The sequence below is a fragment of the Pogona vitticeps genome, chromosome 1 (assembly GCF_051106095.1).
Source record: "Pogona vitticeps strain Pit_001003342236 chromosome 1, PviZW2.1, whole genome shotgun sequence".
In the NCBI taxonomy this organism is placed as follows: Eukaryota; Metazoa; Chordata; class Lepidosauria; order Squamata; family Agamidae; genus Pogona; species Pogona vitticeps.
Window position 1 is genome coordinate 206,996,351 of NC_135783.1, and position 243,727 is coordinate 207,240,077.

Sequence of the window (243,727 nt, forward strand, 5' to 3'; positions counted from 1 at the left end):
GGGCTCAGCATTGAGCTGGTCCAATCCTTCCTTGAGGGCCGTGTCCAGAGAGTTCAGCTAGCGGAGGAGGTATTGGCAGTTTGCACCCTTCGGTGTGGGGTTCCTCAGGGATCAACACTATCCTCGATGCTGTTTAGCATATATGTTAAGCCGTTGGGGGAGGTCATCAGGAGTTTTGGAGTAAGGTGTCATCAATATGCTGACGACATGCAACTCTATTTCTTTGTTACTGCTTCTGCAGTGGATGCCGTCCAGATGCTGGAGTTTTGCCTGGTTGCAGGACTGGAATGGACCAGGGCTAACAGGCTCAGACTGAACACAGACAAAACAGGGTTTTTGCTCCTGGGGGGACCTGATAGGTTTGGGGGAATGGTCCCTAGGCCAGTTTAGGGATGAAGTGCATAATCTGGGCGTTCTGGACCCAGCTCTTTCTTGGGAGTCCCAGATTGCAGCCGTGTCCAGGTCAGCGTTTAACCAGTTTAGGCTAATTACCCAACTTTGCCCCTACTTAGACGAAGACTCCCTCAGGACTTTGGTGCAGGCCCTGGTCATCTCCCGGATCAACTACTGTAGTGTCATCTACATGGGGCTCTCCTTGAACCTGATCTGGAGACTTCAGTGGTTCCAGAAGGCGGCAGCCAAACTGGTGGTTGGTGCAAGTATATTTGACCACATCACTCCAGTTCTGGCTCACCTCCACTGGTTACCCATGGCGTCCAGGATCAGGTTCAACATTTTGACACTCACATACAAAGCCCTCCACGGTTTGGGCCCATGTTACTTGTCAGAGCGTCTCCTTAAATGCCATCTGTTTGGCTCACAGGATTGTCACCGTCAAGGCTCCTCTGGGTGGCCCCCTTGAGGGCAGCCCATAAATCCTCTACAAGAGGTTAGGGCCTCCTTTGTGGTGGCGCCAACTCTATGGAACCAGCTTGCAGAGGAGCTAGCCCCCTCCCTGTGGACTTTTAGGGAGCAATTAAAGACACTGCTTTTCAGGGAGGTTTTCCACGCCGACCCCGGCTGACCACCTTCCCCCCCTTCTTTTCTTTCCCCTCCTCTTCTTCCCTCCCCTATTTTCCTCCATCCACTCTGGGATTAGTTGGTGCCATCTGTTGTTGGCTGTTGCTATATTTTCATGCTGGGTGAATATTTCTATTTTTATTTTTGTTTTCTATTTTATGAGTTGTAACCCACCAAGAGTAGTGCTGTGACACTAATGGGAATGGGATACCAACTAACTAACTAACTAACTAACTAACTAACTAACTAACTAACTAACCAAATAAATAAATAAATAAATAAATAAATAAATAAATAAATAAATAAATAAATAAAATTACTTTGCATTCTTTTGATGTGAATCTCCCAGAGTAGTGTCCAGCACTAACTGGAGGGTATGCAACTTTATGAAATAAACAAACAAATATTTTAAACTAAGCATTGTTTGGTATCTGCTGGATCTGGTATCCTCTAGATCAGGGGTCCCACAACTACAGCCTGCGTTGCCATTTTGTCCGGCCTGTTGCCTTCAACCCATGCACGCATGGGGGGATGCATGCATGCATGCATGGGGGCGGGTAGGGGGTGTGTGCGCATGTGAGTGGGGGCTGCAGACATGTGTCCATGCAGGTGGGTATCTTTAGAGGGGGCAGGCGGGGGATACATGCATGTGTGTATGCGTGCGGACGGCATGCATGCGTGCAGGCATGGGGGTGCAATTGCGGGTTTGCATCTGTGGGGGGCAGGCGGAGGTGTGAATGTGTGTGTGTGCATGTGTGCGGACAGCACACATGCGTGCGTCCATGCAGAGGGGGTGCATGCGATCAAATGCAGGGGCAGACGTGTGTGCATTCATGTGCTCATATGTGCGTGTGTATGGCTGTACCTACACGTGCACGTACAAACACATTCCTGTTCCTTTGGCCATCAAAAACTTTGAAAATATCTGATGTGGCCCCCTCACTGTAAAAGGTTTGGAGATTGCTCTAGATCCTGTTCTAGAGCCTGTTAATTTTTGGCCTTTGAACCCTGTGACTTAAGAGAAATTTAAGTTCAAGTGGAGGCACCTCCAGGGGCTCACACCCTGTGATTGTGCACTTACTGCAGATTTGCTCACATTGTAAAATATCTGCCACAGCTGAAACTTAAAATATTAGCAGCACTTCCTCTAGCTCTTATTTTAAAAACTTTATAAAACCCTGCAAGCTGGCAATCCAACAATGGAAACCGGCAAAGGCACATTTACTCAGAAGCAAACCCTGCACCACTCAGAGAGCTTGGTCCCGGGAAACTGGACCATGGATTGTAGCCTGAGTATTTCTTTAAAAATGATATAGCCATACATTCAGTCAGGATCGGACTCTTCATAAAATATCAGATAGCATCAATAAAGGGTCCAAATTCCCACCTAAAGAGAGCCAGTGTAGTGGTTAGATTGCTGGAGTGGAAACAGGGGATCTGGATTCTAGTCTGCACCGAAGGATGAAACCCTAATATGGTTTCCAAGGCATGGGAGATGTTTAAGGAATGGTTTTAACAGTAATGCCACCACCCCAGTTTCCATGGCGAAGTGGGGATTTGAACCCAAGTGTCCTGAGTCCCAGTCTTATATTCTGTTCTCTACACCAGAGGTCCCCAACTTTGGGCCTCCAGATGTTCTTGGACTTCAACTCCCAGAAATCCTGGTCAGCAGAGGTGGTGGTGAAGGCTTCTGGGAGTTGTAGTCCAAGAACATCTGGAGGCCCAAGGTTGGGGACCACTGCTCTACACTACCTTGGCACTCCTAATTGCTGTTAAGCTGGTTCTGATTTATAGCAACCCTTTCCATGGTTTTTTTAAGGCATAGTCTTCAGAAGTGAGTTACCATTTCCTTCCTCTGGGGACACTCTGGAACAAAGCAGCTTGCTCAAGGTGGCCCAGGCTGGCTCTTCTGCAGTGTAAGGGACATTAGGGTGACAAATTCCCAAACCCTAGCTTTGCAGTCAACGGCTCCAAATCATTGGTGTGTTTCTTTTTTTTTTTCCTCAATGGAATAACACACAAATAATTCTTTTCATATGGACATTTCTTTTCCTTTTTAAAGAAATGAGGCATTTATACCTGATCTACAAATGGGTGTTACTGACAGAGCTTAAATAAATTCAGAATATAACGAAACGAACTTAGGTCTTTAGGTCATTAGGGCCAGGCAGCAGGGTATGTTCCCTACCGCCTATATTACGTAGGATGCCGATGTGAGCAAAAGGCTAACTATTATTTTGTGGTAGTAAAACATTGGCAGAAACCCTGATGGATCAAAACATAGGTGGCTTATTTTTATTTTGTTGTGTCTTTTCCTGAGAACAAAGGCAGCAAAAAGAGTTCTATGGCATGCATGCACACATATCGTATATATTGATCATAACTCAAAGGCATCCTTCAGTCTCAAGAGAATATGGTAACATGTTCTGTATCGAGGAGTGTCCTCTCCAGAGCATGAAGCCTGGGTAAAGTAATATGGAGGATAGGCTGTTACCCAAGCAGCAGATCCCCCCTCTCCACATTGCTGAAATGGTCCAATGGAAAGGCAAGAGCCAAAAATCCGGAGCCCCATTTTATCCATATTCTTGACTGCATACAGGATTGTGCTGATGTTTCAACAAGCAGAAGCTCCCTCTGCTGCTTCAGGTGGTAAACTGGGAAAGCAGTGTATGCAGGACCTCGGGTGGTGGGGAAAGGCTTGCATGCACACTCTCTGGTTTTAGCTTTAAAATGTGCAAGCCAAACACTGGCACGGGACTTACCTTCCAGTTGCTCTATGCATCCCACTGGTTTCAATGGAAACTTAAGCACATGCTTTCGAGGTATCAAACAGCCAATGTTGTAAAACTGCTTTTTTTAAAAAGTCCAGATTCTGTTCAGACCACCACTGGATTAGGAATCTTTCGATGCTAACACAGTGCAATCCTGCCTTATTTGACAAATAATACGTATCTCCAAACAAGGGATTATGCAATAGGTTTTTAATAGCAGTTTCGATTTCATTTCAGTCCTCAGCAAATTTGAGAAAGCCTTGCGTGGGAAACAATCTGAGCAAAGTTAGAACTGATTAATGTGGAGCCTGGATCTGGTTGCTAAGAAAAGAAGGCTGTGTAGGAAGAGCCTGTAATTTTTCAGTGCTATCTTTGCCATTGGAGGAAGGCCCAGTGGCAAGCAGAATTGTTCCTGGGGAAACTTTAGAATCAGCTTCCTTCGCAACTGCTACATGGGTATTATTTTTGACAGCTCCATTCAAAGAGCTTCAATGTTTTGGTATCTATTTAGGGTTTTTTTTTTAAAAAAAAACAATTCTTATCAATTCTTTGTATTCTGTATTCTCAAATACAAACTAGCAAATTATTTCTGCTTTGAAAATAATTGTTATGAGCCGTCAAGTTATTTTTGACAGATGGCAACCCTTTGAATTAATAACCTCTGAAAGGTCCTGTTGTTAAAAGCTCTTCTCAGGTCACGGAAACCCGAGGTTCTGCCTCTATTTTTCGCTGAGTCAATCAATCTGATGTTGGGTCTTGATTTTTTTTTCCTAGCTTCTTTCAACTTTTCTTAGCATTACTGTCTTCTCTGATAAGCCTTCGATGTACTCAAAGTACAAGGACCTTAGGTTAATTATTCTAGCTTCTGGAGAGAGTTTATTCTTGAAAATATCTAAATATCTCACACCCATTTATTTGGATCTCACAACCCTTCATATCTATGAAGCCATTTAGGGCTCTATAGGTTAGAACCAGCACTTTTATCTAACTATAGGTTAGACCCAGCCTGGAAATGGATCAGCAGCCAGTGCTAACTGGATTTGTGTGTGTACACACGCAGTCACATATTTGTCATACCATTAAACACTCCTACCACCATTACACCTCTTTCGGAGTGAATGACTGAAATCCTGTTTCTGCAGCTATATTGTGTGTAAGGCTGATAATGTTATCTCAATGGCAGTGATTTTTTTTTCCAGAAATCAACACGCCCCACCTCTGAAGGTTCAGAGGGGTCCATGGCATCCATCATGGGAAAGCATCATGGGAAAGCCAAGGGGGGCTGTGAGGTGGTAGGAAAGTCTTTGATGTCCCAAAATGGCTGCCAACAGTAAAGTCATCCCAGTGATTTTTAAAAATTAAAGAGTGCCCCCCGTCCCAGAGCAACTGATGGCTTCCTCATGACAAAACCTATGGGAGTCTACAAACCTTCCAGGGGGGATGAATCAGAAGGACAGAAGCAATCTGCTTCTGGCTTAATCTCATTCTTCCAGGATAACTGGGAAAATTGATGTTATTTGTGTGTGAGAGACTGAGAGAGAGAATTAGAGAGACACAGAGAGAGAGACTACCAAGATGGTTGCTCCTCTCAGCCCACTGCTGTTTCTCTTCCTCACAGGGTGTTACAGTATGTCACATTGCTTAATGGGATAACACAGAGAGATAAGAGTTTACAGGACTCTGTTACTAAATTTCATCCTGTTATGCTACATGGGCGACATGGGCATAGGCTTGCAGCCTTTCTATAGCTTCAAAAATCCCAACTCAAGCAAAAACAAAACAAAAATTTAAAAGAATAAAGAAGAAAAGAACATTGTGGCACCTTGAAGACTAACTGCTATATTTTAATGTGAGCTTTTATGGACAAGTCCACTTCTTCTTCACTTTTCTACGGAAGCTCACATTAAAACAGTACAGCATTTAGTCTTAAAGGTGCCACATTTTTTTCTTATTTTGGTTTTGGCTTTGCCTGACATGCTAGCACAGAATAACACGGCTGTTGTTGTTGTTGTTTAGTCATTAAGTTGTGTCCGACTCTTTGTGACCCCACAGACCAGAGCACACCAGGCCCTCTTGTCTTCCACTGCCTCCAGGAGTTGGGTCAAATTCATGTTGCTAGCTTCGACAATACTGTCCAGCCATCTCATCCTCTGTCGTCCCCTTCTCCTCTTGCCTTCACACTTTCCCAACATCAGGGTCTTTTCCAGGGAGTCTTCTCTTCTATTGAGATGGCTACCTCTTCTAAAAAAATCCCATCTCGTGTATACTTTATAGTTCATACATAGATCAAAAATGTTATTGTTTCAAATTACAATGCCTACAATGCCCCTACTAGCAAAGCCAGTGACTATGATGACTGCGGGATTCTGGGAGTTGTAGTAAAAGGGTAAATTTCTGGACTGTAAATTGCTTTTTCACAGGTCAGACTCCAGAGTATCCTTGTCAACATGGTTGCTCAAGATTAGGCAATTCTGGAAATTGTAGTTTAAAAAAAAGTACTTTTCCTATCTTTGATTCCATTGTCAGATATATTGAAATCTTGTTTACAGCGTAGCTTTTTTGTGGTCATCTTTTTTTTTTTCATTTTTCTTTGTAATTGTAAGACACTGGCAGCAGGATCCAGCGTATGCACACATCCTGCATTCTCCAATTCCATGCTTGAGTACTAGGTTTGAGAACCAGTGTGGGGCAGTGGCTAGAGTGCTGGGCTGGTCTCAGGAAACCTGGGTTCAAATCCCTGCTAAGCCACTGAAACTCCTTAGAAGGTGGCAATGGTAAACCACTCCTTGAACATGTCACACACTGTGAAAACCCTATTAAAGTCACTGTAACAAACACAGAAGTGGCTTGATGGCATATATGTAGTGACCTACATAGGATATTGATTAAGGCTACAACCTCATGCTTGATTCTGCACAAAGTGTCTTGAACACAGACACTGACAAAAGTTGCTAGATCAGGTTGTGCTAAGTTTCCTCAGAGGCCCCCCTCCTAACCTCTGAACTGAGGTGGGTGATGCAGACTAAAGACAGGCCTTGCCCAAATGCAACTCTGCTTTCGAGTGCCCTTCCAAAGGAATCTTGCTGGAGACCTACATCTTATCTCTCCGGTGCCAGGCAAAATTGCTATCCTCCACAGCTTTCCGTACGCTAATAAATGTTTGGCTGCTGCTTTTGTTGTAAATCTGGGTTTGTATTTATTTTATTTTCCCCATAAATTGCCCTTCAAGCATGGTGTATTAAATATATAAATAATTGTTTTCCTCAATCAAGAGCTTATTTGTTCCAACATATACAATCTGGTGACCCACCCACACTGAAGCAACTGGAGTTCTTGGATAATATCGTAACACAGTGGGCTTGCAGCTCTACGGTACTGTCTTTTAAGGGCCATGTTGGTACTTAGGACTGTTTGTGCCACACAGTGAAGGCACTGACTTCTCATAGGTGTGCAGATCTGTGCATTGGACTACAACGTCCAGAAAAAATATATATCATATAGTTGATTTTTATCTTGCCTTTCTTTACCGATGAATATTTCAAACCACAGTATGACGATATTATTTAAAAACCACAGATCTAGTCTTAAAAGGCTTCTGGGAGCTGTAGTCTTAAAAACTCCTGTGCAGATTTAGTTCTTATTCCGGAGAAAGTAGTCCATGTTCACTGCCACTGTTCGTGCGTAGCTGCCCTAAGCTATTCTGAAGCCATATGGCTATGCTATTGAACATATCCCCCTTTACTGGGACCAGTTGGGAAGTCTTTGTGGGCCATCATCATGTGTCTCGGCTTTGGCCGCTCTGTGATTTCCGAGAGCACCAGACATCCCTGTCAAATACTATCTGAGAAATCGCAGCAAGATAATGAAGTTTAAAAGACAGCACCTCCATGGCCCTAGGCATTCACTCTGTATTAACTCAGAAGTTATTCTTATCTAAGAGAATGCTGCAGATCCAACTGGCAATGCTGTTTTTAAGTATACAATGCCAACACACCTGGGATCATAATGAATTATTCCAGTCACTAACTAATTTTGTTTAGTAAAAGAGTACTCGAATTGGGCTGACTGTTGATGCAGATTCCCCTATAAGGTAATAATAATGATGATTTTTTTAAAAAATCTACATGCAGGATAGCTGGGAAAAATAACAGTTCCTTGTTACATACTGCTGCTAGAGGCATTCACTGGTGGGGATCTTCCTTGTGGAGCCTGCAGAAGAATGAAAAAATATACCTGTGACTAATTAGTAGGGGTTTGGAGTAAGGGAGCAAGTTACTGTGTTGGGAGACAGGAAGCAGAATCGTTTTAATGTTGACAGCAGAGCACAGAACCTTCCGAAGAAACAGCAGCTTTAGAAATTAGGTGGGTGGAAGTACAGCAAGGAGGGAGGGGAAGGGAGGGAGAGGAGGATCCAAAGAAAAAAGAACACCGGGGAGAGAAGGAGTGGAGGACTAGGGGAAAGCGATAAAATTAAAAATTAAGGAGCCACAGCAGGGAATCTGTGTTAGGTGCTTTTTATCTCTGTAGGTATGTGAATCAGCTCACCCATGCAGGTGAGCTGATTAACTGCACTGCTACCCAACGTCTGCATGTCTGAACGATAACTGCCTGGACAATGCTCTCTCCTTATGATTTTTGCATTCCTTCTAACTTCTCAACCACACTCTATACTTTCCCTCCATCCTACTTGCATTAATCTGCTCATCTGTGCTTGGATGTCCTTGCCATCCACCAAGGCTCTTTGAACAACAAACCGTTAAAGAGTCCTGTCTGGCACCCCCTACCCCTCCCTTGCACTAAGGATGCTTTTAAGGACCACACTGGGCCCTTCGCTTTTCCACTACATGTCATATTCCCTTCCTCCCCGTGTTTGTATAAATATCTACCTGCCAAGGTGACACTGACTGCTTCTGGTGGAGTGGGCTACAGTCTGTGAAAGCTTGTACCAAATCTCATTGGTTAGTCTTCAAGGTGCCCCTTGGCTGTATTTGCTAGTCCCTTTGGATCTCTCTTGCCGAGATAACAAAACCTGAGTGATCTGGTAGAGCCACATGCAGACTGTACACATTATGCAAACATAAACCTATCCTAGGGAGCGGAGGAATGAATTCAACAGCATTGACAAAGCTTTAGGTTACTTACAACATAAAAAGTTTATGTTGGCCATCAATATTTACAAAAACAAGCAGAACTTGGAGCGTTACTTGTACAAATATATTTGTGTCATTTCCAGCTCCAGTGCCCAGGAAAAAGTAGCTAGGTACTGTTTTCAAAAGTACAGTGGGGTCTTGACTTGAGAACTTAATCCATATTGGAAGGCGGTTCTCAAGTCAAAAAGTTCTCAGGTCAAATCTGCATTTCCCATAGGAATGCATTGAAAACCATTTGATCCGTATCTGCTCTTTTCCGTCCATAGAAACTAATGGGAAGCTGCTATTCTGCCTTCGACCACTAGAGGGGGATATTTTGTTTCTTTTTTTCTTAGGTCAAGAAAGGTTCAGGGAAGGCAGGGAAAATACAGCCCAGGCAGGACAGTACCAGGCAGTCCAAAGACTGTCTCCCAATCCACTCTGTAAACGCTGGGAGGAGTGAGGAAGCAGACAGGCGCCCTTTTCACTGGCCAACAGTTAACTCAAAGTTCAAATTTTGCACTTTACCTGCCTCCCACGTGGTTTTTTTTTCAGTTCTTAACTCAAATCAAAGTATGTAAGTCAAGTCAATATTTTCCTATGAGAGTGGTTCTTAAGTCAAAATGTTCTTAACTCAAGCCGTTCTTAAGTCAAGACCCCACTGTAGCTCTTTGCTTTCTTGTTCAAATGGAACTGTAGTACAAAATATACCTACGCAGTGAGGCCTCATGCCCTGTGGGTTGATAAAAGTAACAGAACTGAGATACAGCTATAACACAAAAGGAGTGAAGTTATTTTTTTTTAAAAAAGCACAATAACAATAAGTTACTCATTACTTACTTGTAGTTACTTCCCAGGTCTAGAAAAGAAATATAGATTAGTGCACAACTCCACAGTTTGAGCTGGAAGACTATTTCCATATGGTTTGTAATAGCATTGAGAGAAGACGAAGGCAAGGAATTCTGGTTTGCCAAACAAGGAACGGGGAGGGTGCTTGGAATCCCAATGACAAGGCAGTGTTGTGAAGGCCTTAGACTCAGGAATAGCTGCAGGGCTCAGACAAGAACACAACAGAGGCAACAACTCTGGGTATATAAGTAGGTGGAGTTAAATAGAAGATTCATTCTTGACACATAACCTGAATTGGGAATCAGCTAACTTAAGCATTACAAAGCCATGCTCCCAAACACAGATCAGAGAAGTAACTTCTTTGGACTATAGCTCCCAGAATGCTATAGTCACACTGGCTGGAGGATTCTGGAAACTGTAGCCCCAAAAGTAACTTCCTTAAATTCTATTCCCAAAGGATAATTGAGGTGGGAATTCAGAATCAAAGAGAGCACAAAATGCTCAGTCTGGGGGTGGGGAAGGACTACGGGATATTTCCAAGCAGGCCTTTAAATTGGCCAGGTTTTGGTTACTTTGTGGTAACAACTGTGGTAACAATTGCCTGCACAATTATCAGGAAGGCACAAGCCCCTGAATATATCTGGAGTGCCCATGCTTTGAATAACTATAGAAAGGCAACTCCTGTTAATCCAAAGTATGGAAGACAAAGGCCACAACTGTTAAATACATCAGGCCCGAGTTGCTTGCAACTGAAGAGAGGGATGTCTTTGGGATCCCATTGCTCCGAGCTCCTCTGTGCCCCCCCCCAATTCATTAGACAAAGCTCTAGGACAATGCCAATGAAATATGCCATTATTTCATTGACTATATTTTTTTGACAGATTGTTGTTCAGATTTTGACTAGACACGGGAGCTTCGTATTCATATCGTGGGGGTTACGAATATGAAGCTCGGCAGCACAGGTGCCACGGCAGTCCATTCTCGCTCCCGAGAACCAGTCCGGTCCACTCACTGGGCTCCTAGCCGTGTGCACGTCCAATGGTGGCGACATCGTGCCAATCGCAGACGTAGTCCGGCTTGAGCCGCTGAGTGGGGAGACTCCATATATCCAGAAATACTGGTAGCTATATAAGGGCCTCCATATGGATAACATGGTCCTATGTCTACTGCCTTTTCTCTTATTACATATTGCCCTATACAGTATTCTGAAGATGCAAACATATTATCATGAACACATTTGAGCTCCTTTGATTTTGGAGATTAAGTAAGGTTTGGACCTGGTTAGTACTTAACTGGGAGATCACCTCCCGGTATGGCTCGGAGAGAATCCTGTCTGAAATTCTAAAGAGAACCTGGCAGAGTTAGCAGTGCTGGACTACATGGACCAAAGATCTGACTCACCATTGGGCAGCTTCCTGATGTCCTTGAGATCTTGAGTTTGAGAGCAAGATTTACCAGAGACACACACACACATGCGCGCGCACATGCGGGCATGCAAGTGGATGCATATACATAACATGTTCATTTAAAAAAAACCATGCATGTTACACAAGTATCAAGTTTTTAAAAGTCACATAAAGATCGAGAAATCTCTCCCACCCAGCACAAAAAGGTTCAGCAAAGATATCCACCAAAGTCTAGCCTTCTTACTAACAACCGAAACACAGTGAACAACGGTGTAGTAGCCATTCAGGGCGTATATTCTCTGCACTCGGACATAAAGCTGGATATGATTATCCAGGAGTGTTTTTGTCATTATGATGGGATTCCAAAAAGTAAGGTGTGGGAATTATTTTAAGCTACCAAAGGGGCTTGCTTAGCCTCAATATTACAAATCTTCCTTTTCTCACAAGAGGGAAGCGACCTTTAGAGTCAAGAGTTATAATTTAGATGAAAAAATAATCTGGAACTCATGCTGAGCCTGAAAAGGAAAAGACCAAGGGAAGATATGACATCACGGAATGCAGAGGGCAAAATTTATTGCCTGTATCCCCAGTGACTGCCAGTTGAACACTGAGCTTAATTTTATTTATTTATTAGATTTTTAAAACCACTGCTGTGCATCTCTTTCAACACTTCTTCTCCAGGACTAGTAGTTTCAACTGTTAATCATTCCCTATTGGACATGAGATTGTAGACACTTTATAATAATCCTGGTGGCTCTTCTCTGGAACAAAGCCTAAGTTGTTAATGTCTTTCTTAAAGTGTGGTACTCACCACTGTTATTTCCAATGTCCTAAATACCATGCATCTTTTAAGGCTGCCTGGCACATACTCAGTCTCTGCCACTCCTCAATGTGGGAGGGTTTTATTTTTAAATGGAAAGGGTGGTGCAGGACACCACTTGGTTTCCTTTGTTCCTCCTGGCTTAGAGGAATCCACTAAATAAGCACACAATTTTATGTGCTCTGACCTTGTAATGTTCTGAGACCGTCTTAAGGATTGTCCTGTAAGTTAGTAAAAATACAGAGATGTATCACTGTGCCATGTTTTGACTATAAAATGACCACATAATTCTGAAATCCTGGTCTCAGTAGCAGCATTTAACATTCACTCCATTGATATTCATTTCTTTAGGATATTTGGAAAGCCTATACCCTGCAAAGACTTAGCAAAGATCCAGGTCTTTTGAATTTGTCATGTAGGGGATTATGTTGATGATGAAATGTAGGTGTGAAGTAAAATAAAGATGATATTAGACATGTGGGATCTTTTTTTTAAGAGAAAACTTGCTGATGAGGATGGAAAGAAAGCAAATGTTGCCCTCTAGTGCTCTGGGGTGGAAAAAGGATGTCGGATCGGTGTTCAGAAAGCCATTCCAAGCTGCCTGGTGCTCTCATGGGGTGTCAAAAGAGAAGGGAGCTCTGACAAGCAACCTGGGACGGGCTGTATCAGCTGGTCTCATTTTCCTTATGATTCCTCCCCAGCCACAGACTTAAGGGGCCTACTATTTTGGAATAAAATGCAAGAAGCCTCTACAACTCGTTTGAACACAGGGTGAATACAGCTTGCTGTCTTTTTCACATCCCCAGTGTGCCTACAAGCGGCTTCACGATGGCTTCTGGAGCAGAACTGTCCCAAAACATTTTGCTGCCTGAGGCAGCCACCCAAATTAAAGGGCATCTACCCAAAACCCAGGGAAATTATTTTGGCACATGAGGCCAAAAATCCCTCAAGCGCCTCTCTTCATCCCGGGCAGCAGCAATACAATCACCACCTGCGAAGTAAGCATTTTCTGCCCTTTCCCGTAATACCTAGAACCTGTTGCTTGAGGTGTTTTTTTGCCTCGACTCTGCCTAACCATAAAGCTGTCCATGGATTTGAGAGGCAACTATTTGGAGGTTATTGTGTACTTTTTCCTCAGTGTGCTCTGGTGGGTTCCATCACACTGCTGCACCTCCCAGCACTTCACTTTACTCTCTGTCCCCCATTTCTTTTGTTTAAACCTTGTTCTGTTTAAAATCCCAGAGGTGACACCTGGATATATCCCTTCTTATCCTCTCCCCTTTACAGTGATGCCTCGCAAGACAAATGCCTCACACAACGAAAAACTCGCAAGATGAAAGCATTTTGTGATTTTTTGGGTGACTCGCAAGATGAATTTTTCTATGGCCGTGCTTCGCAAGATGAATTTTTTCCTTTTTTTTTGGTTGGTTTTAAATTGCACAACCATTAGTACCACACTTTGCAAGACAAAATTTTTACAACACGACATGACTCGCAGAACGAATTAATTTCGTCTTGCGAGGCATCATTGTACTTTTGAATTGAGAACTGAATCAGGAGAGGGACACACCTTCCAGTTCCCCAGCCCAGTCCTCCCGCACACCTTCGCCTGCAGCCATCTGGAGTCCTGTCCTGCCTCCCTGTCACTTTTAAGATGCAGACAATTAAAACGTAACTGGTAAGCTATTGTCACCTCCAGCTTGGGCTCAGGCGTTTTAAGGGTCGACTGCCCTGTTAAAAGTCATGAATGTATTCACAGGAAGACCAAGAAGTAGGGTGGCAGCAGGAAGAGGGAAACTAAAAGAGGGTAACAAATCAATAATAGAGTTGTTTGTTATAACATCAGTCTGAAGATCTGAAGGTTTGAAGGCATGTGGGTGAGATGAAAGGGATGAGAAGGAGAGGAAAAGACAGAAGCCTTATCAGAACGTTAAGTCAGTCATGAGAAAGCAAGCCATGTGATGGCATTAAAAGGAAGAGAGAAGAGCTTTTCTCTCTGGCCTGCTTTTTGAAGTGAATGAATAGCATAAAAATAATTAGCATTTTTTGCATAGCACATATCACCATCACATGACAGTTTGCTTCCTTAATAGGCCATCTCGACCAAAATAGGCCCAGGCATAGTCCGCATTGCCTGGAATGAGGCACCAAATCTCTTCGTATATGAAATGGATGAGAAAGAAAGAAAGAAAGAAAGAAAGAAAGAAAGAAAGAAAGAAAGAAAGAAAGAAAGAAGTGGGCTGTTTATATATCACCCCATTGTGCTTAAAGGACTCACTGTGTGGTTTGCAATTTAATTAGGAAGGCTACACATTGCCACCTCCCCCAGCAATTCAATTTACTGACTTCAGAAGGATAAAAGGTTATGTCAACCCTGAGACAGATACCTGGGCCCAGGAGTGAACTCTGGGCATGAGCAAAGTCTTCAGTGCAGTACTGCAGTTTATCCACTGTGCCATGAGGCTTATGAAAGGGAAGGAGAGAGGGAGGAGGGGCTTATTTGTCCAGACTCTTTTGGTGTGGGCCAGTGCAGGCTAAATAGGGTCATTTGGGGTTGGGTAAAGGTCCAATATGCCATTGGATGCAAAGATAGCACCAAATGGCATATTGGATTTCAAGTGACACTTTTTTTTGGCCTGGGTCCTTCAGCTTCAATTTGCCATGAAATGGCTTAAGAAGATAGCTGTTTCAGGATACTGGTAAATTAAATACTCTGCTTCTCCATGGAGGGGCAGTAAAACTTTTTTGTTGTCTCTATTAGAATTACGTTTTTTAAAAAGCCTTCAAGATGCATCAGCAACACTTTAAAAGAAATAGAAAAATTCCTCTCCCACTCTGTGAATTCTCCCATTTCTTGGGAAAGCTAGTTTCTCTAACTACAATTTCTGGAATTCTGCAGCCCGCATGGCCACTGACTATGTTGGTCAAAGGATTCTGGGAGTTGTTGTCCAAAGGTAACTTTTCCAAAATTTGGATAAATAGTGTTATAGAGCTAGGACTCTGCACCATCAAAACCCCAGGACATCTTCAGTAGTACGGGCTAGGGCATCATCCACTGCCCCCTATTCCCTTTTAGCTTAGCTGTAACCCTCTCAAGATGGGAGAGAGAGACGGATTTCCCCAGAAACAGTATACAGTATTATTGTAAACTATCCCAGTTGTAATGCAAAGTATTTAAAGGTGGTTTCATCTTAAATTAAGAGTCATTAGGTTTACAGAAGACCTGCTCCTCTTATATTGATATGGAGCAACTGCATTTTTGAACTCTTTTTATGTGGGGTGATTCTGGAGACTTATCACAATGAACACCTGGACTTCCAAATTTACGATTACATCTCTTTGGTATGCAAAGCGGAAAACCAAACTCTCAGGATACTATCAATAACAACTTTTTTTAAAAAAAATCTAGATTTGTATTTATGGTTATAATTATTGTTTGTTTATCACCATATTTTTTTTCAGTGTTATTTGTGCGGTATTTAGGTCTGCAAATTTTAATTTTGTGTATGCAGTGTAAGACTGTGGTAGCCATGGGGAATCAATTACAAGCCACCCAACCCTGTAGAGGCCAAAAAATATGGAACCTTGTACAGCAGCAGCACATTGCATGGTGTCTGGCTCCCTCTAGTGGCCAGTCACTGTAAATACACTGGAAATATTGTACAGTACGTATAAATACAGTATGTATTTCCAGGTGGGTTTTTTAAATGTAATACTGTATTTTCAGGCAGTGAATAAGTGAATCAGCAGATACTGATCCCGCAGATAGGGGGGTCCCACTGTGTGTATATACAAAAGAATCAAGTGGCAATGTTTTCCCTGGACTATGTCTCAGTGGAGCCAAGAGGTTAGGAGTTCATTTATGTGTACACATGCCACTTGATTCTTTCGACCCACATGCACAATCCGGAGAGGGCTGCCTCTTGTTCACGATACAGAGAATTTGTTGTTTATCTCACTGACGGGGAAATCATACTCATTTCTGGGTCACCACATGATATGCAAAATTATTCTCCCTTAAGGCACAGCTTTTTTTTTTTAAAGTAGCAGTTACTTTTGGCAGCCGTTTCTGAGCTGTCCTCCTTTTCTTTGGAATGGGAGGTGAATTTCTAAGTATGTACCCTCAAGACAACAGTATCTTTTTGGTCTGAAATAAATGCCATGTATTACGGTTACAGAAGCGCGAAACAGCAGGAGTATGAAACAGTTTAGCTCAGTAGGAGCTGTCTGCCCCTCTTCCCCTTACCTAAAAGATTTCAGCTTTCTTGCATTAAGCTTCTGACAGGATTCAAGTTTGGGACCTGTTAAGGGACAGCAAAGAGATTTAAAAAAAGGCAGAAGAGAAAGTGAAACCCCAGGCCAATCACTGTAAGGATTAATTGATGAGGAAGAGGAACTGCCTACTTTCTTTTATAGACCAGTGGAGAAACGGTTAACTTGGGACTTTGCTTGTGGAAGGATGGGTTTTTATGAGAGGGGGAGTCGTGGTCAGAGTCATGCAGCAGCCCTTAGGGGAGATAGGTTGAGGGACACCATTATGTACTGTATTTAGTATTATTTAAATACATGGACAGCCTTGGCATCAGGTTGAAAGTGCTAAATGCCAGGTTGGTCAATGGGGAAAAACCACAGCCATCCAGGATGTGATCCTGTGTTTAGCAGGCCCATCTGGCTTGCCTCACAGAGACTTGGATGGATGAGGCTGGGGGTGTCCGTCTCACCCGGCTTTGTTCACCAGGGTTTTCTATGCAGCAGCGGGCGAGACCTGAGGGGTTGGGAAGCGGAGTTGCAGTGGTCTATTGTGATTCCATCCCCCGCCCCAGGTGTCATGTCCCTCAGTTTTCCAGATTTGGATGTGTGTATCTGAAAGTGGGAGCCCAACCAACCTGCCCCCGAACAGTCTCCCTTTCTGAGTTCACTGAGCTGGTCTCCAGGGTGATGTTGGAGTCTCCTAGGCTTAGTGTGATGGGGGCCTTCGATATCCACGCTGAGGCACCCTTGTCAGGAGTGGCTCCGGACTTCATGTCCTCCATGGCAATCATGATTCTGCCCCCAAATAGTATCTGCTCCCCACTCATGCTGTGTGGGGCACACTTTAGAACTGGTTTTCTGTACTGGGGCAGATGTTGGTGATCCGGGTGTGGACAAGCTCTGTAGTTCCATTGTCATGGGCAGATCATCATCTGACTGGGTCTAGACTCACTGGAACTCAGTGGCCTCTGCAGGGTTGTAAGACCAATTAAATGGTCCACCCCAGGAGGCTGATGAACCCGAATGGTTTCTTGATGGCTCTTGGGGAGTTTCCTATCACCTTGGCAGGTGATTCTATTGAAGCCGTGGTTGATCTCCGGGAGGGAGAAATGGCCAGGGTTGTTGACCCAATCGCTCCGAAGCGTCCCCTCCCACGAAACAGAGTCAAACTGGCTCCCTGGTTTGCTGGTGGTGATGAAACCAGTGGGATGGGGACTAGAGCAACAATGGCAGAAAGCATGGAGTGAATCTGATCAAACATGGGCCCATTGGAAGGCCTATTCCAGGGCAGTGGTGGCAGCTAAGAAGTCATTCTTCTCTGCCACTATCGGATCTGCAAAAAGTTGGCCAGTGGAACTTTTTCAAGTGGTCAAGGGTCTATTACATGCCAGTCCCCGGAAAGAGAATGTAGACCACACTAGAGCTCGCTCTGAGGAAACTGCACAGCCTTTTGAAGGCAAAATCGCTCGGAACCATTCTGAATTAGATGCTGTAGTTAGTACAGGTCCTGTAGATGTAACAGATGTAACTATGGCTTGTCCTATATAAATGGATAAGTTTCAGGTTTTGCAGCCTGAGGATGTGGACAGGACCCTTGGAGAAGTGAAGGCCACCGTTTGTCTACTGGCCCCCTCTGACTACTGGCTTCTAAAAGCTGCCAAAGAGGGACTGGCCAAGTGGGTGGGAGGTGAATGCCTCCTTGCTGCAGCATAGGATCCCAGCATGCTTAAAGAAGACAACAGTAGGACCACTGCTGAAAAGGTCCTTCTTAGATTCCACTGAATTGCATAATTATTAGCCAGCCTCTAATGTTTTTTATTTTGGGCAAGGTGCTGGAGTGGGTCATGGCTTCTCACCAGGGTCCCTGGATGTAAGGAAGACCACTCTGGTCACCTTGGTGGTAACCTACTCCAGAAACTGGACGGGCTAGGATGTCCCTGTTGGTTCTGCTGGAACTCTCAGTGGATTCCAATACCATCAACCATGGTATCTTTCTGAGTTGTCTGTCTGGGGTGGGAGTGGGAGGCACTGTTTTGCAGTGGCCCTGATCCTTCCTGAAAAGGAGGACTCGGAAGGTGGTGCTGGAGGACTCCTGTTTGACATCCTGGCCATTGGCTTGTGGAGTCCCTCAGGGCTCTGCTTTGTCCCCTATGCTATTTAACATCTACATGCAACCGTTGGGAGAATTTTTTTGAAGCTTTGAGATTCGGTGTCACAAATATGCAGATGATACCCAACTCTATCTTCCTTTTCCATCTACATCCAAGGAAGCCTTTCAGCTCTAGATCAGTGTCTGGTATCAGTCAGACTTTGAATATCATCTGTTGATTGTTTTGTTGTGGGTGGGATGGGTGGGGTTTATTATCTACACCACCCAGAGTAGCACTTGTCACTAATTGGGTGGTATACGAGAAATTCAATCAATCAAATTCAATCAATCTCTAGGAACAGGTGACACATGCCTTAGTTACATCCCGGCTGGATCACGGTAACATGCTCTATATGGGGCTGCCTCTTGATGTGTTTGAAAACTTCAGTGGGTCCAAAATCCTGTAGCCAGATTGCTGACTGGGGCTGGTTACGAGGATCACATAACCTCCCTGTTACAGCAGCTCCACTGGCTACCAATTCAAAGTCTGGTTTTAATCTAAAAAGCCCTAAACAGCTTGGGCCTAAGATATCTCAAAGACCATATCTCTCTTTACAAGCCTGCCCAGGTGTAAAGATCACCAGGGAAGACCTTTCTTTTGCTCTCACCAGGTGTGCTTGGTGGGGACACGGGAGAGGGCCTTCTCTGTGGCTGCTCCCAGACTTTTGAACTCCCTCCCACGGGAGGCCAGGCTGGCCCCATCTTTGCTGTCCTTCTGCAAGCAGCTGAAAATCTTTCTCTTCAGGCAGGCTTTCCCTTAGTGACTGCTGGCCTGAGTGGTGTTTTAAAATTGGAATGGTTGGTATTCTGTTGTTTTAATCTGTTTCAATAATCATTTGTTTAACACTTTTAATATGGTGTGTATTTAATTCTAATATGTGGAAAAATTATTGTTTTTAGATATCATTTTTAATGATGTAAGCAGACTTGGATCCTTTTATAGATAAAGGTGGGGCAAAAATATTTTAAGTAAATAAATACAGTGGTGCCTCGCTAGACAGTTACCCCGCATGACAGGGTATTGCCTATACAGTGGTACATCGGTTTACAAATTTAATGCGTTCTCTGGGACATTTCGTATTGCAAAAGAATTGTAATCTGAAAATGTGTTTTCCCACAGGAACGCATGCACGGGGGTGGCTATATAAAACTCCCAGGCTCAATGCATTCTGGGGAAACTTGCTTCGTATTACCAAAATTTTTTTGTAAACTGAGGCATTATTTTCCATGGATTTTCTTTTGTAAAAATTACGTTAACTGAGGCATTCGTAAACCGAGGTACACCTGTAATTCTATCTACATATAGACACCTTTTCAGTATCTCTCTAGGACTGCTGTTTTCAGCCCATGTTTAGGTGCGATTTTTAATAAGTTAAAGGAATGATTAATTTTCCCCCTACAATAACTAACAACTAAAACTTTTTGACAACATTGAAAAATGTAGGCAAGGTCTCACATATTTTATAAGGAGGAGTATCTGGGTAATGTGTCTGCAGCCTCTAGAATCATGGAATAAATCAAAAATACGAATACTATGTGAATTATATTTTTTGCTTAAGGAAACTGAGGGCATGATCTAGTCAAGGTTTTGACATTACGTCTGCTTAATTTCAGCAAGACGTATTTAGCGCTATGCCCTTTTGCATGCAGAAGAACTTCAGAATTTAACTACAGCTGATTCCTCTAGCTAGAGCACAACTGAGTTCTCGCCACCACTTCTGGTGGCCCCTTCCCTGGGCTCCTGTGTCCAATTTATGTTTATGCTTGAAAACCACCGCTCAGCTACTAAAGAAACAAGGGAGTTCCACCAAAGCAGAAGCTGTGTGGGTTTCTGAGTCATATGACAGAAATCCACAGAGCCCCAAACCAAACAGAGAGGAAGTATGGGAGGAATGACAGTCTGAGGGAGCCCCTTCACTAATACAGGGATGGGGAACCTGGGCCGATCCATGTATTTTTTAATGTCAACTCGCATGAACCCCATCCAGCATACCCAACAGCAAGGCATGATGGGGAATTGCAAACCAGCAGCATTTGGAGAAACATGAGTTTCCCAACAATGCCCTGAGGAGTTCGTATGGCCCCTTTAGACATCCCATCGTTGCAATGTTCTGGATGACTGCAATTCACACAGCTGTCAGCCTGAAAAGGAAAACGTTTCTGACAATGGAGAATGCTGTGGTCTCCTTGCTTCAGAGTGAGCTGTCACAGATTTGCGGGATTATTCTTAAACCTTAAAAAAAAAAAAACCTATTTTGGGAGAAGTAATTCCTCCTTGACCTTTACAATTCATCATAAGCCAACCATGTATAATAACAGTGGGAACCTGGCGTAAACGACTAGGAAGTGGAGAGGTAGCCTTGGTGGGAAACAGCGTAAACGACTAGAAAGTGAAAGCTCTCCCTCAGGTTTGCCAGCCTGTCAGCTGATGGGTCGCATACAGGATGCTTGGCAGGGTGTACCTCTAAGTGGAGAGCTTAGGGATTTCATTGACAACCAGCTTCCATGGCTGGTGAGGTTACTGGGAAGGGAAAGAGTGCAACGCATTTACAGTCCAAGATGGCATGTCAGTTTCATGAAATACATGCATTCCAACCTGGGGACAAGAGGGAGTGTGCAAGGCAAAGAATCCTTGTGGTACTTGACAACTGTAACGCCTGTTGCCATTTAAACATCAAGTTTAAATTAAAGGGAATGCGTTTCCTGCTATGACCACATTTTCTCTTCAGACATGCAGTTCCTTCAAAGTTCCATGCCCGAGCCACCAGAACTTGCACAATCAAGAGTGAAACAAACTCATGCTAGGATTAAGATATGTCTTTCCTCTCTTAAGGGATCTCTGCTTCTAACTATGGGCTAACTGTATTGTCTGAGTACCTTACCCTCTTTCCAGGCAGGAGGAAGGAGGTAACCTTACACAAGAGATAATAGGAGAAAGGCATATCATTCAAAAAAAAAAAAAAAAAAAAAAAGCAAAGGCCCAATTAGGCCATCATCTTCTCCTGCATATATCACCCAGGCTGCTGTTTTAGGTGTGCTGAGAGATGTTACTCCATTTCCAGTGTTCTGGAAAAGTTAAAACTCCATGGATATAGGAGTGTATATATATACTCTTTATATACACACTAGAGATGGGGGTATTCGTATATGAATATCCCCACACAGGTGGAAATAACGAGGGTCTGGTCCCATGGGGCTGGACTGTCCACTCATGATTTTGCTGCTGTCAGAGGCTTCCTATCACATTGTTCTCTGCAATGGATTAGCCACTCTCCAACCTAGCAGAGAGGCTTGTCATCCCGCCTCCTGCCAGGACTGAGTGATAACAGCATGATAGGAGCTGGTGGCAGCAGTGAAATTGTGAGTGGACAGTCTCGTTATTTGCACCTGTGCAGGGATATTCGTATTTGTATACGAATATCCCCATCTCTAATACACAACTTTAATCTGAACAGTGGAAAGTGAGTAAACATGAGTTCAGGCTCATGCTTATTACTGAAGTATTTTATTTTGTGTAAGAGCTATTCAATATACAGTGGTGCCTCGCTTAACGGGTGCTCCATTTAGCGAGGAAATCGCTTAGCGACAACTTTTTCGGAGCGTTTTTGCGCTTCGTTTAGCGATGGTCCCTATGGGCAATTTTCGCTTAGTGATGGTTGGGACCATGCTTCGCATAGCGATTAAATTTTGGGTCCCCTGTTTTGCTTAACGATGGTTTAAACAGCCTCATGTTTGCTGTTTTTTAAATGTTTTTCTGTTATTTATAAAGTTAAAGTTTACTGTTTAAAATGTTTGAAATCATAAAGTGCACTTAATAAACCCTTTGTTAACCAAATTTGACTTTGTTCTGACTCTTTTTTAATTTGTTGTATTATTTCCCCAATTGAGATGCATTGAATAGGTTTCAATGCATTTCAATTGGGGAACTGCGTTTCGCTTAGCGATGTTCCCTATGGCGATTTTCGCTTAAGGACAGCAATTCATTCCTATTGGAACGGATTATCTGGTTTTCAATGCATTTCAATGGGAAACCGCGTTTCGCTTAGCGATGAAATCGCTTAGCAGCGATTTTTTCAGAATAAATTAACATCGCTAAGCGAGGCACCACTGTATACAATATAGAGCTATTCAATATATATATTCCACCATCAGATTAAAGCAAAGCAAACTATGCTGCTTATATACTGCCCTATAACACTTAACACGTTATCTGTGTTATTTACAATTTAATTATGCAGGCTACACATTGCCCCCCCCCTCAAGTTAGCTGGGCACTTAATTTACTGACCTTGGAAATATGGATGGTTTGATCAGCCTTGAGGTGACTGCCTCGGCCCATTGGGATCAAACTCAGGTCATGAGCAGAGTGTTGACTGCAGTACTGCAGTTTAATCACCATGCCAGGTTAATCAGAAAGTATTTTATACTGGCTGTAATGACTGGGTTTAATTTTATCTTGCTTACACAAAACTTGTATCTTTCAGCTGCTATCGTTGTTGCTGTTTTTAATTGTTCCACTGGCATTTTGTTAGTATTCTTAAATTGCCCCTTTCCCCTATTTTATTGTGACCTGGGGACTACTTGGGACGCCGTTTCTAGCACAGTCTAGATAAAAATAGCTATGTGCCATCAAGTTACGTCTGACATATGCTGACCCTTTTCCTGATTTTCCAGGTAGAGGGGGCATCCTGGGACTGTGCAGCTTGCCCAAGGCCACACAGGCTGGCTCTCCTGGGATGCACAGTGATAAATTTGAACTCTCAACCTCTAGCTCCGCAGCCAGAAACCTAAACCACAGAGCTATCCAGCCAGCAATTTGTTCTAGATACCTGCACATAAAACCACAAGAACCAGCATGGAATAATGCTTGAACCACTGAATTAAGACTTGGAAGACCTGGTCTCAAACTTATAACCTCCATTTGTCTGTGAAACTCACTGGGTGAACCTTGGGCCAGTCACACTCCCTGGGCATGACCTTCCTCACTGAGTTATGGTGGGGATGAAGAGTGTTAGGGATGCCACCTTGAACAATTCTGAGAATGGGTAGGATATGAATATAAGAAATAAGTAATTAAACCATAGTAGCAGTATTTTAGAAATAGTAGTTTGGGGCTGGCTGGACAGTTCAATTAGGCTGTGACAACAGTCAAATACTGCAGGATTTGCTGCAAGTATAAAATTAAAGAATTTGGTTTTTTTTTAAAAAAAAACTGATTGCATGATACAAAGGCCCATTTCAATCAACCAAGCCTTTTTGCTCCCCCTTCCACTTTTACTTCAGTTCCCCCCCCCCCAAGCTGGAACCATTGAAACAGACATTTCCCAGTGTGATGATCAGTTGTTCTGTACTCCAAAAGACTTTTGGGGGGGAGGGAGAGAGGATGACTCTTAAAGTCAATTAAGGGGCACCATTAGAGGGGCTTGAGTTCCAAAATCTAGCTTTGCAGCGTCTCCACCGCATCCATCGGCTTTTGCCATGGATTTTTTTGGGTCACCAAGTGCTTGCTCCGGCCTTTCCACTTTTTACCCAGTCTGGAGGCATCCCTGCAGGGAGGCGGGCACGCAAAGCGGGTGGATGCTTTCCCTCCTGAGTTGGAGCCCTTCCCTTCTGCCACACCTTGCACGTCAGAATGCAGGCAGGCGCAGCCCACGGGACCCACCGGGATCTTCCCCTCGCCGTCTCCCTCCCTCCCTCCGGGGCTTTTTTGGAACCGGGCCGAGGATGTAACCCCTTCCCTCCCCTCCCCTCCCCCGAGCCCCCCGGTCCGTGGCGGGCTTTGCCGCCGGCTTCTCCTGGCCAGCGGGGAGGCAGCGCGGGACTTCCCGAGGAGCGGCCGGTCCTGCCTTCCTGGTGCGCCCCGCCGCCTCGCCCCGGGCGCCGGCTCTCCTCAGGACCGCCGCCTCTTCCCAAGAGCCGCGGCAGGAGCGGTCGAAGGGCCGTCCCTTCGAGGGGCGTCGCGGGAGACCGGCCATGGCGGAGCTGCGCCCGGGGCGCCAGGTGAGCGGGCGGCGCGCTTCCCCTGGCGTGAGGTGGAGGCTCTTCATCCTCTCCTCTCCTCTCCCGCCTTCGTGCCTTTCCTCAGATGAGACTCGGGCCCTGCCCTTATCTCGGCAACTTCCGACATAAAACTTCTCCCCATTCCCCGGGAGCGAACCTGGGGGGGGGGGGGAATGTCTGGGTCGGGGAGCGCAGGCGGGACTGGAGCTGCGCACCCGCGGCTGCGGAAACTGCCCTTCAGGACCTCGGCTCAGAAACCGCCTCTGGCGGCTGATCCTGTCTTAAAACTTCCCTTGCGTTTCTCCCCGCGACGGGGTGATGGCCCTGCCTGTGCCCGGGGGTGGGGGACGCTTGCAAGGCCTCTGCCGCTTGAGAGAAGCCGGGGGGTCTCGCAGCAGGTCCGCCTCTGGCCCTGGTTCTCTGTGGAGCAGCCTTCGTCTGGGGGCCGGGGGGGGGGGAGAGGAATTCAAATGAACCACGGAGGCCACCTGGTCCCTTGCATGGCCCTTTTCGACTACCAAAGTATGCAGAGGGGGCTTTTCTCAGGGTGCCGGTCCCCTAATGAATCTCCTCTTTCCTGGGTGATCCCAGCTGGAGGATCGCTCAGTCTCTGGCTGCAGAGCCAGAGGTTGGGAGTTTGGTTCCCTGCTAGGTCTCCTTGACAGGGGATGGACTTGATGATTCATCAGGTCCCTTCCAGCTCTGCCCTCCTAAAATGATGATGATCCTCAATTCAGATTGGCCCTCTTTCCTGCGTTGAACCCACCAAGGAAGGGTCTGCAAGAACCCATCTAGCACAGTCCTTGCCAACCTTGGGTCCCCAGGTGTTTTTGGATGACAACTCTCAGAAATCCTGGCCAGCAAAAGCTAGTGGTGTAAAGGCTTCTGGGAGTTTTATTCCAAAAACACCTGGGGACCCAAGATTGGGAACTATTGATAGAGGCAATGCCTGCATTTTATTATTCCAGTATAAGCTAAAGAGAAATGGGGGAATGTTTTTCTTTGAAAATCTGGCATGGAGAAAGGACCACTGAGAGCAGATCAAGACATTTTGCTGCCTGAGGCTCAATCTAGTGGTATAGCGCCAAGGCCAGTCAAGTCATTTTGATGCTTGCTTCAGAAAATGCCCAAAGTGCCTTTCCCTTGAGAAAGAATATATAGAAATAAATGAAATACCTGGTGATTTGCTACCCATTCATGACAAAACAAGTGGCCGTATCATATTGACTAATGACCGAGGCATTAGTTGCAGACAGAAAGATGCAGGGGTTTCAGCCTGTCCAAGGCCATAAGGGTGGTCTCCCTCCACACTGTGTGGAGTGAAGCATGAATTGGGTTGTGCCGTGAAGACTCCAGAAGAGAAGAAGGATAAGATCTTTGAAACTTGTTGGATTCCCAGGACTAGGGGCTGATGTTATTACAAGGTCAGATGTACAGAATGCCCATGTTGGGAAAACAGAGAAAACGAACTATTAGCTACAGGTCAGGAGAACTAAAGAGCAATAATTCCAGACATTGCTCCAGTAAAGGCTTAGCACAAGAGGGTCACAAACAGCCTTTCTGTGTCGTGGTTGGTCCCTGAAGAGTTAAAGCAGTAGTGCTGGAACACTCTGAACACACTGACTTCTTTTCTGATTTTGGAAACTAAGCAAGGTCAGACCTGGGTCGTACTTGCAAGAGAGAATACCAGTGAATTGGGCGGTAGTTCTTCCTAATCCTAAAACGCTGGAGAGCTGCTGCCACCAGACAGAGTTGCCAAGTGCTGAGCTAGATGGATGGACCAAAGGGACTCAATTTGTGTGAGGCCGCTTTCCGAGTTCCTAAAACGGGAAGATCTTAGACTTGTCCGGGCACTTCAGTATGTGGAGTGAAACACATGGTGGTTAGCTATCAAGTTAATGGAAATGGTCACCATCAAGGCCATGAGAAAAAGAAATCTAGTGTACTTCTTTTTTTAACATGGAAAGGTGAACCCAAATATATCTTGATGTCCCTGCCACATTCCATCTAAATTGGCATTCGATAGCAGCAGATGTTCTGCACCAGATTAGTCGTTTCCAGGGCTACTGAGATACCTATGGAAGATCCAAAACAGTTGTTGACTAAGTTAATATAAACACAGTTCACTTAGTTCTTACAGAGTATTTTTTAAAATATTCTCCAGATTTTTTCAGATAATGTCATCTCAAGGGTATGATTTACATAGGGGGTAGCGTGTTAGAGATAAGAAGATCTTTCACATGACTAATGTCCACACGATACAGATCCTGTTTTATTGGCTCTCATCCAAACTCCATATTGGTATTCAGATATTCTGAGTTATTATGCACAATGGATCTGCAACATAATCCTAGTCGTGCTTTTTCCAATCAAATTTCACTCAGTCTGGTGGGTCCTAGTACTTTCATTTAGTATTGCCACTTCAAAGCATCCCCTCTGAAATGAGTTATAGTTGTGCTTCAGTTTGCAAAACACTTAAAGCCACACTGGCTTTAACTTGGTCTGAAGCATGGAACTCCAGAGTCAATCTATACTCAGGGGTTATCCCTTTTGGGGGAGCATGGGGGGGGGACCCCCTGAAAACCAGAAACTTTTATTAAATGTATATTTTATTTTAATGAATATGTTCTTGTCTAACATATTGCATTGTTGAAACAGGAAGAAGCGGATGAAAGGACAAGCCTGGTTTGTAAACTAAAGAATAAACAAGGAACATGCAACCTCTTATCAGCTACTTTTAATGTTATCAACTCTATCATAGGATCTGGCATGATAGGTAAAAATTCTTATTTGTTTATTTGACTTCCAGTTGGCCCAATAATGAAAGCCATCTGGGCAAATTACAAGAGAATTAATAGAATAGAATACCTGTCCCAAAGCCCAAACAGCACATTTCATTTAGTTCATTATTTTGTTGTTTGAACTTATTAATATCAATATGTGTTTATAATAATTTTATTATACTAATGGAGATTGGTGTCTATCAAGGTGAGAAACCCCACGTATGCTATTGGTAAAAAAAGTCAATGAGATATTAATGCAAAATTATTTACCAAGGATAAATCCTGATAGGGCATAATTAGCTTATAAAGCACCCTTTCCTGACCTGCAAATGCCCTGCAGATCTGTGCAGCTAATTGGCCATGCTGACAGTGGAGGACAGGGAGGGTTGCACCTGAAAGCCTTTGAAGGGCATCAGATTGAAGGAGGTTGTTATAAAGAGTGACCAACGGACACAAGCAGTCTCAAGGATGGCTTATGGAAGTGGGGGCTGCCCCTCCTCTGCTCTACTTACAAGCCATCTATGATAGTACCCATGTTTTGTCAGAAGTTGGGAAGATGAATAGGAATAAAACTTGAACACTCTCATCCAGGAGGGTTGGTCGGAGGTCAACAATGGTGGCCCTCCAGATGTTTTTCATCTGCAGTTCCCACCAGCTCTAACCAAGTTTAGTTAGTTATGAGGGGTCCTGGGACCTTAAGTCTCAAAACACCTAGAGGGCAACTACTGTTGACCATCTCCATGTCAATCTTTGTGCATCTCCTGTACCATCACCACCACCACATACTAAGACCAATGGAAAAGAGACAAAGGCAGCACAGAGATACAGAGGCTGTGGACAACGTTAGGGAGCTGTGGCCAAGAGTACTGATTGGACTAGCTCAAGGACAAAAGAGCGCATAGATGCTGTTGCAATGAAGGAAGAAGTGCTGTAGTATGGCGGGGTGGGAATAACAAAGGATAGCAAAGTGTAGTAGAATCACGTGGGTTCATAAAGCTATGAGCCCATTCCATGGTTCTCAGTATTAGGAATGACAGTGGAACATTTAAAAATGCTAATAGGTTTTGCTTTGTTTTGTTTTAAACAGGAAAACTCTTCACTTCCTAATGGATAAGACCCTTCAAGAGCTAGTATCCTTCCCAGCACTTAGTATTTCCCAAGGCAGCGTTTGTTCATTTTCGTTTGATGAGAACCTTTCCTGGCTCATCCATAAATCAGAACCCAATAAAACCAAGCTATTTTCCCCACTTCCGAATTGGGAAACAGCTCAATTTTTTTCTGAACTGATTCACAGAGTAACTAAATCTTGTCACACTCCCAGACAAGACAAATCTTGTCATACTCCTCGCTATCGCAGTGGAGCCCCCAGAGGTGGTGCCCACTGCTGGAGAATAAATCCAGGTGGTAGAGGTACCCAGAGATCGTGATAACAAGAATTGGAATCTCAATATTTCAACCCTGGATTTTAGAGATGGAAACCGTGCATTTCTTTAAAGGTTTGCATGAATAAGATCTCCAGCTGAATTGTTCATTTGCTGTGTGTTCACAGGCCTGCCTTATTCTTTGAAGCAAGCTGGCTTTCCATTAGGAATACTGCTCCTTTTGGGTGTTGCTTATATCACAGGTATCACTTTAAAAGCTGTTGCCATTAGCAAGTGGAAAATATACTGTGCTTCGATTTTCAAAAGCCCATAGATCCAGGCGTTAAGATCAGTGGAATTATGTTAAGTGGTTTCTTTTATGCTGGTCTTTTGAAATCATTAAGAAACATAGAGCGTTTGGTGAGTCAGCTCTTCTGTAAGTTCCATTGATTCAACCTACTCTTGTGACTTAATATGCAAAGCAAGGGGATTTTAGTCATTTGGTTAGTTTCTTCTTGTCATGATAGTAGCTGCTCACATCTTATGTGCTTTGGGGGTGATTCAGCACTTCTGTTTTAATCATTGTGACCAAAAGTTTAAAGCCACATGGAACGCCATAGGTTCCATACAGAGAAGCTGCCTAGGTTGCTAGTTAAAACCTGAAGCAGTGTTTTCAGAAATGAAAGACTTTCCTTTTATCCCACAGTCTCCAACAAGTCCCACCATGACAAAAGGGATTGTGCGTGTGGGGGGGAGGAGAGTCAGCAATGTTTAATTTCTGAGAAAACACCACAGCTGATGATGTCATCAGCCTTACATGGCATGGGTTATGCTGCTGGATTTCATCGAATAAGTTGTTTTTTAATGGAATTTATCTACTTTTCTCCCCTCCCCAACAGATTATTCTACTATCCTTTTGATTAAAGGAGGAAACCTCTCTGGAACCAGCAGTTATCAAGCACTGGTCAATAAAGCCTATGGTTTTATGGGGCACCTGATTCTCTCAGTTCTCCAGTTCTTATACCCCTTCATTGGTAAAGTCATATTACAAAATACATCACTAACAAGGCTTTTTAACGCTTGATGCAAAAGAAGAAAACTGAAATCTAATATGGTTCAATCTTTGCTTAGTATCCTGCAGGATGAAAGATTGATTCCAATGCTTCCCATTCCTTGAAAAAATTGTAAAGGGGATTTTGGGGCCTGAGCTGCTTTGCAGTTCTTAACATCATAGAATCATAGAAAGTGAAGTTAGAAGAGGCCTATAAGGCCATCAAGTCCAACCCCCTGCTCAGTGCAGGAATACAAATCAAAGTATATCTAGGATATCTGCCAGGTGGTTGTCTTAAGTTTCTCAGCCGCTCAGAGTGGTCTATTTGATCAGATGGGCGGGATACAAATCAAATCAAATCAATCAAATCAATCAATCAATCAAATCAATCAATCAATCAATCAATCAATCAATCAATCAATCAATCAATCAATTTCTCTTGAATGCCTCTAGTGCTGGAGCACTCACCAACTCCCGAGGTAAATGACTCCACTGTCGTACTGCTTTAACAGTAAGGAGGTTTTTCCTGATATTCAGCTGAAATCTGGCTTCCTTTAACTTGAGCCCATTGTTGCGTGACCTGCAGTCTGGGATGATGGAGAACAGATCCTGCCCTTCCTTTGTATGATGACCTTTCAAGTATTTTAAAAATGCTATCGTATCTCCCCCTTAGTCTTCTTTTCTCAAGGGGAGATATCTGAGGAGCTTAAGTACATACGTATATATGTAAATAGAGGTTGAAAATGTTACCCCTTTTTTGTACAACAGCTCCGCAAATCCCTTGGCTAACATGGGAAGAGTTGCAGTAAACAAAAATGTAATTTTCCAAGGCTTTGGATGAACTCTGAATCTACAGACAGAGAGTTTTTTGTAAGTGGGCTGCTGGGTGCCTCTGTAGTAGAGAAAGAGGCAAACCATTTTTTTTTTACTGATGGAAGCATTGGAATCAGAATATTCAATTGTTTTCTAGATTGTTTTCTAGACAGGAAGTGATATCTGGTGTTCCAAAGAGCTGTCAGCTCTAGAATGGCATTCAGGGTATCATTTTAAGAGCCTGATCCCATGAATTCTGATTTGAAATTTAGTGCTACTGAGTTCAGTAGTGAATTCCTCCAAAGTAAATTACATCAGATTAAACCCTTAAGGTAATTAACAAAAAAGAAAACACAAAACAAAACCCTCCAACAACACAACTTCAGAGGAGGTACAGTGTGCTGCTTATAACATTTTGTTGGAATGGCGTTAGATGTTACCCAAGGGGCATCCATCTCCACTGCAGATCTACTCTAGCGGCTCCCTCGATCCTGTGAAGCAGATTTGTGGATATACAGTGGGGTCTTGGCTTGAGAACTTAATCCATATTGGAAGGCGGTTCTCAAGTCAAAAAGTTCTCAGGTCAAATCTGCATTTCCCATAGGAATGCATTGAAAACCATTTGATCCGTATCTGCTCTTTTCTGTCCATAGAAACTAATGGGAAGCTGCTATTCCGCCTTCGACCACTAGAGGGGGATATTTTGTTTCTTTTTTCTTAGGTCAAGAAAGGTTCAGGGAAGGCAGGGAAAATACAGTCCAGGCAGTACAGTACCAGGCAGTCCGAAGACTGTCTCCCAATCCACTCTCTAAACGCTGGGAGGAGTGAGGAAGCAGACAGGCACCCTTTTCACTGGCCAACAGTTAACTGAAAGTTCACATTTTGCACTTTCCCTGCCTCCCACGTGGGTTTTTTTCAGTTCGTAACTCAAATCTAAGTATGTAAGTCAAGTCAATATTTTCCTATGAGAGTGGTTTGTAAGTCAAAATGTTCTTAACTCGGGCAGTTCTTAAGTCAAGACCCCACTGTAGAGGGGTCTGTGGCAGCGATGGTAAAATGCATCTTGATTTACCTTTATCATGGATTAATTCCTCCTTTTGTTTTGAAGCCATGATTAGCTACAACATTATAGCAGGAGATACTTTGACAAAAGTCTTCCAAAGAATTCCTGGAGGTGAGTGTTTCAATGTCCTCCCCATTCCTTCTGGTGAATGTATTTGCATAATGTGTTAGGAAAATTGGTCCACATATTTCTGTATATTTCTGTTTATTCATAGAACACCTACTAATTGTATATCTTATGCAGAAAAGCCATATTGGTTCATTTTCCTGGTGTTTAGTTTTCTGGTATCTCACCTCATACATATTATGAGCTGTCTGTTCAAAATCCTGAAGATCAAATCAATGCACAGATATGATGCCCACCTAAAGGCTCTGTTTTTACTTGGGGCTAATATTTGGTCTCTGTGTGAGTAAATATAAGAGTCTTTCCTCATGGTCTCCGATCATTTTACTTCCAGTCCTCCATGACGCCATTCCCTCTCGTCTTGCTGCATTGTGCCCCTGCCTTCCTCCATGCAGTTCTTTACACAGACATCTAGAGGGAACTGGATTTCATCTTAAGCATAATTTTCATGGCATTTATTTTGCAATGCTTTTGTGATTAATACTATATACACACCTCCTGCCTAGTCTATAGTCTAGAATAAACCACTTATACTACATTTGGCATATATATAGCTCTCCTTTCCCTGGTGTCTCCCCTATTACACAAGTAGATTATTCAGCATTCTAAAAACTAAAAGTAAATAGTTGATACGACAGATTTAACAAACAATCTAACATCAATTATTATAGCAACACACAAATTAATTCTCTCTCTCTCTCTCTCTCTCTCTCTCTCTCTCTTTTTAAACAGTTGATCAAGATAATTTTCTTATTCGGCGCCATGTCATTATTCTATGTGTTACTGTCATCTTTACCCTTCCTCTTTCACTTTATCGAAATATATCGAAACTGGGAAAGGTAAATCATTCGCAATGAGTATCTGGATACTAATCTGAAATGTGTAGCTTTAGATGATGTTTCGATCCAATCTCTCATGTATACCTGAGAGGATTAAAATGTTACGTGGATATTTAATGTCTCTCAAGGTGTGATAAAATCTTGAAAGCCTCCCTCTTTCTAACCCCACTTTACCAGTAGGTGGGAAGCAAAAAACAACACCCTATTTGATGACATCCTCCTTTGGGGGGAAGAAAGAGGGAAATATTCTTACAAGCTGTTTGCTACCTTTGTGCTTAAATTACAACATCTTTCTTATTTTCATAGTCTTCTTCTCATTGTTTGGAAGTGAATTGGTGTTTTTGGTTAACGAGAGAGATATATGTTTTTGAGAAAAATATTGAATACAGAACATAAGCCCTGTCTGTAAAAAAATCAGACGACAGAGTTAAACTTTCCATTTCTATAATACTGTTTAATTGTACAGTATGTCACCCTGAGAATTATATATGCGGGATTGTAGCCCACCGTGATGCTTTGTTACTTCTGTTGAAGTCTGTTAACTGCGGTTGGCATAAAATTATTAGAAGCATAATAAACCAATCCACCTGCTGTTTAGAAGCCTATGTGATGTTTTCATTGTGTTGCTTCTTACTTTTTGACTTTTCCCTTTCTCTGCATTTTAAATGTAAACATGTCATTTAATCAAGCTGGCCTGAATCAAAATGGCCATCCCAACTAGCAGAGGTCAGCTAAATAAAGGAGATTTACATAGGTAGCTGGCTAGCTCAGTGAGTTAGGTATCTGGATGCCCCCAGAAGAAGCGAATGATAAACCGCTTCTGAGTACTCACTACCTAGAAAACCTTGGAAAGGTTTGCCGTAGTTCAGAATTGACTTGATGGCACATAATTGTTATTATTACATAGGTAGTAGATAGGATTCAGGAGGCCTTGGTTCAAATCCATGCTCAGCCATAGAAGCTCACTGAGGGTGAGGAACTGGTAAAGCCATTCCTTAAATATCTCATTTACCTTGAAAGCTCCATTAGGATTCCTATAATTTACTTCCAGCTTGTCTGCAGATAACAGAAATAGATACTAACTTGCCATTCAGTAATTGATTCCATTGCTCTTATAGTTGGGACTGGCAGTTGGATAATGTGTAGAGATGGGCACAAACCGGTTTGTCCCAGTTTGTAATGGTGGTGGCACAGTTGCTGCTGCTCCTCTCCCCCACCTCCTTTGGCTCAGCCACTCACCAAGCCCAGCTTACTTGCTTTGTTCCACCTCCTCGGCTGATCTCCCAGTCACAGACAAGAGCACAGGTGTCTCTGCCCTGCCCTCTTGGCTGATCTCCCACTCAACCAAGCAGGGCCTGGTGAGTGGCGGTTTGAGCCAGAGGAGGAAGAGGAAGGGGAGCAGCAGCACCTGTGCCGCCCTCTTTACAAACTGGGACGAACCAGTTTATGCCTATCTCTAATAACTTGCTTAAAATAAACTAGGAATTCTTTCTCCTTTATTTGAAAAACAAGGGTATGCTTTTGAAAAATTCTGAAAATGCGACTGCTTTTTGGTAAAGTGAAATTGTGGTTTTTTTTTCATTGCTATCCACAGGTATCATTTATCTCTCTGATTTTAACCATCATCATCCTGATTGTTGGAATTATAAGGGCAATTACATTCAGTGCACAAATGTAAGTAATCTCTCTCTCTCACTCACTCTCTCTCTCTTTCTTGATGCTATAGAAGTTCTGAGAAGTACAGAATCTTTATGACTGGAAACAGACAGTATTTTCTAGGGGAGGTGAATGTGGTTTCAGAGAGAGTTTGCTTTGCTTGTTGTGTATATATAGTTCTTTTCTGAGGTTTTGCATGTTTTTTAAAAAGTACAAACCCCTGCAAACCTATTCATCCGAGACAAAAGTGGGACATGTCTAAATATTGCACTCATCCCACCGCAGTTCTCTCAAAATGACTGTCTGTCACATCTCTTGCTTGCAAATGCAGTCATAATCTCCCCCTGTACTGTGCATCCAAATATTATATGTTGACTAAAGATACTGATTAGAGATGGGATATATGTATGGGCCAGCATGCATTGCAGGGAGGTGGAGAAGTGTTGGCTGGGCTACGTTTGGGATTTGCCGTGACAAGCAGGATGCCAGTCATGCGTGCCGTGTGGCAGTCTATCAGTGGGTAGGTTGGTTTGAGGAGGCGGGACTGGGCCTCCCAGCCACCTGGGTCCAGGATGAAAATATTAAAAATATCAAAAGAAAAATCCCATAAATATATAATTCTAACAATGAATTTACCAGAACAGGCAACTAGGGGAGCTGAAGATCATGCTATGTGTAGCGTTCACTATTATACAGTGGTGCCCCGCATAGCAATTATACGGATTTGTCGCTATGCAGGGCAAAAAAGCCCATAGGAACGCATTGAAACCCCTTCAATGCATTCCTATGGGCAAAAAACTCACAGTTCTGTGGAAATCCTCCATGCGGCTGCCATTTTCGCTGCCCAGTATGCGAGGAAAGGGCGCGAAAACACTGCGGGTGGCCATTTTTTTCCGGCAGCCATTTTGGAACTGCCGATCAGCTGTTTTTAAAACATTGTTATGCGATAATCGGTAAGCGAAACGCTTACTGATCATCGCAAAGCGATGTTTTCCCATTGAAAACATCGTTATGCAATTGCTTTTGCAATCGCAAAAACCTCATCGCTATGCGGATTTGTCGTTAAACAAATCGCTCGTTATGCGGGGCATCACAAATAGTGTTTGCTATAACCCACATTTCTCAGCATCTGTGTCATTGGGGGACTTGGGACTGTTCTCCCACAGATACAAGGGGACTTACTGTATTTATTTTTGGGGCCTGAACTTTTGCCGTTGACTGTGTAAGGCCTTCTTCTAAAAAAATCTAACTTTGTACAAAAGCAGACCTCTTGTGGCTGAAAACCTAAAATGCAGGAACCCTACAATATGAACCTTTATTACAGTTGGAACAAAAATGCACACTGACGTCCAAATCTATTACTAGTTGTAACATCAGGTGCCCCCCCCCCCCAGTTTTCACAACTTCTTACAGGCGTTTACAATAGAATAGGTGAATCAGTGCCATTTGCAGCCAAAAAGGCTGTTCAGTGTAAAACTCAAAATACATCAGAATAATTGAGAAAGGGTGGGGTGCAGGGAGGTGAGAGGGTGTGTTGCTAGACTAAGTTTTCTTATCAGCCAGGCGGGTGAGAGTAGGGTGAAACGGTGAAACGCTCCAACAGATGCTTTATGGTTAAGAACGGCACTTCTCTAGTGTGAAGAACAGGCAAATGCTCTCTTTGTTTCAATTCTATTTACATTTTCTTCATTGTTTTCTTAGGTTCCAGAAATTGCCTCTTTCTTAGCAAGACCTTACTATTTCATTTGCTCATCTAGCACAGCTGTTCTTAATGTTTTCATTCATAATTCAGAAAAGCACTTAAACAACTACTTGATTCTACTTATATTCAATCACTAAATTGTATTCACATTGTTTGCATTTCCATTGTCTTTCTAGAGGAAATGAGCACATTTAGAAGGATATGAGCTTAAGAGTGTTGTCCTGAACTGAGTGGGATGCATCCTGTTTGAGTTGGAAACATCTGGGAGGGTCTTCTAAATTATCTCCATGCCCCTATTTTGTCAGTTATTAAAGAAACACATTTCAGGATATAATCCGACTCACACTCTAGTTGGAACCAAGTTCCTTTCAATTTAGCATAGTTTCCTTCTGAGCAGACATGCAGCAGATTACAGTTTTCATTCTGTGTGATCATGTGTTTTGTAATGAAATAAAAGGGAACTTTAAATTGCATGTCTTTACAAGCAGACTGGCATAAATATTTGAATAGTCAGTGCTAGAATCCAGTTGAAAATGTGTGCTGTCATAACTTTATCAATGAAAATTTCAGCAAATTGCTTCAAGTTAAGAGGTCAGGATAGTCATTTGCTGAATCACGTGATTCAGCAATCATGAGGAGGAATTAAAGAACCTTGTAATGAGGGTGAAAGAGGAGAATGCAAAAAACGGTCTGAAACTCAACATCAAAAAAACTAAGATCATGGCCACTGGTCCTATCACCTCCTGGGAAATAGAAGGGGAAGATATGGAGGCAGTGACAGATTTTATTTTCCTGGGCTCCATGATCACTGCAGATGGAGACAGCAGCCACGAAATTAAAAGACGCCTGCTTCTTGGCAGGAAAGCGATGACAAATTTTGACAGCATCTTAAAAGGCAGAGACATCACCTTGCCAACAAAAGTCCGAATAGTCAAAGCTATGGTTTTTCCTGTCGTGATGTATGGAAGTGAGAGCTGGACCATAAAGAAAGCAGACTCTTGAGAATCCCCTGGACTGCAAGGAGAACAAACCTATCAATTCTAAAGGAAATCAACCCTGAGTGCTCACTGGAAAGACAGATCCTGAAGCTGAGGCTCCAGTACTTTGGCCATCTAATGAGAAGAAAAGACTCCCTGGAAAAGACCCTGATGTTAGGAAAGCGTGATGGCAAGAGGAGAAGGGGACGACCGAGGATGAGATGGCTGGACAGTGTCTGCGAAGCAACCAACATGAATTTGACACAACTCCGGGAGGCAGTGGAAGATAGGAGGGCCTGGCGTGCTCTGGTCCATGGGGTCACGAAGTTTCGGACACGACTAAACGACTAAACGACGAACTACGAATCACATGACAGATTTGTGACAGCAAATAGCCGGACCAACTTTATTAGCCACCTGCGATTTGCTTCTAAGACTTATTCCAATAGACTTACACCAGCGGGCATTGTTTTTTTAAAAAATGTGCCGCTTATATACCACCTCTTAGCACTTAAGGCACTCTCTGGGTGGTTTCCAATTTCATTATGCAGGCTGGACATTGCCGCCGCCCCCCCCCCCGCAAGCTGGGTACTCAGTTTACTGACCTTGGAAGGATGGATAAGTAATAGGATTCCTTCCTTCCTTCCTTCCTTCCTTCCTTCCTTCCTTCCTTCCTTCCTTCCTTCCTTCCTTCCTTCCTTCCTTCCTTCCTTCTTCTCAAAGATGCTTCTGAAACTTGAACAAGTAATGAATGTGAAAAGGGAACTATTCCAGGGCATAAAGAGGTTCAAGAATTGGTGAGGATAAAACTCTTATGCTCCATTCGCCGAGGCCAGCTGTGCTTGAAAAGCTAATCTGTTAGTGGCTGAGAGGAAGCAAGACAGCCATGTGCTTTCTTCAGATAGACATGGCAGGGTCCAGCTGCTTTTCAGTTCACAGAGAGTCCAGCAGCTGAAACAGCAGAGCCTCTGTTCTGAGGAGGAATGCAGAGTGGATAGGACTTCACATTACCAACTGCCCACCCTTTCTTCCTTCCTTCCTTCCTTCCTTCCTTCCTTCCTTCCTTCCTTCCTTCCTTCCTTCCTTCCTTCCTTCCTTCCTTCCTTCCTTCCTTCCTTTCTTTCTTTCTTTCTTTCTTTCTTTCTTTCTTTCTTTCTTTCTTTCTTTCTTTCTTTCTTTCTTTCTTTCTTCCTTCCTTCCTTCCTTCCTTCCTTCCTTCCTTCCTTCCTTCCTTCCTTCCTTCCTTCCTTCCTTCCTTCCTTCCTTCCTTCCTTACTTCCTTCCTTACTTACTTACTTACTTACTTACTTACTTACTTACTTACTTACTTACTTACTTACTTACTTACTTACTTACCTACTGAAATCACTTGCTAGTTGAACCACACACTTTGGATAGGAAAAGGAACTGTGGGTTGTCTTTACCACATGGAACATGAAATCTGAAGCAGAGAGCTGTCCCGATGTGTGGAGGGTCTCCGTGTGATTTTTTTTTTAACCCTGGGTTTCCAATTATGCATAGAGCCCCCCATGAGTACAATCTGATTTAGCTGTCCATGTGAGTTAGCTAAAAGAGAAGGGGGTGAAGTGAGTGTGCTCACTTTGCTCATTGGTTGAGATTAATTCTATCCTGAATGTCTTAATAGGGTAATCTGGTAATTTACACTTGCAAAGCTAGGAGTAAGACACAGGTTGCAAACTATGGAGAAGAATTGATTTGTAGTTAACAGATGAGGCTTTTATTGTGCTATTCCTGATCTTATGATTTCCTTCTTCCCACAGTTTCTTCCAAATTGTTTAGCCACAAAGATATAAAGGAAGGGGAACCAGACTAATTGTCCAACCTTTTTTTATTAGAAGCACTAGGACTGGTTCATCTGGAAGCATCCTCAATCTCAAGAAATAAACCTCTTAGCTCTTTGTTTTGCAAGAACTCTTTTATTCACATGCTTTATTTTTGTAATGTGTGAGTTCAAGAGTAGAATTATGTCACTTGCTGCAGCGGGCTTTAAAAAAACCATTGCCGCCCTCTGGACATTTACTCAGAAGTCTGTACTCAGTAGTACTCAATTCTTAGTTTGGCACTTGAGCCTTGGAGATCTGGAGCCTGAAGGTTCATTTGAGGGGCCTCTGCTGCATGATGTCTTTTCTCCTTATTTGAACAGTACTGTTGGTGTGGCCCACACTACATGTGCCCCTCTCCCCAAGAGCCTGCCTTAGAGTCACCCAGCAGAACTGGTGTTGTACATGCCATCAAATGGCCTAGGATTTAATGTTGATCCTATGATAGAGTGATTTCCAAATTGTCCTATTCTTAACAGCCCTGCTCAGCTCTTGCAAACTCAAGGCTATAGGAAACCAATCCGTCTTGTATTTGGTTCTCTTCCTGCTACCTTCAAATTTTCCCAGCATTACTGTATTGTCTTTTCCAAAGACTCTTGCCTTCTTGTGAAGTGCTCAAAACTTCTGAGTCATCATTTTTGCCTACAGAGATCATTCAGGCTTGATTCGATCTAAGATCCACTAGTTTTTCTTTCTGGCAGTCCAAGGTATCTGCAAAGCTCTCCTCCAGGAGCATATTTCAAATGAATCTCCCCCCCCCCTTGTCAGCATTCTTTATCGTCTCGCATTCACACCCATATATAATGATGGGAAGTACAAGAATGTGGATGATCTTGGTCTTGGTTTCCAGTGACCCTCCCTAATTCCCTCATGACTGCCCTTTGAATCTCAGTCTTTTCTGATTTCTTTGCAGGAGTTTCCATTTCAATTGGTGATTGGACCAAGGTACACAAAATCTGTAACAATCTCAATTTCTTAATTGTCGACATTAAAGTTACTAAAGTAGTTCTTCTGTAGTCACGATTTTTCCTTAATGTTTAACTACAGTCCTACTTGGCACTTTTTTCTTTCACTTTCACTAAAAGTCATTTCAAGTCATTGTTCCTTTCTGCCAGTAAGATGGTGTCATCTGTATATCTTAAATTATTGGAGAGTTTTACGAACATTTTTCAGTCCTCCTTCATCTGAATCTACTCTGGCTCTCTGTAGGATATGGTCTGCATTGAGACTGGACAGGCAATGGAATAATATGCACCTATGTTGGACATCTCTTCCTATAGGAAACCATTCTGTCTCTCCATATTCTGTCCTAATGGTAGCTTCTTCTCCACATTACAGGTGGCGCATCAGGACAGTCAAGTGCTGAGGCATACCCATTTCTTTCAGAAAAATCCATAGCTTCTCATGATCTACATAGTCAAAGTCTTTCCTGTGAAAAGCATAGACTGATTGTCTGAAATTCTTTTGTGCACTCCAGTAGCCAGTGAACAAGGGAATACTTGCAATATGATATTGAGTGCCCCTTCCTTTTTGGAATCCAACTTGAACATCAGGTATTTCTCCCTCCCTATAAGATAACAGTCTTTGTTACAACATTTTGAGCATCACATTGCTTATATGGGAAATTAAACAATGGTCCTACAATTACTGCACTCCTTGGCATATCATTTCTTGGGGGTGTGGATGTATATTGAACACCTTCAGTCTGTAGGCCATTGTTTTGTTTCCCATATTCGTTAGCGTATTCCTATTAGTATTTTGACAGATTCAGTCTCTGTGACTTGAAATAGTTTTCTTAATATTCCATCTACCCCTGATTTATTTCTTCCTAGTGCTTTAAAAGCAGTTTTCACTTCACTTTCTAGAACTTCAGGGTTTTTTTTAATCGTAGAATTCCTCTTCAAATGAGTCTGCCATCCTTTATCTTTTCTGTATAGGTCTTTGGTGTACTGTTTCCACCTTCTCTTTGTTTTCTCCTGGTCAGAGAGTGTGCTTCCCTCTTGGTAATTCAGCATTCTTAATCTTTAGTACTGTGCAGTACTTACAAAAGTTGCTTGAGCATCACCATTGTTGCCTCCTCCACCTTCAGCTACCATTGCTGCCCAGTAGCTGCCATGCCCACTACCATTGGAACGATCCATTCTCTTCTGCTGATGCAGCTGTTACTCCTGACAAAGTTAGATCCATCTAGCTTGGTGCTACAGCTGTGAACCTTGGGTGACTCTGATAGTAGTCCAGGCTCAGAATGCAGCCTGGACTCCTCTCAGCTTTTCTGACACATTCAAAAACCCCTCACCATGTCAAGATGTGCCTCCAAGAAGGGGATAGTATAGATCAGTACAGAGACGAGCAGATAGACTATGATGTAAATGGTTATCTGTTAATGTTAGAGCTTTGTTAGCGACAAAAGCCTTAAATAGCTTCAAAGGCAGAAGTTTGTTTTTTTTAAAAATCACTACCATTTTATAACATCCACAGTATGATAGTGCTACAAATAGTACAATTCCCATTTCAGTCCTTTTATGACTTTTGGCAAACGCTAAGAAGGTGTAAAGGGGAAAGCGGCATCCTGTCATTATAGTTTTCTCTTCCAGATCCCAAACAGAAAATCCCTGGGTTTTTGCCAAGCCAAATGCAATACAAGCCATTGGGGTGATGTCATTTGGTAAGTGTCATGTTTTGCATAACATTTCTTTTGAAACTATAATGCCCAGCCCCAACTTCTAATCCTTCCAACAATCCCAGTCTCGCATCTTCAGCCACCCACTTTCTCCCATATCTGAAGTGCAATTGAAAGAGCAAGTGTGTCCAAGGGCATCCAACCCTAATCAGAAGCTCACCCCAAGCCCTAAAACCCTCTCTAAGCCCCCCCCATACACCTTTCCTGAAAACTAAATCTTACCAAAAGCCCTGATCCATATACCTCGAGACACCCACGTAATGTTGGCAAATGCCAAATGCCAGGGTGGGTTATCGAGGCCAATCCTTTTCACAGTGTGGGGCAGTTGGTCACAGTCTGTGGGTCAATCCAATAAATCAGTCACCTTGCTCACGAGGAATGGGCAGGGGCACAGTCATCCCACAATCCAAGCCGTAGGAAACTCCAAGAGGTCTTGCCAAGCAGAAATGCTTAACAGGCAAAAGTCAGGTTTTTAACTTGTCTTCCCCGAACCTAACTGCATGAGTGCATAGAATTTATGGTTACCAGTGTTCCTCTCCTAGGTAGCTAGTAGTTGCCAAAGATCCAGGAGCTGTGAAACACTTCTTCTGTTTCCGCCTTTTGATTTATTGTCATTTCCTGAGGCAAATAGGCCTCACATCTGCCAGGCTCCCTTTATCTTTTGGGCCTGACTGGTAGAACGGACAATTGCCCTCCTTCCTGAAGCTTCTGGGGTGTGTGTGCTGTCAGCTGTGCCACTGAGATCCCTATGTGTGTTGGCTTTCTCTGGCTGGGAGGGATCCTCATCCTCCTCTGAAGATGACTCAGCAAGGTGAGGCATGACAATCCATGTTTTCCTATATGTAAAGTGGGACTTCAAAGGCAACAGTTGTAAAGGGAACCCTTACCCAAATTCTAAAAGTACCCCAAAAACAGCTGCACCCTAGTATTTCCAGGAGCCCTGATCTCTCACCTTGAGAGATCACTTCTTCTCACACCTGAAGTTCAGTTTCAAAGACAACCATTTTGAAGTGGACTCTGACCCTAATCCCAATTTCAGCCAAAACTCAACCCCAACCCCAAACATTCCTGATCTTACACCTTAAGATGTGCGCCCCTTCCTGTGCCTGAACTAGAACTTGAAAGGCAAACATTTTCAAGGGAATCCTAAACCCTCTTCTTAATCCTGACTGTAAATTCAGCCTAACCCCAAACCAATCCTAACCCAGTTTAAATCCTTCCTACAATTCAAATCTGTCTAGCAGCCCATGATATCTGTCCCTGAAGCATCAACAATTCCCCATACCCAAAGCAGACTTCAAAGGCCATCATTTCCCCTATTATACAGTAAATCTCAGGCCAACGCCAACCCAACCCTAAACTTTCCGGTGACCCCAATCTTTCTGAGAGCCCTGATCTCACACTTTGAGATATCCACTTTTTCCCATCAATGAAGATGGACTTCAGAGGCAATCATTTTGAAGGGAAACCTAAACCTACATTCAGCCCAGCCCCAAACTCAACTTTTCATTCATTGCCTGTGCCAGCAGAGCAGTGGGCATGATCCAACCAAAGTTAAATACTTCAATGTCCAAACCAGACATTATGGGATATATGTGGTTGCCACAGGTTTAGCTTCCACCTTTAGTGGCCTCTGGGAGATGAGCTTCTCTTGTCCAGAGCTGTAACTAGCAATCTTGGCATCAGGACAAGTGGCACAACCACTTCGCCCTGAGATATGCTGGCAGGTGTCCACCAAGAAAAGGGGGGAGATATGGTACCTCCTAGAAAGAAAGGCTTATCCTTTTACAAAAAGGAAAATGAATAGAAGGGGCATTGCCATTTATTTTCCTAACATACAGTAGTAGATTAGCCTCTAGATTTTGGTGCCCTCTAAATGTTGGCATCCTGGAGCAAAGCCCTAGTTGCCCCACCCTTGTTTGGCCCTGCCCATGCCATGACATCACATGATGCATTCCCTGCTCTCCGCTATCAGTAGCCAATGATATGAAGGCAGGAAGAAGGAACCATAGAATGTTATACTGTCAGGACATAGAGAAGCCTTACTGTATACAACCTTACAGAAGGGGAAGTGGATGCTAAGTGCTCCTGTTTTCAGTAGCAGCAGCTGACTGTTTAGAGCAGTACGTTTGCTCCAAGGACTCCTGAAGTACTGCTGATTTCAGTAGGAGATTGTAAAACATTTAAAGTGTTTTGCCCCATCCATGAGTCAGAAGGTTGGCTGGATATAGCTCAATGGCTGCAGACCCAGTGGTTGGGAGTTCAGTTCCCCACTGTGGCCTCCTGTGAGTAGAGCCAGCCTGTGTGGCTTTGGGCAGGCTGCACAGTCCCAGGGCGCCCCCAGAAGAAGGGAAGGGTAAACCACTTCTGAGTACTCAATACCTAGAAAACCCTGGAAAGGGGCACCAAAAGTTGGAATTGACTTGATGGCACTATTATTGTTGTTGTTGTTGTTGTTGTTGTTGTTGTTGTTGTTGTTGTTGTTGTTGTTGTTGTTGTTGTTGTTATTATTATTATTATTATTATTATTATTATTATTATTATTATTATTATTATTATTATTGTCGTCGTCGTCGTCGTCGTCGTCGTCGTCGTCCATAGAGAGCACAGCCCCTGCTCTCAGACTTATAAATGAAAAGTCAACAATGCTTTAATTTGGATTATACTCATTATTTTCTGCACCCAGTGTTTTCCACTCCTTTTGCAGTATGTTTTTCATAAAGCTAGTTTGCTAAATCTGTGTATATTATGCATGACTGATGTTTTTTAACTGCTTTCAGCATTTATCTGTCATCACAACAGTTTTTTAATTTATGGCTCTCTAAAAGAACCCACACTAAGCAAATGGGCTCGCATCACCCATGTGTCTGTTTCATTTGCTGTGTTTGTCAGCTTGGTCTTTGCTACATGTGGATACCTGACATTTAAAAACTATACAGAAGGTAAGATACTCCTATTATGGTTTATAGTTATTGTTTACTTAGGTTTCTAACCAGAGCTGGGAAAAGCTGCTGTTTTGGACTACAGCTCTCAGAATCCCCCACTTTATGGGATCAGGGGATGCTGGACGTTGTAGTTTAAAAGGGTTACATTTTTCAAGCTCTGCTTCTAACAGCCCTTACTGTGTTTGCCCAGGATAAGCCTTTGACGTGGACCCTCACCCTAAGCCCAAGCTCAGCCAAAATGCAACCCCTAAGTAATCAGGATTATGTGTTGTATTCCGAGTAGCCTTTTAGATCCTGAAAAACCAGCTGTGTGCATGTGGTATTCTTTTCACTGGTGTACTGCATGTTTTAAAAATTGAATTAACTTCAGGGATGTTTTTTCCACCCGTTTGGGAGCATAGCCATCCGCTTGAGCAGTCAGAAGAGTGAGAGGAGCGGTAGAACATATTTCTTGTAACACTGTGTGCACTCTCATGCAGGTTTCTTAAAAGCAAACTTTTGTAGAACAGGTGGTGGCTGAGTTATTTGGATCCCATCTTACCTCAGATGTAGTGAGTGTGAAAGAGAGAAGGCTTGCTCAGGGGGCCCTCCCAGGCACTGCCACATCCCATCCACAGAAGTTCGGCTGCACCCAGACCTGCTGTTCTTTGAGCAAGAGAAGAAAGCACTTTAAAAATTATTATTATCCAGATAGAACTTGGGCATCTAAGTCAGGTTATATTTGTAGAGGGCTGTTGTTTATTTTTACTAACATTTTAAAAACTGTCTTCGAAATCTGTCTTTTACTGTTTTCATTGCAAAAAAATGAATTGTTTTTATCAGATGTAAAATTGCCCAATGAATAAGTACACGGAACATGGCCCTAGTGCAGTTCTCCCATGCCTTGGAAGAGATCCACTTGGGAGTGGGTCTAAACTTGTGTCCCTCGGGTTCACAGAAGAATAGAAACAAAGAAAGAACCTTATGCATTGTGTTACAGTGCCATCAGTTCTTCACTCTCACTACATTCCGTGTCCTTTGTTTTAGTCCTGGCCTGTTATATATTTTCCCATATGTCAAGTGCAAAAATTACTATGTCAGGTTTCTGAGAAAAAGATCTGTATAGAGCAGTACAGAAGCCATCTACTTTTCCGTCCAAAAGAAAGTCCACAAAGGCTGGCCTCACCATAAAAACAAACAAACAAGAAAATGATATTAAATGGAACAACCTTCCCCCTGATATTCGCGCGGCCCCCCTCGCTCGGTATTTTCAAAAAGCAATTAAAAACATTGATGTTTCGGCAGGCCTTCCCTCCTAGTTAATTCCTGATCCCCTTCTCTTTTCTTTCCTAATGTTTTAACCCAATGGTTGAAAGTTTTCTATTATGTAACTTTTTTGTTTTTATAGTGTTATCCCATGTTGTAAGACGCCTAGAGTGGTCTATCGACTAGATAGGCGGGATATAAATAAAATAAATAAATAAATAATAATAAATGCAGTATCAAAAGACAATATGAAAAATTAACTGATGGTAACAATACTGTGACAAACCTGTAAATAAATGTTCATTTATTCATTAATACACTTGTAGATACTTCCAAGATTGAGGCCCATCTGAAGTCTTTTTGTTCATCTTTGCAGCTCAGATTCTGTTGTAGAGGAAGTATGTTTACCAGCACTCTTCCCCTGATTTTCCTCAAGTCATTGTTGTGTCCTAAGAACAACAGCTTCAAAGGAAATCTGTTTGTTCCAAAATTGTAAAAAAAAAAAAAAAATGCAAACTGCCTTATGCCTTGCCCCTAAATCAAATGCCAGGAGTAGCTTGCTGCGAAGTGATAGGAGCATGAAGAATGCAAAGCTCGGCATGGCCAAAAGAATGTCAAATTGGAAATGGACGTAGCAGAAAATGTTTTGCCGACATGCACAGCTGACAGCGAATTCTGTGCTCTTTTTGAACAGGGAGGGGACCTCTGGAAGCAGATCGTCAGTTGGCAGAGGAACTTGCTATTGCAAGAGAATACTGACACGGACAGACAGAAAGACACACACACACACACACACACACACACACACACAGAGAGAGAGAGAGAGAGAGAGAGAGAGAGAATCCAAGGAAAAAAGAAATCTAAAATCCACACTGGGCATGTCCTTGAACATGTCTCAAGCAGTTATGTGGCTCCTCAACCAGTGTTTATGGCTTCCTTTCTTGCTTCCTTTCTTCAAGCTACCCAAATCAAATCCCTCATGAAAAGTTCTTGTGAATGCCTAGTATACAGTACATGTTCGTGTCTGGAATTTGCTGACTCAGCCGTGCCTCTTATGAATGTGCAGTTAATTCTATTGTTCATCACTTCCCCAGGAGATATATTTGAAAACTACTGCAGAGATGATGACCTTGCTACCTTTGGAAGGTTTTGTTATGGAATCACTGTCATCCTAACATTTCCAATAGAATGCTTTGTTACTAGAGAGGTGAGCTTTAATCATTTCGGCTTCTTAGAATGATGTAAGTCCTGGCTAATATCTGAATACAAGGCATTGTGAGTTCTGCCTTGCAGCTTCAGATAGGTAACATATTCTGTGTTGATGGCAGAACAAATTATGGATTCCCTTCTGATGCTAGCAGGTATTACAGTCTTCTTGTAGTGTACATTTGACCATGAGACCAGGCTGTCCACTTGTAATATCCTTGACGGAGAAAGGAAGTCTTATAACTGGTAAATAATTTTCTTCTCATTGCTCTCAGTGGTTGAGGAAGTGATCAGCTCCCCTTCCTCATGAACCAGAAGGGGATCTTTGATCACTGGTGTATTTTCAAAGACTTTTGAAATTTAAACAGAAAGCTACAGTGAATCGTGGTCAGTGACAAAAACAATGTTGATGCAGGCAATAACTTTAGTGTAAGGAACATGTCTGCAATGCTCCCTATTGTGCTAATTGTTCTTAGTGAGAGAGAAAGTTAATATGAGGAAGGGACCGTACAAACGCCATTCCAAAGAGGAACACTGTCCTGATCCCAGGTCAGTTTATTCTGTTGATGTTATAGAAAGAGCAACTGCACTTTCCCTTCCTGAAGTGCTCTCACAGAAAGTCAGTAACTTCACTGTTCGCATAGCAGAGGTGATCCTTGCCCAAGAAGCATTTATTCTTGCAAGCATGAGCTGGTAGGATATATAAATAAAGTATTCACACGTGAATAACGTCTTCCATAACTTTCTGGGAGCATATGTTGAGGCTAATAAATAGTATTAAGAGTATTAAAACTCTTTTGAGATTGCCATGTAATAGCCATCCTTCTGGAGAGGTTTTGATAACTGTCTTTTGAATGTTATTGGTTTTTTGCTTCAAGTATAAGGTCTGGATGGCACCACATCCACCAGTCCTGTATTAGGGACTCATATAGGCCAACTGGTTTTCTTTTCCCCCTCCAATATTATTTTCCAGTAGATATTCAACATTTAACCACACTTGGAGGTTCATTCCCCTTCAGAATGTTTGTGCGTGAGGGAGGGAGAGGTCCCCTTCGGGAATTTTTAAACAAGTGCTTTCAGCTTCTGCATGCCACAAGGATTTGCAAGAAAATATTGTAATGCATCTTCACTTCATAGGAAGAATATTAATAAATACTTGGATAAGAGTGTGAGGGTTCAGTAGTTTCCTCCAACTCTTTTTCAAAGAACGCACCCACTCTCCTTGGTTTAGAAACAGGGGTAACATTTATTGGGGTATTTAATAACAGTCCTGTATCAACAAAAGCATTCCAAACATTCTCCCCCTTCGACAACAGGTCTGAAGGGGGGTTCCAGTCGTCGACTTTGAAAGCATTTATACTCTGGCTATTCCAGGGTCCAGGCCACTCCGGTGGGGTATCAGAGTTCAGTAATAATCCCTCCTCACCTTTCAGTAGGCGGATTGTGTCTTCTTCTCGAATGTCCACCCAGTCACACTCCCTGGGGGGTCCCCCATCTCCCACGGGACTCCAGGCACCTAGAATGCAGGAGGCAACAGTTCAGGTTGCCATGCTATCAGAATATCTTCCCTCTAGGCTGCAAGGTGAGGGGCACCAGACCCCTGTGTTGCTCAAAATCCAAATATACCTCTTATGCCCTGAAAAAATGTAATTACAAAGCATAGTTACAAAGTTGATTAACACACGTAATTACAGGATAGTTCTCTCTATCAGGTTTCTCTTTCAGAGCACTGACAATCCTTTCCATATAGTACTGTGTATAAGGAGGCTTAAGGGTCCGTATGACCCCCTGATCTAAGGGCTGAATTGGGGATATTGTGTTTGTGGGGGAAGCAGAGCACTTTGATGCCTTCAGTGTTGAAGTCATGGGACTCTGGATGGCCAGGGGGCGCAGTATTTATTGAATACTTATTTACTTATTTATGGGGGGAAAGTCTGTATATAACCAAAATTATGCTGTTCAGACCTGTTCAGCTGAAGCAAGAATTGTATTTACTCAAATGCATTTTGGCTGTTACATATTGTCATTTGGTTGTAGGTCCTTTTTAACTCTGCAGTTCTAGGATGATTTTTATTACTGTCTTTAAAGGATGCACAACTGCTCGCATAGATTGACTGTCCAAGCAGAACGGACAGACAGATTTACAGCACAATCCTTGTACATAGGTGATTGGCATGCGTGCTTACTATTTCAGCTTTAGCTTCCCTCAATGAGCAGCAGGCTGAAAGAAATAATTACATCCATCCATATCCTGCTACCTGCTAAAAGCATCTGATGCTATTGATATGAGGGTGGAAGCCTCCTGAAATTGGGAGTTGCTTCCAAGTACATGTGTATAGGAGTGTGTTGTCACCCCTATACACATGTAAAGATGGTATACCATAAAGATGGTAGAGAGTCTGGAAACCAAGCCCTATGAGGAACGGCTGAGCATCCTTGTATAGAAAGGTTATAGAATAACCATTTTAGAATATTTGAAGTGTTTTTTTTGTGGAAGATGGAACTTATTTTCTGTGGCCCGAGAGGTAGATTACTGTTTACCCTAAACAGCTCATTATTTGAACTGTCTGGGCATTTTGGACCTATTTTCAGTCCGCAAACTGTTAGAATACTTCACCTGCTAGTGGTGGCATGCCCCTACTGCCATGGCAGTAGTATTACTATTGGCTTCTATGTTTAGAGATTTTTAAAAAGAGGGGCTTGCTTGGTGTCACCCTCAAAAGATAATAATGATGATTGGCAAAATGTAATGCTTTCATCTGTTTGGGTGAAAGGGTCCAGCCCCCATGGGGCCCAGCAGGCCAAAATCACTCCCCCCCCCCGTAGCCTTCCCAGACCCTTCCCAGCCGTTTCCCACCGCGGCGTGTTTTATTTTTATTTATTTATTGGTATTTTTTTCTTCGACCCATACGGATTAATTGGTTTTCAATGTGTTCCTATGGGAAATGGTGCTGTACTTCACCTGGTAGTGTGTTACTCCTCTTTACTGTCCTCCTTGTATATCCCTTCTTTTGATTTCGGGTGATATGTGCAGATACAGCTAAGACAGAATGTGGTAATGCAGTTCCTCGGTCTTTTTCTTTTCTTCAATGCATTATTTTTGATCTTTTCTTCGCTGTTTACTTGATGTGTTATGCTGAGTTCCACATTCTGCAGTTCCCCCCCTGTGGTAGACATGGCTTCATGGAGGGACTCTTCTGAGCAAACCACCTTTCTCTTTTTTTGAATTCTGCTTTCAGAATTTTCCATCCATCCATCCATCTATCCATCTATCTATCTCAGATATTTCTATGCCACCTTTCTCTCCAAAAGGACCCAAGGCAGCTCACCCTGTTTTAGTGGTAAACCAGACTGCCAAAATATCTGGAGCCCTATCTCCCCACTTTGTGCTGAGGCCTCCAGAACTCCTGGCAGAAAGGGCAATATTAAACTCTCCCATTTACTGCTGAGGGCTCCATTTTCTTGAAATGCATCCTGCGCATGAAGGTAAAAGGTAAAGGTTCCGCTTGACATTTTAGTCAGTCGTGTTTGACTCTAGGGGGCGGTGCTTATCCCCGTTTCCAAGCTGTAGAGCCAGCGTTTGTCTGAAGACAGTTTCCGTTGTCACGTGGCCAGCGCGACTTAGATTCGGAACGTTGTTTACTTTCCCACCGAGGTGGTCCCTATTAATCTACTCACATTTGCATGCTTTCGATCCACTGGGTTGGCGGGAGCTGGGACGAAGCAATGGGAGCTCACTCCGTTGCGTGGATTCGATCTTACGACTGCTGGTCTTCTGACCCTGCAGCACACAAAGGCTTCTGCAGTTTAGCCCGCAGCGTCCCCACGTCCCCCAAGAGGGGCATGTAAATGGTCACTGGGAGATCAGGATCAGATGCTGTAAATATGAAGTAGCAGCTTCGTTGTTTCTGCTCCAGTTTGGGAGGTTTAAACCAGTGGTTCTTAACCTTGGGTTACTCAGGTGTTTTTGAACTGCATCTCCCAGAAACCCCACCCAGCACAGCTGGTGGTGAAGGCTTCTGGGAGTTGCAGTCCAAAAAAACCTGAGTAACCCAAGGTTAAGAACCACTGGTTTAAACAGAAGACCCATGGGATGGTTACCTGATTGAGCCATACGTTGGTGGTCATGATCTGCTCACGTTCATTCTAGGGCAGAAGAAAAAGAAAGATTCCTATTGAACATATGGATAAGACACATCCCGAAGAAATCGTATATGAATCAGTTCAATGGTTTCTGCACCAATGCACCGTTGTTCTTGTCTGCTGGTGATTCCCTTGGCGGGGTATAAATGCAGCTGCAACTGATGAAGTATAAAACCCTTGGTTTCCTTGGGTCTTCTCTGGTAGCCTGGTCTAAACCCCCGGGTTAGAATACTTCACCTGATGTTGGTATCATGCCTCCATATCTTGTTCACAGGAGCTGTGACTTCTGGCAACAGGTGATTTCCTTGGGGGGGGATAAAGGCAACTGCAACAAAGGCAGTAAAATAGATTTGTCTTCCTCACCTCACTTGTTTTGTGGGAGAAAAGGTCTTGGGTTTTTTCCTCGTTTTTGTTTTTAGAAGTTGTTGCCAAGCTGTTTTCCATGATGAGTCAATCCAAGAAACGAACAGTTCCAGCCACAAAATTTTAAATCTACTTGCCAACAGGGCTCCTGGTAGGCCCTGTCTAACCCCCCCGGGAAAGCCGCCTCCGCCTCTGGAGGACTCCCTGGCCTTCCCTGCCACCTATTTCAGTCCCCAAACTGTTAGAATACTTTACTGATGTTGGTATCATTTGAGCTGCCTCAAAGGACTATGGGAATCGCAGCCCCACCTCAAGCCCACAGAAAAATATTATGGGCAGTCAGGGAACTTCTTTACTCCTGTGGTGCAGGAGAAGGAAGGAGAGGTGGGGCAGCTCCAGATCGTTCACTGTTGTTCTTGTCTGCTGGTGATTCCCTTGGCGGGGTATAAACACAGCCGCAAGAGATGACGTATAAAACCCTTGGTTTCCTGACCCCAGTTGTTTTATCTGATGAAAGGTCTTGGGTCTTCTCTGGTAGGCCCGGTCTACCCCCCCCCCAGAAAAAGCCGCGTCCGCTTCCAGAGGACTCCCTGGCCTTCCCTGCCACCTATTTCAGTCCCCAAACTGTTAGAATACTTTACCTGGGAATGGTGTTATGCCTCTGACTTGTTTTCCTCTTTGGAGTTGTCGTCAATTGCCAGCCCTGCTGGTGTTTTCAGTGGACAGACACAAATGCAACATAAGCAACAAGTTAGAATGAACTTCTCCGCCCTGGATCTCTTGCTCGAGGAAACGTCTTCTGGGGTCTTTTCCTCTCTCTTTTTGGGTTATGCTGACAGCAAGCCTCTGCTGCTTTCCAGATTCTTGTCTCTTGAGGATAACATGGCTCTACCTCAGAGAGGGGCAAAAAGTCTCTGCTGGACCAGATAGTGATGAACTGCATCACAAAGTGGGATGACAAAGTGTGGTCAAGGTATTGTTACCCGACAGGCCAAACATGGGAGGCCTGTCTTGTTTTCCTTACTGGTAGCAAATTGGAAACAAGGACACAAGTATACAGAAAGCACTTGTCTTTGCTTTGGAACCATCGTTTTTAAAATTCTTTGGACGATTGGGTCCAAAGCCTGGAAGGCAGCCCATCTGGGAGAAGGAAAACTCTGATTTCAAACCCCCACTGCCTTGTCACTCACTTATGGAAAAGGCTTCAGGAGTTAACCTCGAGGCAAAATCCGGAGCCGGAGTCCCGAAGGCAGCATGTGTCATTCTGGCAACTCCTGCAACATTGCTGGAACCAGTTGTATCAGCTCTTGCCTTTCCATTGGACTTTTTCAGTGACGTGGAGAGGGGGGATTTGCTGCTTGGGTAACAGCCTATCCTCCGTATTATTTTACCCAGGCTTTGTGCCCTGGAGAGGACACTCCAGCTTCGCGTACAGTGTCAAAACACTAGACGCTGTTCCAAGTCCTCCATACAGAGCACGTTACCATAGTCTTTCGAGACTGAAGGATGCCTATGAAGGGGCATGGATGTCTGACCAAGGGCTTCTGGGTTTGTCTGCAATTTTAGCATGTGAAATTTAAATTATGTCACTCACAGGTAAGCAGCCAGTCACATCAGGACCTAAAATGATATTTCTCTTTCAGGTAATTGCCAGTGTGCTTTTCAGTGGGAACCTTACAACCGTTTGCCATGTTGCTGTGACAGTTGTTGTTATTGCTGTAGCTACAAGCATATCCTTGATATATGATTGCCTTGGAATAGTACTAGAGCTAAACGTGAGTGTTGCCATCTAGTAATCTCTCTCTCTCTCTCTCTCTCTCTCTCTCTCTCTCTCTGTGTGTGTGTGTGTGTGTGTGTGTGTGTGTGTGTGTGTGTGTGTGTGAGTAGAGTGTTGCCTTTACATGTTGTGTCAGCAGGATGTCCTTAAGAAAGATACAATGCGTTATTCAATCTCAAGACATTTATGCTATCAAAATAATTGTTTCGGAAGAGAGAAAGGGTCATTCCAAAGCTCCTTAAGCTTCTGAAGCACATTTGGAAGCATGAGAAGTTGTATATTCATCAGCTGAAGCACTATCAGCACAGTCCTGGAGGAGGCCAAATTGAACTCATGAGAGATCAAGAGGTGTGATGTTCCTGTGTTAACCAAATAAATTGCATTAAAGTTATAGCAACAGTCATAAGCTGGGTCTAAGATACCCTTTAGGTTAACTTGAAGCAAATATTTCTCAGGAAACCAAGCGTGAGATATGTGAGAACAACTCTCACATTGAGACTGCAGTAGGGTGGGTGGATGGGGACATTCCCTACTTATTTTGCAGTGTGATTCCAGACGTCCTACAGAGTGGGCTTGAGATTTGTCTCAGCAAGTGTAGAGCCCTGGAGGCCAAAATAGGTGAGATGGGTGACTTCTGAGTTAGAACTGCAGCTAACTTTAGCAAGAAAAAAAGGAATCGGTATCTTTTAACATATTTCACATGTTCCCAGTTCTCTTGGTTTTGTTTGATGGTGGAGCTTTGGGAAGACACGGGGAGCTTAGTTTGTGGTCTCTGCAGTGGTAACATGTTTCTGCCCCTCTCATTCCTACTCATTGTGGGATTACTTCTTTCGTCTGTTTTGGTCCCGAGACCTCTCAAAAATCACGAATAAAATCCATTAGCTAGGGCGTGGACTCACGTCCTGGAAGCGGCACCAGTGGATCACCAGCACACGAGAAAAGTGAGGAACCTCTTTCAGCCTGAGAACCAAATTTAAATCTAGATGCCTCCTGAGGGGACATCCACTGTCCGCCCATGTCCAATGGGTGGGATCAATATGCTAGCATATTTTGGCCTAAAGCTCTTATTGCTAGTAACTAAGGCTTAGTAGATGCATTTCAGGCTCCCAGAGAGAGTTAAAACCTGTACAAAAGTTGGGAACCATCAAATGAGGGTAACATTGAAAAGGGAATATGATCAGCTGGCTAGAATGATGCTCATGAAGGAAGGATGTGGCCCCAGAGCTTGAGTTTCCCCAGCCCTGGTGTGAGTGCTTGTTCTCACAGCCCCTCACCTGAATGCCCTGAAGACCTGCAGCTTGCCTGACTAGGAGTTCTAAAGCCCCAGTTTCCGTTCAGCCCACCCCATCTTATCTCAGACTATTCTGTGTTGCATTACTTTACTGCAGTATTTTTTCACTTTCGTCTTCTATTGGATGAATGTGGGATTAGAGATCATCTCCATTTGTCGTTTGCCTCTTTCTTTGTTCAACTCTTTTTTGTCCAATAAAAACCTTATTAAGAAAGTAAAAAAACAAAACGCTAAAGGAAAGTCCCTGCTTTCAGAGTGCAATCCTGTGTGTGCTTAATCAAAAGCAAGCCCCACTGAATCCAACGGTTCTTGTTTCCCTAGTAAGGAATTTTAACCCAACAGTGCAGTTTTAGATGTGTCTGCTCAGATTTAAGGCCTTACCCCCATGTAAGCATAAACGCTGTGCTTGGGTTACAGCTAGGACTATAGTTTGAGAAGAGGTAGCTCTGTTAGTCTGTTCTTGTATATCAGGTCAAAAACAAAAGAAAAATACAAGATAAAAAAGATGAAAACATTGTGGCACCTTAACGATTGACTTTATGTCTTAATGTGCGCTTTCATGGACAAATCCACTTCCTTGGCTACTACTGTGTTCTTGCTAATGAGGAGGTTGCAATATTGACACAATTTAGAATGCTCACATACAGGTTTTTAGGTTTGTTGATACCTAGCCGTATAAATCCAAGTATAAGGACTTGCTTTCCTGTGTCTCATTTAATAATCACAATAATAACAACAGTAATTGGGGAACTTGTATAGCACAATATCTTAAATAATGGACTCTGGCCAGGCACTCATGGATTTAAGCGCCTCTTCTGCTGTGAGTTCAGTGCATGACTTTGGCCCAGATGCTGTGATTTGACTAAGCTGCCCTACAAGCTGTGCCACCCTGAGCTACTTGAAAGGTGGGCAGCATACAACTATAATGAACAACATTTGTAGAGCAACTACAGAACATTCAGAAAACTACAACAGCTCTGTGTTATCCACAGCCCTTTCTCATCTCGTAGCTGGGAGTACAGGCTAAGAGTTACCTGCACCTTGCTTCTTATTGCAGAGATCATATCTAACCTGGAACATACCAGTTCACAATTACTGTGTGTACGCCAGCTCTGAAATTAAAGGAGCTTCTGACCACAAATTCTCTAGTCATTTGTTATGACTACAAGTAACCAGCTTGTGTGACTTTGGGAACTCCTGAAGCAAGAATCATTTGCGTAGTTTTGCATATTATTTGGGTAAACTTTCCTTCCTCTGGCAACATGAATAAGCCACTTCTTCCATTCTGAGATTTTTCCAAGCATCTTGCAGACGTTTGTAGCTGTTATTTAGCAATTGAAAACCATTGCATTTTCCCCAGTTCCATTTCCTTCCCCCTCCCTTTGCATGTAGTGAATTACAGCGGTGTGCCTATAAAACTTGCCACATATTTAATATGTTACCTTTTTTTTGCAGGGGGTGCTCAGTGCTACTCCCTTGGTCTTCATTCTGCCTGCCGCCTGTTATTTGAAATTGTCTGAAGAGCGATGGACCCATTCAGATAATCTCCTGTCCGGCCTGATCCTTGCCGTCGGTGTGCTAGTTATGATAGTTGGCTTTGTGATGACTGTCCTTCATCCCCAGGAATGCAGCCATGGAAAAGAAATGCCATATTGCTCCTTTGGAAATGCCTCCTTGTACAATAATACAGCCCCGTTTGTTCAGCAGGCCCAACCACCCTAACCAGGAAATACCCCCCAAGAAAGCACTGGGTGATTGAAAATGGGGATTTGGGAGAAAGCTTGTTGTGTTTCAGTCTTTTAAAACACTTTTTGGGAAGCATCATAAAAGATGCACGTTGTCTGTTTAGAACTCTAGCTTGGGGTGTGTGTGTTTTTTTTTGGGGGGGGTTGTTTTGCTACTGTAGACTCACCCTAAAATTGGAGCCATAACTAGCCATGTTGGAGTTTGAGGCAAGTGGCACCATCTCCCTTGTCCACTCTTCCTGAAGGCGCTGGTATGAGCCACCACCAAGAAGAAAGAAGAGGAGATGATAATGAACCCCCAAAGAAAGACAAAGTTTATGCTTTCAAAACAAGAAGATCAGAAAATGAATAGGACTGTGAGGTGTTGCTGATTATTTTCCTGATACACTCATCAGTAGATTCACCTCCAGATTTCAGGGCCCACTAAGATCTGTTTGCAGATGAAAGGAATCTGTTGCAGCTTCTCCTATTCAGATGGCTTTCGTAGGGGGAAGAATTATATATATTTTCCATTATGTAACTTCATTGATTCTGCTAAAATTTGGGTTAACAGCTCATGGAAACTGAGCCCTATTGTTTATTTTATAAATCGAGTGGTTATTATATTGTGTCTGCATAGCAGATGAATAATTACATCAGAATATTTCTCTGCAGATTACTCTTTAACTTTCACAAACTTGTGCTACTGAGCTGTTTTTCTTGAAACACTTCTTTCTGCAAGTGCTCCTTGTCTGTGGTTTGTTTGATTTTGTCCCAGTCTGTAGTGAAAGAAACAAGTACTTTGCTGGTACTATTGGTTGAAGAAAAAAACCCGCCTGGAATAATCTAAAAACAACTTTTCATTTTTAAAAATGATCACAGTTAAAACTTTTCCTTTTGGCAAACTGAAAGGTGTTACTTTAGAGAATGTATCTTCAAGGTTTCAAAAAGCTTGGGAATGTTATTTTGAAGTACACATCCCAGAGACTGGGAGGAAAATGCTGGAGGAATTTTTCCATGCTCAATTTAAATGTATTTAGACAACTGGGAGCCACAGGAAGCTCCTAAGTAAAAGATTCCCCCTTCCTAGACTGCCTTCCAGAGGATGGCAAGCCTTCCTTAACTATGGGGCCACTTTGATTGCTCTTAGGATCTAAGACTGAGCAGTTCCTTCCTTCCTCCACATTGATCTCACTGGTGGACATGTCTTTCTTCCTGAAAAGCTCCACCTGTGCCTTTTTGCAGCAATGATGCAACAGGGGCAATGACTGCTTCTTGCTTAATTGAAAAGGTGGAGCTTCCTGACAAAGGGGTGGAGTCAGTTCCCTGGGCTGGGAGTCCTGAACCCCCTTCTGTGCTTTCCAGTCAGTAGTTTTGCTTGCAGTGGATAGGGTTGGCACGTAAGAGCTCAGCCTGTTTATCTGAAACAACATTGGGATGTGTGTTCACACCAAAGGCAACAATGCCTCTATCTCATCACCTTCAAGATCTCTTTTAAAACCGTTTCCTGTCTCCAGCATCTGATTATCTCAAAGTAAAACCCATTCATTTCGTAGCAAGTTTCAAAGCAAGTATGCTGAGGATAGCAGCCTTTGTCCAAGTTATTTTCTCCCTTGAGATCACCCAAAGGCACCAACATGGCAATGGAAGGAAGTTGGGCAGGAGGGAGTCTAAAACACAGAACGGCTTCCAGGAATACAGTCAAATTCTTCTTGATACGGAAGCAAAAGCTGGCAATGCTACATAGAGAGAGCCAAACACAGGAAATTTTGACTGAAATACGTACTATAAATATGCTTAATTGGTCTCAAAACTCAAGCCAAATGTTAACTATTTCCAGGAACAAATTCGTAGCACAAATCAGAATCATATGATAGGCACCCTTGGAGTCGGTGCTATAGTCTGTGTACATTTAAGTCCACACTTCCCAATGTGTTTCTTCCCTCCCTACCAGCATACAGGTACTGTACAAAAATAAATAATAGCTGGTTCATTTTGTTGACCGCTTTCGCATTTACGATCCGTCGCCCTGATGAGGCAATCAAATGAAAACCCATGAGTCAAATTCTTACACACAGCACATTTCTGTTTGCATTTAATGGGGTTTAACTGATGGAAAGAGGACAGAAGGAGCCAAAATGAAATGGCTACAGGCCTACAGCTTTCCTCGGAGACCCTAAGCAAACAATCTGGAGACTGTTGACAGTCTGTGGATTAGAAATTAGGTATCCTTAAGAAGACACTTGTCTTTTTTTGCCAAGTAATGAATAATAATGATTTCCCATTACACCAATATGTGCTGTTTTTCCATGTTCTTTGCTGTCATTTTGAAAAACCAGACCCGTTTCATATGTTAACAGAGTAGCGTGGGAGCTGCTTCCTTTTGGTCTGTTTCTAGGCCATCCCAGGAACAGCTGAATTATAGTAATCCTGGCGACGCCAGGGAGAAAGCGCGCCATTCCAAAAAAACGTAAGTCTTGGGACACACTTCAACCCCAATAATAGGCCATATGGTTTTCCCTGCAAATCTTGCTTTTTTTTTTTAAGGCTTTAAAGCAGACACTGCTCACTTCTTTTTTATATAGTCATGGCGAGGCCTCTCACTTACAGTGTAAGGATCTGCAGCCCACCTTATGAAAAATTCTAAAGCAATTATAGCTGCTAATAACCTTTACAAAAACATGGTGGGGGTACTTCTGGGAGAGGATATTGTAAGCAGATGTTATTCAGACATGACCATAGCCAAAAGGAAAAGATACTGAAAAGAAATGTTTTCTTCATCACCGTATGAAGAATGTCTACCCCTATTCAAAGTGTAGATAGTTAGGTTCTAATTGAAGATGCTTCTCTCGTTTTCCTGAAATGATTGAAAAACAGTATTCTTTGAAAAACTAACCTGATACACGTTCTCTTAAAAACACACACGCTTGGAATAGTGGCTGAATTGACAGTGCCTGGAGTCAGAATGACCCATGCGCTTGGACCAAGCAAAAGATCATTGGGTTTTCCCACAAATACCATCTGTGCTTAAAAACTCTCATAGACACAAGTTTTGGGGAGAGAGTCCTTAGCAGAGAGATGCTCATCGGGATCTCGTCCAAAGGTGGATCTCCTCTCCTCCACTCTCCAATTGACCAGCACAGGACAGAACCTCAAAGATAATTAAAAATAAATAAATTAATTAGGATCGTATACTTCTCGTTCTCCTGCTGCTGCTGCTCTTCTCTGACAGCACAGCGGTTATGCTGGATCTGCCAGCTCAAAGGGCCTGTGCTGGCACAAAGAGAGTTTCCTTGGCACAAAGGCAATCATTTCAACACAAGAAGCTTCTGCCTGTTCCAAGCCCTCTACCGCCAACATATCTTTAAGTTTAGATTGCACAGTCTTTCTGATTTTTTTTAAAGGGGGATTAGTAAAACGGCAGTGTATTCAACAGAAAACTACCATAAGAATTATGATTTCTATAGACTTCTTCCACATGAAGGTTGCAGTCGTATACATTTTGATCACAGCAGGACACTCATGTGACAATGGGGTTAACATGTATAAGACTGCACTGCATTGAATATTCAGACCCACAGCCAAGAGGTGTACAGTATGTCCGCTAGATACCACAGCTTTTGCCAGAGACCCTTCCCCCTGAGGACCTAAAGAAGGAAAACCCTCTGGAGCTTTTTAAAACATATACTGTATATATTAACTTTTTCACACCAGAGAAGGCTGCAGCAGAGGAGGGAGGAGGAAGAAGTTCAATTGCCAACAGATACCAAAGCTTTCCATTGGATCTTGGCCACAGACTCCAAGTCCTTGTTGGTTGCTGTTATTATGTGGCATCAAGTTGCCTCCAACTTAGGGTGACCGCATGAATGAGTGACCTCCAAAGCGCTAGTAATGGCACTGCTGAGCTCTTGTAAACTTATGGCCAGGGCTCATTTAATTAAATCTGGCCATTTCACATTTGGTCTTCCTCTTTTCCTGCTGCCTTCAACTTTTCCCAGTTCTTTTTTCCCAGTGAGTCTTGCCTTTTCATGATGTGCCCAAAGTAAGACTGCATCAATTACATCATGTGTGTCGCATTTTTGGTTGTTCTGATTGTACTGGCATTGAAAGTTGCCTCCACCTCTTGCATGTGCGGCAAAACATTGAAGAGCTAACTAAATAAAGAACAAAACCAGGGTTTTGGCACCACCACCAGCACCATGACTAGCACTTTACCAAGTAAGATTCCTGCCCAGAGAAATGTATAGTTTAAAAGTGGCTTGGGTGCTTGGGAGCTATACAAAAGAAGGCGGGAAGCAAAGCTAAAGAAGGAAGAATGTGTGCTGAGGCACATGAACTTCCAAGAAGGTCCTGCGTATATTTGTTGAGACGTATGCTCATTGAGGGACATGGTGGTGCTGTGGGCTAAACCGCAGAGACGCCTCTGTGCTGCAGGGTCAGAAGACCAGCAGTCGTAAGATCGAATCCATGCAACGGAGTGAGCTCCCGTCGCTTTGTCCCAGCTCCTCGCCAACCTAGCAGTTTGAAAGCATGCAAATGTGAGTAGATAAATAGGTACCACCTCGGTGGGAAGGTAAAAACGGCATTCCCTAGTCACGCAGGCCACGTGACAACGGAAACTGTCTTCGGACAAAACGCTGGCTCTATGGCTTGGAAACGGGAATGAGCACCGCCCCCTAGAGTCAGACACGACTGGACAAAAAATGTCAAGGGGAACCTTTACCTTTACCTTTATGCTCATTGAGACTTGTCAAGATCACTTAGGGCTCAGCTTACTTCCAGCAGAATCCATGTGTGAAGAGAACTAAGGTCTCCACCTTTGCATTTAACGCCATGGGTATGGTTCTACTAGTTACATTCCTTTCCTTAGAATCCTGCAAGAAGAACCATTTGTACACAAAATTGTTTTCATAACACAACCACAGGTATGCAGAAAAGCAGGAATTGGTTCCGCATCTGAGAGCCTTTGTTATGGGCATGTGGGGGTGAGGAGGGCATCTTCTCCCATATTATTATTTTCAGTTTGAAACTCTAACCTAGTTGGAAGAGGCAAGCCTTAAATACTGTACTGTGTTACCGGCTATTGCCTGCCTTCTACCTAAGAAGAATGTATTTCTTGTATTAAAGATGTTTCTTTAAGAAGATTTTTTCATTAGTCTAGATTTTGAGGATTAGCTCTGTTTGATGCTAACCTGCTTAGTCTGTGAAAAGTGTCCAGAAAAGGAATTCATAAAGATTAACAAAGCATTATAAAGAAATACTATAAGAACTGTCTTGCTTGATTTGCGCTAATGTCCATTTTACCAAGGTGAAACTAAATGGTGCTGCGTTAGACATTTAATTTGATTGCTTACTTCCACCATCCAGTAATAACATTTCTCAAAATACAGCTCCTTTTTGTTTATCCATGGCAGAGAAAGGTAAGCATTTTTGGTATCTCCTTTACCTAATTAGGAAAATAATTTGTATTGATAATGAAAACTTAAAACACATCTGAGATGTAAAAGATGTACATGCATTTTAACATGAAAGATAGTACATTAAGTGTATTCATTCCTGGTCCAATTTCAGCTGAATCAAGCTTTACTTTATATTCAAACTGTTATACTCCAGTTCTTCATTTGTTTGGGAGATATCTTTTTGCATTTAGCTATGCATCCCATAATACATCTGTCCAGCATGTTCTACACTAGGCAAGCTTTTTCACTTTGACGATCGTATTCCCTCTATGCTACACATGAGATGAACTGGGGGCAGAGAAAGACTCCAGGTATTTGGGACGTCCATTTTGAGAATTCCCCTTACCTGTATGGCCAATGCTAAAGGACTGTGGGACTTGCAGTCCAAAGCAACTGGAGTGCCAAACGCCAACTCTGATGTAGCATATAAATATTGGCTATAGAGCTAACATGACTAGAGGGTTCAGCAAAAGGATTTGAAGGAGCTTGTGCATGGGGGGGGGGGGAGATGAAGCAACCTTTTTCTTGGCACTTGAATTTATTTTCCCATCCTCATCTTTTTTTTTAGTAGGAAGGGGCTTAAAAGAAAGTGGAAGCTTGCCACTATGTCTACTTAGTGATTCCTCCTCAGGCATCACATAAAGTTCTAGCCATATTGCTGGTTCCATGGCTGAAGTAGCTGCCACTGTGAAAAATTCTGTGGGCCTATATGCTCTGCAACAAAAAGTGGGCTCCTCCATTATTTTTCTCCAGATCTTGGAATATAAATTCCAGATGAGTGTGAGAAAGGACGTTCTCTAAGTTACGACAAAAGCATAACCAGCAGGGTAATCTAAAGCCAGCGCATGGCACAGGATGCGTTCAAAGGCTGCACTGACTGTTAATGACCTTCAGAGACACCTAATTAGTTAATTTTAAAAGGCATGTTTGCAGATCATGCAGTGCATGATGAAAAGACGACTGCTTTGTTTCTGTCCTCTTTGCTTGTCACACACCAGTTCACTCAAAACTGTAATTTCCCCCAACAAGCTGGCAAACGGCTTCAGTTATAATGAGGTAAAACTCCCAGACTGAATTAGGTTTTCTTTTTTTAAATGGCTTTATAGAGGCAATGGGACAGGGTGAGAACCCATATAGGTATCAAACTCGAAAATTAAAAGTCTTTTCCATGGTATTGCATCTTGTAACTAATCTTGCAGTAAGAATATTTGACCTTTAACTTTGGCTATAATGAAGATGAGAGTATTTGTGAAGACCTGGAGATGCTTAGCTATATCTCCACTGAGGTTTACAAACCAGCATTTCTTCCTGTCACCCTTGTTAAACTGGATTGTGCTTGCAGTCCTGTCCTGCTGCACTCTTACAGCTCCTGAGTCCTGATACTGTTATTATAACCTGGCAGCCTTGTCTTTCTGTGTATAATTTCTTTAATGACATTATGGACATTATGCAACGCCGCCTCCCAAGATTATTTTGACTTCCTGCTCTTGGCTTCTCACTAGCACCTGGCCAGCCATTGTTGGGAAACAGGACTGCAAAGGAAAGGGGTCAAAGCGATTACACAACCCCACAGACTTTGCAAAGGCAGTGGGGCTGTGGGATTGTTTTGATCTCTTTCATCCTCCTCCTATGGCCCCCCATGGGAAAAGAGGAAAGCTCGACCCCAGCCAGCCCCGGGGGTGGGATACCTTTTCCGGCAGGCTTAGCAAGCCACCCGAAGGAAAAATCCCTCTCTGCTTATATCCCCAAGGAACAGCTGATCCGCGGGGGCATAAGCAGATAAGGAGTGAAGGGACAAATATAAAAGGGTTATGTTCATTGTTTCATATTTGCCGGGGTCTCTGGACTCCAAGAATATGAAGCAACAAATATCTGACAAATCAGGGATACAGTGGTGCCTCGCAAGATGAATGCTGCACAGGACGAAAAACCCACAAGGTGATTGGTTTTTGTGATCGCTATGGTGCTTCACAAGATGGCTTCTTCTATGGCTGTGCTTTGCAAGACTTTTTTTCCGTTGAGACCGATGCAAGACGAAAAAATTCATTCGTCTTGCGAGGTTCCCATAGGAATGCACTGCAATGCTTTTCACAAGATGATTTTTTCGCAAGACAGCGCTTCTCGCAGAACAAATTACATTCCTCTTGCAAGGCACCATTGTATTTGTTAAATATCCTGATTCATTTTTATATTTGTCTTCATGTCTACTTCTCACTCAAAACTAAAAATAAATAATAATAATGTGTTGTCAATTCTGATTTATGGTGACCCTTTTCCGGATTTTCCGGGTAGAGAAGGCTAAGAACTGGTTCACCAACCCTTTCTTCTGGGGAGGGGGCGTCCTGGGACTGTGCAGCTTGTCCAAAGCCACCCAGGCTAGCTGTACTCACAACAGGCACAAGAGGGAAATCAAACTCTCAACCTCTGGCTACAAAGCCAGATACCCTAACCACTGAACTATCCAACCAGGCAGCAGTTACCCCAAACACAAAGCAATTGTCATGGCTTTTTTAAAAACAAGAGTGAATGGTAATAAGCACAAGCAAGCATGAATCTTTTAGGCCAGGAAGGAGTTAAAATGTTAGCCTAATATCAGCTAACCGGAGCTGATTTCCCTTTGAAAACTTAAGGTTTGGTTTTGGAAATCCTCAGAGATTGTTTACTGAAAATGCTAGAACAAAACACAACTGCTATCTGTTTTTCCAAGATAAGGGGAAATATTCTGAATATGCTTTACAAAATTGTATGCTAATTCCCTGAATATACATAGCAAAATGTCCCCCTTTCTGCATTGCTTTCTTTCTTTAATGCAACCCTCTTTTTCCCTGTCTGGTGTACTGGATAGAATGACAGATTAGGATTCAGGAGGCCTGAGTTCAAATCCTTGTTCAGCCATGGAAACTGTCTAGGGGTGTGGAACTGGTAAAACCGCACCTTAAGTATCTTACTTGTTTTGAAAACCCTATAAGGGTCACTATAATGCGGTTCTGACATGACAGGACATTTCTGAAAGAGGGGGTAAATCAGTTTTCATTTTTAAAAAATCATAACTCAAAAACCCTTCACCCAGACTCCCCCAAATTTGGATTGGAGCAAGAGCAGACTGCTACGGTGCCAGTTTTTGTGCTGGTCTGAAGTCCAGTTTCAAAGTTAAAAGACTTTTTTTTGTATCAGACCACTGATTTGTATCTATTTTAGCTCCAATATTTTAAAAAACTGATTTACAGTCATGTGGTTTTTGCATCACTGTGTGCATTCCCTTTGAAAATTATTGCTCATTTCTAAAGTAAGGACTTAAAACTGCTTCAGGAACTATACCCACCTGGGGGCATAGGAAGAGGAGGAAAGCCCAACCCAAGCCATCCCGCAGCCCCACTGCCTTTGCAAAGGCAGCGGGACTGGGGGATCGCTTTGAATCCCTTTCCCTGCTCTTCTTATGCTGCGTGGCATAGGAAGGCTGTGGGGGTCGCTGCTTTTTTAAAAAAAAAATAGCTCCAGGGTCTCTTAAAAATGACCTGATGAACCAACAAATTGACTGCGGTTCCTCGGGGCACTTGGGGGGAATTCATGGTTCATGGGTCGTTAAGTTTGATGACCCACGAACCAAGACAAAGTGCAATTTGGGCGCTTCATCCCCATCTCTAGTGAGAAGCGGTTAACTGATGCAAAAAAGGGCACAGCTTCTTGGATTGTCCCCTTCTTGGTTTCTCTTTATGAATGGCGGTGAGGACACAACAGTACCCTTAGATCAATAGTTCTCCACCTTGGGTAAGCCAGTGTCAGGATCTGGGTGGCGGCAGGGCTTCCCCTGCACCACCGCCCTGGCAGCTGCAGGATCGGGGCCAGCTTGGTCCCAGGAAGAGCCCAGCATTTGCAGGATGAAGCCCTGCCCAAGGAGCAGGAGCTGCTGGGGCTCTGATGAGGTCCACCTGGGAGTCCTGATGGAAGGCCTACTTAAGGAAGGACTTTCCCTCCCACAGGCTGCCTCAGCCAACATAGGTCTTTGGTCATGTTCCTGTGCTTTTGAGCCCTGGTGTTCCTGCTCTGAATTCCAATATTCCTGACCCTGCATTCCTGCTCTGTCTCAGTGCTCCCACTCCTGTGGCCTGGTTTCTGCACCCGTGCTCCTATCCCGGCTAGTTCATGTGTGAGTTCGGGATTGGCCCTCTGTGCTTCTGGCTGGGTCCTGGTCCCTTTGCTGCTGCTGTTGAAGGCAATTGTGCACAACCTGGACCCTGACAGTCAGGTGTTCTTGGACTGCAGTTCCCAGAAACCTTGGCCAGCACAGCTAGTGGTGAAGACTCCACTTGTCCAGGTAGGGCCATAGCTGGTATAATTTCCGCAGCTGAAGGAAGGCGCTCCTGGCCACCAAGTCCACCTGGGCTTCCAGAGTTAGACTGGGGTCCAGGAACACCCCTGGCTGCGGACCCTGTCCCTTAGGGGGAGTGTAACCCCATTCAAAGCAGGGAAATGGCCCTCCAGCCTGTCCAGCAAAGCACCCGCTAACAGCTCTTTCATCTTGTCTGGATTGAGTTTCAATTTATTGACCCTCATCCAGTCCATTATCAGGTCCAGACACGAGTTCAACACAGAAACCGCCTCACCTGGATTGGTGGGAAACGAGGCATAGAGCTGAGTATCATCAGCATATTGCTGACTCCTCAGCCCACCTCTCCCAGCAGTTCCATGTAGATGTTAAACAGCATGGGGGACAGTATTGAGCCCTGAGGAACTCCATGACATAAACGCCATGGGGCAGAGCAACTGTCCCCCAGCACCACCCTCTGGACATGGTCAGCTAGGAAGGAGCGGAACCACCGTAAAGTGGTGCCCCCCAGCTCCCAACCCAGGATGGGCAAGGGTCGAGCGGAGTTGTGGTAGAACGGACAGATCCAAGCACCCTGTCCACATCCTCAGGTCTCAACAATTGAAACTCATCCATTAATACTTGACCTAAGCACGGCACACTTGGACACATCCTCTGATTCTGCAGTAACAGAAGAGTCCAACCCACTGCGAATCTGAGTGATTTTTTCCTCAAAATGGATGGCAAACTCATCACAGCGAGCTGATGAGCAGTCCGGGACCTCCACCGGATTTCCTGGTTGAAGAAGATCCCAGACCACCCAAAATAGCTCTGCTGGACAACATTCTGAGGAAGCAATACAGCTGGAGAAATATTGCCATTTCGCCAGCCATATTGCCATGAAATAGGCCCAATAATGGGCTCTAAGTCGTGTTCAATTGGACTCCCAGTGGGATTTCCTCCACCTGCACTCCAGCCGTCTCCCCTCTCGCTTCATTGCCTGCAGTTCAGATGTATACCAAGGAGCTGTCTGGGCTCGGCGAGCAGGGAGAGGGTACTTAGGAGCAATCATGTCAACTGCCTGGGTAATCTCCCTATTCCATAGGGTGACCTGAGCTTCGAGAGGAGTGCGAACCATATCAGACACCTTCCCCAGCTGGTCCACAGACCGAAAAAGGTTGAGGACTGCTGGTAAATGAGTAGCTTTTCCAAATTCTGCTTCAGAGAGGGGCAGCACCCCCACGACTTCCTTATTTTCCACCCTTCCCCTTAGTTCTTCCACAAATATTCAAGATGGCAGAGAAAAATCTTCCCTAGTGGGCTTTAATGTTTGCTAAAGGGGGCTTTAAAGTGGGCTGCAGTGGTATGTGAAGGCTAAGGTTAGATGGTAGGAATCCGGTACTAATTATGGAGGAATTCTATTGCCTGAGATGTGCTTGCTCAAGATTTCAATCTCTTGACAGGCCACACAAATTGAAAGCAATATATTAGCGGTGGGAATATGTTTTAGAGATTCAGCATATTCGCTGTTTTTCATGTATTATAATTAGGCCTTAAGGGGCTGTGCATTTAATTTCTTTAATAGCCTGGTATTGAATTTATGAAACATTGAGCCAAATTCATAAATCTGGCCAATGCTGGTTGTCACAAATGAGTGGGTGAAGCTTCAAAATAAGGACCCTTTCCCTTTGGTTCTCCTTGAAAATACTGTACTCAGCAGGGAAGATGATCACCACCAGGTGGCGCTCTGTCCCAGTTGTGCAAACTGCTATGGAGCGTTTCCAAGTCCACATTAAAAAGCATAGGCTGTAAGGGAAAAAAAAAAATCCAAAAACTGTATTAGGGCAATACTTTTATTAGGCCAAGGAAAGATGGCACAAAATATGGATGTAAAGGAACATTAAAGGAACATGTTGCTTGGCTTGCAAGGCTGTGGAATTAATCCCCCACCCCCGCTTTTCCTATTGCATGCTTGGTTTCATTATCTTAGCAAGGACTTTGGAATTTCCTTTTATACTTGTGTGATTTCTTATTTTACTAGGGAATTTTTCCTGCCCCTAGTAAGGAAAAGATTGGGAAGGCTGGAAGTAACACACACACCCTTGCCCTGTGAATGAGCTCCTACAGACTCCAGGGTACAACTAGACAAAAATGCAGCTTCCCAGGTGCATTACTTAAAAGGTTCAATAGCAACTGTAAAAAGCCAATCAAACCAACATTCATGTTACTCTACCTTTGTTATGTTATGACAGAGGTTCTCACACCCTGTACAGCACAAGCCTCAATGAAAGACCTGCATATCAAAGCTGCTCTCACCTGGATGTTAAATTTTCTTACCAGCCAACCACAATCTCTATATTTTGATATCTATATTTTGACGCCATGTTATATTTGCCAGGTTATATCTCTTTTGTCTGACAAAGTGGACTTGTTGACAAAAGCTGACATTAAAAATATATAAAGTTAGTTTTTAAGGTGTCACCATGGTCTTGACTCTTTCTTTCTTTCTTTCTTTCTTTCTTTCTTTCTTTCTTTCTTTCTTTCTTTCTTTCTTTCTTTCTTTCTTTCTTTCTTTCTTTCTTTCTTTCTTTCTTTCTTTCTTTCTTTCTTTCTTTAAATTTATATCCCGCTCATCTAGACCAAAGTCTACTCTGGGCAGCTAACAACACGCAAGAATAATAAAATAAAATAAAACAACAACCTGAATACAATTGAAGATGGCAAATAAATTAGGTATTGACAAGAGGGAAGGCCCACCTAAGAGCTAAGTCTTGAGTTGGCTCTTAAAAACGCCCAGCGAGGGAGCCAGACAAATTTCTGGGGAGAGATTTTTCCAGAGGCGAGGGGCCACTGCCAAGAAGGCCTGCTTTCTTGTTCTTTCTCTCAGGGCCTCCCTCGGCATTAGGCCCCTCAGCCACCCATCTTAACTAAAGTGAGTGATTAGGGTAGATCTAGGTGGGAGGAGGTATTCCACCAGATATAGAGGTCCTAAGCCATTTAGGGCTTTATACGTCATCATTAGTACTTTGAAATCAATGCAGAAATGAATGGGCAGCCAATGCAGGGCAGCCAGAATGTGGGAGATATGTCGATGTTTTCTCACCCCAGTAAGAAGGCTGGCCACTGCGTTCTGCACCATTTGAAGCTTTCATATCAGTCTCAAAGGTAGCCCCATGTAGAGTGCATTACAGTAGTCTAATCTTGAGACTACAAGCGCATGGACCAGAGTGGTGAAGGCCCCCACATCAAGATAGGAACACAGCTGGGCAATCCGCCAAAGATGGAAAAAGGTGGTATGGACCACTGATGCTACCTGGGTCTCCATGGTAAGTGCTGGGTCAAAATGGACCCCCACACTGCAAACCAAATTCTTTGTGGTGAGAGTCACCCCCCCCAAAAGAGAGGGAGTTCCTCAAACCAATTACATCGAGGCCACCCACTGTCAAGACCCCCGTCTTGTCCAGGTTCAGCCTCAGACTATTCACCTGCATCCATTTCAATATGGCCTCCAGACAGCGCTGAAGGGATGAAATGGCATCCACTGTTGCTGGAGAAAAGGAGATGTAGAGCTGAGTGTCATCAGCATACTGATGACACAAAGCCCCACACCCCCTGATGACCCCACCCAGTGGCCACATGTAGATATTAAACAGCATTGGGGAGATAATCGAGCCCTGCAGAACCCCACAATTAAGATTCCATGGAGCTAATACACTCTCCCCAAGCTGTACTCTTGGGGGATGGTCCTCCAAGAAGGATCGGAGCCAGGCTAGCGTCAGACCACCGATTCCCAGATCGGAGAGCCTCCCCAGGATGATACTGTGGTTGACAGTATCCAAGGCGGCTGAGATATCGAGAAGGACCACCAGAGACATTTTGCCCCTGTTGGCCTTCCTCAGCAGGTCATCAAACAGGGTGACCAATGCCATTTCCTTACCGTGGTGCGGCCTGAAGCCCAACTGAAATGGATCCAGGGCGTTGGTTTCATCCAAAAGGGCCTGTATCTGGTCAGCCACCACCCACTCTACCATTTTGCTGAGGAAAGAAACATTGGCGACGGGCCTATAATTGCCAGTGTCATCCACCATCAAACTTGGTTTCTTCCTAATGGGCCTAATGAGTGTCTTCTTTAGAGACCCATTAATTATTGCAGTGGCCCATTTGGTTGTTATAGGCCTGCCTGCTTTGATTAGCCAGGCTGGGCAAGGATCAAGGACATGGTGGCATGACAGCAGTCAAGCCTTTTGTTCACCATATCTGGCATCACAGGCTGAAAGAGATCAAGTCTCACTGGGCAAGGCGGAGCGCTGGATGTCTCTGCTAGAACTACTGTGTTCAAAAAAAGGAGAGAGCTCCCGGCGGATGGCCTCCACTTTAGATTTTTAAAATGCTGCAAATTGGTCAGGTGAAATACTAGTAGGAGGCCTATCACTTAGACCAATTCCGGATAGATTGCGGACTATACGGAAAAGTTCCACCTGCTGATTTGAAGCTTCGCTTATCCGGACAGCGAAGTAAGTTCGACTGGCAGCCCTCACCCTGGTAAGGTAAAGGTTAGTCACAATCCTGACACTTTTTCAATTATAATCTGTCAGGTTTTGTCTCCACTTGCCTTCTCCTACTTTGCTTCATAGCTTGCAGCTGCTGCTTAAACCAGGGTTGTTGACTATGGAACTGATTTGTATCCTAAGTACAGTAAAAGAAAGTTGGCCAAGTTATTGCAAAGATTTAGATTATTGAACTGGGTGCTTGGCAACTGCAGGTTCTTCGCCTCCGCTGAGCCGTACCACTCACCAGGTGAACTTGGGCTGCTGTGCACTGAGTCAGGCTGACCTACACCACAAGATGGGGGGGGGGGAGCCATATAGGCCACCTTGAGTTCATTGGAGGACAGGTGTGATGTAAATTTAAACAACAGCCCAGCAAACACACATTGATAAAATACCCAGAATATAATTCTGGGAGTCCAGCTGGTGTAACTATTCCACTCCTCACTGGTGTTATTTTTGCCATTGTTTTCTCTTATGAGCCCTTCTTTCTCCTCGATCCAAACAAGCTCTTCCCTAGAATAGATAATTTACTAGTGACATATAATGACACTGCTGACCTATAAAGCCCCCATAATTTTGTAGCTGGTTCCATTTCAAACTAGCTTCTTCTCAGATACAGGGTGGTGGGGAGAGGAACTTGTCTGTCGTGGTACCCAAGAATATCTGCTGGATGGCAACACAGCTACTGAAAACTTTGGTATTTGCCAAGGCTGTTTTGGCAGCCTGTAATTTGAAGGGTATTTGATCTACAAATGTCTTAACATCAGCTCTCTAATCTGCATCTCTTTCCTTTTTTGATTTAATCTAACGGGGGGGGGGGATGATTCTGGGTGTTGTGTGAGTCAATGTACAGTTTAAGCTTCCATCTTCCTTTTATTTCTGTTCTTGTATTAGGTTGTTTAAAATGAAAAGATTTGGTTGTTTCCCTTTTTCTCTTTTAAGCTAGGTTGAGATCAGTATCTTTGAAGGCATGATGGTCAGCAATAAAGAGCAGTTTCTCTTTTTTTTAAAAAAAAAAACCAGGAATGTGGTTCAAAATAAAATTCTTACAGCATTTGAAATAAACAGCTTGTCCTTATCTGACCTTTGCGTTTACTATCAGATAGTTGGAGCCACTGCAGGATGGCCAGCATGACATAAGTATTTAGGTCCCCAGTGGGCAGGCCCACAAAGAAAAGAATGGGATGGTGATTCATGGTTGTTATTATTATTTTTAAAATATTTATTTAAACAGCCAGCTTTCGGATTTTTTAAAAAAATCTTTTTCCCAGGATGGCTTACACAACAGCTGGCAAACTCAACTGGCATTTTAAAATATAATTTTTTAAAAAATGGTTTGGTGGGAAGCGAAGCCAGATCTTCCTCATGTTACAAAACTCAACCCTTCCTTGGGACACCCCGTTCAAAGATAAGTAGGGTGGGGAGATTAGCGTTTAATGCTGGTTTCAGAGCATAGAAAACCCAGCTCCACTATCGGGATCATGTCCCATGTGGAAAGATGGGCCTGAGAATTCTGAGGGACCCAGGAACCCTGCTTGGGTTGTAACAAAAGGAGGCTGGACTTTACAGTACTTTGCCAGCTCCTCACAAACACTGTTCTATGCAGATATTTTAGCATGCTCTATGTGTTGCTCCTCCTCCTCCTTCTCCCACAGGTTGGACCTCCTCAAGGCCATGCTGATGTTGCATGCGGCAACTTTAAACAATGATGTGTTGCGCCCAAACCAGTCCTCCAGGTTCTCCCGTTCATATCTTTCTCTCCTTCCTACACCTCTTTTCCCAGTTATTGCACCTTAAATGTCTGCCGTTTGCAATCTGGACTTTTAATTCCTCGTTGTGTGCCAACTTTTTATAGCTTTCTGCATGTTATGAGTTTTAAGGGTTATTGGCCTTTATTCATTCCTCTTGGCGCTTCTTTGCGGTCTAGCTTCTTAATCCAAGTGTAACTCTGGAAATAAATTTTTCAGTGGAATTGGGGAGGACACCTTGCATTTCTTGGGGGGAAAGTCTGCCATTTCCACAGTCTCTTCATGCCAGAATCACTCTGGGACAAGTTGTTGCCTGAAGCACAGCAGCAAATGGCCCATCTTCCTCAACTAAACCAAGATGTGTAACATCCACGGCCAGCCAGAGTATTTCAGGAAAAATCCCACAAAACCCACTTCCTGGGATTTAATAATAGCAATAATATGACCTTTGAACTGTAGAGCTGGAAGGGACCCTCGGGATCATCGAATCCAGGCCCTTTCATGGCGACACAGTGGGGAACTGAACTCCCAACCTCTAGCCAGAGACCTAAGCCACTAAATAGCCATTGTTTATAACACTGCAAACACATTATTTTATGTGTTTCTTGCATAAGGGTGCCAAAGTCAGTTTTCTTTTTAGTCTAAACAGCGGTAGTTGGTAGCTTTCCAGACATCACACTTAATAACTTGATAATCTTTTTGACATTATTTGCACATGTCGCAACCACTTCCTTCTTGCATGGCCACGTTCCTGTTCACTGTCCATCCCACAGGCGAAGCATTGCAGTGAAATCTATTTTATATCCTTAGCCAGCAGAATACAGTGTGGGATTCATTTTGTGTTGCTTGTTATTTCGTTGGTTTGATGAGCATTACGACGCCAAATTACAACGCCGAGCTCTCCCGGCATAAGTATGCTCTGCTGCTCTTGGAACGGGAGGCTGTCTGTGATTATGTTAGGCGTTATAGTCAATTTAAAAAGTAGCCACCACACCAGCACCAGGAGTGGTGCACTGGGTAGAATGTTGATTTAGGATTCAGGGGACCTGGGTTCAAATTCCAGCTTGGCCATGGAAACTCAATGGGAGGTGGCAGTGATTTTAAAAAGCACTCCATGAACAGCTCACATACCTTGAAACCCCTATTTGGAAGTGGCTTGATAATACAAGGTAACAAGTCACCATCACAAGTCCAATGTTCCTGTGTTCTCCTTGGCCTGTGCCTCTGTGCAGTTCCTCCTTAAAGGAAGACGGAGGTGGCTGCTAGGATATGGGTTTGGGGGGGGGGGCAGAAGGGAGTGAATATGTTTTTCAAAGCTTTTTCTGTCAACTTTCCTAACAGGGAAGTCTGTTTGCCTTGCCATGTCAGCAGTGTATTCTTCTTAGCTGTTTCTATTTGTTTGCCTGCATTGTCATATTCCCATCCAATGTTTTTTTAAAAAATATTGGAATGCGTTCACTTTTTTTCCTCTCTTGCTGATGGTTTCATTTCATTTGCTCTTTGTCTTTGTTCCAGCCTTTATACGCGCTTGTCTTGAAAGGTAGAGTATTGTTGCTTTTAATAGTCTCTGCATTTTATTGTTTGTGAATGTTTTATGATTCTTAGCTGCCTTGGAGGCATTGTGCAGAAAGGTGGGGTGTCATTTTAAATCATAAGCAAACGAACGTAGCTCCTTGCAATTGTTTTCTGCCGCACTTGAAAAGTTGGTTGAGTTCTGCTGCTTCCTTGCATTGACTTTTGATTTCTTGAATGCATGTTTAGAAAAGGGAGGGGAAGGGAGGTGAAAAGCAGGAACCAGCCATCTGTTACATTCTTTACATATAAAGAGGCCTAGCATGGGAGTGGCATAGTTCTGGATTCCAGTTACCAATTGCTTGACAGCTCCCCAACACAGATATGTTGGGTTATTATTTTTTTTGGGGGGGGAGTAGTATGTGTATGCTCAGAGCTGTCACTAACTGCTTGACAGGAAGTCTTTCCTGCACAACCCCAGGCAACAGTCTGACACAATTGAAGGACTCCTTTAGCGTTATAGAACATGGTAAATGCTGGAACACATTTGAGGAGAACTTCCTTCTCCAAATCTCATGGACATGATTTGTGGAACCTGCTCACTCCTCACTCACCCTTCAAGTGCTTTTCATACTCCTGTCTGCTAAATGCTCTGAAACACGTGTAGAAAGAAAAGCTAAACAAAGAGTGCTTTGATTAACAGCATGTTTCTGAATCCTGATCTAATAGTACGTATACTTGATATATGAAACTTATATTTCCTCCCCCGCCCCGCACCCGACTGAGTGCATCATCCCGTCCCCACCAATGACAACATGAGACTGGAGATTCACCACATCCTGTAAATCTGTAGTATTGCTGAATACTCTCTCTCTCTCTCTCCCCTCTGTTTTATCTCGAATATAGTTGTTTAATGGAAATTATTTTAAACAGTTGTTTCAGAGGAGGAGAGATAGGCCCCCCAGGGTAGTGATAGGTACGGTTCATTCTCTGCAACCACATTTGACATGAGCGACAACTGTTTCATGTCTGAGGCTGCTCCTGTTTTGGTATCTGGCTTGTCCTTGCTCGATGCTTGTACAGAAACGGTGGCCGTTGAGTGGGTCTGATTCATTGTAGCTGGTCTGATTCATCGCCTCTGTCTTCTTCCCATGCTTGAAGCTGGCTGTAAATTAGGGTTCTTCAGAAGTGCCTCAGACAGATGATCGATGAGTTCACCAATGAAAGCCATCTTGAACAGTACCTGGCATTCATTCTAGGCAAACCCTGTGAGTCTAGACATGAATGGATTTAACTGCCAAATTTGCCGCCTTGCCTGCTGTCTGTCTCTGTTTTTGTAAGAGGCACCGAAGCAGAGGAGGGCTGCTTATGTGGAGTTATTTTTAGATATTTACAGATAATAAGGGCTGTGATGCAAAAAAGGTTGTGAGTGCAATGCAACCAGGCAGTACTATGAGGCACAAGGCAGTTTTGTGGTAATATCACAACTGGTAGACATCCTCTTCTAATCTAGAGAATGCCACATGTTGTCAAGGGCCTCTTATCTGCAGCGCTGCCACTCAACTCCGCAGCAAGTCTGTAACTCTTCTGGGCAAATGCTTGTTACAAATCCAGTCAATAATAGCTGCTCACTTTTAAATGCCCTCTTTTTTTAATCACCATGTGACACCACAGGTATGGCAAACCACAACCCATCTACGGCACAGAGTTAATTGCACCCCTCACAGCTACCAATGGGTTCTGTGTTGGATTTGTGGCCCAGGTAGTTTGAGAAAAGGCTCTCAACAGTCTGCTTGGAGAAGAGGCCACCGTAATTCCCGATTTCAGGGTTTCCTCAAAAGCTATAGATGGCTTCAGAGTGATACTGTTTTCAGCCATTTTAAAAGGAACACATCTGGCCCAGACTTTAGCAGCTATGTGCCTGGACTGGAGGGGTGTGTGCGTGCACCTCTCTCTTTCTCTCTCTCTCTCTCTCTCTGTACACCATTTACCTGCTGTGCCACCTCACACAATGAAGTGTCTTAGACTCTCCCTCAGTTAGCAGACCAATGTAATGAGTGTGGCGGCAGCAGTAGACAGAACATTGCTTGGGTGCTTGTAATTAAGATCTGAGAACCACAGTTTTACAGTGTTCTACATGTTCTGCAGTGTTGAAAGGAAGGCTGTATGAGGTGACGCTGTGTCAGAGGGAGCTATTAAGGAATAATGGCTAGAGTCTTGGATAAGGAGGGGAGTTAGTAAGGGCCCACTTTGATCGAAAAGCAACAACATTCTGATAGACGGGCTGGATTAAAGAGTGCTTACTGCATGAAGCAATACATTAAATAAAAATAAAATAATTATGGTGAAGGCTACAGTCTTACTACCTGATAGTAAATCCCATTTCAGCTCATGCAATTAACTTTTAGAACTTTTATTTTTAATAAGTTACTTCATGCAGCACAATTTATGATGTACAATTCTGAAAACAGTCTATCAACTTGGTAAGTGGCCAGGCCAACAAAACCTGGAGCAATATAGGTCATGTGCTGTGAGCGGGCCATTTGGGGAGCACAGCTCACATACGCCTCAGGCATAGTATAAAAACAAGTCACCAAAATTGTGTTTACGGTGGTACCTCACTAAATGACAACCCCGCTAAATGACGGATCCGCATGATGACTTTTTGCGATTGCTATAGCAATAGCTATTGCTATAGCAATTCGCAAAGCAGTCATTCCTATGGGGGATTTTCGGTGGACATCGATTAGGTCCATACTTCGCGAACCGTTTGTTCGCAAAATGACGATTTTTTGACTCCATAAAACAGCTGCCCTGTGTTTTCTGGACCCATGCTTTGCAGGGCAGCCATTTTTATAGGTGATCGGCGCTCGCAAAATGGTGCTCTGAAATTGCATTCCAAATTTCTGGGCAGACTTATAGCAGATGCCTTTCGTAACAACATACTTGTGTGAAAAATCGTTCTCTGGACTCATTTATTTTAAAAATAAGCATTAAAACCATTTGAAAACCGTGGAGTCAGAAGTCAGAATACAAGCGTCAGCTACCCTGTTTCCAAGAAAATAAGACAGGGTCTTATATTAATTTTTGCTCCAAAAATGCATTAGGGCTTATTTTCAGGGGATGTTTTATTTTTATTTTTTCATGTACAACAATCTACATTTATTCAAATACAGTCATTTCATCTTCTTCTAGTTGCTGCACAATGGTGGAGGGCGGGGTTTCACTTAACTGTGGCTTATTTTTGGGGTAGGGCTTATATTATGAGCATCCTGAAAAATCATATTAGGCTTATTTTCAGGTTAGGTCTTATTTTAGGGGAAACAGGGTATTAAGCCCAATATAACAAGGCATGTAAATGAAAGGCAGCATCAACCTTCTCATTATATGAATATAATATGTTCCTTTTTTTTTTCCACACCTAACTTGTTTTTAATGAGGTACAGTTTTGCATAAATTATATTCATGTCATTTTCTAGCTTTCATTTTCATGTGAAGTTTTGTATAGGTGTGTCATATTAATGATTTTATGTGCTTGCAATTTCAGTTTCTCCCGCAAGAATTAAAGACTATTAATTTTATTGTTATTGTTATTTTAAATTGGTATGGAATCATTCCAATAAAATATTATAATAGGAGTGTCTGCATTAACAGATTAACTTGCTTCTGTCCAAATTTGAAGACCCTTCATGAGAAACTTTAAATAAATATTTGATGCACTTTAGAGTTTTAAATCTTGAGTTGAGTCTTGGTGGTCTGCAGCAACAAAAGATATTTAAAGGGGGTCTGTGGTAAAGAAAAGGTAAAGTACTGCTGGATAGAGTGATGGTCTAGGACTCTGGAGACCAGGGTTTGAATCCCCCAATCAGCCATGGTAACTCATTGTTGGAGTGGAATTGGTAAAACCACACCTTAAATATCTCACTTAGCTTGAAAGCCCTATTAAGGACACTATAAGTTGTTTCTGACTTGATGACAAAAACAACAATAACTAATCAATCTATTTCCTATCACACATACTTGGTAGCTTTAAAGCATAGCCCTTTAATTTAAAAATGGGAAGATAGCCGCATGGATATTCAAGAGGAAAAATGTATGTTTCGAAACTGAACCCTAATTTATACAAATCATGTTGATTTATAGTAGTCAACATCCTATTGCTTAGTGTAGTAAATTGCACCAGAGTAGACCCATTGAATCAATGAGAATTTGATGAGCCAACTCTTCCATAAGTTCCATTGATTCAAAGTGACCCATTCTAACTGTGACTTACTTTAGCACAGTTAGTTGCCATTAGAGCAGGGCCATTTAAATCAATTGGACTTATGGAGAGGTTGACTCACTAAAGTCCATAGATTCAATGGGCATACTCTAGTGCAATTTATTACACTAAGCAACAGGATTCAGGTCATTATTAGACAAAACAAGTATACAATATACATTTTCGTATAATAATTGGTAGAGATTCCAAATTATGAAATTATCTCTGTAGTGTGGTGGGTTCTCTTCACAGTCCTGGATTACTCCCACATGCAGAGTCTTCTATCACTTGTTTTCTGCTAATGCCAAATTAATGTAGCCCAATGTTCTGTTTGTTCAACCATGTTTTTTTCTGAAACTTATTTGTGTTTCAAAAGGGTCTATCCTCCAATGGACATTGGTGACAAAATGCAATTGACAGAAGCTATTCAAAGGACAAACCAGAGGCAATTAATTGGTAATTGTCCGACAAGAAGGCAATAAAACAGACCGAGGCTGTAATCCAATATTCACTTATCTGTGAGACCTCTGTCTATATAGACATGCATAAAACTACTGTAGTTTTAGGAGAGGAAGTTGTATTAATCTCTACTAGCATATCAGGCCAAAAACAAAAGGAAATAATATTTCCATTTTTATTTTTACGCCTGATACATATAAGACTGCAACATTCTTCCAGGCAGCAAGTTTGTAATCAAACACTGGGAGAAATCTTTGCTGGGAGAATTTACACATAGGTTTTAACAGATGACTAAAGATTATATAAGGAATCGGATCATGGTTGTGGGGAAGGGATACTGTGGACCAGCTTTGGTTGAATACATTGGTGACATGCTACAAAGCCTGATAAAGGAAGAACAAAGATGAAACAGAATAAATGGATGAAGCCAGGGGTGATGGGAGTGATGAACATTAGGAGTGCCATGGCTCCTTCATCCCTTGTACAGAGCCAAAGAAACAGTGTAAAATATTAGGAAAAGAACACAGAATATGAGGTTCATTGACTCAGTAAAAGAAATAATGAATTGAATGGGCAAGATCTGAATGGGGCTGTTAATGATTGGACTTATTGAAGGCCACTAATTCATAGGACCACCGTAATTTAGAAAGGACTGGCTAAGACTCAGGAAATCTGTGTTCAAATTCTTGCCTGGTCATGGACACTGGGGGAGGGCATTGGTAAACCATTTCTTGAACATTTCACGTATCTTGAAAACAATAACAACAACGTGCTTTTAATTCAGTTCTGACTTATGGCAACCTTTTCAAGGTTTTCCAGGTACAGAATACTCAGAAGTGGTTTACCCTTCCCTTCTTCTGGGGGTGCTCTGGAACGGTGTAATAGCTTGCCCAAGGCCACCCATGAGTCACAGAGGGAAATCAAATTCCCAACCTCTGGCTCCAGTACCTAACCTACTGAGCTATACAACCAGTTTAGAGCTGCCATACGTTTGAAGAAATGTCAAACATTTTAAGACACATTTAAAACCACAATTTGTTTCTAAATCTGAAAATAAGTGAGGTTAATTCCTTCTTCATGGCTGTATTTGCTCTTAGCTCTTTGGTATCATGAGAAATTCAGTGTAGCTTCACTTAATAGGTATGGTGTTTTCACAAAGATTTCTCTTTCAGAATAGAATAAAACCACAATTTATTTGCACTTCTTTGCTACTAGCCTTGCAGTTTTGAAGCACACGTGAAACAGCAAAGAAAAACAATGACTGCCACCTTTTATTACTTCAGGACACGTCCTTTACTGATTCATAAATCGCTCAGCACTCTTAGCCAAAGCTTTTCATTTTTTTTCTCAGGTGAGTATTTTTCATATTGTCTCCCTAATGCTTTTAAACAATCCATGCTTAGATGTACAAGTAATCTGCAGTGGTAGCAGGTATAATATTATGATCAACAGAAACCTCCATTAATCATCATGGAATTTGTTAGACAGATTCTGCCCATGTTCTGACAAGGCAACGTATAAATGAAAACGTATAAACATTTCTAAGCTATCAGTTGTTTCTGAGTTTTTGCTCAGTGCTGACTAATAGCAGGAAGGCATAATGCAAGGAAAGAGAACATATGTGCAACACCTCAGTCTTGTGAACACTTGTGCTTGAAAGAGATGTAGCTGCACATACTGCTTTGCTGCTCGAAGCCTATAGAAAATTGTCATCAAGATGATTTTATGTCTCCTGCCAAAGCTGTAGAAATGTGTACCATTTGCATTGTTTGCATCAAGCGCAAAGCAACCCACTTCTCTAGTATCCCATTCCTTAGGATTACTGTACTGACAGCAGCATGGTAACAAAATTCTGGGTTACACCACCCAGATTGGTGCAAATTCACTAACTAGGTGGGATAAAAATAAAATAAAATTACTTTGGCAGGCAATTCTGGGGGAATTACAATCCAGTTTTCCCCATTTCGGGTCGGATTACTAAATTGCAAGCTGCCTTAAATGAAACTAGAAGTAGCTAGTAATCTCTGTTTAGAAAATTTGATGTTTTGGGATGTTTAAAAAGTGCCGGGGACTTTTGTGGCTGATTTTAAAAGTGAGCTGACTTTCCTGGAAATATTCACAAGCTGCAACTAAGTTTTTAAAAATTATTTTGCCAGAAAAGGTCTAGAAGTGACCAGAAAAAGAGAGCTTGTAGTGGGGGATACACACAGCTCTACAGTACTGCTCACTTTGGCATAAAAAGGCCATCTACGTTTTATACTAGTGTGAATGTGCAAAACTCTTCACTGGTATGCAGTTCTGATGGCATGACCATGGCAAGGGTAGCCTGTACAGCTGGTTCCAAAATACCAATGATTTCAGTAGAATCTGATCACATGCAATGAAAACACTGAACTGTAATAGTTAATCCTACAAATGGGAAAAAATATGGGGCTGATACATAAGGAGGGGGAACAAAGAGCACTTGCTCCCTGAAACCCTACGTTTATTATTTAAACATATACAGGCAGAGACACACTGGCTGAAATTGTGTTCCTCAGTTTTGCAAATCACCATAAGTATTGCGATTGTTGCATGCTGAGTCACACATTATGTGTGCAACACACAATATCTACAGAGATTTGTTAGGGCAGTTTGTATGCAAAAATTATGCTCTTTGCATAATTGTGCAACAGGATTTCAGCCACTGTCTTGTAGAGACATTCACCATGCACACTGGTTATGCAAATTAGGCTTCCCCTCTTCTTGGAAAAAACCCTGTAGACACATTTCTGATATGCCTAGACAGCCCTCATGTGGAGGCTGGCTTCTTCTGGTATCTGTAGCAGCAAGCGTCTGTACTGAGCAATTTACAGTGGTCTGCTGCAGAAGGAAGCCTTGCCAGGGCAGAGCCACTGGGGTCTGGCCTAGATGATGTCATGGTGTGGCTCATCAGATGGAGATTAGTAGCCATGGGGTGCAATGAAAAAATGTATCTTCTGCTTCTTCATCTCTGTTCTCGTCCCTCTTTACTTTCCAAAATATTCCTTGCCTTGGAGTGCATGATGTCATAAGCAGGAGTGCCACATGGACACTATGAGGCTTCATTGGATTGGTACAAATTATTAAAAGGAACAAAGCATTCCACCAACACCACCTCTTGGCTCATAATGTGCCATGTGGCTCAGCAATGTCTCCTGTAGCATATACTTGTGTCTAAATGTTCACTGAGATTGATCCCAGGAAACAGATGTGATCAAAGGCAATGGGTGAATGGAATGTGACATAAGTTAGTAGAAAAAGGTAATACAAAGCTATGAGGAAAAGTAAGATGCCTGAAAAACATTGATAAATCATTCAGAATTTCTTTCATTAGTGGAATGGAATAGCAAAATTGTACCACTGTCTATTATTAATATTAATATTGATATTGATATTGATATTGATATTGATGTTGATATTGATATTAATATTAATATTAATATCATCATCATCATCATCATCATCATCATCATCATCATCATCATCATTATTATTATTATTATTATTATTATTATTATTATTATTATTATTATTATTATTATTATTATTATTATTATTATTATTAGTGTGCTGCCAAGTCAATTCTGACTTATGGCAACCCTTTTTTAGGGTTTTCCAGGTAAAGAATACTCAGAAGTGGTTTACCATTCCCTTCTTCTGGGGGAGGCCATGGGACTGTGCAGCTTGCCCAAGGCTGCCTGTACTCCCAGGAGGCAAAGTGGGAAATTTAACTCCCAACCTCTGGCTCCACAGCCAGATACTAACTCACTGAGCTATCCAGCCAGTCATTAATAGAAGAAGGCACCTTTATTTTCATCTTTATTAGATGTGTGAGTCATAAAGTGAACTGAGCAAGGAAAACACCCTTTTCTTTCATAATCCACACCCATCTTGCACAATGGGATCTCAAAGCCCATCATACTAAATTTAAAGACAAAAAGATTGTCACAAGGATGACATTATGCATGGCATGCAAATGTCTTCCCCCCTTTACAAGCTCATAGAACTTCTCAGTAGTTTTATAATGGGGGGGGGGGAGTCACCCAAACATAGCTATACTTATGTGTTTTGATTACAGTAATATGTAATTCATACATAAACTGTAGCTACCTCTCCTTGGTACTTGGATGTTATGCTAACAATGGCTAGCATTTGATAAAGCCGCAAACATTCCGTACTGCTTAATGAAACACATAGGCGCCGAATAATGCATTAACTAAGGACATTGGGCCAAAATACATGGCGTGGTCAAACCCTCGGAAAGAAATGACAGACTGTGTCAACTTTCAGAGTACGTTGTATTATATAAAATATGGGCTTCTGTCTTTAAGTGCATTTTATGCACAAGTTTCTTGCAAGAATGAAATACTGTATAACTTTCCAGATAACGTTGAAAAACTGACTGGAATCTTTGAGACAGTGTCTGCGCTCATTGTGAAAAGTAACACAATGGCACAGGACTCTAAACTGTGAGCTTTTGTCAATTACTGTACTAGAGGTGTGTAGATTTGTGTTTTTAAACTGCGGCTCCCAGCTGCCTGGGGAATTCTGAGGTATGAAAACATACAGTAAAATGACACACCTCTATCAATTACTTATATAGGGTTATTGTGCACACACCTTTCTTGAGTTAACACTGACTGGAGTGTCCTATAACTGTGGATAAACAGGAAATGGTCTCCTTCATCTCTGCCCTGTTACTTGCTGGGTTTGGTGTGCAGCTCCTCCATGCTTCATTCAGCAGCACCTTACATCTCCAGTGTTCCTTACTGTTCTTCTCAAGCCTTGTGGCTTTTTTCAGATGGGACGTTCTCTCCTATAAAAAGGACAGATCAGTCAAAATAGATAGTACTGTACAGGTGTAGTAACATCTGTAGTGAATGAAACATAGGCTGGTCAGAAGTAAACATTCCCTGTTTTTCTTGCATCCCCAAATATTCAGGAAAGTACCTAAAGAAGAGTTCAAGCCAGCTTTTACACACCCTGATTCATTCAGTGAATTTTTCCATGCATGGCCATCAGACAAAGGCTTAAATCCTGCTGCTCAGCAGAGCAAGTCACAACTAGAGTAAGCCCATTGAATCAATTAAACTTATAGAGGAGTTGACTCTCCAAATCCCCACTAATTCAAAGGGCCTACTCTAGATGCAAGTTACTGTACTAAAAAAATGCTTTCAGACAAAACTATGTAGTACAGTACTATTATTGCACATGGACCTTGATGTAATTAGTATCGCTGAGTTCTTGCAATTGGCATTAGTAAGTTATTCAAGACCTAACCCGTTTCAACACTGAATCAGTCTAACATTAGTAGTATGGGTAGCAAACAGATTCTTTGCAAAGTTGGACAAAAGAGTGAGCTCCTGCTCTCTTAAAATGCTATGACTTCGGAGCATTATTCATTTGAAATGTGATGCTGGAGGAGGGTTCTACAGATACAATGAACTCCCAGAAAGACAAATAATTAAGTGGGTGCAAGATCAAATCAAGCCTGAATTCTCCCTAGAAGCAAAAATAACTCAATGGAGGCTATTGTACGTTAGGCACATCATGAGAAAACAAGACTCCTTGGAAATGACAATGTTAGGAAAAGCTGAAGGCAGCAGGAAAAGCAGAAGAACAAATATGAGACAGTCTGACTCAGAAAAGTGAGTCATAGGCATGAGTCTGCAAGACCTGAGCAGGACTGTAAATGATAGCACCTTTTGAGAAGTTCCTAATTCATAAGGCCACCAAAAATCTGAAGCAACTTGATGGCACATAACACCACTTGTTATAGATTGTGATGTTAAATTTGTGCAACAATAGAGATGCTAACTGAACTTCAACCATTTGTTTCAAATTGAAAATGATTTTGATTAATGGCTTGCCTTTTTACTGTATGGTGCAACTGATTGTATTTTAAAATTATTACGTATCACCAGTAAATTAGATCCTGAAAAGCAAACGATATCCCTATATAGACTTCTAATGAGAAACCAGTGAAGGAATGATTAAATACTGTTTCAAAGAGATGCCATTTACAGACATTCTTGTGGACTCTCCTTTGCTTCACCTGCCCTCCAACCTCAAACAGAGAGATCTATTAGCTGGAACCCAATGCAAAATGGTGATAAAAGCCATTATCCTAAGTAGGTGAGACACCAGAGAGTCAGTTGATCTGACACTAAACCATATGAAACTGGGTTGAATCCAAATCTTTCCCAATCTAGGCATACTTGAAATTACTTAGGTCTAAATCTAGGTTTGGGAAATGTCATGAGAAATCATTCAGCAAAAACTAAGTTTTAAACCTGAAATGTTATTTTTGAATATAATGCCAGAAATTATTGATAAGAAAATAAAATATAGTCTACTGTATATATTTACTGCAGCTAGGTTACTCTGGGCCCAAAAATGGAAGAATGGAGAAACACCAATGATGGACGAGCTATTAAAGAAACTACTTTACTCGTTCTAGTCAGGAAGGAGCTGCTGAGGGGCCTAACTGAGGGAGGCCCGGAGAGAAAGGACAAGAAACTGGGCCTTTTTGGCAGTGGCCCCTCGCCTTTGGAACAGTCTGCCCACAGATATCTGTCTGGCTCCCTCACTGGGTGTTTTTAAGAGCCAACTTAAGACCTGGCTCTTTAGGCAGGCTTTCCCTCCTGTCATCACTTGATTATTTTTATTTTCTCCCCATCTTGAACCATATTACTATTGTTGCTTTTTATTTTATTATACTGTTTTTATTCCATTTTTATTGTTAGCTGCCCAGAGTAGACTTGTGTCTAGATGGGCGGGGTATAAATAAATAAATAAATAAACAAACAAACAAACAAACAAACAAACAAACAAATAATACTGGATATTGTAGAACTAGACATGCTTCCAGAAACACTATGGGATCAACTGAAACACTTTGTAAAGGAAAGCTGGAAGCTGATATATAATTGGGCCCAGGAAAAGACAGGAACTTAGGGGAAGAAATAGTTTATGGTGAATCAGTACTCACTAGATTCCTTTGATAATATTAGATGTCCAGACAATGGTGAAATTTCTTATCTATATATATAGTATGGATTTTTTTTGATGTTTTGTTGTTATTTATTGTTATTTCTGTTTGGTTTTAGTTTTCTGTTTTGTATGTTTGTATGAAATAAAAATACTTCTGAAAGAAAGAAAAAAAGAAATAGGTCTAGCCTCAATATCATGGATGCATCCATAAACTGAAAAAGGTTTGGGCTTGATGTTACTCAACTCCTCCCTTGTATGCCCCTTATGCATCCATTTTTGCTTTTCTGCCGGCAGATTTTAGCCAGTACAACAGCTCTGCCTGCATATCCTTCTGCTAGCAGGTCCCTGGGAGCAGTCACTTCCTGCCCACTCAGAACCCAATACGGCCAGTGCATTTTTGGGTCATGACTGCATTGTTATAAAGTAAGGCAGACACAAATTTAGCATTAAAGAACAGGGCATGCTTATTTGACTTCAGGCACTGATCTATCTGATTACAAGGAGGTCTCAGAAATAATAGCTTGAAACAAATCCTGTTGGCAGTTTGATTTTGTTTAAAACAAACAGCAGCTCTTTGAAACTGAGTATGAAGTTTTCTCCCATTACTGAAACTGGAAAAACAACATACAAGAGCTTTAATGTTTAATTATATAAATCCTCTGCATTTGCAATCTTGAAGACTTTGGTACATAGAGTCTGAAGGGAAAAAAAACCCCAGTATTTTGTGTACATAAAGAGATTTCACTTTTTATTGTTGATAGTGACACTCTTTTGGAGACAGTTCTATCCTATTCATATTTTGACTTTCTTCCAAGATGAGAATATGGGCGGCGTGCCATTATAATGTGATAGAGGAATAAAGCCAATGGCCAGAATCCTCTTGGGTTTGCATACTGCAAACTACAAGTCATGTAACTGGAGTGCTCAATTAAGTGGGCTGTCTCACCCTGGACACACCTCAGCTGCTGACTTGATCATGTGCCTGGGCGCACAAGAGGTGGCATGAAATTTTGAAACCTCCTCATGCAATCTCTCCTATGCATGTGGTACTTTGCCATTGGATTTTGGCACCTATATTAGGTGTGTATTTTTGTTTTGTTTTGTTTTGTTTTAAATAGCGGAATGGAACAGGTCAGGTTCATTCACAATACTGGAAATTTCCCACTCACCCCTCCTTTGTATTTAATAATAATTACGTGCCCTCCAGTCAGTTCTTACAGCAACCCTTCCCAGGGTTTCCTAAGTAGAGAGTACTCTGAAATGGTTTACTATTCCCTTCTTTTAGAAGTACCCTGGGACCAGGCAGCTTGCCCAAGGCCACACAAGCTGGCTCTTTTGGAATATATACTGGGGAACTGAACTCCCAACCTCTGGCTTTGCAGCCAGATACTTAACTCATGGGGCTATCTAACCAGCTTAATATTTTAACCCAAAGCAGCCAACAGAACAAAGGTTTGTTTCACGTTAAAGACTAAACACATTTATTATGCCATTAGCTTTCATGGACTACAGATGAGGTGAACTGTACTGCATTAAAAACAATGCCATGATATTAGTCTTTAAGGTGTCACAAGGCTTTATTCTTTTAGCTGCAGCAGATTCACGGGACTAATCCTCAGGAAATAGCCACAATACACTCAGTAGTTATTCCCATTGTTTTCTTCCATTACTTCCAGGATGTTTTACTTATGTGGATTTGCAAAGGCCACACCAAAGGAAATTTACCTGGTTCACCAGCTGTTTTTGTTTTCTCAGGGCCTGGGAAATGGGACAGCTTATTTGGGTGTGTCGAAAAGATAACATGTGATCAGGGTGTAAATACCCAGGCATCTGGGAATACACAGAAAGCAAGACACAAAGCATAACGCAGAATAACCATTTAGTTAAGGAGTTTTAAAAAGCACAACAGTTGTGAAAGGGGAAAGTAAACCATACATATATTTCCTTGCATCATAATTATATTGAGTTATTTTGCATGGTGGAAGATTCTAGGCCTCCGTCTTCTCTGAAGAGCAGGCTGGAAAAGTAAAAGATAGAAAACAATTGTTTGCCAATTTCCTTTTTCATTATGTAAGTCACATTGTGTGGTTTACACGGCAAAGGTAACTTGAACAAAGGCTTGCTTATGCATATATGTACACTGTGCTTTTGATGCTAGATTTGCGATTGTTAAATTCTCTTGAAAGGAATTATGTAATAGTTACCGCCAGTCATTTAAACTCATGATGTTTTTGCTGGGCTAAAATCAGCATTAGACAGACTAAACACAAGTCCAGCGAATACTCAGTGTAGATCATTATGTTTGTCAAAAGAACAGCAAACATGCCATATGATGGTGACTGAGTATTAGTCACGGATGGCATGCAAGCTTGAGAATATTTTTTCCCAAGGCAAATCTCTGTCTTTGGGAGTTGTATCAGTGTGGTCTCTTGTGGCTGGGTTTATGTTGTTGTGTAGAGGCTGGATTTTAAAGAATTTAAGGATGTAATACTTCATTTTAACAAACTTTTGTGTTAGGGTTGTTTGCTTGCAGCCCTAACTGTACATTTGTGAATGTTCCTCTAAAATCCATGAGTCCATGGTCTAAATCCAGTGTGAGTGTAGAGTAGATCCATTGAGTCAATGAAATTTAGATATATGTTGGTCCAGTGGGTCTACCCGAGCCAACATATTTAGGATCCGAGTGAAACTTTTAAGCAATGTTAGCATACAGATTCAAAGTGCAGATTTCCAGAGGGATATCTTTATTAAGCTTTTGCAGCAAAACCAACAAGCAATCCTGTGGCAATTAAAAGTGATCAAATATAGTAATAATAGTAAGACAGCAATAACAGTAGAGTGAATTTGTTACTCTGTAAGCCCAAAGTATAGAGAAATCAAATATCATGAATTAACCAATACAAACCAGATATTTAGTACTTTAACTTATTTACAGTATTTTACCCTTTTTATTGTGCATGCTCAGTCATTTTGAAGCAAGACAAAATCAAGTCAATAAGAGCAAACAAATATAAATAAAAAAGTCAAAATACACAGCAGCAAATAAAGGAGTCCTAATACTATTTAAAACAAAATCACAAACCACTAAAATGCAGTGCCTAAACAACAGAAGTGTAGGCATAGGAAGAAATTTTGAAGGGAAGGAAGCAACTTGGTGATAGAGTGCAGGCTTTTCTATGACAAAAAAGTCTTAGGCTGAGAATTAGAAATATGTCCTGAACTATTTTCTATGAGGATGCTCCCGAAATGTAGTCTTATAGAAAAGGCATTTGACAGACTTGCCAGCTTTCTAGCCCACAAAGATGGGAGAAGGGCCGGGCTCCCATCTTTACCCAAATGACCTGGTCTGAGCAGATGGGATGTGCGGGGGGGGGGGCTTCCTTTGCCACTGTGAGATAAGGTGTTTCTTTATTGTCAGACCAGAGGCCACCAGTGGTGGGGAAGACTTCAGGCATGCTATCTTTCTTGAATGTGGAAGACAGAATGCCAGATCTACTATACACACACGGCATGATCTGCTGCATGATCTATACACAATAATTTCAGACTTAGTGTCTGTGTGTACTACATGGGAATAGGAAAGCAATAGGAACCCAGCAAGCACACACACGCATTAGAAAACAGTAGATCTTAATTTTTTTAAAAAAAATGTGTGCACGCACGTGCTCTACTTATTTATATTTTCCTACCATCATTCACAAGGAGCTGTGAGTAGCTCAATAAGTTCAACTTTCACTCCCCTCTCTTCTACTATCAATTTTATTTGCATAAACACTGACATTTACCAACTAAGAAGAAGCAAAGTTACTGAAGGATACTCCTGAAACTATAAGTCCCAGAATGTTCCCAGCCAGCATATGGGAGTTGTAATTTAAAAAAAAATTCAGCTGTATTTTCATTTACTATTTATGCTCAAATTAATTAAGCAATCTACACGCCTGTGCAGCAGCCTCATTACACTGATAACAATCTTGATGCTTTATATCATGTGCTACTCTGTGCAAGACTACAGTAGGCATGAGTGTGTTTTCCTTTTTTAACCATTTGTCATGCGTCTTTTGGGCAGATGAAACCTAGATAGCTACAGAACAGGAAAAGAAAACAGGAGCCAGCCATGGTAAAGTGGCAGAATACAGTATTAGGTGTTCTTTTTCCCCACACCTGCTTCCAGGGGTGCCCTGGGACTGTGCAGCTGGCCCAAGGCCACCCAGGATGGCTCTTCTCCCAGGAGGCACAGTGGGGAATTGAACTCCTACCCACCGGCTGTACAGATATCTAAACCACTGAGCTATCCAGCCAGTTTACCACCTAACAATTCAGAATCTGGTATTGATGCCCTGCAGTCAAAGGCAGGCTCTGGGGCCTATTCAAGGGAACAGGGTCCATGTCTGCTAAAGAGGTACAGAAGTTAACGCCATGGATTAAAAGGAGGAAGTGGGTGAGATGGGGTTTGTCTCCAGAATTAGAGCAGTTTTAGCAATGTGTCCATCCCGAGAGAACATTCTGCTATTTTAAAGGGTACATTGTAACTACAATTACAATAGTAAAGACAAGACAAGAACGTTCATTTAGAAAGTACTGTACCTCAACATGCTGTTGAGTCCCCTGACATGCTTCAGACTACCAAATGTACTGTGGCCTAAGTTTGGGGGGTAGACTTGAACATGCTCCAGGAGGTGGAATTGGGCTACTGCACGCAAACACAAATGTCTCCATAAGATTGTATCAGACTTTTCAGGGCGCTACAAGGCTCCTGGGGGGGGGATTTGGAAGGCGAAAGAACCCTGTAAGCAAACTTCCAGCAGACCAAAACAAACCACCGCGCCATGAATGAAGAAAGGGGGCAACAAAACAAGAGAAGAGGGGAAGGAACCCCGTCGCAGTGAGTAGACGGGGAGTAGTGCGAGGCAGAGAGAAAGCCACAACCAACCAAGACTCCGGTGACACCCTGAAGACTACGCGCGTATTTTCTGGTGACATGAACTTTTCCCTCATGAGAGGCCCCTTCACCCCCTGCAGGAAGCGTCGTCGTCGGTGCAAAGGCAAGGCGCCGGAGAGGTTTGCTTGTGTTTCCAGTCGCTCCAGCGGCTCTGAGGCGAAAACGTGGCCGGAGGAGCCCCTTCAGCTCCTCCAAAGGGCTCCCTTCCCGGCTCGGCTCCTTCCTCCTCCTCCTCCTCCTCCTCCCACCTGTAAAGCTCTCCGCCCGCTTTGCTTCGGCAGCCTAGTGGCGGGAATGGGGCACCGCAGCTGGCGGGCCCGTAACGGGAACAGCTGCTCCAGCAGTTTGCAGAGCGAAAGAGAGAAGCCAGAGGGAGCGCGGGGACGGGGGGGGGAGTGTTGCGTGCGCGTGTGTGTCTGTGGGTGTGCGGTGGTGGTGGTGGGGGAAACACGGGGACATCCCAGCGTCGGGGCAAGCTGGAAGAAGGGCAGCGGGTTCCTGCGAGCGAAACCAAGAAGGCGCTGGCGGGTAAAGAGAGAGAGACAGAGAGAGACCCTCGCTCGTTCTAGCCAAACTCGAGGCAGCCCGGGATTCGTGCAGGAGGAAGGGAAGGGAGGACAGCCCTGTTTCCCTCCGGCGTTTTGCGGCCGGGAAAGGCTCGGCGCTGCCAGTTTCTCTCTCTCTCCCCCTCTCTGGCGAAGTTTTCCAAGGTGTGGTTTGCCGTTCGGAGACGCCGCCTCCCCTGCCGCTGGCGCGCTTTGCCCGGCGCCCGCTGAGCCGAAGGAGAAGAGAAAGGGGGACCGAGGGGAGCTTGGCGGGCGTGCAAGGCGAAGGCAGCCGCAGGCGAAAAAGGAACAAGGAGGGAGGAGAATGCGGGGCTTCCCTCAGGGGACGCTCGGGCGGCGGCTCTTGCAGGCGGGCAACCCCGGCCGCCTCCTCCCGGTCGGTCTCTAAGCCCTCTGCCCCCCCTCTCTCCCCCCCCGGGGATTGCCAGACAGGTGAGGAGGAGGAGGAGGCCGGCGCCGTCCCCACCGCCCGGGAATTGTGTTGGAGAGGCCGTTCCCTTCACGCCATAGGGTCAGCCGGGAGCCCGCCCTTCTCCGTGGCTCCACCTGGAGCTCGTCTCCGCCGCCGCCGCCGGGGAGAGGAATGGACAGAGGGACCTGCGCTGCACCGACCCGCCTGCCTCCCTCCGGGTAAGCAGCGGCTCCTCTCCCCTTCCCCCTTTCCGTTTCCCCTCCCCCTCTCTCCGGTGATTCCTCCGGTGAGTCTTTGAAGTCCCCCTTCTCCCCCCCCCCCGTCCTCGCCGGGGAAGCTCGGCTGGCAAGCCTCGGCAAGGCGGGCAGGCGCGCACGGAGTGAGGACGTTGGCAGAGTGGCGACGACGAGTCGGGCTCTCTTCCGCCTCCCGCTCTTCTTTCTTTCAAGGGCCGACAGGAGTGACCTGGCCCTGAAGAAGAGGCCGAGGCGGGAAAGTGAGGGTGTGTGTGTGTGTGTGTGTGGAGGGGAAGGACTTGGGCACTGCAGACCCGTCGCTGCTGGACAGGACTGGTCGGCTCAGCGGCGGCGCTCAAGGCAGCAAGGGGGGGTGTTTGTGGAACCCCTTTGGTTTCGGCTAGGAGCGTTTTGATTTTCCGCCTGGGGTCCTGAATGTATGAGGTCGGGATCGTCGTCTCCCTCCTCTCTAAACCCAAAGGAGGGTGGTTGGGAGGGCGAGAATCCTTCTCAGTCAACGTAGTCGGAGTCGCACTTTAAGAAGCACGTAAAACTTTTTTTTCCCTTAAAGGAGGAGGTCCCTTGGACTCGGCTTGCTTTGCCTCGCGCTTGCCCAAGAACAGGGCGTGCGCGCCTTTGAACTCCGTGGGGCTTAGGCTTCCGAGCAAGCATGGACGGGATCGGGCTGCAGGGGTCACGGGAAGGGCAGGAAACGTGCGAAACCGGTGCATGATTCTTGGGCATTATGTCCCATCCATCCCTCGGTGCGCGTAGGATTTCAGCCAAGCCTGGTTTTGCCGAGGTTTCTAGGAGCGTGTCGGGTGCACGTGTATCTTTTAAAAACCTGCCGTATAAGTTTGTTCTGCTTATAACATCCAGTGACCCGTCCCCAACGCCCCCCACGCACATTGAATCCGGGACAAAACGCAGTGCTTATAAAAGGAATGAGCGATAAGAGCTCGCTTAACCCGGCAAGCCTTGTAAGTGGGTAGGTGGTTGTTGAGGGTGCAGGTGGATAATACACCTTTGGAGACATCCCTGTTCAGTTTCAATAAACTAAGACATTCTGGCCCATCGGTGGGAAGCCAGGTCTGCTCACTTGATGATGGAAGATGCTTGGGCTGATACATTGGAAACAATTTGGGGCATGCCTGTAATGCTACACAGAGAACCTCCTTGGATGGATATAACCAATAACCATTATCATAGGTGTGGATGTGATGTGTAGCATTAAGGAGAAATTCTCTCTCTCTCTCTCTTTGAACAGGAGGGTATGTGAGGTAGGAGTGGTGATCAAAGCAAGGGTTCTAATAAAAATGGTGCCATGATTGCTATCTGAAAACCAGCTTTTGACTTTGATATGTAGGCAGTGTAGTAGTTCATGTCAGTGCAAAAAAAAAAAAAGGAAATGTTTTATCTTCCCTCTTACAAGTTTTATGATTACTGAAACCAAAACCAAAAGCTACCTTATTTATTTATTTATTTATTTATTTATTTATTTATTTATTTATTTATTTATTTATTTATTAGATTTTTTTACCCCGCTCCCCTAGACAAAGTCTACTAGGGGCGGCTTACATGGATAAAAACACAACAATACGATATGTATAAAACCGGAAAGTTACTTTAAATGGTGTCTCTGGATTATAAGAGAACCAGAGCTGAAATGTCTTTCTGAGGACAGAGAGGGTCCATACAGTAGGTCGGGAATTGCTCCTGAAAAGCGCCTGTCAACTTGAAGCACCTGTGTGACCTCCAGGAGAACCCTCCAGTTGATCTCAGGGGGTCATTGGTTAAGGAGAATGAAAATGCATATGTTACGAGATTGTTACTTCAGCGGAGGGGGGGCTTTCTAGATGACGTATAGATTTGAGAGTGTGCAATGAATATATAGGCACGTTATTCATTTCAATTCCAATAATCTTTTTCTTTGGATAGCATTTGTGTTGCAAGTTAATTGCTCAGAGCTCTAACACACAATATTTTATCTTGGGGAATACTTGTTCCACAAACCGACTCCAAAGCGACTCCCACATTCATTGCAGTGGTGAATGATGTGTAATATAGTATTGCACAAGTGTCTTAGGTATTTATTATTGGATTGTATTTGCATTTTGAGAGCGTCAAATTATATTCTTACTTGCTTCATTAAAGCAGGGAAATGCATAAAACCTGCAGTATAAATAATGTTTATGTCTACACACAGTACATAATTTCTGCTGGCCAGAATCATATTCTTTGTACTGACACAAGTACGGCAGTGTAAATCACTGTTGACAGATTGCTGATAGTTAATTTTACTGTATATATATATATACCGCCCATCTGGTAGCCAAGGCCACTGTGGTTGGTTTACAACAGAGTAACAAAATAGCAAATAGTGACATTAATACGTAGGGGTGAAAATCAAAAATCATAAAGTGAAGTGAGGATAAAATTATAATACAATAAATACAATTATAAACATAGAAGAAAATAGTTAAGGAGGCCCTGCTTGTATTTGCCATCATGAACTAAGTCATGTGACTGACATGCAACAAGGAATACAAGCAGTGTCTCCTTATTTGACGGCAATTCACTTTTGCCGTTCATGCTGTTGTACTTACCTAGGTGTAAGCAATAGGATTCTGATTGCTGTGTTCAGTAGGACAGATTTCCAGTTAGGTATGCATAGGGTAATAGCTCTGAAAAAGGTTGACAGAACTAAGACTACCTTCTTCAAAATCAATACTTAGTCAAGTATTGATTCAGACAAATGTATTGCTATTTGGCTGCTTTAAAGTGTACTCACTATATAATAAATAACCATGTGTTGTCAAATTAATTCCTACTTACAGCAGCCCTTTCCAGGGTTTCTAAGTATCATGAAGTCTGAAGTGGTTTCCCTTCTTTTATTTATTTAAATTATTTGAAATATTTTTAGTTTGCCTTTCTCCTTAAAAAAAGGAGAAAGGCAAAGGTGGCTTACAGCACTGAAAGACAATATTTAAAGTTAAAAACAGTGACTATAAAGAGGCAGCTTATATCATTGCTTGGGGGTTGCATAGGGGCACCCTGGAACTGTACAGTTTGCTCAAGACCACACAGGCTGGTTTTTTACTTTCTAGCCTAATATTCACTGTAAACTACTTGAGAAATATTCTTAGCATATGTCTTTTTGTTTGTAATCGTTTTTGTTTGTTTGTTTTGTTTTGTTTTTGCTTTTTGAATTACCTGGGATCAGCATATAGCACAACTAGAACTGGATTTGGGGTATATTTTAGAAGCTGAAATGCTGATGCAAGATTCGATGTAGGGATACTTTGGCTTTTGTATTTCATTCACAAAGTCATTTGTCAAATTTTAGTTTCGTTTACTGGATGACAGCAGCCACAGTAACAGCGAGAGGGAGATTGTCAGATTCTGTTATCAGTTGTCAAATCAGAAAAATGATTGTGACGCAAATTATATATATATAAAAAATAAGACAGGTCGTGTGACCACTGCTTTTATGATGTGAACAAATCCTGTGCCTCTAAGTCTCATTCATGTTCTCCTCAAGGTCTGTATTTGAAGAGTTAACAAGTTCATTGATCGTACTAAGCATTTGTGTACACAGAATAAAGAACAGGTCATTCAGCACATGACAGGCAGACAAGTTGAAAACCTGAATAACAAACGCAAGTATGGGCCTTTTTACTCGTAGTTCTGAGCCATTGGAAGCAGGTCAATGCAGCCAGGCAAAGTTTTCTCTGTACCCCTTTCCTTCTGCACATTTCATCATTCATTAAGCTACTATATTTTGCACTGATGTAAACAACGGTCTATGAGATAGAGAAGACAACCCTTGCAATAATCGATCTTACCAGTCTTTGGGGGTAGCATTTAGGTGAAAGGATAATGGCACCATAAAATAAAGAAGCTGTTGTTGCAGATTTCATTTTGTTGTTGATTATGATAGAATTCTTTGAAGCAACAGGCCAGAACTTGTTCTTTCATATCATTCTACCCTAATATGTTTGGTAATAGGCAGGAAATCTGCTGGGACACCAAGCCTATTCTAAAAGTTTAATTATGTAGAAGAAATACTTCTCAAATAGCCCAGATTATCTGAAGTGTTGCAGGAGAGTCCTGAAAGCCAGAAAACGAAGCAGGAAAGAGACAAATTTGCCTGCTTCTTGTTTGTTGTCTGTGTTCAAGCACAATAAATAAATGTTCTGTAATAGAAGAACAAATTCCACTTTAAATATTGCTTCTTTCTGCAATAACAGGAGTCAACAAAAATAAAGTCTATAGTAGTAAAAGCATGTACGTGATTTTGGGAACAGAGCCAGAGAACATAATATATGATTTGATCCAGTGTTTGCATGGTGGATCACTTGGAAACCATATGAAAGGCCACTCTGAGATGTTTGGTACAAGAACGGTATAAGTGTGATAGATAAACAGTTAATGGATCGTTTGGTAGATTTAAATTTCCTGATTTTTTTTAAAAACTTGCATTCAGATAGTTATCCTCCTCCTTTTAATATAATTTGTGTCTCCCTCCCGTTTGCAGGCTTTCTTATTTATTTATTGAGTTTGTATCCTGCCTTTGATCCTTAAAGTGGCTAATGATAATAAAATACAATTTAAAAAGAGTCTTGGTGAAACTTGATGAATTAAAACACAACAGTGGGGAGTTTTTAAAAAAGGAAACTAAATACATCCCTCAGCAACAAACCCATTTACATGGCAAAGACTTGGTTGACTAAAACATATTTCCCTAATGGTGGAGAAAAGAGAGCGAGGGAGCAGGAGAAGTGGCTTTTCCTCAGCAGAAAGTTCCAGAGCCTTAGAGTGGCCTCCACCACCCGGGCCCTTTCTTGTGCCGGCACTGACTATGCTTTTGATGATAATGGGACTGAGATAAGGGCCTCTTACAAACCTCTTATAATCCAGGCATGCTTCTGATCAAGAACTCTGGGAATCCAGTTGTTAACCCCTAGTATTTCTTGAGAGACAATGTGGTGTAGTGGGTAGAAGCTCAAACTAGGACTCAAATTCCACGGTAAACCACTCCCTGAATGTTTCATAAACCTCAGAAGTTCTATAAGGGTTGCCCTATGTGAGAAACTGAGGGCATGTAATAATAACATCAGGGTTTCTTTTTCCATAGGACTTTTCAATTTGGACCTCAGGGATGATATTTTAAATTCCGGCCAGAAAAGTTAGCTACAGGTTAGGGGAACTTCCTTTCTTATGCCTCAACTTTTAAAAAAAAATTATTTCCTCTATGTAACCCCTTTCTGTGTGGAGCTAGTAAGTTTCATTCGGTTAGAATGCCTGGATTTGGAGCTGGCGGAGGAGACTGCGCCTCCACTGGGCCTCTTAGGAGAAGAGCCAGCTGACATCACCTGAAGTGTGTGTGGCTCATGAGGTTGAGGACTAGGCTCTCTGTGTGGCCTTGTGTACCTTTCATGGTCCCAGAATGCCAGAGAAGGGAGGGACTGGGAAACCACTTTTTGAGTACTGCATACCTAGAAGACACTGGGAGGGTTGCTGTATATCGAAACCAACCTGACAGCACATCATCCTCATCCTTATACATTTCTATTCCATGCCCCCACAAATTAAGCTATCTGGGTTGTATTTTGGGGGAAACTCAAAGTCATTTTAAGGTAACATATGATCAAATTGCAGCTTTCCATATGTGCAAGCCCATGTGTTCTAGGTTTGGCAAATTAAGGAGGCTTTGTGTCAGGGAAGGCGTTACTGTATCTCAGTATCACTAAGTATGCTGGGAAGGATTGCACCCTGAAATCCTTATTCTGAGCTAAATGGGTCAGTGGACTGACCTGGGGTAAGTTTGTTTCAGATGTAGTGGCAATACAGGAGAATACATATTGTCCAACAAAAAGGTGCCCAGAAATTATTGCTGCATAGCCAGGCTGTATTGCTAATATTTGTCCCATGCTGTGAATATCGCCAGAGAAACTGATATGAATCAATGTGTTCTGATGCTACCTTTAGGTACGTATATCTTTTCAGTATATTCAGTCTCTTGAAGTAGTATTTTTAGTGTTAACATCCTTAGGGAGAGATGCATTGACAAAATCCAAAGGCCCCGATTGAGTGTACTTGATGGCTTTATAAAATAAAAGAGTAGTTCTGTTTTAATTCCTTCCTTTAAAGTACACTGTTGAACAGGAAATGTCTGTGAACCACAGTGAACATACAGTCATCAGTTTGGTGGCTTTTCTCCTTAAATTGTCTATAGCTGTTATAGTGACCATATAAATATCGTGCTTATAGAAAATGGAGATCGGTATATATAATTGAATGACTCAGCATTCCCCTTTCGTTAAATCATAAATGAGTAATGTAAATGGTTTTTTTTATCTCATGTCATTCTACTGCTATTTATTTTAGCCCAAGTGTGTGCTAAATGTGGTGTCCACTAATCTTTTATTCCAATTGTGTGTGTGTGTGTGTGTGTGTGCATAGTTTCTTACTGCAGGAATTTATTAGGTGAACACGACCCAGCGAAACATTTTCTTGTAGTGCATCAGTTCCCACACTGCCTTATCTGGATGAGGATATTGGAAAGACTGTGTAATCCCAAAAAAGGACAGTGTTTGTGATAGTGATTTCCTCTCAATGAATGAATGAATGAATGAATGAATGAATGACACTACTAGGTCAGTCTCTGTTATTCAGTTGTTTTTAAAATAAATATGGCTTTCAAATTCCACACTGGTTGAAAGCAGCTGACTTGAAATAAAATATGGATGTGCTTCCTTGATTGCGACAAATTAATATACAAATGTTGTGATTGTAAAGATCCACTGGGACTGGAGTAGGAGTTACGGAGAGTTTATGACTGCCTGTGAAGGAAGCAGCATTGCATGTTCTCCATCTTCTAACAAATACCTAGTGAACCAAAAAGTGGGACATGATTTCACCGAGTAGTGAGTTTTGCCCCTTACCTTCTGTTTCTGGTGAGTGAGGCAGAGCTGAGAGTGAGCTGAAGTCACGCTTGCCAGTTTTGTTTATTGGGCATTATAATCAGGGAGGAGGTGCCGTTCTGCTGTCTTGATGGCAGCCACATGATACTCTCCACCTCATCTAATTTCACTGTTGCATCAGTAGAGCAGTGTTCCCCATGTAACTAACCTTGCTTTTCGTTTCATATCATAGTTCTTAATTACCCTATGAGACTTACTAATTGAATCAGCAGCTCCTAGACTCAGGTTAGAAGTGAGAGTGTTTAGGGGGAAAAAACACTTGGGTGCACTTGAATGTTCTTTAAAAAAAAAAAAAAACAACAGCATTTGACTAGCCTGCCTGGGGCTGATGGGAATTGGATTTTGACAGTATCTGGAGGGCAGACAGGTTTCTCAGCCCTGATTTAAGCCGACATCCGGTATTTCAAGATTCACACTTTCCCCTAGCTCTTTAAACATCAATATCCACAGCAGCTTGTTAAGTGAAAGCTGGCTGTGCTCTCAGATGTGTGCATATTTTCTATGAAAATCTTTTGGTTAAAATTAACTCAATTACTCCAAGCGGGCCACATCGAATCTAATTCTGTGTTATTTTCTCTTCAACCATTAGGAAGGGTGGTGAGATGATTGTGACCCTGAAGTGTCTCTGCTAGTATCCATGTTTCTAAAGCTGACCTATAACCAACTACTCTTGTAATGTGGTCCTACTGTGCTCCTTTTAATCCTCCTGTGTCCAGCAAATCCTTGTAATACTTTCCATAAATCATCACTGCATGTTTGCAATGATGCTGATACTGTATAGCCTTTGTCTTTCACCAGTGGTGAGTGTTGCTGTGGGAAGCGGATCAAGGGTGATTTTTTTTGGGGGGGGGGTTGGGGAATGTAACTTAGCATGGGGGGGGGAAATGTGTGGGAGGATAATGTACATAAGCACACAGAAGCAATCCAGATGGGCAATCCAGAACTTCTTCCTGAGCTTCATGCTTTTCTTGTTTCTTTAAAACAAATTACGGCAGATATGGATGACTATAATTGGCAGTCTATTTGAAAGGGAAAAAACATCTGCTTAGACTTGAGGAAAATAACGAAATACTTCATTGTATATGTGCATAGGTTATGTAGGAAAATACTACCAGGGGTACCTTTTATAATAGTGGCCAAAATCCTTTTGCTTAGTGTAATAAATCATCCTAGAATGGGCCCATTGAATCAGTGGGGATTTTGTGAGTCGAATTGAACTTGAGCAGGTGACTCACTACATCTCCACTGAATAAATTAGACTTATTCTAATGTGATTTACTACACTAAGCAACAGGATTTTTAGCCAGTATGTTCTGAGTAAAAAAAAAAAACCTGTTTACTGATTCCTAGACTTATTGTATCTAGTCAAAACTGTTTTAGCACTTAATGTGAATATACCTAGAAGAAAGAATTGGTAAAGATCTGTTTTTGAACATTAAGTAGGAATGTTACAGTATTAAAGAAGACACTAGAGAGGGGCATGAAGCTAACAATGAACCAGGAAATTCATCAAAAGTTGTTAATTTGTTAATTCTGATTCGTTCGGGTTCATCTAAACCAGGGCACCCAAGCTTTCCCAAAGCAATAAATCGTTGAGCGATGCAATGAACTTCCTGGTTCATCGTCCCTGCACCCAGCCTGCCCACTGCTCCTGACCCCTTCCCACTGCCCCCTGTGCAGTAAAAGAATTAGTAATGTGCAGATCATCTCAAAGTTGCTTTAAAAATAAATAGCGACGAATCCTTAAAGGAGAGACATAGAAATACCTTACAGGGTAGAGACAGTTCAATGAGATTTAGTAGAAAACCGGATTACCCACCAAATACTTAACTTAATTCCTTCTCTTCTTAATTGCTTTCCTTTATACAGACGCACACAAAGACATGCACAATAAAAGCCGTGCCTGCTGTTCTCTCTCTTTTCCCCACTGTTGTTTGGCTGGGCTTCCCAATTACAGACCAAGATTTCCTACTTTGCTTCCAAGATTTGATATATATTTAGTTTAGATATTAATGCTATTCCATACCTTTGGTCAGGAGCCACTAGTGGAGACTCTCACTGTTGAATGCCAGTGAACCCAAGTACTGTACCACTGACTCAGATTCTTGCCACGTTCTGTGACTTTCCCCCCACCTTGGTAGTATTAAAGTTAGGGAAAGAAATAGCAGTGATGGAGGCATGAGGACAAGTCATTGCCTTTCCCTCCTGCATTGTGGTGAAATCTGAAGAGGGTCTGGGTTATCTCTTGCTTTAAAGGGTACCTTGAAGGTCCATGCTTTTCTAGCATGTCTGAATATGTCTGCCCATAGAACTATAGAGTATTAAAACATAAGAAAATGCATATCCAGAAGGAAATGTAAGTTAAAATATTTGGTGTGAGTAATTTTAAGTTGTACACATAATAATGGCTGTATGTCAATTGTATTTATGTAAACTGGCTGAAATCTTGTTGCTTAGTGTAATAAGTCACACTACTGTATTCCCATTGAATCAATGCAAACTTGGAAAGTCAAATTCTCTGTTAGTTCCATTGATTTGGATGGGCTTACTCTATTTGTGACTTGATATTGGCACAAGTTGCAACTAAAGTAGGGCCATTTGAATCAGTGGAATTTATGGAGGAGTTGACTCACCAAATCCTCCTTGGTGGCCCATAATAATAATAATAATAATAATAATAATAATAATAATAATAATAATAATAATAATAATAATAATAATAATAATAATTACATTGTTTTTCTTGGTGATTGAACTGAAGCGTTTTAGGGAGATTAAAGTAAGAGTCATTATCTGTCTGGGAAGTGCTACCCTAGAGAACCTGTGTCAGCTTTGGAGTGGGGTGAAAAATTGTCTAAATTTGTTGATTTGGACAAGTGTAGCAGGACTCTCAAGAATCTCTTCCCTCGTATTCTCAGGGACCGATTCTTCAATAAATTCTTAAAAAGTTGCAAAAGATTGCTGAGTAATCTCTGCATTACTTTCTTCTCCTTGAACATAATTAAAATGCAGCAACTGTTGCAAAGAACAATAAGGCATACTTGGCTCTTGTGAATAGGAGCTGGAGAAGGTTTTGTGACATTGCGAAGGAGGGTGAAATTTTGGCAGAAACAAGGGCTTTTGATGGTTCTGCTGAGGTTGCATGGATGTGTATCCCACAACACTATAAACTCCTGCCTTGGGTGCCACAGTATTGTCTGGGAGGTAGCTCTTGCAGCAGCTGCATTTTCACACCCTTCTGCTTGCCCCAATGAATAGCAATATTTCTTTCAGTCCAGTTCCTGATACTGCCTTTCTATATGTTTTGCTCAAATCAGAAGAAAACAGTCTAAAATACTTCAAGATCCAGAATGCAGGCAGTGTGTAAATTTCCACGTACTTGGTAATAGTCTGTGAACGGTTTGCTGAAGCACTGTTAAGCATAAAAAAGTAATAAGTCAATCCGCATTTACTAGATCTTTTCAGCATTTCTGAACCACTAAAAATGTGGTGTCTCAAAATGACGGATGCAGGAGAAGGGGTATCGGGAGACAGCGATCCAGTTGTCTCATGTGCTCCCAGAGGCATCTGGTGGGGCCACTGTGAGATATAGGAAGCTTGACTAGATGGGCCCCCGGCCTGATCCAGCAGGGCTCTTTTTATGTTCTTATGTAAAACAAAATCCAGTAATGCCATCAGTTTAGCCCAAAAATATACGTTGTGTGCAGGTTACAATAAAATCAATTGCTATTAGGAAGTCTTTGCATGCAGAAATACCACAGTTAACATCCAGTTAGACAATACATGCTGTTTTGATGAGGAGGAGGCATTGGATCAGATGTTCCAAAGATGATGTGGATCTGAAGGGAAAGAGAGAATAAACTTTGTCCAGTGTGGTCCTGAGAACATAATTACTTGTTAGTATGGGAAACGTGGCAGTGTCTTATTTAAAAAGACTTCTTTGAACCAGCCCCAGAACAGGGTGAACAATGCTTGTTCTGTGTTAGACTAAGAACAGTCATGCTCAGACATTCCTTAAAATACCAGTAATTAAAGAATTTCTGTTTTAGCCTGGTGATTTAACCAAATTCTGCCTTGATTAAATTAGAAACCTGAATATAGTTACTTTAAGTTGCAGTTCTGTTTTGTGGGTTTGTATACATAAGAGCTGGCCTTCATGACTCCCCCGCCCCCTTTCTCACAACTGTGTTGCTGCTTAGGAACACTTATAATACTAGTAAGAGGGTAGGGAATCCTCTTAATACTGCCTAACTATTTGACCCCATCGTTTTGTCTTCTCAACACAAGCAGATTTCAGCTTCTTCACCATACAAATGAAATACCAACTGATCATGCATTACAGGGCTGGGAGCTATAGAAGTCTGTTTTTGCAGCCCCAGAGCAGTAAAATAAATTAGATAAAAACTAAATGAAAATATGAAGCTTTTTTAAAAAAAAGGAGAATGATTTTTCTCCAAACAAGCCCCCCCCCCCCGCACTTTTAGCAAAATAAAATAACAGGTAATTTCTGGTTTTCTTTTAAAACCATGAGGATTCTGGGGAAGAAAAATGTCCAGTGTATCCCCCAGAGCCTGGCCATTGCTTGTATACAGGAAGGCAAGTTAAACTGAGCCTAGTTTACGCATGTGTGTCCAATATGTTATGACCTGAATTCATAGAGTACGTAGCTGCTACCATCACCATGGCTGCTGAAAGTTTTGTATTGGATCACCTCTCAACTAGAGAGGTATACGAATACCCCTACACAGGTGGAAATAACGAGGGCCCCACCACATGGGGCCAGATTGTCCACTCACGATTTTGCTGCAGATGCCAGCTCCGCAGAGGCTTCCTATCATGCTGTTCTCCGCAATGGATTAGCCACTCTCCAACCTAGCAGAGAGGCTTGCCATCCCTCCTCCTGCCAGGACTGGGTAATCGATTGTGGACAACGGCGCGATAGGAAGGTCCGACAAGCTTGCGTCAGTGGCGAAATCGTGAGTGGACCCTCATTATTTCCACCCATGCATGGATATTCGTATTCAAATACAAATACCCCCATCTCTACTCTCAACATATTTTTCAACAGAAGCCGATTCAGGCATTTGGCTGTGACTGTGTGATGCACAATTTATGGATGTGCATGTGTGAATTAACACAAATAGATCTTGCCTAAAAGAGAATAATACATGAAAATGGGGGAGAAGTCACTTGTTTCATTTATTCACATGGCCAGTTTAAATAGCTTTCTTGCTTACTCTTAAGAAATACTCTGTCTATGCATATGTATGTACTCTTGTGAGCATGTGTTGCTCCAGGAATGTGAGAGCTCTTAATCCTTTTATTACTAAGTTTTTTAACACTATAATTTCTTCTCTAACATATCCCTACTCTTAAAATTAAATGGGGTAAAGTATGACTCAAATCAGTTTTTCTTAGTCTGATACTGATCACTGCAATCAGAATTGCCAGTGTTTTCTCACCTCTCTGTGTGTCTGAAAGCAACTTCAACAAAAGATTCAAAGGGCCAATTATGGCTGAAGCTGTGCAACTACCGAGTACTCATTTTATTTCTCTGCGTTCCCATTTGTTTAGGTGTTTGATCCTTAATAGTTTCAAGAACATAGACAATAGATAGGGCCAGTTTAAAGTAACATTGCTGCTGTGATTCTCTCAGGAGCCTGAAAACAAAGTCCTATTCTAGATGGGACAGGAAGAGCCCAAGGTAATATGAAAGTGAAGAGAGGTGTGAAACCTACCATAAATGTGAAGTCTAACATTGCCAGTGTGAGTGTGATAGCTGTGCATTTTGTGCAATGCACATAGATTCTCAGGAGGGCAAAATCTGATGCACACTCAATGGTTGGTTCCATTCCTTTGATTCAAAAGCACCAGAATAGTTTTCAGAGTAGGGCTCCCTTTCATGGGGCTTTAAACAGTATCTTCTCTCTGATCCAAGTTAATAGTAGAAGCTGAAGATGAGAAGCCCCTACAGGCTGCAGCCTCAGGCCAGGTGTTTTCTGACCCTGCTTTTGAAAGTAATATAGTGACAGAAAAAGTGTACAATGATAAACAGTCACTTTCTCAACTAGGGTTGGGTTGCAGGCCAATTTGAATCATGCTGTAGCATGGAATTCTTAGAAACCTCAGATCTATTTCTTGCAATATGTGTTAGAAAAGGTATGCTTGCATACAGTGCTTGCGTACAATGTACCCATGACAGGCTATTGTATTTTCAAAGCTGCGTGTGCAGCCTTACCACCCTGAACACACTTATTTTGGAGGCTTAAAATGATCTGGCCTGCTTACTATCTGGATGGGAGCCCACCATGCAAAACCAGTTACCTTGGAGAATTGCTGCCCATTGGAGTTAACACTACTGGACTAGATGGACCACCAGTGCGACCCAGTATAAGGCAGCTTCTTATTTCCATGCATGAAAATACTGTGTGAAGCAAGCCTAATTCTCCAGGTTTTCTTAAGGAAAGAACACTAAAAAAAAACACAACTATTTTGTCATTATATGAACTTTTACAAAAGGCTAGTCATCATCATCATCATGCTCATTTTCATCATCATAATGGTGTCCCGTCAAGCTGGTTCTGAATTACGATGACCCTTCTCAGGGTTTTGTAGGAATGAAGTATGTACTCGTAAGTGATCCAGCCGTCTGTTCTTTTGGAGGCACTCTGTGACTGTGCACCTTGCCTAAGGCTGGTTCTCCTTCTGGGTGGCACAGTGGGCGATCAAACTTCCAACCCCAGGCTCCATAACGTTCCTTCTCACTGAGCTAACAAGGCAGCTTCATGAAAGGCAACGGGTCTTAAAATGTTGTATTACCCATTTGTAATGAAGTTCTGAGCATAATAAATATAGCATAGTAAAATAAACCTAATATGACGTTCCCTGGTGGTTTACCAAACCCTCTCCTATACATTCGCTGGCTGGATAGCTCAGCGGTTTAGGTAACTGGCTGCAGAGCCAGAGGCTGGGAGTTCAATCCCCCACTGTGCTTTCTGGGAGAAGAGCCAGCTTGTGTGGCCTTTGGGAAAGCTGCACAGTCTCCAGAGGAAGGGAATAGTAAACCACTTCTGTGTATTCTCTATCTAGAAAAGCATGAAAAACGGTGGTTATAAGTCAGATTGACTTGACAGCATGCAACAACAACAACAACAACAATAATAATACATGAATTAGGTTTGTCTATGTTGCATTAAGCGTTGGATGCATTTAATATTAAATTCTGACTGTGTTGCTTTGCCTTAGGAGTCTCTGTAAGAGTTCCATCGATATTTGTGATATGCATCACAGCCTCTTGATGGCCTTTTCACTGCACAATTTAGCCATGACAACTGCCCTCACTTGTAGAAGCATCTACAAAATTTTGTCTGTCTGAATCCTGACAGAACCCACAATACAAAGTGAGATGAGCACTCAAGAGAACAACTTTCGCCTGGATTTATTAGAAGCGGAATGGGCCTCCTATGAAATATAGTCTATTTGATCAATAGGATATTTTGTTCCTGTGTTAAGGAAGTGTTTTTACTGGTATGATAGATTCATGCAGAATCCATGGGGCTGTATTGTACAAAATCAGTGCTGTATTATTTAGTTTTGTTGCTAGCATGGTTGTAGTAGCTAATGTTAACCATGCAAAGGTGTTATCTTGTAAAGCAGAAAAACCATATTTTAGGCAGTTGGAGCAACATAGCAGAAACAAAATTTTGCTGTCTGAGTCTGATAAGATCAAAGGCAAGGTCTTAATCACATGAGGCAGTAAGTCTAGTAGCCAGCCTGCAAAACCATAACATTTGGTGTTGCCACCATAATTCCACTAAACCCCGCAGTATTGTTAACTATAATTTACCATAATTGGGTCATGAGTTAAGAAATAGGTTTTTAAAGTATGGGTATTCTGCTTCTAAGGTGTAAGAAGTTATCTAGGATTCATTTTCTGTTGAAGGTTGTTGGAAACTTAATGGTGTTTATATAACTTTTTAAAACACACACACACGTGCGTGGGTATACAAGCTGGGCATAAGATGACAGTTCTTCAGCAGATTTTGTTAGTCTGGCAAGTTTTCTGTTGGGGTTCTCCTTTGACCATCTGGCATTTCAGGAGACGTGAGCGTGCCAGACTGGTCTAATCCTGTCTTTGTTTTGAGGGATTCAGCTGGCAGCTTTGGTGCTTATATTTTTGCATACTGTTTCCAGTGAATAAGCTTCATTTGTTTACTATGCATTTAGTCATTTACCACTGTGACATGGTGCTGGAGAGCCTACCTCCTAATCTCTGCATCGTGGTTATAGAGGAAATCCCAGTAAGGCTGTAGGCTGGTGCAGCACCTGTTGCTAGCATTGATCTGGGTGGGTGGGTGGTCTCCAGTTAAGGGCAACCACCACTTGCTTCAGAATGGGCTGTGGCTGAGGGATGATAGAGGCTGCAGCAGTGGCTGTAGAGAGGAGGAAAGAGACAGCTGGTCCTTGAAGAACATTTGTAGCCCTGGAAAATTAATCTGACCTCTTTGCCTGGGAAAAGGTGGGGGGAGAGAAGCCAGACCTTTCCCTTTGCCACTGAACGAAGAGTTCTATCTAGGCTTGTTGCTGTCCAAATATTAGAATAGAATCAAGGGGCAGAGACCCAAAAACAGTGGTGCCCTGCAAGACAACGATAATGTGTTCCATTAAAATCGCTGTACAGCGAAACCGTCGTCATGCGAAAATAAAAACCCCATTGGAATGCATTGAAAACCGGTTAATGCATTCCAGTGGGGGAAATACCTGCTCGTGCAGCGAAGATCCTCCATAGGGTGGCCATTTTGTGATCCCTGTCTTGTGTAAATAGGTCCAGAAAACAGCGGGGAGCTATTTTGCGAACTGCTGATCAACTGTTTTAAATTGTTGTCTTGAGAACAATCGGTTCGCGAAGCAGGGACCTAATCGTCGTTAAACGAAAAAACCCATAGGAAACATTGTTTTGCGATTGCTATAGCGATCGCAAAAAAGGCATTGTCAAGCGATTTTGTCATTTAACGGGGTAAGCGTCTAGCGGGGCACCACTGTACCTCATATTTTGTGGGATCAGAGATAACCACTTGCTGGAATAGGAATCGATTAGTACATGGTACACATAACCAAGGTGCTCAGCTAAGAAGTGTAGCTGCAACCAGAATGTTAGGGTCTGGATCCATGCTCTGTTTTCCACTCGGCGAACTCCAGCTTCCAAATATAGAGCTGCATATTCTACTCAATTAGGAACATCCAGGATACAACACAGAAAGGTGATTTGTATATTCTCTACCTCAGAATCATACACACTTATCCAAATGAATAGGCTGCAGAGTTTTTGAGCCCTTGTTTTTGCTTTGAAAACGTGAGTAGCAGAGGGAACGTGATGTCCCTCATTAGTATAGAAAAAGTGAACTATGGCTGTCATGCTGCCTTTTGCCATCTTGGTTGCATGGATGGTCCATCTAGAATTATGCCTAAAATGTAATCTCTTACTTTAACTTGTTCTATGGTGTTGTTCTGCAGTGTCCAGCAGAATCTCTTTTAAGCCCTTAGGGAACATCAGAATTTAGAACTTGCAACATTAATGGTCAAAAAGTTAGCATCCCAATAAGCTGGAGAGGCCCCCAAGAGCTGCTTCATGCTCAGCTGGGTTAAAGAGAAAACTACGACTTTGTCTCCATAGTGGGATTCCCTGGGGGCTGAGTTTTAGAGAACGGTGTTCTACTGACCTCAAGTAAAGGCCCAAGCCATTTATGAACACATTAAAAAGATAGTGTGCCAGGATATAACCCTGCTTAATCCCCCTGTTCCTCAGGATGTCATCTGATAATTATTTGTGTGAGCCATGATGGACCTGACAGCTGGTGCGTTAGTAATGATGTCATCATTGTCATAGAATTATGTGCATTAAAAGCTTTCTTTGGCTATTTTGGGGTGCATGGGGATTTTGTTGTGTTGTGTACACACACACACCCAAATCAGCTTTAAGCAGTGACAATTTGCCACTGGTAATGAACTTCTTAACTGTTAGAGCAGTATGTTTGTGGAATTAATTACCTCAGGAAGTGATGAGTGCTCTAATGCTGGAGGCATTCAAGAGAAAATTAGGCAACCATCTGTTAGATCTGCTTTGATCTGTCTTACTGCACTGAGCAAGGGTTGGACTCGATGACCTTATAGGCGCCTTCCAATTCAACTGTTCTATGATTTTGTGTCATCTCTATTGTGCACATGGAGCTACTGTTTCTGAGCTTGTTAGAGCACCGCCTTCCCCAGATTAACCATTTCAGTTCAGTTTATTTACTGATATTTTACAAACAAGGAGTTAAACCATCACACAATTAAAGGAAAGAGAGGAGTACTTGCGTACCTTCCCATTCTTTAACTTAATTGCTGCATGTTCAATGATGTGTTTGCAAAAGTCGCATATGGTAAGTTGTTTACTGCAGTGGTAGCTAGGCAGACCAGATTTGCTGTATGTTTAGCAGTACTCTGCAATAGCTATATGAGTGTTTATATTCTTAGTTTTTAGCACTAGATAGGTAAACAGTGACAAGCTAGGCATGCAAAGTAGCTTTGCTAATGAAGTTTTGAGAAAAGAGTTTTGTAACTCTCATTCCTATTGAAGGCAGTGGCTTTAGTATGTTCCTGAGTTCCTCTGATGGAAGATCAACTGAGATAGACGAACAGTCCTGAATGTTTTTGGGGTGGGGATGCTGTGCTTGGGAGCCAGATGTCAGCCATATACCTGGGCCATATTTCCTTACCCCTGGTTTACACTGAGGAATAATATTTCTCCCAAGACTTTGGTTAGATCTCTTCCTCAGCCCTACATGAAATTGCTGAAGAGTGAATCTGGGGCCAAGTCTACTCTCTCACAACTGTGAAGAAAGTAAAGAGCTGGGAACATAAAAAAATGAAATTCATTTTCTGGATTTCTCCATGTGCCTGCAAGTGCATGGGAATTTAAACTTCCATAACAAAAGGCTATCTGGAAATAGCCTGTTTACACCTTCTCTTACCTCTTCTTCCTGTATCACTAAGGTTTGGCTAGTTCAAAGGAAAGACCTCTCATCAAATATTACAGATGTTCTTCAAAGACAGGACACTGATAGAGAATGGTGGACGTATCTTTTGTGTATCAAAACTGCTTCAGTGGGGGAATCAAGCAGCCAGTTTCCTTTCCTTGAAATGGCATGCCGGTCTGGTGAATCGGAGGCTGCTTTTTGTCTTGTAAGAATGATCATAGTGGATTAATTAATTGATTGCTGGCCAGAGGGGATAAATGGCCAACTCATTGATATAAAAATGGGATTCCCCCCAGTTCTGTCACATAGACTATTAAAATATAAAAAACAAACTACCTTTTGAGTCTTGCAGATTAGGCTGAAGTTTGCAGAGCTGGTGAGAGGTGGTGGTGATGAAGGAAAAAACCTCTGGAAAACATCTTGGGCAGAAGTTGAGACTATGCTATAATGAAAAACTCATTTGTGATGTTACATCTTTGTATGTAGTAGAAGCTTTGGTAAACATATCTAATCAGCTCTTCTTTTAAAAATAAAATGGTTCAGTGTGTGTTGGGTGGCCATTTTGTAAGAAAATATGCAAACCATATAACTACTGAGAAAGGACAGAAAGGACATGGTATGGCAAGTTAACTCTGTATTAATCTCAGATGTGAGGTCAGTCTCACAAGTGGACATTTTGGAAGCACCATTCAGACCATTCTTTTGAAATAACTGATTGTTGCCCAGCTAGGTATTGCAACAAAATTACAGTGATCTGTGTTTTCCCCGCCTCTCTCTCTATTTATTTTCAGTAAGCTACAAGGCACAGGGCATTTCAGAGAGTTGCTAAACACTATGCCTTATTGATATGATTTATATCCTATCTTTGTTCTAATGCTGTGTGTCCCAAAGTGGTTACCTTAAATGTATGCAATATGGTGAGCAGTAATGTATTTCCACTTAAATTATAGTAGTGATGTCTAATTGTGATGATGTTTGCATATATTAAAGTTAGCACATAAAATTTATTGCAGAAATGTCCTTGTTTTGGCAAGGGAACCATGGACATTCTGCTTCTGGTAGCTGATAGTAGCTTCTTAGTCTGAATGCACTCTAGCAGACAATATTAGAAATGGGTGGGGAGGTGCCTTATAATGCTCTTCTCCATCTCGTAGCCCATCACTAGTATTGCAGAAACAGCCATGCTTTGCAGTGATCACCCCAGTCTGCCTAATGGCCAAGCCAGAAACTACTGCAGAATGCCTGTACAGTACTTTATAAAAGAGTTCCTGTACTTTTGGCAGCAGGGTTCTCCCTTTTTATAGTGGGTAACTTGAGGATACAAAAGTAGGTCTTCACTGTGCTGTTTTCATTTCCTGTCTGAAACTGACTGTGGAAATATGGTTGCAATCTTGCAAAGGGCAAGTATGTACAGAAGCAGGAGACTGTACAGTGGATAATTCATGCCACAGATTTGTTGGTGGCAGCGGAGGACTGGAATGGTACTACCATCAAATATTGTCAGGGTCATATGGAATGTCACAAAGCACAGAGGGTGGAATTCGGAAAGGCAGGTGGGTGTGATATTTGTGTGTATATCTTGAGTATGTATGCCCAGAGCGAGGCAGTGCAGTGCAGTAGGAAATAGCTAAGCAAGCTGATGCTAGAAAAGCCTTCATGTGCACAGATGTGCTTTGTGAGTACTGACACGCACAGGAGAGCCTGGTGATAACAGGTGGCCAACACATGACACAAGCATGCAAATGAAACACACACATACACACAGAGCCAGAGTGGAAGAGGAGACACAGGGCTGAAACTGACTGACTGGAGAAGGGTAGAGAGAGCCAGTGTTGACCCCACTGTTGTTATTTTGCCTGCCTGCCTTTCAGCCACTGGTTCTAGGGTTTGTGTGCCAGCTTGGGGAAGAAACACCTCTTTGGGTTGATCTTGCCTTGTCTGTTCCCCCCCACCCCCCAGCAAGCAGCAGGGGACTCTTACACTTTTAACACAACAACAGCAGGGGTAAGTGACTGATTAAGGAAGACAGAAGCATTCACATAGGGAACCTGTGAGGGTTCGTGTGTATGGGCTGTCCTTTCTTCAATAAACGGACGCGACTCTTGAGGAAAGTCAAACGGCAACGTATTTATTTCTACTTTAACATCATCTGTAACTATACCCATGAACGGGTTCAAGGACGTTTGAAGTCCAAGGTTTGGCTTGGAAGGAGTCCACAAACTATGTACAAAAGGGTTAGAGTTCTCTGGGTTCCAGGGACCTGTTGAAGGCGGCACCGGCCCTGGTCCAGGGTTTACTTCTTCGTCCAAGGATATCAAGGGAAGGGTCTCTTCGTCTCCACTCCAGCCGTCCCAAGAGGATCCGTCCTCTACTGTGAAGCCCCAGGGGCCGGGTAACCCCCCAGCTTCCTCAGTTCTGCGATGTGCCATTGACGCTTCCTTTCCAGCTCTCTGGCTACCGCCTCTCTCTCTTCCCGTAGTTTCCTACGCCACTCTTTCGCCTCCGTCTCACCCCAGTAAGACGGACGAGGCTTCAGCCCTAGCTGACGGCGTCGCTCTGCCTCTTCATGGGGTACTCGGACTTGTTCCCACTTGTGGGTCCAAGGGTCCTCCATCCACACCCACTCCCAACCGCCTGGAATATCCTGTGGTCTTCCCCTTATATCTCCCATCCCCGCCTCTATCTCCTCCCCCCTCTTTCCCGCCTGAAACCGTCCCGTTTTGCAGGCAATTTTTAACCCCTTCATGTCCTCTTCTAAGTCCCGGGTGTCTACCCCCTTGCTTAGGGTGAGGGTTCCGCCGCACTCTGCCCCCCAATCCGGGGTTTCCACTCCTTTCTCCTCCCGTCGCGGTGGGGATGGTGGGGGGGAAGTCTGGGTCTGGCTGCTATTCTTCGAGAGCAGCGGCACTCCAACCATGGCTTCCACCTTGGGAGCCTCACATACCCCCCCATCCGAGAGTGCCGCTCGCTCCTCCTCGCTCTGCGCCCACGGACCCTGCCGGGAAAAATAATCTACGTTAGAGTGTTCTTTACCCTTGCGGTATTGGACCTTGAAGGAATAGGGTTGCAAAGCTAGATACCAGCGGGTAAGTCTCGGGTTAGTCTCCTTCATGCGATTCAACCACTGGAGAGGGGCATGGTCTGTCACCAACGTGAATGGGGCTCCCTGGAGGTAATACTTCAAGGCGTGGGTGGCCCACCTTATGGCTAACGCCTCTTTTTCTATAACAGCATATCTTTCTTCTCGGGGTTTCAACTTTCGACTCAAATAGAGAATAGGATATTCATTACCTTCCCTCACCTGTGATAATACCGCCCCCAGACCCCTATCCGAGGCATCGGTGAATAGGACAAAGGGGTAGTTGAAATCGGGGGAGAACCTGATGGGTAGTTCGCATATTATCCCCTTTAAGGTCTCGAAGGCTCTTTCCTGGGCGGGGCCCCACTTTACCTTAACCGAAGCCCCTTTTCTGGTGAGGTCGGTGAGGGGGGCAGCTATGGAAGCAAACTGGGGTATAAACTGTCTGTAATAGCCAATCAGGCCCAAGAACTGCTGCACCTCCTTTTTGGTACGAGGTTTATACCACCGGGAAATCTTTGTCACCTTCTCTTCCTGCGGTTGCACTTCACCCTGTCCTACTTTGAAGCCTAGGTACTCTACTTTATCTACACCAATTTTGCATTTCTTGGGATTGACGGTTAGGCCGGCTTTCCTCAACTCCTGGAGGACTTTCCGTAAGTGGGTCATGTGCTCTTTCCAACTGGCACTGAAAACAATGATGTCATCTATATATGCCGCAGCCCACTCCCTTTGAGATTCCAACAGCCGGTCCATAAGCCTCTGGAAGGTCGCGGCTGCCCCATGCAGCCCGAAAGGCATCTTAACAAATTGGAAGAGCCCTTTGGGGGTGCAGAAGGCTGTTTTCTCCCTATCTTGGGCCCTCACAGGAATTTGCCAATATCCTTTAGTTAAATCGATCGAACTCAGGTACCGGGCGTTCCCCAATTTATCCAACAGGTCCCCCACCTTGGGCATGGGGTACGCGTCAAACTTGGAGACCGCATTGACTTTTCTAAAATCCACACAGAACCTCAGGGACCCGTCTGGTTTGGGTACAATGACAGGGAAGCTGCGCCACGGGCCCTTGGCGGGTTCTATCACCCCAATGTTCAACATGTCTTCTACTTCCTTTTCTATTAGAGCCTTTACGTGGTGGGGCCACGTTCTCCCATTCTCCCTTACCACCACCCCGGGGTCGGTTTCAATGTTGTGCTCTACCAGATTTGTTTGACCCGGGACCTTGGAAAACACTTGGGGAAATTCAGCTTTCAAGGAGAGGGCTTGCCCTTTTTGGGCGGGGTTCAGGAGTTCGCCCACAGTGATGTCTTCTTCCTCCTGCATTTGACCGACCTCTGGTCCCAATTCCTCATCCGTTTCCCCATCAAAGAAGCATTCACGGTCTACCCATGCTTTTAGTAGGTTCACATGAAAAATCTGTCTTTTCCTCTTTCTATCCGGGGTTTCTACTTCATAATCCACCTCGCTGAGCCGTCTTACCACTTCATAAGGCCCATGCCATTTTGCCAGAAATTTAGAAGTCTCGGTAGGCAACAATACTAATACTCTTTGCCCCTTCTCAAATTCCCTAGGCCTCACCTTTCTATCATAGCGCTCTTTCTGTTTCCCCTGAGTTTGGGTCAAATTTTCTTGAGCCACCTCCCAGGCTAATTTCAAGTTATTTCTCATCTCTACTATTTGCTGCAGGGCATTCCGTGAAGCATCTTCTCCCTCCTCCCATTTTTCACGGATTAGGTCTAGCACCCCCCTAGGTTTCCTCCTGTACAACAATTCAAATGGCGAGAAACCCGTCGAGGACTGAGGGGCTTCTCGCACTGCAAACATTAGAGGATTAACAAACGTATGCCATTTCTTGGGGTGTTCCATCGCCACTTTTCTCAACATCCCCTTCAGAGTCCGATTGAACCTTTCCACCAAGCCATTGGCCTGGGGATGATAAATGGAAGTCCGGAGGGGCTTGACCCCTAACAGTTCCCACATTTGCTTAAACGTTAAACTCATGAAATTAGTCCCCTGATCCGTTAGTACCTCCTTCGGAAACCCCACCCTCGAAAATACCCCCAACAGCTCTTTGGCCAATACTTTCGCCGTGGTTGACCTCAAAGGGAGGGCCTCCGGGTATCTTGTAGCATAGTCAATTATCACCAACACATACTGATGCCCCCCTTCAGATTTGGTCAAGGGCCCCACGATATCCATGGCAATTCGATCAAAGGGCCTATCCACCAACGGCATAGGTACCAGGCCCGCCCCCGGGCCGGTTTTAGGTTGTGTTAGCTGGCATTTTGGGCAGGATTTGCAATATTCTTCGACGTGCTTCACCATGTCTGGCCAGAAAAACCTTTGGCGGATGCGGGCCAATGTTTTCTGTGTGGCCAAATGACCAGCCACGGGCAAATCGTGGGCCCAATGCATCACCCAGCTCCTCAAATGGTCGGGGACTACCAGGGTTGACTCCTCCCCCTGTTCCCCTCGGCGTATTTGATACAGCAGTCCTCGTCGCACCTCAAACCCTTCCCCATTCACCGGGGTCTCTCCCTCGGGGTTGGCTTTTTGGAAACAGGGCTTTAGGGAAGGATCGTCTTGTTGCAGGCCCCTTACTTGATCTCTGGACAACTGCATTATTTCTCCTTCCCCTTCTCCCTCGCCTCTTTCACCAACCAGTCCGTCTTCCGCTCGTCGCGCCAAATCCTCTAGGCCTGGCCAGTCCCTGCCCAACAGCATCTCGCGGGTTAAGCCGGGAACAACTCCCACCTCCAAGGTTGCCTCCTGGGTTCCGATAGTCACGTTTGCCCTGGCCGTATCATACTCCTTGGCGTCCCCATGGATGCACCTTACTACCACCGTTTCCCCTAGTCTCGGTCCCTCTAGTTCTCGTACCAGCGATCGGGTGCACCCAGTGTCTATCAGGGCCCTTTTCCTCTGGCCGTTAACCTCGGCAGTCACCACCCACCCGGGATGGAACTTCTCACCCACCTTAGCGGCGTTCGCATAAATGTTGGCCCACGCATACTCTTCTGCTGGGCAGAACTTCCGGATATGGCCGAACTGGCCGCAGCCGAAGCAGGCGGTCATCTTTTCCTTCCCCTGGTTCCAGGTGGGTGCTAACTTGCTTTTCGCCGGGTCTGTTGTGATTGTCGGGCGAGGGATTCGCGACCCCGTTGCATTCACGTACTCGATACGGTCGGGGCCTTGTTTTTTAGGCGTCGCCATCGGGGTTCCTCGTGGAGCTCCTGTGATTGCCGCCTCCGCCATCTTGTCCTTGCTCCGGGGTTTCTCTCCCCCTGCCGCAGGGCGATTTAACCATGGGTCTTCTGCTCCTAGATAGTCTTCCAGCAGCGTAACAGCGCCCTCTACCGACGTGGGTTTGTGTTTCACTACCCAGTTCCTGGGTCCAGAGCTCAGCGTTGATACTAATTGTTCCAGTATCATTAACTCCAGCACCTGTTCCGCCGTTTTTCCCTTCGGCTGTATCCATCTCGTGGCGTTCACTCTCATCTTTTGCGCCACCGTTCGTGGGTGTGTGCCCGGCTAGCTCAGTCGGTAGAGCATGAGACTCTTAATCTCAGGGTCGTGGGTTCGAGCCCCACGTTGGGCGCCAATATGTGAGGGTTCGTGTGTATGGGCTGTCCTTTCTTCAATAAACGGACGCGACTCTTGAGGAAAGTCAAACGGCAACGTATTTATTTCTACTTTAACATCATCTGTAACTATACCCATGAACGGGTTCAAGGACGTTTGAAGTCCAAGGTTTGGCTTGGAAGGAGTCCACAAACTATGTACAAAAGGGTTAGAGTTCTCTGGGTTCCAGGGACCTGTTGAAGGCGGCACCGGCCCTGGTCCAGGGTTTACTTCTTCGTCCAAGGATATCAAGGGAAGGGTCTCTTCGTCTCCACTCCAGCCGTCCCAAGAGGATCCGTCCTCTACTGTGAAGCCCCAGGGGCCGGGTAACCCCCCAGCTTCCTCAGTTCTGCGATGTGCCATTGACGCTTCCTTTCCAGCTCTCTGGCTACCGCCTCTCTCTCTTCCCGTAGTTTCCTACGCCACTCTTTCGCCTCCGTCTCACCCCAGTAAGACGGACGAGGCTTCAGCCCTAGCTGACGGCGTCGCTCTGCCTCTTCATGGGGTACTCGGACTTGTTCCCACTTGTGGGTCCAAGGGTCCTCCATCCACACCCACTCCCAACCGCCTGGAATATCCTGTGGTCTTCCCCTTATATCTCCCATCCCCGCCTCTATCTCCTCCCCCCTCTTTCCCGCCTGAAACCGTCCCGTTTTGCGGGCAATTTTTAACCCCTTCATGTCCTCTTCTAAGTCCCGGGTGTCTACCCCCTTGCTTAGGGTGAGGGTTCCGCCGCACTCTGCCCCCCAATCCGGGGTTTCCACTCCTTTCTCCTCCCGTCGCGGTGGGGATGGTGGGGGGGAAGTCTGGGTCTGGCTGCTATTCTTCGAGAGCAGCGGCACTCCAACCATGGCTTCCACCTTGGGAGCCTCACAGAACCAATTTAAATAAATCAGTTCTACATCACTGTTAAAATAAACAGACTTCTGGTGGAGGAGTAAAAAAACCTCACTGCCACTCCAAAAAACACGATTCCCCATCAAATTAATCTACTCTTACACACGTATTGTGTATTCAGCCATGTTTACAGTGATTCAAAAGAACCTGTTGTTTGTTGTTTAGTTGTTAAGTCGTGTCCGGCTCTTCGTGACCTCATGGACCAGAGCAGGTCAGGCCCTCCTGTCTTCCACTGCCTCCCAGAAAAGAACCTAGACCTGATTTAAATAGGGGTTTTTAAATCAGTATAATAACCACCTTCTTAGTTTACTATAATTCGTCTTTGTTTTTAATTTTGTTCTCTGTTTATCTGAGTGGCAAACATATGAAGCTGAGATAGTTATCAGCCATTTAAGAAATATTCCCTTCCCTCACAGTTGTGTAACCATTAATATCAGTCTCCTCCTCGTGCGCTTCCACCCTTTACTGATGTCTTTCTGTGGCTTTGAATAAATATAGTGAATCATAAGATCATTGCAAGCCTGAGAAACACCACTATATTTTTCTCCTTGGAATAAAAAAGGAACACACCTAAAAACTTACCTGGCACAGAACAACATTCTGGCTGCTGCTGTCTGTATATTTATAGAAGTGCGGTTCTGGGTTTTTGATTCTTTTTAATTCTTCAAACAGGGAACACTTTTTTCCCCTGCAGCTCCTTCCACCAAAGAGCAGCCAACAAAAGCACAGAAGGTGGTGGAGAAAGATTCCCTGTTTTGCCAAAACTCAAGCCCAGAGCAAATTTGCTCATGGCAGTGTTGTAAACATTTGAAAATCATGGCTTTTCATGGAACAGTTGAAGAGTTGCCCTTTGCAGTTTTGGTGGCTGGGAATAGGCGAGCTTTGTGCAGTCTTTGGGCAGGGCTTGAAAAGTTTACCCAACACCTATGGGCCGGGTTCCTTGATGAAAGTGTGCTTTTGTTGTGACAGCATTGAACCTTCTTCTCCCCCCCACCCCTTTTCTGTTATGCAAGTAGTCATCACCCTGATGTAGTCACGAAACTCAGCTTGCTTTCAGGAGGTAAGTGGTGAGATTTTGCAATATCATTTCAGAGAAAGCACAGAGATAACGTAATTACTATTGCTTTTAATTTTATGTTTTGTTCACGATGAAATGTTGGCATAGAACTTGCGTAGTTGCTACATTGAATTCCATTTTTGTATATTACATTGCCCTTTGATAAGTTTGCTATTTATCAAGTTAGAAAGAATCCTGCCCCCCCTCCATTTTTTTGCGGGACAAATTTGCAAGTGCTCAAATGAGAACATCTAATCAACATTTATGTTTTCAGAGATCTTGATTTATATCAAATCCCATGACCTCAGGGTTCATGTATTTAGGTTCATAGCATCTTCCCTGCTACAAATTTTGTTTATTGAGATCCAGTTCGAAAACAAGGATGGCGATGATGTGTGTCTAATTTTTTTGTCAAATGATAATTGCTTCTTGAAAACAAAATAGTAGAAAAAAATGTAAGGTTAAAGATGTATGGCTTTTTGGAGGGTGGAATAAATTCAGACAAGCATGTATGTTGAACAACTCTTTGATGTAATTCTTTTAAGTATTTTGTAAATTAACCTTTTTCTGAATGAACAGATTCTTACTGGATCTTAAAGTACGTAAATTGACTCTTCTCCCCCATCATGTTAGGAATTGCAGATTTCAGTGCTGCATTGAGGAATTCAAATATGGAATCATAGTCTTTGTTTATGTATAGTCAGGTACCATATATTGTGGTTTGTCTGATGCAGTTCCATGATATTTGAGCATATTGTCTTCTTCCAATGTTGCAACTACAAGTAGTTGGGAATTCTTATGAAAAATTGTTCTTCAGCACTGGCTTCATATAGACCTAGTGCTCTATTATTTTGTTTGACTTTTTCTTGATGCTGTTTCACAATGAAGTTCTTCAACCAATGAAGAAAAAAGTAGAAGTTACACAAAAATTGATAATGTACTGCTAAGATTTTCCATGTGGCTCTTAGTCCATCAGCAGCCTCAAGGGTTGATGTCTGTAGTGTTTGAGAGCCAAGCTCTTCTCTGTAATTTGCATCTTTACTGATTCTGTCACACAAGGACTTGCATTTTAAGGACCTATGTGAGGCATATGTGTGGCCATGGTAGGTACTACTAGCTCATTGAAGTGAAGAAGCAGATCAATTAAGGCAGATGGAGACTTAGGCAAAATCTACTTCAAAACAGACATTGTAGAGAAAATGACAGACTACTGATTTTCTCCTGTAGGTCCCAGTTAAAACCACTCCGTTGTGCACCTTTAATCAAAGATATTTCCCTCTCAGGCTGAGGGTGGTGAGCCAGACCTAGCTTACAGGTAGTCCCTCGCCTGAAACATCTGTTTCCCATCACTAACAGGCCATGTAAGAGACAGATAAACAGAGCCAACCTTGCCATCAGCCGAGTTTGCCTGATGTCTACTCAGTGATGTGACCAACATCAGTGGTACAAGCTAATTTAGCGAGGGAGTGCATGCTATCATGTTCCAGAAGTGTTCCTTTCTATTCAGAGTAAGACAGATAACTCTGTGAAAGAGAATACACACAAGTCTAACAAATCTTATGGGTTAATCAAATGTTGCAGGACTTATAGCTTCCCTCATCCATTGTCATTATAGGGCTAATGGGAGTTGTAGTCTACCATCATTTGCAGGACTTTAAATTGTGCACAGGCTTCTTTGGGAGTTGTAATCTACCACCATATGCAGGGCTCCAAACTGTATACACAGTTCTCAAAAAGTTAGTTTTAAAACAGCAGCAACAGACATTAAAAGGAGAGTGTGATGAGTACTGTACTTACTACTCTCCTACACCATTATGTGTATATCTTCCAATCTGGGGCAGCCCATGCATCTGATGAGGAAGGTTCTCACCTACAAAATATTAGGTCCAGGTGTCACAAATCTGCTTGCTCCACTGGTGCAACAGACTAATTCAGTTACTGCTCTGGAAGTGAATGGTTGTCACATTGTGTCAGAAACCAGACTGCTGATTGTACTTGTGATTGATACTGGTTAGCCAGGTGACTCCATGCATGGTAACAGAATCTGAGATAAAATCAGAAATATATGCATAAAGTATTTAAGATGTTTACCTTTCTAGTGCTTTTGGAAGCTTGCATGTGCTTCATCTCAACAAATTCAATGTGGATCATGCTCTTTTAATTTTTTTTGCATTCAGACATTTAAATGTCTGATGTGAAACACATGGCTTTATTATGACATTTTGTTGTCGCATCATATCGCCTTAGATTTCAGCTGATTCTTTTATTTTCTGATCCAGATGCTTCTCTGATAATGCAAGTGCTGATCATAAAAGCTTGCATACTTCCCTGGCCAGTGAGAGAAGAGTTTGAAAAATAGCTTTCAAAAAGAGTCAAATTTACATTTGATTTCCCATGTATAATTAGTTACTGTTTTAGTTGCAGTCTTAAACACTAATTATTTACTTTCCAATTTTCCAAAATTTGTACAGGTAGTAGTAATAATAATAATGAACTGCTAGATAACCCAGTGATTTAGGCATCTGTCAGTGGAGACAGAGGCTGGAAGTTTGATTCCTCACTGTGCCTCCTTGACAGGGACTGGACCCAATGATCCATAGGGTCCTTTCCAGTTCTGCAATTCTAAGACTGTTATTATAATATTTATTATTATATTTATCTGTGAAACTGTAGCTGGATCTTACATTGAGAAAAGACAGTGAGTGAAATTTGAAATCTGGATTAGGGAAATCAGGGATTAGAAAAAGTTAGTTGTTTTGGACTACGTGTCCCAAAATCCACAGCCAGCATGGCCAACAACAGTGTTGGCTGTGCATTCTGGGACTTGTAGTCCTGAAAAGTAAATTTCCCAAGTTTTCGATAAATGCTCTGATACAAGTTAAGTTTAATTTGTTGTATTTATGTATTGGTGAAAATTCATGGAGTTTTGCTAGACTTTAGGAGAAGACTTTCAGTGAGGTTCATATACACTGCTGCTTGGCTCTTTGCCAATGTTTGATGCTATCCTAGTTTCATCTAAAACCAGCCATTGAAATTAGGACTCAGTTCTCTGATCTGAGCAGGATGGTATGCATTTGTAATTTGCTGTGGAATGGTGCATGGAATAATCTAGTATCATGTGCATGTATCAGCTACTGTTAGGCTTTGTGTGTGCCATATGGGAGTTGCACAACACAGAAATAGCTTTTACAAACTGGAATTCCATGTGAACTGGAAGATAATTTGTGTCCTTCTCACTGTCTAGAATGAAGTGAAAAGCTTGTTTTCTGCAGTGAAATTGCCTTATTTTTATTGAACAGTATAAATCACATTGTATGTAAGGAAAATAATATTTTATATGAGCTTGTGAAAGCACCCGTCGTTACCATAGTTAGGACAAAGAAGGCTGCATTTAATTTAGTGATTAAAATTAATAGCTGTATCATTTTTAGTTCTTACAAAAATTATACAGGGAGAATGATCAAGAGTTTTTTTGGGGGGACTATTAAGCCCAGCAAGTTTTATTTGGCATAAACAGAGTATACTATACAGAGAGGGGTGGCTTTCTCAAAGCCACCTAGTGGTTACCTTCTCGGTGTTCCATACATTCCCCCCAAATACCTGAAGTTTACTCTTCAGCCCATATAACCCGGTGCCTTACTTTTTGATATTTTTGTTTCATTTGTTTATCTCTTGTTAGCTTAGTTATTCACATTGGTGCATTAGCCATATATGTTTATTTTTCATCTGACTATATACATGTTCTTTTTTAACCTTGGAAGACTGGGCTAAGTCAGCATATATCGCTGACTGAACGTATAACAACCTCCCCCACCCCCTTGGTCAAGGTGGACAGTGGGCAAAGCCAGCAAGATTATTTTGGGACAAGAGAGGAAGAATCCCACAAACATTTATCTCTACCCTGGCAATAAAAATATAGTACCAAAATAAGTAGCTAACGATTTGCCATTTTTTCATGGTGTTCTAGATCTGCTGCCTCACTGTATGGGATGGTGAGCCCTGCCAGAAGTGGTAGCAGCGTGGGTGGGATTATGACGTCATAAACACTGGGGAAACCAAGAAACAATGATTTTCTTATAATCCCGAAAGTAATCCAGTAATACATGACTGAGATGTCTATAACAGGTGACTTCTAGTTAATCAGAATTTAGGAATGCTACCTTTTTGAGGTGCCTACTGACAAAATCCTTCAGCTACAAACCATGATGTCTGGGCAATTCTGGCTGTTGCCGTTCAAAAAGTGAACTTTTCTAAGCACTTATTGGTAGAATTTACAATAAAATTTTTTTCATTTGTTTAATATAGTATTAACTTTATCTTCCCCCCTCTGTGTAAACGTAAGAGAGCATAAGAACAAGTTACATAGTGTGGCTCCTGCAGCCTCCACAAATACTGTTTTAATTAGAAGATGTGGACATACCCTTAATTTAGAAATGTTTGTATTTGTGTGTCATTAAGAGATTGAAAGAGAGACAACAAGAGTATGCTCTATATGAGTAAAACTGGAATTAGCAACTGAGCAAGAAACACTCCCCAAAGTAAAATGCCTTCAAAGCTGGAGTATTCAGTTTGGATGTCATTTGTGGAAACTACAGTAATCCAGAAATCATGCAGGCTAATTATATAGCTACGTTTATACAGGGAAAACAGGAATATGGTTGCATTACAAGAAGGTCACAATATAAACAAGAGGGTATGGATCTATTTATAGAAAAAGGCTAGATTTTTTTAGTCCACCACATTGAATAATAGTAGTTACTATAACTATCGAAGAAATGCTGCATCTTGCTTTTAAAGTGTATTTTGCTGAATCTAGCTACATTATCATACATGATTGCTTCCCAAAGGAGATGCATACTGAAGGAATATCACATTCATGTACAGTGTACAGTGGTGTCTTGACTTATGAACATCTTGACTTGCGACCAATTTAAGTTACGACCAGCTCCGATCCCAAAATTTTGCTTTGACTTGTGACCGGCGCTTTGAGATATGACAGGAAAAAGCAGGGAATTTGAACTGCTTTCCCTCCTTTTGTCCTTCAGTTAACTGTTGGCAGTGAAGAGGCTGCTTCTCTGTAGCTCCTTCACCCCAGCGGTTAGAGAGTGTGGGTTCAGGGAGAGACTTTGGACTGCCTGGTACTGCTTGTAGTGTGTAGTTGTATCATTTTTAGCCCCTGCTGGAACGGCTCCCCCCCCCACAGCCGGAACGGATTAATCATGTTTCAGTGTATTCTTATGGGAAATGGTGCTTTGAGTTACGACCAACTTGAGTTATGACCATCGTCCCGGAACAAATTAAGTTCACAACTCAAGGCACCTCTGTAGTTCCTTAAAATTATGTTTGGCATCTCTCTGTCCACAGGACATGACATCTCCTTGAACCACAGAGGTCTCTTTGTGATTTTAAAGAACACCCATCTTCTTTGAAAACAGCGCTGATAGTTTTCTGTTAAAATACACAAAAATGTTTTACAATAGTTAAAAGCCAGACCAAAAAATCTCAATATTAAAAAGCAAAGGTATTTTATTTTGTCAAGACTACGCATAATCCTTCATTTGCGTTGGGAGGGGGATCCATAGTTTAATCATATTTCGGTAGGCCAGATCTGTAGCACGGTCTCGCAGAATTAAGAGCCCTAAATATGCTCTTGGCTGGCCCTTCCTACCCGTTACCCAGTGAACATTTTAGTTGTATGTTATTGTATTTGTCTGTTTTACTGTACTCAGTATGCCAATAAAGGTTTCTGACTGACTGACTGACTGACTGACTGACTTTGTTTCAGAATCAAATGAGATGTCTACAAGTTATTTGGCGTTTCAAGCTACTTGCATGAGGACCTGGCTGTCACAGTATTTTGAAATGTAATGTATTTTTATGCTACGAAGACAAGTACTTAATTGCAGAGTGTTCTAGTTAGTGGTGCCCTATGTTTTTTGGACTAGATTGGGGAGCATCAGATGTTCAAATTAGGCAAGGTGGCATTGCCCCCCTGTAAAGCATAAAGGGCAACAAGAATACTCTCTAGAACACCATCATGAAATCTTCTAATTCTTAACCCTTCTTGAATATGTGTAAACCAAGTCAAAACAAAACCTGTGGAATGGAGGACTTGGAAGCATTTTACTGTGGGAAAGGGAGTTAAACACTTTATGTCACTACTTTAATTTGCTTGATAGGAAATATCTCTTCCCCGATAGGATATAACTGTGGCTTATGTTCATTTCCCTTCATGGGGGACCAATAAGCGTTTGTGGAAGGATAATTTCCACATCTTCTGCCCAGCTGATGGTGTTCTGTCTTTGGACTGCCAGCCTGCTAGGATCCAGTCTCTAGCAGGGAGTTGTTGTTTTCTTTTAGCTTGTGAGCTAGTTGTTTTTGTGCTGTATAATGTGGGTTTTTTTGTATTTTGTTTTGTTTGTTTGTTTTGCTATACTGTTTCTACTAATAGCCTGAGTGTTTTGGAATAAGATGGAATTTTGTCAATTCTGTTTAATGTGCTTGCTTGAATTTTATAGTGCTTAATATAACAAGGCAACTTACAATGTTAATTTCTCTCTGTGTGTCTCTCTCTCTGTTTCATGAGGGGATCCATGCGGGTGCTTTCTCTGTAATGATTCTCTGCAACTTTTCTAGGGAAATGCAGGGGGATTGAAGCAGAGCTGTGCAGGAAGGAACAATAGAACTCAGCAAAAGAGTGCAAGCTTTGCATACAGAATGTCCCAGGGCCAGTCTCCTGTTATCTACATTTAAAAGAATTAAGACGGGAGGTGCTGTGCAGAATACCTCTTTCTAGGGCCATGGGGAGTAATCCTGTTGCAAAATACGGTGGTGCCTCGCTTAACGATTACCTCGTTAAACAATGAATCTGCTTTACAATGTTTTTTTTGCAATCACTATTGCAGTCACAAAACGATGTGGGGAAAATTCGCTTCATGACGATCAGTTTCCTGCTTCGGGAACCGATTCTTTGCATTACAATGATTTTAAAACAGCTGATTGTCGGGTTTCAGAATGGCTGCCTGCTGTGCAAAATGGCTCCCCGCTGTGTTAAGGACGGATACATGCCTTCTGACTGGCAACTGGTTGCACACTCTGTTGTACAATTAGAGGACTATGGGGTATGCAACAGACAGACACACAGTCCCCTACATCTTGTGCAGTTGGCACACTGTGCAGTAGGATTCTGGCTACTGTGATTCACAGCAAAACATAGCTATATTGGCTCAAAACAAATTCCAAAATCTATGGTAGGGTGAAACCTTTATTAGGCCAAAAAAGTTTACAAAACCAAAAGAAATACATTAGCTCTTTTGTACTTTTTTTGTCCTTTTGCACCCGTTGTAGTTGCCTTGATTGATTGATTGATTTAAAATATTTTTACTATCTCCTTAAAGGGACTCAAGGCGGCTGCCTAGTAAAGGTATTAAAGTAGTTAGTTTTTTAAATTAGTCCATTAGATCAGTGGTTCTTAGGCTTTGACTGTAGAGATGTTTTAGGCTTAAAGTCTCACAGTCCCTGACTATTGACCATTCTGGCTAGTGGTGTTGGCAGTAGAAATCCAAAACACATGGAGAGCAGACAATGCAAGAATAGTGTATGATCACGCGCGTCACAGCTTTCTGTGTTCTAATGAGGCAATTAGCTGAACTAGGGATGTGCCATTTGTTGTTGTTGTTCTTTGTGGACTCCAGATCCCAGAATTCACCAAAACTCCCTAGTATTTTGAGAAATCTAGTCTACATACACACACCTGTAGAAGCATTCATTTCACTCACTTGAGAATGCCTAAGATAGCTTCTAGGCCTTATTTCCTGTCCCAATGCTTCCTGGCAGGAAGCTGCTGCAGTGTTTTCCGGGATGGTGGCTCTTCAGGAGGCACCTTCCTATATAAAATATAACCAGGAATCATTGCAGCAGGAAATAAGGCCTAGAAGAGGCTTCTGCTTTTTTTCCAGGTGGATGAAAGGAAGGTAGCTGGAGATGTATGTTTATGGGCTGTAATTCCCACACTACCTTAGACCTCTGAAGCTAGTCAAATATAGGTTTGGCTGTCATCATATATGGAAACAGAAAGTGACTGTGTGTTTCCTGAAAATAAGACTTAACCTGAAAATAAGCCCTCGTATGATTTTTCAGGATGCTCATAATATAAGCCATACCCCAAAAATAAGCCCCAGTTAAGTGAAACCCCACCCTCTACCATTGTGCAGCAGCCAGAAGATGACATAACTCTATTTGAACAAATGTAGATTGTTGTACATAAAAAAAATCCCCTGAAAATAAGCCCTAATATGTTTTTGGAGCACAAATTAATATAAGACCCTGTCTTATTTTTGGGGAAACACGGTATTTCATAGAAGGATCTGATGCTGAAGGTCACCTAAGTTTTCATACTGCAGAACAGAGTTCCCCAACCTTTAGACTCGTCCGGCCCGGCGGAGTCTCTGACGGAGGTGGTGCGGCCCTTCACGCTTGCCCTCTCCGACGCACCCGCATGGTGGTTGGCGCGCACGCATGCGCGCGTTCCCTCACCACTTCGCGCATGCGCAGGAGCACCTGCCCACCCGTGGCGGCGGCGGAAGCCTGGGAGTCTTTTTAATTTTACCCGGCTCTTGCCCACTCCCCCACCCCTGCTGCTGCCGCTACTGCCGGGAGGAGAGCAGCGAAAACATCCGGGCCTTGCTCTCCCTCCCGGCAGGTCTCCAGCCACCCCCCCAGCCCCGCTGCCGCCGCTACTGCCGGGAGGAGAGCAGCAAAAACACCCGGCCCTAGCTCTCCCTCCCGGCAGGTCTCCAGCCACCCCCCCAGCCCCGTTGCCACGGCTACTGCCGGGAGGAGAGCTGTAAAAACACCCGGCCCTAGCTCTCCCTCCCGGCAGGTCTCCAGCCACCCCCCACCCCCGCTGCCGCCGCTACTGCCGGGAGGAGAGCAGCAAAAACACCCGGGCCTTGCTCTCCCTCCCGGCCTTTCTCCACCCCCGTCGCCACGGCTACTGCCGGGAGGAGAGCGCCCGGGCCTTCCTCTCCCTCCCGGCCATTCTCCACCCCTCCACCTCCGTCGCCGCCGTGACTGCAGGGAGGAGAGCGCCCGGGCCTTCCTCTCCCTCCCGGCCGTTCTCCACCCCTCCACCTCCGTCGCCGCCGTGACTGCAGGGAGGAGAGCGCCCGGGCCTTCCTCTCCCTCCCGGCCGTTCTCCACCCCTCCACCTCCGTCGCCGCCGTGACTGCAGGGAGGAGAGCGCCCGGGCCTTCCTCTCCCTCCCGGCCGTTCTCCACCCCTCCACGTCCGTCGCCGCCGCGACTGCTGGGAGGAAAGCGCCCAGGCCTTCCTCTCCCTCCAGCCCCCACCCACCCACTGCCGCTGCTGGGAGGAGAGCAGCCGGCTCTTGCCCTGCCTCCCGGCTCTCCCCCAGCCTCGTTGCCGCTGCCGCCGGGCCGCAAAGGCAGACCTCCCACCTCCCCCCCGCACGCACTCCCCTCCCCACAGCTGCCTTGGGTACTCAAGGGCTTACTTGAAGGGGTGAGTTAGGCTCATGCTGGCGCTGACACAGGGGCGCGCAAAGCAGCTGAGGGGCGGGGAGTGCGTGGGGGGGTGGGAGGTCTGCCTTCACGGCCCGGTCGGCCTCAAGCCACGGACCGGCAATGGGCCGCGGACCAGGGGTTGACGACCCCTGCTGTAGAACAGGCAGAAACTTGACCTGCAGTATTTGCCATTACTAGCTACAGGAGCACACAAAGATTACTGTGCTTGTACTGGAGTTGTTTAGCCTCCATGCCTAGCCTCCAGCTGTGGTATCAAGCATCATCCTGGGTTGAAGGAATAAACCCTCTGCAGTTGCATTTTAAGTGTTTATGGCGGAGAAGATATAAAAGAGATTTCTGAAAGGCTTTAAAGCATAACATGAGATTTGCTTATTGGTTTCAGGCATTCTTTCAACCTCATTGCTTATGAGACCACTAGGCAAAGTCTTCCGTGAGTGGTTTTGTCCAGATGTGGACATACCCTGTCTGGTGCACTGCATCTTGTTATAAAACCCTTCTGGCATGCATTTTTCCATTCTTCACTTCTGCTAAAGTCATGGATGCTGTGCTGTGTACCGCTGTCTAGTTAGTGGGGATTCTATGGTGATTTATACCTTCTGATCTATGGGATATCCTTACTTGGAAAACTAGGATTTCATAAGAATGTACCATAGGTAATTGGGAGAGCACATGCTTTCCTTTTAAGTTTCAGGCCCTGGCATCGTCAGTCAAAAGAACAAATCTCAGTGAATGGGAAGAACTCAGCTTGAGACTCTGGAAAGGCAATACTGGCCTACGTTTTCCAGTTGTAGTAAAAAAAAAATATTGTAACTTTTCCAGCCTTTGAAGTAGACAGTGGAAGTCAGAGAGGTGTATCGACTTCGGCTGCTTATGTGCCCATGGGAACTGGCCATTTTATTCTTCCCCAAAGCACCACCGTTTTGGATTGCCAGACTATCTGTTCTGCAACTGTGTCACAGAGAGAGATTGACGGGGGGGGGGGGTCAGGGTTGATGTCTCAGCTCTGCAGGGTTTTTTTGATTTCATTTGCCCATCCATTCACCAAATGACAATTGGCCCTTGAACTCAAAGAGCAGCAGCCAAATCCTGATTTCCAAAGGAGAAACCCATTAATATTCTGTTAAAAAATTGCAATCAACCAAATGAAAAAGAACGTTCGGCTTCTGTGGTGGCACTTGTGTTTTCCTCCTGTTGTTCAGCAAGGCACAAAGTAGATGTTTTCACTGAGATGACATAGCAGCAGTCAAAAACGTTTGCCATGGCTACTTTCTGTCCCTACCAAAGAGAGGCTAGCTATAGGAATAATCCAAAGCTGCCAGTTGCTTTACTTTAAATTCTTCTTTAAATTTTGCTGCTGTCTTGTCACTGCCTCTTTGATACAAGCAGAGGAGCAGAAGGAGTATAACTGTAGGAGATTGCAGTTCAGTTGTGAATTGCAGTGGCCCTGTGCTTGAAAGGCACGGATATACGTAAGACATTTGATGGTGGCAGCTGTTAAACTGTTGTTTTTTAAGGTCATTTGTTATGGCTGTGCAATAACATTCAGCAAAACAAACCTTAACAAAACTGGGGACAAAATTGCTAGAAATATCTTATTATGGCAAGATGACAGATCCTTAAAGTGAGAAGCCCCAACTGAAAATTTAATATCTTCCTCCATCTTTTCTTAATTTTCTAAACCTGAAATGTTATGCGCTACAGGGCAAATATACTGTGGAAAACACCCTGTTGGCATGGGCATGCAGTGGACAGAGTTTTCCATTCAGAACATCTGTGTGAGTCGGCTTAAAAGAGTAAGCAAGAGGAAGCAAAGTTATTCATCTTGAGATCTCATTGCACTTGCATAATTTGAAGCCACTGCTTGTCAGACATTTGGTTTCCATTTATTGGCTGTTCATCTTCAAAAACATCAACTGTTTTGGAATACAGTGTGCAGAACAGTAGTGTATCTTACAGTAAATGAATGCTTGGATGATCTTTCATCTACCCCCCCCCCCAACAAAAATAGGAAAACGATAGATCTATTTAAAATGGCATTCAGAAACAGTCCTTTTAAAATATATATCTTTCTGAGAAAATTAGCAGTCACCCTGTGTGTCAGTGTGTGGTCTTTGCTGCCTCAAATGTTCCCCTTTGAACAGCTTATTTTGGTTCTGCAAAAGTTGTCGCTTAGATCTGGTTGCAGAAATAAAACTGAGTTTTTCTCCAAAAGAAAAGAAAAGGTTACGAATGTTGGTCTCAGTCTTCCTTTCTTTGCTTCCATTCGTTCTTTCCTGTTAACATCAAGTAGTCCTTATCACAAGAGTTGGACCCTGAAGTGCTGTTTATCCATCTATATTCCTTATAGTTGTAGTGAAATTGAGGAAGGACCTAGAACTGCAGTTTGTTTCACGCACACGTTCCCAAGTTCACCCTCTAACATGAGTTAAAATAGCATCTGGTAACATGTCTGAGAAAGATCGTTTAACTGGTCACAACAGGAAGACTAATGCATTATCCATCGATGTTAGACATGAGTTACGAAACTGAACAGGTTTATTTTGTTTCTCTGTTACTTATAACAGGCTTTAAAAAACTGATAAGCAAGGAAATGAAGTCAGAGAGGTGTGCCTGTTAAGTAATTTGCATTTGTGTAGGGTGTGGTGTAATCAGAGGAGTTACTTTTTGGGCCAGAATTGCTAGACTAGCCCTGCTAGCAGGGTTCCCATATCTCATGGGAGTTGTAGCCCAAAATATATCTCTTCCACATTCTGGTTTTAAATTAGGATCTGCCGAGGGAGTTCATGAAAAATGTGGGTCAATGTTGAGTGAATGTTATGTGTCATTCATACTCTTCAGTTCTTATGGGAGAATGTAAACCAAGGCAGTAAGAAATAAATCCCCTCGTTTTTTTGTTGAGATGCACAGGCCAAGCTTCAACTCTGCTGCCTCAGTTGTCCTTTGCTATCTTACATACGGACGAGGAGTTCAGCAGTTATAACTGAGGAGTAGCCATATCTTTTAGCCTTTAAAATATTGTACATTCTTCCCTCATGGGATCCCCTTCTAAAGCAAATAAGAAGACTTATAAGGAAATTCTCTGTGCTGTACCCACACAGAGCATTAACGCCTACTGGAAATTCCACATGGTTGCCAGGGAAATATGACACACAATTACTACAACTTCCTTCATATTGCATGATCTTACTTTCTGGGATCTCTCTCTCTCTTTCTTTCTTTCTCTCTGTTGTCAAAAATTCACTCTACAATATATGTTGAGATTTTTAAATGTTTTAGTAAAAAATGGAAGAGTAAGGAAAATTGTCTTCATAGATTTATAACAGAACTTTGATAACGTTGGCATTTGGAAGCTCTGTTTTTAGAAGAACTGGTATCATTCATATTTTTTTGTAAAATTGTAGACTGGCCTAATTCTGTCTACCTGTCATCCAGGGTGTTTGTAAATCACAGACTAAAAAATGAACCTAGAAGTCGGTAAAAAATTGTTGGCTTTAGTTTGTTTGATTTTGTCAAAACCAATGAACCTGAACAGACCCAAACCATGACTTTTTAAAAACTTTTAAACAAATGTCCTGGTTCATTCTGCCCCGCCCCCACAGCCAACCCCCACCCTCTTCCCACTGTCCCCATCGCCTCCCTACCAGGTCCTGTTGCCTCCTCCTCTTTGTCCTCCACCGCCATCTTGAGAGATAATTTTCCCTCCTCCAGGCACAAACTTTTTTAAAAAATGAACCCGTTTATGGTTCTTTTTTTTTTTAAATTAAAGTTTGGATGGTTTGTGGTTCATGAGTAGCTACAAACCACCATGAATCACAATTTTTCTGGTTCACTCTTATCTCCAGTTGTAACTGAAGCAGAAAAACAAAATGATTCTCACAGAGTTGACTTTGATCTCCATCTTACTGACAATAGTTTAAACCCACAGTTGTACCGGATTTTCTTTTTTAAAAAAGGCTTACATTTTAGTGTACACACGAGGCGCGCGCACACACACACACACACACACACACACACACACACACACACACACACACACACACACACACACACACACACACACACACACACACACACACACACACACACACAGAGTGTTGTGGCAGGAGAGCAATTTTTTCTGCTCCTCTACCTGAGGTCCATTTATTTTGGGGCAGATATAGAATTAATTAATTGGAGTCAATTCTGCATATGTGAATGTGTGAGACCCAAGGCGAGAGTAAAGAGGCTCTCGCCAGAGTGTCGTCCATTCCTAAGACAGAGAGGGGAGTGCAGACGTCACCACTGACCCTGCCAAAGGAAACTGCTCAACAAGGCACAGATACCTGAGATTTAGAAAGAAGAATGAGCGGGGCTACCGTAGCAGTTCAAACCCCAGATAAATTGGTGAGAGTGCAGAGAACTAAGAAGGTGGAGATAGAGGTGGGGACAGCAGAGATAAAAAGGCGGGAAGACCCAATACTGGGAGGTTGGGAGATGGTTTGGGTACAAGATCCCTGTTCAGGAAAATGGGAAAGAGTACGAGTTCCCAAAGAGGAGGCTGATTATCGGTGCAGGAGAGGTATCCCGCAGAAGCCTTCATATTAGGGTGAGTCAGAAGCCTGGGAGTGGAGGCGAAAGTTGAGGGAAGAGAAAGAGAGTAGAGAGGGAGGAAAGAGAATATTGGGCGTGGTGTGTGGAGGAAGTGGAGGGGATGTTGGATGGGCCCTGGAACTCCTTGGGAGAAGCCCGAGATGCCGGATGGGTCGACCCAGATGAAGAGGAGACAGTCCCCCTCTTGGATGAAGGAAACCCCAATTTATTGAAAGAAACTGAAGTCCTGTTCTGGATGGGACCTTGGAATAGCAACAACAATACGAACCCCTTCTTGAGAGATGCTTGGGTACCTCTATCCAACCCGTTGGCAATTGGAGAAAGACTTTGGGTGAACGAATTGAACGAGAATTTATTGTTGAGCACTCCATTAAACCTAACCCCTAGTTCAAAGTTAAAAATGACTCGTGAGTTTGTTGTGGAGCGCAAAGATTTAAAAACTGAACCCTCACAGAATGCCCCATCTGCTTTTTTTTTTTAAACCATGCTGTCTGATACAGCACTGTATCAGGTAGCAGGGTTTTTTTTTAAATTAAGGCGGAAGGACAGAAGGCAGATTATTATAATGGAGAGCTGACTTATCAATACAATCACTAGTGATGTCAAATTAAGATAATGAATTGTCTAATATCTGATATAGTAGTTGAGGCAGGAGAGGCCTGTAGGGTATGTCGATCTCTGATTTTGAAAACAGTTTCTAGGAGAACTCACAGATAGGCTGTTTGATGTATGTTTGTGTCTTTCCTGTGCCATTGTTTTCATGGGATCATTCCTCAGAGCCTGGGAATACATTGACAGTTCATAACAACACTCCAAATAATCCTTTTATTTCACTTTATATAATTTTATTTTGTTTATTTTTTTTATTTTGATGTGACCTTCTGCAAATTGAAAGTATTTTATTTTGAAATAGGATGTTTCCATTCTAAACGCAAATAAGCAAAGAACAGATGTACAGCTAAGTAACCAAGTGACCCAGCAAACATCGACTCAGATGCAGAATGTGCATCTGTGTGTGGGAGAGATCAAGATTTTCTGGTGTATTTCAGTTGAGCATGATAGAACTGAATATAGTGTGGCTGAACCCTACGTTTTACAGTTCCCTAGAGAGATAAGAATGAGTCTTGGAAGTTATGTAATTTGTTAAGGCTTGAGTTCTTATTTTAGGGGCTGGGATTGAAGACCAATTGTTAAAACCATTTCAGCTATATATAAAAAATTTAAAATTTCTATGCCCAAAATTACTCTGGTTCATTTCTTGGCAGCTGATCTGCAACTGGTGCCCTGCCCCGTCCAGTGGATGCCCACTTAGTGGCAGAGTCCTGCCCTGCGTCCTCCAGGTGCTACAGAAAATTTATAGTGAAGGCTTCATTTCATCTTAGGAGCAAAAGGGGGAGGGCAGTTTTTGAGAGCCACTGAACTTACCTGGCCTAGAAAAGGGGGATTGACTGATCAGCAAGGTGTGTCTGAGAGGTAACATTCAGTCCCCTAACCTTACACTGCCTGCAATTAGTGTCTTTTTTTTTTGTCTACAGCACAAAAAGTGAATCTTCAAACAAGAGAAATCTGATAATCAAGATGGGCCTGTTTATCCCTGCCCCCGCATTTACAACTTCAAGGCAGCAAGGAGGCAGTAAACATGACAAGCACTTTAGTAGAAGTTTTGTTTTTGCAAAACAAGCTGCCTGAAGGCTGCAGAAAAACCTTAGATGTGCACTAGTTCAGTATGTTATGGGATAAGATCCAATTTCTGCATTTATAATTTCAGGCTGTGATGTTGCATTCACAAAATGCAACTAAATGCATTTGTGTATTCCATTTAGTTGCATTTTGTGAATGGTTGACTGCTTTTGTGAGAGGTCTGTCTGTGTGAGCAGCACTGTCACTTTTGAAAGGGCAGTTCACCTAATACTGTAGCAGTAAGATTGTTGCTCTGTTTACCAAAGGTAAAACCTGATTTCTGTCCTTTCCATACATTTGATTTCATGGCTGCTTTTTAGATAGCAAGGGGACAAGGAATGTAGGAAGTGCTGCATTGCCCCCGAGCACTCTGTATGTTTTATGTAGAAAAATGCAAATAAAGAAGTGCAACGGGTTTAAATGACTGGGATACAAAATGCTGTATCTGTTCTGTGTCCTTCTTCAAAAGGCCTTTTTTATTAACAATAAATGTGATCTACGTCAAACAGTGCAGCAGGAGAGAAAGCTAATCATTTAAGGAAGGGAACTTGTAAAATGCAGTCTGCTGGTCTCTTCAAACTAAATGGAGGAGTAAAAAAATCTGCTTATGCAAAACTAGTTCTATCAAATGATTTATGTTCATGACATTTAAATATTTTTAGAAGAGCATATTGCCCCTATGTTTTGGCTTTTAAATAATATTTTCTTTAACATATGGACCAACACCTTTGGTTGGAAAGAGATCTGACACAACATGGTTCTCTACTTTTTGTTTTACCTTACATTTTAATCAGGTCATGGAAATCATGGCACCATTGATCAGGAACTGATACATTATTGTACAACAGAGTAAATCAACATTCTACAAGGCAATTCTAAAACTCGGTCATCCTAATCAAGAAATTATAACTGAAACGAGACTCCAGACTAGCACCAAATTTGGCAGCATTATAGCAGACAGTCTTGCTCTGTGCCACATTTAGGGAAGTTTGGGCAAAACATTTTCAAGTTATGATTTTTAAAAAAATAAAACTGATTTATTCCCCCCTTTCAAAAATTTGTTATGTGCCATCAAGTTGGAACTTATAGTGACCCCAGTAGGACTTTCAAGATAAGTGAGATAGTTGTTGTAGGTTTTTCGGGCTGTTTGGCCGTGTTCTGAAGGTTTTTCTTCCCAATGTTTTGCCAGTCTCTGTGGCCGGCATCTTCAGAGGACAGGACTTAGAACTCGGTCTATGTTCTAATTGAGATACTTGAGTGGTATTACCACTTCCACTCTCCCAGTGAGTTTCCATTACCTGAATTTTGACAAAACTAATGGCCGCAGTCAAGATGATCTAAAGAGTACTGTCTTGTCAAAAAAAAATCTCTGAGAAACTGCTTTGTGTTTGGGTGAGAAGTAGTTAATATAAAAAACAGAATATGCTTCTAGGAATTTTTTCTTGCTTGGTGTCAGTTTGTGAATGGTCATGAGCACTAGAGGGTAGCCTGAAGACCATCTTGACTGCTGCCATCAGTGTTGTCAACATTCAGGCGGCCCTTTGCCGTCTAAAGCTTGGCATCCTTTTTCCTGCTGGCAGTGTCAGCATAGTGTTGTGCAGCAATATGAGGCCGTTCCCTGGTGTTTTGAATTGTGGATGCAGAAGTATAATATCCTACATTCAGAAACAGAATTTAATTTATTTGCTAGTTGATAGTTACCTCCTTTAAGATGTTATTTCTATAAGACTTCAATTACCCTGTTTCCCCAAAAATAAGACCTAACCTGAAAATAAGACCTAGTATGATCTTTCAGGATGCTTGTAATATAAGCCCTACCCCCCAAACAAGCCCCAGTGAAGTGAAACCCCGCCCTCCACCGTTGTGCAGCAACCAGAAGGTGACACGTCTGTATTTGAATCAATATAGATGGTTGTACATGAAAAAAAATAAATGAAACATCCCCTGAAAATAAGCCGTAATGTGTTTTTGGAGCAAAAATTAATATAAGACCCTGTCTTATTTTCGGGGGAACACAGTAGTAGCTGATTGCGCACTGCCGGCATCACATAATCTTAGTGAGTGTGTGTACTTCTCCCCACCCCGCCCCCCTTTAGACAGTCATTTTTAACAACTTTTATCTGAGAATCTGAAATATAGTTGGGAATTGGCAGCGATTGCAGTTAACACTGAGCCTTGGAATTTTTTGTTTGACAACATAAATTCTGCTTCTCAGAACAACTGCCCCCCAGGGTGGGAAAAAACTAGAAATAGTTTGTAGCTCGGTGCCCTGAAACATTTTAACTCAGTTACCTCATTTTATGAAGCTTTAACAGCTTAAGAAAAATGTGAATGCAAGAACGTTCACCCCACCTCCTTTTCTCTCTCTCTCTTTGTTTATCTGTGTTTTGGAACTGCTTGCATTCCTGTATAATTTTTTTTAAAAAAACAGTTTGCTAAGACCAAGTAGAAAAGGCATTCAAAAAAAAAATAATAATAAAGTCACATAAATGATGGTGTGGAAAACTGCAATTTCATATTCAGGTGACTCCTAGAAGAATTACAAGTAAAAAATGTAGAGTTTGGGCATAGTTTTTGTGGGTTTATTTTTCTGCCTTAGCCAATTAGGTGAAACTAATAAATTCTAATTTTAGGCTGACTGTACTTATCTGTGTAATGTCAGTTAAAAGTACTGCAGTCAAGCCCCATTGTTATACTTTTCACCTTCCTCTGTTATGAGTCCATTTACAGACTTAGGAAAATACTGTAAAAGGAAAGGAAGCTAAGATGAGGCCTGACCCAGACCAATGAAGAATGGCCCTCTTCCAAAGCCAGTGACCTCTGTTGGCCTGTCCATACTGGCCAATTTTGGATATGGGTAGATCAGGCTACAAAGGGTCTGTTGGGGTTGTAGGGGAGGAGCAGTATGCTATTTGGCTTGTCCTCCTGTTCAAACAGCAAATGACCCATTGTAACCTAACCAGCTGTCAATTAAGCACTTCCCCTGATCTTCTGTTGAAGGTCAGGGGAAGTGATTTAAAAAAAAATGCATCCCCTCCTCTTTCTCAACTTTCTCTATCAGACTCTCTTTTGGAATCTGCAGCCATGGTGGCAGAGGCTGCTGGAAGCTGCTATCTCCCAGCTAAACTGAGCGTGCCAAAAAGAATGCATGCAATACTGTTGGGCCAGAAAGGTGTGCAACAGCTGTTAATAAAGAAGGATTGATCATTCTAAGTAGAAACACATGTGGACAAGGTCTTTTATTTTTTTTTAATCCATAGGTAGCTTTTTGAGTCTTTTGGCTGCTATTTTCATTTGAATTGATTGTGAGTGATCTTCAACAGTTTTGATTTCTTCGTTGTCACCATTAAAGTTATGTAATATTTCTACAGTTATTGTTTTGTCCTTCCAGCATTCAGCTGTAATCCTAGTTTGGTACTTTCTTCATCTTCATGAGCAGTTTTTTAATGTCAATGCTATTCTGGGGCAGTAATTTAGTGTTATCTGCTTCTCCTTCTTGTTATTATTGGAATTGTTGTTATTATTATATTGACTTACATAGCATCCCATAGTGCTACTCTGGGTGATTTACAACATAAATATGCAAGGAGTACTTTGCACACACACCCTCCAGCGAGCTGGGTATCTTACATTATCGATGCTCTTCCACCAATTTTCACTCCTCTATCTGAATCTTTCTCTTTGGTATATGCTGAATATAGATTGAACAGCTAGAGATATATAATTCTCCTTTGTCCGCTCCTTTTGCCAACTGGAAACCATTCTGTTTTTTATATTCTGTCTTAAAGTAATGGTGAGGAAACTGTGGTCTGCGTTACAAGCAGCCAAGCAACCACAGTCCTTTAGTTTTGGCTATGCTGGGGTGAAACTATTAGGAATTCTGTTCAGCACATAATAGCAGCCTTAAAGCCTTTTAAAAAAAGAGAGAGTGCCTGTATTTATGAGTATTGTATAGGTAAAAAAAGTCATAGCTGGTGAAAGACTTATTTCAGCAGGTAGCAGAGAGGGAAGAAGGGTCAGACAACAAAAGTTTCCTTCCTCTGTATCTCTTAAAACTAGGAAGATCTTCTCCAGGGGCTTAACATGACAACTCTGGCCACAATAAACACATGGTTTGGCTATATCAAGATGAGGCTTAATTGTAACCTGTCCTACATAGAGCTCCCTTTGAAAAGTATTTGGAACTATGTAAATGAAATCCACTGGGTGGCAGTATAACCAGATTCTTGTTTGAAGTCACTTGTTTCCTTGGCATATAAATTACTGTACAGTGTTTTAAAATTTTTATTAATGCAGATCCATTTAATTAACATTAACATTTCCTAACATTTCCTATGACTTTTCACTTTGTACGTGTGTACTGCTGAACACGGTTACGCCTTCACAATAGACTTATATTTGAAAACAAGGGATTGAGCATGGAAGGTATGGTGCTAACGTGGGACAACTGCTGTCCTCCAGCACAACCTACGTTTCAGGGTTGTTGAGATATAAAAATAATAGCCTGAGAGAGAACAGTATGGGCTGCTCCCAGTTTCTTGGGGGAACAGTGGGATAAAATGAAACTCAATAAACTTCTCACCCTACATGGATTGGGAGAGGCATGGAGGCAAAATAATTAAAACTAGATTATTATTTTTTACAGGAATCTTTCTTGCCACTAGGATCGAATGTGCAGGTAACTAAATACAGATTTGAAGCATAAACAGAGTCGTCAGTATGTTTCTTTGGGGTTTGTGGGAGAAATTCTTGAGGGGTCTAGAGATTGTCTATTCTCCATGAGGGTAAATACCAAAATTACTGGTTGTGAAAAATAAGAGCAAGGAAGGAATGCTCCCCAGAACGTGCCTTTTGAATGTGCCTTTTTAATTTCTTGCTTTGCCATGCCGCCAGAAAGCCAAACTAGGTGAAGGAGACAGGCTTACTCTGTGCTCAAGGCAATTGAACGGGCAAAGAAAGGTGGTTTGTCCAGTTCGAAAATTATCTCGCGTTGCTAAATGTCTTTGGTACAGTGTAAGTGCAGTGAATTATTTTTGAGTTTCCAAAAACCAGGTGGTATTTCTGTAGTGAAAAATTTTAAGGATTACCATCCCACATTGAACTCTTCTTGTGGTGAGTAACAATTCGTAAAACAACGGTCTTGCCATGGCTTGTAAGACAGCAAAGTTCTATTTTTTCTGGTCCATGTGGCTTGAGTTTAAATTCACGTCTTCAAGTGTGTTTTGTTCTTTGTTACTTCTTTATTTATGGCCTTTATAAAAGTAAAAGTATATTATTTTATGAAGGCTAAGGTGCTTTGAGATATCAGTATTAGTGGGGTTTTTTTTAAATACTGTATAATATTCATACTCTGTCTCTAATACATCAGGGAGTGGTAAAATATAATGCTTCCCCAATACCTGATCTTCTTGGTGATCCCAGCACTCCTTATGTTTCTAATGACTCGCTGTTGCACTACAATAAACTTGATATGACTTGATGACTGTTTCCCTTGCTGGAGGAAAAATCCTAGCCTCCCTGTAGGGAGCATGAGACAGGAAAATGTTGGATGTTTCTGCCCCAGGCATCTTTCTCTGGGCCACTTGATTCCTCAGCGAGGGAAGAAGGATGCAGTAGCAACACTGAGCAGGCAAGTTTCCAAGTCAAGAGAAGATTCAGGACCCATAATAGCAATTTTTTGTTAGATAGGAGATAAGAAGATTGACGTAAAGGAAATGGAAAATTGATTTGTATTACAGGAAGGCTCATACGATTTAAGGATTGGGATGCATGTCAACATTGGGATTAAACTCAATAGCCCACTGTGAAGAATTTGCTCAGCATTTTGCAGATAAAATTGTTTGGATTTGCTCTGACTTGGGCGCCCCATTTGATGCAGATCCTGTGGATGTAACTTTGGCTCCTGCTTGTTCCGTTACAATGGATACTTTTCAGTCTGTACATCCTGAGGGTGTGGACAAAACCCTCAGAGAGTGAAAGCCACCACATGTGTGCTGGATTCTTGCCCTTTGTGGCTTATAAAAGCTGCCAGAAGGAGACTGGTCAAATGAGTATGAGATGTGATAAATGCCTCCTTAAAGCAAGGTAGGCTGTCAGTATGCTTAAAGAAGGCAGTTGTAAATTTTGTACTGATAAAAACCCTCTCTGAACAGCAGTGTATTAAATAATCACTGGCCGGTCTCCACTGTTCCATTTCTGGGCAAGGTATTGGAGAGTGTGATGCATTCCCAACTCCAGAGATTCCTGCAGATTCCAGCAGATTATCTGGATCCATTGCAATCTGGCTTCAGGCCTCATTATGGGGTGGAGACAGATTTGGTCATTTTGATGAATAACCTATGCTAGTAACTAGACAAGGAGAGTGTGTCGCTGTTGATTTTCCTGGAACTCTCAGTGGCTTTTGATACCATCGATCACGATATCCATCTGTGTGTTGCCTATCATCAAGTCACATTTGATTTATAGTGACCCCAATAGGTTTTTCAATTCCCAGTGTGATGTAGTGGGTAGAGTAGACTCTGGAGAACATCATTTGAATCCCCACTTGGCCATGGAAACTCACTGCGGGAATGGAACTGGCAAAACCATTTCTTAAAATATCTCACTTACCTTGAAAGCCCTATTAGGGTCTCTATAAGTCAGTTCTGACTTGATGGCATGGAAAACACACAGGAAAGGTTTCTCAAGGTATGTGAGATGTTTAAGGAGTACAGTGGGGTCTCTACTTAAGAACTTAATCCGTATCGGAAGGTGGTTCTCAAGTTGAAAAGTTCTTATGTTGAATCTGCATTTCCCATAGGAATGCATTGAAAACCATTTAATCCGTATCTGCTCTTTTCCGTCCATAGAAACTACAGTGGAACCTCTACTTAAGAACTTAATCCATTTTGGAATGGTGTTCTTAAGTTGAAACGTTCTTAAGTTGAAGCAAAATTTCCCATAGGAATGGACTGAAAACCAATTAATCCGTTCTGGCTGTTTTTTTTTTGTTATGTAGAGGTGTGTTCGTACATTGAAGCATTAGTTCCCATAGGAACTAATGCAAAGCTGGTTAATACGTACTCTACCGCTAGGGGGAGAATTTTTTTTAACCTAAGATGACCTAAGGTTAAAAAAAGAGCAGGAAAGGTTTTTTTTCCTGTTCTTATCTTGGATTTCTGTTCTCAAGTAGAAGCAAAATTTAGCAAATGGAGCTGTTCTTAAGTTGGATTGTTCTTAAGTAGAGACGTTGTTAAGTAGAGACCCCACTGTAGTCTTACCAGTGCCACCCCATCCCCCACCTATGAGTTTCTGTGGCTTGTTCTCCCAAGTCCTAGTCCATCACTCCATCCAGTACTACACCATAGAAGGTCCCCCCACTGCAGTTTTGACTCACAATAATGGATAACAAAACACCAGTCATTTGTACTTCATTGCAGAGTGAATTTGTATGACTCAGAAATGCACAACTTTTAAAGGTTTATCGGAGGATAATTGTGTCATTGGTTCTGAACAGGTGCTCTGTATTCCATCAGTAGAGGTTAGAGGACACACAGGCTGTTACCACTAAATATATATGCATCTGTGCCAATCTGCCCATTCCCTGCCTTGCCTCACAGTATCATTAACTCTGATTAGGGAGACTTAAGAGCATCTAATATATTAAGATAGGAGTTAATGCAGTTTGTACATGTTTCCGCAAATACACATAATTTACACAGCACGTCAGAAGAGCCATTCCAATTAAGAATTATCATTACCCCAAATGACAGTCTACTCCAGTGGAATGTGAAGAATTTGTCTGTTGGGAGTGTGGGTGGATGTATGAGATGGGAGTGAGGGATCTCTGCTGTTTTGCAGTATTAATTTTTTTAACAGAATCGAAACAAGAAGCAAAGAATTACGTGAATTGTAAAAATAACAGATGGTTTGATTAGAAGAGCCAAGAATCCATTTCCTTTCCAAAGTCTCACAGAGCACCAGGACAGATTACATGAAGTCCTTTCCTCTGCATTGGGTTACCTATGTACTCTGTGACAGTTTTCCTGGCTTGTGGGTGTTGGTTTCCCATACAGCCTCCGCCAGGTTGCTATTTTTTGTTTACGTCTATAACTGAGTACCTCTGAGCATATGCTGGTTGCCTCTGTTTTGTGAATTGTGGACTTCATTGACCATTCAGGTCAGTTAAGTGGCTTGCCAAATCATCCTAAATCTACCCATGTACAGTGATGGCCACTGTGGTTCCATTCTCCTTAATTAGATGACAGGCAGTAAATTGACTTAAGAGATGAAATACAACTTCTACTCTGGGCTGGGTACTTTATACTGTACCAGGGAGTATCTATGAGACTGGAAAAAAAACGAATTGCATTTGCTCACAAAACTGCAAAGTCTTCTTAGTTTAATATAATTGAGGAAACATACCTGTACACATACTTTCTGTACTGAAATTTTGAGTAGGAAGTCTGTGTACTTTGGAGCTCCTTTTGTGCAGTGAAGCAAGAGGTTTTCAGGGGATGTGGTTATTAGTTGAATGTCTCAAAAAAGATTAGTTTGTTTCATTTGGTCTTTGAGGTGGATGAGCCTGCTGGATTGTTCCTGGCAGACTTCATTTAGCTGTTCAGCTGCTTTTTGTTCATTTCATTTATTAAATTCATTTATTTAAGGTATGTGTTACTTCAGACCACAAAAGCAGTCTTGAAGGAATTTATAAGCAATGGTGCACAAGAACAAGAACTACAATGTAATGAAAGCTAAGGTCCAAGGAATTAGTGCTAAGAAGCAAATGTAGACTCTGCCAGGAAAAAAGATGACACTATGTCACACCTCATCTGCGAATTTCCAGAGATCACACAGATTACAAAATTAGACATGATAGAGTGGTAAAATTAGAACACTGGTCATCGTGCATAAAATATAACTTGCCAGCCTCCAAAAACCCATGGGAACCTCAGGTAGAGAAGGTGTCAGAAAATGAGGAAGTCAGGATCTTGTGGGATTTCCAGATCCAAACGGATAGGCAGCTTGAACATAAAACACCAGATATAGTAGTAACAGAACAAAGAAATGTCTGGATCATTGACATTGCAATTCCAGGGGATGCCAGAGTTGAAAATAAAGAACTGGAAAAACTAACAAAATACAGAGACCTGGCAACCAAAACATCTCGCTTGTGGATATAACACACTTCAGTGATCCCTGTAGTCATTGAGGCTTTGGGAACAATATCAAGAAATTTCACAAAGTAGTATAAACACTTGCAAATCTCAAAAATAATACCATCAGAGCTTTAAAAAAAACCCTGGCAATATTAGGAACACCATACATACTGCACCAGTATAACAGATAGTTGTATTAGTGCAATATGGTTTTTGGTTAAAACTTGTATCTGTTAATAATATTGGAAATTAAGTAAATGCAGAGAACATGAAAAACATAATCTGAGAGTAATATAACAATTGGGTTCATCTATAACACACAAACTGAACCCCAGAAATTCTTTGCCCCTCTTGGAATCAAGAATAAAAACGGCCTTCTGACTCTTCTTTTATGATCCACATGGCAGAACTTTTGCATGGGTGGAAAGTCCCATAAAGGGTTGTAAATAAAATATGTTTCCTATTCTATCAGCAGTTTCTTATTCTCCAAGAAATGTCCAGCTCACTATGTCTCAGGAATCCATAAATCAGAGTTACCAAAATTCTGGGCCTTTCCTTCTTGAGATATTGCTTAAAGAATGCCCTCTCTGTTGTGAGAAGAACCCAGTGATTGAGCATGGTGTAGAAACATGCTTGAGGCAGGAAAGTTTTAAGGGTCGGATCATACTTCTGCACTATTAGAGAGCAGGCCGGGTAGGTGGGGCTTGTCAGTCATGGAAGGCAGCCCATCTAGAAGAAGGAAAACTGATTTCAAACCTCCACTGCCCTGTGGCTATATCCACTCATGGAAATGGCTTCAGGAGTTAACCTAGAGCAGGGGTCAGGGAACTTTTTTACCTTTTACCCCGCAAAAAAATTATATACACCGACATTACTCCCTTGATTCGAAAGGAAGGAAATCATACATTATTTGAATTAAAAATATTATTGAATCTACAGAGGCTGTGTACCGAACTAGCAGGATGCACCAAATTTGATAAAGATGTGCACTATTTTTGCTGGAACACATTGCACTCCAGCCATGGTGTGGTATAGGGAGTAGTAAGGTGTCCAACGTGCCTAGCAAGTTGCATTAAATTTTTGCTAGCTCGCAGAGGTGGCTGCCAGAGTGGTGCTAGCAATGACATGCTTGCTAGAGACAGCCAACTCAGAAGGGGGGGGCTTTCCCTACCACTTTAATCATTCTATGTGTGGTGTACAAGAAGGAACAAACCAGGCTAAAGGTCATGTCACCCACCCTGGTGCCACAGCCCAATATCAAAGGACCAGTGTGCTTTTTTTATCATCATCAATGGAAAACTCAGCAGTGGCAGAGGATTGGAAAAGATCAGTCTACATACCAACCCCAAAGAAGGGAAGTGCCAAAGAATGCTCCAACTACCGTACAATTGCACTCATTTCACATGCTAGCAAGGTTATGCTCAAAATCCTATAAGGCAGGCTTCAGCAGTAGGTGGACCAAGAACTCCCAGAAGTACAAGCTGGATTTCAAAGGGGCTGAGGAACTGGAGACCAAATTGCTAACATGCGCTGGATTATGAAGAAAGCCAGAGAGATCCAGAAAAACATCTGCTTCTGCTTCATTGATTATGCAAAAGCATGGCAGAAAGTGAGGATTTAAAGAACCTCTTAATGAGGGTGAAAGAGGAGAACGCATAAAATGCTCTGAAGCTCAACATTAAAAAAAACCAAGATCCTGGCCACTGGTCCCATCACCTCCTGGCAAATAGAAGTGGAAGATATGGAGGCAGTGACAGATTTTACTTTCTTGAGCTGCATGATCACTGCAGAGGGTGACAGCAGCCACAAAATTCAAAGATGCCTGCTTCTTGGAAGCAAAGCAATGATAAACCCAGATAGCACCTTAAAAAGCCACCCTCCCCCCCCCGCCTTAATTCAGTTTCTCTTTTGCTTGACTTCCTGTTCATTTTCAGTTTTGAGTCTGTCTGTCTGTCTGTCTGTCTGTCTCTCACACACACAGACACACACACACACTCCATTTCCTCCCTCCCTCCATTTTCTCCAATTACATACATTTAAATAAGCCTGATGAAGTCCTCCGTCTCTCGCACCTTTCTTTCTTCCCTCTTTCCCTTGCTTGCTCCTTTCCTGCCTTCTGCTTGCTGGCATTCACTTCGGGAGGAAGCAGTCATTGAGAAGCCCTGGATTGGCTGATTGCCTGGGGCTAATCTCCATCTGTAACCTATTAGCGAAGCTTATCTCCCCGATCTCTGAACAAACGGAGCATTTAGAAATCCCCTGCTGCAAGGAAGTAACAGAACTAGGTGGTTTACAGTTTGAGCTTGGCTGCAGAGGGTGGGGGTGGAAGCGAGGGAGGGGGTAGCACTCTGCTCATTACCCCCAGGATTTTCACTTTTACCCCACTTGGGGTAATTTACCCCTGTTCCCTGACCCATGACCTAGAGCAAAATCCGGAGCTGAAGTCCCGAAGGCAGTTCGTGTCGTTCTGCCAATTCCTGTGACGTTGCTGGAACCAGTTGTATTGGCTCTTGCCTTTCCATTGGACCATTTCAGCAACGTGGAGAGGGGGGATCTGCTGCTTGGTTTACAGCCTATCCTCCATATTTCTTTACCCAAGTTTCGTGCTCTGGAGAGGACACTCCTCAATACAGAGCACGTTACCATGATCTCTCGGGACTGAAGGATGCCTATGCTAGAAACATGCTTTGTCATGTGCCAGGATTATGTCCAATCATATTGTGCACCAATGGCCAAGGATACCAGTTTGTGGTCCAAAAGAAGGGGGAGGGGGGTCACCCTTCCATTTTAGCACCACCCATACCCACTCCATTTGGACTACTGAGTGCTCCCTCCCAGTGATCAGTAAATATAAATTCTATGTTTTTGAAAAGCAGAACTTGTTCATTAATGTACATTAAAAGTTAATATTGGTTAATGTGCTGATAACTGTTGATATTTAGAGACCGTGTGGTGTAAGGAAAAGAGTGTTAGATTAGGACCCAGGAGCCCTGAATTCAGTTCCTTAATTGTCTATGGCAACTCACTTGGGGATCGGAATGGTGAACCTACTCCTTGATCATCTGATGTTCCTTGAAAACTCTGCTAGGATCAACCTTAAATTGGATTTGACCTGATGGCACGTAACAAAAATGTTATTATTATGTGACCTTTCTTGGGACTTTGTTACATTTAATAAATACTGTAAATAAGTAGCATTCAAAGGTGTTTTCAGCTAATTGGTTGATGTTAGTCACAATAGACATCCTTCAGTCTCAAGAGACTATGGTAATGTGCTCTGTATGGAGGACTTGGAACAGCGTCTAGTGTGATGTTAGTAAAGGCCACATAAATTAAATTTCTGCTTCAGTATCACTTGCTGTATTTTACTATGCTTGGTTTTATTTTCCTACCTGTTTACAAATATCTAAAGGAATACGGAGAGAAAGGAACTAACTTTCTTTATGTAATAGTAAATCTGTATTATAATAGTTTCAGAGTATTACCAGAAAAGTGAATAGACTAATTACTGGTTTAAGGAATAAAGAAACATTGAATTAGGAACTTGCGTAGGTTGTTAAATCTAGCTAGTAATTAACTGTGTGTAAATTCTGAACTAAAAAAATCATTGTTGTTAATCTTAACTGCATAATAGTCAATTAAACTAAACTAAAATACAATTTTTTCCATTTAGCATATTGCATTAAGAGCTTTGTTGGTTCACTCAAGTTCCAAAATAGTAGGAAGCTGCAGCTGTTAAGAGACATGCCTTAAGATCTGTTATTTCAACAGTATGTCTGGTTAATTCCAGCTTCAACACTATGTTGAGGCTAGAGGGCTATCAGTGGCAGAATGGTGCACCCAAGGAATATTTAAATTCTGCAGGATTATCTTCAGTTTCTTATTTCTCTACCAGTGAATATCTTTATAAATATAGCTTGAAGGCAAGAGGGCAGAGTAGACAGAGTCATGGACTGGGCAGACCCATCCTTCACAGGACTACAGTATAAGGATGCACCATTGCAGGGGTCGGCCTCATGGAATGAAGCTGTTGCTTCAAATGTATAAGGCAGGGATGTATATCTAGCTGTGATCGCTGTATAATGCTTCTTGAAGGCTTCAGTGTATCAAGTCAAAGACTAGAACAGTCCTCGAAAGAACTCAAGGAACGCATGATAATAAATTATATGGCAGGGGTTGGTGACCTAGTGTCCTCCAGACCTTTGGATTACTGCTTCCAGGAGCCACAACCCAGAGTGGCAAATGACTGGGGATTCAGTGCCCCAAATCCTCTTACGTAGCTGCATAAATAGCATAATTTTGGAGAAAAATTGTCCTAGGTTAAGAAATCACCACATACGTTATCAGTTACAGGCTGAGTCATACAACTCAGTATGCAACTTATAATGTCTGCAGTGATTTCTTAACTTGGGACCATTTGCCTCCAAAAATTACGGCATTTGTGCCAAGCCAGCAGAACTAGATAAGAGGATTTGGGCCTGTGAATTGTACCCCAAAGAATCTGCATGGTCATTAGGTTTGTCTGCCTCAGGTTTATATGGTCAGATTTTGCGTCTGATAACATCTCTAGAGATTGGTTCTATACATGTTTAATAGGAAACCAGATGTACTGTACTGTTTCTCGCGGCACAAGGACACATAGGTAAGATTGAAATCCTCACCCTTCCTTAAGTAACTGAAGAGAGCACACTATTCATAAAATCTTCCAGTCTGCATGAACTATAAAAGAAGTTAATCAGAAATTATCATTATAATGCCTTCTGAGAGAGTTCTTTGTGACACAAAATGAGCCCTGTGAGCATTTTCATCCACTTTTCAGCCAGTCCTTTGCTTATGGTTATTACTAGGAGTAACTGAGATGGAAATGTGTATGGAAGGCAGAGGGCCCATAGACTCTCTGACAGATGTGAGCTCCATCCAAAACTCATTGCACCAGTAGATCAGCAAGCCTTGGTTAACAGGCTGAACTACTTTCTGTATGGATGTATTTTATACACCTGGAATTGTCAGGAGGGGGTAAACATTGCTTGCCCAGTTGCATCTTGTCACAGCTAAGTAATTGGTGCTCTAGCATCTTGGCTTCTCCTGCACATATACTGTACTGTACTCTCCTTGCTGCATTTTCTGTGTATTCTCCCTGCTTAGTCCAAAATGTATCTGCCCAGATTATTTCTCTCTTTTGCTATAAATAACTCTCTAGTTATCTTTTTGTGTGTGTTATATCTCACTGTGAAGTCATCAATTTAAGGTTGTTCATCTTTCTGTCCTTGACTGTTTCTTCCCCTCCTTTTCCTGTCTCTTGTTCTAGAATGTCTATACACTCATCTGCCTTTGTTCTGCTTTCTCCTCTACTCCCACTCCTGCTTTACAATAATGTGCTTCCTGGGCTTCAAACAGCACCACTTTTTATGTTTGTCAAGAAAACTCCTTGTCCTCTTACACATCCTTTTTGGCTGACTCCTATCTAACCTGTCAGCTATGTAAAGACTGATATAAGCATTCACTGATTGAGATGGTACATTGCTCATGTGCAGATATACCAGTGTTTCATGGAAAGGATGCTCCTTGTCTGAAATAATTGAAATATGCAAATGCAGTCCCGTTGTCCGGTAAATAAGTGATGTGAGTATTTTATCTGAAACACATAGGGCTGAATTTTTATGATTCTGTGAATATAAAAAATTGTCATGTGATGACAGGTCATAATGCCATCTAATCTTCCCATCATTCTTGCCTCTTAGATTCTTTTAGCTAGAAATGCTGGACTTGAATTTAGGGTCTTGTATATCCGAATTGGTCAGTTCTTCCACAAACATTTGCTCCCTCTGTGGTTAACTCCTCTGAGTAAAGACAGTATTCGAAATCAACTAATTTCATAAAGCCTTCCAAGTTAATCTATCCATCTTGCCTTTTTTTACTACAATTTTATTCATGCTTCCTGCTCATGCAATAAGAGCACCAAACCTCCTATTGGTTGTTGTGGGTTTTTCAGGCTCTTTGGCCATGTTCTGAAGGTTGTTCTTCCTAACGTTTCACCAGTCTCTGTGGCTGGCATCTTCAGAGGACAGCACTCTGTGCTCTGGTGTTGACAGATCCCGGCTGTGAAAGCCTTCACAAATAAACCTCCTATTCTTTGCTGGGATAGGTGGAACTCTTTTGGATTGTATATTTCCCATACTTGTAGGAAGCTTTTTCATGCAAAGTGCCTTCCCAATAATAGAAATGCAAACAATAGAATTAAAACAATATCAATACAATCACAAAACTAAAAACGGCAGTCTAAAAACATACAGCCTAGTCAATCCAGATAATTAAAATAGCATATGAAAGCAACCTAAACAATTAAATATTCAGCAAAGCACTTTATTTAAAGCAGATTAAAACAGAACGGTTTTCAAAAACAAAAAAAAAGTCAATAAAGAGGATATCAGAGGTATATAGTTTCACAGATAAGGGGACCCCAATGAAAAAGCCTTACATACTATTTTCATACTTAATCTCATACGAACAGAGATTTGTGTTCAGGAAAGCAGATATTTCTGCAGCCAACATTCCCAAACTTTAGATATTTAAACGCAATCTATTTGGTTTGGATTTTTTTTTCTCTCTCTCTTTCTATGAGCGACCATAAATTTTTAAAGCAGCTTAATGTAGTGAATTGGCTGGAGAAGGTACTTCAGGATTAGTGATTGGTAAATGTGCCATCTAGGTTGTTTTGGTCCAGCAGTAGCATTATAAATAGGAAGGCTTAAAGATTTAATCCGCTGAAGAGGAATGTCCAGATATACAACCTCTCTGTGGGTTTGAGGGAAACGATGCGTGAGGTTTAAGTGGTGGTGGTGGTGGTGAAGAAACAACATGTATCAAAATTTGGGTAAGTTGAACGTTTTGAGGCATTGTGATAAAGCCATTAAAGTGGTAAAAAGCAACTGCATACTAATAGAATTGAACTAGAATATTACCATGTTAAGTGTAGTGTTGATGTTGGCAATGAAGATAGATTTATGCCACTGTACATGTTAACTAGCTGGAGAGGTCTGGTGTCAGAGCAGATTTTATGTAGCATTCAGTCAGTAATGACAATTGTAGAGTGTGCCTGTGCTTTGTTGTGGTTTTATTGCTAATTTATACTGGGGAAACTCCATGACAAGTGTTATTCAAGCAGCTGGCAACCTTTTGCATAATTTATTTTGTAAGCCCTTCTAAAAAAAGACATAAACCTGGCCATTCTTTAAGAGGCTGTTCTTTTTGGATGTTTAAATATGTTTTCAGCAAACTTCCCAAGACAAGGGCCGCTGTCCATGATTCATCAGTGGGATTTAGAGAGTTGTCAGGGCATGCTGCATTATAGCCATAGATTACAAATGAATTATGTCTTTTAATATTTCTGTATACTGAAGTTTTGACTTGTTCTTTCTTGAGTTAAACGAATTCCAGTTTTGGAGAAGAAACACTTTTTTTACTCTCATGGTGATGATTGATTATGTATTTGTTTGTGGTATATTTTAGTTGACCAATAATACGAAAACAAAGACGTAGCAAAACGGACACACTGCAGCCTTGTATCTAACTTTTGTGAACAGACAAATAATAATAATCAGGTGCTGTCAATTCTGACTTATGACAGCCTTTTCTGGGTTTTTATAGGTAGAGAATGCACAGAAGTGGTTTTCCTTTCTTCTGGAACCTCCCTGGGACTGTGCAACTTGGATAAGGGCATATAAAACAGATGGGATTATGAAGCCTATATACAGTGTTATGCTGGTGCTGCAACGCTAGCACAACAGAACCCAGCTCCCTTTCTCTTCTCATGGACACCACTAAACCAGCTACCTTGAGACTGGTTGAAACGGTACTCTGCCTTCCAGAGCTGATTTAGGGAGTACACAAGGAACTGTAATGCAAAGGACTTCAGAATCAGCCTTCCCGTATCTGTCAAAAGAAGTCCAGCACTGGATACTTTGTTTGATGAATGGTCCTTTAATTATTTAGAAGAAATCATGAAATATAGTGACATATACATCATATAGTGAAATATAAGGTGTCCTTTCCAGAACTATTTCAGAACTGAAAATTGAATAAATTAAATTTCATTCTCCCTCTTGAGTGAGATTTTCCATAATAAAATACTATTTTCTCTTCACCCATGCTTATATTTCTTAAAAAAAACACCCAAAGAATATAAATAAATGATGAACCAAGATACGTTACTAATGAGGGTGATTCTTCTGTCTAAATATGTATACATGTTCTGCATGGCAGCATTTGAAATACTTCACTTTAGAAAACATTTGCAAACTGATGTCATAATTTATCAAGAATCTCACCATAATGAGAAAATGACTTTGCCAAAGAAACACCCAGCTCCTAACAATTTTAACAAAGACTAGTTCTTAAAATAACTTGGGTGTAGAGTTCTATACAATTAGACTATTCTGTATCTTGCTCGTGTCTTTGTTTCAAAGTCAATATATTCCCACAGGAATCGCTAATCCTTAGTGTAATGTCTCAGTGTAAGTTTTGTACCACTCCCTTTTACAGTACCGTACTTGAAAAGGCAAAAGAAAACGAGGGGTCGGTGTGTGATATGAACTGAAGCTGCTGATTTTGTGAAGCTTCAGGACTACCTATTTTTATCGTTTAATATGTTTATAGGGAGAGAGATTGCTGAAACTTGGGTTGTGATTTGACGGTGTGTCGGTACCTAGCCCATAATGTAATGGGACTTTCTCCCTATGTTTCCCTCAGGCTTCTTTACAAGCTGAAAACCAGCCCCACAGAGTTTCCTAGCCCTCCAGAGCAGATTTAGAGACTGCACCAAGGGCTGCTGGGGTGGGGTGGGGTGGAGTGGAGGAGGCTTTGCTCCCCCCTCCTGTTTGTACTGCAAAAGCCAAAAGCAATTTCATCATTAGGACAACCATACTGGATGCTGGGCTTCTGGTCAAAATGAAAAATAACAATGTTATCATTTGCAAGCCTCTCTTAATTATATACGATTAAAGATGACAGGGTGGTTGTCTCTGTGACGTTGCTACTGTTTCGTGTGCATATGAGCAGCAGTATTAAGCACTTGCAGGGACTTGCTTATACCTGTATATATGTAGTTTTACCAAGCCAGGTATTTAGTGGAATAGTATGTAGTGGAACTTTCTTTCCCTATGATAAGCAGATGATTGGCAGAAAAAGAGCATTGTGGAATTGTTCTCGGCTCGTCTGTCTGTCTGTCTGCCTGCCTGCCTGCCTGCCTGCCTGCCTGTCTGTCTGTCTGTCTGTCTGTCTGTCTCTCTCTCTCTCTCTCTCTCTCTCTCTCTCTCTCTCTCTCTCTCTCTCTCTCTCTCTCTATCTATCTATCTATCTATCTATCTATCTATCTATCTATCTATCTATCTATCTATCTATCCCACCCAACTAGTAGCAGAGCCACGACGCTGGAAATGTTTTATAATTTCTTCCAGTACTTCTCTGTGTTTGGGTGGTCTAGCAGCTATCAGTTTGGAATTGTTGTAAGCCGCTCAGAGACCTTTGGGTGGTGTGGGCGGCATATAAGTTAAATAAATAAATAAATAAAAATAAATAAAATAAGTAGAATGGAACGACCACCCAAAAATGAAGCAATGTGGGGTTGCTTTTGTTTTGTTTCTGCATACTTTTGTAGACTCCCCAGATACATAGGAGTATAGACCTCACCCTCCAATCTAGAATCATCTGTGCTCTGTGCTTTCCAGATCCCAGGAATATCGAGGGCGGTAAAATAATGAAGATCCATAGTTGATGAGAAGAAAATGCATGTAAGTGGGGAATTGATAATTAGGAGAATTTGATTAGGTGGAAGGTAAGAACTCCCTGTGTTCTTCAGGGAGGTTTCAGCAGGCAACAAAAGAAAAAGAGCCCTCTTGTCTCCTTGTAGCTTCTTGGAAACCTTTTATTCCCTCCCCATACAAGCCTAAATTGTTCTGGGTAGAGGCTGCATGTAGCCCAGAAATTGAACCCTTGAGTCTTAGACAGGGAGGTTTCACTACCTTTTCTGGTTCTGCAGAAACCTCGCTCCCCCCACCCCCATAAATGCCTAATAACTAAGGCTTAGAAATTGAATGATGGAGTGATCTATAGCGTAGTGGTGATTGGAAGAAGGTAGGGAGAGAAAAACGTTGCTTTTTTCCCATTCTCACTCCCCAAATGCAAACAACCTGATAAAGTTTGTGTTCTCTGGAAGAGAATGTCCTTTTTTTTAAGGGGCTAGGGATACATGGCACTGTTTTATTGCAGATCCCTTCTTTCTTTCAGTGTGAGGTCGACCTACAATGCATTAGAATATAAATCTATGCTAGACTTATATTTTGTATAATTTTGATGGTGGATTTTAGTTGAGTCTTTAGTTTCTAATGTTTTTTTCCCCATTCTGTACATTACTATGAAACTTGCGGTTGAAACAGCTACTATAAATGAATACTATGTGTTCAGTCAAATGCTTAGAATCTAATTGTTAGTCTCACCCAGAGTGAACCCATTGGCTGGAATCTTGTGTGGTGTAACTAACAGGCATAAATGGCAGTGACCTCATCAGCTCACAACATTAGTCTTTATTTATTTTTTAATGTAAAGCTTCTTATATCCCCACCACCACCAAGTCCCTTTTGATCTGGGGAAATCTTTGGAAGCCTCAGGACATCAAGGTGGATCAGGGAGCCTTTCATATCTGAAAATAACCACCAGATCACCACCACCGCTATTGGAACAACTGCCAACTCTTTGGGCAGCTGTTTTTGGATAGAAAGGATCCCCCCGCATCCCAAGATTCCCAAGGGATTCTATAAGAAGCTTCGGAACCAGAGGTGGGATGGGGGGAATTGGAAGTTTAAATAAAATAAAATATGAATTTCTTAGGCTGATGGCATATTCGCCATTTACATGGCATAGTTGCAGAAGGAGATTTCATCCATTAAGCCAAAGGAACTGACATATATGATGATTTACCATTAATTCAGTGGGTTTACTGCAATTAGGATGCAGCACAGAGGTGCAGTCCTAACCAGCATAACCAGTGTTGAGGAACTGTGGGATTGCATCCAAAAACATCTGCAGAAACATATCTCTCAATTATGGGGGCAGAACAAATGGCCCTCCAGCAAGAGTGTGTCTAAAACATCTGGAGGCACAGAGGTTCTCCAACACTGTCCTAAGTGACATGTTAGAGCAGGGGTAACTATGGTTACTCTTGTTGTGTTTGGGACATCTTGTTAAAAGTACAGTACAGTTCCATTTTGACTGAAAACGTGTGATCTCTGATACAACAGAATTTTGTGCGTGGGGATGGCAGCATCCAGTATCATTTTAGCATGGTGGTATACTGATAATTAAAGTGGAAATCTTGTAATGACTTCATTGAGACAAATTTTAGAAGCTGTTGGGTGGTTCTGTTCTCTGATAGGGATAGGTTTGCTGACACCTGCATAGCTTTCCAGCTGCTTCTGAGGGTGTTAGGCTGAAGAACCACTCTCTCTCCCCCCAACACACACACACAATACCGTACCTTCATTCTGCCGGCCTTCTTTTCAACAGGAGTTGGTTGAGAGTGGGAGTGGCGAGGAAATACCCAGTCAGAAGCAGGGAATAAAGGCTGACAGCCTCTGTACAGTGTCTTGTCAAAGGGCAAACATTCTTCATCCCTTCAACAACAAGAAAGAAGGACAGAGCCTGGAAGAGGGTTGTTTCTCTTTCACAAACAGTTTCATGGACTCTCATGCCTAGGAGCAAAGCAGAAGGAGAGCAAATGGGATAAGAGCAGCAGCAGCAACACTGAAGACTGTCTGTAAACTTTTGTTTAAGTAGGACTTTGAACTGTCCCCTCCCTCTCACCCCTCCGCGTATTAGCAAGAGAATAGACGTAATCTTTGTATTCCAGGCTTGGAACTGATGTTAGTGGCATACTCCTGAAGTATTGCCGTTGTTGAAGCACCTGCTCTCGGAAAATACGTGGGGTAAGGCTAGTGACGAAGGCAAAGGTGTTTCTGGAGTCTGCAGCTAGGGGTGTGAAAAAATATAGATGTATGTGAGTGTGTGTGAGTCTAAGCGAGGGAAAGGAATTAGCTTTTGAAAATGTATTCTGAACCCTAGTTTTTTAAAAACTGTAAATCATAATTAGTAAATGGTTAATTTCCTAACTTTGAGAGGATTTAAAGAGACAAAAAAAAATATCACTTGCATTTTCTATAGATTTGTAGCACTGAGTCTGCGGTCCTGTGCATGCTTTTCTGGAAGCAAGCCCAACAAACACAAGGGGACTTCCAAGTTAAAACGCGCAGCAGTTGGTTGTAAGCTTCGTTTCTTTGCCAGTATAAGTATTGTATTATATCATTTGCATGTGGTTTGTTTTTATTCTCATGTACTGGTTTCAGAGGCTAATTAGACGATTTATAATCTAATGAATTGCTGATCTACATCACAATGAAAGAAAGTAGGGCTCTGCAGTAAACAGTGCGGTGCATTTTTAAAAATACATTAGTTCTAAATTGGAGAGATGGTTGACTCTAAAAGGAATAACGTATGTTTTATGCTAGATAATCAATAAAATGGTTAAAGGCTGTATTACAAGTTGTGTCAGAAATCAAGTAGAACTATTTATTTTATTTATTGATTGATTTATACCCCGCCTATCTGGACCAATGGACCACTCTAGGACAACATAGCAAGGAAATTGGTGGCTAGTCCTGGATGTGTTTCCTTACCAATAACTGTAGAATCTGCAGAATTCTGTGATTCAGTAGCATACCAAGAAAGTCAACATGTTTTATTAGCTACATTTTTATTATATTATTTATAATAATAGTAATAGTAATAGTAATAATACTTCTTATGAGATCTTAAAGGATGGAAGTTTTCTGGCAGAAAGAAGAAATTACGGTACTAATGCACTGTTATGTACCTTGAGGTGGATGGGGAAACGTTTTTGATTCCCAGTTGTTTATCAATGGCAAGAACAAAAAGTGGTCCCTTTAGGCTGTTGATATGACCAAAGCTTCTTGTTTGTGGGTCCAAGGAAACAAGATGGGCTTATTCACCTGACAGGTTTATGACCTCAATTCTGAAAATACTGAATTTAACATAGGCTCAGGGGCAGCCTGTTCCTTAACATACTTTTGGTCTCCAGAAGTGCTATTTTTATATGGCTTTATTGGATGAATTGTGGATTCCTAGTATAGGAGAAGTAGATCCTTCAGGCTTGGTCTCCTCGATCTTCTGTCTTCTAACTTTCTAAATATAAGAGATAACTCTTATGATTACACATCAGCACTGTTGTCAAATGCTAAAACCAGTTTTAATCATGTCTATGATCTGGTTTCCCTGTGGATTGTAACCTATATCTGAGCTGTGTCATTTAATATTGCAGGTGGGTACTCACAATACTCAATGCTTTTCCATGTAAAATAATGCCCTGCACTCAGAAAACTGAGCATACTATGGGTATCAGGTTTTCATTCTCCCTGACACACCATTTTCTGATTTGGAATCTGACCGTGGTCAGAGAACCATCTTTTTTGCACTGACTTTCTTCTTCCTTGGCAGTTAGCAGGATGGCAGAAGACTCTGGAACCAAGTATAGTGAACATGGCAGAGATGAAAGCATGGTGGATAAAAATCAGATTTTTTTTTAAAAAAAGATTGAGTTAAATATCACAATTTAAATTTTAAAAAATTTAAAAATCATATCATCAAAAAAATCTGATATTTGAAATATCAAACATGATTTAAATCAATTTGATTTGCTATATTTAAATCAATTTGATTTAAATCACATCCACCCTGGATGAAAGCTGTGCTGGAATCTGCAAGATCCGATGACAAGGTTATTAGAAAATTACTTTTTTCATGACTTTGGTGGATAATTTGAGGCATCTAAGTGTGTGTGTTTCAGAGCTCTTGATCATGCTAGATGATTTAAAATGTTCTGTCTCTCACGACTGCTTCATTTTGACTGAGAGACCTGATTCAATTGGTGCAAGCAAACTTTGAATTTTGCATGCCACTAGTCAAACTGCATGGAGAAAGTTTACTGCAGTATGTATGCATAATTGCGTAGCTGACCTTCATATGCTACAACGATGATCCAAAGCTGCCTCCCCCAACCTAGGGCCCCCCAGACATGAAGGTCTTCTTTCAGTCTAGAGCAGTGGTTCCTGACCTTGGGTCCCCAGGTATTCTTGGACTACAACTCTCAGAAGCTTTCATCACTAGCTGTTCTGGTCATTATTTCAGGGAGTTGTAGTTCAAGAACATCTAGGGACCCAAGATTTAGAACCACTGATTTGGAGGGTTCTTTTTTGTTCTTTGCACATCTGGAGACTGCAAGTGAGGCAGCAGTGGCTTGGATGCTGTTAACTTTGTGACTTTATGTTGTCGCTATTGTGAAATGTAAAGGCACAGTGGTGTGGAGATGAAGCCAGTCATGTTGGTTCTCCTGAAGAGATTAAAATTGTTCCTTTCCCCCATGAATTATAACTACCAAAAACCCCCAACATAGGTGGTTGTGTTGACTGGGCGATTCTAGGAACAGTTGCTCAGAAAAGTAACTTTCCAGCTGTGTATCTTCCTATTCAGTCACTGCCTGGCCTGGAGAGGAGAAAACTGGGCACATGCAGTTGCCTTGCAAAAGGAACCATGCAATTGTCTTTCCCTCACATGAGGGTTCTGGGCCATTCAGTGTTCAACAGCACTCTTGGGATGAAGTGACGATACAGTGATTCCTGAACCACTGCTATCATATATAAAGGGCACCCAAATCAGCACAGATGCTCTGCCTCTATAGATGCATATGGAGCCAATTGTAATGCTTACTGACATAATAGCAATTAGATCTCCCACATACTCGCTTATTTTCCTTGCTTTGATTATTATTGCTCGAGTACAGCGGGAAAAAGTCAATCATTTTCTTGAAATTTGTGAATTGTAACTCAGGCTTTTAGTTCCCCCTTTTCTCTCTTGTCAATATTAAATGGGAACGTGCTGGCGCTGCGGGCTAAACCGCAGAAGCCTTTGTGTGCTGCAGGGTCAGAAGACCAGCAGTCGTAAGATCGAATCAACATGACGAAGTGAGCTCCTGTCGCTTTGTCCCAGCTTCTTGCCAACCTAGCAGTTCGAAAGCATGCAAATGCAAGTAGATAAATAGGTACCACCTCGGTGGGAAGGTAAACAGCGTTCCATGTATAGCCGTGCTGGCCATGTGACAACGAAAACTGTCTTTGGACAAACACTGGCTCTACGGCTTGGAAACGGGGATGAGCACCGCCCCTTAGAGTCGAACACAACTGACTAAAATGTCAAGGGGAACCTTTACCGTTACCTTTTCTCTCTTGTTACTCTGTATCTTTTTGTAAAGTACAGTACAAAAAAGATCACTATGAATCCAGCTGTGAATAGCCCTGAGGCTAATCTGTGTACTTCAGCTTTTATGGTAAATATGGTATAGTAATTATGGCCTTTTGCTAGCCCATCCCCAGGTGAGCTGCTATATTTTTAATGCCAGACAGCGTAGGTGTTAATCACCTGAAAGAGCTGACTGTGTACATAGTCCTCTATTCTAGGTAGGAATAGTCAATGCACACTTTTGAGTGTGGATGCTTTATGTTACTGAGAAGCTAAGGCATGATGATATGTGCATATATTTTGTTGCTGTGACCCTTGACTAAGTCTTTTCTTTTGGAAATGGCTGTGTGAACGAGATGTTCATAACTATTCAGGAGCAAAAGTGTTTTTGGGTGAGCTACTTGACCTGTATGCCGCGTGCCCCAACTGAATTACTATACTAGGAATTGCTGTCACATGAGTCAGAACAGTGGAAACACTGAATAATTCCAAAGACTTTCTTGTATAGAGTTGCCTATTGTGCATTTTTGCAGGCGACTTTCTTTGTTTTTATCATTAACATTACTTTAAAAATACTGTATATTTTTATGTTTTGTGGAATATTTGCTGCTTATAATTCTAAAAACCATGGAAACATGGTGGCAGCAGAAATCATTTAAACAGATGAATGGGGGGGAAAGGTCAGGAGCACTCTGAGTTGTAACTCACAGTGGCTGCTGCTGCTGCTCCTTACCCAGCACCAGCAAACAGTGTCTTCTCCATAGTCTTCCTTATTTTTCTGCTTATTTTCTGGTTCTAGAAGCCCTTATTTAGTAGATTAAATCATATATGCTGGCTGGATGTGCAAATACATTTTGGGGAAGGGATTAAATGCCAGACATTAAACCACCACAAAAAACAGTCAGGGTGGTGCAATCATAAGAGATCTATCACTGACAATTTCACAATACAGAAGGCTTATTTATTTATTCTTTTTAAAAAAACTTTAATCTGTTTAAACCATTTCCCTGACCACGGTAATCTAAATCCTATATAGAACACAACATGGAATTGAGTCATAGTGTAGTAGCACTGCGGGGGCAGAATCATGTTAGCCATTGGAAACTGAAACTACCTTGTGGTCCCAGTAACTTGCAGTTGCTCCATTGACCTCTGAGTTGCAGTCATGCAGGTCTGCAGATTTCTCTCTCTCTCTCTCTCTCTCTCTTTTAAAGAAAATATTACTTCTTAGTGAATTCTTATTTACTACTCCTGCAGAGGCAGGTGCTCTGTTTGAACATATTTTGCTGTCAGCCACCTTAATAATCTTCTTTACTTTGAATAAATAGGTTCATAGTTTACATTTGTGCAATTCTATTATTAATTTATATCATGCTAAGGAACTTCTCCAGGAGAAGTATTTTTATGTGATTTGCATAAAATCTTTTCAACTGCAATAACCCTGGTGGTGCTAATTTGTCTTAATGTGAATCAAAGGATCATAGTAAGAATGATAAGAATCCACTACATGTGCATTCAACATAGAACAATACTTTAAGAGATTTGCAGCTTGGAGCTTGAGACCCAATTCTGAGAATTGCTCCCTCCATTGATGTAAATTCTAAAGGATAACAAAATGTGTAGAGCTAGACTAAGGAACTGGTTGTCAAAATGGTGGTGAGTTCCAATGACCATTGGCCCTTACCAGAGCGGTCAATGATGAGGCATGGTGGGAGCAGTGGTACATCAACACTGGTTGGTCCAAATGTCATCTCCAATCGAGTTAGCAGTGACTCTGTGTTCCGCTCTCAGCTGATGCTTTTAGGAGTCAGCTGAATCCAATCCTAGTACTCAAAAGAGCTCCTAGGATTGCTGACTGAGAGCTAATCAACACAACCCCAGTCCTCGTTCATGGGAAAGAAATCATCTGTCAGCTGGAGCTTCCAGGAGCTTGCTGAGGCAAGAATTGGGACTAGGAAGCAGAGGTCTATGAAAGCATGAGAAAAGCTGTGTTGGATGAGACCAAAACTATACAGTACCTAGTCCAGCATTCTTTTCTTACAGTGGCCAGGTTGCTGCCTGTGAGAAGCTCATCAGTGGGACATGAATTCAGTTGTACCCTCCTGCTGGCAATCCCCAGCAACTGATTATTTAGTCCATCTTTATGGCACCTTTGTCCTGGTGAAAAACAAGCCAACTAGGAACACAACTAGTTATTACGCTGAAAAACAATTAAATATATAATGGGATGAAAACAATTAGTTAAGAACAGGTCAAGACACCCTAAAACCTTCTGTCCAGAGAAGATAACTGGCTCTAATGCCAGAGAGAGTAGTAGTAACTGGCTCTAATGCCCTTGAGATTAGTAGCTACTAATAGTCCCATCCTCCATAAATTCACAAGGCCTCCTTGTGAATGCTGTTCCAGTTAGCCACTCTCCCTGATTCTTGTGGTGCCACATTCCATAGTTTTAACTACGTGCTCCGTGAAAAGGGCCTTTCTTTTTTATCCTGTATCTCCCACCACTGAGCTGCAATTAATCATCCCGCTTTCTCATATTATGTCAGAAAAGTTACTCCCTTTTCCATTTTTTGCATTCCATCCATAATTTTTCTTTTAAAAAATCATCCTAATACATATCCTTGTAGAATACTATTGCTCTAAACCTCATGTGCAAGAATTGACCCATTTATTCCCATTTTTAACTTCCTGTTCTTCAATTATTATCCCAGTCTATTCCTCTTGTTCTGTGGCAGCTCCTTTTGCCCGGGGTATTTGGTGAAGGACTTTATCAGAAGTGTTTTGAAAGTCCAAGTAAATATTGTCAACCACAGATTACTGTTGTGTTTATGTATTGACATTTCCAAAGATCTCTCAGACATCAAATAGAGAGGACTTACCTTTACAGAAGCTATGTTGACCCTTTTTTTAGCAAGGTATGTCCTTTGGTACGCTTGGCAATTTCATGTTTAATAATGGGTTCCATCAGTTCACGTGGGACAGACTTTTAAGCTAAAAGTTCCAAAATTTTCTTGATCTCCTGTGGGCCTTTTGGTGAAAGGGAATGGGCTGCAGAATGATTTGTGCAGCTATACAGTCTTCTACGTAATAATACCCATACGTAGCTATAATATCGGCATGGGGGTTGATACAATTGTATTTCCCTTCAGACGGCTACCTTAAGATCTTCAATAGAGGAGGATATTAAGACAAGGATGTTCTCTCCCCCCCCCCCCATGTGGTGCTGTCACTATGGAATGTTCTGTTTAGCGAAGCTTGCCCTGTGTCTACTGTGACATCATTATGGCACCAGGCAAAATCCTGTTTATTTTCCTGGGATTTTAAAAAAAATCAGAGCTGTTTCATTTTTACTGAGTGCTTTGACAATGTTCCTTTAAAGTTTGTTGTGCTAATTTGTTTATTTTAACTATCATTTGTATCTTTATGATGGAAAAAAAACACACCACCACCCATGTGGTCCTTTTACAAAATCTGAAAACAAGGGTGGGTAATACTTTTATCAGACCACTAAAATATTAAAAACAGTCATGTTTTTGAGTCCAGCAGGACTGTTCAGGATGGGTATTCCCAAAAGTGAAGTGTGTATGTGTGTAAGATTTCTTGGACAAGACAGTGTGTTTTCCCTCCAGCTCTTTCAAGTTCTGCAGTGCCCAGGCTGGAGAAGAATCCTGTTGGACTCAGTGGTTCGCCCGTTTTTAATATTCCAAATATATAACAAAAATATTACCAGCCCTCATTTTGATAACCATGATAGTGTAGTGGATAGAGTGATGACTATGACTCAGAAAACCTGGATTCAAATCCCTGCTCAGTCATGAAAATTCACTGGCTAAGCGGTGACATTGGTAAAACCACTCTGTAAATATCTTACATTCCTTGAAAACATTAGGGTTGTCATAAATCAGATGTGACTTGACAACACATAACAACAGCAACAACCCTTGTTTGGAATTTTACTTTCTGAGCTAGCTGCTTTACAGATCTTTAGCTTGAATTCATTGGCACAATCCCAGTGAAAGTTAAATGTTTCAGTTGATTTCAGCATGAGAAATTTAAGCATGAACTGAACTTTGCTGTCAACTACGTAGACTCAAAAACACCTAACCTGGATCCAGGCTCCTTTTGAAAACATCATCATCATCACCACGTTTCATCAAGTCAGTTCTTACTTATGGTGACCCTTTTCAAGGTTTCCTAGGTAGAGAGTACTCAGAAGTGGTTTACCAATTCCTCCTTCTGGGGGATGCTCTGGGACTCTGCTGCTTGCCCAAGGCTACCCAGGCTGGCTCTTCTCCCCAAACATACTTTGGGAAACCGAACTCCCAATACTTGGCTCTGTAGCCAAGTACCCAGCTCATTAAGTCAGTATTTTACATTCTAGATCAGTGGTTCTTAACCTTGGGTTACTCAAGTGTTTTTGGACTGCAACTCCCAGAAGCCTTCAGCACCAGCTGTCCTGACTGGGGTTTCTGGGAGTTGCAGTTCAAAAACACCTGAGTAACCCAAGGTTAAGAACCACTGTTCTAGATCAGTGGTTCTTAACCTTTGTTACTCGGATGCTTTTGAACTGCAACTCCCAGAAACCCCAGTCAGGACAGCTGGTGGTGAAGGCTTCTGGGAGTTGCAGTCCAAAACTCCTGAGTAACCCAAGGTTAAGAACCAGTGTTCTAGATCACCAAATCATTTATCAACTGTTTCTTTGGGATATGATCCATGTGCTAATACCACAGCAGACTTTTCTATAGCTGTCTGTGTAATTACATGACTGCTATGTATGACACTCATGGTTTTCAGCAGGAATTTCATGGGAGGGTGCGTTGCATGCTGAAGTGTGTATTGTGCTCATCGTCCCCTACTAGAGGAACTGCACAAAAAAAAACATCAAAAGTAAAGCCACCAATTTTGTTATCACAATTCATTTTAGTTATCTTCTATTGACTCTGTGTAGGGAATTTTGGTATTTTTATATTTAAATACCTTCTTTGATTCCCAGCTACGTGCTATGTCCTTAAGTGCAAACTGGAGCAGAAAAACCTCTGATGTGCTGGATATTTTTGCCTAACAGTCCTATTGGATTTGGCTAGCATGGTAGATGGTCAAGGACTATAGAATATATAGACCCATCTGGAAAGCAAGAGGTTCCATACCCTTAGCATAAATATTAAGGCAGGAAAACAGAGCCACCTCCCTACCCACCCCCCTTCAGCAGGATTGCTTGGGTGAGCTACCTAGGTGTGCATGGGTTTTGTCCTTTCCATCTGTCTGCCTGTTTAATCTGAGGGTGGCAGAAGAAAAGAAGTATGTACACCCATTCCCACATTTGCAAGCATCTTGATGTGTTCTTTGCGAGAGTATACAAGGCTTTGATCTTTCTCATCAGCTGATGGCATAATTTTTCCACCATCTTCAGCTGAGCAGCTTCAGCAGGAACACCAGGGCAGTCAGTCGTCGCACTGCAAAATTTCTTGCACCGTTGGCATGCAATTCCCTTAATTTTTTCCATATTAAATCTCCACCCCCAAATATTTGTAATGTATACATTTATGCATGAAATATTTATTTATTTATTTATTTATTTATTTATTTATTTATTTATTTGATTTATACCCCGCCTATCTGGTCCAAACGGACCACTCTAGGAGGCTAACAACCATAAAAATAATATAAAACAACGAAAACAGACAATTCTAAAAGAAGAAGGCACTACATTAAATCATATAATACACAAAACAAAAAACAAAAACAAAAAAGAGGGGGGTCAAGAGGAGTATGATGGAAAGGCCTGCCGGAACAACCATGTCTTCAATTGCTTCTTGAAGACACCCAGCGAGGGAGACCTGCGGATCACAGGAGGTAAGTTGTTCCAGAGGCGAGGAGCCACCGCCGAGAAGGCCCGATTTCTTGTCTTCTCCTTCCGGGCCTCCCTCGGCGTTAGGCTCCTCAACCTCACCTCCTGGCTCGCGCGGGTGACACGGGTAGATCTTGGCGGGAGAAGGCGTTCCGCCAAGTATCGAGGCCCTAAACCGTTTAGGGCTTTATACGTGAGCATCAACACTTTGAAGTCGATGCGGAAACGGATGGGCAGCCAATGCAAGGCGGCCAGAGTGGGTGAAATATGTTGGTATTTTTTCACACCGCTGATTAATCTGGCCGCTGCATTCTGCACCACCTGTAGTTTCCGCAGCAACCCCAAAGGTAGCCCCACGTAGAGCGCATTACAGTGGTCTAATCTATTATTACTATTTAAATTGTTTTGCTTTAACTAGTAGAACAAGGGGTTTGTGTCTGCCTGTACCCATTTTAGAATTTTATTAATTTTTTAAATTAAAATAGTTTTTTTCCATAGTCTGAATGCTGCTGCTGACTCAGTGAAACAAGGTCTAACTGCTATAAAACATAGAAGAAATGCAAATAGAAAATAAGTTTCTGAAAGTTGCCTGAAAACATTTCTCCACGGTTCCCTTGAGCAATCTGCTTTTGATCCAAGCTTTCTTACTACATTTCAAGATTTGTTTAGATCTCAGCCAGAATGGACATACCAGTTGCAGGAGATCTAATTCAAAACTGGGACCATGGCACAGTTTTCTTGCCTAGTCAACCGGCTCTACTTTGGGTAAAGAGAGCAGGCAGAGAGGGATTTTTCATTGGAAAAGTTTTCTGGGGGAAAGGGCCCATACCCACACCCGTATGCTGCGATCCCAATCTGAATACTGTATAGATACAGTGTGTTTTAAAAACAATGGAGAAACCATAATTGATCATCTTCCTTTTCTTTTTGGTAAAATTTCTTATTTTTGATTGCAAATATTTGCAATCTTAGATATGTGCAACTTGAATATAATTTCCTTATCCCTTGAGGTTGTCTCCTTTCTTAACAGGTTACCTGCTACAAGTGGGAACAGCAACAAAATGCAACATGCCAGCTTCCATTGCCTCGCACCCCATAAGAACATAAGAAGAGCCCTGCTGGGTCAGGCCAAGGGCCCATCTAGTCCAGCTTTCTATATCTCCCAGATGCCTCTGGGAGCACACAGGATAACTAGATATCTGTCTCCTGATACACTTCCCCTGCATATGGTATTCTGAAGTACCTTCCTTCTAAGCCTGGAGATTATACATCTCCATCATGGCTTGTCACCTGTGATGGGCTTTTCCTCCAGGAATCTGTCCAGTCCCCTTTTAGAGGCATCTAGGCCAGATGCCATCACCACATCCTGTGGCAAGGGGTTCTACAGACTAACAACATGCTGGGTAAAGAAATATTTTCTTTTGTCTGTTCTCACTCTCCCAACACTCAATTGGAGTGGATGTCCCCTGGTTCTGGTATTGCGTGAGAGGGAAAACAGCTTCCCTCTATCCACTCTATCCATCCCCTGCATCATTTTATATGTCTTAATCATGTCTCTGCTCTGGTGTCTTTTCTTTAGACTCAAGAGCCCAAACGTTGTAGCCTTTCCTCACAAGGGATGCGCCCCAGCCCCATTATCATTTTAGTCACTCTCTTCTGCACCTGTTCAAGTTCCACAATATTTTTTTCTGAGATATGACAACCTGAACTGTATGCAATACTCCAGTTGTGGCCTCACTAGCGTTCTGTACAATGGCATTATAATGTTGGCTGTTTTATTTTCAATCTGGTAGGTCCTCTTACCCACCAGATCCTAAGCATTGAATGCCTACTGGGTGTTGCCATTCATCATTGTACTATTTAAAGGTCTGTTCCCAACATGCTCCCCCCCCCCCCTTTTTAAAGGATTTTATACCCCTAGAACTCTTTGGAGAGTCCCTGAGTCTGTTGATACCTCCTTCTTGTGGAGAAACAATGCAGTTTTGGTTGTATCTGAACTGATAATCAAGCAATGGGTTTGCAGTTAGTATATTTATAAAACAACCAAATGAATTGTAACACAATAAAGATTAACGGGTTTATTTTTTTGTGGTCCTCATTTTACAGTCTGGTTTTTCATTCTTGGTTGTGTCTGAGGAAGCAGGCAATAATCCGTGAAAGCTCAATTTGAAATAAGTTGGTTAAGCTTTAAGGTACCAGAACTTTTTTTGTATCTGATTTTTGTGATCAATGCTGAAAGAGATTTAACGTGACTGCCTCATTGAAAACCATATGATTGATCAATTCTCAATTGATCTACATTCAGAAATTTTTAAGAAGGGCAGAACTCTTTGAATCAAATGATCAAGACACTGCAACCCAAGCTTCGCTGTTAGGAACACACTTGGGCAACGAAATCGGATGACAAAAGCTTTACAGTTAGGGTAGGGTCTGAAATATTTTTCTTAGATGTCATACAGACCTTGACTGAGAGCATGAATATCTGTAGCAGATTTGGCTTTAACCTGCTGCTGCAAGTTTGTTTTTTTGGCCTTTCAAAGTAAGAAAATGTCATTTGGACTTGGAACTGGCTGAAAAGCTTTTCTGTTTCCAGGACTGCTGCTGTCCAAAGGTCAGATTATGTGATCTATGGAGGGGTTAGTGCCAATTGCTTGGAGGTAGACAGAGAGTGGCTGGGAAATTTGGCTTCTGTTTTTAGTAGAATACAGAAACAGTTCCCAGGATTCTGTTAAAACTTTCAGCTTAATTGTCATGGTTTTAATTAATTGTCGTGTGCACACTGATGCAATTTATTGTGGAATGGAGGGGACCTATCATTCTTTCCTTCAAAGGAATAACAGCTATTTAAGGGAAATAACTTGATACAAACCCTTCAGAGTCACAGAGAAGTATTCTTACCTAGTGGTTGGAAGTCAAAGGGCATGCGTCCTCCTATAGTAGATGGAATCTGTGGGTCATTTTTCTGGGGAGAAACACCCTGGTCTGTTTGCTTGACAGGGTGAAAGCATAACTGATAGAAACAATTCTCTTTACAGAAGGGTTATTAGTGAAGATTGGATGCCTTTCTTTGCACAAGTGGAACTCTGTTCCATCCACACAAAGGAATCACTGGACAAAAGCCAGTGTAATTAATATTACTGATGTGTTATATTACCTTTTGTCACTGGATGTTATTGCTGCTCAGTGTCATTTGCTTTGCGCTTTGTAACATCCTGAGATGGGATTATTGTAATAATGGCCCAAAGCAGCATATTCGACAACATTCACCAGTGCCACATGCAGATAAATTCCTGGTTACTGTTTTGCAGGATGTGCTGCAGAACTCACTGTTAGACTCTCTTGTGGGAGAATTATGAGACCTTTCTATTAGGTCTAATTTTTGCTCTCTGGGGATAGAGAAGTAGGATTTTTATGCGATTCTGTTTGTTTATCACAGCACGGGAATGCTATGATGATATTTTATCAGTACAGCAGAATAGGATTCCACAAGGCAATTCTTAAAAGGGTGGCAGTACAACTTTTCACCCTCAGCAGCAGTCAAGAAGGTTGACAGCAGTGGTCCCCAACCTTTTCCGAACCGCAGACCGGTTGGGGGTGTGGGGTCCATGCGCGGGTGGCAGGGCAACCCCGCACTTGTGGGGGTGGGTGGGGCTTGCGGGTGGGGGGCGCTCGTGTGCATGCACAGATGGGTGGGGCATGTTCACAGGGATGTGCTTGTGTGTATGCACAGGTGGGTGGGCCATGCGTGCAGGTGGGTGTGCATGGGGGGAGTGCATGCGGGGGGCAGGAGATCTGTCTCTGCAACCCGGTCCTGCCAAAGCCATGGACCAGCACCAGGTTGGGGACCCCTGGTCTACAAGACACCCTTTTGTGTTTACTACCATTCACACAGAGACACCATAGAAGGGAAAATCCCAGAAGTTGACTCTTTTTTTGTCAGTTAACCATTTTTCACTCAAACGCAAAGCAATTGTTAGAGCTGTTTTTTGACAATTGAGGAGGTATTCTGTAGATCATCTTGACTGCTGCCCTTGGTGTTGTCAACATTCAGGCTGCCTTTGCTATGTAAAGCTTGGCATCCTTTTTCCTGCTGGCAACACATATACTATATTGTACAGCAATATCAGGCCACTTCCTGGCATTTTGAATCATGGGTACAAAAGCATAATATCCCACAGAAGTGAGAGGTTTTTTAAAAGAATTGAATAATAGCTTTTTTGTTTTAATTTTAAGAAATTTCTTCAAGTTGTAGAGCAGTCCAATGCTGCTTCTTACTCAAGTGCAAAGCTTTCTATTAGTACATACAGACATGAAAGCTGGTCTGTGAAGAAAGGCGAAAAATTGATTTGTTTGAAATGTGGCGGAGGAGAGCTTCACAGATACCATGAATTGCCAGAAAGACGAATAAGTGAATTTAAATGAAATGAGCTTTTGGTAGAAGATGAAATGATTAAACATACCTTGAGAAGACAAGAATCACTGGAAAAAATGGCATTATGAAAAGAGGAACTCCTAACAAAGAATGTATTGGTTCAATAAAGGAAGCCACAGCAAATCTCCAAGTCCCAAGCAGGCCTGTTAACTATAGCAACGGTCCCCAACCTTTTTGGGACCGTGGACCAGCTGAGCCTCTGAGAAAGGAGGCCCCCGCAGGTGCATGCGGGTGTGCACATGCTCTCGGGTGCATGCGTGAAGCGGTGGGGGAGCGCCTCGCCCGCCTGGGCGTGTGTGCTCCCCAACCCCTTCGTGCATGCACAAGGGCACCTGCACACCCACCCACCTCTTCACGCGGGCACTCAGGCGCATGTGTGAAGGGGTGGGGGAGTGCAGGGGTGTGCAGGCGCCCCTGTGCATGTGCGAACAGGTGGGGGAGAGATCATGCCAGTGCTGGCACGCACGCACGTGCACAAAGCAGCAGTGGGGAGGGGAGTGCATGCGGGGGTGGTGGTCTGTCTTCGCAGCCCAGTCCAGCTCAGACCACAGACCGGCACCGGGCCGCAGATCGGGGGTTGACAACCTCTGAACTATAGGACTTCTTGCATTAATTCATAGGGTTCCATAGGTCAGAAGGAACTTCGTGACACATAAGAGCAGCAAAACGTATCTCTGGAAAATTCCATGAATAAAATATTGCCTTGATGGGACTTCTTCCCTTTCTCTCCTTCTTGGAAGTTTAGCATGCCGCTAGAACCTCAGCCCTCCAGACCTGTTTGTGGCATCTGCCCAGGTCATGAATATTAGTGTGCTGTCTGCATGGACCAATGGGAGTGCTGGAGAGGCGGAGTCAAGAGATATGAGTCTTTACAGGGGGAGGAGGAGATCAGATTGGATTTTAGAGAATTACAAATTGAGAGTTGGAGAGTTTAGACTGGAAGTTTTAGATTTGAGGATTGGTGGTTTTGGAGTTTGGGGTGGAGAGAGAGAGTTGGCGGTTGAGAGTGGATGAAGTGAGATGTTTTGTTAAGAGTTAAAGACACTGATTGTAACTTCATCACCTGTAATAATAAACAACTTCTATTTGGTTCTATTTAAAGTGACACATTGCCTGGACCTCTGTTATTAATAATTCATAATGTTGATGTAATCAACTAATGGCCGCAACACAACACGTAGCTTTTGCCCTGTGATTAGTGAAACAACCAAGGGACAGGCAGGAATCTGACACTATTTTTGGGTGTTCACAGAATGCATAGAGACAGTATCCTTCCAATTCACTTTGATAATGCTATTGTACCAACAGAAATCCATAATGGCTACTGCCTACAATGATCAGAATTTTGTATATTCTGTATGAAAATTTTCCAAATTACTGTATCTGCTCAAAAAGTAGAGTAAGCACCTGAGGTAGGGAATAGTGGCCAAAATCCTGTTTGTGCAACTGTGAAAGTGGAATAATTTTTGAAGCAAATTGCCTCAAGGTAAGAAATCTCTCTTGATTTTACCTCTTGCACATTGAGTTGTACAAATCAATATGCAAAAGATAATGTCTAGAGTGATTTCTTACCTTAAGTTAACGTGCTTCCAAAAGTTACAGTGGTCTAACTGCAGAAGACAATTTTGGTCAGTGAAAGAGAAGAGAATTATAAGGACAAGTGGGAGCTGCAACAGAATATTGCAATGTGGAGTGTTTATGTTTAACGTTCTGCTTCTGATAAGTACATTCCATTCCATCTCACATTCACTCTTACGTACCCTTCCCAGAAAGCAATCCTGCAGCTCCTGCACACATCCAATCCTCATAGGGCTGATTTTGGGGATCTCCCTCCCTGTCAAGTTATATTTAAAATTTGTTTTATACTTCTGGAATCACTGTGATTCCTTCATGCCTATGTTGATTGTGTTGTTTTAGCTTTATAAACAATAACAATTATATCTGAAATTCAGAAATTGAGGTAATTAAATAGAGGGAATTGGTTGGACAGCTCAGTGACTGGGTTATCTGGCAGTGGAGCCAGATGTTGAGGGGTTCATTTTGCACTATGCAAGAAGATCTATCTAGCTCAATGTTCCCAACCTTGGGTCTCCAGATGTTCTTGGACTGCAGTTCCCCAAAGCCTTCGCCACTATGTGCTGACCAGGATTTCTAGGAGTTGTAAGAACATCTGGGGACCCAGAGTTGGGAAGTAATGATCAAGCCCGTGTAGCCCTTGGTAAGCTACACAGTGCTAGAACACCCTCAGAAGAAGGAAATGGTAAACCACATCTAAGTACTCTATATGTACAAAATTCTGGAGAGGATTGCCATAATTTGGAATTAACTTGAAGACATGTTATCATCTCCATCATTTACATTAATACCAACTTTGAAATGCTGATTTCTCAAAAGTAAAATTACAATAAACTAATGACAGGTTCGTTGAATACGTAGTGTGTTTGCTTGTAAAGATGGTTAAATAAAACTCCCATGTTTTCCATTTTCACATAACCATGGACTGAAGAAGGAAGATACGGTTATTGTATTATATGCCCTGCTTTGTGGGAATTTCCTAGCAGAACCTGCCTAGTCTCTGTGGGAAAGAGCATGCTGGACTACTGGATTGTTGCTTTGATCCAGTAGGGCTTTGTTTTGATTTGTTTTGACATCTGCCCTGTAAATGCAGCATTCACCACTTGAATGTAACAAACCCACATGATCTGCTGTGACTGAACTACAATGAATAATTTTAAAAATTGTAAAATGACCAATTGTTTTAATTAAATGCCCTGTTATTTCCCTCAGTGTAGAATACAGACTGAAGTTGGGAACTTCAAACTGTTAAGGACGGTTCACTTGCTTTCTCATAGGCGTTTCATGCACTTTCCCACACCCTTTTGGAATGACATTTCTAAATATACTTGCGTTATTTGTAGTTTAAAACCTCTCCATCACCACCCGAAAATTGCCCTATATTGCTGGAGTATAATCAAGATGATCCTTGTGTTTCTGTTCTGTAGTCTATGTAAGGCACAGCTCTGACCAGCCTGAAGGTTAAGGATTGACAATACAGAAGAAAAATATTAACATTGTCTCTCCCCCCCAGCCCGAAATATAACTCTTGTCTCGTTCTCCATCAATTTCCTATTCACTCTTTCCTTCATCTTTTCTTCAGTAAAAAAGTGGTGACCCTATGAATAAATTACTGTGTCTCCAAAATGGCCTGTCCTCAACAACATGCTTAGCTCTTGTAAAATCAAGCCTGTGGGTTCCTTTGGGGAGCCAACCAATCTCATATTTGGTCTTCCTCTTTTTCTGCTGATTTCAACTTTTCCCAGCATAATTGTTTCTTCTTCTTCTATTGAGTCTTGTCCTCTTATGATGTGCCTAAAGTATGACAACCTCAATTTCATCATGTTTGCTTCTAAGGAGACCTCAGAATTGATTTTCTCTAGAACCCACTTCTTTGTCTTACTGGCAGTCCAGCACCATGTTTCAAATGAATTAAAAAAATGTCCTGCCAACCTTCTTCACTGTCCAGCTTTCACATCCATACATGGTGACTGGAAATATAATAATGTGGATGGTCTTGGTCTCCAGGGACACATCCTTACACTTGATGATCTTTTCTAGTTCCTTCATTGCTGGCCTTCCTCAGTCTTCTTCTGATTTCTTGCCACAGTCTGCGTTTGGGCTGAAATATTTTATTAGCATCAATCTATAAATTATGTGTAGCAATATACGTGTTTCCCCTCATAGTATATTTTGCTTTTACATTCCTTCCACCAATTTGAAAATTTTAGTACTCTGCTTAAAAAAATAAATAAGTAGCAAAGTAGACTCCTCTACTTTGTCACCCTGCTTCTAGATTCCATTTTTTAAAAATTTGTTTAAAGTAAGCTTTACTGTGAGTACTTAGTGATTGGGAAAATCTACCCAAAAAAAGGATGCACAGTTCCCCATTTTTAGTGTATCCTTATTGATGGAGCCCAGTGTATTATACAGTATATTAGGGCTGCTTTTAGAAAAAAATCCCAGAAGGCCTGTAGCACAGAGGTGAATTCTTTGTGTTGGGTCACATTACTCATGAACGCTGGCCAGCATGGCCAATAGTGAAGTATGATGGGAACTGCAGTCCATCAGCACCTGGAGGGCTGTACGTTGTCCTGAGTTGGCAGAAGAAGTCACAGGGGTAAAAGCTGAGAGGAAACTCGAGGCAGTTTGAACCAGGTTGAGGCCTGTTGTTCTTAATTAACCAGGTGGTATATACAGTATTGATTAATGAATATTTATGTTGATCATCTTGCCTCAACTATTTCCTGAGGGAAGAGAAATGTTACAGCCAGTAGGTCTGAAGTTATTGGTGTCATTAAGGGATAGGGATGCTCTGTTACCCTCACCATCACCACCCCAGATATAGTTCCTGGGCCAGTTCTTAATGACAGTGCATGTTTTGGGACTATAATCTGAAGGACTTTGGGAATAAAACTTGACTCATGCTCCAGAGAGGTTTGGTTCTGCCTGCAATGTGGTCCTTTCATGTAGGCATACTTTTCCTTCAGTATTTATCCACTGAACATGAATGGTATTAGGGATCCACTTTAGGAGGGAATCTCTTCAAGCTCCCGGCTTCCACTGTGGTCAGCTCCATTATGAGAGGGAGGTTTGCTGGGAGCAGGAGGAAAGAACATTTTGAGGCTCTGGGCCATCATCAGCTGAAGCCACTTGAAATGTGGGATTTGTGTGTGAAGATGTAGAATGAAGCTGGGCCTCTTTAAGTCCTTTTCTGCCTCCCTGAGATATAAATAGAAGCAGGCAATGCATTCTTCTGTAGCTTGATTTTTTTTTCTTTTTAATGATGGGCCCCCTTGGCATTTGGACAGGAATCCCTTGCTGTTGCTTGCATATTGATTGATTGATTTGATTTGATTTGATTTGATTTGATTTGATTTGTATCCCACCCATCTGGTCTGTTCGACCACTCTGGGCGGCTTCCAATAAACGTATATACAATAAAAACACAGAGATTTTACAAACAATCCATAACACATACAATACTAAAACAGATAATAAAGAAAGAAAGAATAAAGGAAAAATTAATTATTGACAGGAGGGAAGGCCTGAATGTGCACCCATGTTTTTAGTTGACTCTTAAAGGTGCCCAGCGTGGGGGCTGCACAAATCACCGGAGGAAGATTATTCCAGAGGCGAGGAGCCACCGCTGAGAAGGCCCGATTTCGTGTCCTTTCCTTCTGGGCCTCCCTCGGCGTTAGGCTCCTCAGCCTCACCTCCTGAGTCGTGCAGGTGATCTGAGTTGATTTTGGTGGGAGCAGGCGTTCCGCCAAGTATCGAGGTCCTAAACCATTTAGGGCCTTATAGGTAAGCATTAACACTTTGAAGTCAATGTGGAAACGGATGGGCAGCCAGTGCAGCATGGCCAGGGTAGGAGAAATATGTTGGTTTTTTTCTCACTCCGGTAAGGAGTCTGGCCGCTGCATTCTGCACCACCTGAAGTTTCCTCGTCAGCTTCAAAGGCAGCCCCATGTAGAGCGCATTACAGTGGTCTAATCTTGAGATTACAAGCGCATGTACTAAGGTAGTGAGTGCCCCAGTGTCAAGGTAGGGTCGCAGCCAGGCAATCTGCCAAAAGTGGAAAAAGGCGGTGAGGACTATCGATGCCACCTGCGTTTCCATGGTGAGCGTCGGGTCCAGGTGTACCCCCAGGCTGTGAACCCCACTCTTTGCGGCCAGGGTCACCCCACCCAAACATGAGAGAGTCGCCCAAGCCACCATCCACAGGGCCACCCACCCTCAGAACTTCCGTCTTGTCAGAATTCAGCCTCAGCCCGTTTTCCTGCATCCATTGCAGTACAGTCCCCAGGCAGCTCTGGAGGGACAGAACGGCATCACCTGTGGTTGGTGAAAAGGAGATGTAGAGCTGGGTGTTATCAGCATATTGATGACACGATGCTCCACACCCCCTGATGACCCCACCCAGCGGCCTCATATAGATGTTGAACAGAATTGGGGAGATAATAGACCCCTGTAGAACCCCACAGGGCCGAAACACTCTCCCCAAACTGCAGTCTCTGGGGGTGGTCCTCCAAGAAGGAATGGAGCCAGGCAAGTGCCAAGCCACCGATTCCCAACTCGGAGAGCCTCCCCAGGAGGATACCGTGGTCGACTGTATCAAAGGCCACTGAGATGTCGAGGAGGACCAACAGAGATGTTTTATCCCTGTCGGCCTCCCTCAACAGGTCATCATACAGGGCGACCAATGCCGTCTCTGTACTGTGGCGCGGCCTGAAGCCCGACCAAAACAGATCCAGGGCATCTGTTTCCTCCAAGTGGCCCTGAAGCTGGTCGGTGACCACCCTCTCAACCACTTTGCTCATGAAAGAAACATTGGCGACGGGCCTATAATTGCCAATTTCGTCCGCTGCCAAACTAGGTTTCTTCCTTACGGGCCTAATGAGTATCTCCTTGAGGACAGAGGGAAACCTGCCCTCAAGGAAAGACCCATTTATTAATGCTGTGGCCCATTCTGTTGTTTTCGGCCTGGCTGCTTTGATTAGCCAGGCCGGGCAAGGGTCCAGGGAGGAGGTGGTGGCTCAACAGCGGTCAAGCACAAGACAGAGCGCTGGACATCTCAGCTCGACTCACTGTGTTCAAAAATTTTAGTCACAATTGGTTCAGTTTGGGTTTTGCTGTGAATTAATTTTTTCATCTTAACTTTGACAGACCAATAATGTGAGGAATATAAAAGATTGCTCGGTGTTTAACCTCATTCTGCCAAAAAAAAAAAAAGTTGTGTGGATTTGTTGTGTCATATCACATAAGCATCAGTTTATTGCATAGTTTTGCAGTTTGTGTTGGTCAGTGTTTTTACCATAAAAGAAACCTATGGGAGTTACAGAGAAATTCTACCTCATCTGCAGCTTTGTTGACTCATATTGGTGAGAAAGCGGGTGAGGACGAGCCCTAATATATTGCATTTTGAATTTTCTTCTTGATTTTAAGGTTCATGTTATTTCAAATGGTGAACCTTGTGGGTATCAGAGTTCTGAAAAAAAAATTAGGTTAGAGAGTCTATTTTTAGTCTTGTGTCTCACCAAATGTTATTCTGTAATGAACCTTCAAGCTAGATTGATCCTGCACATGGCTAGAGCTGTAATTAATTCTTTACATGGCTGGATGAATGTACTGCAAATGATTCGGCATCAGTCTGTGTGCATTTCAAATTGCATGTTCACTTTCATTTGATCAACATATCAAAAGGAGCATGTTATGGTTCTGGGTGATTTCCCCTTTTCTGCAAATGCTTTCCATCTAGCAGTCCAAATTGGACAGAGTATGCTTGGCTGGAGGACTTCTGCATCTTCCCAGTGGCAAGCTATTACAGCACTAGGAAAATTAGATTTTTTCCATGCCCAACCTGCTCACCAGTTTTGTAGATGTTTTGTTATTCATGTGGCAGGTTTCTTGGTTGCCTCTGTTCATCAGGACAATATGTGTCAGTGGAACAGATTCTCCACCCCTTATATTTGTGTCATGTCAAACAGTGATATGGTGAGCTGAAGGGGAAGACAAACTCTGATCAGACGGGCATTTGGCTCCATGTTTTGTCCAGTGTGGTGATCCTTTGGTTCACTCTTTTTTCCAGCAATCATACGATGTAATTACTGGAGTGAACCAAACTGTATTCAAAGCAGTCCTAAATGCACCTTTTGCTTCTACTTTTTAGTGCGGATAGCTTTGGTCCATTTCCAGCATGTGTGATTTCTGGGAAAAGACCAAAAGTGACCCTTTTCAGCTGTCAAGGCTCCTTCCAGTTTGAATAATATTGTGAAGTGGCTTGATAAGTGAGCCACTTCAGAATATCAGCAAATTGGACATTACCTCTTCTCCTTGACAGATGGGCAGGGAAAGTGATTTTTTTTAAAAAAAAAAAGAGACTAATGGATGACTGCTGATACACTACATCACTTTTTTTAAAAAGAGAGAGAGAGAGAAAAAATATTTTCTTTGGTTTCTCTTAATCCATGGATTCAGCTGCTGGCAGTTTCTTGAATGGCCATTCAGACAAACTAAAGAATTTTTTTTAATGTTATATCACCTCAGCAATAATCTACTGTATATAGTGGTGGAGGAAATCAAGTGATTATTAGGTGGGAAAAATCAGTACAAATCTTCAGAAAACGTTTGACTTGGGCTATTTGCATATCAGTCCTTTAATTATTTGCCTACTTTATTGGATACTTGTGGCTCAGTTTGATTTGGGAGTTTCCCAGAGTTTTAATGGGCAAAAATGGCATAGTTCTCTTCAGAGCACAAGGATGTTGTGGTTCATTGGAAGTTTGAAAATCAGCTGGGGATGGGGGCTTTTTTATGGTACAATCTAGAACGGTTCCACTGATTTTATTTTTTCCAAGTCATTGACAAAAATATTTTTATTCTCTTTCAGACGGAAGGCCAAGCCAAAAGCTCCCCTTCCTCCACCTGAGACAAAGATCACTGACTCTTCTTCTTTTGATGATTCAGAACTAAAGAACTTCACTATGGAACAAAAAGAAAATATTATTGACAGAGAGATTGAACTGTCTGTGGTTCTTCCAGGGGATGTGATCAAATGTACTACTGTCAATGGCAGGTAGGATGAACAAAGAATTTGTCTTGTTATTGTATCAAATTTGCTTGCAATCTGAATTTTCAAAAGATATATCTATTTTTATTTTATTTATGTATTTATTTATTTGAAAATTTATACCCTCCTTTTTTAATGCATGCATATTACTGAGCTCGGCAACAATTAAAATCACAAAACCATCATAAAATAAAGATAACTAAATTACATATAGTGCCCGGGGAGCCTTGTGGTATAGTGGTTAAACTGCAGTACTACAGTGAACACTCTGCTCATAAGCTGAGTTCAGTTCCGAATTCAGGTAGCTGGTTCAAGGTTGAGTCAACCTTTCATTTTTCCAAAGTCAATAAATTGAGTATCCAGAGCATGGGGTCAATGTGTAGCCAGCATAATTAAATTGTAAACTGCCCAGAGAGAGCTTAAAGCTCTGTGGGGAGGCATATAAGTATCACACTTTGCTTTTTTGCTTTACCCAGAATCCTGTTGGCTAGATAACCTGGCATAAATGCAGTGGTATAAATCACAACAACAAATTGCTGCAAGGTAACGAATTGCCGCTTATATCCCACAACACACATCAACTCACATGACTGGGGTGCAGCAAGGCATACAAACAGTGACTTGCTAGCTAGCAGCAATTCACTGCTGATGTAACTGATTCTGACCAGTGGAGGCAAACAGAAGAGATAAAAGCAACCTTTAGGTAAAAATATTATTTGCTCAGCAGGGCAGAATTTTGGTGGAAATGAAAAAAATAGCTGCTGTTTGGGTGCAGCCACTGAAAAGGCCTTAATTCTTGTCACAGCCAGATGTGCATCTGTTGTGGACAAAAAGCAGAGAAAGCCTTCTCCGGATCTTAGGCAGGAGGCAGTCTGCTACAAGAGGATGCAATAGTTGGTAGGCTATTTTAGCCCACAGGGCACAGCTCATGGAAACTCCTAACAAAACTCTGGAAACTAAGCTTGTTTAGGAAGAGCGGCTTCCTATGTTCTCTCCTGCAAGACTGAAAGTGAATTTAGGGCAAAGATATAGCCAGTTAGGTGGATTGAATGGAAAGCTGAGAAGAGAGTATATAAAGAGGACTCACCTCAATTTCACCTCAGTTTAGTCAGGAGGTATTTCTGAGTGCTGGCAGGCAGATGCGGGAATTGCTGAATTCTATTGTTTTGAGAGCCTAGGAGTTCCCTTGAACTCCGTGCACTGTGGACTATATCAGGAGCGACATAGTTCCATGGAAGCTCAGAATACAGTCTTCTGCATATTTTCATTTCATATCCTCAATTTGGACAAGAAGCCTACAGTATTGAAGGGCGATTGCAAGCACGCCAAGGCAAGCTTTTCATGAACAAAGTATAAATGGAACTACTAGAGGAGATATTCAGACTCAGTTCTTCCAGAAAAATTGCAGAGAGTTCCCTTTCAAGACCACCAGGTTGCTCTGCAAACTCTGCCAAGTTAGAAAAATCAGTACCCAAAGGGGTAATTTTCCAATTTTTAATATAATTTGGAGAGAAAAAAAGAATCCCCCTCAAAAGGAAGTAACATTAGTTTTGGATGTGAATTGCCCAAATTAAGAAATCACTGTAGACTACTGTGTTGTGTGATTTCTTATCTTAGGGCAAATTGTCACAAAAGGTGTGCCATTTGCGTAGCTCCGTAAGGAATTTGGCCAGTAAGTCTACTTGGGTTCTGACTAGCAGTTACTTTTAGGCCACTGGAATCATGTAACCCTTCTTCTTACCTCCTTTTCTTCTTTCTGTTATTATGGTGGCTGAGTTCTCCATTTTATTAATTATACTATGCTCATCTGTCTAGTCATGTGTGAAAACAAGGTTTATTGGTAAATATTTGTGAGGAAAAATTTCAGGAAGACCCATCTTGCTATTTACAGCTGGCTAGTTTGGAAGTACGGTAATCATATCTGTCTTCCAAATTTATCAGTAATGTAGTGAAAAGCTCTGCTATCTGCCATTCATCTTTCTGAGTATCAGTCATACCAGCTGACTTCAGAAAAGAATCATGGATATACATTTTTAAAGCGATCCTTGTCTTTTATGCTTCTTGGTGGGTTTGGTCAAAATGTTTTGTTGGGTCTCACATTCAACAAGGCTCTTTTTATAGTTCAAAGAGATGTTGTGTAAGCTGTTCCAATTAGGAGGTGGAAAAATTATTTCATCATAAGCTCTGCCATTCATTATCAGGGCTGACCCAAGACCAACTTTAAAGCCACCAAGTAAACCTTCCGTGCTAAACAATACCGTACAGAAGCTTAAACTACATAGGAATGTTGTTTTTTACAGCCACTGAAATATTCTGTAGATTTTTATTCTGTGCAGGTGTTACGGTGATACCTCTGTGCAACAGCGTGTTGTAATAGCATTGCAGCTGTCTTTTGTCTGCATTGCGTTTGCTCTTAAGAGCAGATAATCACTTCACTAGATTTCTGAACAGATTAAAATAAATTACTGGAATGTTAATAAAATAGTTTTAAAAAGAAGAAGAGATTGCAAAATTATTATTTTGCTATTTTGTCTATGATCAGTCAGAACAAAAATGAAATAACTTTCAGGTGTCACAAACTAATGGTGAAACTATTTATTTCTGTGTAAACAAAGAATTAAATCAGCATATAAATTCAGTTAACATAGTCAGATTTGCAAAGCTAAAGAAAGATTGTTTCATGGGCAGTGCTTTAAAAGTTTGTATTTAATTTTCATGAATCAGGAAGGCAGTGTTTGTGATCAAAGGTGCAAATTATAGATACAGTGTGACTAATTGCCATGCCAAAGTGTTGTGCGCAAGTTTTGTAAATCTTATATTCGCGAAGGCTTTCACGGCCGGGATCTAATGTTTGTTCTGGAAATGCAGAATCAAAGAACATGAGAGACACTGCAGACTAAAACAAACAGAAAAATCTGCAGTAGCTGAACATGCCCTGAAACAAACTGGACATGAAATTCTATTTCAAAATACTGAAACACTGGACAACACCAGCAATCATTACGTCAGACTGCACAAGGAAGCCATTGAAATCCACAAGCACAAGCACACTTTCAACAAAAAAGAGGAAAGTATGAAACTCGACAAAACTTGGCTCCCAGCTATCAAACATACTACGTGCAAAAGGTCAATGAACTCTACCCACCCACAAGGACAGGGGATGACTACACACAAAAGACCAGCTAATGACACCCATCAACCACAGGGACAGATAATCTCTTCCCCTTAGCACAACAATACACCCACAACAATACACACTAATCACCCATCTACAGGAAAAGACAAAAGCCTATCTCACAGCTGTAAATACTGTACTCCCAAGCCAACTACACCAGAGTACAGGTTGCTGTCCTCTGAAGATGCTGGCCACGGAGACTGGCGAAACATCAGGAAGAACAACCTTCAGAACATGGCCAAAGAGCCCGAAAAACCCAGACCAACCATTTGTAAATCTTAATTGGCATTGAAAGGTTGGTCGGTGAAGAAGTGTTAAGGTGAGACCAGGAAATCATAACACACTAAATGCTAAAAGCTAAAATATTTTGGCCATGTAATGAAAATGAATAGTACAATATGTTGCATTGGTCATTCAGAGTAAAATAAGCAGGGAAATAAATAGTGCAGGAAGGAGAAGAACTTACTGACAGAATAACCTGGGAGAATGGTTTGGATGCAATACAGCATCTTTGTTTAGAGCTGCCACATCCAAAATCAAAATAGCCATGATGATGTCTGATCTCCAATAGGAGAGAAATGAGAGGAACAACAAGAAGTTTTGTAAATAACATTGAATATATTTGCTAGGGAGAAGGCATGTTTCTATACAGTACATCTATCTGTTAGAATGCATCTGAATTTACAGGCATGTTCATTGTTATTCAATTGGTGATTTTCCCCCCAAACATATCACTAGAGTCACAAATGTGACTAGAACATGGCTTGCAAAGGGTTGCAAAATGCTAATGAAACCGCTCAGAGAGCAGCAACATTAATGGGGTGGTATAGAAATGGAAAATCTGTCTGTCTACTCTTCTGTCCGTCCATCTGTCCTTCTTCATAGTACTTACCCTATATGTCTTCAGAATACTTGCCCTCTGTGCATTTTCCTTTATGTGACACTTGTGTTATGATCTGTAAGCATATACAACAATAAAGTAAATGTGTTATCAAGCCAGTTTTGCTTAATGACCATGGCTTTTCTCCCCAGCAAACCAATGATGGACTTACTGGTTTACCTTTGTGCACAATACCGTTTAAATCCATCAAGTCATACAATAGATTTGATGTCCGTGGAACAAAAACAGATCAAATTTAAGCCAAATACACCAATTGGGATGCTTGAAGTTGACAAAGTAATTTTAAAGCCAAAACAGATAGATAAGAGGAAGCCCACTCCTGTCATACCAGAGGTGAGAGAAAGTTTGTGAAATGCTCCTCTTAATCCTTCTGTCTTTGTTTCTCATATATGTTATCTAGTTAAGCTTCTAATGAACCACATTCCAAAGACTTTGGTGATAGAATAACTGATTTATGTAATTTAGAATTCTGTCATAATATTCCATTTTGAGAGTTACTGAAAACTGGGATATCTTTGTCATTACTTCTGCCTTGGAGTGTGCATGCACTATGATCAGTCAGGTTTCGGAGGTGGGTTGTTTTGTAGTACATCTCAGTAGATTCCAAAATTGCTTGTGTGGATCCTTGTTGAGTCGGAAAGAAAGATAGCTATTTATCCCATAGGCTCTTACCTGCCATGATCCGCTTTAAGGAGTGCTACCAGCATGCCTTGCCTTAAAAAAGACAAGAGGTCTGTGTCTGCATGCTCACATTGCTCCCTACATGCACTTGAAGATCATGGATTTGAAAACATACCTGGGAGGGGTTTTTTTTTTTGTCTAATTGAAAGAAGCACAGTGGACCAAATCTCCTGTGAACCTCTATGGGTGTTACAGGGGACATAATATATTTTATTCCTGCAGTTGCCTTACAACATATCAAGCCTTCTGTGTCTGCAATCTTTATCACCAAAAAAGTGGTGCTTCCCCCATCACTTTTTCACAATAAAAACTGTAGGCCCAGAGAGCCAAATCAGGATTGTGGTGGGCAGCAAAGCCCCAGTCCCATATGTTGATGCAGTCTGCATTGAATTTCCCTGTGCTTACTCAAGGGTAGGGAAGAAAAGAGGGAAAGGACGTAACTACTTGTTACATCTTTAAAGTATCATCTACTTTAGCTGTGAGTTGGCTGAAGAAGCAATAGGAGAGAGGGAGTTGATAGATAGCTGAAGGCAAGACAGCTCTGCTTCAGATCAGTCCATAATAGCTAATCCTTCTGGTAGGTCTTGTATGGATGCACGAAGCTTATGCTCATGCTCATATCCTTTAGTGCAGGCTTGTCCAACCTGCGGCCCGAGGGCCGCATGCGGCCCAGGTCAACTCATAATGTGGCCCAGTGCAATTTTTTATTTTAAAAGAAATTCCAAAGTTTCAAGTTACACTGCTGGCACTTGCAGCCGGAATGCAGCTGGGGCACGTCACAACGGGGGGGGGGGAGAGGGAAGGAAGGAAGGAGTGGGAGGGGAGAAGGGAGCCGCGTGACTGCATTGCACCATCCCCATCAATAGGTGGATCCCCTCCCGGCCCCATAAAGCCACCAGAGTCGAAGCTGGCAGCCTCTGCTGTCTGAGATCGCATCTGCTGGTAAGCGCGCTTGGAGCGGGGCTGCGGAGGATGGCTAGGGCTGCCCCCCCATGCGGCCCAAACCAAATTTTCATTTTCTAATGTGGCTCAGGGAAAGTGAAAGGTTGGACACTCCTGCTCTAGTGAGTTCTGAAACTAAATGTGGTGGCTTTAGTCAGTTCTTCATTTCATGCTTAGTACCACTACAGTAGCACGGGACGTGAATCAGAATTTTGTAGTATTTTTAAACAAGACATTGTAGATGCTATTATTAGGGATGCAATGTGCATCGCCATAGTGGTCATTGTGGTGGTTGGATTTTTCAATCAACTTTTGTAACAATGAATGCTCAGTTATTGAATTATTTTTCTTTTCTTTCAGCAAACTGTGAGAGTGGTAGTAAACTACAAGAAGACACAGAAGACAATTGTCAGGGTTAGCCCTCATGTACCCCTTCAGGAACTCATGCAAATTATATGTAACAAATGTGACTTTGATCTCTTACACACTGTATTGCTGAAGACTTACCAATCTCAGGAGACACTTGACTTGACAAAATCCCTTAATGACCTTGGACTCAGAGAACTGTATGCCATGGATGTCAGCAAAGGTAAGATCTTTGTGCTTGCCTTTCACCAAACCTGCTCATTCCGGGAGTGCTGTGCTATAAATTTAGGTGTGCAGTATTAATTTCAATCTTAGTTAACAGTTCTTTCCCTTTGTTCCTATTATCGTTACTGAACATGACACCAGAATAAACTACTGATTTTTGAAAAAATGTTATAAGAGCACAAACAGACCAGAAATGTATTGTCAGTTTACCTGTGCATGAGGGCAGCCCATGAAGTCTTAATGGCACATTGTCACCTGTTAACAAAGTCCTGGCTGTGTCACCAAATGTATGCTCAGTCATATGATCCGGTGCCCACCCAGAAGTACCAACAGCACCAGGATTGAGCAATTTTCCTTACACAGCTGTAAATCACCAATAGGGTTCTGGCCATTGTATGTAAAGCTATATTCTTTTTAATGCTTCTTGGCTATCTTCAGAAGTTCCAAATAACTGTCTAGTCTTTGGTTGTCGTAGGTTTTTTGGGCTGTTTGGCTGTGTTCTGAGGGTTTTTCTTCCTAACGTTTCACCAGTCTCTGTGGCCGGCATCTTCAGAGGATAGGAGTCAGAACTCAGTCTGTGCTCTGGTGCAGTTTGTCAGACTGAGTCCTGACTCCTATCCTCTGAAGATGCCGGCCACAGAGTCTGGTGAAACGTTAGGAAGAAAAACCCTCAGAACACGGCCAAACAGCCTGAAACAGCTACAACAACCATCAGATCTGGCCGAGAATACATTGTCTAGTCTTTGCTTCTGGGTTTCTTGTGTCTGTCATTTGTAATCAGGTGAACCGATCTGTGGTCCACTGTTCTAACTTCTTTGTCTGACTTGGGGAACTTGTGGGCCTCCAGATCTTGGTGTTCCATCAGCCAGTAATCAGAAATGACTGGCATTGTACCCTAATATAACAGAAAGGCCACAGATTACCCACCCTGGACTTAAAACAAGATGTTAAATTTAGCAGCCATGTATTTTAGCAGACAGAGTTGCTATTCAGAAATTGCTCCTGTTTAGTGAGAAATGAATGGCCAATAAAAATATTCAGTCTTTTAAAACCATCTTTTTGTGGCTGCAGTCTGAAAAAAAATCTCAGTATACCAGACAATGGTCTTGGGAAGGGGTACTGGTGGAATCTTGCAGAAGTGTGCTTTTCTTTAAAATTTAGAGTATTTAAAAGTTATAAAATTTTTACTGTTCCGTTTCTGATTCATTTCATGACATCTTGTTCTTTTATATCACTATTTTCAGATGAATAAGCCTGGTGAATTACATTTGTACTTAATACTAACATTTAGTAAACTTTCCAGGCCTGATGCTTCTAGTGGTCGATCCAGCCCCTAGTGTACAAGTTAAGCATCCTTGCTTAAAGTACAAGGTGCTCTTTCTTTCTTGATGAAATGTGATAGAAGTTATCAGTTCACATTCTTCTGCTTTTTGAGACTTGCCCAGGTAGTCTTCAGCTCCTCTGCTGAAATTCAGATAAAGAGCCTATTCAGGAAACACCGTCTATTATCATGAAATTTCCATTTCTTTCTGTAGCCACTCCAACTACTGAATTCAACTTTTCATCTTTACAAGGTGAGTTGTTCTGATTTCATAGAGAAGATGAAAATACTGGATGGTGGCATATTGGCACAGCCATTTTCATTTAATAATTCAGAGCAAGAAGTGTCTTAGAATATAAATGGTGTCTTGCCTACATTGCCTTGTGCCTTGTTGCTTTGAATCTGTTTTTGGTGTTGATGTTGTTTACAATTTTTAGTGTGTTATTTTATTCTTTTTAATATTTGTATGCTGACTGGTTTTAGCTTTTAAATGCTTTTTTTAATGATGTAAGTTGCCTTGAGTCCTCTTTAAGGAGAAAGGCAAGGTAAAAATATTTAAATAAATAAATAAAGAACATTACTACTGGAAGGGAGGATATAACACAGATTGGCTAATGATGACATCATTCCTGCACAGGTGGAAGTACACAACAGGATACTAGTTTATTAAGTGTAGAAAACATATCAGACTAAATGTACAGTGTTGAACATAGCATGCTGAGTGAAAACTGCTTCAATTGTTAAAATGCTTTGGCAGAAATATTAAAGGGAAGAACATGATCTAATTATCAGGATATTATAGACATAAAGAAGAAAATAATTTGCACAACCCAGAAATTGTGGCATCAAGACATTTTATTTTATTTCTAGACTCTTGTCAAAATTCACAAAACTCAGAAATTTTGAAGGAGAAGGAAAGTAAAGGGTTTTTCAGCTTTTTTCAACGAAGTAAGAAGAAACGAGAACAAGTAAGAAACATAAGTTTGTTAGCAGTTGATTAATTAGTAGTTAGACTGTCCAGAAATATGTTTAGTATCAGTTTCATCACCCCCATAATTTGATCTGTTTTCTGCTCTGTTAAATATCTATGTGCCTCTGTTTATGGTGTGGGAGTGATTGGACATACTGGTTTGCCAGTGGCTGAAATCCAATAGTAAAAGACCCGTTGAATCAGTGGGGATTTGGTGAGTCAACACGGATGCAAGTTCCATTGATTCAATGGGCCTGTACTCGTTGTGACTTACTACGGGATTTTAGCAGTCTGTCATGGCTGTTTTGCTTGCAGGTGGTATTTGCTTAGATCAGGGTGACCAAAATACATGCAGGCTTCATGCCCACCACTGTGGTAGCAAAAAGAAACAAGTGTCCCTCAAAGCAAAATATATTGGGAGTGGGCATCTTGCTCTTAGCTGAACTGTAGAAGCACAATTCAGCGGAAAACAAGATAAGTGGGCCCTATGCTCTTGACTTAAGGGGGAAGTTGCTATTTTCTTACTCTTGTTGCTCCAAGAAATTTGACACTACTAACTTACTTTCAAAGGAAAACAGCTACCTTTGGCCACAATTCAGAGTCATGGCAACAGAGTGCAAGTCCCCATTGAGTTGGGTGTGTGTGTTTTCAGTATACCTTCGCCCCCCCCCCAGTTGCTGACATCTCCCTTAGGTGATTATTAGCACAGTCTTGTGCATGTCTACTCAGAAAAGAATGTCATTAAATTCAGTGGAATTTGCTCCTTGTTCCGAAGGCCTTATTCTCACTTGCCTCTCCTAAACCCGCTCAATATCTATGGCTTTTTCCAGTCCTAGAGGTCTGTTCTTGTCTTACAAAGACTAACTGAGGCCTTGTGTACATAGTTCAGTAGCAGCTTGGGAACTTGCCCGTTGGAGCAGGCCATGCAGTTATAGTAACTGTTTCAGTAAAAATAAAAATCTATATTCTCATAGCCAAGTGATGATCAAATTGGAATAAACCAATATTAGGCCCCACCCAAGTAGTTCCTGTGTTAAATTCATTGTAATGACCCAGGGCAGGGATGAGCAACCTTTTAGGGATCTGGGATCATTTTCGCCTCCCTCCCAGAAATGTGTAGGCTTTCCTAGCTACAATTCCATAAACCCTTTAAAAATAGCCCCCCAAATGGGAAATTGTGCCCTCAAGAAGCCTCAGAGATTATGTGTGATTTTGTGTTTCACTGCTCTCACTTAGGCTCTAGCCTGTTTCATGTCAGAAAGAGCATGTTGTAGTAGAACATTAAAAAATGTGTTTTTTAGGCTAAAACAGGCCAGGTTATTTAGTCAATTGTTTCCATGATTGTGCTGATCAGAAGGGATCCTGGCAGCCACAATTGGCCCCAAACCTGCATTTTGCTTAGTCTTGACCTAAGGTTTTCCCCCAGGTACAAGATTGCTATGTTATTAGCAATCAACACTAATGTCTTTGTAATGACAATTGAGGACTCCCAGTTTAAAGGAATAGGTTGGCTGGTATAAATCATTGTTTATTTTTTTCTCTTTCTGCCTAAGACTGCTAGTGCTCCTGCAACTCCATTGATGAGTAAGCCAAGACCAGCCTTTGGAATGAAATCCAATACGATTTCGAAACAATATGACTCAAATACACTGCCATCTGATATGCCAAAGAAGCGACGAGCCCCCTTGCCCCCTATGCCTGCTTCTCAAAGTGTGCCCCAGGATCTTGCACAAGCCCAAGACAGACCTGCAGCTTCTGTGATGAAATCTAGTAGTGTGGATGAAACTGATAAGGTTGGTTGTTGTTCCCCCCCCACCCCCCGTGTATCAAAAACAATGTGTGCTGCTTATATAGCACCCCATAGTGCTTAAAACTCTCTCTGGGCAGTTTACAGTTTAACTGTGCAGGCTACACACTGCCCCCTGTGAGCTGGGTACTCAGTTTACAGGCCTCAGAAGGATGGAAGTCTGAGAGAACCTTGAGCTAGCTACCAAAACCCGTTGGGATTGAACTCAGGTCATGAGCAGAGTCTTGACTGCAGCTACTGCAATCTAATTCCTGTGCCATGAGGCTCCTTCTGAGATTAACCTTGCTCTGAGATTAGTACTGTGTTTCCCCGAAAATAAGACAGGGTCTTATATTAAATTGTGCTCCAAAAAACGCATTAGTGCCTATTTTCAGGGGATTTTTTTTTTCATGTACAACAATCTAAATTTATTCAAATACAGTCATGTCATCTTTTTCTGGTTGCTGCACAATGCTGCACAATGGTGGAGGGTGGGGTTTCACTTAACTGGGGCTTATTTTTGGGGTAGGGCTTACATTACGAGCATCCTGAAAAATCATAGTAGGGCTTATTTTCAGGTTAGGTTTTATTTTCGGCGAAATGGTATTATAGTACATTTAGCTGTGGGACAGTTCAGCAAGAACATCCATGGATTGTGTGGTCTGAATAAACTGCAGTAGTTCACAATTTTCGAATTAATGTATGTGCTGTCTCTGCCATCTTGATGACCTCAGAACAAGTTCCCTTTGGTCATATCACATGTTTTACATAAAAGCATGCCTTGCTTGGGTTATCTAGATCGTACAGGATCACCTGATGAGCACTTAGTGACATAAGAGATCAAGGGGAAGGAGTTGCTGTTTACTATAACCTTAAATTAGGAAGTCCCAATCTTCCTATTTTCTGAACTTTATACTGTCTCTTCTTATTACTCCCTAGCTCTTATCAACATTACAAAAATTATTAGTCATATTTTGCCAATTCCTCTTCTGCTATCTTTATTGGTAACAACGTAAATAAAATCTTCATTTTATGAATCACTGCTCTGCGAAACCATGGGAATCCAAATGTTCTAAAATCATCTAGATTATTTTTTATTTCTTGTTTTAATTTTTAAAAGTTTTCCTCTTTCAGTTTTTTCTAAATCCACTGGAATATTTATACTGAAGTACTTGATAGATTCTTGAATCCTAGTGTCATTTTTCCTTAAGTAACTCTTTTTAAAAAATCTTTATTATAATTAAACATCATCACCTCTGATTTATACCAAATTATCTGTAACGTCATTATTTTTCAGTTTTTTAAAATGTGCTTTCGTTATATTGTCAGGCCGCACTTGGAGGTGCTCTATATGTTTCCCTTACAGGCCAACTTAAAAGCAGACCTATTGGGGAAACACAGAAGCCTATATAAGACTATAGCTGACAAAAGTATTCTGGGATAGCTGACATTATCCCAGTAAAGGGTTAATTCCAGAATGAAATCAGACAATCATTGACAAACATTTCAAAATTCATTTGAGTTTCTTACCTCCAAGTGTTTTCTTTGTTGCAATAATTCGAGGCAGCTTCCAAAGCTTGGATTTTTGCACATTTTATTTCTACTTAGTTCTGGGTTCCATAAGCATAACATGAAATCCAAAACTATTAAAAACATTTAACTTTTGAGAAGTCACAGGCATATACAGTGGTGCCTCGCTAGACGATGATAATCCGTTCCACTGAAATTGCTGTTTAGCGAAATCATTGTCTAGCGAAAAGCATTTCCCCATTGGAAAACACCCGTTTTGCGAGCATGGAGGGAGCTGTCAAAATCGTTCTGGTTGCAAGTCAAACCAAAACTTTGCAACCAGAGCTGGTTGTAACTCGAAATGGTTGTAAGTCAGGACCTTCGTAAGTCAAGGCACCACTTTATCAGGAAAAACTTCCTAACTGTTAGAGCAGTATGACAGTGGAATCAGTTATCTCGAGAGGTGGTGACTGCTGCAACACTGGAGGCATTCAAGAGAAACTTAGACAACCACCTGGCAGATAGCCATTGATTTCCATTCCTGCATCGAGCAGGGAGGTGGACTTGATGGCCTTATAGATCCCTTCCAACTTCACTATTCTATGATTTTGTGATTCTATATTTGTGGAGAATTTATTGATTCTGTATTAATGAAGGGGAAGGGATGTGTACCTCCGCAAGAATTAATACAGTTTTGGAAGGGGAATGGGGCTCCATAAAGGGAGGAAAATTTGGTTAGGCTTGCCCTTGGAAATCAATTACAGTGGTGCCTCGCACAACGATTGCTTCATACAACGATGAATTCACACAGCGATGGGTTTTTTTGAGGAATTTCCCCCATCGTTTAACGATGTTCTCTATGGGGGAATTTCACTTAACGATGTCCCTTTTTGCTCATTTAAAAGTATCTTAAAATGTTTGAAACCTGTTTTAAATGCTTGGATTCCATAGTGCACCTTGTGAAACATATGCAAACTTAATTTGGTTTTGTTCTGAGTCTTCATTAATTTTTGGTGATTTTTTTATTTTCCCCATTTAAATCAATTGAATGGACAGTTCAATGCATTTAAATAGGGAAAACAAAAAATCACCAAAAATTAAGGACGAGTCAGAACAACACCAAATTAAGTTTGCATAGGGTTCAGGAGGTGGGCTAATGATTGCAAGCATTTAAAACCTGTTCCAAACATTGTAAGACACTTAAAAATGAGCGAAAAGGGACATCGGAAAAGACTTCAAAAGCACTGAAGCCGGCTTCAGTGCTTTTGAAGCTCTTCCGTTTTCGCTCATTTTTAAGGGTCTTACAATGTTTGGAACAGGGTTTAAATGCTTGCAATCGTTAGCCCACCTCCTGAACCCTATGCAAACTTAATTTGATGTTGTTCTGAGTCGTCCTTAATTTTTGGTGATTTTTTGAATTTTCTCTCATTGGAATGCATTGGACGGAAAGTTCAATACATTCCAATGAGAGAAAATTCAAAAAATCACTAAAAATTAAAGACGACTCAGAACAACATCAAATTAAGTTTGCATAGGGTTCAGGAGGTGGGCTAACGATTGCAAGCATTTAAAACCTGTTCCAAACACTGTAAGGCACTTTTACAGGAGCGAAAAAGGACTTCACAAAGCCATTGAAATGTATTGAGTCGGCTTCAATACATTCCAATGGAGGAAACATTGTTTCACTCAACGATGTTTCCTATGGGTTTTTTCACTTAAAGACGGCAATCTGTTCCAATTGGAACGGATTAACCGGTTTTCAATTCATTCCTATGGGAAATGGTGTTTCACAGAACGATGTTTCACACAACGTTGATTTTTTTGGAACCAATTAACATCGTTGTGTGAGGCACCACTGTATATTGAGATAGCTGTGAAATACACACACACACACACACACACCGCCAAATAACTATGCTTCAGGAAGAGTATGTTATCCATAAGTTGTCCCCTAGAATGTCATTTAATGACTAGTCATTTATTATCAAATAAATTTTTTAAAATATGAAAGTAAGAATGAAAACATTTTCTAGGCAAATATGGGATTTGTAAAATAATAAGTTCTGGAAATTTTTAGACTGTTAGGATGTTTTGGGTAATGTGTGGCAACAGTGCCCTAAAGTTCAGTTTTATAGGCTACTCATAAAATATGTTAGTCTCAAATTAGAATTAAAAGCCACACTTCTCTTCTTGTATTCTTTATGCTTGAATTAAATATGTGGAAATGATGGCTTGCATTAACAGGCTCAGAAACTGGAGAAAGATTTGACATTTTGTGTCACTTCCAAATTGCCTTTCTAAGTCCTTCATAAGAAAATGTAGTTAAATATATTTCTTAGAAGAGTTGGCCTAAACAATTCAGAGCTTTGCTTTATTAGGAATAGGATGAAGTCTTATGAGAAAACCATATCTTACTGGAAGAACGTGGATGTGTAAAACTAGTGTTTTTATCTTAATAAAATAGACTGCTTCTATAATAATGCATTTTAATGAAGTTATGAAGCAGGTTGCCAGGTCAAATCTATCTATATAAATCCCAATATGTGCTGAACTTACTCCAGTGCAGGTTTCTGGAAAATTAATGCAGTGGGTAATATCTTGGTAAAGCACAGATTGTCAGTTGTGAATTCCAATTAAAGTTCAAAGCTAACTGTGTCAGTGTAAATTGGAGCACTGCGTATTTGTCTTTCAGACATCACTTTGAATGTGGAATGAAAGGCATGTTTTTTCTTATATGCTAGGCTATATGAGCATGCTAGAAAGATGAAGTGCAGAATGTGGAGGGAAAATCAGGCCCAAGAGATGAATTTGATGTAAGGCCTCTCAATAGATGCCATTCCCCCCTCCCCATGTCAAGCAGTAATTTCTTTTTCATTACATCTTAACCACCAGAGTGCACTGTTTAATAGAAGTTTTGAGTTCTGTGTCTATGTGATGAGAGGATCCTCCCATTTCAAGATAATTACCCAAGTGCCCCCCTCCCCATAAAATAAATGAAACAGCTTCTTTTCCTCTTTTTACCTCTGTAATCGTCTGAAGGTTTCCAGATTTTGGTCACAGTCAAAAATCTCAAATTATAAATATTTGAGCCCCAGTGGAAATAGCAAACATATTCTGGGGAAACTCAATGGAATAAGTAGGCCTCAGCGTAGCTGACTTTCTGGGCTGGATGATGGGAGACTGATGTTGTCTAGAAGGGAATGCCGTAGACAGAAAGTTCCCATGGAGAACTGGAACACACAGAAAGCAAGGGCCTCAACACTTTACCAGTTTATCTTCTGTCACATCCCATCTTTTTGCAGAGAATCTTCCAACCCTCAGGAATTGTGTAGGGCTACAGCAGGAAGGGAGAGGTATAGACAGTACATTTCCACTTGGGGAAACTCGAATCCAAGGAAATGGCTAAAATCCTTTTGCTTAGTGTCGTGAACAACACTAGAGTAGCCCCATTGAATCAGTGGGGATTCAGTGAATCAACTCCTGCAGAAGTTCCACTGATTCAAATGGGCCTACTTTATTTGTAACTGTAATAAATAAAGCTGCAGTTAGAGTAGGCCCATTTGAATCAGTGGAACTTCTGCAGGAGTTGACTCAGCCAAATACCCATTGATTCAATGAGCATACTCTAGAGTGATTTACTTTACTAAGCAACAAGATGTTGGCCACTTTAATTCTCAAAAGATTCTATTTACTGCATCTATCTTACTATAGTGGTGCCTCACAAGACAATTTTAATTCATTCCGCAGACCGCAGAAATCGCTGTCTTGCGAAAATATTGTCTTGCTAAACACGGTTCCCCATAGGAATGCATTGAAATCTGTTTAATGCATTCCAATGGGGGGAAAATCACTGTCTTGCAAAAATCATCCATAGAAAACATCGTCTTGCAAAACACAGTTCCGCATAGGAATGCATTGAAATCTACCATATTGGGGAAAAGCAATCCCCTCACCGGCACTGCCTTTGGAAATGCAGTGGGTCTCAGACAGCCATCCCCCTCTTTCTCTCTCCAGCAGCAAAGAAAGAAGGTGAAAGGAGTCAAAACAGCCCCTGGCTCCTGATCATGGTGATTCCTTTTTGCCCTGATCCTTTGCCACTGGGGAGAAGAAGAGAAATAATGCAATACCATTGCTGCCTTTGCAATAGGTCCTGATGAGGGAAAAAGAGATGAAAAGGATTCTAGAAAGACCATGGAAAGCACAAATGCAATCCTCCATTGCCACAAATTATGCAGTTGAGTTCCCCACATTTGCGGAAATCACAGGGATCAACACACCTGAAGTGCAATGGATGAGCCTCACCCTGGGAAAACCTCTTTCATGACCATGGTATTTCCCCTGCAAAGTATGAGTTGGAGTGGCCCTTGCACCTCCTACCCCCTTCTGTGCCCTGCCCCCCCAAGTCATGGTGACCCCCTGGCTGCACCTCCCACTCAAAACAGGGCTGCATATATGCTAATATATATGCTAATACCTTATGCTAATACCTGTGCACTAGAGGATTGTGGGAGGAACACCTAGCCCCTGATAGGGGTCCCGCGAGGCACCCCAAAACACTGAGTAGTTGTCTTGGCCTCTGGCGGGACAGGGGCCGTGCAGCCCTGTTCTGAGCAGATATACAGGCATGTACTCCCACACTCTGTTTTTTAATTGTAGAGGATACTTCTATCCTTGTTGCTTAGAATTAAGTTGTTCTGAAAAGTTGACATTGTGCTCTGTCTTTGCAGTATCCTGTAATAATCTGATGTTAGTATGATTGCTTAGAACAAGATAAATGAGAATATTTTTCTGCATTGCCTTTCCAATAGATTGAACTGAAACATCTTTAATCCCAACTGAACAGTTTACCTAGTTCTGATAAAGTGAGGCATTTATTCATGCCAGCATAGTAATACCAGACAATAGTAAGAAACGTTATCCGAAAGAAAACACACTCTGTACTGTTTATTCTAGTCTGGTTTCTCACTGTTTTAAATGGAAAATACAAGACTCCAGTTACCCTTCTCCTCGTTTTCCCATGTAATTGACAGCAGTAGAAGGAAATAAAGGGTTCAGTTGCTCTGTAACATTGGGAATGGCTGGGATTTTGACTGTTCTAAATTTCAGAGCTTCATGCAGGACTTGTTATTTTTTCAGTAGGAATAGTTTAGTTTTGATAGGTAGAAAATGAGGAGATAATAATTTCCTTGGATGCACCACTTCAGAAGATCTGGGAGTCAATTCCCCCCCTCCAAGACCTACGGGAGCCCCTGGCAGCTCCCCAAATGACCAAAAAGAACAGAAAATGTCCTTTCTGCCTGGGACTCCAAGGCCCCAGTTTACTGTCTCTTCTCCAGAGCTCATCTTGAGCAGAAATAGAGCAATTCCACTGAAAGGCAGGATTGTGCTTTTTCTATCCCTGTTGTTATGTGGATGGAGCTCAATAGCTTCTCTGAGCAATAGATTCAGGTAGTGATAAAAACACAAAACAGTCAAGGTGTCATTTCACAGCTTTGAATACACAGTATGAACACTGCTAAGCTAGATGACTGTAAAACATGGGGTTTCTTCTAATCCTTCCCTGAATTATTTCATCTGTTTTCTTTCACCTTTCTACCATACTACTCAATTAACTGCCCCCTCACTCTCTCTCCCACTCCTCAACTACCACCACGACTTCCCTCCTTCCCTTCCCTTCCAACCACCAACACTAAACTTCCCTTTAACAGGCATTCCACCCTTTAAGCCCCTCCCCCAGCATTTTCTGGATTGTGATTGGCTGTTGTCAAGAAAGGATGGACACCAGTGCTGTCCATCATTTGGAGAAGTTATGCTTTTCCATGGTTTTGATGTTTCTCTTCCTCTTTTCCCCAGGGACTTTCAGGAATAGGAATAGTGAGAACGGGTTCTCTTCAGCTCAGCGGGACATCTTCAGTTAATTCCTCTCTGAGGCGGGCAAAGCGCAAAGCACCATCACCACCTCCCAGAAAATTACAAAGCCAAAGTGACAACAGTATTGAGACAGGTAAGGTGTTGTTTTGTGTGTGTGTGTTGCTTTGCTAGGTTAAATTGATTAGGTATCCTTCAGTCTCGAGAGACTATGGTAACGTGCTCTGTATGGATAGGGTTGCCAGATGTCCAGCAAAAGGAGGACATGTCCTTCTTTTTAGCCTAGTGTCTTCCGTTCAGCAGGCAGAGCTAAAAACCTTTAAAATATCCAGCTTTTGGAATATTTTACGTTATAATTTTGGATAGGTGGGGCAGAGGTGGAAGGTGGAAAGCAGTCTGATGGAATCACAATCTAAGACACCACTTTGGGCTGTGAATCAGCCATGCCCACATCGAGCCTTTGCTTCTGGAGGTGACTTCCTGCTTCGTTTTAAGCAAGCTGCGTGTAAAGATTAGCAAGGAAAGGAGAGCAAGATATATGCATACATATATGTACATACACACCACGAGTGAGAGGGAACAGGTGAAATAAAAGGAGAGAGTTGAGAGAGAGTGGTGGCCGGAGAAGGGCAGGATCTTTTTTTAAGGGGTGGGAAAGATTGTGGGTTTGCTGGGAGGTTCGAGTGAGCAGCAGGAGTTGAGAAAGGAGAGATGGTGGCAGCGGCTATAAAAGATTGAGGAAGGCTGGTGGAGAAGAAGTGAAGCTGCAGGGAAGGGGAGCCAGAGCGGGGCTCCGCGCCAGGTGCCTGCCAGAGGGAGAGGGAGAAGAGGTGGTGGCAGCCGCCACTGCCACCACCACAAAAGGAGGCAGGAAACAAAGGGGAACCTTCTAGCAGAGCTCGCCTTAGCGCAAGTGAAGGAGAAACAAAAGCAGGCACCGGGATAGGTCGTCTAATTAATAAAGATTAGAAGGTAACAATTGTATAATTGGCTTTTTAAATAATCTCTTTTGGTATTTTGAAAAAAAGCCTCCATTGAATTTATTTTTATTTTTTAACATGACTGTTTCTTGGTCGGTTCACTAAGAGACATTTATTGGCAGCTATTGTAATAAAATTTATTGATTGCGGGTTTAATCCAGAACGATTCAAATGAAACATTCAATACATCCTCCTCTGTCCTCTTTTTTGTCTTTCTATGTCTTCCTTTTGATACCCATGTATCTGGCAACCCTATGTATGGAGGTCTTGGAACAGTGTCTAGTGTGGCTGAGCAGGCTGATTTGAAAGTGACAATTCCTTCTGCATTGAAGACAAATACAGTCTGTCCCCTGTCCAGCTCCCTGGTTTTGCTGGTTTCGGGACTGCCTCTTTGCCTCGGCCTGCTGAACAAGTGCCTCTTCAAATTGGGAGAGGCCATGATGCACCACCTGCCTCCAGGCTGAACGCTCAGATGTCAAGGTTTCCCATCTGATGAGGTTCATTCCTAATAGGTTAAATCAAATCATTATTATACACCAATATTCTGAGGAAACCCAATTCTATCTCTCCTTTTCTTCTAACCGCAAGGAAGCTGGTTCATTTCTACGCCAGTATCTGGTGTATTTAATGGACTGCATGAGAGGAACTGAAGCTTTATCTGGACAGGATAGAGGTGCTCCTGGTCAAACAGCAGATCAGAGAATATGGATTCAGTCAGTACAGCCCCTTGAAAACTGCAGTTTGCAGCATGGGTGTATGCCAGGATTCAGTCCTGACCCAGGAGGCCCAGGTTTCATTGCTGGCCAAAAGTGCGTTGGCACAGTTAAAGCCCCTGCACCAGCTGTGCTTGATCCTAGAGGTGTCTCATTGAGTTATGGTGCCACGTGCCTAAATTACATTGTCATTATGCCAGTGCTGTGACTTAATGGATTACTGTGTTGCTTCTGTTATGATAATGTAGCCTGTTTAAGGCTGCATTTGAAGAGCGTTTGCAAGCTTATGTTGCTGCAGTCAGATTACTGACTGGGACAAGTGAAAGAAAAAATACAGCCAATTAAGCTCTAAATGATTTGGGTCCAGGTGATCTGAAGGACTCTGTATCCCCAATAAGAGCTTTCCTAGCTTTTAAAGATATTTTGGGGAGATCTTTCTCTCTGTCCAGCCACCCCCACAGGCTCCTTTGGTGAGGATGCGAGAGAGGACCTTTCCAGTAGCTGCTGATGACAGGTGGACCTTTCTTTTAAAGCAAGCGTTTAACAACCGAATCAGACAGCTGAAGAAGGGGGTTTATTCCCAGATGTTGCACATTGTGCTGCTTTTGTGTGTGTGCTTTTAGAGCATTCTTGAAATTCAGAACAGTAGGATCCCTGTAGCTGTGGGGGATCCTACAGTTCCAAGCCCCCCCCCCCGAAGATAAAAAATGCAGATTATAGTGGACGTGATTTTAATAATGAACACTGTACATAGCATGGTTTCTGGTTCCTTTTAGTGGCCAGTTCTTGTAATGATATTGTGGAATTATATTTCTCTAGCGAATACTACAAACAACAGGGCCAGTGGAGGTGATGGTATTCCAGTTGAATTATTTAAAATCTTAAAAGACGACACTTTAAGGTGCTATACTCAATATGCCAGCAAGTTTGGAAAACTCAGCAGTGGCCAGAGGATTGGAAAAGATCAGTCTACATCCCAATCCCAAAGAAAGGCAGTGCCAAAGAATGCTCCAAGTACCGTACAATTGCACTCATTTCACACGCTAGCAAGGTTATGCTCAAAATCATACAAGGTAGGCTTCAGCAGTATGTGGACCGAGAGAAGTACAAGCTGGATTTCAAAGGGGCAGAGGAACTAGAGACCAAATTGCTATCATAAACTGGATTATGGAGAAAGCCAGAGAGTTCCAGAAAAACATTTGCTTCTGCTTCATTGACTATGCAAAAACCTTTGACTGTGTGGACCACAGCAAACTATGGCAAGTCCTTAAAGAAATGGGAGTTCCTGACCACCTTATATATCTCCTGAGAAATCTATACATGGGACAGGAAGCAACAGTTAGAACTGGATATGGAACAACTGATTGGTTCAAATTGGGGAAAGGAGTACGACAAGGCTGCATATTGTCTCCCTGCTTATTTAACTTATATGCAGAATACATCATGTGAAAGAACTGATGCCTTTGAATTGTGGTGCTGGAGGAGGCTCTTGAGAATCCCCTGGACTGCAAGGAGAACAAACCTATCAGTTCTAAAGGAAATCAAACCTGAGTGCTCACTGGAAGGACAGATCCTGAAGCTGAGGCTCCAATACTTTGGCCATCTAATGAGAAGAGAAGACTCCTTGGAAAAGACCTTGATGTTGGAAAAGTGTGAAGGCAAGAGGAGAAGGGGACGACAGAGGACGAGATGGTTGGACAGTGTCATCGAAGCAACCAACATGGATTTGACACAACTCCGGGAGGCAGTAGAGGATAGGAGGGCCTGGCGTGCTCTGGTCCATGGGGTCACGAAGAGTCAGACACAACTAAACAACAATTTTATATTATGTTTATGTTATAGTTAAAATAAAATTTAAAAAAAGAGATAAAGGGCTTCTACTTATTTGCAAATATATGCAATGTATAACTCATTAGCCAAAATCCTGTTGCTTATTATAGCAAATGCACTACAGTAGTCCCATTGCATCAATGAGTATTTGGTGACTCACCTCCTCTGTAAGTTCAGTTGATTCAAATGGGCATACTCTATTTGCAAGTAAGTAACATAGTATGTTACAATTAAAGTAGGCCCATTTGAACCAATGTAGCCTATGGAGGAGTTGATTCACTAAATCTCCACTGATTCAATAGGCATACTATAGTGCAATTTACTATGCTGAGCAACTACATTTTGGCAGTTATGCTACTAGTTATAGTTGTTTTTAAATGGTTTGTGTCACTAGGAGAAAGGAAGCACAGAAATGACATAAATGAATATTTCCACAGCTACTATAGGGATATATGTTTCTCACTCCTGCACCAGTGAATATAGAAACCCGAGAAGAAATAGACAAAACTGGTAATTTTGTGGCTGTTTGTTTTCACAAAATGTATTTTGAAATTATTGATTTATTTGGCTTTTGTAAGAATATTAGCTCAAGTTTGTGAGAGTTATTTGACTTTGAATAATCATTTACTAAATTGTACCTGCTTTCCAGAATCTGAATCAGCAGAATCAATTCATATAGAAGAACGTGTCAAGGGAAGATATTCAGAAGTATTTTCTCCAACAGGTGCGTTTTGTGGGAAATGGCACAATTTTTCTGAGGAAAATCTAGGGCAGTCGCATCTGCCAGCAATGCCATAATAAACACAAATGTCTGTATTTTAGAAACTTTTAATTTACTGTCCCCCATCTCTCTCCATTTCTTTGCAGGTGCTTTGTCGTTCTAAGAGTCTAAATCAACCTAAATTTAGCTTCCTCTCTCTTAATTAGCTATTTTGGGGTGTAAATCACACATTTATCATAGGGTTTTAAAACTGTGTTTCATCCCCTTCTCCCTATTCAACGATCCCTGATCAGACTTTGGAATATTTTTTGTTCTATTGTGCATTTTAAAGCTATGAAGTAAAAACTTCACTGTGCTGTGTGGTACACATTTTGGGTCAAAGTGGCTCTCTTTGAGCCCCCAGTTTTGCAGTGTGTCTTTTTTTTTTTTTTTTTTGTAAGCCATTTTTTTCTGGGTTGAAGCCCTGTGCAAGTCTATTTAAAGAATCCATGCCATTCTGGTTTTCATTCAGAAAACATACCTGCTACTCCCATTCTCTTCTTTTAGCTGTAAATAACAATGCTGAGGGTAGATGGCAGCTTGGGTATGCCTAAGTAAGGGCCTGATCACACAACCAAAGAAACTGAGATTTGACCTGTGTTAAAAACCATGTTGAGTTTCACGTTCACACAGTGGTTTCCAAAGTGTATATTTATTTTGCTCTAACTCATATTTTCTTAGAAAGCGAGTTAAAATAAACAGCCACCAGAGGGCCATTTATTTTAGCACACTGTTTTCTTAATTGATTTAAGGCCGTTGTCAACGTTGCAACCAGTTTTAAAAGGGAACATCTCATTTACTCATTAGGCTTGAGTCAGTTAAAATTAAAATGCTACATATTGGGTTTTTTTTTTTTTTTTTTGAGAAATGTAGACAGGAGGGAAAAAGTTGCAGGGTAATGGGATTAAGCTTCTCCCACTACACAAAGTACTAATCCAGATTGGAACCCAACCCCTGGCAGTCTCTCTGCTAAACATATACACGTACGTCTATAGATATACACAAGCAACCCAATTCATTGGATTTTAACACAATTCAAATAATTTCTAGTTTGAATCGTAGGTTACCCTAAGGCCTGTGGATTTTTGTCTTACGTATTTAAAACACATCTAGCTTTATTTATTATTGCCATCCATTAGTTATTTTTAAGATGCTTTTAAAGGGTAAATACTAATAAAAGTGATAATAAATAAATGTACTAGAACTCTCAAGTACTATAAATACTGAATAATTCATAAAACCATAAAATGTTCTAGCAGCTTTTTGTGTGTGTGTGTGTTTTCTCTTTTAGCCTTACCCATTTCTCTCCTTCTTGGCACGTTACCCTTAGTGATACCTCTCCATACTTTCCCATTTTGGAGGCTCAGAATGAGAGATTTGGGTCCCGTTCCCATCTGACCATAGTTCTCGGAAATAGATTGACAGAATCAGCTGTAGAATGCGAGGTCCCATTTGTTCAGCGTGTCTATTCTTTCTGGTGCAGACAATGGGATGTTGAGCTTAGATCGGCCATCATTAGAAAAGGAAAATCCTTTGGGCTGAAGTGTTGCAGAAGGAGCTTCTCTCATCTCTTGAAGTTTGCACATTAGCCTGTGTTATTTTGCAATTGGTCTTCAGGATGCAAGCATGGGGTTGATTTAACATCTACTTTTCAATCTCTATAATAATCACATGCTTTCAGGTCTAGTCATCGGTTTGTCTGTAACTTACATATAAGGTTTGTTTGCCCTTAAACCCTTGTGAATTGAAAATATGGTATATGAGTGATCCTGATGAGTGCCATTCACTTGTCATCTTCATGGACTACAGCGTAGTCATCATGCTTACTCCTGCCTGCTTGCCCTTGCTTCCCTCTCCTTTTCTCCTAGCTCCTCCTCATGTGTTTGTCTTGTTCTGCCTAGTACATTTCAACTTCCTTGTCTTTTCCTCACTCCTTCATCCACCTTGGTTTTTTTTTCTGCCCTTTCACTTCAGTCTCCCCCCCACTTTCCTTTCATTTTCTTCATGTCCTTCCTCCATAGCCACACAATTTGTTTTTTTAATGTTTCTTGTCCACTGCTGCTGGGGGTGGGGGATAGGTCCCATTTCTTGTGTGCTGGAGAGAAGGGATCAGTGAAGAAATGAGATTAAGCACTGAAAGCCAAAAAAGCTGAGGATTTCTGAAGGAAAAAAACAACTGAAGGCTTCCTTTCTTTGCCAACATTAACAAAAATAACATGGAACAGCTTTGCATGTGGCTCCCTCTACAGTCATAGTTAATGTCTGCTGCTTGACCAGCTACTTTTTTTTAACTGAATGCTATCTCTTTACAGTTGGGAAGAGGGAACACTGTTTTTTCTTCCCTTCATCAGCCACTGTGTTAAAAGGTGTCGGTTCTAACCAATTCTTACACCTCTGCCAATTAAAATATATGGTCACACTTGCAGTTCACAAAGACCTGTAAGGGCTGTCACCCAATTAGAAAAATCTTATTCAGTTATTCGCTGGAGCTTGCATTAATGGATCTGTCAAATCTACATCTATTATTGTATAAAGAAAAAGTAAAAGAAGCATATTTTATTGTTGAAGGAAAAAAACATGTTTGGTTTTTTTAGATTATCATATGCTCACCTTGCAGCAGGCACCGTTTTGGAAGAGACAGTCTTCTCTGTGCCTCTTCTACAAGCAGTGCCTGCTGCCTGGTTTTTGTAAGCATTTGTAAGCAAGTAAAATTGTTAAAGAATTCATGCTTGAGTAACTGAGGACAGTTCTGTAATGGGGGGGGGGGTTTAAAACTGGAATTCCTTAATCCACTAGAAGCTGCAGCCCTGCTACTATGCCATAACACATGTACAGTCTCTCGTTTGACATCACTAACTTGCTAAGGAATTGCTGCTTTTTTTTACCTTTTCATGTTTTCTTCATTGTCATGTTCAAAGTTATACAAGTTAATGCCTTGTGTTGTTTCCTAACCTGCTTCTTAGGCAATGTAGTTGATCTAACCAGGACCGCAGCAGTGCCATCAGGTGCTTCAGGCTGCTCTGAGCCAAGCAATCATGATCAGAACAATATCCCACAAGTCTCAGAGGAAAGTAGTCTTTTGGTTAACGCTGATACTCCAGATGAATCTGAAGTTTCTTTCAAATGTAGGTAGCTGTTGCATTTTGTCTTCAGGATTAATTTGCTTAGATTACATGTGTTAGGCTAGCCTCCCCCCCCCCAAACCAGTTGCTTCAGGGACCATGGAAGTGATTTTGTATATTTGCTACAACAATCTAAGGTTTTCCATTTCAGCCAATGTCATGTGTCATGGTGGCCATAAGGGTAGGTCCATCCTATAGAATACCATTTTAACTCAATGTATCCTTTTTCTGATGATTCGGATTTATTTCATCCTCAGTTCTGTTTTAAATGGAGCTGGTTATTTTTACACTGAACCTTTGTAGTTTTAGCAAAGCCCAGCCAAAACTATGGAAGGGGAGGACAGGGGTAGCTGGCCTTTCCACAAAAAGCGCCCTCTCCCTGCTCGCCGAGCCCAGACAGCTCCTTGGTATACTTCTGAACTGCAGGCGATGAAGCGAGAGGGGAGACAGCTGGAGTGCAGGTGGAGGAAATCCTGCTGGGAGTCTGATCGAACATGACTTAGAGCCGATTATCGGGCCTGTTTCGTGGCAATACGGCTGGCGAAACGGCAATATTTCTCCAGCCGTATTGCTTCCTCAGAATGTCATCCAGCAGAGCTGTTTCGAGTGGTCCGGGATCTTCTTCAACCAGGAAATCCGGTGGAGGTCCCGGACTGCTCATCAGCTCGCTGTGATGAGTTTGCTATTCATTTTGAGGAGGAAAACGCTCAGATTCGCAGTGGGCTGGACTCCACTGTTACTGCAAAATCGGAAGATGTGTCCAGTGTGCCGTGCTTAGGTCAAACATTAATGGATGAGTTTCAGTTGTTGAGACCTGAGGATGTGGACAGGGTGCTTGGATCTGTCTGTTCTACTACCACTCCGCTCAACCTTTGCCCATCTTGGCTAACTGGAAGATCTTCCAGGGGGGTTCGCACTTGGGTCCAGGAGGCTGTGAACGCCTCTTTGAGAGAGGGAGTGGTCCCTACTGCTTTGAAAGGGGCGGTAATTCGACCACTCCTTAAAAAGCATAACCTGGACCCAAGGCTGGTGGTTAACTACCAACCAGTGGCGAACCTCCTTTATTTGGGCAAAGTATTGGAGTGGGTTGTGGCTGGGCAGCTCCAGGCACTGCTGGATGAAACGGATTTTCTGGATCCATTTCAATCAGGTTTCAGGCCGGGTTTTGGTACAGAGACTGCCTTGGAGAGAGACGGGGAGTGTGACCCTGCTGATACTCCTGAACCTCTCAGCGGCTTTCGATACCATCGACCATGGTGTCCTTCTGGATAGGCTGGCTGGTTTGGGAGTAGGGGGCACTGTTTTACGGTGGTTCCGCTCCTTCCTGGCTGACTGTGTCCAGAGGGTGGTGCTGGGGGACAGTTGCTCTGCTCCATGGCATTTATGTCATGGGGTTCCTCAGGGCTCGATACTGTTCCCCGTGCTGTTTAACATCTACATGAAACGGCTGGGAGAGGTCATCAGGAGGTTTGGGCTGAGGAGTCAGCAATATGCTGACAACACTCAGCTCTACCTCTCGTTTTCCATCAATCCAGGTGAGGCGGTTTCTGTGCTGAACTCGTGTCTGGACCTGATAATGGACTGGATGAGGGTCAATAAATTGAAACTCAATCCAGACAAGACAGAAGTGCTGTTAGTGGGTGCTTCACCGGACAGGTTGGAGGGCCATTTCCCTGCCCTGAATGGGGTTACACTCCCCCTAAGGGACAGGGTCTGCAGCCTGGGGGTGCTCCTGGACCCCAGTCTAACTTTGGAAGCCCAGGTGGACTTGGTGGCCAGAGGCGCCTTCCTTCAGCTGCGGAAATTATAAAAGGTATGGCCCTACCTGGACGAGCGGAGTCTCATGACAGTTACACACGCACTGGTAACATCTCGTATAGATTATTGCAATGTGTTCTACGTGGGGCTGCCTTTGAAGATAGTCCGGCGAGTGCAACTGGTCCAGAATTGAGCTGCGCGGCTGGTGAGTGGTGGGGCCGCTAGAGATCACATCAAGCCAATTCTGTTTAATTTACACTGATTACTAGTTGCTGCCCGGGCCCAATTCAAAGTGTTTGTTTTGACATATAAAGCCCTAAACGGCTTGGGCCCTGGATACCTGAAGGACCGCCTCCTTCCATATGAACCTACCCGGCAGTTAAGATCTAGCCAGGGGGCCCTTTTGAAAGAGCAGTCCCTTAAGGAGATAAGAGTGACGGCTTGTAGACAAAGGGCCTTTTCGGCAGCTGCCCCCAGACTATGGAATGCCCTCCGGACTGAGATTCATCTGGCGCCGACGCTGATGACATTTCGGCGCCAGGTCAAAACCTTCCTGTTCCAGAAGGCTTTTAATTGAAATAATATTAGCTGTGGGTCTGATGGCAATTTTAATTGTATTTTAATTGTATTTTAATTGTATTTTAATCATTTTATCTTTTATTGTATTGAATTTTAATTGTTGTAAGCCACCCAGAGACCTCTGGGTAGAGTGGGCGGCATAGAAGTAAAAAAAAAAAATGTTTGTGTTGTTAGAATCCTCCATGAGTTTCATCAAATATATTATGAATATGAAATAGTGTAGAAAATAGTAATAATGCAGTGGGAACTGTTGATGACTTGTAAAAGGCAGCAGTATATTGGCAGACCATCTGTTTTGCATGCACAAGGTCCCAAGTTCAGGCCCTGTGATCTGAAGGTTGGGGTGGAGGAGTATGAAAAATTACTATTTGAAACCCTGGAAAGCTGCTGGCAGTCATTGTAGATAATTGTGAGATACAGCAATAGATCTGATTCTTTTTCTTTTTGTTCCTATGAATTCACTTTCTATTTATGGATAATTACTGGAGAAAACATCATTATAGAAGTGTTTCCTTTTTTTTTTTTTTTTGCAAAGTTGTCTCCCTCTGTCCATAGAAGCCTCCATAGATGCTTTAATTTTGACTTAAAAAGAATAAAGCCCACCATTTCATTTTGCATCTTCCTAGTTGATCTGTGATACCCAGTGTGGTGTAGTAGATATAATGATGGACTAGGACTCAGAAGGCCAGGGTTTGAATCCCCACTCAGCCATGGAAATTCACTGGGGGAGTGGAACTGGCAAGACCACTCCTTAAATATCATACTTACCTGGAAAGCCCTATTAGGGTCACTATAGGTCAGTTCCGCCTTAATGACACATAGCAGCAGCAATTGATCTGCACTGGCATCTGTCAGCATTTTAAATAACAGTTTCAAATTCCCCTCCTCCCCCACTATAAACTCACCAGTAAGCAAGCTGTAATAGTCTTTGTCTTTTCTCTTTTACGATCTACTTTCACTGACTTTCCATTTCTTAATATTGCATCTTGTGCTTTTCTTGGGCATGCAGCTGACATTGGCTCTGAATATAGTCTAGAGGAGATAGATGAGAAAGAAGAAATACTACATGAAGAAAGTGCAGACCCCTTTGCTGCTACTCAACAGGCTTCCACCTCCGCTGATCCTGATGTCCCTCTAGATGCTAAAAAAAATGAGCCTCCTCCTTTGGCTTCAAGTCCTGGCATGGGTACTGAAGAGAATGTACGTGATTCAAGTGGATTAAAACAAGAAAATATGAGTGCCGAGGATAAGTAAGTGCATAACACTGGCAGCACTATAGGTGGTTTGTGGGAAAACCTCAGTCATTTATTCTACCTGATAATATCAATGTATAGTACAGTAGATGCTGGAAGAAGAACAAGTTGCTGGTCAAATTTGTGGGGCTACGAGGTGGTCCTGCTCACTGTGGTGTCATTTCTGTACGTAATCAGAACACTGGGATAAAGCAAATGTACCACTGGCACAAAGAACAAAGCAGTGGCTGAAATCTCATTGCTTTGTGTAGTAAGTCGCAACTAGAATAGGCCCATTGAATGGGTTAGGCCAGGGGTCCCCAACCCCCGGTCTGCAACCTGGCAGCAGTCCGCAGCCTAGGCAGGACCGGGCCGCAGACAGAGATCTCCTCCCTCCCCCCAAGAGCCCCCCGTGCATGCGCGCACTCACATGCCCCCTGAGTGCACCATGCGCATGTGTGCGAGCAGGGCCTTGCGAGTGTGCCATGCCCCCCCAACCAATCCACTGGGTTAGGCAAACTCCTCCATCTCATTGTTTCAGGCAGGCCTTCTTTAGCTGCCACTTACTTTGGCATAGAAAGTTTCAACTGGAGTACGTCCATTTGAATTAGTGGAATCTATGGAGAAGTCGACTCACCAAACCCCACTGATTCTGTGAGCTTACTGTAGTTGCGACTTACTATGCGAAGCAACAGCCAATGTGTTGAGTGTATATAAGGTAAAGGTAAAGGTTCCTCTTGACAATTTTTGTCCAGTCGTGTTCGACTCTAGGGAGCGGTGCTCATCCCCGTTTCCAAGCCGTAGAGCCAGCGTTTTTGTCCGAAGACAATCTTTCCGTGGTCACATGGCCAGTGCGACTTAGACACGGAACGCTGTTACCTTCCCACCGAGGTGGTCCCTATTTATCTACTCGCATTTGCATGCTTTCGAACCGCTAGGTTGGCAGGAGCTGGGACAAGCGACGGGCGCTCACTCCATCACATGGATTTGATCTTACGACTGCTGGTCTTCTGACCCTGCAGCACAGGCTTCTGCGGTTTAGCCCACAGCGCCACCACGTCCCTCTAAGGGTGTATATACGAAGCAGTATTTCTTTTTGAGATTCCATAAGCTTGACAAAGGTACTATCCTCTAGTTCCAGGTTTTATTAGATTCTTGTATTTAAATGCTGCCCCTCTGTAATGGCACACAACTTAAGGCACTTTACAGCTTAAAATACTAAAACAGCAAGTGTTACAACGTATATAGCAACAGATTTATCTCAAACTGACAGATGATGCTTCAGGATAGCACTCGTTCTCTAACCTGGGGTTCTTCCTTTCCTCCCGGCACAGAGGTCTTGTTGCTGCAAGGAAGGGATACACCCCTTTCCCCTGTTTCCTCAGATCATTTCCTCAGACCATTGATGTTCTCTTCAAGAGCTAAACAAAGAAACTTCAGAGAGAAGCTCAAAGATGAAACTGTTGAATTACAGCTTGCCACGAATTTAAATTCTGCTACATGTGTCCAGAGCTGGGATAACAATTTTTTAAATCCCACCGTGCAAAGTAATTAGCTGATAAATACCAAGTTTCATCAACACTGAATGCTTGCTATACCTATTTCATATGTGCTTAAGGCCGAACACTGTTTCTTTGCTTGTATTTTGTGCTCTTTTGTTCTCAGGCCTCAGTACATATATATTTTTTCATCTCTATCTGTACCAGTTTAGGATAGATTTAGTCCATTCAACATTATACCATGATCCATTCATTGATCTTTAAACCTAGAATAATAATCTTAGGACTGCAGAGCTAGGAGGGACCCTACGGATCATCAAATCCATCCCCTGTCAAGGAGACCTAACAGGGAATCAAACTCCCAATCTCTGGCTCTGCAGCCAGAGACCTAAACCGCTGAGCTATCCAGCAGTTCTTAAGGTGTCACAAGAGACCTTGTTCTTCCCTCTGGAGCTGGTAGCATGAACCCCTTGGCCTGGGTCTAGTTTTCAGGATGCGGGAGACGCTTTATTTAGCCCAGATTGTTCTGAGAGCCTTGGCATTTCTTTTATCTCCTTAATGATAGCAGCCTATTTTGGTGTTACTGATTATGTTTTGCAGAGATCAGCACAATCAGGTTTGTGTGGAGAAAGTTGCATTCGACAGTGGCAAGCCACTTGGAGCACAGCACTTGAATACAAACAGTGGTGAGTTTCTTCTCCTTTACAGTCATTTCAGTTGCAAGATATATTTAAAGTCACAGGAGAATCTCTGCAGTACTTCTGATGACTGTGCAAATCCTGCTGTGTGAATTGCTCATATAAGGGGATTTTCCAGCAATGATTCTGTGAACAACAAATAAGCTTATTGGACCTTAGAGTTATTTAAAAGTATAGAAACAAGTGGCTGCATTTTCCCATCTAGAGAAGTTGGTATATGTCTTTTTAGGTCTTAAAAAACCCCACACAAAACACTTGCACACTAATATATTGTGAAACAGCAGAATGAAAGCTGTATACAAAATCATTGCGCAGTGAGTGGATAGTCGCAGTGGCACTATTTGCTATTTGTTTAAATGAAAATAAATAGATTAATGGTTCAACCAGGTATTTGACCACAATGTTAACTTTTAAATTGTCCTTGCCTTTTTTAAAAAAGGTCACAGTGATGCGAAATTCCCTCCCACAGTGACAGAAGAAGGAAAAATCAGTGTGGTAGGAGCGACAGACAGAAGCAATCTTGAAGCTTTGAACTACCAGGGCCATGAAGATAATGCTTCTCTAAATCAGAGGCATAGCCCTCAACCGCTTCTAGGAGCGCACAATCAAAAATGGGATCAGTCTGACCTGGAGACGACAAAGACTCAAGATGTTGCAATTCAGACAGGTCCCCCTGAATGTTATTTAGGCCAGACTGCCTCTAGTGAGGAGACTGATCCTCAGGGCTACAAACTAATTACCCATCGAGCTTCAACTCACTTGCAGAAATCAGTGGTGGAAAACCAGCCTTCAGGATTCCCCAACAAGGTGCATGAAACCACGGGAAGTTTGACAGAGCTTAGCCATAAAGGGCAGCAAGCTGTTCATGACAGAGCAAGTCCCAATGGCAACCAGAGTAACACATTTGCTAATGATGAGCAGGATGTGCCACAAAGGCTTGTGAAAAGTCCTCTTAGTTCTCCCACAAAGGGCTACCCTCTTTATCGACAAGACTCGAAGCCTAAGCCTAAGCCGTCAAATGAGATCACAAGAGACTACATACCTAAAGTTGGAATGACTACTTACAAAATAGTGCCTCCAAAATCTCTGGAAATAGTCAAGAACTGGGAATCAGATCATACAGAGAACCCAGACGCAGCCTCTTTGCACATGCCGCCTAAGAATGAACATTCTCAAGAATTTGGTACACAAACAGAAATTCATGGTCATTGGAAAAGTTCAAATCAGACAGGACCCAGCTTGAGAAGTGAGGTTACATTGCCCGGGAATGACCCACTAGCTAAAACGTATGGTGTTGTTGATAAAAGCACGATGTCTTTCTCAAATGCCGAAGGCAAGAGAATGGAAGCAGAACATTCCAAGCCTAATCCGGACCCTCTAAGAGCCCCCTCGGAGCTAAGCACAGAACACAAAAGCTTTTCACCTCCTGCAGTGCAAGAAAAGTCAAGTGTCTTAAGTCCTCCACCAAAGCCAAGCAGTTTTTATTTGCAGATGCAAAGGAGGGCTTCTGGCCATTACGTAACGTCAGCAATTGCAAGAAGTAACTCTGTCAGTAGCTCTACTCCGAGTGAAGCTAAGAGTATAGAAACAGAAAAGAAGTTGGCATCACCAGAACAAACTTCTTTTCCATTTCCTAGGACAGTTGATGGTCCTTCTCAGGTAGTCAAAGAAAGTACTGAAAATGGCCACAGTGCCGAAAAAACAGAAATCACCACTTCTCCAGTGAAAAGGCCTATGTCTCTGAGTTCTCCCACCTCGCAGCCTCCTCCATTAAATCTAAAAACTTTGAGGACTTTTGTTTTGCCACAACCATATTCAAGTACCAGGCCTTCGCCTTTTGCTCTTGCCGTGTCATCGGCAGTTAAGAGGTCACAGTCATTCAGTAAAACATATACCAGTACAACCAGGCCATTAAAAGAACAAGCCTCTCTTAATATCTCCTCATCAGTCTCCACCACTGAAATAAAAGGCCTTTCTCCTCTACCAAGCCCAGCCACAGAAGCGCAACCGAGCGTGCCAGACAAGGTAAAACCCTACCAATAATAATATTAACCAAGTGCCACCATGCCTGTCCTGACTTATGGGGACCCTTTTCAGGGTTTTCCAGGTAGAGAAGATTCAGAAGTGGTTTACCCTTCCCTGGGACTGTGCAGGTTGCCCAAGACCAACCAGGCTGGCTGGACTCACAAAAGGCACAGTGAGAAATCAAACCCCCAACCAATAAGCCATTGTGTATTTATTTTAAAATACCAACTAACTCTCATGCTGTCATTTTTACTGGTAAGGGGAAGGGGACAAGTCAGTACACCATACTGCTTGCAAAAGAAAATAGCAGTGTTTGATTTCCAAATGGAGATTAATGTCTAAGTTAATCTTTTGCAGAAACACCTTAAAGATGATTTTTAAAAAAATATTATTATGGCATGATGAAAGTGGATTTGGTCCATAAAAGTTTAAGTCTCAGTAAAGGAGTCTTGTGATACATTGGTTAAACTGCAGTTCTGCAGTGAAGACTCTGCTTGCAACCTGAGTTTGATTCTGGGCTCAGTCAGCCGGCTTGAGATTGACCCTTTCTTCCAGCCTTCTGAGCTTGATAAATTGACTACCCAGTTCGCTGGGGGAAAGGCAATGAGTAGCCTGCCTCACTGCCTTACAATAATTAAATTATAAACTGCCCAGAGACTGCTTTAAGTGTTATCAGGGTGGCATATAAGCTTTTTAGTAAATATTTTGTTTTTGAGGTAACAAGACTCAGCAAGGTTGTTCAGCATTTGGAAATATATTGTTGCAAATAACTAGTTGATTGTAACTAATTCCCTTTCCTAATAAACAAGTTACATAACTACAATACATTACAATTTTAACTTAAGCATTGGATAATTTTTATGCCATTTGCAACATAACAATAACTTTATAGAAATGTGGCCTTACCAAAGGATAGAGAATAAATATGACATGGGTCAAGCGCTGTCCCTGCTATGCCTTGAGACGTACTGCTGAATTGTACTATGTTGAGGATGCTAAGGCAACAACAAAAGTGGATGGGAGGAAAGTGTTTATTGCCGCAGGCTGGTGGCCTGTCGCTTTCAGATGTTTCTTTAAGGATAGGTAAAGTTTCCCCTTGACAATTTTTGTCCAGTCGTGTCCGACTCTAGGGGGCGGCGCTCATCCCGCTCTTCAAGCCATAGAGCCAGCGTTTTTGTCCAAAGACAATCTTTCCGTGGTCACATGGCCAGTGTGATTTAGACACGGAACGCTGTTACCTTCCCACTGAGGTGGTCCCTATTTATCTACTTGCATTTGCATGCTTTCGAACCACTAGGTTAGTGGGAGCTAGGACAAGCAACAGGCGCTCACTCCGTCGCGTGGATTCGATCTTACGACTGCTTGGTCTTCTGACCCTGCAGCACAGGCTTCTGCGGTTTAGCCCGCAGCGCCACCACGTCCCTAAGGATAGGTAAAAAGTCAGCTATTTTAGTTTCTTCTGAAACACTGGAAAGCGAAGAGTGACTTTTTAAAAAAATTGCACCTAGTGTGATAGCTAGCTAGCTAGCTAGCTAGCTAGCTAGCTATTTATTTATTTATTTATTTATTTATTTATTTATTTATTTATTTATTTATTTATTTATTTATTTATTTATTTATTTATTGATTTGATTTGATTTGATTTGATTTGATTTGATTTGATTTGATTTATATCCCGCCCATCTGGTCTGGTCAACCCCTCTTGGCGGCTTACAATAAAAAATATACAATAAACCATAAAAGTTTAACAGACAAACTGTGACACATGCAGTAATTAAACAAAAAAAATGAGAAAAGAAAAAGAAATTAAGTATTGACAGGAGGGAAGGCCTGAACGTATAGCCACGTCTTTAGTTGTCTCTTAAAAGTGCCCAGCATAGGGGCCGCATGAAGCTAATTACTTTTGCAAAGGTTGGGTAATAACTGTAACTAATTACTTCTTAAAAAGGAATGTCTGATTGTTCACAAACTAAGAACTTTGCCTTGATTGATGGTATAGCACTTAAGAAGGCAGCATGACCTCACTTCTTGTTTGCTTTCTCTTTACCCAACAGAAAAATAATTGTGCTCTCTACGAACAGAAGAGGCAAGTTCCCTCTCTGTCTGGCCACCCAACTACTGCTGCCTGTGGGAGAGGCACAGCTCTGACACTCCAGCGCCCTGACCCAGAACAGATCCACCAGAGCTTGCTGGCAGCCATCCGCTCTGGAGAAGCTGCTGCCAAACTGAGAAGGGTAAAAGTGTTCTTCATCACCACCACCACCTGCTTTCTTTCTCATTATGAAATCAATAACAATGGATTTACAGACCTTATTTTGGAAATCACCATAGCAATCAGCACTGGCATCAGTGACAGGGAGAGAGTCTTGTGAGAGTGTGATCTCTCTCTCTCTCTCTCTCTGTCTCTCTTTAAATAGCGACAATAGGAGATTTGTGTGCTGAGTGCAAGCTACCCTGTTTCCCTGAAAATAAGACCTAATCTAAAAATAAGCCCTAGTATGATTTTTCATGATGCTCGTAATATAAGCCCTACCCCCAAAAATAAGCCCCAGTGAAGTGAAACCCCGCACTCAACCACTGTGCAGCAACCAGAAGATGACATGACTATATTTGAATAAATGTAAGTTGTTGTACATGAAAAAAATAAAACAACCCCTAAAAAATAAGCCCTAATTAATTTTTGGAGCAAAAATTAATATAAGACCCTGTCTTACTTTTGGGGAAACACGGTATTTAGGTTGACTTTGATTTGGCCAATGGAAAGAACACAGAGAAGATACATTTTAAACATGCTTTTAGCATACAGTGTATAGTGACAGGACACTTACGAATTGGTATGATGAAGAAATTGTAGAGGTCATTTCAGTTGCATTTCAGCCAAGGCTTTCTCTCTCTCTCTCTCTCTCTTTCTCTCTCTCTCTCTCTCACACACACACACACACACACATACACACACACACACGTGGGTGTATGTGTGAGTGTGCCACAGAGAGAAAACCTCCTCTTCCAATGTCGTCCTGCTTAGAATCATTTGTGGATGGAACATAGTAAAGATAATGAAGAGAATATTTTTAAAGCCCCCTCTCTCGAACTGTTTATCCATGTTTCTCTTCCTTTCTCTGTCTTGGTTCTTCCAATCCTGTGCAAGAGGTCCATCATCTGTCAGTCCACTTTATCTCATTCTGGAGTCTCTGTGCCTGCATACCTTTTCTACACTTCTTTTTACCCAGATCACTTGCCCCTATCCTTTTCCTTTCCCTGTGCTTACTCATCCCATCTTTAGCTTGGGCCTTTCATGCTCTGTCCTGGCTTCCTCCCTGCATTTTCAGCTTCCCATCCCTCCCTGATAAAAGAGGTCAATTCCAAATCTCCTTCCCAGTCTGGTCGTTCCTATTACCAGCTGTTAGATCAGTACCCTACTTATCTGAGTTCTAGCTGGTCAGTAGGATGGCACAACTGTAACACTGAATCTCAGCCACACAACTTCCAAAGTACTGAGTCAGTTTTCTCTAGTCTAGTGGTGCCTTTCCAAATGTCATTTGGAATAAAAATTGACCTTTTGAAGAGTTTGTATTGAACTCCTCTGCAGGAGTGAAAGGTGTGTGGGAACACTGCAGGTTGAAGAACTACAACTCAAGAAAGTGTAAATACATTTTCTTGCATGTTCAGCCTATCAAGCAAATTTCTCCCTCTCTTTCTCTCTCCTTCTCCCCCCCCCCCCGCAACAATCCATCTGTTTTGTGTTTTGGACATCAGTCACAACTTTGGCATAACTAAAAAAAACCAGATAAGTTTTTTTTTCAAAGGAGAGTGTATAGTCTTTGAGAATAGTTACATAGGCAGAGCAACAGCTGAAAAATAGTACAGTTGGACCCCCATATCTGCTGCGAATTGGTTCCAAGCCCCCCTATACTGAAAACTGTGGAAATGCTACACACACACACACACACACACAGAGAGAGAGAGAGAGAGAGAGAGAGAGAGAGAGAGAGAGAGAGATCTGCATTACCAGAACTGGCCCCTAGAGGGCACCAGAGATCATGCTGTCAGTGGTCCTCAACCTTGGGCCTCCAGATGTTCCTGGACTTCAACTCCCAGAAATCCTGGCCAGCAGAGGTGGTAGTGAAGGCTTCTGGGAGTTGCAGTCCAAGAACATCTGCAATTCTTCACTAACAAGTGTTTACACTATAGCATGGTGCCTGGCTCCCTCTAGTGGCCAATCTTTTTTCTGGATTTTTTTTCTTTTAATATTTTTAATATTTTCAGACTTTGGATAAGAGAATCAGTGGATACTGATCCTGTGGATAAGAGGATTCTACTGTATATAAAAAGGGAGTGTTCCTAAGTTTGGGGTTGGGTGCTGTGGAGGACTTGTGAGAGTCTTGTCAGATAGCTTGCTCAGCTGTCTTGTACACAGGGCTTGAGAGATTGTGCCCTCTGAGGAGACCACAGAGGTGAACTGATAAAACTAAGGTGTCTGTCAAAAATAAAGATGATGAAAATAGATCTAAATGGACTGTTTAATCTCAGTTGTATGGTGTTAGTGCAAGCAATATTTTTAGTACACCTAGGTCCATTTTCAAGCTTAAACTGAAGAAAATAGGAAAAACCACTGAGTTAGTCAGGTATAATCTAAAATAAATCCCTTATGAATACACAGTGGAAGTGAAGAACAGATTTAAGGAACTAGATTTGGTGGACAGAGTGCCTGAAGAACTTTGGATGGAGGCTCGTAACATTGTACAGGAGGCAGCAACAAAAACCATCCCAAAGAAAAGGAAATGCAAGAAAGCAAAGTGGCTGTCCAACGAGGCCTTACAAATAGCAAAGAAGAGAAGGGAGACAAAATGCAAGGGAGATAGGGAAAGTTACAGAAAATTGAATGCAAACTTCCAAAGAATAGCAAGGAGAGACAAGAGGGCCTTCTTAAATGAACAGTGCAAAGATATAGAGGAAAATAATAGAAAAGGAAAAACCAGAGATCTTTTCAAGAAAATTGGAGCTATTAAAGGAATCTTACAGAAGCAGAAAACATCAAGAAGAGGTGGCAAGAATACACAGAGGAATTATACCTGAAAGATCTGGATGTCACGGACAACCCAGAAGGTGTGGTTGCTGACCTTGAGCCAGACATCCTGGAGACTGAAGTCAAGTGGGACTTAGAAAGCATGGCTAACATCAAGGCCAGTGGAGGTGATGGCATTCCAGTTGAACTATTTAAAATCTTAAAAGATGACGCTGTTAAGGTGCTACACTCAATATGCCAGCAAGTTTGGAAAACTCAGCAGTGGCCAGAGGATTGGAAAAGATCAGTCTACATCCCAATCCCAAAGAAGGGCAGTGCCAAAGAATGCTCCAACTACCGTACAATTGCACTCATTTCACACGCTAGCAAGGTTATGCTCAAAATCCTACAAGGAAGGCTTCAGCAGTATGTGGATCAGGAACTCCCAGAAGTACAAGCTGGACTTCAAAGGGGCAGAGGAACTAGAGACCAAATTGCTATCATGCGCTGGATTATGGAGAAAGCCAGAGAGTTCCAGACTAACATCTACTTCTGCTTCATTTACTATGCAAAAGCCTTTGACTATGTGGACCACAGAAAACTATGGCAAGTCCTAAAAGAAATGGGTGTGCCTGACCACCTTATCTACCTCCTGAGAAATCTATATGTGGCACAGGAAGCAACAGTTAGAACTGGATGTGAAACAACTGATTGGTTTAAAATTGGGAAAGGGGTACGACAAGGCTGTGTATTGTACCCCGGCTTATTTAACTTATATGCTGAATACATCATGCAAAAGGCCGGACTGGAGGAATCCCAAGTGGGAATTAAGATTGCCGGAAGAAATATCAACAACCCCAGATACGCAGATAATACCACTCTGATGGCAAAAAGTGAGGAGGAATTAAAGAACCTCTTAATGAGGGTGAAAGAAGAGAGTGCAAAAAATGGTCTGAAGCTCAACTTAAAAAACAAAACAAAAACTAAGATCATGACCACTGGTCCCATCACCTCCTCGCAAACAGAAGGGGAAGATATGGAGGCAGTGACAGATTTTGCCTTCTTGGGCTCCATGATCACTGCAGATGGTGACAGCAGCCACGAAATTAAAAGACACCTGCTTCTTGGGAGGAAAGCGATGATAAACCTTGACAGCATCTTAAAAAGCAGAGACATCACCTTGCCGACAAAGGTCCGCATAGTCAAAGCTACAGTTTTTCCAGTAGTAATGTATGGAAGTGAGAGCTGGACCATAAAGAAGGCTGACCTCCAAAGAATTGATGCCTTTGAATTGTGTTGCTGGAGGAGGCTTTTGAGAGTCCCTTGGACTGCAAAGAGAACAAATCTGTCCATTTTGATGGAAATCAACCCTGAGTGTTCACTGGAAGGACAGATCCTGAAGCTGAGGCTCCAATACTTTGGCCATCTCATGAGAAGAGAAGACTCCCTGGAAAAGACCCTGATGTTGGGAAAGTGTGAAGGCAGGAGGAGAAGGGGACGACAGAGGACAAGATGGTTGGACAGTGTCTGCGAAGCAACCAACATGAATTTGACCAAACTCTGGGAGGCAGTGGAAGACAGGAGGGCCTGTCGTGGTCTGGTCCATGGGGTCACAACTTAAGGTCCATTTTGTTTTCTGTAGGAGTACTTTTCAGGTTTTCCTCAGTTCTGGTCAAATTTTTTTTAAAAAAAACTTTTTAAAAAATATACATAGCCCATGACTGTGCTTTTTCACTATCTAACAGCACAAGGAAGCGAAGCAGGGGTGAGGAAAGTGTGGTATCAAATTTATTTTTAAGCTTCTCGTGAAGATGAAGTCAGAAAATCTCTTTTAAAAGATGCCTTAACTTTGAAAATGAGGATGTTTACATGGGAGAAAATTAAGCTCTAATGCCAGCAGGCCAGGAGTTTACCAGATTCACTTATGTGTGAAGGAAGACCAAGTGGAAAGACATTAAGCTCCTATTTAAATGGCAAAGTTGGACTAATGCTTTGTGCTGTTAAAATGGGTAAAAGGTCTGTCAGGTGCTCTCACCAAGCATTCAAGAAATAAGGCAAAAAGTGCTTCTACAGCCAGCCAAGTGTTCTCCCCCTCAACACACACTTTAATAACTTGTTAGGGTGCCAGCCAAACTCTGTGGCCTTTTGTGCTGCAGTTTTATTCCTGCTGAATAAAGCCTGCAATAATTGCTAACCAAATGGGTCAAATGAGGTTGAAACTATTTCCCTCACCGGAATATTTCCATCATATGACTAAACTCACCCTGTTAGTTTTCCTTGGGATTCATCTTAAGTCATTACTTTCTGCTTAAAAATGAAGTGCAGACCTAATCCATAGGCTTGTTGTACTATCTGTAGGCAGATTCCAGACGGCAGGGCATACTGTGCTTTGCTTTGTTTTTATTAAAACCCAAAGGGCCACCACCTTGAGCCCAAGGGCCAGTGGGTGCCTTGAAGAAGGACAGAGACAAGTGCAAGAGGGTAGCTTTGTGGCCAGAGCCCCAATTATTTTGTGCCTTCCATAATTCAAGGACTGATAGATTAAAAAAAATTACCTCTCTAGTGCAACAAACGATGGATTCTGGCCCTGCCTCACTCACACAATTGCTGCTAAGCTCTGTGTACTTGATTGATGAACGAGCTGTAGGTAGACCCACATCTTTTGTGGCCCAGGAGGTCTCAAGAGATCCAATTTTACAGGGTTGTGTTGCTGTGCAGACAGAACCTGGCTTGGGATGTTCCTGTCATTCAGGACAGTAAAGGGTCTGATTTGGGGTGTCACAATGGCCCCAAAGGTTATGTACTTCGGTCATGGCAGAGGCATTTGCTACTTGGGCAGTAAAATCTCAGGGACCAACATTGAATCCCATGTTTGGCAAGATTATTTTAGCATATATCGAGGTCAAAGATGTTCCTTCATTCATTAGGCAACATGAGGTTACATAATTCATCATTTATTCCCAATGACCTGTATGTCACGTTTATTAACCATCATGAGGTATTTATAAAGGAAAAGTCAGTAGTTTTCTTTTTATTTTCTGGTTTGATGAGCGCTTCCAAAATTGAGGGAGTCTCTGAGGCACCCAAAACAACAGAGCCACATCTAGCCACAAGCATATACTGTGACTAAAGATAATGTCATTCAGTGAAGGCTGGCAAAACATGCAATCTATAATGAAGGAAGTGAAAGAAATTTATCTTCCATGCCAGTTGATAGGAAAGATTGCCCTGTCAGCCCAGAGCTTCCACAGAAAAGGTGTCTTCCCATTTTTCAATTCCGGATTTCCCTATACTGTTAATCTGGCATGGAAAAAAATTGTTCAAAATGAAGTTGCTGAGTCATCACACACTAATAGCTGAAACTGTAGGGGGAATGAAAGCTGTTTTAATACCCACTACTTAGAAAGAGCTCTTAAACAAGAGGAGTCCTGCATGGTCCGTAATTCAGCACTGATGTAGAATTCAGTGGATACTAGAGGTCAACAGGCCAGGCCATAGACATGTTATTGATCGGGTTCTGGCTAACGCTTGAGCAGAGGATGACTTAGCTCTTCCCCTCCCTCTCATTACTTTCTTCATGTGGAGAGTATCATGTCTGCAGTTAAGTGGTTCGTGCTCATGTGTAGGCTCTTCATGTGAGCAAGAACCGTGGAAGATCTGAGTTCTTGTTGACCTGGAGAGCCTGAATGTTAGCAGGAACCTCCCATCTGCAAACACATCATTCTCCATGTAGAAAAAGCAAGGAATATACATGAAGGAATCTCTCTTAAAACATATGTTATCCTAGAGATAATGTTCATCTTAAGTATATTGCTGTTGCTTCAGTTTATCACTGCTCATTCATCTTAAGTTCAGAGATATCTCAATAATGGATCTGTTCAGGTGTAGCAGAGCCATATGAGTTCGTGTATTGCATAATAGCATCCAGGAACCCGGAAAGTGTCAGTCAGCAAATAAACTACATTATGTATTGTCTCCCATGGGTATTAATTCAGATTTTGACCACTTAGCCAAATAGCTTTCCGTGGGTGCTGATCATCCTCATTAACGCCAGGAAGGCCGGGGGGGGGGGGGGGGGACTGAGGTTCAGATGTAACCCACTGAAGGATCATGAGAATAAAGGATCATTTTAATCGTTCCTAAACCAAGTTAAAATCTTTGTTAGAGCCTTTGGGGGTTGAGGATCACAGCCTGCACTGGTTTTAATGCAATGGTTTTAATGTTTTAATTTTGTGTTTTAAATTGTTCAATTTTAAATTGTTTTAAACATTGTACGTTCTACATTGTTTTATATAGCTCTGTAATTCACCTTTAGATCCTGTGATATAGGGTGTGCTATAAATGTTTTTTTAAAAAAAACAAACAAACTTGGGAGAACCACAAAATTATAAATGTCAGTATGTTTTGTAATAATGTGTTACCATGGCTTCCAAACATAAATCAAATACAAGGGAAGAAAATGGAGAATGGATTCCCACAGCCATGGTAGCTGTGTTTTCCAGCATGTTCACACTTATGTTGATGTAGCTTTATTTGGAGCAACATTTGGAGTTGTACTGGAATGCCAAATATGAAATGGATTGACTCATAAATTCAACCACAGCCTTGCAAGACCTGAGCAAGACTGTTGGTGTCACAGGACCTTTTCAAGGTCATTAATTCATAGGAATGCCAAAAGTTGGAAGTGACTTGAGGTCATGTAACAACAGCAGCAGTGACCTTTTGAGGAGGGGTAGACTACAGGAAGATTAACATATTTTATCCCTGATAATTAGTTAATTGAATAGCTATTTGCTGTTATATTGTACTTAGGTTTTGTATACTTTATTTTTTTCATACTTTCTACTGTATTTAATTATTGTTATTTGAATATGCTTCCTATTTTTGGGGGGGGGTGGGCATTGGTGAAAGAAACGGCTGATCAGTTATTGTGCAATAAACTGAACCTTTTTCCCACCTTTCTGAGGAGCTCCATCGTACAGGCTCTCAACAGGAACGAGCCCAACCAAACATTTTACCCTTCCTAGAACTATTGAGATGGGTTAAGATGAGAAAGAATACCACACCTAAGGTTGCCCACCAAACTACATGGCAGAATTGGCATTCTAATCGCTCTCCCGCTGCCGCCCTCGCCCCCTCCTCCCCCAGTCCTTATCCTGTCCTGGAACCTTTAGCTCACTAGAGAAAACAGATTCTCCACATCTTTAGTGTGGTTGTGACAAATACAACACATTTATAATTCTCAATAGAAATCAATCAGTCTTGAAGCAGTTGCATGTCTCACCTACTGACAGGTAGCTTTGAATTGCAGCCAGGTCTGACTGTGTGATTCCTTTTGTCTTTCAGGTGGCCCCTCCATCCAATACTGTTGCCATCAATGGGAGATCTAGTCTCAGTTCCCAGGCATCCATAGAACCAAGATACAGCAATCATTAGAACTTGATACCAAATGTTTTGCACTTTAATCACCACTGCATAGACCTACTGCATCTCAAACTACTTTACAGTTTCATTGTGTAATATTGAAGACTGTGCATATATGCAGGGTTTTCTTGGTATATATTGTCAAGAGGAGCATAGAAATGTCACGAGATGCCTCAAAGAATTTGTAGAATATATAATTTATAGCAATATTTTTTGCCTTCTTTAAAGCTGAAAACGCTGCTTCAGAACTCATAACATGGCACAGAAGATTTTAATGGTTTTGCTGCTATAATAATCAGATATGCTGGTTTCTGCTTTATCAATAATAATGTGTAGTAATATGCTGTATAATGCTGATGTATGAAGTTTTTGATGTTTATAATGGGTTAATTATGATCAGAAATGTTAAAATTTAAGTATAGTTCCTCCACCTGTTGCCTTGATTGTTACTTTGGAAATTAATCACTGCAATTAGCAGAGCATGCTCTAGAAATGCAGTTGAGCGAGTTTTGTTTTCTTCAACAGAATATTTTGGAAGATATCCATCCAGCATTGCGCTAGACCATGTGTTTTTTGAATTAGCATTGTATGTTGTATTATAATGCCAAAGCGGAGAAATAAAGCAGAAGGCCTTGGGGGAGTAGTTTAACAAGTATATGTTATAGAGTTGTTACACTCTCATAATGCATACCATAGAGTGCCTTGCTCCTCTTACTTGTGGCAGTGGCAGCACTGTTAAAATCACAGCTGCTTTTCCAGACATATTGGGGGTGGGGGTGTTCAGCATCCCTAAGCTGTACAGAAGAATCTAAATACCATGCTCTGAGGTCTGTGGCAGCTTTCACGATACATCAGTGATGGCAAACATCTGTCTGTCCAGATGTTTGGGACAGAGGTCCCAGACAGCATATCACAGTGTTAAGGGATTATGAAGCTTGTGGTATAAAACATCTGGAGGGCCAGGGGTTCTCTGACTCTCTGGCAACATAGCCTAAAATATGGGACTAGAAGATGGACCCCTAAACTAGTGTTCATGGCCTCATCCACAGCTCAGCATAGGTTTCAATAACCAGTGCTGAAGTATAACCCCCCATTCCCCATCAGGCAGTGCTGCTGTCTGACAGCTGGTTGCAAGTTGGAGAACAACATATTGGGTAGGGCAGGAACAACACACCCATGTAAGATCTAAAAGTCAAGGACCTGGAGTTCAGTATTATCAGACAAGTTGTATCCAAAACTTAATAGAGCTCTGAGCTGTATGTAGCTAAGACTCCAGAACTTTATATGGATATTGATATAAATTCATGGGCAAGGAAGGAGGGCTGTGTAGACCAGGTGCAGGTTGAGGTCTTCTCAAAGGAGATCTGCATTGTCCCAGAGTGTCCAAAATTCATTTGAGCTAGGCTGGAAACAAAAAGGATTTAAAGTAGCTGAATGTAGGATTCTGTACATAGATGCTCCCTCCCCCCTCCCCATTATATACAGGGAAGTAATATTTTGTTTTAATTTTTATGTATTTCTCTGCAATCCAGGAAATTAAAGGCAGGAGATGAATGAACAAAATCTTACTTTGTTTTCTCTAAGCAGGTAAAGAAGTGGTGGCAATGATTTCTACTTTATAAAATCTCTTTTAATAACAGTTTGAACAATACAGTATCAATGAAGTAGTCTTAGTGCACAGAATTCTGTAGCCATAGAAGTTTAATAATTGCTATTGGATTAGGCAAATGAGGTTGAGCAGCAGTGCAAAATCCTCAGTAGCAGATACGGCACTTCTTCATTCTGTCAAATCAATGTTGCATTTGTATAACAATATCTACTTGTGATCCTAGTTCTGATCAAGCATCTGAATTGTAGATATATGTTGCAAATAAGAGGGTATTTGCAGTGTTCTAAAAGAATTCATGGTTTTGTTAAATAAAAGTAATTGTATTTCATTTTATTCTTAATTACGCTAGAATACTTATGAGTTTGAATTGTGGTTTTTTAGATCAAAATTTGAGACTCATATTTTAAAATAAGATTTAGATTACTTTTTAACAGTAATGTTCTCCAAATATTCTACACAGTCATTTGTGTCAAGATGTGCAATCAGTGTATGGGGCTGGACATCTGATCACGAAAGAATGCCCTTGTGTATGCCCTTGGCTAGTAGAGTTGCCACTACTTTTGTACTGGTATTCACAACAACTTGTGTTACATAGTGATTTCTGCCTGTGTATTAAGCTGTCTGATACTTGTAATTGTAGAAAAAAAAATATCATGCCTTTGGGGATATTCACTGCTTCTGTGGGATATAAGTATGCCAAAATTCAAAATCACATAGTCAGTAGTCTTGATAACATATCAAGACTGGCATGGGCACCGTTATGTGCAACCTGGGTCTTCAAATAAATTAAGACGGCAAACACTCAGACAATCACTATTATAAATGCTGTCTATTAGGGAACACTCTTGTCGGCATTTACTCTGCAAGTACAGCCTGTGTGGTATCACTCGCGTCACTAAGATGTCAGAGTATACACAGAAGGCTAGTTGGTGGGATTAGTTTTGCCTGATCTTATTTTAAAATTAGGTGTGAGGGTCTGCAGTGAAGAAGATTCCATCGTTCCAATAGCCACGAAGCCTCCCCTGGGACGGTTCTGTCCTACACACTGATGCTGTCCCTGCTCTTTGCAATTTTGATGATTAGGGAATTAGATCCATTTCTCTTCCTGAGAAAGCAGAGGAGTAGGAACAATGAAATATACCAAGTATCAAATTAAAAACTGTGCAACTTACTCCTTGCTGCATGGTGCACCAATTGCGGCAGTCACCTCGCTGGTGCTGCCCTGCCTCTCTGCTTGGCTGGCCACTCAGTGGCTGAGCAGGGATACTGATCATCCCACCCCCCTCACCAGGCGGCTGCCACAATTGGGACACTGTTGACAACGCTGGCCCCGTGCAACGGGGACCAGTGGGTTCTGGGGGTGGGCATTAATCACACCGGCCACCTGTGCCAGCAAGATCTATCTTCATCTCCCCCAAGGAGATGAAGACAAATCTCTCACGTCTGTTTTGGAATATACTTTTTTATTTAAATGCCACTGTACTTAGCACAAAAACAAACAATGCTGTGTAATAAATCCAAAGATAAAAACAGCGGTCAAGATCACTAGAATAAACCAAGACACATTTTAAAATGTTGGGTGGTTTTAAAAATTCATCTATTGTAACACATTTATTGTTTTTTGTTGTTATGTGCCATCAAGTCAGAAGCAACCCTAATGGGGCTTTCAAGGTAAGTGAGATAATGAAAGAATGGTATTACTCTCTCAGTGAGTTTCCCTGATTGAGCAGGGAATTTGAATTTTGGCCTTCTGGGTCCTTGCTTGTCACTCTATCCACTAACGCAGTGGTCCCCAACCTTGGGCCTCCAGATGTTCTTGGACTACAGCTCCCAGAAGCCTTCACCACCCCCTCTCCTGGCCAGGATTTCTGGGAGTTGAAGTCCAAGAACATCTGGAGGCCCAACGTTGGGGACCACTGCACTAACGCACTGGGTGACACATTTATTAAGGTAATAAAAAAGAGTGCAAGGCGCCACATCTCCAGGTACAGTGGTGCCTTGCTTAATGGGTGCTCCATTTGATGATGAAATCGCTAGACGTCGATGTTTTTGTGATCACAAAAGTGATCGCAAAACGATTTTCGCTATGGGGAAATTTCTCTTTGCGATGATCGGTTCCCTGCTTCAGGAACCGATCATCGCAAAGCGATGATTTTCGGCCAGCTGATCGGCGGTTTCAAAATGGCCGCCGGGTAAACAAAATGGCCGCCTGCTGTTTTCTGGAATGGATTCCTTGCTGCACAGGCAGCGAAAATGGCCGCGCTATAGAGGATCTTTGCTGGACGGTGAGTTCCAAGCCCCTAGGAACGCATTAATCGGGTTTTAATGCATTTTTATGGTCTTTTAAAAATCGCATTACAACGTTTTCGTTTTACAGCGATTTCGCTGGAACAAATTAATGTCGTAATGGGAGGCACCACTGTATATCCCTTCAGCAAGGATGACATGAAAAGGAGGAGGGCCCTCAGGATGATTTTGGATGTTGAAGCTGTCGTGCCCGTGTGATGTGCTGAGAGGGAATTGAAAGGAGTGCCTGCACATTTGAAGAAGGTTGTAGCTGGTAGCAGGTCGTGTGGCGGTTTTAGTTTTCTCCTGAGAGCAATAAGCAGAAAATGCTTGACCTGGTATCTAAAGAATAACAGTGTGGGTACCAGGTAGACCTCCTTGTAAGAGGGTCCTGCAGCTCTGGGGCACTGCTATGGAAAAGTCCACTTACTGACTAATGGATTGAATTTATACCCCACCCATCTAGTGGCCAGCCACTACTCTGGACAGCCACAGAGGAAATATAGAGGTACAAAACAAAGATTAAAAACATAAACATAAAAAAAACACCCACAACTTCCCAATGTCTAAGAGACATCACATAACTCTCAAGATGGCAAAGCTAAAAACAGCTGATTCAGCAGGAAGCGGTATCATCATAGGACCATCACAAAATTAACTCAGAATTAAAATTTTTAAAAGGGGTAAGGCTTTCAAAGGCCTGGGTGAACCTTCATTTGTTCCCTGAAGCTATGGGGGGGCAGGGAAGGCTGTTACACCTCCACCAGAAGGGAGTTCCATAGTGAGGCAGCTACTGCCGAGAAGGCCCAGTTTCTACTTGATGGCTTCCAGGCCTCCTTCGGAGTGGTGATCTACAACATCAATGATTGGGACGTGCAGGTGGGATGGGAGGTTGACCTGAGAGAGAGGGGGGCACTCTGTCAAGCAGTGAGGTCCTAAACCATAGAGGGCTTTTTTTTTGCTTTGCTTTTGCTTTTGAATGTGGTCCGGAAGCATGCCGGCAGCCAGCAAAAATGGGCCAGGAGAAGCAGATTGTGGTCAAAGTTCAATCCATGACCAATCTGACCACTGCATTTTGCATTTGAGACATTAAGAACAACAGCTGTATATTGCTTTAGAAGACCTGACAGAAAGATTGGGGGGGGGGGGGAATGTCAGTCACAAGGAATATTATATCCTCTCATTCTGCTCAGACGTATTTCTCACTGTGTCTGAATGGAAATCCTTCCAAGTAGGTCTGCCCTGAATGGTAGCCTGAGTCACAAATACAGTGGATGTTACATCTTAACACAGTACACTGTTTTCTGAGTCTCCGGGTCTGCTGATAGAGCCATCTTCCTAAGCTGCTGCCCTACAGAGGTATCAGATTGTAACACCTATCCAAAGCCACCTGGAGGTCAGCATATTAAGGAAGGCTAGGAGAGAAGAGATGCAAAGTCCCTATAAAGCATACACAGCAATGTGCTGTAAAGTGCTCCAATTCTCATCACAGTATATTCTCATTATGATTCACAGGCGATAAATCAGCTTAATTTCCTAGCCAAAGGGTTAAAGTTGTTTCTGTGAAACTTTATAACAAATTGGGCAGAATCCTATTGGTGTTTGTATAAGGTTGATGTAACTTTTTGCAGCTAATTGCAGCTAACTAACAAGGCACCAGTGTACATCTCAGTTATGTGTCTGGTCATGTGCCCAATTGTGCAGCCAAGATGGGCACTGACACCTCACCAGTGAATCACAATTGACTACAGCCAGTTGTACAAATCTTTCACAAACACCGACAGGATTCCAGCCACTGAAAATGAACATCTGTTTCCTTCCAGCTAATTCTCAAGTAACTGGATGAGTTAATGAAAAAAGTTTAGGAATGTTTAGTGAACGTCTTGGGACAGTGTATTTTAAAGCACCAATTTTTAAAAAATTTCAGAATTTCAGGTCTAGCAGTAGCAACAGAGCATCTTCATTGTTCTTAAAGCTCAAGGCAGGTCCATATGGTAGAAGGCGGCAGTTCCTGTCATGTAGGCACTTAAATATCAGAAGAATGCTATTCTTATTCTTATTATTTCCCCTTCCACATTCTTACAGAAGCTGAAAATAGCTAGCGACAATCTACCCCCCCCCCCAAAAAAAAATTAAAACCAGTAATTACAAATAACCACCATAGTAGAGCATCAGGCTTCGTAAACACTACACTATGCACATGAGCTTGTCCAATTTTGGCTGCTTAGTTAGTACTTGGCTGGGAGATGGCCAAAGAGTACCTACCAGTAGGGATAGAGAGCAATCCTGTCTTAAACTCTAGAGAACCACTGTCAATCACAGTTGACAGGACTGGATGAGATGGAGTAATGACCTGATTGAATGTACAGCAGTTCTTAATAATGCTAATAAATTATAAAGGTCTGCTAAAATACAATAACAGTAATAGAAATCAAAAGCTGTGAAATAAGCTATAAATATACCGTTTTGCTGTTTGGGAATGGATGTGCAATAAGCTCAGAGCAGTGCATTAAAAATTCTCTCAGTTGTCTGAACTGAAATACAAAAATAGTCCAGGATTCTGCTTCGACATTTTGACACAATTAGGGAAAGAGGCACAGCAGGGAGAGGAGCGCCTGTTAACTTCCTAATATCTAATTCTGGATTTTTGTTTCATATTAAATCTCACAGTGAGCCAAATGCTTACTAGGGAGGGCACATTCAAAGGAAGCTGCATCACTTTGAAGCATAAAGTTTCCCCAAATGGTTTACAGTCTCTAAATCACAGCCAATGGCTTCTGTCTATTAATGAAACGTTGCCGACCTTGGGGTGGGGGATGCAGCAAACGGGGGACACAAATTTTGCAATGGCTAAGTTAAAGATACAACACCTGAGAATGGCAGCTGGAGATGTTTACCTGCAAGTACCATGGTTGGCTGGTCATGATGAAGACAGCCTAGTTGACAACAGGCCTACCAGTGATGAAAAGTTAGAGAAGGGTGTCCTTTTCTGGGGGTGCAAGAGAACTGACTCTGTGCTAAGTGAACCCCTTCTCCATCTAGCCTTGGACCATCCATTTGGACTAGGAGGAAGGATTTCCTTGTCACTGAAATCTTTCAATTGCACATGCCAGGGAGTCCATCTAAGACAGTGATGGTGAACCTTTTTGAGCCCGAGTGCCCAAACGGGGACACAAAACCAAATTATTTTTTTCGAAGTGCCAACGCTGCAATTAAATCTGAATACTGAGGTTTCAGTTTAGGAAAAAAAACAATTCATATGGTTGTCTGAACCAATCAACACCTTTTGTCTTCAAAGAAAAACATAATAACTTTCAATGATACAAACACTTTTTTATTGAAAAATAACCATTAACGCTAGTAAATGGAAAAAAATATTAAAGTAATACATTGTACACATAGCCTGAAGCCAGGTAATTTATACAAACTTTTAAAATAATTATGTGCATGTATTTTTTTTGATAAGGGATACTTAACTTGGCATGCTTTTGCACAATTAATGTGATTTTTGATGTTGTATTCATGCTGATAACTTGTTAAACCTTGGCTCATACTTGTTACAGTGGGGTCTTGACTTAAGAACGACTTGAGTTAAGAACATTTTGACTTAAGAACCCCTCTCATAGGAAAATATTGACTTGACTTACATACTTAGATTTGAGTTAAGAACTAAAAAAAACCACGTGGGAGGCAGGGAAAGTGCAAAATTTGAACGTTCAGTTAACTGTTGGCCAGTGAAAAGGGTGCCTGTCTGCTTCCTCACTCCTCCCAGCGTCTAGAGAGTGGATTGGGAGACAGTCTTCGGACTGCCTGGTACTGTACTGCCTGGACTGTATTTTCCCTGCCTTCCCTGAACCTTTCTTGACTTAAGAAAAAAAGAAACAAAATATCCCCCTCTAGTGGTCGAAGGCAGAATAGCAGCTTCCCATTAGTTTCTATCGACGGAAAAGAGCAGATACGGATCAAATGGTTTTCAATGCATTCCTATGGGAAATGCAGATTTGACCTGAGAACTTTTTGACTTGAGAACCCCCTTCCAATATGGATTAAGTTCTCAAGTCAAGACCCCACTGTAGTTTGAGAGCAACACATGCAGCACTCGGGTCATCATCTGTCAGTCTGTTTCTGGTATCAGATTTGATATAATTCAAAGCTGAAAACAGCTGCTCACAAGCATAAGATGACACAAACAAAGTAAGAAGAGCAATCCCAAGTGCTTTCATTGACTTAAAATTATTTGGCAGAGAATTCCACACTTTAAGGATTTCATTTTCAGAACTACCAACTGTGCTGTCCTTTGTCATACCTTCACACTCTGTCTTCTCCAGTGTTGCACGCAGGTCATAGAATTTATTTTTCCAGATAGAGTTTTCTTGAAATTCCAATAGCTCCATTTCCAGATTTCCAAAATCTAACCACTGTAAGCAGGAAAGATCAAGTTCTTCAAATTTGGCCATATCCGGATAAGTAAGAAAACAGAGTTGTCTCCATCTTACAGAACTGTAAAAATCTTCCCAAAAATTCTCCTTTACAACTGCTACAATGCTAGAAAATTCCTTGCAGATTTCCTGATGGCTTGTAGGATTGTCCGTAAATGTAGAATTTTCCAAATGCATTTTTAGATATGCAAAATATTTAAGCTGCCCACTTTCACGGTCTCTCTCAAATATTCTCATGTCACAAAACGTCCTTTCTGCTGTTTTTCCTAAACCTTGCAGTTTTTCGTTCAGTACATTGAAGTGTGCTGTAAAATCTGTAAAAAATATGAGGTTGGTAAGCCAGGCCATATCAGTGAGCTATGGATATTCTTGCTCCTTTTCAGTCATAAACAGCCTAATTTCATCCAAGCAGGCTACAAATCTCTCCAGGACTTGTCCTCTGCTCAGATGCCAGACGTTATTGTACATAAGCAAAGTATTATACCGTACCTGAACCTCATCAAGAGGTGCTTGAACCTGTTGAAAATTAAGAGCACGAGCCATGATACAAGTCACCATTTTTATGACCTCTCTGAGGATATTGTCTATTTTTTTTCTGCTTTCCCTGGCACAAAGAGCTTCTTGATGTATAACACAATGAAACTGAATGACCTGATGTTTTGCTTCTTTAACAAAACCGTATGAAACCAGATGTTACCCCCTCCATGCAAGGTGCTCCGTCACCAGTAACCGAAACCACTTTTTTGCTCTTATGTCTTGTGACAAAAATGCCTCCATCACAGCATTGTAGATATCTCTCCCTTGTGTTCTTCCAGGCAAAGACAACAGTTTCACCAGCTCTTCTCTCCTGATGTCATTTACACATTTTGTCTGGTTCTTTATTGATTCCTCCAACTGACAGCTTTTTTAGAAAAAAGTCAAGTGTGGAATGCTACACTGAATTAAATGCACCCTATTTATAAAGCTTCATGGATTGCTGCCTCGTCATGGCGAAGGGGCTTGAGTAATTCAGAGAAGCTATGGGCTACGCCGTGCAGGGACACTCAAGACGGACAGGTCATAGTGGAGAGTTCGGACTAAACGCGATCCACCTGGAGCAGGAACTAGAAAGCCACTCCAGTATCTTTGCCAAGAAAATTCCATGGACAGAAACAAAAGGCTAAAAGATATGATGGTGGAAGATGAGCCCCTCAGGTTGGAAGGCATCCAACTGAGGAAGGGCAGAGGACAAGTACGAGTAGCTCCCGAGCTAATGAAGTGGTTGGGCCAAAGCCGAAAGGACGTTTAGCTGCGGACACACCTGGAAGTGAAAGGAACGTCTGATGCTGCAAAGAAAAATACTGCATAGGAACCTGAGATCTATGAACCTTGGTAAGCTGGATGTGATCAAACAGGAGATGGCAAGAATCAACATTAACATCCTGGGCATCAGTGAACTAAAATGGACGGGAATGGGCGAATTCAGACGATTATCATATCTACTGTTGTGGGCAAGAATCCTGTAGAAGAAATGGAGTAGCCATCGTAGTCAACAAAAGAGTGGGAAAAGCTGTACTGGGATACAATCTCAAAAATGACAGAATGATTTCCATAAGAATCCAAGGCAGACCTTTCAACACCACAGTCATCCAAGTTTATGCACTAACCACCATTGCTGAAGAGGCTGAAATTGACCAATTCTATGAAGACTTACACCACCTTCTAGAACTGACACTAAAGAAAGATGTTCTTGTCATTATAGGGGCTTGAAATGCTAAAGTAAGGAGTCAAGAGATAAAAGGAACAACAGGTAGGTTTGGCCTTGGAGTTCAAAACGAAGCAGGGCAAAGGCTAACAGAGTTTTGTCAAGAGAACAAGGTGGTCATCACAAACATTCTTTTCCAACAACACAAGAGGCGACTCTATACATGGAAATCATCAGACGGGCAATATCGTAATCAGATTGACTATATTCTCTGCAGCCAAAGATGGAGAAGCTCTATACAGTTGGCAAAAACAAGACCTGGAGCTGATTGTGACTCTGATCATCAGCTTCTTATAGCAAAACTAAAGCTTAAACTGAAGAAAATAGGTAAAACCACTGGGCTAGTCAGGTATAATCTAAACCAAATCCCTTATGAATAGCAAAAGTGGATACCACTCTGATGGCAGAAAGTGGTGAAAGAGGAGAGCGCAAAAAACGGTCTGAAGCTCAACATCAAAAAAACTAAGATCATGGCCATGAGCCCCATCACCTCCTGGCAAATAGAAGAGGAAGCTATGGAGGAATGGACTGATTTCACTTTCTTGGGCTGCATTATCACTGCAGAAGGTGACAGCAGCCACAAAATTACAAGACACCTGCTTCTTGGGAGGAAAGCGATGACAAACCTAGACAGCATCTTAAAAAGCAGAGACATCACCTTGTCGACAAAGGTCCGCATAGTCAAAGCTATGGTTTTTCCAGTAGCAACGTATGCAAGTGAGAGCTGGACCATAAAGAAGGCTGACCTCCAAAGAATTGATGCTTTTGAACTGTGGTGCTGGAGGAGACTCTAGAGACTCCCTTGGACTGCAAAAAAAAAAAAAAACCTATCAATTCTGAAGGAAATCAACCCTGAGTGCTCACTGGAAGGAGAGGCTCCAATACTTCGGCCATCTCATGAGAAGAGAAGACTCCCTGGAAAAGACCCTGATGTTGAGGGCAAGAGGAGAAGGGGATGACAGAGGTCGAGATGGTTGGACAGTGTCATCAAAGCTACCATCAAGAATTTGACCCAACTCCGGTAGGCAGTGAAAGACAGGAGGGCCTGGCGTGCTGTGGTCCATGGGGTCACAAAGAGTCGGACACGACTTAACAACTAAACAACAACAATATTTATAAAGCTTATGAAGTACATTGAAATCCTGGACTTGTTTCCTCCAAAGTAAACCACCCTCAGAAAAGCAGCTATATACAGTGGTGCCTCGCTTGACGATGATAATCTGTTCCAGCGAAATTGCTGTAGAGCGAAATCCTCATCAAGTGAAATAAAAAAGCCAGTTGAAATGCATTGAAAACTGGTTCAATGCGTTCCAATGGGTTAAATACCTCATTGTGGAGCGAAGATCCTCCATAGGGCGGCCATTTTCAGGTGCCTGTAAAGTGAAAAATCCATCCTAAAAACAGCAGGGAGCCATTTTGCACAGTGGGTGGCCATTTTGGGAGCAGCTGATCAGCTGTTTTAAAAACATTGTTAAGCGAAAAATCAGTTCCCGAAGCAGGGAACTGATCATCGTTAAGCGAATTTTTCCCAGTAAAACATCGTTTTGCGATTGCAAAAGCAATCGCAAAAACCTCATCGTCAAGCAGATTCGTCATTTAACAAGGTAATCGTTAAGGGAGGCACCACTGTATAGGAGAGCAGACTTTTAATACACAGTGTTATACACAATCAGTTGCTTCAGTTCAGTATGTCCGTTTCCTCTCACCACCCGGTCCCTCTCTTGCATCTTCCTTCCTGCTTTAATTGGAGCCTTCTCTCCTTGCAGTCACATCCTTTTTTCATGGTTCTATAAAAGTCAGTCTCTCTCACACATAACCCTCCCTATTTTTTTTTTAATCTTTCATTTAAACAAGCTTGATGAATACACCCGTAGCTCTCTTGCACCTTCCTTCCCGCTTTAATTGGAGCTTTCCCTCCTGCTTACAGTCACCTCTGTCGGAAGTAGTAATTCACAAGCTGGGCTGTTCTACAGCAGAAAACAATATAGCAGCCTTATCTCTGATCTGTAAAAGAACTGAATTACAAGTGCCACAACCAAGGAAGGTAGCAGGGAAAGGTGGCTTACAATCGTGCAGTTTGAGGTTTGGCTGCAGAGGGTGAGGGTGGGGGGGGGTAGCGCTCTGCTCGCGTGCCCAGCGAGAGGTCTCCACCTGCCAGATGTGGCACGCCTGCCGTAGATTCGCCATCACTGATCTAAGACCATCTGCCTTCAAAGCATGTGTTCTACTATTCAGCTATGGTCCCTTCTCACTCCAAGGATCAGAGCCCAGTGTGAAATTAGCATCTCTTCTGCTAGACGCTGTGTTAAAAATATGGAGTGTGCATAATAATGGGAGATCCATTACAGAAAACAGATGCATCTGCTTCCAGCTACCAAGGCAAGAGGCCAGAGAAGATTAGCAAAACACTGGTAGCTCCAGATGCAGTAGCACCATGGAGAGAAAAACAAGATGGCAAATTCAGTCAGATAAAGCCTTGAAGAAAGAAAGAATTTACCTCAGGAACTGAATTGTAAGGAACAAAGGACAGCTTCACTCCTTTGGCAGTACAATTGCTACTTGTAGTTACTTAATGGTGGTAGAGGAGAAGTATCACACAGTTAAAGTGCTGGCTTATGCTGTGCCTGAAGCTGCTGCCCTGGGGTACGTTGTGGGTACTGAAGTGACAGCAAAATGGAAGGGCATATTTTGCCAGAGACCAGTGGCTTTTAGTATTCAGATTTTCTAAAAAGTAACCTTAAAGTAACTTTTAGATACTTTTGAGAAATGGAGCAATTGTTACTTTTAAAAAGCAGTTACAACTACTTTGGGGTTGTGACTGTGAGAAGTTACTATTTAGAAATAACTCTTCAAGCTGCCTGGATAAAGGATAGTTTTAAAAAAAAATTATCTCAGCAGACCACAAGTTAGTAGTATAGGTGCTAGGAAACATCCAAAGGTGATGTGTTTCCTTTTTAAAGGCTGCAGTTCAGCCCTGCTTCCTAAACTATATATAGAGCTTCTTTTATATATGTTTGCAAATGACTGCATTGTGGAACATTCTGTTGTTTTTTTATCACATTATTGTTGCAATTTAGGGAAGAATGGGATACACATCATTTGGGGTGGGATTTATTTGGTGCTTAAAGGCTAAACCCAAATCTCTGTTCAAGTTTATAAAAGGTACTGCTTCCGGTGAAACTGTTTACTTGATCTCAGTGATAAGCAAAGGGCTATAGACAAATTGAGGTACAGATATACAAATATATGAGGCTGCCCCATGTGCTGCTGAAATAGATCATTTATCCATCTAGCTCAGCCTTTCTTTGCGGTATTCAAATATGATGGACTATGGACCACCAAGCATGGCCAGTGACCCGAAGGGATAGGTGTTGTAGCACAAAACCTCTGCAGGCGACTGGCCAGTTCACTCACTGCTAAGAAATTTAGTACAGAGTTCCCGAATGCTTCCACTTAGGGGCAAGAGCAGAGCACAAAGACAAAAGTGTGAAATAAGACATCTCCATTGTTTGTTCTGCTACAGACAGTGGTTTGACAAGTCATGTGGACATAATGGTTATGGTATTTATATCTTCTCTTATAAATTATCTTCCTGAGGGATTGCTTTCAGATACTTTTCCAAGACTGAAGTATGTAGCAGACGGAGCTCTTATTATTGATTGTATTTATGCTAGAATTACTGGGGGAATCTGCCTTTATGGCTTAAAGTGGGAACATCTGGCAAGCCAGTAGGTCCAGCCAACATACTGACAGACACATCATATGAAATTTAAAAAAAACATGCCTTGCTTTTATGGTGTGCTAAACAGAATCCTCCATTGTTGTTATCTTCAACAACTCTTCTCCTAACTTTCTGTTTTGGCTGCTTTGTGCTTTCTAGATTAGACAGGCACCTTGATGTAAGAACTTTCCCCATAATAAGGCATTGTGAGAAACTAAAATAAACCCTGTAATATATTCTAATACTGTACATTTACTTGCCTTATGGGAATTCTAATAGGTTTAAATCTAGTTGTGTAGCATAATAAAGTTGCACTAGAGTAAGCCTATTGAATCTGTGGGGATTTGGTGAGTCATCTCTGTGCACTTCATGGGCCTTCTCTGGTTGCTATTTCCTATACTAAGCAAGAGAGTTTCAGCCATAGAATCCCTCCTTATTATCTGGGGCATTCTGGAACTTACAGTCTGAAAAAGTAACTTTTCCGTGCCCTATTTATCACAGGTGTTCTTATATCTACTGAGACGTAGAAGGTTGGCTATTTCAGTGCTAAAAAAAAACACTTGCTTTTTTGCACAGACTTATATGGCAGTATCAGCACCTTTGTTTCATTGCTGTAAAACCTAGTTAGTGACACAAGAACAAACGACACTACCAATCTCTCAGACAGCGTGCAGCCCAAATTTGGAACAGCCACGTTCAGAAGAAGGAGATATATTGACAATCTGAGAGTCAGCCTGCACAATCAGGTAAGTATATTTTGTAATAACTAATTAAAATAAAACGAAGACATGGTATAATAAATGGGGAAGTTTTGACACCATTTTGACTTGACAAAGTTCGGAAAGCTAGCTGTGCACTAGGGATTATTATGAGCTCCCTTCCATTGGAAGAAGCGTATTATAGTGGGGGAGCATCTGCTCTGCCCGCAAACTGGATCAGGTTCACTCTCTCACCTGCCTATGTAAAAGGTGTTCAAGTAGCAGGCAATGGGGCAGGAGAAACCCAAAAGACCAAATCTTGACAAACCACCCCTCTGCTTCAGCACTGGTAGGGCTGCTGCCATGCGGAGTATAGACTATTCAATTCTTTTAAAAAAACTGATTTATGCATGTCGGATACTGTGCTTCTGTATCTACTCCAGGATACAGAACTCCAGGAAATAGCCCAATATGGGGTTAGAATATCGTGTCCATGTTGCCAGCAGGAAAAAAAGATGCCAAGCTTTACATAGCAAAGGACAACCTCAATGTTGACAACATCAGTGGCAGCAGTCAAGATGGTCTACGCAGGATGCCCTCTTCTGCTCGCCACCATTCACAATGTGACACCAAGCAAAGGAACACCCCAGAAGCCCACTCCTTTTTTCATCAGTTAACCACTTCTTGCCCAAATACAAAGCAATTCTCAGGGCTGTTTTTTTGGCAAGTGTGAATGGCGGTGAATACAAGATGTGTTCACTACCACAAACAATGGAAATGAAGAAAATGAAAAGTATACAAAGCTCTTCAAACTTTTGCAATGACAAGAACTCTATGCTGTCTGTATTTTTTTTAAAGGTATACTTTCCAATTACAATCTACGTTTACAAAATACAAAACTATTAAAAGAATTTGTCACACCCTTGTTGTGACCCCATGCCGGAAAACTACCAGACCCTGACATCCCACTTTTTCAAACCTCCATCGGTCCACTGCAACCACTTTACTACTCAAAACACAAACCCACCCTCAGACTCTCACAAACTAAGATTTCAAAGTGAAGATTTTAAAACATGGTTAAATTTCACTATACCACAGCCACTTAGAATAACAGGAACTTACTCATCATATACCGCCACTCCAATCGGCCTCTCCTAGTTGCAACTTTAGAGTAGCTTAGAGCAGGCCCAGCTAACGGGATAGCCCTGTGGTTTTGGTACCTGGCTGGAGAGCCAGAAGTTGGGAGTTCAATTCCCCACTGGGCCTCCTGTGGGTTGAGCCCACCTGGGTGGCCTGGAGCAAGCTGTAGAATCCCAGAGTGCCCCTTGAAGCAGGGAATGGTAAACCATTTCTATGTATTCTCTACCTGGGAAACCCAGGAAAGGGCTTGTCAGATTGACTTTATGGCACACATTATTATTATTATTATTATTATTATTATTATTATTATTATTATTATTATTATTATTATTATTATTATTATTATTATTATTATTATTATTATTATTATAGCAGTACCATTCAAAACAAATGGAATTACACAGCACTTGACTCACCAAATCCCCACTGAGGATTTCAAAGAGCCACTAAGCAAGAGGATTTCGGACAACATTTTTGCAATAAAACCAAATCAACTGGCAGCGAAATCAACTGGAGGTAGTACATAGAGGAGTTAAAATGGCGGGACAGAGACTGGTGTCTAAAAGCCACACTCAGATATGTGTCTGAGTGCCTTGCATTTTGAAGAAGCAGCAAGCAGTATGGGCTGGGCGGGTGGGGAAGTGTAGTATTAAGTCCTCCTCCATCAAAATCCATTACCCTGTTCAATGTGTTCCCCCCCCCCCCAGGGATCAAGTGGTTAAGACGGGGCTTTGAGGAAGAGGCATCATCCAGCAGAGAAAAAGAGCCCGTTCCTTTCCCTAGCAGCACAAACTTTATCAAAGTCCCCTTGTTTCCTCAGCCCCCAGCACTAGAATGTTGTAGAGCAGGCATTTTGATCAGACCTGCCTGGATCACTCAGGCGTTGGGTTGTGAGTTCGATTCCTCAAAGGGCCTCTAGAAAGAAAAATCCATCTGTGCGGCCTTCTGGCTTTGGGCAAGCGGCACAATCCCAGGGCACCCTCAGAGGAGGGGAAGGCTAAACCACTTCTGAGTACTCTGTACCTGGAGAACCCTGAAAAGGGTCCCCGTAAGTCAAAACTGATTTGAGGGCACAGAATTATTATTATTATTATTATTTTGATCATAGATCTCCTGAGGCCTGGTCACAGATTTTGCCACGTTTCTCTTATGTTCTGATCATGATTTGGGATTTCAGGGAGAGGAGGAGGAATCCTCTGATGCTTTAAATGGATTTGGTTTTGATTTATTATATTTAATAAGAAAAGCTTTTTCTATATGCCATATTGTAACCTTCCCCTGGTGTCCTCTAGAAGTTTGGGGCAACAAGTTCGTATCAGCCCAGGCAGCATGACTGATGGGGAGAGAGTTGTAGTGCAAATCATGCAGAGAAAAGGTTGGGAGAGGCTACCCTACAGTACTAGCTTTACATAGAGCTTATGTTTGTGATGCCTCCGAAAAAGGCCTCGTGAAAGACCTTTGAACTTTTGAGGGCAGGGTGGAATCAATTAAGCTGCCTTAAACGTTTTGTTCCAGCTGGAGAACATTTGCCTGGAAGATTCCAATCCCTGTGATGGCTTTCAGGCAAATGTTTGATCACATTTTTTTGAATTTTATAGGGATGCTGTTTAGCACTCTTAATACTCTTTTGTTTTACCCCCCCTCCCCCCATTCCTTATCAAGGGAAATTTGTGGAGGAGAAAGAAACCAATCACCACCAGTCACTGCATAATGATGATTCGCTGCATAACGATGATAATAATTTGCTATCAAGTCAATTATGACTTATGGTGACCCTTTTCAGGGTTTTCCAGCTATACTCAGAAGTGGTTTACCATTCCCTTCCTCTGGGGACATCCTGGGACTGTGCAGCTTGCCCAAGGCCACACAGGCTGGCTCTACTCATAGGAGGCATGGAGGGCGATCAAACTCCCAACCTTTGGCTCCACACCCAGATACCTAAACCAGTGATTTCTCCAGCCAGCTAATAGCTCCATAGTGTCTTCAGATTTTTAGTGGAAGGAGTCATCAGCCTGGAAATGTGTTAAGAATAATTGTGTGTTTTGAATAAACTTTCATTATATTAAAATAAAAATGAAACAAAACTCGAAATGCCTGCCTACAAAGTTAGACCATATGAAGCAATTCCTGGCCTTGTTTGGAATTACTTTTTTTTTTTTTGGGGGGGGGGGAAGGGAGACGGCAGTGGCAAATGATGGTGACTAGATGCCTATGCAGGGCTGCCTCACAGTGAAGTATAAAGACAATTTTACTTGGTTACATAAAAAGAATCACACTGTGGGTGCATCAAACAGCATAAAAGGGGAAGCCTCGGGGATGAATCCTTTGGTCTCTGGATTGTTCTGTTTTTAGCATCTTCTCAGCCACATGCAGGCTGCTTCCCATCCCACAAATGCCACTGATCGCTTCACATTAAAGCCTTCATTCTGTGCCAGGAATGCTTATAAGCCTGTACTTTTCTACCCCCACCGTCACACTCTGATATCAACGTCCCCCCCCCCCACATTCTCTCTGCTCTTTCAAAAGCAAGTGCAAACTCACGGGAATTAAAGTTCATGAGGATCATTTGGAGGGATTTTTTTTTTTTTGCCCCCTGGATTTCTGTAACTTAAGTAGAAAAAGGTAATTTGTGAAGATTAGAACATTTTCAAATATGCAATTGTTCTTCAGTTATTATTACCACAAAAAGTCATGGGTGCCTCTGAAAAACAGAGCAATGTCATAGTATGGCATTCTAAAGTCGCCCTCAAACTGGCATCTTCCAGGCATGTGGGAAGGCAACTCCCAGCAGATGTACAGGTTAGGGATAATGGGAGTTGCAGTCCAAAACCTTTGCAGGGTGCCAGGTTGCAGAAGTGTGGAATTGTACAAGATAGATGTGGGAAGGGTGGTGCAGCAAAGTATTATATGGTGTAGCAAGAGGATTTGCATTTAGAAGCATATTTGGGAGACATGTAGTCGATGCTCATGCGCCTTGCCTTGGGGCCACAGGATTTATTAGAGCCTGGCAGGATTTACTTAAGGAAAACAAATAAACATGAAGTTGGTGACTTTTGCATCCTCACCATGGGTCCCCAGTTACTACTACTGTACTGTACTTGGTTTATAATGGTCTCAGTCTCTGTGTGAACACATGAGTGATAGATCTGATACACTTACACAGACTGCCCAGGCTATTTGCTGCCATATATTTTCCTATGACCTGCAATAATGAGGACAACCCAAGAACCAGTGAAATCGCTGACATTCATGGAAGCTCTTTGCACATGGAGAGTAATGAGCAATAAGAGGTCACACAGAAAAGCAAAAATCCATGCTTGTAAGCAGTTGCAGGTGCATGTCAGAAGGCTTGGATCACCATAACATCAATGGTTCTATAGGGACATGCGAGTTACATTTATGGGCTTCCTGGTTTAACGTTCTCAGAACAGAAGGGCTCACCACTATGTAAATGTATGTGAACCATTCTTCTTCCATGGAAAAAAGGGGGGGTGCTTATGTAGAATGTGTCATGTCTAGTAAAAGTTTGTTTGTTTGTTTGTTTATTTATTGCAAATGTATCATTAATACTGCACATGTTATTGCTGCATGAGTGCAGTGATGTTCTTGCACTGGCAGAGCAAATCAACATCCTACAACACAAATCTAAAAATGGGGGCAACCCAAACAAAAAAAAAACCCTATAGCTTTGAAACTGAGCTTTTGTTTAGCACCACATTTGGAACAGTTATAGTAGACTGTCTGTTCTTGTGTGCCAAATTTGGGGAAGTTTAGGCAAAGGATTGCAAACAATGTTCCCTGTAAGCCAGGTGAATGCGCAGGTATGCACCAGTGCATAGGGTGCATGCAGCTGAGTGTTAATACCCATTTGCTTCTGGTTGCTGTCGAGCTCCCACATAACACTCCAGAAAATTAGAGAGAACATTGGTTTCAAGTTATGATTATCTAAAAGTAAAACTGCTCTCCCTGTGCAGAAGCAAGTAACCTTAAATGTCCCCAGTTTTAAAACAGACCACATGAATTGAAAAGACAAATCCTGTTTATCTTTAAAGAAAATGGTTGGCCCCATCCACATTTTTTTAAAATGGAAAGAATCCAGGTTGCAGGGGCCGAAATACTGATCTTCAAAAAGACTTTTCAAAAGGGAAAAATAGCTGCTTTGTTGTAAGACTGCACAGGGAGGGACACATTTAGGAAGAAAGGTCACAGAGACTGAAAATACAGGTTTTCTTCAAAGAGAGAAAAAAAGCTTTGCTTTAAAGAAAGTAATGGAGTGACAGTCCTCCAGGAAGGGGGATATTTTGCCATGTGCCTTCAGGGAACAATCTCAATTTTTCTGAGACCAGTCTCCTCACAAAAACTTTCAAAAGGGAAGTCAGCTCCATGTCTGAGGCAATCGGAACCTTTGACCTCTATCAATCAGGACCGAATTAACTGACTCTTAACTAACTTTTTAATTCCCTCCTGGCTAAACATGCTTATCAGAATCTTGCTTCCAGGGGGATTCTATGTCTGGTTGTGAAAACAGAGACACAAAAAGAATATTAACATTCTTTTAAACTTACAAATATTGAAAATATTTTAAATACAGTACATTTAAAAAAAAGAATACAGAACAAATATTCAGAAGCTCCTAGTTTCAGTTGCGAAATTACTGTTTTTGCTTTGTGCCTGGTGATGGTCTTATCCGATGTTAGTAAAGATTTGATGCCTATATTTTGTCATAGCTTCCTGTCAAAGTCTCTAGTCCATTCATCTTGACACTATACAGTTGTTTGATAATTAAGAAAAAAAAGTTCCACAGATATTATGTGCCATCAGGTCACTTTTGATGTGTGCTGACTGTAGGAGTTAATGACTTCCGAAATGTCCTGTCGTTAACAGCTCTGCTTAGATCTTGCAAACCAGCAGCATCTCGTGCTAGGTTGTTCTTCTTGCTGCCTCCTCCCCCAGCAATATTGTCTTTTCCAGTAAGTTTTGCTCAGGTCTTGCAAACTAGCTGCTTTGGATTCCTTTGTTAAGCCAAAGCATCTCATTTTAGATCTTCCTCTTTTCCTACTGCCTTCGCCCACACCACTTTTCCCAGCAATATTGTCTTTTCTGGTCAGTTATGCATTCTTATTATATGTACAGGGGAGGATAGCCTCAAATTACTTGACTGGACAGACCACCCACTTATTTGCTTTTCTGGTGGTCCGTGGCATCTGTAAGGCTCACCTCCCGCATCACATGTCAAATAAGTTGATTCCCCCCAACTGATTTTTCTTCACTGTCCCTCTTTTACATAGTATGTATGATTTTAACTGTTTTTTTTAAATGACAATATTTCCTACGATTATTTTAAAAGAGAGAGAGAGAGAGAAGACATCTTTTGGCAAGCATGCAAAAGGCATTTTTGGAGAACAAGAGTCTGGAAGTGGCTTTCTAGTCTGCATTCTGCAGAGTGGGCATAGCAGCATTACCTGAGTGGTTAAAGGGTGTGTATTTTCCTCTGCTGTATGTGTTGCACTCATTCATGCATCTGCTTCACCATTTCATTAAATCCAATGATGCCCTTCAAAATATTTTGGCACAGAGGGAGTGCAGCCACCTCCCAGCTGTTCTTGCTTCTCTCCTCTCCCAGCAACCATAGTACAGATCATGGGCTCGTCTTCTGGGAACCTCTAGCACTGGATAATTTTACCTGAGGGAAGTTGCTGTTGGAATTTATGTGTAGTTTATGTATACTTCCATTTTGAAAAGCCAGGAAATTAAATCCTTCAGAAAACCTCCAGTTTATTAATGTGGGATATTGTGCTTCTGTATCAATGACTGAAAATGCCCAGAAATGGCCTGATATTGCTGCACAATATGATGCCTGCATTACCAGCAAGAAAAAGGATTCTGAATTTACATAGCAAAGGGCAGCCTTAATGCTGACGATCCCCATGTCAGGCGTCAAGATGGTCTACAGTCTACCATCTTGTGCTTATTGCCATTCAAAAAGAGACAGGAAGCAGGGGGAAATCCCGGAATCTATCTCTTTCTTTTATCAGTTATCCACTTCCCACCCAAACACAAAGCAATTGGTAGGACTGTTTTTTAACAAGTTCTCTAGGCATCAAAATGCCTAGAAGGAATGGAGGTGAGCAGAAAAGGGTATCCTGTAGACCAGGATACCCCCGGTCTGTGGACCAGTCCCAGTCCATGGCCTTGCCAGGATTGGGCTGCGGAGACAAATCTCCTGCCCCCCTGCATGGCCAGAAACATGAATGCCCCTCCCATGCACACACAGCCCCTCCCACGCATGCACGGATGCACACATGGCCCCTGCCATGCATGCACGAATGCTCCCCCCTACACGCTAAACCGGTCCATGGAGGACCCCTGCTGTAGACCATCTGGACTGTTCCCACTGATGATGTCAACATTGAGTTTGCCCTCTACTATGTAAAGCTTGGCATCCTTTTTCCTGCTCGCAATGCAGGCACAATACTGTGCAGCCATGCCAGACCATTACCTAGCGTTTATGAATTGTGGATGCAGAAGAGCAACATCCCACATTCATAAACCAAAGAGTTTTTTTTTTTTAAGAACGTAACTGATTTTTAATTGTGAGCCTTAGTTTTGTTGTATTTTTTGGTCAGCGAACAAATGCCAATAAAGTCCCAGTTTTCTATCACTCACCCATCAGATGTGGGGAAATAGTTGTTAGTGTCACGTGCTCCAACTGAGGGAGCACAGAACGTGGAGCCAGTAAGGTATAAGAAATAAAATGGGGCTCATCGTGACTGTGTGCCACATGGAGGAAGAAGACCGGAAGTGGCCCCAGACATTTTGCTCCCTGTGGCGACAGACAAGATGTTTCATGTACAAAAGCCAATTAAATCTTTCTTCAACTTTCTCTTCCACTTCTCCTTGAGGCAGCTGGCTCATGGGGGTGGGATGAGGGCCGGTTGAGCCACCGGACTCATAGCTTCCTCTTACCAAATCTTCCTGCTACCACCCAGACTCTGCCGCCTGAGGCAATGGTGTCATTCTGCTAAGAGCAGGACTGTCCTTGACGAGAGTGCCACTCTGATATGATCTGTCTACAGCGCCACCTTCATAGGTCAGTACTATAGAGTCCCTGGCCAAACCTATGCTGCGGTGGCAATCTTATTGCTGCTTCCTGGCACTGTTCTTGCCATGCCTGACACATGCAAGTCAGCAACCAGAATGAAAAGGAGCAGCAGCCACCCCTGTCTCCCCTCCCTTCTCTCTCTCCTGGGCAAGGTAGAATCAGGAAATCCCACAAAAGTATTGGGTCTCCTTAGGGAGAGTTCCTGGGTTCCTAATCTGAAGCTGCAGTGCTTCAAGGAGAGATCCCATGGAGATGATTTTGGATTATACTTAATATGGCGACCCTTCTTTACCAACCTCTTCG

At 42.3% G+C, this 243,727-nt stretch overlaps 2 protein-coding genes and 2 non-coding genes across 15 annotated transcripts; 3 read left to right on the forward strand and 1 right to left on the reverse strand.

Moving 5' to 3' along the window:
• The first annotated feature begins 23,779 nt into the window (after positions 1 to 23,779).
• Positions 23,780 to 56,675, forward strand: SLC38A11 (solute carrier family 38 member 11). Of its 2 annotated transcripts, XM_072981957.2 has the most exons (12): positions 23,780 to 24,395; positions 27,054 to 27,171; positions 28,728 to 28,802; positions 29,439 to 29,573; positions 31,512 to 31,577; positions 32,322 to 32,428; positions 34,023 to 34,102; positions 41,199 to 41,269; positions 44,065 to 44,226; positions 46,569 to 46,681; positions 52,830 to 52,961; positions 55,710 to 56,675. In XM_072981957.2, exons 1-12 carry the CDS (start codon positions 24,369 to 24,371, stop codon positions 55,974 to 55,976), a joined length of 1,353 nt encoding a protein of 450 aa, XP_072838058.2. In that variant the 5' UTR covers positions 23,780 to 24,368; the 3' UTR covers positions 55,977 to 56,675. The 2 variants fall into 2 exon arrangements, with proteins under 2 accessions (XP_072838058.2, XP_072838051.2); XM_072981950.2 differs by lacking the exon at positions 29,439 to 29,573 and having other exon boundaries at positions 24,260 to 24,395.
• Positions 56,676 to 91,233: 34,558 nt separating this feature from the next.
• On the forward strand, positions 91,234 to 222,634 carry COBLL1 (cordon-bleu WH2 repeat protein like 1). Of its 11 annotated transcripts, XM_072981978.2 has the most exons (16): positions 91,320 to 91,422; positions 152,776 to 152,838; positions 177,137 to 177,322; positions 181,524 to 181,725; positions 183,376 to 183,604; positions 185,142 to 185,180; positions 185,798 to 185,895; positions 187,451 to 187,690; positions 195,046 to 195,196; positions 199,233 to 199,307; positions 202,307 to 202,468; positions 205,812 to 206,052; positions 208,134 to 208,219; positions 208,671 to 210,256; positions 212,311 to 212,490; positions 220,608 to 222,634. In XM_072981978.2, the coding sequence occupies exons 2-16, from the start codon at positions 152,822 to 152,824 to the stop codon at positions 220,695 to 220,697; spliced, it is 3,582 nt and encodes a 1,193-aa protein (XP_072838079.2). In that variant the 5' UTR covers positions 91,320 to 91,422; positions 152,776 to 152,821; the 3' UTR covers positions 220,698 to 222,634. The 11 variants fall into 11 exon arrangements, with proteins under 11 accessions (XP_072838069.2, XP_072838087.2, XP_072838113.2 ...); XM_072981968.2 differs by lacking the exon at positions 152,776 to 152,838 and having other exon boundaries at positions 91,234 to 91,422; XM_072981986.2 differs by lacking the exon at positions 152,776 to 152,838 and having other exon boundaries at positions 91,236 to 91,422; positions 208,701 to 210,256.
• TRNAK-CUU (transfer RNA lysine (anticodon CUU)) lies at positions 116,049 to 116,121 on the forward strand. Its single transcript has one exon. It is a non-coding gene; the product is annotated as a tRNA-Lys (tRNA).
• LOC140703336 (U1 spliceosomal RNA) lies at positions 193,382 to 193,545 on the reverse strand. Its single transcript, XR_012082773.2, has one exon. It is a non-coding gene; the product is annotated as a U1 spliceosomal RNA (small nuclear RNA).
• Positions 222,635 to 243,727: the final 21,093 nt, after the last annotated feature.

Bases quoted from the DNA above. Each gene is read 5' to 3' on its own strand.
- SLC38A11 (XM_072981957.2), top strand. From the start codon at position 24,369: ATGGCGGAGCTGCGCCCGGGGCGCCAG. The intron at 29,574-31,511 runs GTAAAGTCATAT...TTTGTTTTGAAG, and splicing joins GTTCTTATACCCCTTCATTG to CCATGATTAGCTACAACATT. The intron at 31,578-32,321 runs GTGAGTGTTTCA...CTTTTTAAACAG, and splicing joins CTTCCAAAGAATTCCTGGAG to TTGATCAAGATAATTTTCTT.
- COBLL1 (XM_072981968.2), top strand. From the start codon at position 91,376: ATGGACAGAGGGACCTGCGCTGCACCGACCCGCCTGCCTCCCTCCGG. The intron at 185,181-185,797 runs GTGAGTTGTTCT...TTTTATTTCTAG, and splicing joins CAACTTTTCATCTTTACAAG to ACTCTTGTCAAAATTCACAA. The intron at 195,197-199,232 runs GTAAGGTGTTGT...CCTGCTTTCCAG, and splicing joins TGACAACAGTATTGAGACAG to AATCTGAATCAGCAGAATCA.